The sequence below is a fragment of the Platalea leucorodia genome (genome assembly GCF_965183815.1).
Source record: "Platalea leucorodia genome assembly, chromosome: 3".
NCBI classification, from domain to species: domain Eukaryota; kingdom Metazoa; phylum Chordata; class Aves; order Pelecaniformes; family Threskiornithidae; genus Platalea; species Platalea leucorodia.
The window spans coordinates 21,960,718-22,249,075 of record NC_138825.1 but is presented as its reverse complement, the minus strand read 5'-3'; the positions used below and the strand labels follow the sequence as shown (position 1 = coordinate 22,249,075).

The 288,358-nt window shown below is 41.6% G+C and overlaps 6 protein-coding genes and 1 long non-coding RNA gene across 20 annotated transcripts; 4 read left to right on the top strand and 3 right to left on the bottom strand.

Moving 5' to 3' along the window:
• Positions 1 to 39,813: 39,813 nt before the first annotated feature.
• Positions 39,814 to 60,966, bottom strand: HHIPL2 (HHIP like 2; the record flags this gene model as incomplete). The annotated part of the gene is made up of 10 exons (XM_082307339.1): positions 39,814 to 40,187; positions 40,980 to 41,062; positions 45,096 to 45,177; positions 46,728 to 46,873; positions 47,241 to 47,367; positions 48,861 to 49,192; positions 49,547 to 49,690; positions 50,635 to 51,287; positions 57,504 to 57,880; positions 60,912 to 60,966. The coding sequence occupies 10 exons, from the start codon at positions 60,964 to 60,966 to the stop codon at positions 39,814 to 39,816; spliced, it is 2,373 nt and encodes a 790-aa protein (XP_082163465.1).
• Positions 51,190 to 75,072, bottom strand: TAF1A (TATA-box binding protein associated factor, RNA polymerase I subunit A). Of its 6 annotated transcripts, XR_014227643.1 has the most exons (16): positions 74,795 to 75,072; positions 72,653 to 72,822; positions 71,312 to 71,425; positions 69,895 to 70,093; positions 69,021 to 69,151; positions 68,002 to 68,160; positions 66,787 to 66,853; positions 65,425 to 65,545; positions 63,885 to 64,045; positions 62,545 to 62,705; positions 60,640 to 60,749; positions 60,342 to 60,549; positions 59,512 to 59,621; positions 55,609 to 55,698; positions 54,729 to 54,969; positions 51,233 to 51,287 (listed from the first exon to the last, which is right to left on the bottom strand). XR_014227643.1 is itself a non-coding variant. In XM_082306658.1 (10 exons), exons 1-10 carry the CDS (start codon positions 74,901 to 74,903, stop codon positions 62,563 to 62,565), a joined length of 1,374 nt encoding a protein of 457 aa, XP_082162784.1. In that variant the 5' UTR covers positions 74,904 to 75,072; the 3' UTR covers positions 62,436 to 62,562. The 6 variants fall into 6 exon arrangements, 1 of the variants encoding a protein (XP_082162784.1); XR_014227644.1 differs by lacking the exon at positions 59,512 to 59,621; XR_014227645.1 differs by lacking the exons at positions 55,609 to 55,698; positions 59,512 to 59,621.
• Positions 75,073 to 79,980: 4,908 nt separating this feature from the next.
• MIA3 (MIA SH3 domain ER export factor 3) lies at positions 79,981 to 109,114 on the top strand. 3 transcript variants are annotated; one of them, XM_082306795.1, is made up of 29 exons: positions 79,981 to 80,174; positions 80,956 to 81,089; positions 86,429 to 86,515; positions 87,536 to 90,488; positions 91,887 to 92,177; positions 93,803 to 93,912; positions 95,154 to 95,285; positions 96,522 to 96,543; positions 98,711 to 98,799; positions 98,954 to 99,031; positions 99,125 to 99,235; positions 100,111 to 100,182; positions 100,396 to 100,500; positions 101,299 to 101,421; positions 101,535 to 101,658; positions 102,511 to 102,566; positions 102,648 to 102,738; positions 102,866 to 103,004; positions 104,724 to 104,825; positions 104,925 to 104,985; positions 105,078 to 105,113; positions 105,205 to 105,272; positions 105,566 to 105,663; positions 105,779 to 105,910; positions 106,110 to 106,178; positions 106,307 to 106,383; positions 106,526 to 106,597; positions 107,275 to 107,431; positions 107,814 to 109,114. In XM_082306795.1, the coding sequence occupies exons 1-29, from the start codon at positions 80,018 to 80,020 to the stop codon at positions 108,143 to 108,145; spliced, it is 6,078 nt and encodes a 2,025-aa protein (XP_082162921.1). In that variant the 5' UTR covers positions 79,981 to 80,017; the 3' UTR covers positions 108,146 to 109,114. The 3 variants fall into 3 exon arrangements, with proteins under 3 accessions (XP_082162921.1, XP_082162923.1, XP_082162922.1); XM_082306797.1 differs by lacking the exon at positions 86,429 to 86,515; XM_082306796.1 differs by lacking the exon at positions 106,526 to 106,597.
• A 1,931-nt stretch (positions 109,115 to 111,045) lies between these two features.
• AIDA (axin interactor, dorsalization associated) lies at positions 111,046 to 140,696 on the bottom strand. 3 transcript variants are annotated; one of them, XM_082306964.1, is made up of 11 exons: positions 140,507 to 140,696; positions 136,740 to 136,809; positions 129,865 to 129,918; positions 127,790 to 127,844; positions 122,367 to 122,430; positions 121,818 to 121,924; positions 119,663 to 119,674; positions 116,754 to 116,876; positions 113,872 to 113,994; positions 113,266 to 113,383; positions 111,046 to 112,286 (listed from the first exon to the last, which is right to left on the bottom strand). In XM_082306964.1, exons 1-11 carry the CDS (start codon positions 140,614 to 140,616, stop codon positions 112,190 to 112,192), a joined length of 933 nt encoding a protein of 310 aa, XP_082163090.1. In that variant the 5' UTR covers positions 140,617 to 140,696; the 3' UTR covers positions 111,046 to 112,189. The 3 variants fall into 3 exon arrangements, with proteins under 3 accessions (XP_082163090.1, XP_082163091.1, XP_082163092.1); XM_082306965.1 differs by lacking the exon at positions 119,663 to 119,674; XM_082306966.1 differs by lacking the exons at positions 116,754 to 116,876; positions 119,663 to 119,674.
• Positions 140,697 to 140,944: 248 nt separating this feature from the next.
• BROX (BRO1 domain and CAAX motif containing) lies at positions 140,945 to 158,489 on the top strand. Of its 3 annotated transcripts, none has more exons than XM_082307111.1 (13): positions 140,945 to 141,012; positions 142,792 to 142,922; positions 143,703 to 143,809; positions 145,356 to 145,452; positions 146,779 to 146,874; positions 147,544 to 147,616; positions 147,987 to 148,092; positions 148,638 to 148,727; positions 149,537 to 149,622; positions 150,971 to 151,052; positions 151,872 to 152,022; positions 153,468 to 153,627; positions 154,110 to 158,489. In XM_082307111.1, the coding sequence occupies exons 2-13, from the start codon at positions 142,822 to 142,824 to the stop codon at positions 154,194 to 154,196; spliced, it is 1,236 nt and encodes a 411-aa protein (XP_082163237.1). In that variant the 5' UTR covers positions 140,945 to 141,012; positions 142,792 to 142,821; the 3' UTR covers positions 154,197 to 158,489. The 3 variants fall into 3 exon arrangements, 2 of the variants coding, with proteins under 2 accessions (XP_082163237.1, XP_082163236.1); XR_014227691.1 differs by lacking the exons at positions 140,945 to 141,012; positions 154,110 to 158,489 and adding exons at positions 141,486 to 141,758; positions 152,879 to 152,967 and having other exon boundaries at positions 153,468 to 153,581; XM_082307110.1 differs by lacking the exon at positions 140,945 to 141,012 and adding an exon at positions 141,489 to 141,758.
• A 7,199-nt stretch (positions 158,490 to 165,688) lies between these two features.
• On the top strand, positions 165,689 to 169,701 carry LOC309588171. The gene is made up of 4 exons (XR_014227692.1): positions 165,689 to 166,149; positions 167,569 to 167,665; positions 168,454 to 168,590; positions 169,591 to 169,701. It is a non-coding gene; the product is annotated as an uncharacterized lncRNA (long non-coding RNA).
• Positions 169,702 to 175,864: 6,163 nt separating this feature from the next.
• Positions 175,865 to 269,253, top strand: DISP1 (dispatched RND transporter family member 1; the record flags this gene model as incomplete). 3 transcript variants are annotated; one of them, XM_082306577.1, is made up of 9 exons in its annotated part: positions 181,865 to 181,979; positions 182,258 to 182,300; positions 234,078 to 234,614; positions 252,441 to 252,470; positions 256,333 to 256,456; positions 257,694 to 257,821; positions 258,258 to 258,355; positions 260,451 to 260,548; positions 265,609 to 269,253. In XM_082306577.1, the coding sequence occupies exons 2-9, from the start codon at positions 182,263 to 182,265 to the stop codon at positions 269,251 to 269,253; spliced, it is 4,698 nt and encodes a 1,565-aa protein (XP_082162703.1). In that variant the 5' UTR covers positions 181,865 to 181,979; positions 182,258 to 182,262. The 3 variants fall into 3 exon arrangements, with proteins under 3 accessions (XP_082162702.1, XP_082162704.1, XP_082162703.1); XM_082306576.1 differs by lacking the exons at positions 181,865 to 181,979; positions 182,258 to 182,300 and adding an exon at positions 175,865 to 176,046; XM_082306578.1 differs by lacking the exons at positions 181,865 to 181,979; positions 182,258 to 182,300 and adding an exon at positions 175,889 to 175,993.
• Positions 269,254 to 288,358: the final 19,105 nt, after the last annotated feature.

Sequence of the window (288,358 nt, the reverse complement as noted above, 5' to 3'; positions counted from 1 at the left end):
CACTTGCTGATGAAGAAAAACAGAAATGGAAGTAAGCACACATGCCTTTTTCCTTGTTTACTTTTAGCATGCTACAGAATTTATCTTCAGCTCTGACTGGACGGATCTGAACACTGGAAGGATACAGACAAGCTTTGGGGTTCTTGCTGTAACCAAACAAGCATTTATGTTGCGTGTAGAGATGCTGGAAGAATGAAGTCATATTAACTGTCAAAACTCAACGTCCCCAGAGTTCTACAGTTTTTGAAGTATCATAGCTAATTATATCTGAGTCCCAGACTTTCACTAGACAAACATAAAAATGTACAAAGGATGTCACAATTTAACTATATTTGTTCTTAAAGTTTCATTCACTTTCAACTTCATGGGTTCAAACCATAAGCGAGGATTCCCCACCAACAAGAAACTACCTGCTGTTCATTAGGAGTCTGCAGGGTGGAGAGCACCTCCGCAAACTTCAATCATCTGTGAACAGTCAGTAAAAGAGATGCTGAACACAACTTGCAAGACTGGGCCCTGAGAATGGTAGCACAATGTGGAGTGCGAGACAGATCATCCAAGACACGAAGTCTCTTCCTATAGAGACAGTAAATAGGCTTCAGATCAGATCCAGGGGCCAAGGAGCGTGGAAACCCCTTCCCTCAAAATCTGTACTTGCCATCCAACATTGTCCCTATCAAGCAAAAAGTCACATGGCCTTAAAGGCATTTGTGAGTCACTTAAGCTAAAGACTCCATGTAGTCCATTTGCTTGGAGGACAAACATTTGCTCTTGTTGGTGAAAAAAGAAGGAAAGGACAGGATGGGAAAGTGGGAAGAAACCCACTTTCCTGTGGGACAATCACTCTGGATTAGTGACGGGAGTAAAAGAGAAAACTGCATTACTCGTCATCCTCTCGGGGAGGGGAGGGGAATCTATATTCTCATCTTGCATATGCAAATGAAGAGCCTGGCAGTGACTTTTTGGATTAGCAAATTGTAGCATCACTATACCCACTTATCAATTAGCCTCCAAATGATTTCCCAGGTCCCAAGGAACCAGAGCACAGAGTTATCATCAGTGCCCAGCACTAATACAGCATTTCAGCACGCTGAATATCTAACAGCAGAAATTACATAAATCATTATAATAAGAACTCTATAGATTCTTAGCCTTGCTAAAATAAACAGTATTATATGCTATCCTATTATAATACAAAAACTTTGAATTTCGTATTTTATTCTGGTGCCATTTTCCCTCCTTCTGAACAATCATGAGGTCAGGTTGGAAGGAAGGAAAAGAATCTTGTAAGATGCTAAATCTACAGGAGCTGCGGGTGCTTAGCACTCCACAGAGTGCAGACAAATGACAATAATGCAAATAGACTCAAGGAAGAAATTTAAGTTGTTATTCAAGTCCTCACCCAGACAGTCTTACTGGTATCTACTGGATTTTCACCACAGAAAGGCTCAGCAAAGGCATAAATGGATTTGCTCCCGAGAAGTCACAGAATTTGCAGTGTAACAACCAGAACTATTCTCTAACACTGCTGCTACCACCGTGCCTCTGAACCTCAGTCACAGACCAACCCCACTGTGCTAAGCCATATACAAGTAGAGAAGAAATAGTTCCTGTCTCAAAGAAGAATTAAACTGGACGCACCAAATGAATATGAACTAAAGAGAGGAAAGAAAGGAGACAATACTGTCTATATTGGCAGGCTGTCACAAGACACCAGTGACCTGACTTGACCACTGTAGACATCAATGAACAAAGAAAGCTTTAAGGAAGATTACGAAGGGAGGTAACATGTTTACAGAATGCTCCTCCCAAACATTAGAGTTAGCATGAGTCCAAACACCAAGATGGGCATGGGGAGCTAAGTCCAGCCTAAGTAGATGGCAATCCTGACATCTCAATAACGAATGAGAGAAGGAAGATGAGAGGTAGTAGGCTAGGATGGGCCTTCAAAGTTAAGGTGAGCAATTTAATGTTTAACCAAATGAACAGCGCAGGGAGAAACACAAAGAGAGAAGTGGCATAGCCAAAGGGACAGAATAGGAAAGTTTGCTTGACAGCAAAACTTAAATGGAAAAAAACAGGGGGGAAAAAAGGGCCAAAGAATGTTGGTAACCAAGAAATAAGGGGCTGTGTGGTTGGTAGGACTGTGCTGGAAATTGTATAGAGACAGAACCAAGGCTTAGACACAGACCTGTCTTGTTTGGTCACACCCAGACTGAGCAGAAGTCATTCTGCTTACAAATTTAGCTGACAGATAGAAGGGCAGCGCCCTGCACAGGGATCAAATCCAAAGCAGGACACAGGCTGAAGAGCTTGCAGGGGAAGATGAAAATCTCCACCAAAAAAAAAAAAAAAAAAGGTTCAGCTTTAGCTAGTGATGACTTGTATTCCTGACAGGGTGACCAAAACTGCAGTTTATATAGAAGATGAGTGCAGAGGTAGGTCTGTGAAAGCAGAAAACTCACTGTTTATGGAATATACTACTTCTTGGGCACATACAAAAATAAAAGAGAAAGAAGGAGAGAGAACAGACAACTATGGGACTTCCCCAGAAATGCAGAGCATGTCACAGAAGAATAATCCATTTACACTGTCCTCTAACTAAAGAACAACCGAGATCTTCAGTGAAGATGGAGATGTGTCCAAGAAACAGCAGTTCTGCAGAACCAAAAAGCACTAACCCAGAAGCAAACAGGGTTTGAAACGTTTTTGTTTCCTCTATGATTCACCAGTGCACTCCAGACGGTGTACTGACATGATGTGTAACAGTCTGAAGATTACTCTTAAAACTTACCAGCTTTGACCACAGCATCATTCCCGAGAAAAAAGATCACTAGATTAAGAACCTGAACCTAGCCACCCTTTCCCTGGCTATGTTCCCAGCCAGCAGCAGAGAGAAGATGGTCACACAGACGCTATCGCAAAAGCTCTGTGCCATTCGCTGCAGAAGGCAATTCTCCGTAGCAGGAAATCCCCGCAGCGGTAGGGTGCTTTGTCTCCTGTGCGTCACCAGCATCCTGAGAGTCCGGACTAACCTTTGCACAGCAGTCTCATTCTGAACACCTCCAAAGCCCCAGGGCATCCAAACCCAGACGCGAGCACATCAGTAGCGAAAGTGAAAAGCACTAAATGAAACGAAGAAATGAAAAATGAAGTTTGAATCGCTCCTATAACTGATATGAATGCTATTACAGGGAGTTATGGGTTGGTCTTTGGTATTTATGTGGACTGTTCTATTTGATCATTGTTTTATAAATGGTTTCTATCAGTATGTATGACTCACTGATTACAGGGTATGCTGTTTCACTCTATCAGGCTATTCCCTATAACACATACAACTATAAATTGATTTCTTGTTAGATTTATGAGTTTTTCCCCATTCCCCTTGTTTTACAAAAAAGAAGTTTTAAAGTGTATCATCAACTTGTGACACTCCTAAAGATACACCTACAAAGATATTCTTAAGCTAACTAACAGTTAAAAAAAATAAAAATTAGACAGTTATGAGAAGAGCAGCGTTTGCAGTTATCCAAAAGGGCATATGCTAATCACCAGCTGGAATGACCAAAAAGCTTTGCCACACACATATTTTCAACACATTGCAACACCAAGTACCTAGAAAGCCATTCCTCCAAGGCTGTATGATTCCTCAGCTTCCAGTGGAGTAAGTGATAGCTATAACCTTTCACTCAGACATGGTCCTTAGCCAGATATGCTCATAATATTTTAATAATCAAGTGTAATTAAATATTTTCATGATTTCAAATGCAGTAAGAATTAATTACTTACTCAGTTTTTTACTCAGTACTTCTGAATTTGGAATTTCTTACTGAGTTTGGAATCCTGAATCAGCAACTGTTCACCGAATGCACCGAATTTCAAAGAATAAACATTTAAGATCTTCTTCCACATATATATATATATAACAGATTATAAAACATACCAAAACCAACCTTGTGCTCAGCAGAAAAGAACTGCTTGTCCAACAATGCCAAGGAAAAAAACCTACACTGCCCAGCCAAACTGCATATGAAAATAAATTTATTCTAAATGGGTAGATTGACTGCTCTCAGGGTTATACACAAGACCTAGCTCAAAGTGGACAAACAGTATGTTACTCAGAATAATTTTCTCAGCTAACTCTACTCACAACTCAAGCAGTGAATAGTAGGTTTTCTATAGATCTGTCTTTATCTTCTTATCTAATATCCTGCAGGGGAAATGAGCTTTTTCTTTTCTTCAATGTATGGCCATAGTGAAGAGATTTCAAGATACATCTCATGAAAGCATCTTATGGAGGCATGAGAGCCTTGAAGTTATCCACATTTATGCATCAACATTTTATTTCAGTAAATATCAAGACTTTTTTTCTCCACGGCAGATGGGCCCAAAACACCTGAATGCAGGTTCACTGGATTCACTGCTTGAATTTAGTCTTCTTATTTAGTTTCTTTTACTGTTCCAAAGAATTAGCTATTCCGGAAGGATGATGTCTTGACTATTTTTGGTGATAACAGTATGCAATTCTGTCATTTTGGGGTTCTTATACTGTACTCACACATCTAATGTCCAAGTACCATAGAGTAGTGCACCGAGTGCTCACACAATGGTTATCATCACGTGCTGTTTCTTCCCTCCTTCACTTCCTAGGGGAAAGGACCATGCAGAGTAGAGTGCAACGCTCGGGAAAGCAGGCTTCAAAGTGGAGGAGGGAGGCGGTGTTGTTTGCAAATCAGCTGATGCAGGCTAATGTGCATTTATTTTACAGCAGGTTCCTACACTAGTAACAGTATCACAAAAAAATGCAGCTGGGAACAACCTCAGGAGATCATATAATCCACATTCTGCCCCAAGGAAGAATCAGCTGCACCTTTGTCCTTTCTCACAAATGTCTGTCTAATAAGTCTTTATTGTCTTCCAATGGCCCCCACTGCCTCTTCATGCAATATCTCTATTTGCTCCATTTTGTTGGTTATCTAGTACCTGTCCTAAATCTTTCTTATTGCAGAATAAGTCCACTGATTTAGAGAAGAGATTATTCCCTTCTTTTAAGAGTGTCATTATTTCCTCATTACATGGATGGCTCATACTCTCCCCTTTGATCCCTTTCTCAACAGATGTCTGAATAGCTCCAGTTCCCTCAAATTCCCTTACCACCAGCCCTGTGCTTCAGAGAATTCTCCTCGTTGTTCAAAAAACCCCACAAATCTTCATCTATGTGATCTTCCTGGTGTGGTAAACTGCAGTAGGTCCTCATCACTAAGCTGTCCATGTTCTTCCCTCTTTCCATACCCATGAGTATAACTCCTTTCATATTTTGGATTTCAAAGCAAGTATACATACTGTGTGGGCAAAACCCACACCTCACTTCTCTGAGCAAGTGACTATAGAATCATAGAATGCTTTGGGAGGGAAGGGACCTTTAAAGGTCACCTAGTCCAACCCCCCTGCAATAAGCAGGGACACCTACAACTTGATCAGGTTGCTCAGAGCCCCGTCCAACCTGGCCTGGAATGTTTCCAGGGACGGGGCACCTACCACCTCTCTGGGCAACTTGTTCCAGTGTTTCACCACCCTCATCATAAAAAACTTCTTCCTTATATCTAGTCTGAATCTACCCTCTCTTAATTTAAAACCATCACCCCTTGTCCTATCACAAGAGGCCCTACTAAAAAGTCTGTTCCCACCTTTCTTAGAAGCCCCCTTTAAGTACCGAAAGGCCGCAATAAGGTCTCCCCAGAGCCTTCTCTTCTCCAGGCTGAACAACCCCAGCTCTTTCAGCCTTTCCTCATAGCAGAGGTGTTCCATTCCTCTGATCATTTTTGTGGCCCTGATGTTCCCTTTTATCCCAATTCACATAGAGTTCTCCCAAGAGGTCTCAGATAGGTAGGTAAGTCATACTGTTTATGACATATCAAAGCTTCCAATTCCTTTTATTTATTCTCTCACTTCAGTATAGTCTTCATCTAAGACCCCATTTGTTCTAGGCATTATTCCTAGCATGTGTCATAGAGACAGAAATTTTCCCTTGGGATCTTCAAAATTCCATCTTTTAAAGGGCTTTAATTTTATGTGACTGGGGTCAGAGAAAGACAAAGGTTTAAAAGTTCTGCTTTGGTAAAACACGCTCACCTCCAGTCCATACTACATAAGCAATAAGTTATAAAAAAGTCTAATTTACACACAGTACTTTTGTCTGCCTGTTCAATGTCATTATAATGTTAACACTGCTGTTGAAAAGCGGGTGTTGCCAGCAATGGGCTAAGTGGAAACATTAATGTGACAGTTGATTAATCAATTTCATCTCACAAACCCTAATGTAACAAAAAGGCATAAATAAATGTCTGATCTGTTAAAGTTATATATGGCCTTCACATTGAGACATAGGCCTACTTTAAATTTCTTGGCAGTTTTAGTTTAGGCTGCTAACACTTTGTTGGATAATATACTAGCTAAATGCATTAATGGTTTAAGTTTGGTTTGTGTTTGCATTTAATTCTCAGTGAAGTTCAGCACTGTTGAAAGGTGCTGGATCAATAGTGCTGGTTTTGAGCATATTTATCTTAAACTTTCCCCCGTGGTCTTATCGGCTCTCAGATGTGAAACAGAATTCAGCTTACCTGGAACTTAGTTAGCACTTGCTGGTTTCTCAACTTCTTCCTAATTAAAAAATAACCTGGAAGATACTAGGCATGAGATAGGCGCCTTCCAGAGAAGAATTCAACTAGCCGAAATCTGCTCACTTGCTCCCTGTTAACTATAGAGAAAGCTCAAAAGTCATCTTTGAGCTTTTAGCTGGCAATATTTACAGCTCTGTGCCCCCTTGCCCCAGCTACCCATCCTCACTCCCGTGCTGCCCCTTCCCTTGTGCTGACAGAAGAGGCTGTGCCTGCACGTGGGGAACCAGAGGGGAGAACTGGGTTAAAACAAACCTGTTTATCACACTTGCACTGCCACAAGAAAGGGGGCTGTATGGGAAGGAATGACAGGGAGGGGTCCAGCTGTTTCTTTCAGTAGCTGGGCTGGCTTCCTCCCTGGTTAAAGCACTCATGAAACCCTAATGTCCATTTACTGCCTAAAATCCAACAAGATGAATCCATATCTCCATCATTTTTCCCTCTCTTGTACATACACAGACTGAAAAGGAACCATACTGTTCAGCTTGGACAACATTTTCGCACGGAGTGAAAGAGAACTGAGAGAGATAAAGCCTGTCACATTCCTTGTCATAATCATGCACAGATGTTCCATATTAAAAACTAATATTTACTGAAATACTTTCAAAGCTGCATCAGAGCTCCTCAGAGTGTGTTAAAAATAAGCACATGCAAAATATTACATTTAGCTGGGAGCCAGATTGCTTCACCAAAACTACAAACAACTATACAACTGTTTCTCTGCTAGTATGATGAGCGAAATCAATCCCCTTCATCTGAACACCTCTGAACTCTGGGACTGGTTTTATCTGAAACTATATTTGGCCAAATGATTGTTACCCTCCAGTGAGTACATGACCACATACAAAAAGTTCACTGCATGATCAGTTTATTACACAAAGAGGTGTAATAAACTGTGATTTAAATTTAATGGCCTCAGACAAATTTGCCTGTTTGTTCAATGGAGTGAAGTCTCAACCTCCACTCATTTACAGAGGTCCAAGATTCCTCTACTACACACAGCAATCCAAATTGCCTCAGCAATTTGTTAAGAAATATTTGTTTCCCCTAATAATGATAAGTAACAATAATAATAATAATAATACAACAGCACATGTGGTTCTGATAAGAATGAGCTAAATAGGATGGACTCAAATTCCTATCTGATTAAGAGACCATCATATGACAAATACAGCAGAATCAAGTATCTGCCTGAAAACCAGGGAAAGTGCTTGATTTACAGCACTAAGTGGATGCCTGCCATGATTTTCACACACTTTGCTATCTTGGCTGACCTCTCCCAGACTTATTTTCTGCACACCAAAAGATTTCACATGTTTTTAAATATGGTGACAACCGGGAATTCATAAATAATATATCTCCACTGAAATATAACTGCCATGTCTGAGCAGTTCCAGCTCCAGGCCTGATCTGCAGCAAAAACCAGACAGCTTAAGTTGCTAGCAGCTCTCCCCATTCTGCAGCTACACTATTAAAATGACTCCACTTGTACTCAGCTGCCCAGACATAGCCGGCTCAAGCCAATGGTACCTAAATACAACGAAAAAATATTGCCTCTCGTCAGGAAAAGTTACAGTCATGCATGACAAATTTAGGCAGGTAAAACTGCAGAAAAAAGTGCATCAGACAAAGTGTGTACACGAACACCTTGTTCCAAAAAACAAATATGAACTTGTCCAATTTGTGTTTGTTTTTCAATAGACGTCTTCAGAGTCATTCATGCCCATCACATAGGAATGTCAGACAGCATTCATGGACTGGAATATCACTTCACTCCTGCAACCCAGGTCGTGTCTCCTGCACCCCTTACACAGTGCTTTAGGGAAAGAAAAGCAGAGAGCAATCACTTTCAAAGGGACTACTAATTTTCTGTTTGGGTGCTAAATAGAAGTCTGGCTTGCTGGCAATCTCTCTGTTCTCTCTTGCCTCTCAAATTGTCTGAACTGCTATCCTGGATCCGAAATTCTAGGAAAAACAGGATTCACTCTAGATCCCAAATTTGCAATTGTAGCCTTCAGTATGAAAAAGGAGAAGTAAGAAATAACGAACATAGAGAGGAATTTTCAGCAGCAAGTACACATTAAGAGATATTTTGGTCTTCTCTCCATCTCCCTTAATCTATTTTCATTTTTCTTCTAAAGTTTTTTTTTTCTGTGTTTCCTGAGCCTCCACACTAAAGACACTGTATGCTCCTTAGGACACCTCAAAAGGTCTATCCTGATCTGAAATCACCATTTGACTGACACTAAAAACCTCCTCCTCTGCACACCCCTCCCGCCCCAAAAATAATCAGAAGCCACCATGTTCTGCCTGATTACAACCATAAGGCACCATTTGAGACAGTAACTGAGACCAGACCCCCTTGTCACTCATCCCAGATTCAACAGATCTGCAAATATAAAGAAGTTCCATCTCTCTCCCCTGTAAAACACACGACACAGCTCACGCAAGGAAAGCTGCTCAAAATGCTAAATCACCCCCCTTCGAACAGCCACATGAGGTATGCATGAAAATCTTATCTTTAGTATCTCAGGTGCTCAGAGCAACTTTTAAACTTACTTTAAATATTCCATGTAGTCACCCACACACAAGTGATTTATAACTGCCCTAAAGTTTTTAAAATACTTCGAAAAAAGTTAAAAGCAGCCACCAAGGTACCTTCACACACAAGTGCCTGGTATTCTGTGGGTGTGAGAACCACAGAAGACAGCCAAGACCTTTTGGCACAACAAAAGGGACTCCTGTTACTCTCTTCACTCAAACATACAGTCCTTGAAATGAGAGATGGGGAAGTCCAAGTCCATCTCCCAGTCTAACAAGAAGGATCATTCCCCTGGGCTTATCCACCCATCAGTTTCCAATTACTCAAGCGATGGATTCTTCTACCTCATGTCCTGGGAAAGTATCTGTTGCTGTAATGAATCTCTCAGCTACACAAGTTTCCCACTCGCTCAGCTGAAGTTTTCTTTTCCTTTGTCTCATTCCATTACTTCTAAACACCACTCTCAAAATGTCTCCTCCTTCTAAGAGTTGTTGTTGACTCCCCTTCTATGTCTTCTAAACATTACATTTGCATTTCTAATTAATCACATGGTTCTTTTCTACTGTTAACGTTGGACTTTGGCCATTTTAATCTTTCACTGCTATTACCAATAATGTGATCTCCAAATCCAGCTAGGGTGGAACTAGGGTGGAGAAAACTTCACAAGAAAAAGTACAAAGATACTCCTCAGGTTGCAGGTCCCCAGACAGTGTGAATTATTCTGCTTTCTAAGAACTCTGTAATGAAAGGAGAGTAGTCTTCTAAGCCCCAGAAGAAAACGCTAGATACCAGACACTGAGGGACACAATCAGTGACCACCTCACAAATGCCTCCCCTCAAGGGTCTCCCCTCCCACCTGCTCCATGCTCATGCTCTAAATAAAGAAAAAGCTGCTCTCAGCACCAGCTCTCAGCCTCTTGAGTCTTTCCTAAAGCACCAATGGACTCGCCTAAGATTTCCTGAGAAGACTGTACCTAAGCAATTCAAGATATCTTTTCCACAGGTTCACTAAGAAATTTGGTCTACAGCAATCTTCACGTGCTGGCTGCACAACAGCCTTTACACTGGCTTAACTACACCAGCATGGTCCATGGTAGAATTTGGGTACAGAAGGACAAGGGCACAGAAGCGCTACTGTCATCGCTGTAGCATCTAAGCCCTTTTTCTCACAAGTGACAACAACTCCCTCCTGTGGTTTGTCCTTCCATCCTCTTCCAGAAAGAACCACAATATAGGAGGCAGCTTTGTTCTGGTAGAGCTAATAGTCTTGTTTCTTTTAATGTGTCACTTGCCATGCATGTGTATTAGTCAAGGGAAGGCATGTTGGAGTAGGGAGCAAGCTGGTTTGTAAGAGTTATGCAGAAGATCAGGGACATCATCAGATGGACAGTTAGGGTAGACCTGTGAAATCCAGGGCATGGCCAGACAAAGGGAACGAGTTACAAAACATGCGCTCTTCTACACTCACAGGCTAGCAGAGTTCACTCTGAGTATTGTCTTTCCTGTGGAGAACTGGGACAACTCATGATGATATATGAATGCCCAAACACCAGTGCAGACACATCCACCTAACTCCACTGAGCTAAGGACAACTCAGATGCTGCAGCCATGTGACTGGCTGAGTGCACTTAAGTGCTTGCTAATACCCTATGCATGCCCTGGGAACTGTAATGGCTCTTTCTGAGACATTTTCCAGATACTGCCTGACTCTTCCACAGAGCAGGCAGTTCTTAACAACATTTTAATAAATTGGGTCAATAATTGCAGCAAAAGCCCCAATGCTCTGATATAGTGCTAAGCTGAAAAAGGACAGGGAACAGCACTTGTCTGCAGCACATCCCAGTGTTACGCAGGGACACCTCTGCACGCAGCTGAGTGAGTACTTGTAAATCTGGTCAAACTCAGTCTGCAGGTCATACTCATCCTCTTGAGAAATCCCATGACAGTGGGAGCTGCAGTTCCTTGGGGACAGGCATGTTGCATGGTTTGATCCTAGCAAATAGTCAGTGACTGAACTGCTCTAGAAAAAGGCCTGCAGTCGGGCAAGGGCAGGCAGAAGCCCTGGAAGCCCAGCAGGCACGTACACCCCATCAGCATGGCAACACAACAGGCAGCCCTCAAGAAGGTCCAATAAGCGAACATGCAGGTAGGCACAAGGGTCTACAAGGGCAAGGTCATGCTCTTGTCTGATCCATGGCATGCCTTGTTCCTTGCCCGTGACGGGGCCCCAGTCAGAAAGACAGATCCTAAACCCCACCGTTCCTGCAATATGTGTTCCTCCCTACTGGGGAAAACGCTAGGACCATCTTTTGGATTTAACCCATTTTCAACCCAGAGCCTGTATCCCAGCCTCATCAAGCAGGCACACACCTTAGGATACCTAGTACTTTCCTTGACATGGCAACAACACAGTACAGAACATGCAAGCTACCTGCTGCTGAACAGTAACCTTTATGTTACTCGAGGTAATTTAATATGATAAACTATATCTTTCCAACATTGTAAACCCTTTCTTCTGTAGGAGGTAGACGAAGCATACATTTTGAAACAAAGAAGTTCTTGCTGCTCTTTGAAATCAAAACTTTCCTCCTCCTTTACACAGCATCTTTCAGAAGAGTCCGAGTGCAGGTGGAAAGGCCAGGTACTTCTACAATACAAATAATAGTATCAAAATCGGCTGTGAAGCTGCTGGTAACTATTTGCCCTACGCTACGCTTCTTCCAGCAGCTGTATTTTCCCTTGTTGGCCTGGTAAATTACCATGTACAGTCTCCTCTCTATTCCTGTGTGGCTTCTTCCCTTAACTGCTGCTGAAAAGGGACCCTGAGGAATGGAGAAGCTTTGAATGTCCAGCCCGTATGAATGATTGTCTGTACTAGCTAACACCTCTTCAACAGAGACACTCTTCTTTGCTTGAGGGGATAACAGAAATATGTGCAATCAAATCTGATGTCATTATGACTAGCTAATTGAGGAAATTATAGAAGCTTTTATACACTACTGCATTCAACAGAATATTCCAAGAACATTTTTCTTCTTTTTTAATATAGGTAGGCATTTAAACTGTTTTTTTAATCTATTCTTCATATGCAAATCTCTGTCACTAGCTTGTTTCTTCTGTTTTCACTCGTTTTCAGGTTTAAATCATTCTGTAAGGAAAATAACTATTGGTGGTGGGTTTTTTTACGATAGAGTAGTCCAATTTTATGGGAGGCTATTCTAGAAGTGTACAAAGGAGGACCTGACCACTTAAAGGTGTTAAAAGCTGAGATTGAGACTTGTACCTTCAGCCCCCCCGTCAAACTACAAAACAATTTATCCTATTGCTCAGACCATCAAACATCTCCTCTCCGAATAGTTCAGGTTACAGAAGTGGTCAGAGTCAGCCTCTGCTGTAAATTTGCAAGATTTCCATTGCTATCTTGCTGTAAATGGGAGCAGAGTTCAAACTCTTTGAAGCAACAACTAAAAAACCTCACAAAGAACATTCCTCCAACCAAAAATGTCGCTTTTTTTCTAAGTGTATGTAGTGAAAAATAATTCAGAAAGAGTAGCAGTAAATGTGACCTCTAATAAGGAAACTCCTCCTGTTAGGTAAACAGTTTAAAAAAAAAAAAAAAAAAAAAAACAAACAAAAAAACATGCTGTTCAACACGTTGAGTATCTTCCTTACAAGAGGAAAATTTCTCTGCTTTAAAGCATCTGATGATACCTGGTGTCCTTTCCTTGTCTGACACCTGCTCTGATATTCCAGTACTTTACACTTTATAACTGTGTGACAAACTTAGCTTTGACAAAAGCAAAGGCATCCTTTAAAAAATTCACTTCTTCCACCAGGAATAAAATCTAGCATCCACAGGTGTGTCTATAGTGGATTTTCACCATCACAGACTAAGAAAAGTCCCTTAAATGGAATTCTGACTTGGAGGTTTGACAAGCAGGCTTGTTTCTTTGCAACAAAAAATTGACATCCACAAATACATGCAATTTACAGAATCAACGTACAACAATGCTTGTTGCATTTTACTTCCACACAAGCTACTTACTGTGCTAGTACAAAAGGGGAACATAAGTTGAAGGCCCCTGAAAACATCAACGACAAAGATAAATAACAGGTCAGCTGATGGTGACGAAAAGGTCATACAAAAAATCAGAACAAAATAAACCAAATGTTTTCAGTGGAGATATGTCGTCATTTTCTTTTTTTTTTTTTTTTTGACAGCTTACCAGAAATGGGTCCAAATAGCAATTCAAAGTATGCTTTTATTTGACCCCTTTTTAATGATAAGGAGCAACTAAAACAAAGTAATATAAAGGATCATCATATTCATTCATGTTGGGTCACAGCCAAACTCAGCCCCAGATTTGGACTCCAAGCATACCAAAGTTTAGACACAGTCAGTGTTGTTTTTTCTATTCATTCCAATTTTAATAAAATTATTTCTAATTTCTATTCTACTTCTGGCTTCTGCTGGGAACTGGAAGAAGAAATCCCCAAATAGACATATGTTGTACCATCCATTTATACACTTAAACAGGAAGGGAAAATACTAAACCCTGCAATGTGCAACAGGACTGTGAGTCAGAACTGGAACCTGAATTTTGCACTTCCGGACCTTTAGCTATTTTAAACATGTAGTCTTAATGCTGAGTTGGCATGAGATTTTCCATTTCTAATATAAAACAAGTACTCGGTACTCAAATACAACTCTATTTTCAGGAGCTGTGTAAGGAAGCAAAAGCTTTCCTGTAGCCTTGCTACTACTACCTGCCCATATTTGTTTTGTGGGCAGCTAAGTAAGAGATGTCTGACCACGGGAGTATCCATGCATTGCAAAATGGAGAAAAGAGGTGAGAGGGTAAGGAAATTAGGCCTCGGGCTTTTCTTCTAATTTAATAAATACTTCCATGAAAGTCTGTCTCTCCTTTCCTTTTCCTGTCCCCCCCACCTTTTCTTTGCTTTTGGACAGAGAACCAAAAGGCCCTCTTTTCCCCGGCAGCTCTGAATTAGCCTCGTCATGAAGTAAAAACCATCTTTCGCATAGGAGCCCCTTTTAAGCTGGGGCTTTCGCCCTGCCAGAGCTACGCTGCAGCAGCATCACAGTGCCCATGCCTGGCCACGCACCCCACTGATCTGGACCCCGACACTGCCCTGCAGACTTGATTTCCCAGGTTGACCTTGGACGTGCCTTGCCACTATAGACTTGCCTGGTGATCACTGCGCTGTGTCTGACTTCAGTTGCTCTCCTGACCTGATCCTGGCCCTGCCTCACTGGATGACGACTCAGCTTGAGCCGCAGACCTGCCTCATCACTGTACTCATCCACTGGACTGGGCTCTTGCCTGACCTTGGCTGCTGCTGCTGGGCCTCTCAGCTTGCATCACCCCGGTGTTGCAGGGCTGCACCCTTGCCGGTAAGGATCTTTGCGTCTACCAGCCTTGTCACCGTGCCTCCCCTGCCTCTGCTGCTCCCTGGCACAGCTCGTGGGCTTGCGCAACAGCCCCACAGCTTTCCACCAGAGCTCTGACCCCCGCTAATCCCATACAACATGCAAGGTCTAACACGATCTCAGCATAACAGCAGTGTGGCTCAGGAGTCATCTTTTTATCCATTACTATTTTCCAAGAGATTCACTCTCTCTATATATAATGAGAAAGGAGGAAGACTGCAGCCGTTGCAAACAAGGCTGTCAGATCCTGTATTCACCTAAATTACCACTGCACTGAGATCTAGAGCTGAAAATCTCTCCATTGCTGCCTCTTTTCTTCTGCTATAGCTTAGTAGGTTCCCTTAATGAGCAAGTACCTCAGAGGGCAAACTAACTATAAGCATGGATGATAAAAACACGTTCAGCAAGAACATCTCATACCACTTCCCTCTCCCTGTTGGGATTAAGACAACAGTATGCTCTGTGCTTTAAGGAACACAAAAAAAACCCCAACCAAACACTGAAGCACGTTATTTTCACATCTCATTTGCATAACAGATGAATAGTTTTTAAACAAGATCACATCAATAGCCCATTACCATCCATTTTAAGACATTGGGAGGATACACTCTACAAAACAAGAGAGGAAAAACTCTTGCTTTTCAAAGATATGTCTCTCTCATTAGACCCCTACCTACACTAGACTAGGATAAAAGAGGCATGAACAAAAATTCAGGATGCCAAAGCAAGCAAGTATCTCATGACATGCAGCAGCAGACACTCATCTCTGTTCGCTGAGATCCTTTACGTCCACCGGAATGGTGTCTAGCTGACAAGGACTGGCAAGAGGCAAGAATGATCTGACAACTAGGATTGGTGCAGAACACAAGACTTTATATCTAGGACCTGCCTTCTGAGATATCTGTTGGCATACGGAAACACAGTTTATTTGTAAGGAGTTGGCAGTGTTCACAGTGCTACACAAGCTGTAGGAAAATACAAACTGATACAAGTCAGCATAAAAACTCTGCTAACTCATACTGGCTGAAAATTGGCCCCAAAGGTTTTGTTACCTAGATGACCAGAAGGAAGCTCATTCTTCTGGTACCACAGGAATTGCCAAGATTGAGCTGTTTTCAAAGTCTATTCTTGATCAACATTTTCAATTTTGGTTTATAAATTATTTGGGCCCCTCCATAATGAGCTGAATTATATCTGCCTTAACCCTTATTTCTGAGAAATTCTCCAGGCTTGCTAAGCAAAATAAGACATTTGGTGCTCTAAGCAGGTACAAACAACCCCATGGCTAAAGCGCTAGCAGCACTGGTCTGTATCAGACTTCTTAGTATTTTTTCAGACGGACATGGCTGACAAGATGCCTGTTGAAACCCAGTTTGGAGTTGGAACATGTAGAGACATGGCCCTAGAGCTCTGAAGTGCTCTGGCAGCACGGTGACGACCCAGGCTGCCCCTGGGACAGAGGTTTCTGCTCATTTGTTGTGCTGCAATGGAGAAAGAGAGAGCTGTTTTACTCTAGCTGGCTATATTTACAGCTATCGATACCAATACTGCTCTTCAAGTACATCTCAGGGATGCCTACCCCACAGAATATGCTGTCAGGACTAAAAGATGTGTCTGCAGCTATTCTTTCTGCCTTCTCTAGCACTTACCAATATAGGAATTGATTCTGAGCATACAACAGCACTCCAATTCAGCCAGGGAAACAGCATACTCCTCAACATCTGCATTGCATGAGAGAGGAGCAAAAGGCAGAGGGAGACAGGACAGGCCAAACCTTGGCTTTAAAAAATATACATGGGATTCTTAAAGTTCATAGCACACCTCGTCTTGAAAGACTCACCACTCATTCTTCCACAAAGCAAATCGTGTGATTGACTTTCAGGGAGTTATGCTTCAGAAACTAGAATGGCCTTCCCTGAACTTCCACGACTTCACAGAAAACACACATCTGCAGACAGCAATAGAAAAGACTGGGCTGGTTCATCCCAAATCATTATCTGGCCTAAATGCGTGCCTTTGTAAGGCACTGCCATCAGCTTCAGCAGGACTTGAACAGAACAGCAAAAAAATCCAGCAACGGGTCCAAAACTCACATCATCCGTAGGATGAGCACAGGCCAGCTGAGAGTCCCGTGGAATCTGCATGGGAGTTTTGGAAGGAAATTCCCCATTTTGGCTAGAAGGGACATACTCCCACTATCCTGGACAAAGAATGGGGAAAAAATATTTCTAAATGAGTCCCTTCTCAGTCCCTTACATGCTCATTTTGGTGGGAGAAAGCAATTAGACCCTTGATACTTAGGTCAGCAAGCCACTTCCTCCCTCTTTCACTTGAGACAATGCGTTATAAGTATTACAGCAATCTCCTCATGAGGTTAAGGAAAAAACCTACAAAAATCAGTAATGAGAAAAAAATATAGGAAAAGACTAGAATTAAAATTGTTTGTGGGTATAAGCAGAAAATGAGAAGTTTTTATCCTTCCAGTCCAGCAATATATCTATCTGCTTATTGTATTTATTCAAACAAAATTATAAAAAGAAAATAGGCTGTCGGAGTAGCACAGTAGCTGCTGGAAAACTGTTTCAAGCTGCGCATAACCTTTCCTATAGTGCTTACACCACAGAAAAGCAGCTTTGCTGTGGAGAAGGGCATGAACAATATGCTTGCGGGCCACAGGAGAGACCTCAGTCCTTAGCCTGAAGGGGAAAGTCTGTGCTAATCATGTGGGGCAAAGGGAAGCACAGCTATCCTAATCTTTATTGGGAAGGGGAAATCACTGTTTGGGTATGGCCAATACATGCCTCACTGAAGCAACGAGTCTATTAAAACAAAAAGTTGTCTGGAGCATCAGCTCATCTTGCAGGCTGCTCTTGTAATCCACCTGGAAACCTAGAGCGACCTTGAGGTGCCTTTACATGATATCCCTCAGCTGTGGGATTGCAACAGATTAGTTTTCACTCCCTTATGCCTGTGATGCACAGCAGACAACTAGACCTATATAATGAGAGGGGTTCAATGTACCGCTTCACCAGGTTAGTGCTGATACTTCATGTTCAGACAGGATGTTTACTCAGAGACCCACACCCCACTGCATGAATATTACGTGCAAAACCCTGTTACATGCCTCTGTAATGGAAAATTCCTTTTATTGCACAAAACTATATGGGCTTGAGTGAAGGAAAGCCCAGTTATAAGTAATTCACCCAAATGCTTCATGTGCAGTTCTTTCATGAAAAATGGCCTCTCTTGTCTTTTCTTTGCAACTCAGATTTTTTTACTTTTAAAAGCAATGCCATATTTTCTGTCAAAATGCCCCCAGAAAATTATTGACAGCCGGGTTCTTTTCTTAACCAACCAAAATGCTAGATTTTTTTGAAGGAAACAGCCCACATAAACACAACCTTTAGCTGACTTTCCTGAAAACCTTTGAAGAATCTGTATGCTCTCCAGCTCATCCACTTGAGGAATGGGTGGGCAGCTCAGCAATGTATCCATTGCTTCCTCTCTCCAGCTTCCCACCAGTGGTATTGTTGCACTGGCACAAATAGGAAGGCCTTAGTTATATGCTGAACCAGACAAACACAGGAAATTTAAGTGTAGCTGGAATGCCTCCACCCTGCTTTTTGCCACCACCAGACAGCAAAACTTGCCCCCCATATATTAAAAGTTGAGTTCCGTAACACCAAAGTTCATAGACTCCAACCCTTGCAAAACCCCAATGAAATAAGATAAGCATTTTACAGAACTGAGACCCTTTTCAGCCTTCACACACTGCTCCGGTGTGTAGCAGCAGCTACAGAGCAGCACAGGGCCTGCATAAGTTTGTACAGTGCCACCATCTCTGCCCTTGGCACAGGGGCAATGTCAGGGATGGGGGTGTGAGTGAGGCATTCTGTGCTCCAGAAACAGAAGCAGCTGGGTAAAGCGTCTGCAAGAGCACCCACGGGGGCTGCTCTAATTTAAACTGGCCCCTGAGCAGCTGAGAAGCTGAGGAATAGAAGCAGAGACGGCCTCAAGCCACTGTTGTACTCTCTTCCTGAAACTGCACCTTCTGAAGCACAGCAGAAAATAACAGCAGATTGTACCTGGACAGAACAAACAAAGTCGCTTCACTCAACAAGGTCTTCTTTTACCCAGACACCAAAACCACCCCAAAATTGCAGCCCTGCTGCAAGCTAGGATTGCTTGCTGCGTCACTTCAATAAGGACGAGGAAAAGGGAAATGGCTCACGTTCTGATCATGTTTGTCCCAGCTCTAGTACTGAATAGAATCATAGAATAGTTTGGGTTGGAAGGGACCTTTAAAGGTCACCTAGTCCAACCCCCCTGCAATAAGCAGGGACATCTACAACTTGATCAGGTTGCTCAGAGCCCCATCCAGCCTGGCCTGGAATGTTTCCAGGGACGGGGCACCTACCACCTCTCTGGGCAACTTGTTCCAGTGTTTCACCACCCTCATCGTAAAAAACTTCTTCCTTATATCTAGTCTGAATCTACCCTCTCTTAATTTAAAACCATCACCCCTTATCCTATCACAAGAGGCCCTACTAAAAAGTCTGTCCTTGTCTTTCTTAGAAGCCGCCTTTAAGTATTGAAAGGCTGCAATAAGGTCTCCCCAGAGCCTTCTCTTCTCCAGACTGAACAACCCCAACTCTCTCAGCCTTTCCTCATAGGAGAGGGGTTCCAGCCCTCTGATCACTTTTGTGGCCCAACTCTGGACCCACTCCAACAGGTCCATGTCTTTCTTGTACTGAGAATAACATCCTTTCACTTCCACAGCATTACTTTTGCATTACCCCTAGGAAACCAGGAGCGGTCAGCCCCTCTTAGCATACAGAACTGATCAAAATTTGAGCTTTGATCTTGGGATCATCCCAGACAGTCAGAGCAGTCACTTTGGGACTTCTCCTAATCAGAGGAAGAGGGTTAAAGGGGTAACAAGCAAAGAACTCCACTGTGTCTTACAATTAATGAATCTTACTCAAGCACAGTGCACTGATAGGAGGACTGCCCATGTGTGATAGATCAGATCGGTTGCATAAATGAAACTGCTTTTCCCTATTAATATATGCCCTCAATGGGAAGAATTGGGAAAGGGGTAAGAGAGGGAGAGGGAAGGGAGCAAAGGGGAAGACAAAAAGCAATTTGACATTTGTCCCACGACACTGTGAACATACAGAAGCTGAAGCAGGAAGCTGGGAAGTCTCCCATGTCCCACACAAGCTGTAAGACAGTCTCCTGGATGCTCAGCCCTGCTGTTGAAAGATTTTGGCAAACTTGGAGGCGAGAAAAGCATTTCCTTCTGCCCCTGCTGACTGCTGTACATCTGACAGTGGAGCACAAGTTATAGCTAGCAGAGTTCATTTCTCATTTGGACTCACTTACTTCGTATCTTAGAATTAGGAGGAATGGAGTGGCCTCCAGATACATCTCCAGCTACAATTCAGGTTTGAGGACATGGAGAGTTCAGGATTTTATTTCAAACCAAATAAAAATTAGGCTTCTCTGGTAAATTTAAAAGTGATTCTCTGGAGACTCAGGCCTGTAGAGCCTTTTGTGATCCATGGCATTTCTGGGATATTCTTGGACCTAATTACTGACAGATTCGAGCACACAAATAGATCTCTAGTCTCCAAATAATTTTAAATAGAAATGCTTGGTTTATTGGCCAAAATCATCTTGAAAATTGAGTCTGCAGTGGCTGCAGTATGCAATTGAAAGCGTTTCTCTAACTGCCTCTCATCCCTTTCTGTATCGGTCACCCTGCCTCCCCTTGCCAGCACTGAATACAGATCATTACAAAAGAGAATGAAAACCCAGTGCTGAGCTTTCTTATACAGAAAGAGAGCACCCTCAGACCCTCTGGGCCGGCCAGCACAGGGCACACTGACCACATGATGAGAGGGCATCAATAAGCTTCCCATTGAAAGAGGAGCTTTCCTGAGCCCACCACATACCATGTGTGCAACACTTGGCCTGGGAACAAGAGGGGCCTCGTGGCACCCGATCACCCCTGGGGAATCTCTCAGCAAGTTATTTACAGAGTTTCTCTGCCTCGGGGAAACAGAGTGAGCACACAGAAAACAGCAGGCATGAAACCAGCACTAAAGTGGCTTTCATGCAGCTAATGTAGTCCTTAGTGAAGTCGCCTTCTCCTAAAGGACCTTATTTCTCTGTACATCCTCCCATTCCTGCTCTGAGCGTAACTGTGTTCCCTACCTCACAGGGTGTTGCAAAAGGAAGCGCATCAAAGCTTCTAAGTGCTGTGGTAATCAAGTAAACAAGTCTTAACTACCTAAAAGACAGCAAGAATTTTTTTTGCAAGTGGAGTGGGCTTTGTACAAAGCCCAAACAAATACAAAGCAACTAAAATAACAATGCCAATTTTTATGGTTTGGACTTGGAGGGGGCAACTAGTCTTTTTGCAAAGACAAGAAAGACAAGAAAGCTGTATTTTTAGTCTGATTAATCAAAACTAATGAGCCCCTAAAACCTTATGTTTCTCTCAATCAGCATACTATCATCAGTGACACTACACTAGCCTTTCTCCATCAAAGAGCAGCCCAGGGGCCATCTAATGACACTCCAGTGTGAGTGACTCAGAGTTTCTCCGTAAAGTAAGGCTTGCCTAAATTTCCAGACCAGATGGTTGAACTGTGAGACAATCCGTCAGATGGCTCTGAAGTGTTTAATACAATTAAGGATATGCAATCTGGAAATGCCCTGGGCTCAGACAATTTGTCCACAGATTTCTGTAAAGCTTTCAGAAACAAAGCTTCGCAGTCCCCTTCTGAACAAGCTTGATGATTTCTTAGCCAACAGCAATGGAATCAGCCATGACGGGAAGCAAACAGAACTCCTTGCTAATGCCTTCTCGCCCCTGTAACAGGCAAGATAGCAAAGCAACAGAACATCAGCTGTCGACAAACATGATGAAACAAGATCAGTTTCTCAATAGCAAATGCTTTGTGTGCATAGTGCAATTGAAACATTCATTCTCTCTACAGTCCTCAAAGACTTGCGGTTATACCTACTGTGCAGACAGGAAAGCTGAGGAACATTGCTACACAGCTTGTCTTCATTCAGGAGATGGTAGGAGAACCGGGCCTGCCTGCCTTTTCCTCATTACTCACCCTCTTCTCCCTTTCTTTGCTTTCTACCTGCACCACCGTCAGCCTAAGTGAGCAGCTCCCAAGCCCCTAATGATTTCCCAAGCTCAGGAAGAGAGCTTGCCTTTGACACCAGGAGAGACAGAAGACTCCCACTGGAGGGGACAAGCTCATGCTTCTCACTCCAAAAGAGCAGAGCCGAGTGGAGAGTGTGAACAGAACCACACCAATACATGGTCCTAACTACCCTTTGTCAACCATCACACCAACAAGATTATCTCGGTACCAGGAACAGGAGTACATGGTAGCAACCATCCCAACATGTGACACCTCTCACATACCTATTTTGTCTACTGTGGAGTGAAGGGAGAGACTTACTGGCCAAAACATACGCCCACAGAGACAAGAGGAGGAAAGGAACTGGATGGAGGAGACCCAAACTGAGAGACTGAGCTGCTGTGGCACAAAGCTAAAAACTAGTACTCATGGGTGAGTTCAAGATCTCTTGCTTCCAGGTGTTCTTTGTGATCTGTTAAAGGGCAGCAGGGAGATGACCACAACACCATAGTGAGGTAAATCAAATCCACTCCAGGCAGGGATTCATCCTCTTTGATCCCCAAATAGAAATATGTGAAGAGCTTGAGTGTGCTTACCAATAACTTGAGGTACACTGTACATAAAGTATATTACATATGTTTCCAAAAAAAAGCAGTGAAAATCCAGGATATTCAATTTAAAGAAATCTAACTGTTAGATCTGGAAAAAACAGATAACAACTGCATGGCTACAATTAAAACCTGTGAGTGCCTAGTCATGAGCTGTGGTTCCATGACTACTTTAAGCCAACAAAAACACCAGCTGCTACCAAAAAACAAATTTCCCACTTCCCACTGCTATCACTCCTTCCCATTCCCACCAGCAACTGGGAGCTGCCTTGAGCTGTATTGGTTTATGAATGCTTGTGCCAGCACTGGTAGCAGGATGAGAGAAGCAGAGGTGGGAATGAAAGGCTGGATGTGATTGTGGCATTGTCATGCCAAATTAAATTAATCTGCTTTTAAAAGATACATGAGACTTCTCTTCCTACCGCTCACACTGACCTTGTGGCCCACAGGTCTGACTTTTCCTGCCAAAATGGTACATGCCACACTTCTACCGAGCCCCGTGGCCCCCTCTCTAGGCTGAGCTTCACATCACATAACATTTCCTTTTGACCCTGCAAGCTCATGAAAGAGGCTGTTGTGCAGCCACACAAGTACCATACTTACACTGCTTAACAACCAGAGGGGAAAACACAATGTGACTGCGCAGTTGAGAACGATATTGAGAACTGTATTTGTTGCACATGCTCAGATGGACAAATGAAGGCCTTAAGAGATCAGCTTCAGCTCCTGTACCACTAAACTCCTGGGTGTTTGTTTTCATACATTTCATTTCTGCTTCAGGTTTTCCTTTGTGATATAACTATGCATACACAGAATATCTTCTTCCATTGTGCAAGATTTCTAATGGAGCTATTCCTGCTTAAATCGCTGTGCACTACACTACCCAGTATATCTAAAAGCAAGTGAAAACCTCCTACTATGTATTTTATTATGTATAATAAATGGAAGTTGTGCCTGTAAGAATAGAGGGGGGAATCTGATGTTGCAGTACAATCAAAGAACAAACAGGCTGTAGAGGGTATTTCAGGGTGAAAGACCCATCTACCTAATGTCCCAGAAGGTCAGAAATCCGTTCAGTAAGTATATCTTTAACAAAATAGGATCGCCAAGCCTGAAAATGCTAGTCAAGGATATCTTACAGCCTTTAAAACTGGGGTTTGTGGCAGATCAAAACTAAAAAGATCACATGCATTACTGCCTTAAATATCATGTTTTATATCTCTCTCAGCATGCTGGGAGGATACGACACAACTTTTAGTGTTTGGGGTGTTAGGCATGCTGCTGAATGCAAGACAAGCACTCAGGGATGTAACAGGAGCACTTACGGGGACACTGCATGCTTCCTTCCTTGCATTACACTGCACATGAGCCCACATGAATTGGTCACTAGTTGGAAACCTCACCCACTCAAAACAAGTTACCAGCTGTCTCATTCAAAGACTGGGTATAGTATGAGCTCCCTTCCAGTTCCTACATCACAAATTCACCGTCACACTTTGCTCAAGCTGGCAGATGCAGCAACAGACACAAGAACCGCAGGAGCCATACTGATCAAAGTGTCAACAGTTCCCACCAGAAGACGTTCCCATGCTTCTCCTCGAATCATTGTTGTACCAGGCTGGCAGGTTTAAGGGGGTAAGAAGTGACCTGGTACGACCTTATATGTGAGCAAGTGACTCCATTCTTTAGAGCTGTCAAGCAGTGTTAAATTTATAGAGTTTTCATGCAGATTATTTGCAAATGAGTTCAATAGATCCTGGAACTTACTTCAGTATTACGTAGGCAGCTGCACAAAGCTTGGCAGAGCTTGAGATAAATTCTCCAATTTCTCTAATACATACTTGTAATCTTCTCACACGACCCGTCTCACACATTGCCCACAAGCTCCCTGTGCTCCACATTCTCACCTCCCAAGATCTCATCCTGCATGTAACGTCTGCCAAAAAAACCTACGCACAGCTCCAGGTCCACTCTCAACCCAATACTCTCCCTCTCTCCCCAAGGTCATGAAAAACACCTTCCCTAGGCAGCTGCTTCAAAGAAATTCTTGTCTACAGATGCTTTGATAAACAGCCTGCATTACCAGAAGGATGTATCTATTAGGTAGCAAAACTGGTAATTCTGAGATAGGGCCCCTTGGTACACTTCCATAATGTTTTCTTACTGCTATTATTCAGCAGAACTACTGATGAAAGTCAGTGGGATGATGAAGATAAATAGTAAAAGGCAAATAAAGTCTTCATGCATTGTGCCATGGTCTTTCTTTCAAAGACAGATAGCAACCTGCAAAATGCTGAGCTTCATACTGTATGTGACCTAGCGGATTAGCGACCCCATACATTATCAGCTGCCTAGGCTGAGGGCTGGAGGGTCAGAGAAAGGCAGGTGGGATTATACAGGGAAAAGACTTATTTGGCCCCTGTGAGTAGTATGGAGGTTGGCAAATCACTTAATCCTGCTCTAAATCTGCAAGGTATGACATTTTGGCTGACAAAGACATCTCCCTTACTTTCTTTTTGATAGCAACTTTGGACAAATGATCGTATGTGCAGTTTTATATATTCCAACTCTGACAGTTTCAGATGATGTCCTTTCCTGCACAACAAGGACATTTTCAACCTCAGTGTGTAATTCAAATCTCATAATTTCATTGGACAATTGCAGATTAGAGCTCTGAAAAGGTCTCACTTTCTTCCCCCTGCTTCTGAGGCGAAAATGAAAACCAGAGGGGAGCACTTGATGAAGATTTTGCTGATGTGATCACCTACAGTTTCCTCTAATGGTACGGATCACAGCTTATAAATTCAGACATAAAGAATTATTTTTATTAAATAGCATCCCACAAGCCAAATGATTTTTCCACCCGGGAGCAGCTATGAGAGACAGAGAGGATGTTAAACATAAGCAGTCTAGTTTGAAATGCAAGCACCTCAAAAGAATGTCCAGATCCTGAATTATGTGGCTCAAATTGTCATTTAAAATCATAGGCTTAGATTGTCATAGGCTCAGATTGCCATCTAGCATAGATTAGAACAGCATAGTATAAGGCAGGATCTGGGCTTCACAGCGTAAACACGGTATACGACTTGTTATGATTCGCTCCTAGAAGAAATTCTGTATGTCCTTCACATCTTTTCTGACCTCCTATGCAGCTTCTGTAAATGGCTCATCCTCCACAAAGCACATCAACTGTGTACTAGATGTACCATAGCTCTGTCTCTAATACAGGGACTAGCTGAACTCATGATCAGCCGAAGAGCTTTGAGAAGCTCAACCTGCCATATTAATTAAGAGATTCCACATTTACCATGTAGCATCATTCATGCTGCTAAAAGTACAAAGTGCCTTCACCTCTGCCAGTCATAGAAGGACCCAGAATCTAGGGTACACCCACAGGGACCTGCAAGGCAGCCACTGTCAGATAAGGTGATTATCTAAAGTCTGACAGCTAAGCAAGACGCGTAAGGAGCACTTAAGGAAGAAGCTTCCTCGAGGACAAAGTGTTGTGGCCTTCCACTGGTGAGCACTGATACCACAAATGTGGGACTCCTTGCACCAGGCAGTGCCCACCAGCAGAAGTAAAACTGATGGTACAGCGTCCAAACAGATGAGATGACAAACACTCTTGCAAACACTGTTCCAGCCTCTGAGGCTATATTTGGGTACTATGTACCAGAACAACATCTACACATCAATGCAGCCTGGACCACAACACACTGATGCACAGAAAGAATATCAGTCTCATTGATGCTCATTTTCCAAGCAACGCTTAAAAAGAACATGAGCTTCAAGCTTCCTTCTATTGCACCACAAGAGAGATGCTAAAATGGGAACTGGGAGAATGAGCCTGGAGAAGGCATTTAAGGGAATAACCCTAGGTCAGAGGGATGAGATAAAGGTTTTCAGGCTTTGCCAATTCATCTAAACAACACTGTGGTCAGGGCCCAAGGGCTTTGGGATTTTCATCTACATAATCTTCAAATTTATTAGACTGGCAAGTTTTCAGTTTTTTTTTTCTCTTGGCAAAGGTGTACTTGTAAAAGGAGGAGTATTCCAACTGAGATGGAAAAAGCAGTCCCTCCCTGCTTCCCCCAAACGCGTGCGGAGGGCACTCAATGCACACTGCAGCAGCCAATAGCTGGTGTTACCGGTATTTTCTAACCTGCCCCCCAGCAGGTTAGGTGGAAAGGGTCACTCTGGGGTTTCTTAAGCTAAAGTTTGATTGATCACCTCTTGCTGAACCAAATTGTTTCTGCAAGTGCTTCTGTAAATAAACAAATTAACAAACCCCTACTAGACTGTGTTTAGTTTACGCATTTAGCAGTGGCATCTGCACTAGCAAAATCAGACTGGAGCAAGCACACCTATCTCTGACACAGTGTTTAGTGAAGAAAGCATATTAGACTTTTTTGTTCACAGTTTTTTCTCCTTTCCCTCAAACCTGGTGACCCTCTGTGACAAAGATTTATAGAAGTAGCAGTCTAAAGGGGGTCACTGCAGAGCAAGCAGGCCTAAAATGAAAATGGAAGAGATAACTGGAGATTAGCTTAAACCCAGATTCATGTCGTACAATTATCACTGTAAATTCAGGAGTTCAGAGGAGACAGCAATGTGCTATTACTTCTCACTAAGCACATCGGAGTGATTTAGAGCAAGTGACCATCAGTTCAGCTAGAAACAACAACTTAGTCTTGAAATTACCTTGACTTCCTACTTGCTGCTTTAAACATGAGCTGCGACAGTCCACCTTCTGGTCTGCAATTCTGAATTCTCACGAGGAAAGACAGCAGATCTGAGATTTTCAGCAAGACAGTTGTAAAAACATCCCTTTGCTGGGGCTGCTGAGGAACATTCACTGGGGAAAGAAAAAGGAGAAATCAACACCAAAGAACAGAAAGTCTCTTTGGATTGATTTATTCTCCAGTTCACATTCTTAGGCATTGAATTATCCATCTTCCATAAAAAATGATGTATTTATTACTATCTATTTTCCAGACATCCCACAATATATACCAAGAATTCTGCTTATAGAGAACTCTCAGCCCAAGGACATGTCTAAAGGGATAGGTACAAGCAAACGCACTCTTCTTTCTTTGCCTTTCTTTCTCAGTGCACTAAGAACAATGTGGGTGTCTCTACTCTTGCTACACAGACGTGTTCAAGGACTCCAAATGTTAAACATGTACATGCAGCATAAAGAATGGTTTAGGACTGATCATGTGCACGCCACACTAATGCAAAAGTGTCTGGTGGACTGGAGATTAAACTAGTGCTTCTGCATTACTGCTGCTTCTTTTTCTACTCTCCAGAGGACTTTAAAAGTGTGTAAATTTATTCTGGGAAGAACCTAAACAAGTTTCATTCACTTGTCCTATAAAACCACAATAGCTGAGTCACTCTTTAAAAGCATTTCTCTCTTTAGTGTTGTTTCCTTCATATAGTACTTATTTATTTACCATAAATAGGAATGGATCGGTTTTTATTTACTTGAAGATGTGACCATTTTTTTTTCCTGAACTATTGGAAAGAGAAATTTCCCAATCATAATCTCTTGTACCATATTAATGGGCACTAGTGCCTTCAACCTTGAAGCAATTCTGCTTCAACTGTAGAACTAAATGAAAAGTTAATTAATACTTTTTACAGGAAAACAACAATCCACCACTGGCCAGATTTATACCACTGTCAGAATTGCTTCCACCAGAAGAACAGCCAATTAAGCAAAAGGTAAGTGTAATTTTCAGTAAGTTTTTGCCTAGGGTTGCACTGATGGAAAGGTCACCAGAGCTGGGTCCTCTGTAGGTAAGACACATCTCATCCTTTCTTTTGTGAGATTTTTCTGGAACACTGGTACAGAACTTTTCCGCCATGCAGAGGAAATGCTAGCAGGAAAACAAGAATGCCTCAAACACACCCACAACACAATCCCACAATCCAGTAATGTCTTAACTGGAAGGCTAAGAACATTTCATAGATAAGCTGCTAAACTATTCTCTACTTTGTAAGGTAAGATGTGTTTGATAGCCCAGAAAGGGTAAAGCCACTGTAAGACCTAACAAATACCACGCAAAAGGTATTCCATGTAATCTGTATTTGAATTGCCCCGCTGATAAGGAACGTGGTCTTAACGCACTGGGTTTCATGCTCTGGGTCACAGCAGATGACCCGACTCTGTTTCACAGCTTGCATTTTAGTGAATGGAGTGACTCCCCATTCCTCTCCTCATTCTCAGTGGGAATGACTGTGGAGATTAAAAAGAGAAAAACAACCAGTACAACAACAAACAAGACTTCCTGAAGAGCAGCAAGACATTACACCTCCCAAATGAGGACATACTAGAAGGCACAGAAAAGGACTATGGACTTGGTACAAGCCAGACATTTCAGCACACTTCTGAATACCATTGAAAGTGACATCACTTAAATATTTTGCTGAGCTGAGATCTACACGGGCTCAGATTCATATATACAAACTCTTCATCACTTCCTTTCAATTCCACTGGACATGTAAGTGCTGTATTTACCAATGTAACTTGTAGACTGATTTGATTATCATTTATTTGGCAGAAGTGCCTCTGCATCCTGACCCTGATCACTTCCTACCTCTGACTACACAGAAATGTTGACCCAGTCTTTCCACAGGGGTTGGATCAGTTCCACTCTACATTGCAGAAGTCGTGGACTTGATAAATCCATTGCCCTTCAACCAGTTCTGGCTGGAGGTTACAAATGAGTCACTTCTAAATTTACTCACATAATAGCAAAGTAAATTGGGACGAGCATTTCCCAACACACTAAAAGCATTAATACATCAGTTCCCTAAGTGAATTAAGATGCTTAAGATATCTTCTCTACCCTATGGCAGGTTGAGGCATCCTTCAAATAAGTTTTGGTCGGGAGAGGAATTAATAGGCATGTATAAGCTTTGAAAGAGATCTGTCATGTATGAAGAGCAACTGCTGCTATTTATGCCCCACAGAGAGGCTGACTTGGAGTTTGATTACAATAGTCTAATGTTCTGATTTGCGAATTACACTCAAGAACAATTTATCCCCTCATGCACATGCGATCTAACCTCATCAGTCCCGTTTGACATTCTCAGTGGTGCTTTTAAAGCTTTTGGGCACATTTGATCATGGAGTCAGCTTGACAATTCTGCTTGAGGGGATTTGTCAAAGCCATTAGAGTGCAGATGGGATGCCAGTGTCTGAAGGATGTAGTATCACCTGCGTTAGCCTTCATTAGCTAGCCGGGACCTCAGTGGTAGATATATCTGCCCTATTATATAGTAAGCTAATTTAAAAGAGACAAGCCTCAAACCAAAAGCTTCACACAAAGCTTAATCCAAGTCCTCAAGATTCAAAACATTTTCATTCATTCTGTTCCCATTCATTTTCAGCTCTGCATGATGCGTTACGTTTGGGAAAGCCAAAGAAAACAGACAGTACCCCAAGGAAGGCTGTACTCTCAGTACTTCCAACCCAATCGAAAGCAGGAAAAATGGCAAAGGAGAGACAAACCCAATCACAAAGCTGAACTGTGGGTCCAAGCTTACTCCAAAGAAGGGAGGGTCTGCAGATAGTTTGGTCCTTCAGAATCAAAGGAGGGACTTGGAAACAGCCAATTACTCACCGCTTTGAAAACCTGACGATACTTTGTCAGCAAAAGCATACTCTGAAACAGTAGCACCTGCCTAAAAGCTGAAGGAGGGGAGATTTTCCATGCTCAGTGGGCAGGCTTGTGGAAACTGTGTCGGAAGAGGAGCTGACACTCAAAAGCTGGCCTTCAAACCTTTCCAAAAGGTGGTTCGGGAAAGCTTCACAGCAGCAACTTTGGGAGGAGGGGCTTCTACCAATTACTAGCATAAGGCTGGAGGCAGAATTGCAGCTTCCCGGCATTCAAGACCAGTCACTTCTCAGATTCTTTTCTAACAGAAACCAGATCTGAGGAAAGGATACTCGGCTGGTTTACTATCCTAAAACAAAGCCGTTGCTAGATTTTACACAGTGGGGCTGCAGCATACCTATGTACTAGTTGCTTTTTTTGTTCACCTCAAAAAACTCTAGCTGTTCATAACTTCGTCAGAGTGTATATAGGACCCTCAGCAGTTTGGCAGCTGAAGACAACAAAACCAGAGTACACAGAACTGCAACTGCCTGCACAATCCATATTTCAAAATCTCGACCAGCAACGGGAACCAAGGGACCGGACTGCAGAGAAGGGCTTCAATATGACACTAAAATTCACAAGTGGGAAAGTATACAGAAACCTTCCATCCAACATTTTTTCATTTCAGATTGTTCTGTGGCATATGTTGGTCCAGTCCCATAACTGGGAAGATGAATGTATTCTCCTGGGAGAGAAGAGCAGAGCTGCTGAGCAACACATTCCATGCACAGAACTGATAGGCCTGTATGTAGACAGGACCATGCAAGTCCATCCAGCTTAACCCTAAAAACAGAGAAGGGAATCTCTAAATTCCCATTCTCATTTGGTGTCCAGGGACCACCAACCCTACCTGGGGGCTGAAACACCTGGTCCCAGTCACTCCTCCAGACCGTGTTTCTGTTTCAGCAGAAGTGTCCTGAGCTGCCCATCCCAGGGTGGTGAGGACAGGCCTCCGAAAGGCTGGAGCTCAGAGCACAGCTCTCCCCAGGCACACGAGGAAATGGGGGCAGGATATTCTGAACTAACTGCACAGAAGAATAACACGCAACCACTTTTGTGACTCTAACCCACAAACTGTTGTCTCTAGCAGCAAACATATAGCAAAATCAGAAATAGAGTTGGGAACAAAACCATATTTTCAGTTCATTTACTTTTCCCAGGAGGAAAAAATACAAATCACCTAGCTCCAGTTATCAAGTCCAGCGCTTAAGCAACAGTTGGCTTTTCACAGTTGATGTATTATTTATTAGACATGCACCTTTCCTCCATCAACCTTAAGAGAGCTCCAGAACAAAGAACAATTTATTCCTCGATTAGCATAGGGACTGTCAGTTTTTGGGACTCAGATGTGTTTCACAGGAAAGGGAATGTGAACACTTGAGGAAGGTGCCCGATAGCTGTGACAGGTCTTTTATTTTGCCTTTCCTAGTAATTGAAACCCAGACCAGACCCACACATTTGTGTCTTGCTTGGGTAGCTGCATCCTCAGTTGAGCCAAATATTCGAACCCTTGGAAACAGGCCATGGCTTGAGACAAGAGCCTCCCATCTACAGCAGTGCTGGCCACACTGGGACACATTCCCATTTCCCTACCTCCGTCTGAGCTTCAAAAGGAATTTAGTACCTATAGCTTTACCGCTCCTTGGAAGAAACCATCACAAAAAGTTTATTTAAAACAAGGATTCTGAATCTTAAGAAGCTTTTTTTCCCTGTGTCTAAAAACAGCAACAGAAAAATGAACCTGTTCATTTTTTTTTTTTCCAGAGGCAGGGAGTTTTGGGCCATCCTGTTGCCACGTTTTTATCCCATTACAGCCCACTTGAAATCTTCTGAGTCTATTTTTGTGCTGATAATAATAAGATTTTGCATTTATAGAGCATACTACAAACAAACGTATCCGCCATCCCTTTGGGAGGCTGGGAGGGAAGTGCTGGACAGCTATGGAAACAGGGCACAGGGTTAAGTAGCAGAGTCCATATCAGAGTAAGGATGAGGACTCAGTCTCCTGGTTCCTCTGCCTTACACTCATTCCTGAATTGTCTGTTTTCCGAAGAATTTTAAAAGCTTGCTTGGAAAATGTGATCAGTACATTTTTAGCTTGGTTTTCCTTGGAAAAGTGTTCATGTAACCTCACTGGTTGGCAACCCCACTCCCAAGTAACTTTCAAATCTGCTAACTGGTTTCAGGCAAATTTGAGGATTAAAGGCCTTAACGATAGTCCTACATTCCTGCACTTTTTGAAAACCAACAACTGAGCAAGGCCTTCAGGTTAGTGTCTCCAGAGATGGAGAACACAGCTGCTCTACGCTCTGCTTGGCAGCACAAGCATGCATATACGTGTATATACATACGTAGACATAAGCATACATATTCAGTGACAGACCGATGAGCACACGCACAGCTATGGGGCAGCTATTTCCTGCTTTGTGGACTCGTACAGGGGACACGCGAGGACAAGAAGCCGGGTGATGGCAGCATGCAGCTTTCAACGTGCCGTCTCTTTTGGGTAGCTGACATAGCTGACACGGGGACCAGGGCTGAGGGGCACTGTGCAGCCATGCTTCATCTGCAGGGAGCTCTGGGTAGGTTCAACACGGTTCAGGGGGTGAAAAGCACATCCAGCCAGAGGACAGCGCATGCAGCTTCACTGGTCAGAGCACAGGGAGACCTGTTACAGGACTTTCTTCACCTACCTGCCAGAAGATGCTAATCCCTCCGGTGGCTCCAGGAAGGGAAGCCCTCATGCTTTCCCAGGGGGATGAAGTGCTGGGTGATCTCTCTCTGTCCCTTCCCTGTCCCACTCCAGGAGTGTCTCTGTCTTCAAGGCAAAGGCCAGGCATGGTCAAGTCCTTTTCTGCACTTTGAAGAACACTATGTCCTTCGGCTAAGACGCAGGCCTCGTAAATGTTTTTGACAAGAAGATCTTTTTGATAGCAACATAAATAGACACAACTTCTTTTTAATCCAGGGCAGGAATAAAAGAAATATTCTAGCTCTTTCTCAAACTATGTAACTGTCATGAAAACATCTTTCACTTGCAGCCAGCTTAGCTTGGAGCAGGTAACATCTTGATTTTTTAAAGATGCTAAGGATCACCAGCTACCTTATTATCACAATCAGAAACACTTTATTATAACAAATAGCTTCAAATCTGATCTGGGTCAGAGAAATAACTCTGAAGCAAACAAAATTAGAATTAGATTACTCCTTTCTTGTTTCAGGAAGAAAATCACAAAGCATTTGAAGACAACACCTCTTCTGCTTGGATCCCCCAGATTAAGAAAAGTGCATAAGATGCACGTTAGCTTCAAGAAAAAAGGAAAGTAACTGTATCGTGTTCCACAACAGGAGAGCACAGTGAGGCAGAGACAGAACCGTTACTCTGGAGTATGACTTGAGAACAGTGATGGCTTCTCCACGGGAAAAGTACTGCTCAGATATGAGCACCACAACACCCATTACATGAGGCGGCCTATAAGCAAACAGAGATACATGGAATATGATTGTCTTTACAATTCACTTGTGTGCTATGCCACCTTTCTGAAGAAAAAAAGAGAGAACTGAGTTTTCGTAGACATATCAGTTCCTAACTCCTCTTCAAAGCTGCACAAAATGCTGTTAAAAAGGCAAGAATTTTTTTTTTTTGCATATGATAATGAATGTTTGCCCAAAATAAGAGCATTGAGACTACCAAAGTAATTTTGAAAGGTCACCCTATCTGTTGCATGTTTGAACTTTTTTCCTATGAAAAGCAGAGTATCAGAGGAGGAGAAGGGTGCACACCAGTATCTCATGCTAGGATGGAGTAGGGATGCAAGCAGTGCACAGCTCAAACAGCCTGCACAGCACCTTATCCAGCCTCTGTTACACAAGGTAATTGTTAGTGGAAAAATCATAGGAGGTTAATTTTGCTGATTTTTATCTAGTTCTAGCTTGTGCTTTGTATCCAATGTTTCAAGGACAGGTGGATCATTCCTGTGTAAGTTGGAGAACAGTGTTTTTAGAAGGATTGATTGGGTCAAAACTGCGGAACAACAGGACATTTCCTCAGGCATATCTCAAGCAAACAAGACTTAAAGCTTCACATGCAGAAGAGAAGGCAAGCCTCAATCACATGTTGAGATCCTTCGATGCCTGAAATACCCCAAGGACCAGCTCCAAAAGCCACCCAAACTCAGCAGCAAGTGTTCCTCTGATTTTAATAACATTTTACTCAAAAAAACCTTTGCATTTGTACAAGACAAAGTAATCCATCAGCACTTGCCAATTAAAATAAAAACCTTAAACTCAGAGACCTTTAGGTTAGTACAGAGTTTCTTTAAAAAACAAAACCAACAGTACTGAACCTGTTGAACAATTAAAACCCCCAGAACATCCCGTTTCATAAAAAGACTGGAACTCTGCTCCAAATCCTTTCTCACAGAGGTTGACAAGGAAAGGCAAGCATGCCAGTTTTGCTGATCTGTACTTCTGCTGAGATAGTCGCAGGTGCACTAGGCTGCCCCTGGGATGCAGAAAATCAGATGTAAAGAGGAGAAAGGTAGGCAGGCCACAACAACCTGTTAGGAGACACCACAACTGCAGAGAAAACTGTCACTGCTATATTTATTTCATACCGCTGCAGTCCAAATCTGGTAGCTGGTTTGTGCAACAAAGAACCGAATCCTGCAAAACACCAGTAAAACTGAATTCAACAGGGAACTGGATGGCAAGCCAGGCAAAAGAGTTTAGAAGAAGAAAATACTACAGTATAAGAGAATTTCTAGGGATAATTCATGAACCAGCTGTCTGAAGAGTCATTCCTTTGGTTCACTTCTCCTGTTAGCATTTGAATGCAAGATATGGCAATAAGATCATATAGAATATGCATGAGATTAGCTCACTGCGCTTAACAAGACGGATGTAAATTCACAGCCACACAGTTGACATCTGCGGACTGACACCAGCTTTACACACAGTTAAACACATATTTGTTCAGTGGGGCTCTTCAGGGAGCTAATCAGGAACAACTAAGTCATTCTTTAGTAACAGCCTTGGTCCAGACTGAGGGCAAAGCGACATCTATTCTTACATTAGCCACTCTATTTTCTAGCTTAATGCCTGTCCTTGGTGTAGAGGTGGTCTAGGATATATCTTTCAAATCCTGCTCCGTCTTAACAGGTTTCCTCAGGAAGGGGAAACTTTTCTGCATGCAGCTCCCAATAATCTTCGGCATTCCTCCCTACGTTGGGAGTGTCTCTCTTACAAAACTCTTCCATATGAAAGAAAAAGCCAAATGTGTTACACCAGGAAGGCAGTTTGCAAAGGGCCTGCCTGCTTGCTTTCACAGGGCCTTTACTAAACAGCTGCTATTAGCCCTCCACTTTTATCAGCATTAATTCACTGAACCAGATGAAAAGAATGCTTGGGAAAGCCCTGATTTAGCAAGGGGGACACACAATACAAGTTTACTCTTACTGCAAAGCAGAAATTTTACAGAGCATATATAAACGTGGATCTTTACGTGTTTGGCACATCTTTAATGGTAAATTGTCCTACAGATCTTTTTAAAAACCTGTGTGGTAAAAATTCACTCTTTTTGGCATTTGAGGTCTGTTAAAGCAGTTTCCTCCTCCTTTCACACAGTACTTAGGTTCCACCTAGTGGCTTTCAACAGCAATAAACAGAAGACTAGACAGGCATTTTATTGCCTAAATGCTTAATTTTCAAAATCTCTGTGTCTGGTTACAGAATATTCATAGACTCTTCTTTAGAGATATAATTTATCTTGTCATCTCCCTAAAAATTCTCTTGGTCCTCTGATGGGAATTTTCCACCTACAGTTATTCTAGTTTAAACATCTAAAGCAAAAAGGTATTAAATTAAACTAAAGCTTATTCCCGTGCAAATGAGACTGAGAGGATGGGCTGGCTAAGTGCATTAGCAGCTTGCAACAGGAGCTATGCAGTGCTGCTGCGCCTGTTAAATAAAGCAGCTGCTGTGTCCCTCCCCAGCCAGGTCTCAGCAGGGTATCTGCTCCCTAGCAGAACTTAGTTGGCACAAACCTGTCACGCCCAGTGAGATGTGTCTCACTTAACTGGTGACATTTTCAGCATCGACTCCCTTCACAGTCACCTGAGAAACAAGCACTTCTAGACCATGATTCAGATGACTTGTTTTAGAGGTTTACCTTCAGGTGAGATGAATTGCATCCTAGATGTGTCTCATTTCCTCACTTCCATTACAAAGAGAAGCTAGAGGGCGCACTGATAGCATGGTACCTCCATCACACATCTTAAATCCCACCCAGGGTGCCTGCCTAAGACTCTGTCTGCTACGCGCAGCATTTGAAGTGCAGCCCACCTTGGAGTGAGCTCTAAGCAGACAGCAAAAGGAATCTGGAAGCAGGGCAACCACGGCAGTTACAGACTTTGCACCTAAGTTAAAAAACAATAGTGACAGGTAGCCATGCCATCACAGAAAACTTGATTTCAACACTGTTCTGTTCTCAGAATATGTCTCACCCTGCTGCTCAGCTCTGTCAGAATGATGAGGGTAGGTTTGTCTTAGAGCAGGAAAAGTGTAAGAAAGACAGTTCTGCTCCTACCCCCTTTAACGTTATAAAACAAGCTATGGTTGTATTTGAGTTCCCTGAGGCATTAGCAGAACACAACCGTCTTAGCCCTGTTTGGAAGAGCTTTACCAACTCTAAAGAGTCACTGTCTTCAAAGGGAAGGGGGGGAAAAAAAAAAGCAACCATCAAAGAAATGTGAAACTTCGCGAATTTATCAGCTGCCACGTTAGAGGTCAAAAGCAGATATTTTAAAGTCATTTTAGTGTCTTACATAAACAACAAGACAGAGTTCACCAGAACTGGTCTAGCTTGTCCACAGAGATCATATCCATTTAAAGAGAAAGTGAAATAAAAAAAAAAAAAAAAGGAAGTTGACCTAGTTCATGATTTGTGGAGTGTGGGATGGATGAAAGGTCTTTAACTCCTTAATGAAGCTTTTTCTGTCTATACTCATTTCAAGGAGCTTTACTGTTGGTCACACACAGTTTGAGGCTTGCACCCAGCAAATCATGTCTGCTTTTCTCGAATGTGACTCCAGCATGCAGCAGAACTGCTCAGATTTATTACTCCATAGCAGTGTCTCCCAATTTCCTCTCCACAGCTTACCTTTTCACCTTCACCTAAATTTTCATGGAGGAGGGCTGCATGTGACAGACTGGCTCTTTTATGCAAAGAAAAGGAGAAAATCTTCAATGGTTTCAAATTTTCTTGGTCTGTAAAAGTGAAAAGAGAAACTAAGGCTACACAATGCTTATCTTGCCGTTGGGTTCATGTCCTAGTCAACCTAGACTTGTGGTTTATTTGCAAGATAATTAAACCAGTTTTTCTGTAACAGTTATTTCACAAAACCTAATAAGATTTACAACACCAAGTTAACTATAACCTCTCCATTTAAACTGACTTTTTTTTTTTTCTTTTCACTTCGCACAAAACTGTAGGTTGTACAGCGTTACCTCCCAAAATCTTCAATCAGCCCCCATCACGGCAAGCAACTGCTCCCTCCTTCACAGCATAGAGGTATTTAAAAGACATGTAGATCTGCCACTTAGGGACACGGTTCAGTGGTGGACATGGCAGTGCTAAGGTAATGGTTGGACTTGATGATCTTAAAAGTCTTCTCTAACCTAAAAAATTGTATGATTCTGTGAGGGACACCGCTAGGCAGCCCTGGGGCCAGGAACCACTGTACCGATCCTTGAAGCAATCCTCTTGCTAGCCTCAATTTGCCACTGAAATAGTTCTCGCTGCAATAGCAGCTTTATTCTAAATCTGCAGCAGGTGCACTCACCCTTTGATAAAGAGGAGAAGGCCCCTTGGTTACCCTTGGCCCATGGCAGGTGGGCTGGGATTTGGATTCACACACAGCTGCGCCACGGGTAGCCTTTTCCATGAAGGAAATGGGTGTGGGGGAAATTTCAGAGGCCTGGCTCTGAAATTCACCACAGGCGAACGGCCCCCAGACAGACCGGAGGGGCTGGAGGCCCGGTGGGGCCTGCCACCCCGGGCTGCCGCTGCACGGTGGTGAGGGAACCCGGGCGCGGGGGAAATTTCAGGGGCCTGGCTCCGAGCCGGGGGTGTCGCAGGCAGGTCGCCCCCAGACACACCAGAGGGGCTGGAGGCCAGCACCGGGCCTCCACCTCCTCCACCCCGGGCCTCCACGGCCCTCCGCTGCACGGTGGTGAGGGAACCGGGGTGCGGCTTCCACAGCCTCACCTTGGCTTGCGCTGCCGGGCGGAGGGAGAGGGGAGGCCGGGGCGAGGCGGGCGCCGCGCAGGGAGGCGGCCCGGGGAGTGCGACAGGAGCCGTCGGCAGGGGTGGAACTGATAGGTGGCTCCATAGCTCAGTGGTTAGAGCACTGGTCTTGTAAACCAGGGGTCGCGAGTTCGATCCTCGCTGGGGCCTCCCGAGGTTTTTCCCTTTTCCATGCCCTGCCCACGCCGGGGTTTCGCTCCGCAGCCGCGGAGCCGCCTCCGCGGGGGCGGAGGGGAGGGCGGGCAGCCGCGCGGGGTGGGTCGCTCCCCGCCGGCTGAAAGCCAGAGCTGCAGCAGCAGCGTGCTGCTTTTTGCATCCCGAAACGCTGCGTCCGGAGGGTGGCGGTAGGAGACAAACGTAAGGTGGAAACTGCGAAGTGACGTCATTTGCTTTGGCTCCCTCTTAGGCCAAGTCTAAGCCAGGCCGTGCGCCACGCAACTAGATACACTTCTGTGGAAAAGAGCATCTGAGGGTTGTTACTGCCCCGCTTCCACCGTGGATAACGCAACCCCATGGTCCTCGCCCTCGCACTTCTCCTTGCAGCACCCCACCCCATTGCAAATTAATGTCACTGTACGGGGAGCGCGCTAAGGAGCACGGCTACTGCCAGGCTGGCGGGGTACCTGCACCCCTCCCGCTCAAGCTCTAAACCCACGCTGCTCCCAGGGAAGAGGAAAGGCTCAGCCCAGGAGAGCTGCAGCCCGTAAGCCTGCACCCAGCCCTTACCTGCTAGCCAAGGCACTCTCCAGGCGGACAGAATCCAACCTATGCTCCGTTAGAAGCCAGGTGATGGTTCCATCCAATTGCTCAGCTGTAACTAGGATTTTTGAGGGTTGCTTGGTTTCTGTTGCTTTGATTTTGTTTGTTTAAGCTTTACTGAATATTTCCAGCCCTTAGTGAATCCTTTGGAACCTGTAAGGTGATCCATACCTTGAAAAAATATCGCTTAAAAAAAAAAAATCTGATTTCATTGTCTGAAAGACAACTACTCTTAAAATACACTTTTCACTGTATTTCAGTTAAAGGACAAAAAAAAAAAAGGTGAGGTCATTGACATGTCTATTTCATACTCTTAGATAAAAGATGCAAGTCCTGAAAGTTGGAGGCACTTGGATTTATTAGACAGTCATACACAGCCAAGTCTTACCATCCATCAGAGACTGCGTATGACTGCTTATGTCAGAAAAGGACATCACAGCAGGAATTGCAAAGGAAGTTAATATTAGGAGGCTGGTGCTGTTAAGGTTTAATAGAACATATATAGAGACTGCTAACACTGACATTAATGGAGGCGCACCTGGGAGCACTGGCATAACAAGTCAGCTGGTTCTCTTATTTTATCAAAACATTGTTTCACCATCTTGTATGTGACTTGCTTTTTCTGGGACATCACTGAGCTTCAAAAGCTGCTGCTTGATCTACTCGCCTTCCTCCTCTTCTCCAGTTTTTCCTTACCTACTGCTGCTTTCTTTGGAAGAAGCTTCTTGGTTCTGGTTGGGTGGGAGCTCTTTTTTGGCAAAGGTGGTGCCGGTGTAGTTCTGGAAATGTGCGCAAGCTCCTCTTCCTGCTTTGGCTTGTGCGGTTTAGCCTCAGCTTTGATTTTCTGTCTCTTTTTACCAGATGGAGCTGGTTTCACTGTTGATGCTTTTATTTTGGTGGATGGGGTCTTTTTGGCTTTCTTAGAAGAAACTGTTGGGATGGCTGCAGTGGGGGTAGGAGATTTTTTCGGAGGCTTGGTTGTTGAAGGTTCATTAAGCAGCTCAAGGACAGTCTCTGAGGAAAGTAATTAACATGGTTCAGCATCCCTGCTTTAAGGCAAAAGGTTAATTCAGAGATATGACCGATATAAACCCTTATTAGAGCTACAGTTAAGAAAAATAGCTGGCATTCTGAAAGAAGAAATATACACTATATAAACCTCTTTTCTTCCATCAAAAGAGCCTTGGGTTTCTTGGAAATAAAATTTGTTTAATTTTATAAATGATGAATGTATATTTAAGGAAAATATGTCCAGACAGAATATGATGAAAACTTGCACACTTCTTTGGCAGACTTAATGAGTTTTCCATGTTACACTAATATCTGGAAATCCCAGACAAGATAACCTCAACTTGCTAAACACTGTTTCTACTCAATAATAAGATGTAACCCTGCCCTAGTTGCATGGGACATAGGACAGAAAAAGGCCAGGAGAAAGGAAGATTGACCCTCCTAGATTTACAGAGATGGGATTATTGGATTCAAGGAGCTTGTAACAGAGCCAGGGATGAGTGCTCACAACTTCCCAGACCAAATCCAATGCCTGAATCAAAGCCATCAGTTCCCTTGTGACACCCATTTACACTATTACTTGGCAACAATTAGAAAAAAAAATAATCAGAGACTGGCATTAAGAAAAGGCATGGCGTCTAGCAGACGACAGAAGCACACATTAAACGTGATAATCTAACTTCCAGATTGCTCCTGTTCAGTGCTTTAGTTTAAGACTGCTAAAGATTTCAATCGCATGCCTGTAAGATGGTTATATGTTTTGCTTCTCCGTAAAATTAAAGCCTAAAAACTTACTTGCACGTGGAACAAATGGTATCTGTTTACTCTTTGTTTTCACTGGAACGGGCTTGTATTTACACTTCCCTGGTGGAGCTCTCCTTGAAAAACAGAAAGCCATATGCAGATATCCAAGAGATTGTTAAGGAAGTTTATTTATTCCAGAGGCACACATCAATCCCCCATTGTCATTTGCCTCTGCTGGAAGAGGCCTGAAAGCACTTTAGGCACCTGGAGTGGAACGTAAGTGGAATTTAAAATCCTAACTCAGGGCTGCAAGCCATAAAATCCTTGTCTGAATAGCAATAGCAGCTGGAAGGCTGCAGCTTCTCTTCTACAACCCTTCTGGTCGACTTTCTGCCATCAGGCAGTCTGGACTGTCTTTATCCAACATGAATAGCTGGTTGGTTTGTGTGGGGGATGCCGACCTGCCTGCATGAACTTGTAGCCCACCACTGAATTCCAGGGTGCTGATTAGGTGTGTTCAGTTACGTGTCCTGCTGCTGGAGCCACAGCACAATGCTGTTTCTAGAAGCCCGGTGGATGCATAGAATCACAGAATCATTTAGGTTGACAAAGACCTTTAAGATCATCGAGTCCAACTGTTAACCTAGCACTGTCAAGTCCACCACTAAACCATGTCCCTAAGCACCACATCTACGCATCTTTTAAATACTTCCAGGGATGGAGACTCAACCACTTCCCTGGGCAGCCTGTTCCAATGCCTGACAACCCCTCCAATGAAGACATTTTTCCTAATATCCAATCTAAACCTCTCCTGGCGCAACTTGAGGCCATTTCCTCTTGTCCTATCACTTGTTACTTGGGAGAAGAGACCGACCCCCACCTCGCTACAGCCTCCTTTCAGGTAGTTGTGGAGAGCAATAAGGTCTCCCCTCAGCCTCCTCTTCTCCAGGCTAAACAACCCCAGCTCCCTCAGCCGCTCCTCCTAAGACTTGTGCTCCAGACCCTTCACCAACTTCGTTGCCCTTCTGTGGACACGCTCCAGCACCTCCATGTCCTTCTTGTAGTGAGGGGCCCAAAACTGAACACAGTACTTGAGGTACAGCCTCACCAGTGCTGAGTACAGGGGGATGATCACTTCCCTAGTCCTGCTGGCCACAGGATTCCTGATATTCCTATTCCTGGTACAAGCCAGGATGCTGTTGGCCTTCTTGGCCACCTGGGCACACTACCAGCTCAAATTCAGTCAGCTGTTGACTAGCAGCCCCAGGTCCTTTTCCACTGGGCAGCTCTCCAGCCACTCTTCCCCAAGCCTGTAGCGTTGTGTGGGGTTGTTGTGACTCAAGTGCAGGACCTGGCCCTTGGCCTTGTTGAACCTCATGCAGTTGGCCTCGGCCCATCAGTCCAGCCTGTCCACATCCCTCTGTAGAGCCTTCCTACCCTCCAACCGATCAAGGCTCCCACCTAACTTGGTGTCATCTGCAAACTTACTGAGGGTGCATTGGTTGAACTTCAGACTATCAGTCACTTTGGGTTGTTCTTACCAATACTGGCTCATGCATCCCACCCTGAAGTGGAACAGTCTTATTCATGCGCATAAGGCTTGTCAGTGACAGTGGTTTCCATTTGCTCGTGGTGCGGTGTAAGGATCTCTGTACATGCAGCAGAATATTCCCACACAGCCCCACAAAAGTTAGTGTGACCTTCAAAGTGTGCTGCGTCGGACACAACATAGTGCTGCAGCAAGAGGGGTGAGAAAGGAAAGGAACAGGCCAGGAGGGATGAAGCAACAACAACTGCAAAGAAAACATGTTAGCGTTCCTCTCCTGCTGTTCCCTGACAACTTCCCACAGTACAAAAAGCACCCCAAAAAAACCCCACATTTTCCCTGAGGTAAAGCTGTCACATGTTAAATGACAGGAAAGGGGGTACAAAGAAGAGCAACAGACCTGTGTTTTCTGTTACGTACCAAGGAACTGCTATAGGACAAATAAGAACAGGCTCTTCCAGTTTCCATGCTTGACAGCACAGAGCAAAGCAAAGCATGACCTAAGGCATCACATTTTCTTGTGATTAGCATTCTCCTTCAGACAGGGGCAACAGCCAAGTGTTTCCTCCATACCATTTCAATTAAAAAAAAAAAAGGTTACTAAAGCAGGGTCATTGGTATTGCTTGTGGGTTTTTTTCAGGAGGTTGGTGTGGGCTTTTTCCCCCCCTTTCTCCTCTCTAACTTTTAAAGCGCTTTCTAACAACTCTTCCCTCTGCTCCCGACTGAAGGGATCTGGTGCCAATCCAGGCAGAAGCACGCCAGCCATTCTGCTGTCTGAGAGCGCTGCTGGAGAGGCAAGCTGAAGTGGGAACATGGGGCACTCGCTGCCATCAGTTTTCCTGGGAGGTTCCTAGGGAAGTTTGAGTTGCTGTTAGGTAGATGGCAGTGGCCCTGCCAACCTTTTGAAGCAGGCATTTGTGTGGCTTGCTGCTCTTGCCAGCGTGCTTGCTGAAGTGTGGGCAAGAAGCAGGAAGTGTCTGGGCTGGACAAACTGGGACTGCACCCATCAGAGGCGTCAGAGGAGCCAGTTATCCCAGCCACAGTGAGATGGAAATAGGAAAAACCCTATAAACAGCATTAAAATGCAAAGGAGAAGGGAAGAATCTCCGCTTGTGATACAATCAGGAGGAGGCTAGAGTACAACCCAGGATCTGGAGGTGTTACGACTTTCTGCTCCAGGGCCAAGCAAGCTCAGCCTCCAGAGGAGCAGTCAGTGCTTTGCACACCCTGGACAAGCTTGCAAAGTGCTGAAGCAAACAGACAAGGGCAAAGCTCAGCAGAGCAGCATCCGGGCTAAGGTAAACAAGGGGAACCAGAAAACACAAGAATAAATTCAAACGAGCCAAGGGAATAAGTGCGTGGCCCTGCTGTAGAAGTGATAGATAGGAAGCTCCAAAAGCACAGGGAAGAGCTAGCTTCTTTCCAGAAAGCCCTTCTGAGCAGCGAAACCATCGCACTCCTGGCTTGCTGCCCCCCATATTCTCATCATAACATTACTGGTACATTACTGCGCACCAGTCCTCAGGCAGGCAGCCTCCTGGAAAGGCTCCCGCAGGCTGCTTGTGAAACAGAAGGCTGCATTTCTCCCTTTACAGTGGGAAAGAGGAGAGGATTTGGATCATCCTGACAGACTTCATGGCGCATTAAAGGGTGGCATAGGGACTGCAGGGCTTTTTTTTGTGAAATAGAGCATGCTCGAGCTCTCGATGTTTATGCGAGATCACAAATTTTTTTTTTAGTTGAAAATGTTACATTTTGGTCAGCTGCAGTTAATGCGGTTCAAAAGCTTCCTGGCAGACAATAAGCTGTTAAAGGCAGGAGTCTCCTCAAGTAGTTATAGCAAGTAAAAGACTCAAGTTCCTATTCCTATCACCTTGGTACAGAGCTTGAGTTAACTATCTAGCTTTGGATTTAACTTCCCAAGAAAATGTAACTTGTTTTCTTCATTTTGTTAGTGTCTGAAATCTCGGCAACAGCACAGGCACATTAGTACTGTATCTATGTCACAGGGTGATTTGAAACTCATTTAATGCTTTTTAGCAAGATCCAAAAGCTTGGGACAGGAAAAAATTACATAAGCATACTTTTTATTGTAAAAACAGACTTTAGCAGGGATAACTGCTTAATGGGGAAAAAACATTTTGCTTGGAAAACCTCAGGTTCAGGCGCCAATTGTTATTCGAACACCGCATGAATTGCCAGGTTTCACTCTTTTTTGTGAAGAAAACTAAGCTGTGTGCTGCAATTTATTTATATGAAAGTGCATCACAGATATTTGACATCATAACCCTGAAGGATATGAACTGTCATTTTTAACACACCTCTGTGCTATACTTCAGATATGCAACCAAAGAGACCTTACTTTGACCCTTACTGTCCCAGACTTTTAAGGTATCTGAACTCTGTCTATTTCTGGGTGCACAGATATGATGAGTGAGGAAGAAATTCACTAAAACTGATTACATTTGCACCAGATGTACAGTGGGTGAACAAAACCCAAGGACTGGATGCGGAGGTCAGCAAAGTCAGTAGTACTTAGCATTCTTTCTACTGTGACAGCTGGAAAATGTATGGTGATAATAGAAGAATTTGGCATGGAAAAACATCTTTAACTACTAACCTTGCAGGATCAATAAACTTGTAGAGCGATCCATGTGGTGCGTAGGCACTGGGATAAGAAGTAGACATAAAATACAGCTCACCTAAATGGAAGTGAAGAAAGAAAACCAGTCTCAGATTCAAGTGCCCAGGCTGAATCCCAGCTCTCCATTTCCATCTCTTTCCTGGCTCTTCACTATTTCACATGGTCAGAAAGGAAAATCCCTTCAGTCACTCCCTCAGTCATGTCTTACTTCCAGGTGGGCTTTGGTCTCACCCTGGCCTGTGCAGATGGACTCCCAGGGACACCAAATGATCTCTTGGTTGCAGCAGGGTTCCGCACAGAACCAGCACCTCTCGATCAAGCACAGTGCCTGAGCAGGACCTTCGCTACCTCATGTCAGTGGTCCTCCAAAAGGTCACTTTCCTCTGTATAAATATGTTGTTTTCTTTTTAAACTTATTTGTACCAAAGAAGCAGCCAGAAGCTACAAATAAAGGGGAAGACCACACAACAAATATTTAGCCATCTCCTAGTCATACCAAAAAAAAAAAAAAAATCCAACAAGAGCTAAATTGGCTAATGCATGGAAGACAGAAGCTTTTATTCCTGTATGGTTGCTGAGGAGAGCAACTACTCCTCATGCCTTCCCTTCAGCTCCTGCTAGAACAATATCCAGGCAAATTATGGTAGCTTGCAAAAGAGGCAAAACTTATCTTTCAAGTGACATGAAGACACCACATTGGTTTCTAAAAGAACAACCAGTAGAAGAGATGTTTAATATCCACTCACTCCACGTGTTGTTAGAACAGTTAAAAATTGTACATATTTCACAACAAAGGCTGCAACTCCCTGCATCTTTGACAGAATATGCTAGCCAGACGGTCTAGGATCTTTTCATTACAAGCAAATCTCTTTTCTGCTGAATCACGAAGCAATAGAGCTCGCTAAAGCACGTTATGTTCTCAAAAAACATGCAGCCACTTTTTGTATTACACAGCTCTCTTTCAGGAGACTGTACAGAAGTGAATGAAGTATGCATCAGTACTTTCACCTTGGCGAGAGATCTGGTCATTGTGACCAGAGCAATAACCCTATGCACAGAGACATTTCCACTAAATTTTAAAATGAGTGGTTTTCCTCATCCCCAAGTAAAGCCTTAGTCTATAATGCAGTGGGAAGTGCTGTTGTTGTGAATAAGATGGAGGAATTTACACTAATGAAGTGAGGGAAATTCAGATAAGCTCTAAGCACTCAAGTGAGGATGAGCTGTTACAATGAAAGAACAAATGGCATTGATACCGTCTTTTCATTAATGAAACAGCATAAACAAACAACAACAAAAGGACAGGGAAAGGCTGAAAGAAACGGGAATTCAAACTCCTTAGAGAACCTGGAGCATTCAGACTGCAAAGTTCACATAAGGATCTTTCTCCTGAGCTCTCCATCAAGCTGAGCTGCAATAGTCTCACAGGGCAGGAGACCTCTCTGAACCCCATACCAACTCTACTTGCCATGCTGAGATAGCCACAAATGTGTTTTGCAGTGCCTGCTTTCTAGTAACGTGAGGAGCAACACAATTTTACACATTTGCCCTTCAAAACAGAACCGATAGTACAGTTTCCAATAAAGGTACAGCTAGCACAATACCTACCTGCTTCATCCTCAGCAAATGAGATGATGAATTTGCTGTAAGAACTGATCATTCCAGGGAAAGCACAAGCTCCTGGGCTGCCAATGCAGATATCTTGCTTCTTCCACTTATTTGTCATCTCATCTTCCTGTAAAGCCATAAGTCGACTAGATAAAAAAAATAAAACCTTGTGTTTTATGTTTCCATTATCAATATCGGTTCCTGTCAAAATCATGCATTACTGACAAAAAAAAAGTCACTGAGGACCCTGACTGTTGACCAGCTTTAAAGGCTGTCTTTTGGAAAAATAGACCTGAACAAAAGCAAACCTATCCTAAGGACTCTAAATTGGAGGAAGTTTAGATTCCAACCAAAATGTTGTTATAATAGTCAAACAGAGCCTAATACACAGGCATGCGAGATTCTCATTTACTCCAGCTCAAAAGGTTTCAGGATGCTCTGATATGCTTATTTACCCAGATAAGGCAAATGTGGGTACAGAATGGGAGCTGCAGAGAAAACAATTAGTCTCACCCATTCATGAAATCACCAAAAATATAAAGGCCGTTCAAGTTGGGCGATTCACATCCTCTGTATACATAACCTCCAGTGACTGACTTCCCCACATTGCGACCATATGCAAATATTGGAAGAATGTCGTCTGTTAAACACAGAAGAATAAAAAGTGAGAAAATTTACATCCAGAGAGCATTAAAAAGAAATTGCTCAATGACACCGACAGGCACAAAAATGACTAGAAGGACCAGTACATTTGAACAAACAGCATAGTTAAATTTCAGTGGGAATTCAGTAATTTACTCCAGGACAGAACAGACCCAAGGTCTTTAAGGAGCTCTCTGTGTAGTTGCTTATCAAGGCTTAGTCATGATGAGCTTCCATAACACATGGGACCAAGATTCTCTGCATCAAGTGAGCAATGCAGAAAGGTATCAGCCTGCAGGAAGTATTATCTTACAGGTTTGTGATTGCACCAATCATTTTAGCAAGGATTGTTTTTACAAATTTCAGTATTTTTAGAGAAGGGAATAAGATCAAACAATTGCAAGTTAACATCTTCATAGGTTTGCTGACAGTCTCAGCACAGAACATGCATAAGTGTGCTACCTCCATTTTATGTCATGAGACTTATAAAATAAAGGCTTTGCCTCAGACAATGGTGAAATTGATTTCAGCCCTTTCTCAGGTTGAATATCAGATCCCACAAAATTTTAGTCTTGTCCTCACTTTTTTCCCCTGGATCAAGTAGCTTGTCTTTAATCTTTAATGACGAGGATAAAGATCACAAATGCAATTAATTAAAAACTATAGATTAACTGCAAAATCTAATTCAGTTTTGTTGTCAATTGAAGATTGGGCCATTAAAAAAAACAACTAAACAACAACAAAAAAACTTGAAAGCCATATGGGTACCAGCATAGCAGAGGAGGAGTGTTGATAACACATACTCTACAGTTACCTGCTCATACAAATGTTTCAGAAACATCTACATGAGCTTGAGACAGGGTGTTTTCTTCCAACAGCTTAAGGAACATTATAATACCACCCAGTTCTTCTGCCATGCTTTCCAAAGAGCTTTACGAAGACCACCAATATCTACTCTTTTTTAAAGGCAGAAAGTGAGTTTGTCCATCACACCCACAGTCAGACCCAGAGCATAGCTTTTGGGTGTTCTGCTGCAGCACCCTGCTTGCTAGGACACACTGCCTCTTCCACAGGATTTGTTTCAGGGTCTCAGCATCAGCCTGGTCCACTCTCCTTAGCCATAGCCATGCCTCAGAGCATCTGAAGAAAACGCAATATTGCTTTTCTACTTAAACTTAATCCATTGCCTTCCTAACTTCACTGGGAAAATTCTGTCTGTCTGCAAAAGGCACAGGCTTTGACCCACAACACCTTGTGCAGTGCAGTGTATGGCAAGGAATTTCCTGAATAAGCAGGGCATCATTTCGTACCAACACTGCAGGGCTGTGGAGAAGGAATATTCTGCTCTTAAGAGGTAAACAATCTCCATTTACCACACAACACTGGATTATTTAGCTTCACTGGAAAAATGGAGCTATAAAGAAAAACGGAGCTATCCAGTACACACACACGTATAATAAAGTAATTTTCTGTAAGAAACTTCTGCCTTACCCAAAGAGGAATTGTGGCAAAGCTTTGTGTCGTAGCATTCAAATCCCTCCTTCGCTCTCCAGCCATAGTTCCCTCCTTTAACAACGATGTCGATTTCTTCAAACCTGTTCTGCCCAACATCCCCACAGAATATCCTCCCTCTTCCCTTTTTCGTGACAGGGTCCCCTCTGTCAACCGCACAGCGCCACATATTCCTGACCCCATAAGCATAAACCTCAGGGCGGGCCTTGGGATCAGACACAAATGGGTTATCAGGAGGGATGCGATAAGGCTTTCCATCAGGGCTTTCTCCATCCACATCAATCCTCAAGACTTTCCCCAACAAAGCACTCCTAAAGAAAACGACAGAAAAAGACAAATCCCAGCATGAGAGACAAATGAAAGCGAATAATTCTCTGCCTCTTCACCCTTTCCAAAGGAAAAGTTATCTGTCCAAAAGAGATAAACCAACAGCTGGTATGTCTTGCAATCTGTTTAAGTTACAGAAGACTTTTCCCCCTCTCAACAAATTGGGTTCCCTCAGCTTTCAAAATGTAAAATTTAAATTTTTGAAATACTGCATTGGACAGAGTTGCAGATTGACAAGCACTTTTGGGAAGCACTCTTACTTTATTATTCCACAGTTCATTTCCAAACCCTGTGTCTTGGTGGACAAGCTCAAGGCTTTCAACTGCCCTCCTACTTACTTGTTCTGAGCATTCCCAAATTTTCCAAAAGGGTCTCCAGCTTTCCCTCCATCCCCTGTGAATAGATACATATAGCCATCCACACCAAAGAGCAGCTGCCCACCATTATGATTTGCAGCTGGTTCTTCAAGCTCCAAAAGATTCCTAAAAAAAGAGAAATGACTCCAGATGTAGCTACTGGAAAGGACTGAGCATTCAGGTAGGCTGCAGAAATATTGCATCACTTCTTCTACAGAAGCAAGCAAGATTTCCCAGCTGTACAGACCTGTCAGCTTTGTCAAATATGGTGCTGAGTTGCATGCTGTTTCCTGTGAACCTGCCTCCTTTCAAGTACGGCGTCCCTCGAGGAAACGTGTTTCCCATGAGCCATGCAGCGCTGTGGCTGCCCCGTGCACTACAGCTTTGGTCTGCACTGCATTAATACCTCTTATGCTACAGAGCTCACCCACCACCATGAGCACAGGAGTATCACAGCTCATCTGAAAACACGACTACAAATACATAATGTGTTCATCTGCAGGGAATGCTTGTTGCCCTTTAAACTTTGATTGCAGCAGGTGGGTTCTGCTTTCTTATATAAGAAGCAGTTGGTGAATTTGAGGGCTTCAGAAGCATCTTATGGTGATTGTGAAACTCTAGAGAAAATAAGACCATTATTAACAAATTCTTCTCCATAACTGAGAATTAGCTTTTTTCTGAGCAGGGGACAGGGCAGGGGCACACATGTCAGATCGAATGAATGGATAGTACTATAGTGAAACATCCCTGTTCTCCTACAGTGCAAAACACTTAGGACAGATGTTAATTCCACCATAGGCTTAAGGCTATTAGTGCTCTTTAGAAGACAAGAGTACAAGATGGAGAGAGATGACGACCTGGAAGCCTAGATCCTGGGTCCTCTTTACAGTTTCGTTTCTAGTTTACTGTGTGACCTTGAGCCAACCTGTCTCTGGGAGCTTCATAGCAGGCCAGTCACATGCCTGAACCAGGGTGACTGGGAACGTGCAGGTTCTGCAAAAGGGAAAGACAGGAACAACGAAAAATCATTTCTCATCGCGGCATACAGTAGCATTCAACATGAACTTTACCTTTCTGAGTGTGGATCAGCTTTGTTGGCATCAGATGCCAAAACCTTCAATTCACTGATCCTGATCTTTTCCACTCGGTTCTTATCCATGTATGAGTAATAGATATAAAACTTCCCATTGTCCTTGTACTTGGGGTGGAAAGCCATCCCCAGAAAGCCTCTCTCATCCCCTAGCCACGGTGTAGCCAGCACTATACTTTTAATATCCAGAAAGGGCTCCTCCAGCCGGCTGCCATCAGGTAGGTAGACCCAGATCACGCCCACCTGCTCAGCTACGAACAAGCGGTGGGTATGGTCATTCGCATGCACCATGAGCACCGGGTTCCTCAGGCCGTTGGCAACCTCGGTCAGACAGAGCTGGAGGCAGCCTTTGCGGTCCTCCGCCACCGAGCCCAGGTTGCGGTTGAGGGCTGTATTCTTCAGCACGTTGGGGAAGCAGTAGTCCTCATCGTGTAGGTGAAGGAGGCTGCAAAAGCGCGTCTTGTTTGTCTCGCAGCATTCTTGGATGTGCTTATCGCTCGTCAGCAGGCTGATGGCAGAGTGGCACTTGAAGTGAAACTCAGAGCAGTAATCAAAACAAAGTCCTGGGAGGTTTCTTAGAGGTGTCCGAGGGTTTTCTGCGTCATAGAGATGCGCAGCGTATGGAGAACATTCCTAGAAAGTAAAAGAAACTAAATATGTGGCTGTGTACACACATCCAGGAGAAGCCAAGACACCTTCATGGAAGCAAACCACTTAATAAAATGAAAAATTGATAAGGCAGAGAACATAACGAGTCATCTTTGAAATGGAGTAGTAGAAAGTCAGTCAGAATATTGCTGAATGGGATTTAGAGGTCAGTAGTTGTTTCCGTTACCAAAGCAATCAGCTGGACCTAAATTATTCCCAATGGAAATATGTCTATGGAGGCTGCGGATTCTCCATTACTAGAGGTTTTTAAGGAAGTGACAGGAATTCCTTTTTGCAATCTCTTCTTACTTTCTCTTTTAGAAATCCCGCTTAGCTTCCCCCACTAGATTTTGAACTAGGTACTTTGTGACCTGTTCTTAACAGACTGAGAGAAGAATTTGTCAATTCCCTCAGTGCAGCAACCCTTTGCGCTGTGGAGAACATTAGCCTTCATACTTCTCCAGACCAGCAGTCCCAAATCTGGACACATCTTTCACATCAGCCAGCATTACTGCCTTTTCCAGATATATTTAAGGTTTTACTTTGTTAAGCCACTTAAGCCCATACCTAGGTCTAATCAAGTGTTAGGAAAGAAAGAAAGAAAACAAACCAGGTACAGGTTCACCCGCACCTTCAACACTCTGCACAGCTCTGGTCCCCCTTCCGAAAAACAACATAGGGGAACAAATCCACAAGGACAGTCAAAGGTACAGAACAGTTAATTAAGATGGGACTGAGCAGTTTTGCAGAGAGGTGATCAGAGTAGGGTAAAACAGCCTGACAAGGGGCTGTAAATATCACAAGTGACATTGAGAAGATGCATGGGGAATCACTTATTCACCCTTTCCCCCCAGAAGAAAAATGAGGGAGCATTAGATAAAGCTAGCAGGAACCAGCTTAAAAAAGGAGGTGGAAGTCTGCCAGAAGAAACCGTAGGTGCTAAAGATGTACACTGGTTAAATGTACAGGCTAACTTAATCTTTGGTCTGCTACTGTATAACTTTGATCATGTTCTTGCATGCCTGGTATCACTGAAGCAGACTGTAGTTAAGATTTAAAACTGTTTCAAATAAGTAGATATCATCTTATACAATTCATGTAGCTACCATTGACTCTATATGTGATCTTCAGAAAAAAAATACTGCAGACAACATTTTCAGGTGTTGTGTCTGAAATTAGGTCCCTTCAAATATCATTAAGTTTTTATCTGTGCAAAATATAGGTTAAATACTGAAAATCGGGCATTGTGTTTGAATTTGTACCTAAATTTAAACTCCTCAGCTTGCAAAAATTCTGGGCCAGAACTTCTATAAAATATTTCCATTAAAATCCCACCTCTATTTTAATCAGCACAAAATTGCAGAAGTTAAAACAGAAGGAGCTAAATTCTGCAGAAAGATTATTTTACTGGTTTTCATGCCAGCAGCCTGAAACAGTCTATCCACAGTTTTTATTGGGCACATATGTAGGAAGGTAAGTACATAGACAGTCGAAGAATGAAGAACTACTACATTAGTATTTTTTCTGCCTCATTACACAAGTTTGCTTGACACTGACTATTTTTTGGTGCAAGTAGCAGCCTTTCCAGGATATTTAATGTGAAGGCTACAGACCTCATTCCAAACTTAGCACAGCAGGCCGTTTCCTTCGCTCACAGAAGAACCCAAGGGCTTTTGACCATACTAAGAACAGATATGACTTGTAAGTAGTAAAGCCCTTTCAACTCTTGGGTGGTGTAGTAAGTTTCTCACTTTTCATTGCTGCCATCTTGTTATCAAGCTGCACAGAATGAGCTGGGTTCTGTTGCTTCTGCATCGCACCTGTAAGGGACCTCTCCTCTCCTAATTAGAAGTCCCCAGCCTGCAAAGGGGAGCCAAGTCCCCCAGGTCTGTCCTTGCAGCCTGACCCCAGCCCTAGATAGCAGAACCACATCAATTTTCCCACATTTAAGGCCTTCCCAGAATGAGTAAGGGCACCATTAGGCCCTGAGTGCCATTCCCAAAAGCCAAAGCTTCAGATAAGTGTCTTTGTTTTCACCTTCTTGAAGGAAAGCAGCTTTGGTGCAGGCATTCAACACCACTTGGCTGGCATGTTCCTCCCCTGATGCTTACTGAGTCCATTAACCATTGCCCACCCTCTCCACTTTCACCAGTATACACTCGCATATCTCTGAATATGTTGAGTTTCTAGTTATATCATAGCTTTCACAAAGTATAGTGCTGCTCTCAAGTGACTAGGAGACAAGGAGAGGTGACAGCTTGATAAGGTGTCACCAAGGAAAGGTGGGGGAGAGCAGACAGAGCCTAACCTGTGCTGCATTTTGAGTCCTGGGAAGCTCCCTCATTCTCACTAACATGTGGCTGCAGCGGGCTCACCGCTCCATTGTGCACCAGTCACTTGCAGTCTAAAGCTCCTCTCGATTCTGTTCTGAAGTGATTACTTTATTAACACCTTTGAAAACATTTTTAATTTCTCTCAATAAGTGGGAAGAGTCCAGCTCCCAAACCAGCACTCTGAGAAGAGAAAGAAGAAAAAAAACAGCTTCCTCTGAAACAATGCATATTCTCACTGCCTCCGAGTTCCATCAACTCTGTTCTGCCAACCGTCTGCCACAGAAGGGTCCCCTACAGTTCATCCTCCTAAATAAATGCAGCCCCTGAGCAGCTGCCATGCTTTTCCAGCATTTGGGCTTCCCACACACTGTTTGCCTGGTAAACAAGGCCTGCAGCACACAGGCCCAGCAGGACGGATGGAGGACGTTCCTCAGGATCTACAAAAACTCCCAGATTAGGTGGCCTTGCAGTCACTGTTGGTTGTCTGCTTTCACTTCACTCAAGCGTGCATGAAAATACAATTAATCCCACTATTTTATAGAGTGGAAGAAACAGAAGCTGCTAAGATCAAGTTGATGCTTCTTTGCTGTTTTGTAATAGTTTCTCTGCAAAAAGAGAGTGCATTCAGCAATCAAGTCAGGCCTCAGATTAAAATTGGCTTAAAAAGTATGTTGCTTTCCCTGCACTAGCTCCTGTCTCACGCTAGTATCACGGCTTTCAATTAGCTTGAACAAGGTTTAACTGGCCTTTTTGGTTTTCTACGCCACTCCTGTAGCAGCTTTCTGAAGAGAGAAACATCCTCTCAGCCAGCAGCCAAACAGCTGTTCTAGCATGTGTGACAAGGTTTGCATCCAGGGAATTTGTATAGCCATGCAACTCGCACAACACCTCCTTAAGAACATTACAGGCAGTTTTCAGAGTTTCCTATTCAGTTTTTAAGCTAAATCCTAGAAGAACTCAGCTGAGTGTCAGACTCTCAACCTACAAATGCTTAGAACAAGTGTAGCTAGCAAAAATAGACCCAGATCTTGCCAGATGCAAACTGAAGCAGGTCTACCAGCAGAGCCAGATTGCTTTAGGTGCCTCTTCTAACCTGTTAGTTTTCAAGAGAAACACATCTGGCTTAGAGTGACAGCAGGAAATCCATGATCCAGAACACAACCCCTTCTCATCATCTTCTATCTGTTAAGAAACACACGGTTCCACTGCCAAGGTAAGGTGCACTCCGTGGCATCCTTCTTCGGCTCTGCAGGACCAGCGAGACTGCTGCAGTCACCAAAACCAGCTTCTTCTGTGTAACGCTCAGCACACCACTCATTACCACACCAGGAAGGCTAGGGGAAAAAAAAAGTTGTCTGTTTTTTACTGTCTGCTGGTTTGGGCACTGAAGGAACACCTGATGAACGAGCTGCTTTGTTACAACACATCACTACTGCGCTGATCTCCCCCAAAGATGTAAAATAATACTGGTTTTGCTAAATTAGAGCAGCTACTAATAATTCAGGTTTAGCAATAAGCACCTACACTTCTTTCTTGAAATTTGTTTTGTTCAAGAGACAAAAGCTAACAATATTATTTTGTCTACCATTGCTTCTGAGTCTAATCTTTGTGTCCCCAGTTCCATACAAATATCAATAAAAGCACTTGTTACTGGCAACAGTTTATCTTAAGTCCTGCTGTACACAGCAGAAATAAGCACTTGGCACAATTACATCCTGACCACATATAGGCATCTGTCTTTTTGTATTTGAAGTGGCACTAAGCACATCAGCATTTCATGGGTAGTGACTACAAATTATCAGGATACTGTGGAGGTGGTAGAATGGAGATGTCATCATTTTTCATCCCTTCCACATGATATCATCAGTAAGAATTTGATCCAGCAAAGCGACATCGCTAAAGCAAAACCATTTGGTAGATCTTTGCTCCTCCACTAATTCAACAGCCAAATAATATTTGCCAGAGAATCCAACCTTATTTCCATGGTTATCACCAGCTTGAACAGGACGAGCAACACAACACAATCACAAGCTCCTCCCCAAAGATTTAGCAGCCCTCTTACTCTAGAAAGACATGAAAACAGTAATAGCTTATTACTTTGAAAATCTGTAACAAAATATATAGGGTGGTTTTGTTGTCCGAAAAGCAGATCCATTATGTATGCAATAAGCCAATTGTCACACACTCAGGAGAGACGTTGCTTATTTATTTCAGGTTTGTGCAATCCTGGGTGCTCGGTGGCTTCCCACAAATCAAGCACACCGTCTTGATCGCATACAGTTCTTTTATACTATACAAAGGCAGCATCATTTTTATTACGCATGCTCAAAGGGTGACGGTCTTCTCATTCAGGCTAGGGTCTCACAGCAGTGCGTGTGATTTTTAGTATTATCATGAGGGTAGTTCACAGTTATCTGCCTTTTCTACTGACTATTCAAAGCTAAATGTAAACACATTAATGAAGTACACATACGTTACATATCTCCAGGACGCTCAGGATCAGTCCCTGATTAGAAGTTCCTCAACTAATCATTCTTGATCGCTGCAAGAATGGTACACAAAATAGGGACCTTGAGTCTTCTTTTGCAAAGCTGGCAATGCACGTGAAACCTCCTCAAAACATCTTGATTAACTGTCTCTTAAAGGCCTAAGTGTTTAGCTTGTTGCCTACAAGGTACATCTTACACAAAATAATCAGACTACTCTAAATTTCAAAGTTAATCTTCAACAGTTTGGTTTTTTTGCTACAATACACACTTACAACAAATGGAAAATTAAATTATGCTCCACAGAATGAGCAAAGAGGCAATAGACATTTTTATAGTGTTTTTTCTACCTGCAACATGTAGAAAATCTTCATAACACCAACATTGGTGGTTCTGCTAGGACCTGTAACACATCTTTTTCTGGTTTAACAACTGTAAAATGACAAACAACACTGATGCTACTTTTTTCAGCCCTAGTGCTGAAAGGGTGTTCCCCCCAATGCCAAGCAGATGCCAGAATCCTGCCAGCATCCAAAACGAATGGAAACATTTTTGTACACAGATAACATTTTAGGGCTAAGGAAATGTTAACCAGAAGCATTTTATACGTTCTTAGCAAGACTGTGTCTTTTGGCTGCTTTGTGTTTTGGCATGCAGCAAGTCCAACTCTGCATGACTAATGGTTGTTGAAAAGGGAGGTCAGTTCTGCCCTTTAATTACAGGGAGGCAGGGGAGCTCAGAAGAACAGTGCCTTTGGTTTTTCTCACTGCACAATGCCTATTTCTGTGAGCCAGGTGGACAGTGGGGAGGCAGCACTGATGAAAATGCAGTGACTGAAGCCTCAGGACCTTGCAGCAGCTGTGTGAAACCACTACCTATTAAATTTGTTCTGCTTTAACAACCACACCATTTGGAGCATCCTCAGCAGGAACAGGATCAAAACATCCTTCATGGGGTCCGGGAACCCAAACACTTTGCCTGATAATTCCCATATCATTTGATCCTGTGGAATTTGTAATCCAGCACCTAGTAGCTGCAAGCAGAAAATAAGTATTGATCTGTAACTCTCCCCTTTGTTATAAAAAAATAAGCAGCGCAGCAGGATTCCCAGCATAATCCGAGTTGGGCAATGCTTCCATAAATCATTATTGCTAGCAAATGTCATTATATATTGCCAGATACCACAAAGTGATGCACCTTACACAAAGCACTTTGCAAAACGCATGCTGAGGATTAGGTATCGTTACTCCTTCAGCCCACTTTTCCCCTGCTCCCACACTTCTTTTCACAGCAACACAGCTAGCTATAAGAGGCTATCAGAACCACAACTGACCCCCAAGTCATCCCGAAGCATAGGATACAGATACTATGTTCTGCCCTACCTGACATAGGATGTCTTTGATATACGTTCCACACAGCTTACGCCCCTGGGGATCAATATAATCCATGATGTCCCAGTATTTTGCTGCAATGCTGTTGTCTCTCTCCTGGTCACAGCAGCCAAAAGTTTCATAGGCAGAGCAGAACTCCAAATGAAAAGGGGGCTGGAAAGGTGGCCCGTAGTCCAGACACTGAGGATGCCCCAGCAGACTGCCCAGCAGGCACAACAGGGAGAGGCAACGAAAGACATGTGGGCAAGAAAAAGAAACTCCAGAGCTGCTGCTGCTCCTTCCAGTGCCTGGCCAAACGTTCACTTCCTTCAGTGTAGGTTTCTTGAGGTCAAATGTATAGACATCCTGGTATGGTTCATTCATCCTCTCTGTTTCGTGAATCGCCAGCCCCAGAGCTCAGCATTCACTCAAGTTTGCTTACATTCTCTCTCCCTTTTTCTCTCTGAAGTTTACTACTTGGCAGGAGAGAAACCCTCTGGGCTGCCTCTTTGGTATTTCACACGTCACATAGCTGAACCCTCCCCTCTGGACATTTCTCATGCCCCTAGAAGCACTCACAAATCTAATCCCTACATCTTAGTTTAAATTGGCTGAGAAATCCTTCACCAAGAAATATGACTAACAAAAATATGAAATACGATACCTATATACAGAACCTGATAATCTCTCCTCATTTACAAAACATAAGTGAATAATTTTCAATTGCTAACTGCCATTTTACTCAGCTTTTAAAATGCACCCAACTTAGGTCTGGTTTCATAAAGACTGAACAGGGGTCATAAAATACAACCCAATGAAGGCAGCAGTTAACCATAGGTACAAGTAATTTCAGGACAAAGTTTTACAGATATATTGCTGTTACCCACAAATCCTGGTATACATTCAGGGTTAAAATGAGAAGAAATTCAGAAAGAGTGAAGGAGAAAACACACATTTCAGGCACCAGCACAACCTGAAGTCAACTGTGATATTCTGTGGTAACCCTGTACTTCAGCTATTTGATTTTTAGTGGGTTTGATCCTACCTGACATTAAACTGATTTAAAGACGCATGAAATTTTTGCCTACTTTCCCCCCTGGTGAAGAATGTGTGAGCACTCCCTCCAGTTAGCGAAATACAGCCTCAGCTGTGTGTGCAGGTGTATTGTGTTTGTACACATTGTACTCAGCCTGCATTTCTGAGAATGACACTTCCCTAACTCCGCAGGAAGTTATAAGCAGAGTTAACATAAGACGACCAAGAATGCCTTGATCACAGCCAAGCTCCTTTATCACTTCACCAAAAGAAACATTTTCCTTTCACGTACACATTGCTACTCATAAAAAGGCAACAAATCTACTCAGAGCACGCATCACCCCTGTGCTGTATGCATCACAAGTTCAAGATCAGCAGCACACCAAGAGCCTAAGTGATCCAACAAAGAAGAATAAGTCATGCTTCACCTTGCAGCTGCAGGAGTGATCAGCCAGTCTGATGCTGTTAGGAAGAGGCTTTAGCATGCACCCACTCACTAGATATTTCCATACAGGAAAGCTTACTAGAGAACAAGGCTTTGTGATCTGTTTTATTGCTTCTGAAACATCAGTGAGGAACCAATCAATTAAGAAAAGCAATTAGATATCTCTCCTCCCCACAAATCCTAGGAGAAATTATTACAGGCAATGCACAGGTATCCTTTGTGCTATTTCTAGCAGCTTCTTACTTACTGCTTTACCGCCATAGGACACAGGCAGAGAGTGGGGAAAAGGAAGCTGCAGGGAGAATCTCATGTATAGGGACACCTCTACTCATCCAAAACCCTTTCACCTCTCCCCACATCACCATTTACTCCCAGGATCTATCTGTATATGGCTCAGGGGGAAAACAAAGTTCCCAGTCCTAGCTTCTCAGTACAACCAGTGTAATGTGACAGCTGAGAATGCTCTGTGATTATGGATCTCCTCAGAATCTTTATTGGGAAACAGTTGTTTTAAAGAACCTCTGGGTTTTTAAACTTCACCTGTTTTGCTGTGGCTCTAACTTGTCACACCTTGACTGTCCAGCAGCCTGCCAATGATCCCATCTGCTTAGACTTCAGTGAACTGGAAACACGCCAATCAAGAATCAGCCCTGTCATGAGATAAAGCCTTCCAAATCCAAGTATGTAAATCTGCGGAAGTATCAGTTTATCTCAGTTATTGCTCTCATACATTGCAGACAATCACTGAAATTAAGGCATTACTTTGGTGTCCCCTGGCAATTGTCTTATTTTGAAACCATAACAAACAGCAAGGATAAGTGACAATATTTGCATACCCTTCATTTGTAACTACAGCCTACAAGTTCCAAATGCTTTTAATTCCTTTAGCATTACTGAGCTCTTTGGGGTAACTAACATTATCCACCATTAAGAGAACTTATGTGCCTCTCTCCCTTTCCTAAAGGCATGCCACTTGCAGAGAAAAACTCAGAATATTTACCCGTATGTGGAACTGCACTTCCTAGTTATTGGATACTTCAGACCAGGAGGCAAGACCACTCCTTGCTGCTCCCTGATGAGGGCAGAAAAGCTAGAATAGCTTTACTCATGTTTGGACAAGGACAGAACGTATCACCTCCCACCAAGCCTACTGCTCCCATTACCCAAGGACTCCTTGCAGTGGGCAGCCTTTTTTTTTTTTTTTTGGCCTCACCAAAGTTTTGCACACAGGATGAAGATGTCAGGTCATAAGAAAACCAAACCTAGACCACAGAATTTAGAGCCAAAGCAGAATATTCGTCCACTAGGAGTTACCATATTCAAAGTACAACACACGAGCTTGAAAACACAGTATGCACTCGATAACTTACACAGGAAATTCCACTCAGAACTTGCGATCTGCGGGTTTGCCTCAGGTGTAAGTACTATGGCATCAGGAAATCGCAAGTTTCTTGCGGGACATGAAAGAGCAATGCTTGAGATAGTTCTGTGAAAGCTGGGACTGTGCTGCTCTTCTGCTGGCTGACTGCTGCATGGTAGTCCTAGCACCAGGAGAGAACATGATCCCCGGCAGCAATCCTGCTTCCAGAGGTCATAGGAGAAAGCTGTGAGCACAACAGATTTTTCTCAAAGACATCAAGCTCCTCTTTGTCCTCTCATTCTCCTTACCGCATTCTTCTTGCCTCCACCCCAATCTCTGCTGCTTGGTTTCAAATTTCTTCCTCAATAAAGAGATGGTTTCTCAGCTGCTGCAAGGCATACACATCTCCCACAGGCAGCTAAGGGGAGAGAAGGAAAATTATATGGGAGCTCTCCACAAGCAGCAGGGGCTCTAGCATTCAATTTTTATATGATTTTGTGTTAGGTTATATGATAAAAGTTCCTCTGCACACCCACAAAGGAACACATAGAGACAACGGAAGGGGAAGCCCAAATAATACCCTGCTGGGATGCTCCCAGGCCCATCACAGGAGAGTCACCAGCCCAAAGACCCATCTTGGCAAGTCCAGAGAAGCAGAGGGGCACAGTGAAGCGAAATTAAGGACTCCAGGGAAGGGACACCCTGCCTGGTTGCCCCTCAGGGCTGTCCCAGAACAGCTTTAGCCCCATTGTCCAGGCATGAAATCCATCAAGATGAGTCATTGGGAGCAACAATTTGGATCACCTTTCGGACTAAGGCAGGTTGCTTCCCAGGGGTGTGGGACACATTACAGGAGGGATGCAGGGGAAGACTGTTTTGAAACTTCACAATCTAAAATTCAAACAGTCAAAACTCAGTTGAAGACCTCCAACAAAAAAATATAGACTATTACAGAATGAGGCAGCAGCATTCTTAGGGAATTAGAACTAAACTAGCACACGGGTCTGGAATGACAGATAATTGCTTCTTTTTTTGATAGAACATACAGTTATGGCAAGTAAGACAATGTGTCTTAAATATTGAGTTAAGACACATATCACAAGACCCATATTAACCCAGACCAAAATCCCAGATAAACACTCAGCTTTTGAAAGCACAGCTGTACTTATCCATATAGTACTATGCTATTACAGATATCTTTATTTCATTCCCAGAGTTAGTTTAAGCAGTTCATCCACCAGAGTTCTACAGACCTGTCATTAAAACAGAAGTAGTATTTGGAAACCATTTTGTTGTCGTTTTCAAGCAAACCGGAATGCTAGTTTGTGACAGCACATTAACATTTGCTTTGCAAACACAGCAACAGTGCTTATTTCAACTCACAGGCAAGACTGCAAAAAGATTCTAGAAAGTCTCTTCCACCAGGCAGAGAAGTTTTCAGTAGTTCTGTGCCTTGGCTCTTTCAAAGCACTGCAACACTAGCTTTCCTCTGTAGCCACGCAGCTACAGCAACCTTTCCCTCTCTCCTAGCAATGATGTGAAAACAGTCCCTGAACTGGACACACAACCCCCAAGTATGACACGTGGGAAAACTGCTTTTGGATATGTCGAGGTGCATCACCTATTTGAACGAGCTGCAGTAGATCTTCACAACCTATAATTCTTCTCAATACACAATGCAAGAAGTGACAAACGCCTCTCCATTTTCCATATATTTCAGGAAATGATCAGTTATAAGCAGCAAGCTATGTAACCTTTACAGGTTGAAAACGCATTTTCACACTACATCATGTACTGTTCCTAGGTTAAGACACTACACCTATTATGAATGCCACTGCTAGTCCTGAATGGATTTTGAACTACATTCCAGCAGTCATTTAAATCACCATCTATGCACCTAAACGTAAGGAGGAGCAACTCTACAACACTACTGATACAGAAATTCCACACCAGAATACTAAATAGTTTTCAAGATGTATTTGAAATCAATGCTGTTTGCATTTCACACAGAAATATGGGACTAATATTAAAGAAATTCCTCAACCTTATCAGTTGATTTATATTCATTTTATTATAAAATAAATACAAACCAAAGCATTTTTACAGAAATATATAAAGAATCTAGTACTGAGTCAACAGGGTCTGCCTAGATGTTTTAGAATAGCACCAATACAGAAGTCAGTTTCACAGAGAGGAAAAAATCCAGCAAGAACCTTAAGGGTGCCTTCTAATCAAGGTTGTACGGAGGAATCTGAAAGACCAGATATTCTCAGGTAGACAGGATTGTGCTTATTCACAAATTTCTTCAGTATCCGAAACCTTTTCACCTGAGCTTTGCAGCCTTGGTGTGATACATATTTAAAGTACTTGCAATCTAAGCAAAAAAAAAGAAAAAGCATTTTAAGTTATACCATGACATAAACAAATACAAAATGCTTTCACTGTTTAAATGACATGCAAACATCTAAGAAAGTTTTCAGTAATGAAAGGTAATAATCCAAGGCATGCACATTAGAGAAAACTGCAGTGTTAAATAATCTATCATCATTTCACCCATAAAACATGCTACATGTATCTAACTGCATGCTGTGCCTTGCAAAATATTTTTTTCTCTTGTTTTTAATTTTCAGATAGATTAGAAAGTAAAATTTCAAGAGTCTAAACAAGCATTGATTTCATACATTAACTTATTGTGTTGGATAAGGAAAACAGAGGTTCATACTGACACCAATAAGCACAGAAACTTCATTAAAGAAAATCAGAGCTGGAACAATTTTATTAGCCATCTGGAAATAAAAGCTGGGAGACATTTGATAACATATTACTGAAAGCAAAAAAAAGACATTCAATATGAGAAATTGTTTTATGAAGTCCAGAAGATAAAGGTATATAAAAGCTGACAGTGAACAAGTTGCCTATCAATCAAAAGCCCAAACCAGTATAGGAGCCACCGTCTCCATGCCATATTCTCATTCTCAATTTAGCAGCTGCTTCTTGGCCTGATACTCTACTTGGTTTTGGCAGCACTTCAAAGAACACTACTAAAGAGGTCATGATCTTCACCTTCTTATCAAACTGCTGATGGTTTGTACTCAAGACCCACCTTTCCTCCTCTTTCCTGCATTACAACACCCCTGTAGTCCTTAAGGACCAGCTGATATCCCCTATTTGCTGAGACACTGCCTGGACTGGCATCCAGCAAACAAACTCTCTGCAGTCCTCACAACATTCACTCAGAAGCATGTTGTGCATTTTTGAAACTGTGGTTTGAAGATTAAACAAGACAAACAGTATTTTGACTGCTCAACAAGGCCAGATAAAACAGAACTCTAAACCAGGATAAGAGAAGTTATGCAAAATATGCCTCACTGTCAAATATCAAACCAATTTAAACTTTTTTTTTATATTCAGCTTCAAAGACAACAATCTTAACTAGCAGAAAGAAACCGCATTTCTTCCAGCGAGTAGATCAGCTGCATCCCATCTCATCAGGGCTAGAACTAGACATTATTTCTGTTCTATGTAGTGAAAAGGAAAGAACATTTAGTATTACCCTTTCCCAGTAAGATTCCAGCCACCAGAGCTTTTTCATATGAAAGGCTTTCATTTTCCTGCCAATTCCTTTTTGCCAAGTAACGGCTAAAATGGAAGGCTGGCCACCAGTCCTTTCTGGAGTTCCACTCTTGCTTGATCCAGTCAAGATGCTTCTCAGAGCTGGAAAAAGGTAAAACAAGTTACAGAAAAGCTTAAACTGGGATGAAAAGATGATTAGGAGGCAGTGAATTTTATAATCAGCTTGCTACAAGTCTCATAAATCACTAGACACACTGACCTTACACCAGATTGAAACACTAATCTAAACAGAAATAACCTTTTTTTAAATCCCTGGCAACACTAGTGAGGCAGGAGGTGAACTCTAGCAGTCTTATTTAGACTTGGCAATAACACAGATTGTGGTGCGAAATGAAGCAAGCCTTTGACTTGTGAGCCAGTTTGTCAATAGTAATAAGAAAGTTTCTTCAAGTTTGTCAACAAATTAGTAGTATGAAGGGGTTTGTTTTTAGAAAAGGTTTGTGTTAGTCTACATACACTCATCCCAGTAACTGTTATGCAATAAAAACCTTAAACCAAGCATTTCAGAAATAGAAACTACCTACAACAGGGAAGTGATATTCCCATAAAACAACCAAGATGCCCAGTATATTTCAAGATACTCTGAAGTTGTGTCTTCAAATACAAAAATGCAGGCAAAGTTAGAATATCATACCATTTTTACTAACTCTATGCAACAACACTCCTAGCTTTCATCCACTAGCTTCTGGACCTTAACAGCAGATGCTCTGTAGGTGGAGGTGGGAATGAAACAGCAAAATGGGTCAAATTAAGTACTGAATTAATTTACTGTAAATACGTAGGGCTTAAGAAACACAACACCCTGTTTGTTGGGTAAAATAAAGTCTAGACATTAGAGACCTTCTGGACACAGATTGCCTGAGATGGCTCCTTCTGAAATCAGAGGCCATATCTGTCAGTGTTGGCGAGGACACATCAATCCCCAGGCACGTTGGCTCAGCTTTTAAGAACACACTGGCTGCGTTCTGTAACAGCTACAGCCGTCACACAACACACCAGTCTGTACATTACCAGTCATGCCCCTATTGCAGCCCAGCAATTCTCAAGCCAGCTTCAAATAATGCACACACAGTAACAGAGCAGAAGACTCAACAACTTGGTTTTTCCCGCCCCCCCCCCCCCCCCCAAAAAAAGGGAGATTAGTGATGGGCAGCAAATGCCACCCAAACATCTGAATAACTCTTTCTGCATAAGCACATAACCTGGTAAAAAAGAAAAAAAAAACCACACTTTTTTCAGGTGATGATAATACTGGGAATTTCAAATTCCCTTCAGTAACAATTTCTTCTTTCCTCCCAATGAAAGCACACTGCAGCCAAGCACTGCCACAGAACTCAGGGTAGGCCAGACAATTCCGTTCACCAGCACAGAAGACAAAGGCTACACAGTGCCACTTTGTCAATTGCCCAAAGGTGGAGACTTGACACATTTGGTTTTAGCACATTGTATGAGATACTTACATTACAATTTGTTTCACCTGTCTTGCCAAACAGCTCCATGCTTTTACATTTTCCTTCCAGCCAGCATAATCCAAGACTGCAAAAATAACTTCTAGCCCCAGTCGACGTCTTTTTCTTTTCTCTGGAAAAAGATTAGGCTGATTAATGAATTACTTAGATCAGGCTGAACTCATTAGTAACAAATGAAATACAGTTCTCCATCCTGCCTCCCCAAACACCACTACTTTCTCTATTACTGAGGGTTCCCCCCATTGCCTTCTGCCTCTTCCAAGAGATAAAAAGTTAAGGAATACTTCCTGGCTCTAGAGCAGAACTCATGCCTGTCCCTACTCCCATCCTGCTCACAAACTGCTGACTCAAGAGGCACACATAAGACTGCTCACTTATCCCACAGTGCCTTGCTTACAATACTTGCTGTTTCCAAAGCTCACTAATCTGTGCTTCCAATGGGCATCGCTGTTCAACGTGTTCTTCCCACGGGAAGGGAACACAGTGGCTCTGAATACTTCAAATCCTGAGATGCCACCAAAAAAAAAACCAAAGCCTGACAAATAAACCAGACATTTCACATCAGCAGTTCTGTAGCAGCAGAGTTCTTAAAACAACACTTATCACAGCAGATAAACGCAAGAAAAACTATGTTTATCAGTATAAATTTCTTAAAAAATCAGTTTGTCCTTAATAGTTACAAAGTTATCAAATGTGTCATACATGAACAGAAAAGGCAAGGTTTCAGCCAGGAGGTTTTTTCCCCCCTTGCAAAGAGGGAAAGCAGCAGCAGAGAGAACAAGCTTGATTCAAGGACATTTCACCACTCTGCTGACTTGCTGGAACATACCAGGTCGCAAGAAGACACACAACTTGGAATACAATTGATGGGCATGGAAAAACAGTCTCCAGATTAGAAGACTTTTCTACCAGCTTGAAGATAAAACTCCCCTGAAGAAGAGGAAGATTTTGTTCTTTGATCAATAACAATGAACTAAGGCATAGATCTATCTCAATTCCTCCAGAAGAAAAAAAAAAAGCAAGCAGAAACCCCAAAAAGGGAATAGAGACCTTTGCATTCAGAGTAGGGTATCTCAAAAAACAATTTTAAGAGTTACTTTCGAGATCCTTGCTGTGCCTTACAACAGTTTGCTTTCATCAGCCTTTAAAATGAGAAAGGCATTTGTTTACAGAAGTTTGTAAATGCCTGCTCACACATCCAACTTAAAGGTTCCTTCCTGTGATCAGAAAGTTGGGTTTGCGCTTTTTTTTTCCCTTAACATAACTACTTTGAAAAGCAGAAAGAAAGCTGCAGAATAATTTCAGAATATTATTCTAGATTAACATAAAGAGCAAAGATACTTAAAGACTTACTTGATTTTTGAAGCATTGTGTTAAAATCTATCATTAGTTCATGAGAAGGAACAATATCATGCAAGATCTGGAGGGAAAAAAAACAAAACCCAGATACATTATTGTAATGTGAAAACTTTTGAAGACTTCTACCTGATCAAGAGAAGCACAGACTTCAGAGTTTTGCAGGTTTTAGTTAGAAAAATTAAGTAATTTGGTACCTTGCAGCCATGATATAAAGAATGAACATCTAGGTCCATTTTGCACATCTGTGACACTACTCTGTGACACAATGGATTAAATACCTTGATGGCTGCTGAAAAACACTGCATGTGACAAATACAATATTCTCAAGGAGCAGCCCAAATCCATACCCAGTGTCTCTTTTTAGAAGGCAACATCGTTTCCTTCCTAGGCCAGTTCTAGCTCCCCTGTCTACTGCTCTGTGCATTGGACCATGGTTTCTGGACCTATCAGACAAGTTCTTTGATTTGTCACTATTTTGTAAGAGACTAGTGTATAGAGCCACTGCTAAAAAGCACTGAGAAGATAGAATTTTATACGTATATGCTGCAGTTTAAAAGTCTAAACTTTATGAAGCTGCTGTTTTAAAGCATCTGCCCTAACAAAAGCACGTTAGTGCCATCAAGTGGCAAAAAAGACTGCAAAACATTGTTTGCAAGAAGTTACCAAGATCAATGAGCAAGGGCAAGCAAAGCAGGAATTTAAAAGCAACTATACAAAAGCTTAATACAGCAAGGCCTTGTCTGCCAACAGCCAGCAGAAATTAACTTCTATTTTAGCTTAAATGCACAGCTCATTGAAAACAAGCTGAGAAACTAATTGCTAGACAGGATCAATATGTGAAAGAGCAAGCATCTAAAATTCCTTCAATATTGTAAAGATCAAACTGTAACAGAAATCAATGCACATTATGTACAAGACTGCTGATACAGACTCCTGGAACCATGTAAACATGTTTCCTGAGCTTGCTTACTGACTTAAAGAAGTTATACAGCATGTCAGTTAAAGGCAAAACAAAGGCTTGAATTCAAAGACAGTAAAGGATACTGTTCACTCCACCCACTAGCATCACTCCCACTAACCTTCCTCTAACCCTCTCCTTTCCACAAATACAACAGGGTAAATAATGTAACAGGAGTTCAACTGAACCAAATTGTCAGACCAACATTCAACATGAATGACAACAGGCTGTACCTACTATATAATATATACCTTCAGTGCAGATATGAGTGATTTCTTTGATTCACCATGTCTCTTCAGGAACTGATAGAGGTAAACATGAGCATTGGGATTAGCAGGAAACTTTGAGTTGTAGGCATATTCAGTTAATACTTGGCGGGCTTCATTATGGTCTCCATAGAACTCCAACAACTAAGAGAAGTTAAGTCTGTCATTAGTTTGCCACACATCAAAGATCAAACTCTTACTACTAATTTTGGGCTGTCACAGAACTATCCAATAGCATAGTCTGTATCTAAGAGTGCAGCATATTAAATAAGACTAACACTAGTGTATTTTCATTTTACTGGCTACTCTTATCACAGATAGACAAAAATTCACACATAGAAGCCAGTACAGGAGAAAACTCCTTTAACACTTATTTAATTGTCAAAGAATTACCAGCACTTGCTCACTGGCAAGAGACATTGAAGCAGCCTGCCATGTACTTAAAGAGAGAACTCTGAGAACGTGGCAGCTGTCAGCAGCAAGCAAAATTCCGTAAGATCTGCTTAGAGAAGTCAGAGCTTATCAGCATTTACAAGTAGTAAATAATTTCAAAAGAGATTTTAAGATTAACTTGATTTCTTAGTTACAAACTCTAAGCAGATACTTAAAAAACCAAAACCAAACACAGAGGGACTGCATGTTTGGTGTCTTTAACATTTAGTGCATCCAGAAAAACACTGCTCAGCCAAAAAGAGAACTTGCTTTCAGGAATTTAAAGACAGCTGTGCTCCAATTTCTGTACTAGTGCCATGAAAACAAAATATGCAAGCTGTTTGTCTATTTCTTTTTCTTGGCAATGCACAGGTAAAGTCCTTTTTGTACCCTGTGCAGGCTCTGAAGTTCTACCAGCAGTAAATTGTGCTCTAAATCAATGCCAGCAAGATACATGTACAGATGTATTGCTTTTAAAATACTTTGTCACCACACACACATAAAAAGCTGCAGACAGACAAAAATTAGACAGGGAAACACAAAAGGAAGGTATCTGTAAAACATGCCCTTACATCCACGTAGCATTTCACAAAGAGATCCCAGACTCCAGGTATTTTAATAATCTCCTTCAAGTTCACTGCTGCCTTCCGAAAGCAACTGTGCATTTCCTGTTCAACAGACAAGTCTTCAAATCCATCCTGATCTAGCAAAACATGAAAGAATGCCACAAAGTTCAATACTTGGTTTTCACAGAAGCAAGTAGAGATCCAAGGTAACTGATAACACACAGCCAGCAGGTACACGCAGAATTAGACACCACACACAAGTACCAACTTACATGTCTTTAAAGAAACTGAAACTGCAACACAAGTTTAGGGGGCTTTTGCTAGCACTCAAAATTCCAGCAGCCATCAAGCGCTTATGCACCTATTAAGTCACTGCTATAAGTGAATACATTCCTTTAATCATTATTTTAGGTGATGCTGGCTGGATATAAGAAACATGATTTGAGGGGTAAGTTTCAGAATAGCATTTCAGGACTCTTCAGAAAAATGCAGGTCAGTGTGCCATTTCAGCTCCACCATTATTGGAACAGCCTGCCCAGGGAAGCGGTGCGATCACAGTCCCTGGAAGTATTCAAAAAACACATGGATGTGGTGCTTAGGGACATGGTTTAGAGGTGGACCTGGCAGTTAGGTTAATGGTTGGACTCGATCTCAGAGGTCCTTTCCAACCTTAATGATTCTGTGATTGCTGATATAGAATTATGTACTATCCATACCACCAAATTTTGAAGTCTAATATTTCCCTTTGGTGCCTTCACATGCAGATAAAGGCAGAAGAGCAGCCTGCATGGAAAAGCTGTCATGGCAAACCATGGTGTCTGCACGAGCAAGCAAGTTGAAGAAGTTCACAGCTCAATACAAAAACACCACTAGGACTTACCATGCTCTAACAGGATGGTCTTCTGCTTAGACCAGCTGTAGTAGTCCAACAGTCCCCTGTAAGCCTGAATCAGTTTCATTTCTTTATCCTGAATGGCTGTTTGTTCTCCAAACCTCCAGCTTTCTGCCAGGGACAGGTTTTGGTAAGCTTCATCTATTAGTCCATTACAAAGGAGATGAAAGGCATGCTCTAAACAAACCTGCAATTCAAACAGTCCATACCACAGCATTTCACATCATAAATAGAGAGAATCTCAGCAATACAGCAAAGTTCTACACAGATGTGTAGGGAAAGAAGAAAGACTCATTACTGACATGCATATAAAATATTGCAAACATAGTCAAGTATTTTAATTAGAAGAGCATTTATACATGTCATTTCATACAAACAGTATCTTTACAAGGAATTTTGAAGAAAAATGCAAGAATGGGACAATACAAGTGTCACTGAGGGGAGGGAGATGAGCCAAGAACCTAAGTAATTTTTTCTGTCTGAAGACGCTGGAGAAACATTAGTAACCAAAAGCATATCTGATACACAAAGATGTATCCCTGGGAAGGGAAAGGGCTGAAGCTCTTGAAATCTATGGGGCAGAAAGTCACCCTTCAGGTGGTAGACGCTCAGTGGTACTTATCAAGGCAGCAGGAAGCAGTTGTCTCAAAAACGTGTTGTCATTAACAAGTGCTGTACCTATTTAAGAAGGCCCAGAAGTGACCTGAGGAAATCCACTTGGGTTACATTTGGTGATTTTTGATTTGGCTACCCAACTGCAGAACACCTGCAAAAGGGATGTCCTACCACCCTATCATGCTGATTAAGACTGGATAAAAGTCTAAACCTTCAGCTAGCTCTAGTAAACTCTTGTATAGAGCTTCCGCTGAAGGCCTTGAACAAATACAACATGATGCTTCTGTCTTTCATTCTCACAAGTGAGAAACAGTCAAAGAAATGAAAACAATAGAGGTTTAATTGAGCCACCACAGGAAAAAGCCTACAGCTGGGTGACACAGGGGTCCACAGTGTAGGGCCCACTGTTTTATATGCAGATTAGCTACTTGAAAAGTGATTGGATAACAATGGCAACATTTAAGTGTAACTGTTTAGTCAGGAGCACAGTGGCCAAATTAAGGACTGGAAACAAAACTTAGCGGGTGTTAACACATAATTAGATGTTGCTGGGGCATGCATGAAAAAGAATGTAACTGTTTGAAGTTACAAAATTTAAGGATCTAGGCACTTCTAAGGACTGGCGATACACATCAGATCAAATATGTAGACGAAATGAGATACAGTTAAGTATAGAATAACCCTGAAATTATCATGCAATTGGTAACTCAGATGTACTATCTTTTCTGACACTATTGTCAGTAATACACTTCAAGAGTAAACAATCATCAAGACTGCATTAAGTACTTACCTTCAAATACCTTTTTACTCCTAAAGTTTTCATCTGTTCTATGAAAGAGTTGAACTCTTTCATGCTGCTATGGGAATGATGGCACAGAATTTCAGTTCCTATTCTCCAAATTATCTATTAATGGAGAGAAAAAGATTAAAAAATAAAACTTTAGTACAAAAAAATTGAACAGTCACCATTACATACAGTCTTACCAAACTTGTAGTTACTGTAACAGATGAACAAAACATACATTTGAATTGCAAATAGAAAGTGAATACTAAGTGTTGTCTACTGCTATAGTTACCTACATATTCATCTAGTAGGATTTTTATAATTATTCAGTGGGTGCTTCACCATTGCTCATTATAAATGCAGTACTCCAGCAAAGCTTATGAAAACTGCATTTGTCAGGTTTCACCTCCTGTTACTGAAAACAGGATGTTTCAAAGGTACTGAAAACTTACGTTTTCCTTTGATAGGTTCCCACTGAGACACAAAGTATACATAGTCTTTATTATTAAGTTCAAAGAATTATTTCCAAGTAGATGTAGCTTATCATCTACATGCACTTATTTTCAAGGTCTGCCTACACAATGTAACCAACTATTCCAGCAGGCTAGCCATATTCAAGCACTCGACTTCATTTATTTAACAACTCTAATCCCTTTCCTCCTGCTTCTATCTCAGTACCTGCAAGGAGTTTTGCAAGTACTGGAGGAGCTGGTAAAGACCTAAATAAGCTACTAACTTTCCAACAGATTCTGACTGACTGCAAGACAGTGGCAAACACATTTACTGCTTTTCCACTTTAGAAGACTTCATTAACAAAAAAAAAAAAAAAAACAAAACCCCACAAAACCAGCCTGCAAGCCCAAAGAACTTTTCAGGAGCACTGAGCACTCTGTCAGGAAAAACATCAGGTAGCACTGGAGATTCTCAGCACTCCTGAAAGTGAGATATCAGCAGAATTAAAGCTCCAGCAAGATTGGTTAAACCCACAGCAGAGGCATGCCTGTGCAGAAGCAGACTTCTGGTGAGTCAGCATGCTGCCTTGAGCACTACCTATGATGGTGTCCAGTGTACTTTCTGCAGCCTGCCATCCAAGAGTTTCTACATGAGCACCTGCGTAGTTGCTTATTTATTTTTGGAAGCTTCAATGTCTTTTTTTTAAGAAACTAGTTTAGTTTATGAAAGTTGCCTCATTTTTCAGGTCTTAACCTCTGATACTTTTTTTTAAAAATTAAAAAGAAAATCGAGCCTATGATTAGTTAAGACAAATGTTGGTCCTGAAGTATTACAGATGCTTCTTGCAAGTATTTTTCAACTGCAAAAGAACTCTGATACAGGACACTGGCTTACCTCTGATGGACCCATGTATTCTGTAGAAAAGTCTTTCTCTAGTGACTCAATATAGAAGGTCAGAAACTCTGCAGCCCTTTTCCATTGCTTCTGTAGCATGGCATCCTGAATGTAACTTAAGCATGCTTCCTTGCTCTTCTTGAAGTTTAATTTGTATTCATGGGAAGATGCTAAACAAACAAACCAAAAAAAAAATCAACCAAGCCCACAACTGTCACAGCCCTTATTCAGCTAACAACGTGCCTACCACTTCAGTATGTCTCTCACATGATCTTTCTCAGACATTATAGAAAGTGATCTTAAGCTATGTGGTTTTGAAGTTAAACACATCTACTAGTCTGCAGGGAAGCAAGACTGTGGCAAAAGATGAAATGGCATTTTCCACAAGCAGCACACAGCTGCAGCCACTTGAAACAGTGAAGAGCCAATTATTACACACTACTACCCTACCAGAATTAGAAGACCATGTTGCTTTGATACCTTCACAGTACATTTTGTTATATTTTGGGGACCACTCTCTTCCCTTACTAATCATCAGCTAAGTAGGCAAGCCCACTGTGCTGAAGATTTGCATACACACCTACAAACAGGCTATTCCAGTACCAAAGGCTAAGCAATTCCCACTAAAAACAAAGCCACACATAGGGAATTATTCTCTTTTGAGCACGAGACTGGAAAAAGGCCACTTACCCTTTTTATGAGGACAATGGTTCAATTCCTGTTATAGCCTAAAACTGAATCCTCATGTTCACACTTATTTAAAAATCGTGGCTATGTACTAGTTGCGTGCCACAGTCTAACCTGCCCCTACAACAACGCTCAAGCCCCAGGAGCCTTCTGTGAAGGCCATGCAGAGCTCACCAAACCACCTCCTACCTGGATGCTGTAGGCAATGGAGTAACTCCAACACTGGCTTGAAGCAGTTTTATTACAGTGTATTCTACAAAATTACCTCTAACCAACCTACCTATAGGTCTAGTCTCACACCTATTTCTAATCTCAAAGGTTCCGAGTACTAACAAAATAGAACCCCCAGTGAACACCACAAGATTAAATATACCAAGGACCTGGCTACTGTAAGTAAGAGCTACAATGCAAGTTAGAAGTCATCCAATATGGTGAGAGTTGATGTGAAGTGTTTCACTACAAAGCTATTTCGAAAAAACTTCTCTAGAGGTTTTGTGGTCACCTGCACCCACAATGCTTTTGTTATCAGTCACCTCATAAAACGATTCAGGTTGGGGAAAAAAAAAAAAAAAGGACCTTAAAGATCATCAGGACCAACGGTTAACCTAGCACTGCTAAGTCCACCACTAAACCATGTCCTCAAGCACCACATCTACACATCTTCCAATACCTCCAAGGATGAAGACTCAACCACTTCCCTCAGCAGCCTGTTCCAATGCTTGATAACACTTTCAGTGAAGAAATTTTTCCAAATATCCAATCTAAACCTCCCCTGGTGCAGCTTGAGGCCATTTCCTCTGGTGCTATCGCTTGTTACTTGGGAGAAGAGACCAACACCCACCTCGCTACAGCCTCCTTTCAGGTAGTTGTAGAGAGCAATAAGGTCTCCCCTCAGCCTCCTCCAGACTAAACAACCCCAGCTCCCTCAGCCGCTCCTCATAAGCCTTGTGCTCCAGACCCTTCACCAACTTCGTTGCCCTTCTCTGGCCACACTCCAGCACCTCGATGTCCTTCTTGTAGTGAGGGGCCCAAAACTGAACACAGCACTCGAGGTGCGGCCTCACCAGTGCCACGTCCCTGGCCCTGCTGGCCACACTACTGCTGACACAAGCCAGCCCTTACTGTACGAGTAGCGCACACGCCACCGTCAAGCGCCCCGCAGGCTGCCAGGCAGGCGGGCCGCCCGCACGCCCAGCCAAGCAGGACCGGGAGCGGCATTGAGGGCACGGGGAACCCCAACCGCCGCCTCGGCGAGAGAGCGACGGCGAACCGCGAAGGGAAGGAGCAGGCCGGCCTCACCGGCACCGGGCACAGCGGGGGCAGAGGGCGGCCTTCCTCCCTCAGGGCCGGACGGGGGAGAGGGGGAACGGCGAGGCGCGGGAAGCCGCGGCGGGAAGGCGGGGACGAGCGGCAGCCGTGGGGGCCGCGCCCGCCGCCGGGCTGCCCCGCCCTTACCCGGTCGGTAGAGGTCTGGCGGCAGGCAGGGCAGGTGCAGGGGCGGCAGCAGGGCGCTCCCCGCCTGCGCGGCAGGGCTCTTCACCGCCTCCTCCAGGAAGCCGTCCATGGCGCCGCGGGCAGGCCGCCACGCCCGCGCTAACGGCGCCTCCCCGCCCGGCTGCGGCGGACAGCGGCCATCTTTCAGCCCCCAGCCGCTCCAAGCCAACCCAGCCAAGCCGAGCTACAGCACCCGCAGCCCGCTTTAACACCGACCGCCCCCTCAGGCGGGCAACGGACCGGGCTCTCAGCGCGCATGCGCCCCCGGGCGGGGCCTGCATCCTGACAGACATGGCGGCGCTGCCGCCGGGGGGGAAGCGGGGGGGGGGGGGGGTCGGGTCTCTCCGGTCTTGCGCATGCGCGCCGGGGGGGTGGGGTGGGTAACGCCGTCGCCATGTTGGAAGAGGCGCTTTTTCCCGCCAGCGGCGGGCTCGGTGGCTGTGGCGGGATGGGTCAGACTAGGCTGGTCCCGTCCCATCCCGTCCCGGGGGATGAAGGGGGCCGAGTCGCCTCTTCGCGCTTGGCTTCGGCCTTAAAAAAGGTGTCGCTTGCCCTCGGTGCTCAGCACCCCTTGGCTGGGGGCTCCGGGGACGGGGTGGGGCAGAGAGTGGTGCAGGCCTCGGGGGAGCCCCTGGTGCCAGCGGGCGTGCACCCAGGCTGACTGACTGACTGACTGACTGGGTGCTGTCAGGTTAGTCTGTGAACCCAGCGGTTCCTGAACATGAGCCAGCAGTGTGCCCAGGTGGCCAAGAAGGCCAACAGCATCCTGGCTTGTATCAGGAATAGTGTGGCCAGCAGGACCAGGGAGGTGATAGCAGCCTTGTTCTCGGCACTGGTGAGGCCGTATCTCAAGTGCTGTGTTCAGTTTTGGGCCCCTCACTATAAGAAGGACATTGAGGTGCTGGAGTGTGGCCAAAGAAAGGCAACGAAGCTGGTGAAGGGTCTGGAGCACAAGTCTTATGAGGAGCGGCTGAGGGAGCTGGGGTTGTTTAGTCTGGAGAAGAGGAGGCTGAGGGGAGACCTCATTGCTCTCTACAACTACCTGAAAGGAGCTTGTAGCGAGGTGGGGGTCGGTCTCTTCTTCCAAATAACAAGCGATAGCACCAGAGGAAATGGCCTCAAGCTGCACCAGGGGAGGTTTAGATTGGATATTTGGAAAAATGTCTTCATTGGAGGGGTTGTCAGGCATTGGAACAGGCTGCCCAGGGAAGTGGTTGAGTCCCCATCCTGGAAGACATGTAGATGTGGTGCTTAGGGACATGGTTTAGTGGTGGACCTGGCAGTGCTAGGTTAACAGTTGGACTTGATGATCTTAAGGGTCTTTTCCAACCTTAACAATTGTATGATTCTACGATTCTATTCCATCTGAAATAAATCTGAAATTAATGGAGAATAGGGATCTGTCTGCAGGTATCAGCTGGAGTGGGGCTGAGGGCAGCAGGGTGTAAGGATTAAGTGAACTCTGGAGGTACAGTTGTCACAGCGGTGCCAGTGCATGGTGGGCAGGGGGTCTGGGGGGATTCTGAGCCCCTGCCAAGGAGGTGCAGCAGGCTGCCTGGGAGCTGCTGCTGTAGGCCAGGCGCCCTGCATGTGGCTTTCGTCTGCGTATGGAACTGGGGAAAGGAGAAATGCTAGCAAAGGGTGAAGCAGGAGGGATCAGGAGGAGTATGGGAGGCTAGCTGGGTGTGTTTGGTAGTGTGGCAGAGAGCCACGCACATTACTGAACCTGACTAATGCAATGGTTACTCTAAAAGTGATAGTTAACTAGATCCTGTTGTCACTTTTTCCATTAGCTGTACTGGTACTTTCGTGTTAGTTTGTAATTTAGAACATCATGTTCTATGGAAGAAAAAGATTCTGAATCAAAATCTTGTGCATTGTAGAGCAATAATATTGCCTGTGCTCCCGTAGAGTACCTGGATTCTAGAAATCTGTCTGCCTCAACCACAGAATGTGGTTTGTACAAATTTGCGCTGGAACTTGTTTAAATCACTTTTGGCAACTGACTTTGCAATGGAGTGTCTTGGTATGTGTAAACTCCAGTTTTCCAAGTAAGAATTCACAGGTTTTTTTCAGAACAGGTTTGCCGTGTGAGGGTGAGTAAATAATAAACTGGCTCAGATTAAAGGTTCATGTAGTCTGGTATCCTGGTTCAACTGTGATCAATAACGAGTGTCAAGGGAATAGTACAAGGCAGAACAGTTGTTTGTGGTGTCTAAACATTTAATCTCCGTATCATACCTTAATTTGACATTTAATTAATCTATGTGGGGATAGCAGAAGTCTTCCTTTACTTTTTTTTTTTTGATCCTGTGTTCTTCCAATATATGACCAGCATTTCAGTTCATAAGTATTCTATATTATTAATTGATAATTAACTTACTTGACTAACTTGACAATAAACTGTTACATAGCACCACTTCTTTAACAGTGTCATCTTCTTTGTCTGTCCTTTATAATTTGTACCTCGTATGAGTGCCTCATTGGTGTTCCCCAAGCGTGGTGTCACTTCCTACAACATTTCTGATCTTTTGCTATGTCAGTACCCTAATTTCACTGTCCAGCTTACCCCACTTTATTTCTTAAATTTGGCACGTTTGCGTAGAAGCACATTTACATTTGGCTTGTTATTGTTATCTTCCCACGTCGTACATGAGTGAGAGTCTTTGGTGATTCTTGTGTAAACTTAGCCAACTGATCTTGTTAGTGGGTGTTAGTTATTAATTTGGTAGATACTTTAGTGCAGCAGAGACTTTGTAACTGTAGACACATACCAAGTGTTAGATTCCTCATGTACAGCAGGAGTACTCTCATAGTTGAATACATCTGTTTCCAAGATTGAAGACTGAAAGAAATTTTATCTGAAATATCTGAACTGAACTAAGTGAAATATTTCTCTGTTATGATGTCACACGTTGGGGAAAGCTGGGTATGTTAGTAAGTGGGTACATTATTACTATGAAATACTTGAAATTGTAGGGAATGCTGGACAGTTGCAGTGGTAAACTTTTGTATCCTTATCAACTGTGAGCTACTCATTATTGCACCATAAAGGCAGTGACTTATGCAAGAAGTACATGATTCTCTTCACATCTTCCTTTCTTGCCCTTGTCTTTATGACCACAGACACTGTTACCTTTTATCTTGGTCTTTTCATAAAGATAAGCTTGATAACCTTGTACTGATGGGAAATTACCAAACAGCTCTGTCTTCACAAGCAAGTGGACCTAAAGATCAGGCTGGGAATTAAGCCACAAGAAATATTAATGTCAAGGGAAAAATGACTTGTCTTTCATTCGTACAGTCATCATAAAACGTGACTTGAATATATTTACTGCCATATTGTAAACTGTGATAAAACTCACAGTTAGGCTTTCTTAGAGCTTTTTATCAGCCATGGCAAATAGGTATCACCTCATTTTACAGGATGTGAAATATAAAAACGTCAACAGAGTTCCAGGGGGCCTGTCAGCAATGCTGTGTGCTACAGCCGCGATGCCGCACTGGGCCTGGAGAGCATGTGTGGGCACGGGGTGAATGAATCATTGCGTTCCTGTAGCGTGCGGATGTTTCCTTCATCTCGGGGTGGACCAGGCTGTAAGAAATGGCAAACTGTCTGAGGTGCGTGTGGCAAAGGCGTACCAAAGCCATTCATTGCAGCACTAAGGAAGATACCTGTTTCTGTCTTGATGCTTTTTCATAATGCGATTAAAATATTAAACTGCTCTAGATGGGCGCTGAAAATGAAATGCTTACGTATTTTTCAGAGGCTACAGAGCAGTAACTAAGCTTGGATCTCGGGCCCTGTACGATGGGGCTGTGGAAATGAGAGTACGTAGAGCAAAAATCAATAATCACGAGGATATGATAAGAACACGAGCAGGGCCTCTAATGCAATTAGCAGTGGTGATTGCTCACTCTTGTGATGGGAGCTGGCAATAAGTGGAGCAGTAGGATCAACTGCTTCTATCCTAGTTGCAGAACAAACCCCAAACAGCTGAAGTTAAGAGTGCTTGCAAATACATCATTTAAAAGGGCTCTTAAAAAAACCCCTCAGCTCTCCAGAATGTCCTTTGACATGCACAAAAAAGCAGAATCCTTCACCTTGACCATCAGTTTTGCCAAGTGCCTCTTCATTTTGGGAGCAGCTTCAGAATTTGGCCTTTGAAAAGTTAATTTTTTTTAATTTATTTTTTTTTAGCCATTTGATAAACCAGCAAGACGACTCTATTATATTACCTATCCCTTCTGGGGTACGTCTTTTATCCCCTTTGTCCAGGCCGTGCTGAACAAATCACACAGGGTCTGAAAAGAGGAGGGAGAAGAAGTTTTCTTCATTTTTCTCCTGTACGTGACCACCGTGACTTCTGCTGTTGTTCTGCCGTTTTAGATCTCTGAAGCAATATAAATGCGATGGATGCGAAGAAGAGCTAATAAAAAAGCGCAGGCGCAGGTGGAAGTAGCCCATCTTTTTGGTTTGCACGCGTTGGTAGCTAAAAGCGGAGCAGCGAGGGGGAGCTGAAGCTGCGGAAGGGCGGGAAGGGCCCCGCTGGGGAGCCGGCAGCCCGCCCGGGCCTGCCCCTGCCCGGGCCTGCCCCTGCCCCTTCCCCCGGGGGACTGCCGCCTTACCGCGGGCTCTCGGAGGTCACCGGGGGCGGTGAGCCGCTTGCTGGGCGGCGATGGCTCCTCTCCAGCCGAGACGTGAACGTCTCGGCGGGGCAGGAGGGAGAGCGGCGAGGCGGGCGTTGGGGTCCGCTGCCTCCTCACCCGGCAAGGACGCCTTCCCTGCGCCGTGGGCAGACCGCTGGGCCGTCCTTGTTACTTCAGCGGGCCTCTGCTGGAGAAAACCGCCATTAATGAGCAGAAATCAGGGGCAGGACCTTCCCTCTTCCCCCTCCAGGGCGGGGAGAGCCCCTCTGCTGGGAGGGAGCCCGAAAAAGCGCCGGGGTCTTGCCCGGCGCAGGCGGCCGGGGGGTCCCGTCCCCGCGGGGTCGGGGTGCGGGCAGGAGGCCGGGAGGGAGGGTCCGGGCGCTGCCCTCCTCCTCCTCCTCCTCCTCCTCCTTCTCCTCCTCCTCCTCCTCCCGCCGCGGCGGCGGGGCCGTGCCGGTCCCTCCCCCGCCACATCGCCCTCCCGCCGCCGCTGCTGACGTGTCTGCTCCCTCCCCGCCGCCGGCGCCCGCCAACATGGCCGCAGCCCCGCCGCCGGACCCCCGGCCGCTCCTCGCCCTGCTGCTGCTCCTGACCCCGCCGCCCTCCCTCCTCTGCGCCGCCGCCACCGCCGGGCCCGACCTGGGCCGCCGCTTCGCCGAGCGCAAGCGCTGCGCCGACCCCGAGTGCAGCAGTGAGTGGGGGCGGCGGGGACGCGCCGCGACCCGGGGAGGGGGCCGGGGGCGGTGGGGGACCCCGGCCCGGCGAGGGCGGGGGGGAGGCGGACGGGGAGCGGCCCGGCCCGGTGCCCCGGCGCGGCCCGGGGGCCGCCCCCCGCCCGCGGGAAGTTGTTGGGGGAGAAGGCGCAAACGCCGGCCGCCGGCCGGGGGCAGCTCCCGCAGCCCCCCCGGCTCGGGCGCCGAAACCGGGGAGCATCGGCAACGTGGAGACGCGGCGCCCACCCGCGGCGGTCCTCGCCCTTTGGCCAAGTTTTCGGATCCCCACGGCGCCTTCTGGTTTTTGGGGTCTTTTTGGTTGGGTTTTTTTTTTTTTGCTCCCTCCCCCCCCCCGCAAAACCCTCTTGTAATAAACGCGCTCTCTGGGTGTTCTTCACGCGTTGAATAATTTCGGGGCTGATTCACCAGGACACAGACGACATCTTTCAGCCCGTCTAATTTAATATTAATAATTAGCTCCGTAATGCACTTCTGAAATGTAATTCTCAAGTGCTTTGTCAAACGCTTGTCTTCATCAGTGAGCTTCCTTTTTTTTTTTTTTTTTTTTTTTTTTAAATAATCTCCTCTTTTGGTTATACTTTCAGTTAAGTTCTTATCTCGACCCAATCTGGAAAATGGGAAACCGGTGGGTGCGGGGGGGATTTTGTTTTCTGCTAGTTAGCAAAGACCTCTTTCGTGAAACTGTTTTATTATTATTATTTTTAAAGTAATACTTTGCTTTTTGTTTTCTTTGGACAGTGTTAATGTGCCGAGGGAAGGCAATGCAGGATTTTAAAGGTCCAGATTGTCGTTTCGTAAATTTTAAGAAGGGGGAAGCGGTGTACGTATATTACAAACTAATAGGAAAATCAACCGAGCTCTGGGCTGGAAGTGTAAGTACTGTAAAGCATTTCTTCTGTTTGCTCTTCTTGGCGCTTTCTGTTGGAATCCTTTTTCCTTCCTTTTGCCCCATAGAAGAACACTTAGGGTTTTGAACGTAGCTAAATAACATAATGAATGCCATTTTGTCTTGAGACCAGTGTGAAAGGGGATGCGGTTTGATCAAACCTAAGGCATTAAGTGCTGTGAAAAATGGGCAACACTAATGTGTGCTAAAAACTGTTAGAAAACTGCCTTTCTGTTGAAACCTCCCATCGCAGCACCGTAAGTGGTGGCCCACGAGCCTGCCGGGAAGCTGAGCCTCCCTTCCCATCTGAGGAGGCTTAAGCCTGCGTTTGTGTTTACCCTGACTGTGGTCTCATACCGCGCTCTGTGTAATCCTGCTAAAAATCATTCCATGCATGTGTTTTAATCACGTCTCTCTTCCTAATATTCAGCTGCTGTCTCCCCCATTTTATCTAAGCTGCACGCAGAATCGGAGGGGAAAAAAGTAGTAAAACTAAAAAGAATTAAGGTAAATACGACTTTTAAAAGGTCTGTCTCTCTTTCAGCTTTAGTAACACATTGTAGCGGCTTGCAGAGTAGTGGCCTTGTCTGAGTTGTTGTCATCTTTGGACAATCAAGAGAGGGTTACTGGGAAAGGAGGGTCCCCGTACTTGCAGTTATTTCATAGAAAACTCCTCTCGGCTTTCATGATAAACACCTTAGTTCCCTGACAGAAGCAGAACTAAGATACCCTGGCAGAAGAGCAATTTTTGTGGACTTCCCTTGAAAATGCTGGCAGTCTGGTGGTTGCTTAGCCCTCGTCCCTGTTGCCCCCTCCCCATGCTTCCCCTACGTACCTTTTTGTGCCCGAATCACTCACTTCAACCTCCTTTCTCACTCTGGTCTTCTACAAGGGACAGACAATTGCCTGCGGCAGTGGTCTGGGCTGCTCGAAGCCGCGCCTGGGTGTTGACTGTGGGACTAGTGGTTTAGTGAAAAGCAGGATGTATCACTTTCTCTAACCTGTTCAGGCTGGGTGTGGGCAGCCGAGCTCTCAGCAGGAGCTGAATCCAATTAGAACGATAGAGAAGAGAGCAGAAAACTGCAGCGCGTGGTTAAAGAAGAGTTTATAATTGTATCATGCTGGTAATTCCCTTCTGACATGTACTGTACCATAAATAATCTGATTAATTAGCCGGTACAGGTTTCCAGGGCTGCCAGTTCTTGAGACGCGGAGTAGCAACGTGGGGCCAGTTTTGCATCTTCTAACAAGGTGTAATGCAGGCTGCAAGATCAGACAGCAGGTTTAAGGTAATTGCTGAGTTAATATTCAGTTTAACTGTTCACTGATAGGAAGCTCATGCAACAGTTAGGTGTGTCTCCAAGTTAAAAGGATGTTTGCTTTAACACGTAAAAGCTGAAGTTGGCAGATTTAAAAGAATTGCAAAGCTCCATTTTATTTGTTGTCATGTTTTACTCGTGTCACACTATTTTCTGTGTTCCTTTTAGGGCAGTGATGACAGACTAATTCCTTTCAGTTGGTGGCTATAATCCTTATTTCTTTTTTTTGCCTGGTTTATTTGACAGCTTCTGCATGAATCGTAGTACTGCAGCAACCGGTTTGCAAACGCTGCAGCAGGGTCAGAGGTGCCTACCCTTGCACATCGAGTAGAGCACTGGTATAGTCTGGCCCTGTCCCCGACTTGCAGGTAGCGCTGGGGTCTCTCTCGTGCAGCGTGACTTCCCATGCCAGATTCGGCTGGGCAACTTGATTTATGCAGCCCAGCCGTGCCTGCTGTGTGCAGTCTTGGAGCTAGGGGGAGGCTGTTGCTTGCTAATTAAAACCAGGCTACCTAGCGAGGTCCGCGTTCAAACATTCTAGTGGAAGGCACGTTACCTTCTGCCACGGCCCTTTTGGGATCTCAACGCATGACTTTATGCGTGCTCGTGTGTGTTACTTGATCTCGTGCATCTACCCTACTGCCTTTTTCCATTCCCCAAAGTTTTGGGGGAAAGTATTTGTTAGGGCATAATGGCAACTAAGAAATCAAGTGATAATTGGCATTCTGATCTTTAGATGGGGACAGAGGTTAGGGGAATGTGTGTATGAGATGCTTCAACTACTGCATCCTGGGGCTTATTTCAAACAAGTTGTAAATACAGGCTCTAATCCTGCAATCGATTTTGAGGACCCATGAGAAATACAATGGTATTTTGACCTGAAGGGAGATGATCTGATAAGAATGGAGACTTTCACCAGGGCTGAAAAATCTATAGCAGTTGGGTCTGGGCTTTATTTGCCTTTGCTTTTCTAAATTTACTCTGCCCTTTTCAAGCCATTGTTGATTTTTTTTTTTCCCCCCTGTGCCAGCAAACATGCTGTATTTTAACAAAATAGATCCTTTATTTTATGATCCCAGTCTTGTATACTTTATTGTTTGCAGAACTCCCATTGAGCTCAGTGAGTATTTTGCACGTGAAAAAATTCTGAACCCAGCTATAATATATATTCCATACATTATATAGCATGCAGTTTTAAGCAGAGCTGTCTAAATCTCATTAATAAAGCAAAGCCAAATGCTTGGCAATATTCTAAGACCATTATTTAATAGTGATTTTATGGTATGAATTTCACGAATATTTCAGTTCCAGGAAAATACTTGTTTTTTTTTTTCTCAAAGCTGAAAAGGGGAGCACGTCTGGTACTCTCATTGTCCAGTGCACCCTGTCCTGCTTTGGAACTGGTCTCTTCTTCAGCATCCACCTCGCATCATTTACACCGTCAAGTTGTGTTATGTAGACTTTTCTCCTGTGCATTTCTCCTGCACTCTGTCCTCATCTTTAGCAGGGTCCAGAACTCCAGAACTACTTCAGATAATTCAAGTAAAAGCTGCTGCTTTTTAACAAAACATTTCAGCAAAGACACTGTAAATTCTTGCTGCAGAAGATTGTTATTTTATCTTGCAGCAAAGGGCTGAACTTTATTCCTTTGATTCAAGGTTGAGAAAACTATTTCTGACCTCATATTACAAGAAATGGACTTGACTGCAGATCATGGTTTTTTGGTGTGGTTGGTTACTTTTTGGTTTGTTTTCAAATCTTACATACAGGGTAGTAAAAAGGGAGACAGAGTGGGGTAAATTTAAGGTAGGACAGAGTATGTCTGGAGGACCCAGAGGATCAGGGAATTTGTTCCTATTGTTTCTGTGTTTTCTTAACGATGCCAGCGTTCAGAAAGGGCTGACCAAACCAGTTCCCTCCTTGGACTGATGTTCTGCGGTTATAGGTACCGGTGATGCCCGTGCTTTAGGGATGTGGGCTTTCAGATTAAAAACATTTGAACGCCTTGTTTCCCAGCTGTCTGTTTTCTGTCACTGACGTAGGAGTTGTGAGAAGCTGGTTTCTTTGTCGGTGGTGGTCAGTGAACCTGCTGCAGCTGGCTGCCACACGTGGGGAGAGATGCTACGTGTTTTGTCCACCCACGGCATTTTAGCTGGGGAGGGAATGGAACTGAAGGATGTGCTTTTTTCTCCCAGATTTACTTGGCATTCATAATGCCTTTCCTCTGTCGTGTCTGTAGAGAATGAAGAATGTTTCCTTTATTTGCACAATGGGGCTTTTTTTCCCTTACAAGAGAGGACTTGTAGGGAGAGGAGCAGATGAAATTTTGGGCACGCAGATCCCATATGGCTTGTAAACCACATAAGTAGCAAACTGGGTCACTGCGGAGGACTTGTATGGTCAGCAGCTTGGATTACACTAAATGAGTTTCAAATTGTGATGCCTAATTATAATGGTAGTCACACAGATTAGTCTGTAAGGAGGCTACTTTGAAGCTTTGGCTTTTGTTTTCAGAAAGATCATTTAAAACTGGCATAGAAGTTTGTAGAGAGAAACAGGCCAATTTAGAATAAAACTGTAGTATACCGCACAAGCTTTTGATTTTACTTGTCTAGTTTAATTTCCCATGCCAAATAATTCCCAAGAATCAACCTGCATACATAATATCTTTTCCATATGAGAGTATCTCTATGTGTATACAAAAGGTGGGGAGGTAATAGATTTATTTTTTTACATTTGTGTAACTAACTTCAGAGATCTCAACTATGGAAGGTAAGATCTGAAGGAATGAGAAATAGTTAAAAAAGGAAGCCCCAAATGTATTGATGCTTACTTTGCTTGCATAACAAAGAAAAAAAGGTATTAGTACGTATTATTTGCTGGATACAATTTTCCTTTTTTTTATGCCATTGTAAATCCAGAAAACTTCAGATTAGGTGAGCCTATTTCAGTGATATCAGTGTAACCATACATATACCTATATATCCCTAATTATTTTGACCCATAACTGGCTTCCTTTTTAATCTGATCTTTAACTGAGTGCTCTTCCCAAATAAACTTTTCGAGAAAATTGGCAATTGTCGTCTTCCTCCTGTAACAAAACATTGAGGAACTGACCAACACTTTTTTTTCCCCCGGATATTTTCGTTGTCTAGGAACTCTGTACCTTTCTAGGTGTGTCCATCAGGCTCTAATTGCCTGGATTATCTAATCTGCGCAGTGATAGCATGCTATTAATATTGGCTTCTTGACAGCAGTTGTCAGAACTCTCAAGTGAGAGCATTACTGTGTAGATCTTATCTGGTGAGTGATAAGAGAGATTCTTGTCTTCCACTGTTTGCCTTGGCTTAGCATGTTGACTTGCCTGAAGATAGCCATCTGCAACTGATTTTTGCTTGTATTAGTCACTGAAGAGCAACAATGCATGTGCAGAGGGGGTATGTTTTCCATACAGGTTTTAAAATAGATTATTACCTCAGATACAATTTTGCATTTTCCTAAAATCTGCTTTAAGAAATACTTTTTTTTTTTTTTTCCTTAAGCTACGAAGTGAGCGTATTTCAGGCTGTAATATTGTGCATGGATGTAAATCTTATTAGTCAAAGATCCTCTTCTGCTTACGACTTGAGAAAATACTTGAGGCATATGCAGTGCCCGTGAGAGCGCACAATAGCAGTTAAAGCACGTGAGCCAGAATGCTTGGGCTTCACTCCCAGCTCTCCTAATAATTTGTTGTAAGTCAGGCTTTAAAACACGAACAGTAAAATTTAGCAACTTCACAAAGGTGTTGTGAAAAGTAAGTATAAAACCTCAGTGAAAACTCTTGCATAAACAAGGCATTGCTAATATTTTTCTTTTATTCACTGTGTTATACTTCATCTAGAAATACTTGAGAGTGAGTTTGACGTGTTTGTTACTAGTGTCTGTAATTAGGATTTGAGCATAGTCACATGATTTCAAAAGCTTGTTTACTGCTTTTTGTTTGCTTGTGTTTGTTTTCTGGCAGGTTGGAAGTGATTTTGGATATTTTCCAAAGGATTTACTTGAAATAAATCATAATTATTCCAATGAGGAGCTAGAGTTACCAACAGATGTAAGTCTTATTTGTTATTTTTTTAATTGGGCCGCTTACTGTTTCTTACTTCGGCATTCAATAAAATCCCTGAGGGAATGGGAATATCAGTGATCCTTAGATACCTTTTATTAGTAAGCAGCTACATATGTGCGGAGATGCATATGTCTGTTGGGGAGTGGAATGTTTGTGCAGATAGGTATGTGGATGGGTGTGTAAGCATCAGCCCAAAATGTGGGCATTGATCTTCCTTTTCTTGAATATTCTGGTTTTCTTCTGACAAGATCTGTTTGGATTGAGCTCTAGAAATGCTGCTAGCTGGTTCGTAAGTAGGCTGTTTGGTATGTATTCAGAATTATTTCTTTTCCCAAACTTTAGAAGTTTAAAGTGTTATCAGAAACAAAGAAAACCTGATACGCTGTTAGCCCTTTGATTCTAGAATTGGTCCTTCCACCCTTACACACATAAATGGCTTTCATGCACTAACAGCTGGTAACTCCAGAGTTGGGTGAGTAAGGCCTGTTTGTGGATGCAGCTTCAGACCCTTATGAAATCGTATTCAGTGGCTTGCACTGCTATTTAATTTATTTTTCAGAAATTGTGTGACAAGCAGCTCCTGCTTGGAGGACTTGGTCATTTGAGGAGAGACCAGCTAAAAGAGATTGGGACAAACAAGCTTAGTGACGCTTGTTTCCTTCTCCTCACTGGCATTCAGCAATAGACTTGTTCTTAATTCGGGATGTATGTGATGAGTATGTTATAATACCGTCAACTGCATTGCTGACCTCCAGTTTGTTCCTCACTAGGAGGTCTTTGACGAGGCTAACACATGAGCTTTTTATTTAGGTTTTTAAGAGACCTTGGGCAAAACTTCCACTGATTTCAAAGAGAGTTCTGGTTAAAGACGAAAGGAGTTAATTCTGGACGATTGATATAATTTACTTTGCTGCTGCATCTCTCTCTAACCAACCAAATGGGTTTGGTCTCATCACTGTAATAATGAAAATAATATTTGTTGCTACTTATTCTTTTTCATTTCAGGAAACAGACTTCGTTTGCTTTGATGGCGGAAGGGATGATTTTGATAACTATAATGTGGATGAGCTTTTGAAGCCATTGCGAGAGACAATAGCAAATGAAGGGGAAACTGAATCAAGTGATCCAGGGACAAAACCAGCTGAAGGAATTGAAAGGGATGAGGAGACTGAACAGGTCGATACAGTAAAGTCCCTTGGTGCTTTGGAGACAGACAATCTTGAGCTAAGCACAGAAGACGACGACAAGGAAGCCCTCGCCATGACAGAGGAAGAAGACAGTTCTCTTACAGAAGAAACTGAAAATACTGGGGGAGACTCCAGTGTCAATAGTCACGAAGAAAACTCTCAGGGAGATCAAATTGCACATGAGCACTTGAAAGGAATGCTACATGGGAAACTAAAAGGGCTAGAAAGTGAAAATACCAAAAACACTAGTATTCCTCAGGGTGAAACCAGTCAACTTGACAAAGAGGGTGAAGAAGTCAATGCCTATACACTTTTAAACAGAGAACTCTCTGTGAACTTGAAAACAAAATTTGGCTCAACTGCTGATGCTGTTGTATCAGATGATGAGGTGACTGGCCTTGTTACATCGCTGGAAGATGATTTTAATGAAGATTTGAGCATTAATACTCATGATGCAGAGGAGGAGCCAGACTTTGCAGATCAGTCTGAAGAAATCCCTTTGCTGTCTTTTACGGCAGAGGAAGAAACTACATCCCCAGTGGATTTAGATGATGATGAAAATGGTGACATTGAGTCACAAAATCATGAACTTGATGAAGATGCAAAGGGTGCTACAGAGCTAAATAACCAAAGAGACAATGAGGAAGAACACGATTCAGATGCATCAGTTCTTAAGGATGCCTTCAGTAGGAGCAAGAAGTCGGGTGACAGTATAAGTGTGGACAGGTTTGAATCTCAACAAACAAAAGAGAAACAGGATGAGGTGATGCGAGTTAGTAAAAGAGAAGCACCAGCAACAACTCAACCTGAGGATCTCTCCAAAGAACTCCTTAGAGAGGAACCTGTAGGTGGAGGTGATCTGGATTCAAAAGAAAAAACAAACAAAAACGAACAGTTTGAAGAGCAGCTTACAGTTGATGGAACTGAGTCACTTACTGAAGAGCTGAAGAGTACAGCTGTGCCTGATCCTCATGTTTTGCCTAGTCCAGGAGATGCTCTGGAGTCCAAATCATTGCTTAAAAGCAAGCAAGATGCTTTAAAACCACCTGTTGGTGATATCAACAGAAGTCCAGAAAGAGTGCTGCTTGCTCAAATAGAGAAAGATGAGGAAAAGTTTGAGGATGACACCTTGGAAGACGTCTTGGAAAGTGATTTAAAGCACAAAAAGTTATGGGAGAAAACAAAGGAGAAAGGAAGAGCTGAGGACAAGCCTTCTATTGATGTTCCAGCCAAACCAGTGGAAGAGGTAAAAAATGCATCTCAACGTGACTTAAGAGATACTGACCTCTTAAAAGAGAAACCGGAACATGGAATGCCCGCTTTGGAGAAAGAGCTTCTAAGAGATGAAGAAGAGTTGAAACAAACAGAGGAGACTGATCATGAAAATCAAAAAACCACCTCTCTTAACAAAGAACCTGAACTAAAAAGGGGAAACACGAAAGAAACCCCTGCAGAGGAGGGAGACACAAGCCATAGAGGAGCTGTCAAGCAACCTAGGCCATGGGAAAATGAGACTGAGTATTCAGAAGCAGATGTGAAAGAAGAACTTTCAAGAAATCTTGGCAAGATGACAGCATTTGAAGAAAGCGTTGAGAAAAGTTCCCCTGAAGAAAAATCAAAAAGCACTACACAGAATACTAATACAGAGAATCTTACTCAGCAAGGAACTGCTCGTACTGAGGATGCAGATTCAGACAGAAATCTTGGCACAAATTTTTCTCAAGAAAAAAGCCTAAGACCAGAATTGCAATCTGAAGAGCCAGATGCTGAAGATGACCCTGACCTGAAACAAGTAGAAGAGCAGCTACTGGAAGATGAGAATGCTGCGAGTGCAAAGCTGTCACAAGCAAAGGCTGCAGATGTACAGGGCAATACACTAAATGTTAAAAGTGCACACCCCGAATTAGAAGGACTAAGTGAAGCTGTTTCGGGAACTGCAAATCCTACTTACGAAACAGGAGAGGAAACAAACTCATTTTCTAAGGAGGCTAAAGAAACAATCAACATGCAAGATGCAAGCGAGACTGGGAACAAAGATGTTGATGTACCAGTGAGTGAAGATGCTAAATTGGATGAGATAGAACGTGTCATGGAAGATGATGAGGAGTCTTCTGAAGCTGAGGAACCATCAGCTGTGGAAGAACATAATTTCCAATCTCCTGACACGGAAGACAACAGTGACTTTAACCAAAGGAAAGGTCGTCTCCCAGAGGGCATTTCACAGAAAGACTCCAAAGACGTGCAAAATTTAGAGCATACAAGAAATGACCACCAGCAATCTGCACATTTCCCCAGCCCTGCTGACAGCTCAGCAGCCACAAAGGACACTGTAACAGACTTCAGTGAGTCTGTGAAGCGGCTCACAATAATGAGGTATTTTCTTGATGAAAAGCGTATAATACGTCTACAAAAGTACCTTGGGCTTCAGCACATGGTTAGGATAGAAGCCATGTTTCACGACATGAAGGTAGAGATGGAGCTTGCTCAGAAGGCAAGCCAGAATAACGAAGATATAGAAAAAGCTTTGGACCAGATACTTGAGTTTTCAGAATCAAGCATTATGGATGTTGTAGGAAAAGTTCTGGATTCCAGAGTGGCAGAAAATAAAGAGGAGGTGGTGAAAGAGATGGATTTGTATGATGAGGAGAGTGCACTGATGGATGATATTCAAGAATTAATCTATTCTTTAAGGAGTAAATATTCGTCTGCTAGTGAGAGTGTCCCACTTGCATCTGTTCCAGAACAGGAAGATGATCAGCTGCACGTTCAAGGTAGGATGTTAAACCAGTTAATAAATAGATGAAATGGAAGTAAAACCCTATTCCAGACAACACTATGTAACCCAGAGAAGCTTTCGGAAGAGAGTGAGGGAGCGGAATTGAAAGAGGCCCTGTGGAATCTGCTGGGATTTTGCTTATTTTTAATGCATATTTTTGGCATTGTGATGGGTGGCCCAGGGTCAAATCCAGAGAGAAAATGTTGAGCTCAGCATGTCTGTTCTTATGGGCCAGGTTCTGTGTAAGATAAGTGGGATCTGTGCATGGATATGGCTAGGAGGAGCCATTCAGGTCATGTCTATACCTCCTTCTCTCAAGAAATAGGGATTCACGTATACTAATGTGCGGAATTTTCTGGAGGGTTTAGAGCAGTCTTTTTTTTTTTTTTCCCCTGAACTAGTTAGCACCTAATTATGAGACATCCGGTGATTAATGCCTTCGGCTGGGGCTGCACAGCTAGAAGGCGCGTCCCCTGGGTGGTGGATAGGGGATCCCTCTCTGGAGGGTGCACCGGATAAAATTGAAGAAGGTGCCGCGAACCAACGCAGCCTAAGGGAAGGCCACCCTGACAGAAAAACCACTGGCCCTCCAAGTCATGGGGGTTGGGCAGGAGGCCAACTACCTCCTCCTGGGGAAAAAAAATAAAAAGTTGCAGAAACGACGAGCATCAGAAATGGCGGGGATGGAGAAAATCGGTAACGAAGTGAGGAGGAGGAGATGGAGCTGGATCGGTCGTGTCCTGAGGGGGAAACCGACGGAAGACCGCGCTGTGGCCCTTGGCTCCAGAGCACGCAGCCGCGGACCGATCGAAGTGGAAGAACGATGTTCACGCCTTGTGTGCCTCCTGGCACTGAGAGAATTCAGATCAGATCAGTGATTAATGCAAAGTTCAGGCATTAAATCCATGCAGCTAAAATCTCAGGTGTCCCTATCATCATATTTTTGCCCACATTCATAAAAGAACGCATAAGCAGAAATACTGAACAAACAGATCTTTTGTCGGGGGAAGAACCAGCGGTAGAGTCTACTGCAAACTTGCTGTTTTTTCTAATTAATGTGCCAGGTGGTAAGATATGCTCCTAGCAAGGCTTCTTTTACAGTAGTACATGTTAAGTATGTGATTTCTGATAAAGTCGCAAGTGATGAAAATATTTCACCTTGCAATATTTCACCTTGCAACGTGAATGGTTGATACCTTGCATAAATTTGATATAAACATTTAATTAGATGTTACTGAAAGTTGATTGAGAATATATTGGAAGCAATACACAAGCTGAAGTGTTTAAAAGTGTCAGAAAAGCTTTGTCAAATGCAGTATTTCACTGGAGACAGCTGTGGGTAAGAAACACATGTTAGCTCAGTGCTTAATTCATGTCTCCCTGTCTGTCACAGATGTTGCAGAAGAGGCTGAATATGACAGAGTTTCCATCAGAAACCCAAATGCTGTTGATGAGAGCAATTGGGAATTTCAGCAGCTTAAAGATAAGAGGCCAGAACAGCCTGTTGAGGAGGAGGAGGAGGAGGAGAGGGCTGTTAATGTTCGACCTGAGCATGAAGAGGCCAACTTCTCGGATAATAGAGAAGCCGAAGAAGGGTATGATAGTGAAAGAGGATTGCTGCTGGAAGATACTTCCTTTGGGTCAATTGATTCAGGACAGAGTGCCAGGGAAGATATTGCTGCAGGTAACCTTTTGGAATTGGGTTATTTTGTTCTTTTGCTCATAGAAAGGAGTATGGTTGAATGGTCTTCAGGCAGATACCAAGGTTTTTCACTAATATTTCCATTGTATGTTGCTGTAATCCTCGTGGCTTTCACTAATCCGTGACAGTCCCTCTAGTGGCAGTATTGTATCGCTACCACTCATCTCAGCAGAGAGGTTTTCTACTACCTTTGCACTATAGAAATAAGAGAAGTTCTCCTGTAAGTGTCATAGTCAGAGCTCTGTGCTCAGGCTGGCGGATTGTGTCTCAGGATGGTAGTGGATAAAGAGCAGGAATCACTGGAAGCATACCGTCAGCCCAGGTTTCCTCCTCCTGGCAGGGGGACTGACAGTCTAACCATTAGGCTACAGAATCATGTGCTCTCTCTTCTTGCTCTTTTTAACCTGTGACTCTGGGCTATATTACCTTCCAGGAAAGATGGAGTGTAGCTTCCCTCAAGCAGTTCAGTAATTTCTGGCTAAGGTGTTTGCTGAAGTAGGAGAAGTGTTTGACTCTGTTCTGCTGAGGCCTCCTCCCTCTGGAGCAAGTGTGCTGACGTGTGCTGACTTGTCATTGTACCAAGGAGGGACCCCATTACCATCATCTTCCCCAGCTCTGTTTTGGCATAAAACTACCTTTGACTCAATTCTCAGTGCTAAGCTCATCTTTGCTGTTCTGCATTCACCTCTGATTATGTTTAATAAATCCATCTTCACTGAGCATTTAGAAAAAACCGAGGCACATCTTGCTTAGCTTTTGTACGCTACTGAGGTGCTGTACCATCCCCATAGCCAAGCACTTTTGAGCAGCTTCTAAGTTCTGAGGGAAACTCTAGGTTGAATGCAAAGATACCTAATGAATTTTAAATGGCTGGTGGATTGCTTATGTGGTTAAGCAGTCGGATGTTCAGTTGTATTTTAGACGGTCTTACGTTCCTTCCTTAATGGTGGTTAGGTGCTGTTTGGTAGGAATTCCTATGAGGACTGCTAGAAGTGCTGAGAAGAAACAGGGCAGATGTTTGTAGAACCGCTGGCCGCAGATGCTGTTCTACAATGTAACAGCAGGCTGGGCGAGTGGTTATTTGAACCTGCTAACCTGAATCCGTGGCAACAGTGGCAGTGAGAGGAGAAGGCAGGCTTCAGATCAGGGTAGGAGTAAAGATGGTTTAAAGCTTATGCTGTACTAAGTGCTGTAAACTTATTAGAAGTAGGTTTTATTAGAAGAAGTAGGTGTATTGATTAGGAATTGAACACTGTGTGCTTCTTTGTTGTTGTTGCCTTGCTGCTGAAGGCGTTGTATGTGCTCTGTCTGAGGCAGGCTCGGCAAAGCGACTTTGCGTACCCGCGTCCCTCTCTGTGGCACCTTTTCTAAAGCAGCCTGTGGAATATCACTGTCCTTTCTCGGGGCTTTTGCCTCTTTCTTCAGCGCCCTGGAGAAGCAGGGCCCATACTGTGAGATCTCGCCTAAGATGCCGCAGAAACCGCGCGCGGGCGGGGGGGCAGAAGCGGGTTCCCCGTTGCAGCCCTCCCCTGTCAGCAGGCCCCGCCAGCTGGCGGCGGCTGACGCGGCCGCTCCGTCAGGTAACACCTCTCTCCCTCTCCCTCCAGACCCCGACGAGGGCGCCGGGCGGCCCGCAGGAGGCGCGGCGGAGGCAGGAGCCGCCTCACGGGGAGCCCTGGGGGAAGCGGCCAGCGCCGCCCGGGAGCTGCTGCGGCGGGTGAGTGCCGGAGGTGGCGGCTGCGCATGCGGGCGGCGGCGGCGCGCGCCGATGACGCGCGCGGGGAGGCGGGGTGGGGGGGGTGACCCTGGGCTGACGTGTGCCTGGAAGTTGGCTCGCGCCGCCATGGACCCCGCGGGCGGCGGCGCGCGCCTCCTGGAGCCCCCGGCGCGGCGGCTGCTGCAGGTGCGCGAGGGGGGCGGGGGGGAGGGAGGCAGGAGGTTGTCGCCGGCCGTTGGGAGCCGTTAACGGCCGTTGGGCGGGCGGCCGTCACAGGCGGCGGAGGGGGCTCCGCCGGTCCAAACCGGGGGGGACTCCGCGCCCCAAGTGACATCCCCCCCCCCCGCCCCGAGGGAGACGGACCGAGGCGGGTGTTGCTCCGCGCCCCTGAGGGGGGTCACCCCGCCGTACACCTGCGCCGCTCCCTTCGTGAAGGGGCTGTTTTTCCTCGCCCCCGCCCCGCGATGTGGGGCAATCCCGCGGGAACGGAGGCGTCTGCTGGCGTCAACAGGGGCAGGGATCGCTGCCCGGCCTCTCGCCGCTCCCCGGCGCTTGGGGGTAGAGGGGGCCTGCGAAGACACCTGCTCGCCCTTAGGCTGGGCTTTGCAGGGGGAAGCGTGCACCCTCATTTTAATTCCACGCTTCTGTCGGTTGCGGCCAGGGAAAAGGCAGGGGTTTCTGTGTGGCTTGCACAGTTTATTTTCCGAGCGCCATGTCTGTATCAGCCCTGTAAACTGTACCAGGTATTCACACCTTTTTCAGGCAGTTGGTGCTCTATGGCCTTCAGAGAGATGTATGATGAGACACATGACATATGACCCTGTGACCAGGGTGACGGCGAGGAAAAGATCTGAGCTGTTTTTACTGGATTGTTACAAATGTCCAGATGTAGAGCTGTTTGGGTTTTTTTCCTATATTTTTCCATCCTTATAGCTTTATTTGGAAATGGACCAAATAACGCAAATTGTGTGTACCAGCTTATTTTGGTGTAGCTGTTCTTTGCCAGCAGATTGTTACTGTCAGGTGTCTTCCAGATACTCAGACTTTTGAGTTGAAATGCAAGCATCAAGCTGCTTTGTGGTTTTCTTGATTTTCGGTTTTCGGTTTACAGGAAAAGTGCAAGAAAGGTCTAGATGGTTCTCTGGTTTTACGAGAGGAATAAAAGCATTTGGCAGACTGCTTATTTTGCCTGACTGTTTAATAAAAACGTATTCATAGTTGTCAATGTTGTTGGTTTTCAGTTGGTTGCTACCCTACCTGAGGAAATTCGTCCTGGGCCTGATTTCCATGGACTTCCATGGGAGCCCGTTATTATCACTGCCTTAGTGGGAATTGCCACGCTTGCTATAATTTTCTGGAGAACCTGCCTTTCAGTGAGTATACTTCATGCTTGCAAGCCTGCTGATACTTCGCTTACTGAGCGGTCTTTTGTATGGTTAAACTGTTTCAGCATTACCGGGGTCAAAGCAGTATGTAGTCTTTCGCGTTTTTACTTTTCCTGTTTAGAGCATTATTGTGAACTAAATGCTGGGCTTAATAGCTGAAGTAAGTTGTAATTTTTTTCATGCTGAGAAGCGTTTCCTTTAAGCTATTAATTGAAGATTTTTTTAGTAAGGGGCAGTTTCGAAAGCAACGTAAGGGCGTATGATGTAAATCAAGAAGGCCGAGGAAAGGGTCGGCATATCTTTGAAATGAGAAGCAGCCTATGTGCTTGAGCCTGTTGCTGGCTATCTCCAAAACAAGCAGTTAATCCTTCCCCCGTCATATTGTCCAGCTGCTTGTAGGTGCCACATTTAGGACCGTAAACACCTGATCTTAATTCTCACTGGAGAGCCCCTTCCCTACTCTGCATTTGTCCTCCACTTTCCTGCATGGATAATTTTCTGTGCAAGAAAAATACCATCACCAGCTCTCGAGTATACCAGTGCATCTCCTTGAGAACCGAAAATCAAGAGACGAAAATCAAATAGGACAGTTTATTGTACAGCTGTCCAGTTCAGTGACGATATGCTCTGGAAGTTTGTGGAATACTTTATCTTTGCTTGACAAAAATACATTTAAACTAAATATTATCTGTAATAACACTGGTAGGTTTTTTTCCTTGCTTAGTTTTGATATTGAATACACTAGGTCAGTTTCAAATGCAAAATAGTGTTAATATACCAGCATAAAAAGAAACCTTCTGAAATTATTTAACCGGTGTTAGTTTCAAAATGAGCCACTGTCATGTAAACATACATTGCTTTAAATGGATCAGAACTGGGATGGAAGTGTGTTTTGTGTTTGCAAGTTCATGACTGTTGATGTAAAATGGCTTCATTTTCTTTGTGGCAAATTGGATGTGGGCAGTTACTGCTATCCTTTTAGTGACTGAGTAAACAGAGGTTCACTAAGGCTCTAGGACAGGGCATTAACCTAGAAGCTTTTATTAGAAAACAGCTTAGGCTTGTTTGTGGTGTTATTCAACACTCTTGTTGGCAGTGATAGATGTGTTTTCCATATGCTTCTTTACTCCATGTATAAGTGGTGGCTTTTTTCTATAGGAAAAATTAATAAAAATTTTTACTTATCACTTTTATGGCTAATTTTTTTTTTTTTTCCTTCTGTAGGTAAAGAGTAGAATATATCAAGGTAAGTTTCTCTGTGCTTGTCAGTGTACTCAATGCTTAGGCACGTAGAAGTTTTGAAGATTGTTTCAGAGGACGAAGTGTCAATCTTCACTCGCTTTCAAGAAGTATGCTAAGTCTGGGGTTATGGTGTAAGCTAGGCTGGTAGATGATACTTATTTGAATCAAAGGATTTCAATTTTGCTTTTGATAATGCTTTGATTAGGAGAAACAATGCAGCTCACACCTGCAAATTAAAGAAAAAGGCCAGGAAAAACTCCAACTTGTTCAATGTAAATGTGATCCGTTGGGTTATTGGTACAGTGGTAGCGGGACAGAGTTTGTTTTGGTTTTCTGACTAGCAGCGAATCTGCTTTTGCTTGTTGTTTTTCACAAAAAGCAGTAGCTAGTTCCTCTTGCCTTTTTGGATGGAGGGGAGCCTGAAGCTCCCTGCTGTGCAGTTGCAAAGGGACCTTCTAAATGTAGACCTAAATATGCAGATACTTCTGTGGCTAGCACGTCGCTTTTTACAAGGGCATTTCTCCAGCTTCAAGTATATAAAATTAAAGTGTACTGAACAGAGAGGAAATAGAATTCAAAGTAGGGCAATTGCTGAAATTCATAATTGAATACAAAACAAAAATATGAAAGAATTGTCTTCACATGAACTCTCTGCCTGTTTCCCCTTCACAAACCATGCTACTTATCTGTCGTTCTTCTCTAGTTTCATTGTAGTTATACTGCACTTTCCTTCTATATAATTAATGCAGAACTGGCGAGCTGAAAAAATCCATCCTGGAACTATAAGGAGATTTCTGTGCTGCAAAACAAATATTATTGGAGGGGGAATAACATTGGTATCGGTGTTGTAGAAATTACTTAGCAGCCCGCCTTAAAAGCAAAAGAAAGAGAAACATAGATCTAATCCCCTTTATGTTTTCCCCCCCCCCAAATATTATTTGGTGTAATACTGTATAGAAACTACTAAAGCTAAGAGCAAATAAGCATTCTTCAAGCATGATAAAGTTCATGTTACTATTAAAATCTTTTTCTAAAATGGAGGAATATTAGCAGTGACAAAAATGCATTAAGAAATTGATTGCATTTGGAATACCAGTGATAAAATCTATTATCCACTCTTCATCACAGTAGTAAAATTGGGAGACCAAGCTAATGCAGGGATTCCTGCCCCCCTTAAACTGCTGAGAGCTATTTTGTACATCAGCAGTCGCTTGCTGGCTCTCCTCTCCCCGGAGCAGGAAGGGCTGGGGACCCTCTGGCCCAGAAGCCCCGTGTGGGAGGGGAAGGAGGAGTAGCAGTTGCCATTGCACCCTGCAGGATGCAGTTGGAACAACCAGTGCATCCTGTTTGTGCTGCAGGATTTGCTGTGAGGCAAGTGGGGCTTGGGATGTTCAAATACGGGGGTGGTTTAGGACTTGAAAAAGAATGACAATTGGATGCTTCTTTAAATTAATTTGCAATAAAATATTTAAGTATGTTAATGGGTTTTGTTGAATTGTGAGGGTTGTTTGGCGACTTGTTTAGGTTGAGAAACAAATGCATGCCTAAAGAACTGTTGCTTGGTCACAGCCCTCTTGAGGTCTGTGAGCAGTAGTGACTGTTAGAAAGCAGTGTAGTTCCTTGGGGCTTACTGATGCTGTCTGCTAGCTGACAGTCTCTTTTCTGTTCCCAATAGGTCTTTCAGAGCTTTCATCCTTTTCTCTTTGCTGACCAAACATTCAGTTTCAATACAGCAGGAAGAGGTGTTTGTTAGGGAAGGTGTTGCATCTCCCTGAGTGTCACAGGGACTGAGACTGCTCTGGCACCCTCACTGCCAATTCTTCCCTTGAACGTACCTCATCTGTGTATAGCTAGCACCTTGCTCTGCTCTGCTGTGCGTTCTCTGACCAGCTTCTGTGAAGTGGATGCAAGAGCTATACGCTTTGTGTCAGTGTTCAATGCTTTACAGTCTTATTTTCAATCCTAACTTTAAATGAAAGCTGGAGATGCTTAGACTCCTGCAGAAAGGGCTGACTGCCAGGGAATTGACACCATCCTGATTTGTGCTTTAGTCCTTATTTGAAAATGTTCCCTAAAGTGATAGTAATGATAGCTCTGATTTTTTTTTTTTTTTTTTTTTTTTGACCCAGGATATGAAGTACAGTTACTGTAAGCTTTCTTTTTCTTCCTAGTGACTGAAAAGCAGCTTGCTGAAAAGATTAAAAACCTGCTACAAGAAAAAACAGAAATCTTGGAAAAGATGTCAGAATATGATCAAAAGGTATTGTTCTAGGTTCTCATCCATTGCTTCCTAATTTTCTGTTACTGGTTTAATGACACAGTCAATACAACAGCTAATATATTTTTATTTTCTATTCTTACTGAATATTATGTTGACATTTTCCTCAGTTCTGTTTGGTTGTTTCTGTGCTTAGATAAAGGAAGCAAAGGAATCTGTGAAAGTGGCCCAAGAACAAAAAGACATTCTCTCCGATGAAACTGCAGGGCTTAAGGTAAGAAACAGTTGACAGTTTCTGTACTGAAAGCAAAAACATCAATAAAATAACTTGCTTTAGTTGGTCTTTTACACTTTTTTTTTTTTTTAGGACACTGTCAAAGAACTAGAAGAAGCAAATCGTCAGCTAGATGACAAAGTAAAAAATCTGCACACGATGCTTGAAACAGAGAAAAAAAAGAATGAGAAGAAACAGAACAAGGCAAGAGCAATCACACTAATGTCTTATATTTTCCTTAACTTAATGTGCCCTAAAAGCTGGTCACAACCTGATGGGTGAACAGATGGAGGCAGAGCAAACAAGATGAACCATCTGAAAAAGAAAACTGAAATGTAATTTCAGGTTCATCCCAAGCTCAAGGGGGAGAATCTAGTGATTGCACTGTGGTTGGTTTTTTGGGTGGTTGGTTTTTTTTTTTTTTTTGGTAAGATCTTGATGAACTTGTGTGGTTATGTGCTTTCACACACAAACAGATGTATTCAAGTCATGGGCTGGTCTAATACTTCCTAGCCAGAGCCAGGAAGTTCCTTAACAATATGGGCTGAAGGTTTCAGGTTGGTAAGAGACCTTTTCTTGTACTTAGAGAAAGCATCTAGTTCTGTAGTAAGTGTGAAGGTCTCTCAGCTGCCTGTCATTCTTGTTGTCTAGAGGTTTGGGGCTGTTTGGGTTTTTTTTTGTGTGTGTGGTTTTTTTTTTTTTTTTAAAGCCTAATTTTCTGTGGTAATGGTAAGCTCCAACAAGTTCTTTGGTGTTTTGATCAAAGGTTGTTGCTAATGACAGCAGCACGTGGTACTTTCGTTCTAGAGCTTGCAGGTGTACAGGGAACTTTCGCAGCCACGGACAGGCAGAGTCACAGAGGGAAGTTGATTCTGATGTGCTCTGTGTTTCTCTTCCTTGCCTTACTGATAAGGCAGCGCTGTGTTGCTGCTGGTCTAATGGCTGCTCTAAATGGAAATTTGTGCGTGTTTTAACTTTCCTTTTATGCTTCCAAAATATACAGGTAAGGTAATTACACACTCGGGCTAAGGCATGTACCAGGCTAATACAAAGTCACTGCTCATCTTTTTCTTCTATAGATCTCTGAAACTCAGAAGTCCTTGGAGAAACTTCAGGAGGCTATCAGTGTGCATTCTGTAGAGCTTTCAGAGGTAAAGCATTATCTACACCCTTTTAACAGTCACAGGTACAGGTTGTTGTACCAGGAAAATTCATATCTAGGAAGTAACTGAAAATGCTGGCTTGGCAGATTCCACGTTGTTTGCACATATATACCTTTTTCTTTTCCATTACCGGGTAATACATAGCTCTTGATCCATTACAGTTTGACTTTTGTCTTTTTTTCCTTTTTGTTTCATATGTAGGTGCAGATAGCCCTTAATGAAGCTAAACTAAGTGAAGAAAAGGTGAAATCTGAGCTTCAGCATGTGCAGGAAGAGAATGCTAGGCTGAAAAAGAGCAAGGAGCAAGTAAGTTACGCCCAGGCCAGGCAACCGTGTTTCTCTTTTGAACGAAATATCGAGGCTTTATTCCTAGTTTTCTTGAGTATAACTTCAGTGTGTCTCCATTTTCTTAACATGTCAGAATTCCACGTTTCATTTTATCAAGATAAATTTTAAACCCCTTGCGCCTGCCTGCTCAGGCTTTTTGTGCAGGTGAGCCACATGTCTTCAGTATGAAGGCTTTGCCAGTTCCAGTGATTCAGTTTTTGTCAGCAACTCCACAGAAAGTCTGTGCTGATGTGGTGGTCACTGCATGGTTGGGAGATTGCTGCTTGGGTTCAGGACTGAAGGAAGCCATGGTAAAGAATTGCCAAAAAGCAGTTCTGAAGCAAAGCTAAGTGGGGAGGGCCTTTAGCCCTGAAATGTCATGGCAGTTCTTTTACAGATAATTGTAAATATCTGTCTATTTTCTTTCTCCGTATGTGAAGTAGCTGGTCTTCTAAGGAATGTGGTTTGATTACCTCAGGGCTGCAATTAATTCCTCATATTTTGAAGTGTGCGGGCAGTTTGATTCTCATGTTGGGATATTAGCTGAGAAAATGTCAAATTTGTAAAATCACCTAATAATATAAATTGCAGAAAGATTCCCAGCATCCAGTTCTACCAATGGACTAGTGATGAGTGTGATAACTGTGAAGTTTACCCTTTATCTGTGGTCTGTGGTGATCAGTTATCACCAGAGCTGGTAGTAAAATAGACTTTAATTACATGTGTCCTGTATTAAAAATAAAACAAGTAATCATCTTGCCTTGGTGCTTCATACAGCTGCTAAAAGAAGCTGAAGGTTGGAGTGAGAGGCATACTGAGCTCAGTGAGCAGATCAAACTGTATCAGAAGTCTCAGAAGGACATAGAAGAAGCACTCGCCTACAAGGAAAGTGAAATTGAAGTAGGTTCTTTATAACAAGCTTGCTTTAAATATTACACGTCATAAAATACTTTGGAATACTTTACAAAATGCGGAGCGACTCTCCTTCAGTGAACCTTTGATTTCATTACTAGGTTTTAACTAACTGCATTATGCAGCTGAAGCAGCTCGACATGGATTCAGCATCTGAGGCCAAGAAGGATGGTGAAGGGCGTGAGTGGAGCACAGGAGACGATCTGGCCAACGGAGAGCTGCCAGGTACAGTAATCCTACCTGCTGGCTGATAGGCACAGTGGCTAAAGCATCCGTGGTGGTATGTTCGTGTCACGTCATATGGGGAACAAGGGGAATTCCTGCATGTGGCTGCCTGTGGGTTAAGAGACTGCCAGCTTTAATCCTCAGACAACACAAACTATCTCCTAACTGAAGGGAGAGACCATTAAAAAGGGCTATAATTGCTTTTAGATTACTGTTTCGGTGTATCATAAGTGTAATGACACAGTTTTAAAGATTGCATATAAAGGTTAGCAATTAAAAACATTCAAAAAATGGAGAATCTCAGCTTTGTTGTTATGCTACATTTAGTTTTAATTTGAATCTTTAATGAGTATTGTGCTTACCTCTGGCTAGGTAACTAATTTACATAATCACATCATTTAAATCTGAAAGACTGGAACAGACATTTTCAAAACTCTTCGGGAAGTTTGTCATTCCTGATGTTGCACATGTATTTGCTACATCTCTGGTTTTGAAGTCTTTTTTTTAATTTTCCTTTTCCCTAACCGTACGGTATATGTGGGCTGGAAATTCCCGCTTTTTGATTTTCAGATAATATGTCCTATAACAGATACTGCATTTGTATTAATATTAGTGTGGTGGATAGAAGAAGTGACAAGAAGGAATCTTCTGAATGCCTTTTGGAATAAATCTCATAGTTCTGTTGTGTTGTCGTGGAATTGCTATTGTGTTTTGTTCCCCAGCTCCCCCCTTTTTTGACCACGTAAAAAGATCTATCCCAGATTAAAATGTAGGAAGTGTTATTTTTAACAGCTGTAGCCCAAGGAATTGGGGTTACGAAACAGGGAAAACAAACATATTTTTCTCTTCTAGATAATGAGAGTGAGAAGATGAAGACTCAGATTAAGCAGATGATGGATGTCTCCAGGGTATGCTGCACAAGGTATCTAATAAATGCAGCCACATTACTGCTATGCCTAAGATTATAAAACTTCTGCTCCTCTTTTCAGGTAAAAACTATGTTATCCATAGTTGAAGAAGACAGAAATGTTCTGCAATCCAAACTGAGTGATGAAGTAGCAGCAAGACATGAGCTGGAAGGTAGGCTTAGCAAAAGACTTGCTTAGGATGAAATGATGTTTGTGGTTTAAAAAGAAACAGAGCGTGTAAGTGGCATAATGGTTGCAACTTTCTTCAACTTCCTCACCTACCTTTGCTTCTCCAACAGAGCAAATAAAAAAATTAGAACATGACTCCTGTTCGCTCCAGTCAGCCAAAGCTCGGCTGGAAAATGAGTGCAAAACACTACAGCAGAAGGTGGAGATTCTTGGTGAACTTTACCAGCAGAAGGAGATGGCACTCCAGAAGTAAGCCTTTCATTGCTCTTCCACAGCATAGCATGTTGTGTCATATACACTATGCAAATGCTCTTTGCTCAGTGGGATCAAATAACTTCAAGTTTTATTTGGAGCGAAAGGTGATGATCACTTCAGTACAGTTGAAGCCCTTTTTCCACCATTCCAGAGATTCTAAAAAGACTGTCACTTTGCATGCACAATATTGCCTTCTACCATAAAAAAAAAAAAAACAAACCAAGAACAAAAAAACCACCACCACCTTCTGGAGAGGGGAAAAGGGTGGCTTGATCTGCAAATTCTGTGGTTGCTATGTCATATTGTTCAGAAATGTCAAGTAGAATATAGTGGCCATTAAGATTTGTTTCAGTTACTCGGTTCGATGAGTCTAATTCTCCTAATGTAGAAACTTAGTATTTTAGCCTTGTGAGCTTTTTGCATTCCCAAAGGGCCAAATTAAGGTTGAGGTCATGGTGATAGATGAGATGAATGAATGGCTAGCAGTAAAGAACTAGTTGTGTATCTGTGTTTATTCCTCATTTATTTATTCACTTACTTACTGAAGTGTCTAATAGCATCTCAATTTTGTGGGGAAAATTTGAGATAGGATTCAGGGACGTTTTTCAGCTAAACTCTTTAGGAAAGCTGGAATTGTAGTGGAGAAGCAATTGAAACTTCTAAGGTTCAAGTGTATAGGCTGGGGGAAGCACAGGGCTGGGACAAGCTAAGGAATTGAGGCTGTACAGCACCTCAGTAGTAAAACGGCCTGACCTCATAACTTTAGGATCCAGGTGTCGTAAACACTTAATGGAGAGGTGAAGGATAGCTCACCTTTCAAGGAAAACTTCATCTTGACCTCTCTGAAGGATTTCTGTTCCTTCCGAAACTTTTAGGAAGTTACACTGCCTGTTACTACTTCGTGATTCGAATGAAGGACTTTCTGCAATTTTTTTTCTGGAAAACTGTTTCCAGATGTAGCCAAGGAAATGGATTATGTTGAACTGGCTATTAGCAATAGTCAACTTACTGCTAGTTGAATGGTTCCAGTTTTGTGGGATAGCTCTTGTAAGTTAGAAACACATGGAGCTCTTTAATACTTCCAGAAAAATGTCCAAAATTAAAAAATTAGTGAACCATGAGGTTATAAAAAGACTGTGGAAATTGGTCGTGTAATAAATTGGTATGGAGAACAGTTGGAAAAAAGCTGCTTTCCTCACAGTTGATGACTATTGAATGTGTTTGTCACCTGGGCCCTAAATTCCCCTTTTTTCACTACACGTTCATTTCTTCATTTCCCTTGGTTAGATGTCAGTTCTGCATATTTCTTTGTTTGTACCTTTGTAAGTCTGGATTACCATTTGTAGAATTGATAAGTAAACTACAGGATCTGAAGAGGTGAACTGTCTGCAACTATTAGATTTTGACAAATCTTTAGATGCTGACAGAACTTTTCAGTCAACCCTGTGTCCTTAATTTTCAGGCTTTGTACACAAAGGGTTTGTCTGTTGGTTTCAAAAGACAGTATTTCTGTCTCTTTTTTTTTTTTTTTCTTAAAAAAAAAACCAAACCAACCTCTCTTTATTCTCTCTCTGTATTCTCACTCATTATTATAGATTCTGATACCGTTGCTAGCAGGGGACTACCTTGATTTTGAGTTGTAGTAGATACAGGATGGTGGAATATATGGTGCTTTTTTTTTTTTTTTTTTTTTTTTTTCCCCCCCCTATGCAGAAAACTAACCCAGGAAGAGTATGAGCGTCAGGAGAAGGAGCAGAAATTGTCGGCTGCAGATGAAAAAGCTGTGCTGGCCATCGAGGAAGTGAAAGTTTACAAGTAACTTCAGTTTCTAAAGACTGTTGTTTTCCTTTATTTCAGCTATTGAAGAAAATTCATTTAAACCTCTCTCCTTCCCCTCCTTTTCCTTTTGTACAGGCAAAGAATCCAAGATATGGAAGAAGAATTGCAAAAAACAGAGAGATCTTATAAAAACCAGGTAAATTCCCTGTTTGCTGGTTCCTGTGTCACCTTTTACTGCATGCTCCTAGTTGGACAAAAATAAGCTAAAGAGGCTTCTTTTCTTCTCAGATTGCTGCTCATGAGAAAAAGGCACATGACAATTGGGTAAGAATGTTCTTCCTTTTCTGATGCAAACAGTTTGCGTTTGACTTCAGGTTGGTGCAGTTAATGCAGTTGGCAAAATTTTCCCTCATAGCTTATTGCCCGCTCTGCGGAGAGAGCTCTAGCTGAAGAAAAGAGAGAAGCAGCCAACCTGAGACAAAAGTAAGTACAGTGCAGACCATTTTTATTGCTCTTTGAACACGTTCCGTGTTGCTTGGGAGAGGAGGAGCTCAAACAGTGCAAGGTACTCAGTTAGCCTGCTTGCTCAGAATGTGCAGTGTGTAGTTGAGTTACTAATTTTAAACTACTATTAAACTGTTTCGATGGTTAAAATAAGATTTCTTTGTGAAAGCTGCAACATTTTACAATGCAGTTTGCCTATGATACTGTTATATTATAACAAATATAACTCGCATGTATTATTTGAATAAAGAAACTTTATTTTTTAAAATTAGATTAATAGAAGTAAACCAAAAAATCGTCATGCTTCAAAGACCATTAATTGTAAAGCCAACTCCAGGCAGACCCGATCGCCAGGTCCCACCGCGACGAGGTAAATGCTGCTGTTCCTCCCAAAACTTTGGTCTTTGAGTCACTATAGCCTAAAAAAATAAGGCTACGATACATTGCAGAAAAGTAAATCAAGTGGACTTTCTTGTTTGGCGTAGGGCCCTTAAGCAGAGATGGCTCTTTTGGCCCGTCACCTGTGAGCGGAGGAAATCCATCCCCCACACAGATGATAGAAGTTCCTCCTCGGCCCCTCTCCGCTCCTCGAAGGGAAGGCTCAAGAGGTGAATTTGGTAAGCAGGGAAGCTTCCCGTCTGTGATAACTCTCTCTTATGCTACAAACCCAAGAACGCTAAGGTCTGATCTTGGTTCTAGGGATAGCGTTAAGTATTGATACCTGCTTTATTAATACACAGATGGATGATTATTTTAATGCAGAAATAGCTCAGGCACGTGTTGATTAGGATCCCTGGGGTTCTTGTTTCCCTTAAGGTGCAGTGGTAGATGGCCCCCCTGCTCCACGAAGGCCACCAGAGTTACCTGGAAGGATGTCTGTTCCTGGTAAGTTATGTGGCCTGCAACCAACTGCAACTTATTCGGTTATTCTTTCACTTCAGAAATGTAATTTGAAAAACCACGTTCCTTATCCCACAGCACGGTAAGTCATGCATTCGTGGCTCTCTCTACAGATCTCGGGCCTGCTGTAGCGTCCCTGATCAGTAGTGGGCCAAGAGCCTCCTCCCCTTCCACAGCAATGGATGGCGTGGTAAGCTGAAAAAACCCCAGCCTTCAGGAAGCTTTTCTAATACACGATTCACTGTACTTCCTGCTGCTTCTTTAACTGTATCGTGTTCTGTCTTGTCTATATCCTGTCACTATCCTTACTTGCTGTCCAAAAAAAAAAAAAGCAACCCTCTCCCCAAGAGTCTGAAGCCCCCTGTGTAACTACTGATTCACCTTCATCTCTTGAACCAGCTACAGTGAGTATTCAGAGGCTGAATATGGTGTTACTCTGCTGTGCTGGAGAGGAATAACAGGAATAATGGGCTTGGTGTTCTGAACTGCTAAATAACAAAATGCTCTGCGAAACTAACCAGGGGCTTATACCTCTGTCTCAAAAGGTTTCTCTAATGATGGAACAGTTGCTGTCTGGTTTTTCTGGAATTGAGGAAATGAGATCTATCTTGTTAAGGACTGCAGGCAGACACTTTGGAGTGACTACAACAATAATCCCAAGAAGCTGGCTTACCTGTGGTATTTAAGCACAATTCCACATGTAATTCAAGGTGCCAGGCCCTTTACCAAAGGGGTGTCCCTCGAGGACACTTCAAAAGAGATTGAACTTTTCTTTAGTACAGCTTCAGCTAAAGAAAACTTGTCATCTCGGAAGGTACCCCAAGCATTCACTCCTAGGTAGTGCAAGCAGTGTTCTGGGTGAAGGGACAATGATGGCGCAGTAACTTTCCCTATTTTCTACTTGTTTAATGTGTTTTGGGGTGTGGGTTTTTTCTTTTTTTGTTGTTTTTTTTTTTTTTTTTTTTTCCTTCTCCTCTCTTCCACCTCTCGGCCTTTGGGCGAGTGGTTGTGCTGTTCAGCAGTGTCCATACTTCTCTGATGCAGCAGATAACACACTGAAGTATAATCTCATCTTGCACAGGCTAATGCTAGTCCCAAAGGCCCACCTTCTTTCCCGGGGACACCCATCATGACCTCCCCAGTGATGGGACCTCCGCCTCCACCGCCTGTTCGCTATGGACCGCCGCCAGCTCCTCTCCGTGGGCACTTTGGGCCTCGACCTCTGCCTGTGCCCTTAGGTACAGTCGCGTTGCCGCGTGCTGAAACGTAACTTTTCCCACCGCGCTTCTCAGAAGCCTGCTACAGAACCGAGATCTGCCACCTGTTAGCAGACAGCTTCCCCGTGCTTCGTGGGGCCTAGCTGTCTTGTTCAGTAAGCTCGGATAGCTGGGTGGTTTCAAGCCGCCTTAACACCAAGGTGTTTTTCCTTGTTTAGTCTAAAATGGAAAACAGCAGCCAAAAGTCACTTGAATATAACTCGTGGTCTGTTGAAGTCTGCACGTGACAGTGACCCACCCCAGAGCTGCTCCAAAAAATGAAGAAATGAGGAAGAAGTCAGGAGCTTCACCATTTAGGTTATAGCAAGATGTCACTTAACTCTGTGTTTTCCTTCCGTTCTAGTTCGCGGTGCTCCCTTGCCACCTCCGGCTGCCAGAGATTTCTTACCTGGCCCGCCCTTAGGAATGAGAGATCTGCCTCCGGGACCACTACCGCCTCCTCCAGACCCAAGAGGCTACGGACGTGGGCACCCTCCTTTCCGACCCCTGGGTCCTCCTGGCCCAAGAGATTATCCTCCAGGCCCACGGCTACCCCCGCCTGGTTCCAGAGACTATACGCCTTCTCCTAACAGAGACTTGCCTCCGTCGGGACCCAGAGACCACCCCGCAGGCCCGCCACCGCCGCCACCGGCAGGCTCAAAGGACTACACACAGCCTCCAGCGCAGAAACCCTAACTGCAGCGTCCGGTCAGCAGCTCAACGGAATGGACTAGCGCACTTCCTGCAGTCAGGATTTTAGGAAATGGTTCTGTATTTGAAGCCATTTGTCTCATTTCAGTATATTTCAGCTTTTGCAGGATTAATTTTTATCCAATTGCTACAGACATCTTATGTGCATTTATGATCACCTTAAACTCATCCATCCTCTTGGGCTGCAAGAACCTTTTTGTGATGGACTTGAACCTACTCTAAACGTGCAATAGAAAGGAAGTACCTGTGTGGCTAGTTTTAATTAAATGTAGCCTCTGTAACCAGTTGGTGAATGAACTAATTTCGTGAAAAATGTAAATCAAATCATTTCCTGTGGAAATAATTTTTAAGTAAAATGCTATCCTACCTGCCTTCTCCATCACATCATTAAGCTGCAGTTATTGTAGGCCAGGGGTTTACATGAGGACTGTGAGGTGGTTTTTTGGTTTTGTTTTTTTTTTTGTTGTTGTTGTTTTGGTTTGGTTTTTTTTAAAGATGTCTGGTCAGAGATCAGAAGCACAAATGACACTGTATTCAAAGGAAAGTTATAATAAAAAGCAAAATTCCTTTTGCTAAACCCTGAAGGCTTTGTTGCAGTGCCATTTTTTGTTTAGAAAGGACATTGGTTCAGTAATTTAACCAGAGTGCTACAGCCATGACCAAGTTCAGGAATTGAAGCAAGGCTGAATAACTGCCGCTGCCGCAAGATTAATGACTGTGTTACCCTTGTGCTGAACCAGCCTGGCATCTTATGGACTTGCTTCACGTAACGAGGACAGAGAGGGATACAGCTGAAGGGCAGTACAGAGCTGGAAAGCTTTGTGGAGTTGTGTGGGTAGCTTGGGAATACAGGTGAACGCTCCAGGATTCTAGAAACTAAGAAACTGCATGATCGCTTTCTGCTTTCAAGACCGGCTTGCAGCATTAAGCAAGGTTTGAGAGCTGAGTTTTCGTCATACTCAGTATTTAAGACGGGTTCAGCTTCCTTGGCAGAGTAGGGCTGGATTTTTATAGCCTTTTTCACTTGTATTAAAAGGAAAAAAAAAATAGTTTTCTGTAAAGCAGTGTGGGTTTATGTAAACCATATTAACCTGCCTAGCTTTCGGTCAGTTTGCGTACGCAGACCACTGGATAGCTTTAAAAACCCACCCTACGCTTGTTAGGTGTGTTCAGAGATGGTTGCAGAAGTCCCTGTGTGTAAGTGCGAGTACAAGGACGAGTACGTAGTATTGGGCATAGCAGGCTACTTACTTACCCAGACACTAAGGTTTTCCAAAAGTGTTCTGTACAACAGAAAGCCTCAGGGAGGGGAAAAAAAGGGAAGAGAAAACAACTAGGAATAATAAAAAACCCCTACTGGAAGGCCATTACAGCTTTACTGCCAGAGTACAAGCAGCCATTAAACTTGCCATCGAGGTGTTTGTTACCTTCCTACAGTCCAAGTATTAAGCTTTAGATTTAAGATGAGAGACAAGCTAGAACATCACTAAAGCATAAAGCAATAAGGAGCTTGTGCTGTGGGGAGGAGTCGTCCTCTCCGTGAAAGACCGTTCACAGAAAAAAGACAAAGGATAGAAGCAACTTTAAAAATGGTACGTCATGCTCTACAGCCAGTAGTTCACAATTAGTTAAAGACAAAGCTCTACTTGTGTATTTAACAAAAATACTTCAAAGTTGACATTTCATATCACTGGAGTTAACACAGACATCAACACGCTGGGGAAGAGTCAGGCAGCTGAAACAACGGGTTTGTAATTCAAGCGGAAGTGCTCAGTTTCCATAGTGGCTAAGGACACACACAGCGATGAACGTTCCCGTTCCAAAGTCGCTTTCTCCAAGCTCTGGATCTCTCCTTCCCCCACACCAAGCTTTGCGATGCTTTGTGTCTCCTCCCTTGCCCACCCCCCTGAGCCGTAACAACTTAAAGCTGGGTGGGATCATCCTCGGGAGCACCAGGGAAGTCTCGGGGAGCACAGGACTGACTGACTGCGGTGCTTTCAGCAGGCGTGAGCGACACCAGCGGACACGGGAGGATGGCAGAGCTGGAGCAGAGCCGCCGAATCGGCCCTTGCCGAGGGAGAGGAGCCGTACGCGTTGCAGGGACGCTCGCTGCTGCCCGTTCCTAGAAGGTCAGAAAGAGACCTGAGCCAGCCAGGGACCAGCGGCAGGTAACACAGCCATCGACCGAGCTCAGATTTATTTGCAGCCATAGACTAATGCTTTGCTCCATCCTTTTGCAGAGTTCAAAAGATGATTTTTATTTATTTTTTAAGAATGTATATATCCTCCTTTTTGTCTGCCATCCAGAACACTGCAGTCAGAGGTATTTCCATAACTCGTCAGGATCTCTTTTTCAGGGCTTGAGATTCAACGTATCAGATGTAATACCACTGGGGTATTGTAAAGACCCATAAACAGGAAAATTCAATTGCACTTTTTTTTCCCCCTCCAACCAGCAGTGAAATTTGAGGAAGCGTTGCTGACTTTTGTCATAACACCTAAATAATTTCATCCCTAGTTATGCCAGAGCAGAGGGAAGGCAAGAAGATTAGGACACTCAGAAATAGCTTATCCTAATCAAGATGGTGAAGCCAAAAATGCTGAACACCTGGCTGTAGACAGACGGACAAATATCAGGAGGAAAAGTAACATCCCTCCCAGTGAAGCATAGTGTAACATCTTAGGGTTACATGACAGCAAAGAGGAACTGGTGATACACCTGCACCCAGATTGTTTTAAAATAAACCTAATATTGATAATATTTTGGGAGCTGGGTCTTTTTGTTAGCGTAGCAGAGTATTTAGGCACTAGTTAGATAGGCAAGAAGTATATCAAACCTTAAAGTATTGTATTAAATATCCACGCAAATATATGAAAGATTTGACTGGGTTCTACTTCTGTCCCTTTATTAGGTCAAAAGGTAAATGCAAGTGTGTCATAAAATAAGCCAATGTCCTGCAGCTTATTACACACCAAATCAAAAAATATAGAAAATAAATGATAATCCTATCTACTTACATAAAAAGGTAATTTTTAGAGTAAGTTTCCAGACTTGCACAAAATATGCAGAAAACTGCATACAATCAGTTTCCATAAGAACAGCAGTTTCATGTAAAAGGTGGGTCAACCTGCTAGCCAGATCCACTTTATCAAAAGCTCGGGAAAGATGACACCGGAACACCGAGGGGCCTGTCCTGCTGTCACTGAAACGGTGCAATACCCACCGCCTCGAGGACGAAGCCCCGGAGAAAGCCTCTCTCCGTCCCCCCACCCACCTTTGCAAATCGCTCTGTGACAAGATAGATACAGAAAAATTAGCTCTCAGGGAGTAAGGGTGATTTAAAGGATTGTAACATGTATTGTATCCAAAACTCGGTACAAGTGGATCAGGCAAGGCTGTTAAAAATCATAGTTCAGTGTTCTCATCTGCAGTTGTCCTCCTCCCGGCCCGACCAAAGCAGAACAGCCGACTGCGGAGCTCTTCTGTGGCCACCCCACTTGACCCAGCCTCCTCCTCTCTCTCTCACTTCACATCACTTGCAGTACCTCAGGCTCCTTCCCGCCCCACCTCGTCCTTCTCCCGGTCTTCTGCCACCCAGCCCGCTACAGAGGACTCCGAAATGCAGATGAGAGGAACTACAATAGCACAGCAAGTGTAAACAGGTTAGTAGGCCTGCCACATCTTTATTGCTACAGGTCTGGCAAAGGGGCAGTCTCCATCCTTGGGTGGAGTTTGAGGCAAAAGGATAATAACGGTTAAGATAAAAAGTGATGAACAGCAAAATTAGGAAAAGCAGTCAACGTATTTCAGGGCTCTCAAACAAAACCTGTATCTGGAAAGTACTGAAAAAGACTTGCAGTTGAATGGTAGGCTTGCCTCTGACCCTGAAGTAGTGCTGTGCAGTGCGTGATGGTCCCGTCTGACCTACTGGCATGAATACAGTCGTCTTCCTGCCCCTCGAAGGCTAAGGCTACTACACACAGCTACCATGACTCGTGGTTCAGTTCACAGAAGTCTCACAACTCGGGTCATTCCTTGTGCAATGTTTGATGGAGGTGAAGGTAAAGTGGTTTCTTGGTCAACAGTTGCAATTTCTTCCTTTTAAAGTCAGTGGGCTTTTTGTACCTGTAACCACAAGAAAGTAAATTAAGCCAAGTGCTAATAATGGCTGCGTAGGAAGATGAAAGCATGCTAGAAAGCTTGTCCTGTACAGCTCTTATTACCGTAATCTTTTAAATACATCTGACAAGACTTACTGGAAGCAACAATAATGAATAGATTTACAGGAAGAAACTCAAACCAGTATTTTCTCTGGATTATTATTTTAACAGAACAAAGATTTCAATTTTTAAAAAAGAATCTGAGCTTTTTGTAAGGAGAATTAGTGATATAATACTCTGGACTGTACGAAATGCAGTATCATCTCCTGCTTCAGCACTCAGTTATCTCAGTACTTCAGAAGTACTCCCGCTAGCATGGACTAAGCGCTCTTCCTAGAGATGCCCAGAATTGCAAGGTTCACCCTCTTCCTGAAAAAAACTGCTCAAAAACCTCACTCAGACCTTCAGCCGCACAGTAAGGGTAGGATGCACATCGTAACCGCTGCCGCACAACTGGCTAATTTATGTCTTTGCTTAGAGCAGGGGAAAAAAAGCAACCTTCACAACAATGCTCTGAAATGTTTGTGAAATTCCATTGGAAATCAGTATCCCAGGTCTCAAATCAGTTTTCCTTTACAGAAGTTCTGCACCAGAAGATTGTGGCACTTGAAATATTTTTAATTTTTTTTTAAATATAGCTGATCTGACACTCGAAGCTAAGGTCAAAATTAAAATCTCCCAATTTGTTAGCTTCATACAAAATTTATTTACAAACACCAGCATTTTATTTGGAGATAGCCTAGTTTTTCAGAAGAGTCTCCAGCCATTTTATTTGCCTAAAAGCATTTTGGCTTCCCTTCTTTATTAAAAACGGAATATTCCTTATGGAAGTCAATCTAATAAATGAGTGCAAGAAACCTTCCTTGATGGAACAAGCCACACATTGTAACTGAAGTCTACTTCATTTCCTCTGCCATTGGCGTCTATAATTGCAAGTCACTTACAGTTCTATAACAATTGCCCCAGGTTTAATTTCATCCATCTCCATGAAAGCAAAGCACTTGGTGCTAGTAAACCTTTTCTTAGGCTTGTAGTGTTTGAATTCAAAGAAAATAGCTGCACCTAGAGGGGAAAATGGTTTAATAGAAAAGTTAGCAATTATGGCCAACGGTTATCTGAAAACTTATCTGCCATTAAGATGCTCTACGTACATCGGACAGAATTATCTCCAGCACTTCTATTATTTACTCAAAAGCTACACTGTGTTCTTACAATGCTCACCACGCTCACAAGAGCTTGTACTCGTCGCTCAATTATTCATAGCCAGGTAACAGTTTGTCCCGTGACTAAGAAGGTCATAAAGCAGCTCAATACCTGTGTAGCAGAGCAGATTGCTGCGTTTTTATCTCTCTCCATTCCTCCCTTGTCTGCAAGTCATCGCAATGACCGATTTGAAAAAGACAGGATGCAAAGGTCTATTTTTATCCTTGTCTGGATCTTGAGCCCTGCAGCAGCAGCTCAGGCATGGCCTCTTTATTAGATCAGGAGCAGCCTGGTGTCTACACTTTCAAAGCTCCTGGGCCCCGTTTCGGGTCTCTGATACCACGTACCTTTTGTTAGTTTCTCAACATGTTTCTGAATCTCGATGTCCACATTGAAATGGACATACGTGTCCTCCTTCCTCAAAGCCACAGGAGTATCTTGCACAGGAGTCAGATCTATCCCATTCAAATCTGCAGGAAAGAAAGAGCATGGGAATGGCAGAAGCTTCTCAGACTTTAAGGTCCTGCTTTAAGAGATTTATGAATCACTCCTAATACTTCCACAAAAAGTTAATGCACACCTGGATCTTCCCCTAAACTTAAAAAAGGGCCAATCAGGCCCCTTCACAGTCAGTGAGATTTCTTTTTGATTGCCACATGAAAGCAGGTAAAGTTCTGACAAATATTCAAGATGAAAATTTGGAATTATCCCTCTTTTTATTTTGAAGAGCACTTCTCTTTCTGCTGCTGCCAAAGAATTCCACTCCCTCTGCAAGCAGGACTCCAGCAGGGCTTCAGAATTGCCAGCTGAACCGGCAGAAGGGGATACAGACCAAAGACTCCCCTCCACACAGGGTCTGCAGGGCACAGCTTACACGAGCTGTATACGCCCTGCTTTGCTGCCTGGACTCAGCCTGCGTTATTCCTCGAGGCACGGTGGGGCCGTGGGTTGGACTCCAGCTGCCAGCGCCAGCCACCGGTTGTGCTGCTGAGGCACGAGCCACCACAGACAACATCGTTTCTCACTAAGCCTCCGCTGTTTACACAGGTACATTTGTCCCCTTGCTCTTTCTCCTCTCATTAGAGATCCCCTTCCCTCAGGTGGGGCAAAGTTGCTAACGACGTGGCCGAGATGACGAGTACATAGCCCACGCATTGTGCCTGGGCTACAGGCTGAGGCTGGGGCCCTGGGGCACCACTGATGCGCTTCATCCAGGGAGCGGGCTGGGACCGCCAACGTTGCATCGGGAAGAAACCTCTCTCCAAACCTGCAGAAGAGCAGCCTAGTATAGAACCAAGGAAAACAACTACTAAGCGTCTTGAGACTCCTCATAGGGACAAAATGACTTGTCAGAGCTACTTTTCCTCACCAAAAATCTTGAGAACTAAAGTATAAAAAGTCACCATTAGCAGACTAGACGATAGCCTGACCCCACCCCCCCCTTTGATCCTATTTTCTACATCGTTACTTGGCAGCCACCATTTATAGGAGCTTGCAAATACAGCACCACATGTTAACAAAAAGACTTGTTGGGAAAGCAAGCCTGGCAACATACACTCTCCATTAGCTCCAGAAAGGAAATGAGAGCTAGGCCTGGAGGCAAGCAACAGTTTTAACAATATGTAATAAGTTAAGACAGACAAACATTTCGGTGGCAAGGAACAACGAATGTTTGCTTTGCAAGTTCTGATAAGTTCCAGGATCCAATGTTAGAACCCCATTAGGGCTGGTATTTTCCTGTTGGCCAAGAGAAACTCAGCATGAAAGAATTAAATGTGATTAAGCCCACATCCATCCAGCTAGCCCCGCCACTGAAGTCACCCATCTCTCAGCTTTCTGGCATACTAGAGGCAAAGAAAGATCCACAAGTGACTAGAGAAATGGAGCCTGAAAAATAGTTACACAATCTAAAAACAATGCTGCAAACCTAAGGCAACACCGTAAACACAGAAATACTGCACGTTTCCAAGACTGAAAACACAAAGAGGCAGTTGTATCAGCTGGGGAAGGCAAGGGTCATGCTCCAGCTTCCACCTCAACCAGGTGAACTCCCCAAAGGTCCAGAGAGAAGTGGAGGGTTTCACCGTTGAAAAATCATCACAGGAAGCGGGATTAGATAAAGCTTTCTAGCTCTCTCTTTTGGCAGGTGCCATTTGAGATGAAACTGGCATTCAAGTGACATTCAACACCGTGACCCTTACTTCTGCCAAAGAACTTGTCCGGTGGAGGAAGCGCCTGATCACGCATCTAACAAGTGTCTTATCCCTGCGGCTGGTATCCAATAGCACATCTAAAGAGGACACATACAAGGTCGCTATCACAACTGAAAATAACTGGAGGCTGTTGGCTCAGCTACAGATTTTTATATGATAAACAAAAAAAATCATACACCTCAAAAGATTGTAAAGATAAGCAGAGGTCAGGCAGGGCAGGTTAAGGGTAAGCAATTCGGACTACAGGGGCCTCCTGCTAAGAAATGTAAAATGGGGAAGAGGCAGATGCTCCCACTAGAAAGAGTCTGAACACCAAAAATCTCAGCCTCAAGCAAAAGCCATCAACCACATTGCCATCTGAAACAGTGAGAAATCCTAATGTTGCCTATCCTGGACTGACACAGAGAGAGGTTCTTTCAGATTTATGGAACCTCTCAGAGCGGCGGGGGCTGTTAGCCCAGCAGGCTTCACCTGAAATATTTCACTGCCGAGGCTAAAACATATTTTATTTCACTTGCAGGATTTGCTTCCCAGCTTCATACCCATTCCTCTAAACCTTCAGCTTTGGTACAATGATCTTTGCTCTACTAAAAAATTATTTCAATGACAGGGAAAGAATGGAGCCAGCGGGCTGTGGTTCACCACCTGCTGAAAGCCCAGAGACCAAGACGTGTTGGGGAGTACAAGCAGTCCAAACAGATCTGTACTTAAGAGTCAGCTGAAGAAGCTGGGATAGAGAAGTACAGTCTGACAAGTCACCGATACTCAGCTGCCAGCACGGGGAAGGCACCCTGGAGCACACAGATAAGCACATCTACTGCAGCAATTCACCTCCCAGTATCTCTCAAATACAGAATTTTTCCACCCTTGATTAAAGCAGAAGCCTGAAGTCCACAACAGAAAATGCAAGTATCAACACATATTTTTTCCCAGCAGGTTGAAAAAAATCAATACAGCTTTCAGAAAACGCGCTCTTCCCAAACGAGAAATGAGGAGCCAGGAATGGAAATCATTACCCTTTACACTGACTGTGATGTAAGGATCAATGCACTGCCCAGCATCTTTCAGACCAATTTTCTCTATGTTGATGGTGAGTAATGTCATCCCGGGTTCAGATGGCAATCTGGGTAATAAAGTACCTGGAAAGAGTAAAGCATATTATTAACTCTTTGTGTCATCTTACAGCAAAGGCCTTGCTTCTCCCATCATCTCTCATGGAAGATGCTGTTCTCCGTAGGGGCTTTGAAGCCCAAGGATTCATATCCCAATAGTACGCAGCACTACGGGAAAGTCTGTGTGCACAGACACACATCATTTGACAGATTTCAAAGCCCACACCAAAAAACCCCAGGACTGCCTCAAGTCAAATGAATTCACAAAAAACTCATGTCATAAGAACAGAGAGGAGCTTTGTTTAAAGTGTTCTTTCTTGCTCGCATGCAGAGTAACTCAAGCATGGAACGGAATTTACATCATTTTTAAGGATTAAATTTGGGAGGCTGGATTCAATCTGCAGTTGCAGGAAGTTCAGACGCTTAATCAGGAGTCCCACCCCGTTGAATGTGACTTGGCTTCATGTTGAACACTTAGGCTGGGAAAATAAGGAGGAAAATGGCATTGTTGCAAATCCCACTGGGCGTAAGGGAACCAGAAGACAGATTCTTAATTATCTAAGTTCTACTGGCCTCTACTTAAAGGAAGGAGATTACAAAAAAGAAAAAAAAAAAAAGGCAAAAAAGCGTTTGCATCCCCCAAGTTCCGTTCTGCCTTAAGGAAGGAGTTCCCAACTCTGCATCAAGAACATTTAGCATCAAAACTTTGTGTTCAGTGTAGGTGAATCCTCACAGTGCTGAGGAAGACAGTGCAGCTGGCAAGAAATCCAAACTGTTCAAACTCCCTAAAAGCCACGAGATTCTGTCATCAACAATGGCGTAGGTTTCTTCATGCTGATTTTAGCAAAAACTGGCAGGCTTCAAGCCTCTCTCCAGTATTAGATGAATAAGCACCAAGACAGAAAATGCTTACACTTGTGAGCAAGTTTGATTCAAAGTTATGATTTTCTAATTTAAAAAAAAAATGTTATCCCAAGGCTTGAGATCTAAACAAAGTAATCGTTTCCTTTGGCAAGTCCAATATGGGTTTTCCTTGATACTTTTTTTTCCTCTTGATCTGCTTGAGGAGCTGGAGAACTAAGGAGTTTTTGTCCTATTAGAGAGACTGGCTTTGCAAGAGGGGATCATGTATTCTGCTCTTGGAACCAGAGAGCCACAGCTTCAGTGAGATATCATGAGCACTCACACACCCAGTCCCTCTTTCGGGACCGTCAGCAAGACTTGACTTCACATCTATGACACAGTACGTTTCTGTATTTCAGGTCTTGGCTGCTAGCAGACTGATGACCTCCAAGGTACCGCATCTACAGGCACTTCACAACATATCACGGCAGAATTGGACCCACCGTTCTGAAGTAATGGGACAGCTTTCTGACCACAGTCTGAGAAATGCTAAAAAGCAAACTTATTAGAGAGCATCCATTTCTGCAAAGCAGCATACATGCTCTAGTTAATCTTGCTGTCTCTCTTGAACAGATGCTCAAAGACGGAGTTCTTATTTCAATCTAAATAAAGGTAGAAGCAAGCCCATCTTCTCTTTGGCACAAAACTTTGCTCTGCCATCCTTTAGTTGTCTCCTAAAAGCAGCATGCCCCCCAAGAGCCAAGAACAACTGTAACTTTCAGTTTTCCTATTCATCACTCAAAGGGACTAAGTGATGGGATACTTGACAGAAGAATCACCTGAAAGATGCATCAGACTGTCATTTACTATAAAAATAGTGGCTTAAGAAAAATGATTCTGTTCTTGAACAATGCTTTCCAGAATGTGTGAAATTGTGGAGTTGCAATGAACAGAAAAGTCAAGCTCACTTCCAGCAGGTAAGAGAACAGTAGGACCGATGGTCTCCAAGGAACACGGTTTCCTTTCTGCCTCAGCAGGAGGAACAGCCAGGCCAGAGACAGACTGAAGCAGCTGACTGTAACCTGTCTCATGCGAGCCGCAACCACCCAAGCAGGTCTTTTGCTGAAGCCTCTGGAGTCATTTCGCATAGGAGCCATCAGCCGACAGCAACCTCCCTGTGGTATAACTTTACTGGGGCTGGGCACCGCACTGCCAGTCTGCCGCCATGGCTTGGGCCCGTTAGCCTTCAGCAGGCTCACACTGAGGCTTTTCATGAGAAAACTGCCAGCCATTTCAGACACAACCACAGGGCAACGTTGCCAGAGGGGGAAGGGAACATCTACAAATGAAATAAGTGTCCTCCTACAAGTGCGTTTCAGATATACAAAGGTGAGCCAACCCAACAGCTCACTGCCACCAAGACCCAGGCGTTCAGTCTCTCCGTTTCCAAACCTCGATTCAGAGAAAGGGGAAAAAGTGACAAGTCTCCTGCTGGGTTCACAAATGGAAATGGTTCACAGAAGAATCCATTGCCAGCACAGCACTGGAATAAAGAAGTACATAACCAGGAGAAAGGCAGGAAGCCTTTGCTGTTAGAGGCAGCAAGCCATTGGTCAGTTCAGCTCCATACAGCACAGAAGTCTAACTACCTAAGTCCTGTTTGTGTAAGATTTCCCATCAAATGCGTATTCCACTACAGAAAATCTGGCTACCTTTGGCTACACTGCAAGTCAGAGTGTCTGTATTAGCCCAGTAGGACTTCTAGAGAGCTATGTAAGGTGCGTCACCAAACGAGACCTTGCCTTTTTCTGGTACTGAAGGCAAATGAAGATCGATACGTAGATGCCTAGTACTATGATTGTTACTAAGGATTGTATTTTGAGGGTTGAAACTAAGAGCTGAATGAAGAACATCACAGCTACATGAACGTGATCAAAGAAATAACCATATATACTAAAAGGTTATCATACCTTCGTTGGCTCCTGGGTTAGATGAATGGTGCAATGTGATAACGATGAAGCCATGCATGTAGAAGACAAGACCATGGTCAGTCAGACAATACAGTTATGCACTATGGATTAAAGGCATATAGAAGCAAAGAGTGCAACACAGTTCTGTCAATTCAATACGGAAAGTCCACTTTACTTCAGAAGGCTGCAAACTGCTTTTGTTTAAGCTTCATCACCCAGAGAAAGAGCAACAGACCAACCTCCAATCAGGTAAGAAGCACCACGCTAATTTACATTCAATGGGGAAACAAGATCTGTGTTCAAGTAGTACAAAACCACCTTAGGGGTTTAGATTATTGTAGCTATGGGCAAGTTTACCTGAATGCAAAAAAATTCAGAAAAGTCAGCTATGCGGTTTATTAAGTAGACGACAATGTAAAATATCAGTAAGTTCAGGAGTTGCTCTCACCTCCTCTTAAAAGCATGGGTTTACTGAGGAATAATTCTGTAAGAAAGTATATGCCCCAAACCTGTCCTCTTTCCAATTTGGCTACCCTACTTCTTTGAAAGCAATTTAACTGTAAACTCAATCTATCATCAACTTAAGATTCTTTCTTAAGCGCATACGCAGCTTTTAGGTCCACTATACGTGTACCGCTCTAACTGTTGGCACTAGGGTAACGGTCACAGCCTTATTGATTCGCCACCAGATCTCTCTGCTGTACTTTGGACAAACAGAATACATCTTCCTAAATGGATTTATCATGGTAAATAACAAGGATCACGATAGTAAATGTCAGCAATAAAATATCACAATATATTGTAGCCTATTTGTGAGCCTAGCATAAACAAATGTAGACTGTGCATACCTACGTCAGTATAGCCTGCAGGGATCGTATTCAGTAGCATGCTCAAATCTAAGGACAGACACATGTTTTCTCCAGGCATAAGTAATGCAATACCCCAGCTCTTCTGACCATAATTCCAGTACTAGTTTCATAGAATCATAAAATCGTTAAGGTTGGAAAAGACCCTTAAGATCATCGAGTCCAACCGTTAACCTGTCACTGCCAAGTCCACCACTAAACCATGTCCTCGAGCACCATGTCTACCCGTCTTTTAAATACCTCCAGGGATGGGGACTCAACCACTGCCCTGGGCAGCCTGTTCCAATGCTTGACCACCCTTTCGGTGAAGAAGTTTTTCCTAATATCCAACCTAAACCTCCCCTGGCGCAGCTTGAGGCCATTTCCTCTCATCCTATCGCTTGTTCCTTGGGAGAAGAGACCGACCCCCACCTCGCTACAGCCTCCTTTCAGGCAGTTGTAGAGAGCAATAAGGTCTCCCCTCAGCCTCCTCTTCTCCAGGCTAAACAACCCCAGCTCCCTCAGCCGCTCCTCATAAGACTTGTTATCCTTGTTATCTCCTTCTATCTTACTTGTTTCCTTACTTGTTATTTCCTTCCTTAAACACAGTTTGCCAGCCTGCTCTGAAACGAGAAACTTGTTTCTTCTGCAAAGAAACTACACCAGGAACCAAAAGAACCTCTGTTGGAACATCCTACTCCTTTACCTGGTAAATTGTCAAAAGCTGAAGTTACAGGAAGGCCTTCTCTAGAATCTGTGGGTATATCCAGTTCCACAAGTGCTTTCACATGGACAAGGACTTAAGCTATCAAAACCAAAGCTACCCCCTCTTTATCCTCTCAGAGCTTGGGTTTAGTCTAAGCCACTGTCTCACCAGATGATGCAACACAAAAATAACCAGCAACAACTTACCACATCTCTAGCAGGATGTAATGCTCCTTGCAGGAGAAACATTGCCACAATTTACATTTGAATGCGTTTGAAACACTTCACAGGCTACACTTCAGAAAGTGCATGGAATGAAACTACTGAGTTTGAACAAGGAATAAAGGCTAATTATTTGAGGTAGATGGTACCACCCTCACAGGTTATCCATACAACTGTTTTGCTATAAGATATTGTTTGCTGAGACAAAAAAAAAAAAAAAAATCCAGTGGCCACCTCTGTGGTTCTCCAATACAGCATTAGAGTTTACATTAGCCTGTTGCTCCTCACCCAAAGTTTTCAAATCACAGGTGGAGAAAGGGACTTCTCAGAGACAGAACTTACACATGCGACATAGGCTGGCATGGCAAGGCTAGTGCCCCTACCTGGAACTCTAGCAGGAAAAGAGTCTGGAGACCCTGCTCCAGCTCCTCCTTCCTCATCATCCTCCTCAAACTCCAAGTGCTCCTCTTCTCCAGGTGCTAAAATCTTCCTGTAAAATATGAAAAAGAAGAATGAGACCAAAGATCATTCATCATCTGGCTTTCAACTCAAGTCAGCATCTGAGTATAGAGCAGAGGCAACATGCTTTAATGTCATTTCATGCTTCTAATTAGCTACTAACTGTATCTACAGGCCATGACAGAGGTTGCAGGAGCTCAGCCCACATAGAAAGCACAGCGTCTAAAAGCAAGCGACAATACAGAGAGATGAAGGGGCCTACCAACTACTGATTTTACCAAAAGCATGGACGTGATTTTTAGTGGTACCTAGAAAATCAGAATTCAAAAGGGTTTTTTTTAACCAGTTTACCCCAAGCAATGCAGCGAGTAGGTAGCTCTAGAAATTCTAGTGTCTCAGCTGTACACCAGGTCCCAGGCTATGCTCACTTTCGGATACATATCTGTACACGAAGTGACCCAGTTCTCTCTTACCTGAGTGGGACAGGCTGAACATCAAAAGGAAACTCCTTATTGTAAGTGAGGATATTCTTTAAGACTGCAGACAGGAAGGAAAGAAAAAAAAATCCATATCCATAAACAAGCATTAATTCCACTACTTTGCACAGCTATGTCCATTCTCACAACATCTTCACACGCACAAATAATAATAAAAAAAAAAAAATCAGATCATGGCAAAAAAAAATTTCTGTCATATTTTAAACACCAATACAGTCCTGATCACAGCTACATCAGTATAGCATTCAGGTTAACTGCAATTTCAGTACATAATCACCACCACATTTACACAGGCAGGGAAGGTAAACATGGCAATAACCAAAAGCATCATGAGAAACAGCTACAGACCCCCAGGGTAATGGTAGCAATCTTTGGTGGTTATTGAAAGGAGGGTGGTGCTGGTACTGGCAACAGCTCCAGACAGACTGAAGTCTCCAGAACTGACACACTTAAGCACACGTGTAGGCTGCACATTCAGACAGCCACCATGGGAGTCCAAGCATGCTGGCAACGCATAGCTTAGTTGATATTTCCTACTTCTTCATGCATGTGTTTTGTTTTGGTTTTTGTGGTGGTGGGGGGGTTTTTTGTTTGGTTTTTTTTTTCTTTTTTCCTGCCCTCAGATGTCTGGGCAGATTGGCAAAATTCAAAAGAGCTACAGTGCAACATCTGAGCATCAAGCCCCAGAGACACCGACTAACCTCTCCAGCATTCGGTGGAGAATGGCTTTGCCATTTGTATTGGAAACTTACTCAAGTTTTAGTAATTACAACTTCAGCTGTTATTTCCAAAAGCGTTTACGAGTAAAAGCAAAATTTCCAAAGCACGTGAAAGAAATAAGCATTTCATGATGGCTAAAGGGCCTAAAAATTTACATGAGAACGCCTGGAGGGAGAGGCTCTCTCCCACCAGACAATGAGTATCCCAGACTGGGCAGGGGGAAAGGAGGTAGAAAAACTGAGTCGTCTCACTGAGTCTCACTTCGCAATAAGCCCTCTCAGAGCACGTTTTAGAAATCTCCCCTTAGGACTACTGAATGAGAACAAAACTGTTTTAAAACAGTGTTAAGATTACACAAATACCCAGAGGTACTTAAATACCAGTTATGTTTAAGGAACCACTGCCAGGCCCCTCGGCCTCTGCACACTGCAACTCAGCCCGTGTCGGAGAGCTTTCCTGTCTGTCTTCATATTCACATCACTCGGCGTGGGCTCCATCATTAACTTACCAGACACCATCCGGATGCTGCAATGAATAAAGAATCCCACAGGGAAACTATGAAGAACCCAAAGTCTTTTCAGTCTTTGCTCATTCTGATTTTTTTTTTCTAATTTCTGTACCACCACCTGAGAGGTTAGGTACTACCTGATTCCAGCTGGACACAATACATAATACACAGAAAGCTTTAAGTTGCCTTCAGTCAGAGACGTGACAGACAAAAATGATGCCGAGTCTCTCTCTCTCTCTCCCCAAAGACTTCTGCCCCGAGGGAGAAGGAACGCGGATCTCAACATGGTGGCAAAGAATCACAGCCACTTCCTGACAGAAAAGCAGCTGGTTAATAGCAGACAGTCAGCTTCCAGCGCAGCTGAGGTTCAGGAAAAGAAGGGGATTTTTATCCCGCTCAGAATTCCCCAGCTCTTGGAGAGCCACATCGTACCCGAGACAGAAAGTGAAACCGTCCCGGGCAGAAGAATCTCGGTGAAGCGAGATCTCTTACAGACCACAGGCACGTTATGCAGAAGCGAGAGAAGTTACAGTAGTTCTCCTCCCACCTTCCAAAGGTTGGGAAGCACTAGATTCCTCCCTCTCCCCGCTAACCAGTTTCTCTCGCTACGTGAATGAACACCCCCTGGAAAAAAAAAAAAAAAACCACCTTCTGGTAATTCATCTCGGCCATCACTAGAGGGCACGAAATCCTCCACCGACAGGCGCAGAGGGAAAAGGCGAGGCGCTGCGCAGCGCCTGACCTCCCGCCGCTGCCGGGGGCAGCGCGGAGCAGGGGCCGGGCGCGGCGGGGGCCGAGCCGCCGGCGGGAGGAGGCGGCTGCTCCCCGGCGCCGCCGGCCGCCCAGCGCAGAAACCCTGCTGGGAACACCGTCCCCAGTCCCTGGCCTGTTGCCACAGAAAGCTGCGGGTCAGGTTGGTTTTTTTTGTTTTTTGTTTTTTTTTTTTTTTAAAGGCCTTTAACTCTGCCTCATCGCCGACAGCAAATAATTTTGCGAAGTTGTAATACGGCGATTTACTAACGCGCTCCTTTAAACACCGTCGGGGTGAGAAGTGGATCGACAGCACTGAGCCTGGTGAAATACTTACTCGAAGTTACTGAGGAAAAGCAAACCAATAAAGCAGCAATGCAACAACCATCCTTTGAGGAAAAGGAAAATCCTCTCACACCTATCACAACCGCGAGTTTCAGTCGATTTAAATAAAAATAACCAGATCACAGAAAAAAAAAATCAATCGGCTACAACGAACAAGTATCTCCCTTGCAATACTGCAGAAGACACCCAAGCTTTAAGAGGCTGGTTTGCGCTTTTTTGGTTTTTGTTCTGTTTTTAAAAACACACATCACCTCTGGGAGAAAGAGCCCTTCCCCTCTGTAACGCTGCTGCTGAGAACATGATTCACAGAAAGTTCTCCATGTGTGTAACTAACGGGCAGATCCCAGCATCGTGTTGTTGCTGCATTTATGTTGCTTTTCCAACAGAAATATTTTTAAAATACTGTTCTGCAGGCTCTTGTGCAGAAGCTGCCCTTTTCTTTTGTGACATTGGACAAAAATCACGTTGATTTGATCAGCAGTTGGCTCTCTCTTGAAAGATTTCAAAAGAAATTATCAACGTGAGCCATAAGACCAGTACGCGGTACGCACTAACTTGGTAAAGACCACCGTCCATTTGGATTTTTAGTGATAGCCTATGATACCTATACTGATATTTTTTTTTTTTTTTAAATAGACAACACAAAATAATTCAGATATCAGGCTCCTCGGGACGACCCAGTATCTACTTCTCTTATAAAACGTATATACTGAGTTTGAAACTAGTCGCTTAGTGGCTAGAATTATCACACATGAACACAGGCGCACGGGATGACCCAGCCTATCCGTTTGTAACCTGTATTATAACACTGGTAGAAGCCTTCACAAGAAAAAGATTTGTGAGATCCAGTGTGTTAGCAATGATTTCACACAGCGCAGTCTCAAAAGAACTATTTGTATGTATGGACCCTCCTGTAGCATTAGTCTAGCACAAAAGATTCAGTGACAAATCCTATAAACACACAAAACCAGCCAACTGCTGCACTTTCCAAGCAGCGTGAAATGCAAGCTTAAGTAGGAAAAGTTAGAACTTGACAACACCAGGGGGAAAAAAAAACAACCCAAAAAGGTTAAATCTAAGGGCCTTGGTTGTTATAACAACACCTAAACCAAATGTCTCAGCCATTTTGACAGCTTCAGCCACAAAAGTAATTAAAACAAGCCAAATTGTGTGAATAGCTGTTTTCATTCCTAACAGAATGGCTTGACCTAACAAAGGAATTGCTTATTTGCATTGCCAGCCCAGATTTTTTAGCTTTTTCTGGTGGACCGCAAGAGAAAATTGACAACACACAAATTAAAACACTTCACGGTGTATTTTACGAAAAGGCCGGTGTTGGCCTGAATAAGATTTACTCTGTTCAAGATATACTTAAAAACCACAAAACAAAGGCACAATTCGGAGAGAAAGAGGCCAGAACAATCCAAGTCAGACAGCAGCATTAAGAACATCACTGTTCAATTGTTGTCATAGAAGCACCCGTTCTCTGCCAAGGAAAATAACTCAGTGTCTTTGAGAACTGATGGCCACACACTCTTCCTCCGTTTTAATATAGTTGCTTGTTGTATGAAGCGTGGGCTGAATGCGCTTCACACTGTTGAACACTTTTTTGACAGCTCAAAATCAGTTCTCTGAGGGAGGGCAAGATAAGCAACAGGACTGTTGTACAGTAACTGAAATTTTGGCTTTTTAGAAAAGGAGGCATTTCAAGGGAAGCTTTACATCTGTCGTCAGAATGTAAATTCTGACTAAACCCTTCAATAGTCGCTTCCTTTGATTTGTAGACCAGTTCGATCAATTAAAACATGATTCCTCTCCCTCTTCCATCATTCAGTCATTTACAGGGCATCTGCACAATGGAGTCCGAAATCCACAGTCATTAAATGATTACAACGTTTTAAATACTTTGTAAACAGAGAGCAGGAGTCTCTATACAAAATAATCCCAAATCAGAGAATGCAGAGGCCAGACATGCAATAAGCTGATTGAGAAAGACATAATACTTCCAACACATGGTTAGACCCTTTCCTGAGTTATGGTCTTCACAGACCTAAGTCTTGTAACGTACCTTCACTTTCCATTTTCAGGGAACAGTTTAAAAGCATTCGGACTCTATGTTTTGGTAGAGACACTAGGAACCACAATTCAATGCCCTGCTTCTTGACAAGCTTCCCTGTAGGATCCTGTGCCAGTTACTCAGAGAATGTGAGTGCAGAGAAGCTCAGCTTATTCGTGAAGTGGAAACACCTGCCCTCCCATTGTGTTTATCCCCAACATCCCCCTTAATGATACAACTGTGACAGCAGCAAAATAAAACCAGCTTTTGCCAGCATGAAAGACGCTCTTCCACATCTCCTGTTCCCCAGGAACAGCAGAAACATTAGCATTCAGGATAATATTGCTTAGATGTGGAAGCTCTGATCTTAACGGTGCTTTGAGAATAAAGCAGCCAGTGTTACGGGAAGGAAAATGTAGCAGATAAATAGACACTTCCTACATGAAAAAGTTATTTCTGGATTGACATACCCAGGATCAGTTGGGAAAAAACAACATCGCTCAAAACCCTTCAAAGACTGACTCACATCCTCACTTTGACTCTTGACTTTGTTACCCTGGTAGCATTATGGTGGTAGGTGACAGGTGATTGGCTACCATGAGCACAAGTTAAATATTTTTGGAAGAAAAAATAAATTTCATGCTGCAAGGAGGAAGACCACGAAGTGTTGAAATTCAGTTCAAATAAGAAATGCGCAGGTAAATTTTCCAGCTGATTATATACTGTTAGCTTAAATTACTATTTTGTGCAAAAATTAGCAGCACCCGAAGAGTTACTTATTTGAGAATAAAGATGAATACATTATCTGAAACATTAGGACTACTATACTTTGAAGTTACCCACATTATGTTCCTTAATACACGTCAGGTTTTGTCTACATGGTCACAGATATTTGGAAGAACCACCTAAAACCAGCATTACTGTCAAATCACATCGTGGTCAGTCAGTATTCATGCTGCTGTCATATTTTCCACTGTAATGACACACGTCACTCACTTAAAATACAAAGATACTACTTACTTGGTTCCAACTTCTTCAGATCCTCAAGCTTAAATTCATCCTGTGATTGGGTGGACTAGAACATTACAAAGAAAGAGTGAGAACTTAGTATGCACCTTTCCCTCAGACATCCTAAATAAAAAACAAACAAACAAACAAAATCTCCCCAACAGAGGCTAGGTTCACAGGTGAGGTGGAAAGTACATTACTTCTCATTTATTGAGAACAAACTTATCCCATGTTCCAAGCTCTAATGCAAGATAAATATTTTTAAAGCAACTAGTTGGTCTTTCATACTTATTACACACAGGAACATTAAGGCAGAGGGACTTGTTGTAATTCTTCCCCGATCAAGTTATTCTGAAGCAAGATCAGCTGTAAGACTGCACTGCAAAGTGATGCTCCAACAGGAGCATTCACAGTTCAAGACACACATCTAACATTGTAACGCTGGCAGAAATTACAGTATACAGGATGAGCTTGGCAACACACCCAGCTAAGAGCTCGCTGCAAATGGAAGAGGGATTCCCATCTCTCCTTTCTCCAACTCTGATGATGCAGTTTCCTCATCTGGCTGCAGCACTGCTTCTCAGTAAGCCTATTTGACTTACTAACTCAACAGAAAAGTTTTTAATTTTTTATTCTAGGGTAGTTCCCTGACAGTTTGGCAAGCTGAACTAGCCCATTCTGAGATGACAAGCGGCAGAGCTGGCATAAGAAAAGTGGTGCAAATAAGAGGATTGACACTGGACATCCCTTTTTAGGCAGAGGATCAGGTCTTACCTATTATGTCATTGCACCCTTGGCATCTCTTAAGATTACCTATCGTTTTCAACATTTCTTTAAGGCCCGACAGTTTTTTTTTTCTTTATTTTTTTCTTGATTTTTCTTGACAGTAAAGCAGCTATCAACAAAACCGCAGCAAGTAAAACACTCCCCAAGTGAAGCGGATGAGAAGTTCTAGTACCCTCACATGAGGTTATAAAATCCTTGAGTTGCTGCTGAGGAACCAACAGCAAGGATGGCTGTTCTTGCAAGACATTGTCTCTTCAGTTTGGCCGGTTATGACATTGCTGCGTCTTCTGCTGTTGCTCTGAGAGGTGACCTGACCCACGAAGCTGTCCCACAGTGGAACACGCCTGCTCTCATCACAAAATCACAGTGACTCAGAACAAATGCCAACGCTCTTCAAATACCCCAGGTTGGATCAAAATAGAAAGACAGGTAGAGCTAACCAGCTAATTCTTCAAACGCTGCACAGCCTTGAGGCTGGTCAGCCCCCAGCTCATTAGTCCAGCTCCAGCATGCTGCCTAAACGGTCACTGTATCCCAGCCTCTCAGACAACCGAAGGCAGCACGGTGGAGCTGCTGCACCTTGTACAGCAACATGAAGTACTCAGGAGTGCTGCTGTGAGTAACTCAATGCAAAATTTGCCTGTCACCACTTTTTGTTGGTAAAGAGGTGATCCAGTAACCCAAACTTTGCTTCAGTTGATTCATCCCACCCACATTCTTTTGGAAATTTCTCTCACTTCTCTTTTGTTTTGGGGATAAGATTGTGCTGAGAGAAAATGAAATTCACTTCCATGACACCTACCTTCAATCCAGAAAAAAGCCCAAAGAGCAGCTTCTAAATCATTATTTTCACACACTTGCCTACTGCACTGCCAGTTTTCATGACTGCTACAAAGTCATTTTTATTCTACACACACATTCTTCCTCATGCTCTATTACGATTTGTGAAGCGGCTAAATTACTGCAAGGGCCACTCCAGGGATCTTTTTACTCTTGCACACAGGTTAGGAAGACAAACTAATCAGTTCTAAAGGAGGAAAATAAGGCAAAGAACCAAAGACACAAGACCTGCAGTTAAATTCCTGTACAAACCCTAATACATGCTCATATAAGCACTTAAAGGTTTTTAAGGCAGCCACCTGAGGCATCATGTTGACAGCCTGGAAAGTCCAGGTGTTCAAGGGTTTCTTAACTCTGTTTGCAGAAGTTTTGGCTACGTCTGAAGACACTAAACTAGTTTTAAAAAGCTCTACAGTTACCTATCACTAAAGTATGAAGTCACATAGGAAAAAGAGCTATACCTGTAAAGCTGCACTTCTCAGTTCCAAGCATGTTGCAATTTTAGCTATGGTTTTCTGAAAGGAAAAAAAAAAAAACACCACAAATTTAATTTAGTACTGAAACTGTATTCTTCCATATTCACATTTTTAAAAATATAGATATGAACAATTGCTTTTTCTTGCAAAGATTTCAGATCTATTATTCAGTACCAGATCATTCAGCATCAAAAGCTTTTCTATACACAAACAAGATTTTCAGAAAGCGCAATAGATGAAACAGACATCTGCCACTTAACTCCCCTCCCACAGCTCATCAACACAGATGGGGGTCATTCACTCAGCAGAAACTGTAATAATGCCTACCACATCATAAATTGTTTATAAATTCAGCTGCTCTGAAGTGATAGGGGAGAGAAAGAAAAAAAAAAAATCCAAACCAACCAGTATATTACCTTCTGAGAACCTGAGTGGTTTGTTCTAATTTGCCCTTTTAGGAGTCACGTCTACAGTTCCTCTGTCGGGCTTACAATCTCAGCGGACCAAGCCAGCCCTCCTCAGAAGTTACAGAAGCCCAGTATCTCAGCACTGAAAAAACACGGTCCGCTTTTGTGGGTTTCGGTGCGAGAGGAAGTATAAAGGCGAATTATTTTTCTAACTTTCTATTTTTGTAATTTTAAGACATTTAAACTCTGAGTGAAGCATGAAATAGATTATTTGATTCAAACTTCTCAGCCATCTAAAATATCCCTGAGCAGAACCGTGAAGTAATATCTCATTTTTATTTAAAAATGTAGAAGAGAGCGAAGAGCTTCAAGATAGCCCATTACTAGCAGTCTTATTTTGAAGACAGTACTACTTAAGCTTTTATATCTCACAAAGTAAGAAGCTCCAGCAACAGTCACATTTGTTTCTATTACTACCAGCTGCAAAAAATCAATTCAGGAATTCAGACTTCCATAACTGACATCAAGTGGACACGACTGCATGGTGTATTTTACCTTGCTTGACCATCACAAGTTTGTTCATTAACTAAAAGGTTTAAGTGAAGAAAAACTAAGTCTACCTGCAGAGGTCAGGGCCAAATATAATTCAAAATGCTCTGTGGAACATTTATAGGGCAAGAAAAATAGCAACAGTGAAGCTATAAAGAAAAGCAGGTTATTTTCAAACTAAGATTTCCCCTCAGAAGGAAGATAAAAGTTGAAATGTGCACCTGTAACTCATTCTCTCCTTTTAAAACAGGGAGTATAAAAACAGCTCCCCCCAAGCTGGATGCAAGGGGAGGAAAAGATTTCCTAGAGCACAACTCTAGCATCAAAGAGCTTCAAGAGTATGGGCACCTAGCAAGTTATGCGGTATCCATCAAAAGCCAAAACTTCCCTTTAAAGGAGGGTTACATTTTAGGGCTCCAAGAGGTTTTCTGTCGCAGCAGATAAAAACTGGCCATGCTTTCACAGCTACCTTCCCCAGTCTTGACTCTCCTGCAGTCAGAACTGCTTCGCAGTCAGCTCCTGGGCCACCACTAGTTTCAATAGGCTGGGCTAAAAGCTAAGTGTTTCCAGTTTCAGTTCACCTTATGCCACACTGAAAGTTGAAAGAGTTCAGGAGCTGAATCATAAGCAGATCAGACATCAATACCTCAAGGGCAGAGCCAACACCTGGAGTGCATAAAAGCCTCAGATACCTGATTTTCATCTGCCACCACAGGCTCATCAAAGCTTTCAAAGCCATTTCTCCCCAACTGGTATCTCCTCTCGTCTTAAATGCTCTGTTACAACATGGCATTAGCCCAGACTTTACATCCTCGTAGTTTATATTACTATCCATTCTATGGAGGTCTTATAAAAAATTCAGTTCTTTTGAGCACCTTCCAGGAAAGTAGCGAGGGATGCGTATTAGCGCAGGACACACATTGTTTTCTCTTCTGCCTAGATGCAGCACGTGCAGTAGTGTGCTGTTTGGGAATTTTAATATAGAGCAACGTGACCGTATACTTGCATACAACATGGCAGAGTAAAAATATTACAGCTCCATTTCTGTTGAGGTTCATTTTGTAGTCTAGGTTCAGTCAACAAACTTCTACCTCCCTGAAATAAATTCTGCTACATAACCGAGATCCATAGCTGGATCTCCAGCAGAGCTTGGAAAAACACAGGTTTTTGAAAAAGAGAGGAGTACGTACAGCCCCGGATTCATTTTGACACTTTCAGACCCACACTCCACCCATGGGTGTTGTGGATTTACATGTACCTTCAGGCTGGAGGGGAGGACACCAGGTAGTACTACAGAGGCAGATTCTCAGTCCCTAGGGTGAGAATGGATTACATCCATCTAATCAGCTGCAGCGTAACAAAAGGAATTCCTTTCTATATTTGAGAACATGTGGAAAGATACATTTGCAAAGGTAGACTCTTAAAGAGGAAGGTGTGAAGTAATGGGTAAAAGAAAGGAATCCAGAGGTTCCCTAGGGAAGGGAGGGGAAATCTCTGAGGTTTGACTACAGCTCTAACATTTGCAAAAACCCAGCTGTTGTGATGGTGTGGGTGTTGACTGCTGAGCAAAGAGCATGCCCGTTCCATGTCAGATCAAAACCCCTCCAACTGCACCACAGAAAGAGGGCTACGAGTTCGCAGGGTGCCAGCACGCAGTATCTGTGCCTCACCACGGAATCAGAACGTGTCAACAGATTTTCACACGGCTCTTCCCCGCCCTGCCTCACATGCAGAGCATTAAGCCCACGCCGTAAATGAGGTCTCAAGAAGCACAGCTCAACCCCTGTCTCTTTTGTCAATTCACTGATAAGCTCATCAACACCCCTGTTCCCAATCCTGCAGATTTGTAACTGTGTATTCTTAGAACTGCCTGAACTAGGTACCTCCTAACAGGACAAACAGCCATACAAAATGTGCGTCCTCTGGCTCCTGGGGGCTGAAGGGCAATAATGGCTCTAGAAACAGATTAACTGAAGAGAGTTTGGGAGTCTTAAAATAGTAAAGAATAGGTTTTATATGGAATCTATTGAAATATGGCAAGCTCCCAGCAGGCATTATTCATAACTATTTTTTTAAGGGACCACACCCAAACCAAAAGTTAAAAATGCAGCTAAACACTGCTATCATTTTCAGCTGCAACTATCCCATGCAAAGGCTCGTTTCTGCAGCAGGGAAAACATTCTGCATCTCATTAGAATGACTGAAGCCATAATTAACTTTGCTAGTTTAAAATAGTTAAGATTCAGTTTTATGTAAACTCGTGATTAGAAAGGGAAAAAGTCAGTTGATCTCGTAGTCAAGGTTTCTTCAGCGCAGTTGTGTGAGTAATGACTGTGCTAACTGTAATGCAGTCAAAGATGTTTGCATAAATACGGAGCCAGAGCAGCGTTTGGCTTTAAAGAGAGGTCTAGGCTGTTAGGAGACCAGTAGTTTAATGAATCACGCTAAGACTGTTCAACAGTGCTCTTATTTCAGCAAGTTACCATTGCATAAAAAAACCCATGATTTTCTAGTACTGCTGAAAACTCAGCCTAGCACAAAAACAGTTACATGAGAAGCAACAACTGTGGTGAGAAGAGGCCTTTAAAGGTCAAATTTATTGCAGAGAGAACTGGGTGAGAGTAACTATAGCTGGAGGCAAGCTGACAACCATGGCCAAACCTAACTGGAACAACTCCTGTAGCAAAACACAGTGGTTGATCATGAATGAAGATGGGCTTTCTAGAGAATGAAGGTAAAATAAAGAACAGCAGGATGCAGATGTTAAGAGTGAGGTAAATCCAGCAGTAACCGTATCTGTTAATATTCCATACACACAGCTTCTAGGTGATGAAATTGTTGCACAGCCTCCTGAAAGCTGTTGCAGGGTGACTAGATTTAAACACAATGATTTGTTGTTTACAGTATTTATCTGCAGAGAAATTCTTCAATAAAATTCACAATCATTAATGAAGATTCCAGCACTGTCAATTATCCAAGTCAAGACAGAGCCTTCCCTAAGGACTAAAACTCCAGAATTATGTCCAGCAGTGGATATAAGATGACAACCCCCCCAGAAGCTGAAAATCCAGGAATGAATGGCAAATTCTGGAGTCTAGTCTGCTCTATCAAGGGAAGTAGCATACAGTGATTCAAAACAGACTCTTCAGATCAATAGCAAAAAGGCAAGATATGAATATTTAAAAGCCTGAATTCTTACCATAAACAACACATTTATTATAAGATAAATGATATCTGGATCACAGTATGCCTAGGAAAGAAATTGGTAGTATCTGTCAAGTGCTGTTAGATTAATAGACTGCATGATTACATTAGCAAGTAACACACCATCAATTGTGGTGTGGCCATATCTGCACTGTTAACACCTCCTGTAATGCATGAAATAAACCCAAACATGGTAAAAGTTCATACAGACAGATGGGGCTGAGGATTTTAACCTAGCCTTGTCCTTTCCCTGTAGCTGTAAAGCTAGTAGTTTTCCCTGGGTACAGAGGAATCGCTGCTGAAATCCATCTTCCCCACAGAGCGTGTCAAGTAAGAAACAATGACAGCCTCAAAGTAATTCTCAGCAGTATGTGTGATCCTTTGGAAAACAGCTAACTGTAAACCTACACAAAAACTGGAATGAGGGTAGATCAAGCAACTGGAAATCATAATTAGCTTCACAGCCTTGCCTTCTCCAATCTATGAAATTCGGTGCACGGCCTTGGCCAGTAATATCAGATAAGCAAACCCTGAAGTTTACACACTGTTCTACGTTCAGAAAAATAAACAGGTGGCTCTTATATGGCACACAGAACCACAGAAAGACAAGATATTAGGGAAGGAAACTTCCCAGAACCAAGAGGAAACAGCATGCTGGTGGATGCGTTGGCAGGAACTTTGTTGAGCATAAGTAGGTGTTTTGGTATGTAGATTTTTTGAAGGGTGGCAAGTGAGAAGATACACTTCTATTTAACCAAACTGCTTCAAAACCCAGAAGCGTGCTAAACTCTACTCCTGAACGCCACGTGAATGATACTAGTGATGACAGTAATTGGTCACGATCACTAGCTTATGCTGGCCGAGCTCCTGCAGAAATAGGGAAGGCCAGAAGAGCGAGGAGCTTCACATCAGACTAAAAGATTTTGCTGTACAGTTTTAAGTGCTTCTTGCAAAGCAATAGCAAGACTATTTTTGTCATGGATAGCATTCCTTATGGTAGAGGAAGGACAGAGAATGCTCTCTCAACAAAATGTTGGGGAATTTGGCTGTGTATGTGGCTAATGAAATAGGCACCACCATCTGATAACCAGGCTGAAAGTTTCAGTGCATCAGTCCCTTACTGATCTGCAAAAAAAAGTGATGTAAATGTCAACCTCTTGTGTAAGTTATATCAGCTTTAGAAACAGGTATCACTCTGCAAGGATTCAAAACAGCCACTCCTTATTTTTTCTTTTCAGAAGACTGTCACCTTAAGACATGATTGCAGTTACGCATCTAACATCTGAGGTCAGTTATCTCTGCTTCCTGAGCCCCCCAGGCCTTCCCTCATGGCTGACCTCACTCACTTCCACAATCTGGTCCAAGGTCCTTTCCACAAGATTCAGGGAACATCTGGAAGCAAAGCCCTCTGTGGTTCTGGTTCCCATACTCACAGGAGATGATGCCTCCAGAAGTGAGATTAACAGCTTCGCCTTCATGAAGTAACCATATTTTCAAAAGTATCCACAGAGGGGAAACACGCAGTAAAGATGACTATAGCTGAGAATGATGGGGAAAGCTACCAGCAAGGGATAGAGAGCAGAAGCGATCAAAGAGTAAACAGCTGTCCAACATTAAGAAGGCTCTGAAGCCTTCAGGTTAGGAAAAGTGGACCCAGTCCTTCTCCAAGATTATGACTCAGTTTAAGATGATCAGGAGCCTTATCATCTTCTTTGCAGAAGGTAAACAGAACATGAAAGACCGTCTCTTTGCTTTTCTTATTGGTACATGTCAAGGAAACAGTTACAAACCACTGTCAGGCTCTGTGTAAAGGTGTGTTTGTAATGAGTTTCTTTAAACACATCAAGGTCATTTCCAATTCCTGTAGTCAGGATCCGTTTTCAGGACCAACATTTCCAAACACAGATCCCATTACTCTAGCACCCTGTTACCATAGGTGGGATTCTGGGCTAGCAAACGTCGATCTTCAGGCAACGCCATTGCTCAGACGTAAGTGATCTTACGACTTGGAAATACAGAGGTTCTCTAATTTAGTATTCCTAAGAAATACATGCCTTTAAACAAGACATGAAAATTCAGCAAGGTCTCATATCTCAAAAGATTTTATTTGGCTGAAAATGCTTGAGTGTATGAGACCTCAGCTAGCATTTTCCTCTTAAATCCTGTCACAGAATTGCATTAATATGATGCTGAGACAAGAAACAGCCTTTTCAACGGAGGGGAGGGAGGAAGGAGTAAAGTAATTTCAATATTTTGAAAGAGTATAAACAAATAACATTCTAAGAGACTAGTAGGGAGTATTCTGCCAGGACCCTTCCCAGTCAGGTGTTACATGTTAAGCTAACATCCTCCTCACACACCCTCAATGTCTGCAGTTCAAGATGTTTTGTATTCAGGCTTCACAACATAAATTGTGCTAAAGTCATATAAGCAACTTATCAAAAGGTCACCCGAAAAAAGAAACATGTGGGTTATGAAGGACTCTGGCCAGCATGCGTGACATTCAATATTACACAGCAGAGCATCTGTCACATCGGATGACAGCAACTGTTTTAGCCATGCTGGGCTCTGTTTCTTTTTGTGTATATCGAGGGAGGAAAAAAGGTCTCATAAGGCTCTGGTCTGCGAGATACAAAGAACCGTAGTACACATCAACATCTACGAGTCAAGCTCCTTGACTGAGCAAACAGCAATACTCACCTTTTGATCTTCTGTGAATTCCGAGTTGTTGTGCTGAGACTGCGCCTCTTTTTGTAGATGCCTTGCTAATCTGGATGGGGGGGGAAAGAAAATTGTAGAGTGGGAACACAACACAGAAACACACATGCCCCCCAGTCAGTCTCCAGAAAACAGCCAAAAGGTCCACAGACTGCTGCTCCAAATAGTTTTTTGGGGGGTTTGGGGTTTTTTTTAAACATAGATTTCTATAACCATGGCAGGCCATACTTAAAAAAAAAAAACAGAAGATGGACAAAGTATGCAACTACCTTAGGCACAGGAATACGTATATAACGTATCATGAAGGGAGAACAGGTAAGAAAGTCCTTCTAGCCAGCAGCCCCTTTTACAAGCACTGACCTTTTTCCTCTCCCCATCCCCTTATTTTATAACATCAAACTATAGCCCCTGTGAAGACCCACGGTGGTACAAGCCCACGCGCATGTCACGGGGAGAGTTTGAGGCAAGTTGGACTGCCAGGGCACCCCGGGCGACGGCCGCAGGCTCTCCCAGCGCGGGAAGCCAGGCACAGGGCGGCTTGGCCCAGGCTGCCGGGGTGCATCGGGGTGCATCGGCTCACGTTCACGCCTGTCGGCATCACAGCGGAGCAGAGACCCCCACCCCTTGTCAGCATGGAGACTGGAGTGCCAGGGGGTTCGGAAAGGAGCAGCAAGCAAACAGCTGGAGAAAGCGAAAGGAAGCTGGAGAGGGAAGCTACGGGAAGAGTTACAGTTTCCGTCCGGGGAGGAAGGAGAACATTAAACAAGCAAAACCTCTGGGCAATTGTTGCCATTCCCTGTAAATAATTTTTTTTTTAAAAAAGAAGAGGGGGAGGGAGGGCAGGGGGCTGATGTGAAACCCAGGGACAGCAGCAGTACTGTGGGCATCGCAACACACTTCAGTCTGGAACCTCACAAGTTTGCAGTGTTAAAGGGAGTCAGCCTGTTTTTGGGGGGGGGGGGGGAGGAGTTAAAATACAAACACCAAGGTGCGTACACGAAAACAGATTAACGTCAAAGCCTGCGTCAGCAACAAAAGATCAGAACTCAATTATTTCTTTGCTTTTCCTAAAAATAAGCTCTGTTAAAAAGACACAAGGATTGAGGCCGCTGTAGTTTTTAACTAGCACCAGTGAAAACACAACCACACAGGACAAAGCAACTGCACAACTCAGTGGCGTTGTCCCCCTTCATGAAGGGGGGAAGATGGTGGCTGAGAAAAGACAAAAAGCACAAATATGCTTAAACCCAAATATGTACTTTTTCCCTACCGCTCAGCTGATATGACACAAGGGACATATAGAAAGGGCATTTAAAAGTAACGATTTAAGAAAACATATCACCATAGCAGCAATATGCCACCCACAACAGGCAGCATCACAGTATTAACATTTCTGCAAGCAAATGCAACCCTCTTTCCATTTGTCACTAATACAAGAAAAACCACCCTAATCCAAATAAACGCATCTGGCATCTCGCTTGAAGCTTGTTCAAAGTTGGATCAGACCAAGTTCCACAGATGGGGACATTCAACAGGGAAGGCGGTGGCGACAGCTTGGAGGGCTCTTGCGCCAGTAAGCACCTGAATGAACAAGGGCCAATCTTTGCACCAAGCTTCCTGCACTTCCAGGAGTAACATAAAGACCTGAGCAGATGTGGGTCCCTTGGGCACAGGAGGTGAATAATTGGGTTGTACGTCAGTAGCCGTTAAATCTATGGAATGAACTAGCTTAGATTCGGGAAGATCTTTGTCGGTGTCAGCAAGCTGACCATAACCAGCTTCTCCCCGGCCTCCCTGCGTTGATCAGGACAGACCTTGCCAACATTAGCAGCACCTGGCCAGCTGCAGCAACACACTTGTTCATCTCACCGCAGGTTGCCATTTGAGAAGGCGACAGCATAAAGCCATGCTGTTATCTCTCCCCAGAGCTACAGGTAGGTACCTTGCCTTGTGCTTCTTACTTGCAGCTTCTACCCTATAGATTGAAATCGTTATTAATTTACCTGCTGTATCTACAAGAAGCAGATACACACACTGACAAGGTTCTGCTCCTCCCTAGGAAACATCTCCCGGTAATCCTTTGATCTTCTCTCCCCTTTCTTCTCCCTCCTGGAACCACAGAGTTCATCTGCTGATGACAGTTCAGTAGGAACTCACTGATAAGGCTTGCAAGAGCAGCTTACAATACCACTACCCAAGAGGAGCTTTCTTACGCAGATATCACACTGCTCCAAAGTCAGAATAAAGCAAGGGTGCAGAGATCACCTCGGCTCTCATCAGACACAAGTGATGCTGGGAGGAAGGGAACAAAAGTTATACTTCGACTATCAAACTGGACTGTCTGTGAACATTTAGTGGTCTTACTTCTCAATGAAGCAAGCTCAAAACGAGAAGCCTGAAAACTTTTCATTCTGAAGAAGCATCATTAAATGAAACTGACTGCTGAGGCTGCCAAGATGGTTTCACACATTAGGATCCTACTGGACTCCTCACAGATGTCCACATAAGGGCAGTTATTAAAAATTTCTTCTTTTACTTTCGGATGATTGGTTTTTTTTTTTCTTCTGAGATATAGATCTAGAAGAGAACTTCTTTCCATCCCTGTGCCAAGGTTTGTAGTAACAGCTTGCCCCACTCTAAAGACCATCAGCAAACTGCAAATAACTGAACTTGCATCATCCTGTCTGGTGAGTGAATGAAATGATGAGTTTACAGCATCTCATGACTATGCTGTACCCGGCCAGCAGTCTAGTTGCTCTGAATGGCAACTGAACTGGTAGCCAGTATGGTTATAGCCCATAACTTGAACAGACCTGAATAGCGCTAGAAGATCTCTCAGAAAGCATCTCTTCAGCTGACTTTCTCTTGGGGAGCAAGTGCAAACCCTCTGGACTTCTTCCAGAAAATTCACCACAAGAAACTTAGCCTGCAATACTCGGATCACAAGGAAATAGCTTTCCCCTTCATGGTGAATAGAGAACTAGAGGAGGGCATCTGACTAAAGCGACCAGGTACGTTTATAAGGATACCACCAGCAGTGCCCTACGGTGCCAGCACTTGTCTGACGCCAAGGGACGGCGTGGTCCCACCCAGTGCAACCCCATCTAACCCGGGTTGCACCAGTCCCTGCCCTCCCACCATCGTGTTCCCGCTCTCCCACCCCGGTTTCATCAGTGGTGAAACACGCAAGCGTGCGATGGACCACTTCTCACCCTGATGGGTTTTGGGGTTTTTTGGGGGGGGTAAGGCTGATGCTTCAGCAGCCCATTTGCCTCAGCCGGGTGCCCCTGCCGCACAAGCAGGGTGCCCCGGGGGACAGGGCGATGGGATGCGCTTACCCCGGCCCACCGCTGCCCATGGCCGTGGGGCTCCGCCGCCCCACGCCTGGGGGGGGGCCCGCAGCTCCACGCCAGCCGCCCGCCACCCCTCGCAAAAGGACGGGCCGGCTCCCGCCTCGCCGAGCACCCGCCACCGACCGGCGGTCCCGGCGGGGCGGCTCCCGGCGGCCTCGGGCGACCCCTCCCGCCTCGCCTCAGGGGACGCCCCGGCCCACGGCCCCGCCGGCGGGGCCTGAGGGGTGAGGGGGGCCGCGGCCTAGGCCCGGCGGGGGCCCCCCCTGCCCTGCCCCGCCCCGCCCGGGGGCGGCTGCCCCCCCCCCCCCCGCCCCGGGCCCCTCACACGGGGCTCCGGGGCCGTGCCGGGGACCGGCGGGGCAGCGGCGGGAGCCACCCGCCCCCGCACTCACTCACATCTGGTACTCGTCGATCGCCTCCACCAGCTGCCCCCAGGAGTCGAAGTCGGTGCCTTTCCTGAAGCTGGCGCCCCAGCGCTGCAGGAGGCTCCGGGCCGCCTCCGACATAGCCCCAGCACTAGGGCACCATGCTCACCCCGGGCCGGGGCACCGCGCCGGGCAGCCGCTCCCGCCAGCCCCGCGCCCGCCGCCGGCCCAGCCCAGCCCGGCCCAGCCCGGCCGCCGCGACAACCAAACACGGCGAGCGCCTCCCGCCAGCGCCGCCCAGCGAGGTAGGCTGCGCCGGCCGCGCCCGCCCCCGCCATCGCTACCGAGGCGGCGGCGCCCGCCCGCGGCCGGGGAAGGAACACCCACTTCCGCCTCGGTGTGTGTCATGGCGGCGGTCACGTGGCTCCCGAGGGAGCCCGCCCTCCCAGCTGGGTCTCGGCGGCAGCGCCCGGGCGGGGACCGCGCCGCGCCGCTCCTCCGCTCCCGGCCGCGCCGCCGCGGGAGGCCCCCCCCCAGGTAAGCACCGGCGCCCCTGCGCAGCGCCGCGGGCGGGTCACCCGTCCGGGAGGGACGGTGCCGCCGCTGGGCCGCGGGCCGCCGTCCCCTCCCGCTCCCGCCCCTGTTTGTGGCGTTGAGGGGTCCCTACCGGGGGAGGGCTGCGGGGCCTGGCCGTGCCTCCGCCGGCCGTCCCAGGGGGAGACCCCAGCGGCGGGGCTGGCGCCGGTGGCCTGGGGGCACCCGGCGAGGGGGGGATAACCGGCGGGATCGATGCTGTCGGCCCGCCGTACCGCGCGGGACGATGACATCGGCTCTCGGCGGGCGCTGCCTGCGGCGGTGGCGGCGGCGTGACGCACCGCCGGGAGCCGGGCAGGGCCGGGCGGAGGCGGCGGCGGCGGCGGGCCCGGAGCGGCGGGGCCCCGGCGCCTGCGGGGGCCGCCCGCGCCCGACGCGCCGGTGGCGGCGGGGCTGGGGGAGCCGGGCGGCACCGCGGCTGCTGCTGCGAACGGGGCCGCACGCCGCGGCGGCCGTCGGTCGGTGTGTGCCGCTGGCGGCGAGGCGGCGGCCGCGGGCCTGAGGCGGGCGGCAGCGGGCAGCCTCCCGCCGAGCAGCCTCCCGCCGAGCAGCCCGGCCTGTGCTCCGCCGGGCGCGGGGGTGAGGGCGGTCGGGGCGCGGAAGAGCTCTTGTTAAGCGCCTGGCAAACCGCCCCCGGCCTTGGGTGCGACCGGGCGCCTCTGCGCTGAGCGGGGCGCGCTGCTGCGCAGGTGGGTGAAGATGTCGCGATAGGTGCCGACACGGTAGACAAGCGACGACCTGCTCGGTCGGGAAGACCTGGGTGGTGGCAGGGGGTCGCTGCTTGGCAGATCTTTTTTTCAGCAAAGCCGCGAAGCCTTTTGTAACGATGAACTGGAGAGGTTCCGAGAGGGTGACGAGGGGACGGAGGTCTCCGGTCCCGCGTCCTGCCCGGGGCAGGGCCAGCCCTGCGGGCAGCCCGGCGGCCTCGGGGCTTTATCCCGTGGCGTCGGGAAAGCCTTTGAGTAGGGGGACCCCGCAGGCTCTCTGGGCAACTCCTTCCTCGGTTTGGCTCTCCTCGCGCTGAAGAGGTTTCTCCTTTTACTCCTCGTTTCAACTTGTGCCCGTTATGTTTCATCCTCCCACCGTGCACCGCTGTTGAAAGCTTGTAAACACGTCTCCTTGGAATGCTTATGCTATATACGTTCTCCGAAATTGAGGTAGAAGAAAAAAGATGGTCTGTTTTAGCTGTGCTCTACCAGTGTCCAGGTCTCTTGCATGTGTGTAAATATATCCATGTTTTCAGCAAGGGTTACTGTGTAATTGCAGTTTCATCTATATCAGTGGTGCCGCAATAAAAGCTACTAATAGATCGACCTGATAACGACCTCAGTGAATTAAGATATACCTGTAAATGACATGGGAAATACTCAGCCTTATGCAGGAGGTAACAACTGTGTTTTTTCGAATAAGAAAGTATACAGTAATGTAGAACAAAGACGGTTATAGCTTTTTGCCCAACTTAAAATAGTTGCCTCAGAAAACATGTATTTCAACAGAGTGAAATTCTCAAACTAAGCACGTGGATGATGAAGCCAAGGGCTATGAAAACTTAGTGTTTCAAATGGGAAAAAAATAATTTCTTCTCTGTAATTATGTATACAACTTTGCAAATGAATTTCTTTCCTAATCGTTTACATTTGGAATATATTTCTGTAAGCATGGCATACATAGTACCTCAGCTGTACCTGTTCCTACAGCTATTGATTTCTTTCCACACCTTAGAATTGGCATAAACAACAGTACAGAACGAAAATGACCCACTGGTTTCATCGCAACCCTCTGAAGGCTACGGCTCCTGTTTCATTCAATTTTTATGGGGTAGCTACCACTCCAGCTGCAACAAAGGTTTGCAAGTAAGTGCACTTGTGATTAAATTCAGTCTGCCTCTCACAGTTTAAGGGCATCCTTAAAAGTAATGGTTACTCTTCAGTTTTTGTTCTGAAGATGACTAGAAACGTGTAGGCTGGGAGACAAGAAGACGCTAATAACACTGAACGTTTAGTTACAAAGAATGAATTATCCAGTTTTCAAGTCTCTGAGTGTATAGCAAGGCCTATTATAATAATGCAGAGGCAAAAGACTAAACATTTCATTGTCTTTCTGATGACTGTGCATTCTTCTGCAAAGGATTACTTAAAGTAATTTCCATAAGTGAATAAGGCATGAATGTTCTATTGTAGATAGGAATACAGTGAAAAGAGATCTCGGCCTGTTTTGCAGATCTATTCTTATCTCTTCATATGCTCATCCTGTTCTAATGTTGAAGAATGTTCCTGCTTGTTACTTCTCTTCCCTCCCCCTCTTGGTGGATAAAGGCATAGTTGCTTTAGTTTGTCTTAGAACAATAGATTGATAATGAGTACTGATTATGCATTGCTGTCTGTCCAAAATGGATTGTACTTTAAAGAGTCAATTGTATGTATCCAGAGGAGAAAGGAAGATTTTTCTGTATTTATTGGCATCTTCCCCATAAAGTACCTTTCCTTGCCTTCAGATAGCTAAATCGAATGCTTAGCTTTGCTTTCTTAGCCAAAAGGGTGGTGGTATACATGTACTTTCTTACTACTACATTTTTGGGTAGAATTTCTTAAGTTTATTTTTTCTTTTTTTTTTTTTTTTCTCCCTTCATACAGTGATTTGAGGTTATCTCGAGCACGACTGTTGGAGCTGTTTACGGACTCGAGTTGTAATCCAGAAATGATGAAGAATGCAACTGACTTGTACTTCTCACTCTTGCAAGGTAGGAGTATTTACTAGCAATACTGCTAATACATCAAGAGGTATATAATTTGAGTTTTAATGACGCTTCTCAGGACGTGTATTTTGCTAATCTTCTGTAAAGAAGCTTTGCGCTTCCCAGGAACGAGAGTATCTTTACGGATTCTGTGCTCGATACCAGTCATGGGTACTCACCAGGCCCTTTCTACAAGTTTCAGTGTCCTTTGTGACCCTGCCAGTACTAAGTGTTGGCAGTCCTGTCCTCTTGCTTTTAACCTTATTCTGCTTCCTGCTGGAAGAGAAAACGTTTCTTTGTCTCTTCGATTGTGGTGAATTGCTCCTTAAGTATAAATTGACTCTATTAATTAGTTGATAGGAGGTGCTCTTTAGTGTAAACTTCTGGTTTGTCTAATGCTAGATAATAGACTTGTTGCAAGTTTACACTTCTGCTGCTCCTTGTCTTATAGGTGCTTATAGTTTACACTTCTGTATAGGTGCTCATTAGCATACCATCTACAGTTTCAGTAGGTGGTCACCTATGATGATGCGTTCCCTTGAAACCTTCCTCCTGCCAATATTTTGATAACTTTCTCTTAGCTGTCAGGTGCTCAGGCAAGTTTGTTAGGACTGAGTTTTCAGGCATCAGCCGATTCATGGAAACTGTGATCTTTCAGTCTGTGGGAAGTGAAGCAGCTCAAGTTGGTGTAGTTCCCTCAGTCTCTGGGAGGGTGTAAGCTAATGCAACGTTCTAGATAAAGGTAAGGTAACAGTCCATGTTGCTGCAGACAAGATTTGGAGAGTTTCTTCAGGAAAGCATCACGCTTGGTCGCTAAAATCTTCTGCATGTGAAAGGAATGAGTATTTTGTGTCTTTCAAAACATGTGACAGCACTGAGAGCTATATCCCCAATAGCGGCTGTTGCAAGTCTTGAGTTCTCGAAGTTTGTAAGACCTGATCAGGCCAAGGCCCATCTTACTCCCCCCTAAAAAATTCCTTGGGCCTGCACATGCTAGCGTTTGAACATCCCATAGCATGAGCTTCATCCCACTGACTGCTGCTTTCTGGGCTGCTGGACATAAAGAAGCAATTTCCTGTAGCCCTGGAGACAAAAGAGGTGATGACTAGGTGAGTCCATGCTTACAAGCCCTTTTCCCTCTCCCTGTTGACCAGGCAGCTTTTCCTGGAATTTCCCGGTTGCCACTATGGTGGAAGGGAGAGTCACTCGCTCACCTCAGGCAGCCCCAGCTGTCCCATACCTGGGTCAGTCCAAGTCCCAACTAGTCACCATACGGGACATGCAGACATCTGCAAGGTTTTCCTTGAGCAATCAAGACTCACAAGGTTGAACTGGTAACCTGCCGGGCAAGGAGTTTCTTGTAGTAGTCAGTTTGTTTTTTATCTCATCTTGTTCTCAAGATATTGAGGAATAAAAGCCTCAGGAAGTAACACGGGTGTTTGAGTGGTACAGCAAGAGACATTCTTTTATCTATTTTCATATTCTTATTATCTCCATTACTTGCTTCTGTTTCTTACTTTGAGATTGCCTGGTACCTTTTTTTATTCTATAGGTTTTATCCTTTCACTGGATGACTCTTCCCAAGAATGCAAGTTGAGATATATTCAGAATTTCAAGTGGACAGACACATTACAAGGACAAGTTCCAAAGTATGTATGCTTTTATGATTACAGGGTATGCAGCTGTTTTCTTCTGGTCTGTTATGTATATGCACATGTGCCAGCACAGGTGTGAAGGAAAACTTAAAAGCGTAGCAAAACGCTGAACACAAAGTAGTTTCCAAAAACTTGTTGCTTTGCGTTTTTGATAATTGCTGTACTGTATTAGGTGTTCTGAAGCATGTGTGGCCTTTATGTAAGGGCGTGATAACGCATGAGAACGGTAGAAGCATCCATTGTGTCTTAGTTGATCTACAAACTATATCTACAGTTCGCTAGAGCAGTACAAAGGAGAATCTTGACAGTATTGGTGAATTGAATATAACATAGATTACTACAGTTCAAAAGTTTTTCATTTAGCATTATTGGCTGACCAGTATCTTCTGACTTTTTTTAAGCACAAATGTTGCTGAAGATCTGATCTTCTTGTCCTCTGAAGCTACTATTACATGTACTCCTGGTACAAACAAACAAAGCTGCTGTTCTAAGTAGGAATATAGATCTGTAACCTTCTGGATTATTCAGTCATCTCTTGCTATTGTAGGTAATTGTGTTGTAGAACCACGTTTACAAATTTGTCAAGCTTTATCTAGAAGAAGCGCTTGACTTCAGCAAAGGTTTTATTCCTGTTGGAAGACAATCTGTTGATTAGGACTCTCTTCTGGTTTTCTCATGGTCATACACACTTGTTCTTGTGCCAACATTATTCTTCCCACTCCCACACCTTTCTTTTTAAAGATTACTACTTCCTAAGCTATACTGAGCTTGTGATTGCAAGTTCACTCTTTTCAGGGACCATGTTTTTAGCTTCCGAAATATCCTGCTATTTGCACATGCCGTTTGACTGAAGTTACATAAATACTTGCAATACATTCACTTGAGGGAGATGTAATAGACTCTTACTTATTAATTTAGCAGCTACAACTTTAAAGTAGACATTCCAGAGCAAGGCTTTCCACAAAATGTGCAATTTAAAAAGAAAAAAAAAAAGATGGAAAAATGTCAGCCACACCCAAAGCTAAACAAATCTCAAGTTACTGTTTTAAAATAAAAGTTCCCAAATGGGAAGGGTAGGCATCTGAATGTGGGAAGTTATAATTATGAGCTCTTAAAGGGAGTAAGTAAAAACTGAAGTCTCTTTTAGGTATTTCAGCAAGTAGGAGGTTCTGAATTGGAAATTGTTGACTTCTTAAATGAAAAATATTTTGTGGAGTGAAATGTCGACTTATGCTATGTGAACTATCATCAGAGGGAGCTTGTCAGAACAAAGTGGAAAGCATTAAATTGTTTGGGGGGGTTTTGTCTGTCTGTCTTTAGTGCCCAGCAGGATGCAGTGTTTGAACTGATTTCCATGGGATTTAATGTAGCTCTGTGGTACACAAAATATGCATCAAGACTCGCTGGAAAAGAAGAGTAAGTGTTTTTCTTTTCTTAGTAATTCCGTTGCAGCAATATTCCACCAAAGAATTTAGCAGGTTCTGAGTTTTGACTGCTGTAGTGCATGTCCAGCTGAGACAGCAGGAGTTCAAGGAGGCAGTTGGCCTTCATTCAGGTGCTGTAATGTCCAAGTGCACTTCAGTCCCTTCTTGCATCTGTGAACAAAGTGTACTAGTACCATGTGACTGTGGTTTGGAGAAAGTGTCAGTTGTGAATAAAGCCTTCGTCAGTCCTGCTCTAAATGTCCAGGTACAAAATTGAGATTCTCAAAATCACAGCTCTGCTGACTTCTAGCCCTACAGATTTCTAAAGCTTTGGCTTTTGACACTGAGGTTACCTTTTATTTGAAAGTCATTACAAGGTCTTGCATTTCTTTTTTCAAGTGAGTTCTGTGTGATTATTTAATGATTGGGCGCTGTAAGAAACTTTTTTACCATGAGGGTAGCACAGCGGTGGGACAAGTCACTTAAGAGTGTTAGTGCACTCTCCATTCTTCCTTGAAAGATTCAAGGTTCACCTAGACAAAGCCGTAACTGACCTGATCTACTGTTGTCAATAGTCCTGCTCCAAAGCAGGAGGTGGGACTAAATGACACCTAGAGGTCCCTCCTAACTCAAATTTCATTGATTCGTTCTATATTCTTAGTATAACAGAAGATGAAGCAAAAGACGTTCACCGAAGCCTGAAGATAGCAGCTGGGATTTTTAAACACTTGAAGGTAGAGAAACTGTCTTTGCTGTCCGTTCTTTAAGTTGTCTCTAAGTACTTGACTTCTTGTCTTAGAAAAGCCTTTGCTTTTCCGATGAGGGTACAGAATAAACAAATACGTCAGATTATCTGAATGATACAGGAAAAGGAAGGGTATTGATATGTTGTGCTACCACTCAATCCCTGCTACTCTTTCCCAATGGCAGTGGAAGAGGTACGAGTCTGTCTGCCCAGTAGCACGCGCAGCAGTGCGGCTAACCATCGTGGGACCTTCACGCAGTGTCCTATCCGTTTAGGAATAAGGGACTTGCTTTGCACTGGCTGCATTGGCAGCAGTGGTATTAAACCTAAACTAACTTTGAGACTTGCTTTGTACTTAGGAAAGTCATATTCCAAAACTGATTACACCTGTAGAAAAGGGAAGAGATTTAGAAGCTCGACTTATGGACTCTTACATCATACAGTGCCAAGCTGAAGCTCAAGAAGGTATCTTTAAATATACATTTGTTGGGGATGGGAGATGGCAGTCTTTGTGGGTTTTTTCGATGTCTCATGAAGTCTGCTTGGCAGCAATACTAGTTTTTTCTTCTGAAGTACTGTGGCTTAGTGGGGCGGGTTGCTTTTAAAGAAACTTAAGTTACAATTATAGGAGGAAAATGCCAAAAATCAATCTGATATTACAAATCTAACCCCTTTGGAGGAACTTGTGTGTGACATTCCTCCCCTCTTCTTTTTTTCCTTTCATGCAGTCTCTTCACCACCATGCTTGCCTAACATAAATTCCCAGTTCCTTTAAAATATTTGCAGCTTCCGTTTACTAGCTAGTCTTCAGACTAAGCTTCCTTCAGCTTTTCTACTAATTTGGAATCATTCTATCCAAGAAACAATCTGTCTTTATTCTGCAGTTTGCTTGACTGCACAATACTTGTTTTCTGCTCATGCAGGGGTTTTAAAATGCTAAATGCCTCCGCTGATTTGATGCGACGTTTTCAATTAAACTTTAATACTGTGGTGTGGAATTTTTTTTTCAGTGACAATTGCTCGGGCTATTGAGCTGAAACACAATCCAGGACTAATAGCTGCTCTTGCTTACGAAACAGCTAACTTCTACCAAAAAGCTGGTAAGTGTCTTGTTTTGTATCCTTAGTGACCTGGTTTATGCGTTCTTGCCAGCAGACATACTTCACCCGCCCGTCAGTTGCGATATTAACACTGTTTCTCAGGCATGCTTTGTATATTTAGCTTCTATTTAGTGCATTTAAGGCTTCAGTTATCACTGTAACAGATATATTTTGATAAGGCCTTTTGGTTTTGTGGGAGTCTTTTTCAATAGCTAATGGTAGGAAATGTTAGTGAGGGGAGGCAGAAGACAGAGTAATGTGTTGAGAATACATAACAGCAGCAAACAAATGGCTTGATGTAAATGCAGTGTGCTTCAGCTGCCTTTGGGCAGCAGGTTATGATGCAGGCTGTAAAGTGTGTAGCAGGTTAATTATGTACATCCTTCCAGATGAATAAGCTGATCTGTGGGCTTGCTGAGGCAAGAGGGAAAAGTGCAAAAATACGGCAGTCAATGTAAGATATGGAATATTGTAACATACGTAGGCTTTTATAGGTAGCTACTTGAAATTAAACTAGGAACAAGCTTTGAAATGCTGCCTAAAAATACTTAGGAAAATGAGCCTTCCAAACTTAGTGGACAGCAGTTTCAGGGATTCTAGGGACAACTACGTGATAGCTCAACAAACTGCATATTTTTCTTTTTTCTCATAGTTTCTTTGTGCCTTTGCAGGAGTAATTTATGTCACTTGTTTCTGGCTACTTTATAGTTAAGATCTGTTGCCTAGTTTAAGAATTCTGTCTTTGAGTATGTGTGGAATTTTTCTTTTTGGAAATGTCTTAAAGAATAACTTTACATATGTGTTCACAGATCAAACGTTATCCAGTTTGGATCCAACCTATGCAGGTAAATGGAGGAAGTACTTAAACTTGAAGAACTGTTTCTATATGGCCTATGTAAGTATTTTGGCTGACATCTGTCACAGTTTTTAATGTTGTCTAAGGGCCGGATAGGGAATGGGGGCTAAGTATTGCCTTGACTTTCTTTCCATGCTGGGAAGAGAGACTGTGCAGTGTCAGTGGCATTTGAAGTGGTTTTGTTGAGCCAAGTGAAATTACTGCAGCATGGAATTTATGGTGATCACGTATCATTAGGTGAAGCAATTCAGGTTGAGCCTAATACTTGTCTTCCATTATCTGCATCACAATCTCATTCTAGGCATAATTCAGAGGTGATCATCTTTTTGAAGGCCGTGAATGAAACTGCATCAAGTACTGTTAGGTACCATTCCAAGTGCTGTCCCTTTTTGCGTGACTGATCTCTTGGCAAGTGCAGTGGCACTCTTGGGATCATCAGCTGCTCAATTTGCTGTTTATTTCTTGTAGCCTGCCGCAGCCTCTGTAATCTGGCTCTTTCATACTGTAAAAAAGGCCCAAACTAAGCAGCTAACATCATTGTTGTTTTCTTAACATTAAACCTGTAGCTAAAAGCTGCTTGCCTTATTAGCAAGTTCGAGAGGTGAGGGAGGGTCAGAGCTGTGGTACTTTTTCTTTAATTTGTGTAATAAGGACAGTGGTAGATTCAGGTAGCACTTGCTGTACTGTGAGAACAGACGTTAAAGGAGGGTATGCAAGGTAGGCGTTCGTTCATGGGGTTGTTCCTTTACCTATGGTATTTAGTATTTAAACTTAGCAACTCCTGATAATAGAAAAGAAGTCACTCAGTTCTCACTGGACTACAGTACTGTCTTCAAACCTAAGTGTGAAGGAATGGGACTTTTTGGGGTTGAAAAGTTATTTGGACTATGGCAAAATATCTCAAGTGGCCAAACGCCTCATCTCTTCTGGGTTCAGTGATGTTTGTTGCATATTCAGTTTTTGAGTGTTCAGGTAGTTTGAGTTTTTAGAGTCTTTGCTTTGTAAACTTGACTGGGGTTCATCCTCATTCTGTGAATGGGGCTTAATGCTGCACATTGATACAGTGAGAGAGAGAGGTTTGAACTAGACTGTGTACTAGTGCTTTTGGTAAAACGGCCACTAGACTGTGTACTAGTGCTTTTGGTAAAACAGCTCAAAGTTACGCTTGGCTAGACTTGAGACAGCTGGCTGCATACCTGCCTCACTGTGTTTGCGTTGAACTGCATTGTTCAGTGAACGCTGCTTTGACTGGAGTTCCCCAATTGTCAGCTGTCTGCAGAGAGCGGCAGCTTCAAAGAGGTGCAACTCCGATGTGAGGAAGAGCAGAGGTGAATTGGTGCGGGAAGTGCCCAGTGATGTTGGTAACGGTTTTGTCCTCTCCCATTAGGCATACTGTTACCACGGTCAAACTTTACTGGCGAGTGATAAATGCGGGGAAGCAATCAGATCTCTGCAGGAGTCGGAAAAATGTAAGTGTGATTGAGACTGGATGACAGGGTCAGATGATGGCGTGCCAGTTTTATTTTGCTGTATCGTGTTTATTGCGTCTCCCATAAGCTTCATCTGTCACCTGATGAAAATCCAGCACACTTTTGAATGGAGACAGTATATTCTTCTTTTGTCTTACCAAAGACTGTCTTTCCTAGCAGTGCTGCAGAAAATTTCATCTTCACAGCCTGTTAAAGACTGGCTTTGAATGCCTGCAATACTGTGTAAAAATCAATTGTCTGGTCACCACGTTTTCTGGTCTGGATGTTAAGTTACTGCAGCCTTTTCTGCTTTTGAGGTTGCTCTGTCTTACATTAAATAGTGAATCTAGACTATGTTTGTTTGTTTGTTTTTAAACAGGTTTCAGTAACTTATTTCTGTTTATTTGAAAGGTAGATTAAGGGAAGTTTGCAGTAGTTCAGGGTCTTCCTGCCCATCCTTCTCTCTTCAAAGCTATTGCTACCCCAGTGGCCTGCACTGCATAACTTTACCACAATGTATAAAAAAAAATGCTCAAATCATCAAATTGGAAACTTCTAATATTAATTTTAGAAAGAAATAAAAAGAATTAATTAAGAACAAACTAAGTTGGATTACTTGCAGTAAAACAAATACTGTGTTTTTAGTGTGCCTGCTGTTGAGAGAAGAGTGCTTCTTTTCCCACTCCATATCCAGTGTTGTTTAAGAAGCAAGAAGCCTGAATAGATTCTGGTATCTACTAAAACTGAAGCACTGTAGATCAGAACCATGATTTAATAGATTCATATAAATGATTTTTATTACATTTCTTTCTCGCAAAGTTTTTGCCAAGGCTGAAGCATTGTGCAAAGAATATGGAGAAACCAAAGGGCCCGGGACTACTGCCAAACCTTCTGGACATCTCTTCTTTAGGAAATTAGGAAGTTTGATTAAGAACACACTAGAAAAATGCCAGAGAGAGAATGGATTCATGTAAGTAATTCGTGGTTGGTACAGTACTTCATATGAACTGTTAATACCTCATTTGCTTTTATTTCCAGACGGGATGGTAAATCTTACTCTCCAGTTCTTATATTCCTTTTGGCTATGGCATGTAACTTACAGAATTGCAAATTTCTCTTTAATTTTCTCATAGTGGATTTGCTATGGGTCTGTGCTATCACCCTCTCTGTTTTCTATGCCAGTTCGGCAGGGTAGGTTGGACTGACATGCTGGAGAGGTGAAGCAGTTTTCTTCCTTCATTCCTCGGCCACTTTGTTCCTTTTCCTTCTGCATGAGAGAAAGTCCTGCAGAGGTTGCTGTGTTGCTCTAATGCCCTCTTCCCAGCTGCTGGGATCTAGTAAGCAAAAGAGGACAGAGGGGGAAATGGAGAAGACTGGTAGCTGATTCTGCTTTGCTAGCAGGGAAGTCAAAACACAGTCATGCCTTCAGTGAAGAATATGCTTAGGGTGCTAGGAGCTTTACCACTCTAAGTATAATCAATATTGTGAATAGGGCTTTCTGTTAGTTAATGCCCCTTCCAAAAAGCGTTTGGAAGCAGTTTAAAATAGCAAGATTAGTTTGGCTTTAGAATTCTTTTGCTCATTTCTTTCTCCCCTCCCTTCCTCTTATGATTTAGTATTCCATAATAGGCTTGTTATTTCCCTTTTTATGATATTTAAAGACCTGCATAATACGGGAATTGACTAAACAAAAAGGGTTGTCAAGTACATCAAGCTGAACTGCAAATAGGAAAAGAAATTCTCTACTCTGCTTTGGTTGCAATAACCGTTGTTGTAGCTTACAACAGCAGCATACAGGAGATTTCAACAAATCCATGTCCCTCTAGAAACAAACTTTGAAAGAGAAACCAAATAACCAGTGACTGTTTTGGGAGATGTGCCTGCCACAGAGCTCTGCTGCAGCGCAGGAAGTAAGGTAGCGTGTGTCAGTATGTGTCAGTTTTCAGCTCTTGTTGGTTTGCCGAGGGTAGATTCATACCCTCGTTCAGGCTTTGTGTTGTGGCGAGCCTTTGTGGGTGTTGCAGTGTTGTTGCTGTTACGCACTGTGGCACATTAAGACTGATTTAGGAAAAGAAGTGTCCTCTTCATCTTTCTGGGAAGTATTTTAAATCCTCGTTGGGATTTTGGAGGTCTTTTTTGGACAAAAGGTGCTCTTCTCATTGAAGCGCTGGGAATAATGGTCATGAAGTAGGAAAGAAACCCACCTAGCTATTAGGGGATGAATACTGAGAAGGAATTGCGCTTGTTGTTGTGAACCTTGCTGACAGAATGCATGTTGGACAGTGCCTTAACGAATGGAAGAGAGCAGCGATGATTGCCACTGTAAAAACCCAGATTGTTTCTCTTTAGAATTGCAAACGAGACTTGCAGAGATAGTGCATTGTGTTTTAAATATATTGCTGTATTCTATTACAGCTATTTTCAGAAGGTGCCAGCAGAGGCTCCCCAGCTGGAACTGAAAGCAAACTATGGCTTAGTAGAGCCTGTTCCTTTTGAATTTCCTGCCTTGAACGCACACTGGACTCCTGAAACACTTGCAGCGTTTGATCTCACCAAGAGGCCAAAGGATGACACTGTAAGATAATCTTATGTACTGTTCTTTCCTGGTAGCTTCATTGTGTGTATAATACAGAAATGCTGTTTTGCTCTTCTGTAATGCTCCCCAGCTCAGTGCAGGACGTAGACACAAGGCTACCACCTGAGCTCACATTTCCGCTGTGCAAGGAGGCAAGTCAGTTAACCTCTCTGCCACGCTGTCAGCGTCTGGAAATTAGGAGTAATTTTTTTTCTAAGTCCTGAATAGGAGGAAATTCTTTAATGTGTATAAGATGCTGAAATGCTATAGGAAGATTCTTTTTTAGAAAAGGATTCATTTAAGGATGCTGAAATAGAGAATCTTTGGCTTCCCCCCTTGCTTGAGGCTCACTCAAAGCCTTCAACCTTGAAAAGAGAAGGCACTGTTAGATTAGAATGTGTAAAGTTAGCCGTGCATAAATACCGTGCAGACACAGTGGTTTGTACTTGTGGTATTTAATTTTTTTTCTTTCTTGTTCGCAGGCTAAACCAAAACCAGATGAAGAAGTAAAACCTCTGAAGGAACCAGATATAAAGCCTCAAAAAGACAGTGGATGCCAGATTTCTTAAGTGCCACAAGTGCTTTGAATTCACTTTAAAACTGTATTAATTGGACTCTGGGGCTTTAGTTCTGATCTCCTTTTTTCTGATTCTTCTTTTTTAATTTAGAAGACTAATTTAATTTACTTTTGTTAATATGCATCTATCTTGCTTGAGAATGTGGTGGATTTCTCGGAGTTTATTTATATCTGACTTATTTTTGGGTTTAGTGGGATATCATAGAATGAGCGGGCTTAAATGTTCTTATTGTGCCTCTAGAGAGTTTCTTTTTGTGGGTTTAGTTTCTACCCACAAATAGCAAAGGAAGTATCATGATTGTAACACTTGAGGATTTTTCCATTAAATTATATGCTGTATAATGTCAAATTCTGCAAACAAAAGTTTGCATGAATGGTTATGTTTATTCAGGTTTTGTCATTCAGGCTTAATGCCCTGTTGTGTTCCGATTCACTGAATTGTAGTGAGCGCAGAAAATCTGGGTTTGGTTTGTAACACCCCTATGGTGTTTCACAGGACTTTCACAGAACTTGGAAAACCTTAAGTTCTGTGTAACTGGAGCACAATTTATATTCTTCTGAAATGATTAGCCTCTGTTCTTTCCTCTATAGATTAGGGTTCTTGTATGGGAATTTGTAGTAAGGTACTTTAGCTTGTCTGTCCTTAAATTAAAATCCTTTAATATCAAAGTGTATGTTGAAGTGACGCAGCAAGTAATACGAAAGTGCTTAGAAGTAATGCATCACTGTGTCATTCATTCAAAGGTTTTGAATCTTGAAAGATTTGGTAAGTTTGAAAGCTGCAGACAGTTAAAATCTCCTGGCACTAGAAAAGCTCCATTTGAATTTGTGAAGTTGTCATGCATAAGGTAATGGAATTGTAACCGAGATGCTGTGTTTCCATCTGGGTAGTGTCTATAAGAAGCTGTCAGGAGAACAGGGAGGAGAGATGAGCTGGAGAGCTGATGGCACAACTGGGAAACCAAGCTCTAGATTTCCTTTATGCCATATGTACACAGTGCTGTTTCTCAGCTTTTGCAGTATTGCACTGAAATTAGCTCTTAATGAAGAGAACTTGCCAAAAGCCAAGCCCCCAGTCAAGGCTGAGAAAGAAAGTATTTTGTAGAACTTCCTTCTTCCATTTCTGCCTACTGTGGAAAATGTGATAACATTCTTTAGTGCTGAGCACTCCAAAACACCCGTGTCGACAAAAACATAGCTTTCTGATTTGCTGCAAATGCAAAAGAACATGATGCATGCGTTGAAGCAAGGGCCTTGCCATCTCTGGCTACCAGTTGCTGCATTTCCCTTTACCTGAGAAAGAAACTGAACAGCCTGAAAATATTCCCATTTCAACAAAACACGATGGCATATGCACTTATCGTGATGTATACTATAAACACATTCCTCACTTTATACTGTTTTGATCGGTTCATCTTCCACTGTGGTGTAATTTAGCACTTATGTTTGAAATCTTTCATGGGACTTAGAGTAACTTAGCTTAGAGGGCAGGTGTGTAGCTCCTTGAAGACCCGTGGAACAAAAGCTGTTGAGGAGGTTAATGGGAGACTCGAGACTCTTCCTGAGATACTGGACCAAACTACAGAATTCATTGCTGCAAAAGGCAAAGAGGATCTTAATATTGGCTGTCGTGGGTGAATCAAATGCAGAACTCATTGCTTCCAGTGATGGATTTTTCTTTCAGCCAGTTCTGCACACAGAAATAAGTGTAAAATCAGCTGAATTGCTTTGGAAGAAGTTTCTGTTCTGCAAGGGCTTAGGTGGGTAGAGGATAATAAGTATCAAGAAGAATTTATATCTAAAAATGGTCCATTTCTTCTGATACCGCACAGGGGCCTGGGGTGTGTTTTACAAAGAGTTACTCAGATCTGTTCATAACTTGATCAGCTGACCTTTTAGACTTCTTGCATTATTAAAAGACCGGCTTAGGTTTTGCCAGAATGGAGCGTGGAGCTACTTTGCCTATGCAGATTTTAATTCTCCTGAAAACTTACTACAGCTGTAGCCATCTACGTTTGCTTAGCCTGCCCCCTTTAAGGATCAAGATGCAGTTAACTCGGTTTCATAATCATGATTTTTTTAGTTACTCATTGTTTTTCAGGTGTCTCCATGTGTTAATAGGTACACCTCTCAACCTAATTAATTTTCTTTCTATGCAGACTAGATTCCATTTTCCCTTCCATGTGCTACACACTGTGGCACAGACTTACCCTTGTTTGCTAATGCATGTGTAGGTGCTGAGACTCATTTCCAGTGAGGCTTTTGCCCATGGGTGTATTTCAGTATATGAATAGCTTAAAATAAAATGAACAGATCATGACTAAATCATTCCCAAACAACTTGTTAGGAAAGATTATTTTATGGACTTGCAATTCGTAATCCTTTGGACGCTTTCTCAAACCAAGTGGTTTGTTTGAATCAAGTTCACTGTAAATAGTTTGGGGCCTAACCAAGTGGATTGTGTCAGATTATGGCATTACTTAAGCCTAGCTGTGTAACCTCTTACGCCATAGCTGTTTCAGTAAATATGATGTAGTAGTTTAAAAATAGACTAATGGAACAAACCTAACTCCCTTAACGTGTTGCTTTTCAAGACAAACTTTGTTTACTTGTAGTTAAAATTCCATGGCAAACATTGGATAGTTTTGCCTAAAAATAAGAAACTGGAGACTGTTTAGTGTGCAAGGTATAGAGAGCTGTGAGTCAACGAGCAGTTTTCTCTTTGGTTTTGTTGGGTAGAAGCAAGAATTATGTAAATAATATGTAGATTAACTGTCCAATATGCTTAAGAATATGGGTGAATTGACTGGGACTTTCAGTTAATCTGGAAACCTAGCAGCCATGTTCCTTCTATTATGTTTTCCTTTAGTAATTTTTAAGAATGAGGTATTTTGAATGGTGACTTTTTAATACTCTAATGCTGCAAGAGCCTGTTTTTGTGGCCTCTCTCTGGTTTTAGAGGCTCTCATGGCTAAACCTGCAAATCTTGTTGGTGTAAATAGTCTTTAAAAATTTGTGCCCAGTCTGAACTAGGACAAAACTGCAGCTAAATAAAATATGGAGTGCTGGGCCCTCTATTTTGTGCTTTTAAAAATGCAATGATTGTCTTTAATCTACTATAAAACAAACCATTAAGCTCTTTGTAAGATTTCCATTTAAATACCTTCCTCCATGTATTTAAATACACTTCCTCCATGTTTCGTGTCCCTGGGTTTACAGTAGTTACTCTCCATCCAGCACATGACACTCCTAGAACGGAGGGACTAGATTTGGCCCTCGGATGCCGATGTCTGCCTCCCACTGGATTTGGTAGAGGAGTTTTGCCTGTCAGCCTAAGGATGACGTTTGGTCACTTAAATGTTCAGCATGAATATGTGGTGCATCTGTAATGATGGTATTGGTTCATAGCATAAGGAAGAAAACAGATCCCTGTATCTGTGTAGAATATAGCCAACTTTGCACTTTAGAAATTTCCGATCTTGCCGTTTCGGTACAATACAATATGGTTGTAAATACTCCTTCCTAACCTTTTAATTTTGTTGCGCTGATTTCACTACTGTGCTATTGGTAAGATTTTTATGGGAAACATTGCTAAAATGTATTTTTAATGGTCCGTGTGTAAAATAAACTCACAAAGCATATCTCTACCTTTAGTATTGGGGGAACATGAGAGGAGGCAGTAATTCATCTGCTTTCCATGTCAATTCAGAGAAATGAAAAGTTTCTGTCCCTTGGCTGTGGGATGATATGTTTCATCCCATCCCTGCACCTAGTATCTAAACTGAAGTTTCAGCATTAACATAAATCCTGGGGGTTTTGTTTGTTTTCTTTTTTTTTTTCCCCTAAGTGGCCCAGTTGAGTGAGGCATAAAGCACAGCGGGTATGACTGGCATGGAAAATCCCCTGTGGTGGGTACCTGTCTCCAGATGTTGAGTGCAGCATAATGACGTTTCCGCAACAGCCATTGGATTCGCTCAGATCTTTCCCCGCTGGTGATGCCCTCAAATTCAACAAATGTCACGTGGTAACTGAGGGGGCCCTTGGTCAGCTTTTTATGTAGGAAGGCCTGCTTCCTTTGGTGTTGGTGCCTTCGTGGATTACAACCTTCTTGAAGCCATCCTGTACTCTGAATAATCAAACTTCAGTGGAATCAGCTCTGATGAGACTGACCGAGCAGCCTTATTTTGTGAAGACAGTCACCATGCGATCTTAAGCTTCATAGTTTGAAAATTTGTATGTAACCACAAGTTTCAGAACACCATTTAAAATAAACAATCTTAATGTATCAGGTTTTGCTTTGTCATTTAAAATTTTAAGTATAGCAGCAAGAAAGAGTCTATCTTGAATGTTACTTTCTCCAATTTAAAACCAATATAATAGAGAATACTTTAGCCTTGCTGTATGGCCAAGGGAGGACTTAAATGAGCAAGATAGTTACGTGAATTGGGTGCATATGGAAGTAGTAGCTACAATGAAGCACTTCAAGTCATGGGGCAGGAGGAGAGGAGGTGGAATTTCCAACCTTATGTTAAAAAAAAAAAAGTTATTAGGTATGATTTCATATGCCTATACAAAATCCTAGTGCTTTTCTATCTACTACATGAAGGGGTTATTCGGGCAGTGCAGATTGCTGGCCATTTCTCTACATTGCCAGCAGGTGGCAAGTAGATTTGTAGGAAACACCGTTTTTCATTTTCAGAGGCATGGTTGGCTCTTTCAATTTTTAATGTAAATACACACTAATGCCTTTTGGCCTTTCAGGCTTTAGCACAGTTTCTAGAAGAAAAAAAAAAAGAGTCTCTGTTGGACTCTGATGTCTATCTTCTGAAATAAATCTTCTTCCCTCAACAAGGTACTTTGAAAAAACCTACAGAAAAGGTGTTTTCATTCACGCATGTTGTGACTTCAGTAAAAGTATCGATAACTGATTCTATAATATTTTTCCTCCTTCCTAGTGATTTAAAGGATTTCAATTTCTATGTAGTCCTTAGACAATAAGAATTGTTTGGCTGTCTAAAACTATCTTCTACTTAATTTCGGTAATATCAAATAATGTTATAGGGATGCAATGACTGGGCTGTTTTGAGCATAGCACTGGGAATTTGCCAATGTCCTGGATATCAACTTTAAGACAAACTTTCCTCCCCAATTTAGAAACTAAAATTTTTCTACTTTACTGTTTGGGTTGTTTTTTTTTTTTTTGTCTGACATCAGATTCCTCCGTTCAACCAGGGAGCCAACCAAACAGGTCATTATATTTTGAGAGTGTTCATAATTTTAGCATGTAGCTGCTGGACTGGATTTTTGTTTTCCTTTCCTCCGTAAAGAAAGTAATCTTTTCAGCAGCAGTCTCTGCTGAAACGGATTAACTCTGAAACGGATTGCCAAGTCACAGAAAGTTGCTGGTTTGTGTTGGGAACTCCTGAAGACCCACAATTTCCCTCGTGCTGGTCTGAAAACGGCTGATGAGTTACTTGGAACACTTCAGACTTCAGAAAGCTGAGCAGCTCCTTGCGTGTGAAAGACCTGTCTTACTGTGTGCTTTTCCTAGTGCCTTGCAGGCTGCTTTTCACGCCTGCTTCTAAGTGACAGCGAAAAAACCCTGGATTTCTATGCTTTATTGCTTTCCTTAGTTTCTTGCACACTTCAGTAAGAAGTGGAATAACCACCAACGATGCTTATAGCTAACATCATTGGGATAAAGTGGATAAGCAGACGGTTCAAACCATAAAACTGCCTTTTCAGATTATATCTAGGTGTCTACACATTGGTTGTTTCGGTTTATATTTGGAAAGTTTCTGTTGAAGCCATAACAAATAGAGACTTGGCTTTATGAAAATGAAAATCGAGATTCTGCTGGGCATCTGAGCGGCAAGTCCTACACTCATTTGTTTTCCGTACCTTTGGAAAATGTAAGGCTGAATGTTGCTACCCTGGGCTGGATGTTGGGGGAAAAGTCCGCAGGTTTTTTCGCTAAACTGTGTCTTCAGATCAGATCAAAGCTGATGGGAAGCCTAAATAAATCGTTCATCTCATGCTTTTGTGACTAGCGAATTCATGTCACCTAGGCTGATGATTTGGGTCAGATTTCTAACTCGACCATAAACCTTACACCACACAGTACTTTTTCCTGAGGTTGATGCAAGTTGTCATTCTTGCCTTTTTTGTTGTGTGCGTGGTGTGGGAAATCCTCTGACAGCACAGACTTTCTTAAATTATTTGCCTTTTTAAAACAGCAAGTCTTGCAGTTTTCCATTAGTTCTCACGGGCAGCTGGTGTATAATTTTAAAGCAAAAAAAGAGATTCTTTCTTGCGCACCTCCACTTTCCACTACGTCAGACATGCCTAGTAGTTAGCATTTTAGTAAAGTCAGATTAAGCATGGTTTATAGAGGTTGCTGTTTTCTGTCAGTGAAGAAACAGCTTGAAGAAGCACAAAGATATCAAATGTGGTCTCCTGTTGGTTGCTTAATAAGCAGGCAATGTAGAGGCCCAGCTGTGAAGCACACAGTGGCTCTGAGGTTCAGATGAAGACAAGTGGTGGGATGGCTTTTCATTGCTGCTGCAACACGCAGGATCTTAAGGCAATTGAATTCCAGTTAGGGCAGCGCTACTGGTGTACTGGCAGAGGCCAAAGCAATTCAGTGGGATTGACTGGCAGAGATCCACTGCTGCTGGGGTGACCTGAGGAGTGTCGGGAGCTTACGCGATGTGGCTGTGCTGTTGAGAGCTACGGAAGCGGTGTCCTTGTAGCGCAGTCAGCCTTGGAAGGGTCGGCTCTGCTTGTCTTCTGCGGTTGGGAACATCTGTTTACTGTCAGTTGGCTCATATCGAGAGCATGAACCATTTGGGTAAGAAGCTATCATTCTGGTCTGTGTTTCTGTAGCATTTATCATGATCTGGCTGCGGTACGGTCTGTCTGGGAGATCTCATCCAGAGAAGCTCTTGCATAGAAGTTCATTTTGGGTAGGTAGCGAGTTACTCATCATACCTTTTTGGTGTCGATATGTAAGTGGGCGCAGGACACCAGTTCCCAGAATAGTTGTTGCCGACTCCTGTTTTCCTGGAAGGTTGGTTCATGATCGCAGTTTCTTTGTCCTGCACCCATCAGGGTTTCTTCTGTCTGGCCAGCTACTCCCCATCACAGAGGTGTCCGCTGAGCTTATCAGGGAAGCCTCGGACTCCAGCTAGGGCGGTATCCTTCTTTCTCAGTATGTTTACCCGGACACCTTTGTGGTGGCTCCTGTCAGTCTTTAAGTTCCTGTCATAAAATAGGGTTTCAATTCCCCTGATCACCCTGAGTCCTTATTTGCACATTCAAATTCCTGTTTCCTGATCCTTGAAAGCCAGACTTGGGTTTAATGTTCTAGATGAAGCCTCACTAGCACAGCTTGTTAAGTCTTCCCTATCTGAACCAGACATGCATCTCCTGGTGTCTCCGAGAATCACATCTGTCTGTCAGAACCACATGGTGGTCTCTAATCATTTGGCTTCATGCCTCCAATCTCTCTGTCTTCCCCAAAGAATGACTCACCTTCAGTTTACAGCGTCCATTTTGACAGCCCCTAGATGCAAGATTGCATTTGCTCTGTTGAATTGCTGTAAAATCTTAAGGTCGGGTACTTTCTCCTCTGTGAAACCCGGATCCTCTTCTCTGCTGACAGTAATTCCCCAATTTTTACCCTCAGCAAGTTAGTCACTGCCTTCCCCCCCAAAAAAATAAAACAGAGTGCATAACAGCACCAGAACAAGAGCACTCCTGAATTTATAAAAAAATTCCCATAGTACTGTCATGGAGTTATGGCCACTAAGGGTCAGTAGAGCTTATATTTTCCTGCAGTTTTGTGTCTTCTGGTCAACAGCATGAAGTTGGTACAGGCAGCAGGCCCTCTAGATGGCTGCAGAACACAAATGGTGTGCACCCAGGAGCAGTATTGCAGCTTTAAAATGGGAAGAGGTGTAACAAGCTATATCTTTTACATCAGGTTACACTGAAAAGGACATCTTTGTAATTACTTATGTATGTGGTGGTGTCCAGGAGCCCACGCATGCTCTGTGACCGGGTGAGCAGCTACCCTTCCATAAAGGTCACTGCCAAGGCCATGGAGCAGGAGCACTGACGAGCTCTGACAATCTCTTGCCCTGCGTCCCAGCAGCTGCCCCGTCCCAGGGCTTGGCAGCCTCTTCAAGGCATCTGCCCTTTGGGAAGAAAGTGGTGTGATGCTGTGTATGCCCACGTAGGGTTTCTCTGAGCTCATGTACTGGGTTTACGTGGCAAGGATTTGGTAGCGGGGAGACCGCAGGGCTGGCTTCTGTGAGAAGACACCAGAAGACCCATGTTGGGCAGAGCCCATTCCAGCCGGCCTCCAGACGGACCCACCGCTGGCCAAAGCCGAGCCCATTCCAGCTGGCCTCCTCCTGGCCACAGGGAAGGGGCAGGGTGGCGGAGTAAAAGGCCGTGAGGTGGGCCGTCAGGCATTCTGCGGCTGGAAAAGTAAACCAAGGGCTTTTCTGCTCCTCAGGCTGCCCCGCCCGCGAGCAGGCTGGGGGTGCACAAGACGCTGGGAGGGGACACGGCGGGGACAGCTGACCCCAAGTGACCAAAGGGATAGCTGCTCAGCAACAAAACTGGGGAGGAGGGAGGCTGGCGGGGCTGCCCTCGCTCAGGGGCTGGCTGGGCATCGCTCAGTTGGTGGTGAGCAACTGGGGTTTTTTGCATCACTTGTTTTTGTTGGTTTTGTTGTTTTTTTCTTCTTCGTTGTTTTCTTTTTCTCCTTTTTTTTAATTAAACTGTCTTTATCTCAATCCACAAGTTTTTACACTTTTACCCTTCCAATTCTCTCCCTCATCCCACAGGGTTGGAGAGTGAGCAAGCGGTTGCGTGGTGCTTAGCTGCCAACCGGAGTTAAACCACAACAGTCCTCTGTAAATCATAACAGTAACGCCCCATGCACGCAACGCCTGAACGATGGGACGCAATCAGTATCCGCCGAGCGTCTGCAGATTAGGAATGCAGCAGCATACAGGAGGATTAGCCATGGATGCTTAGGAGAAATCACAAGTATGACAAGAAATCTCCACACAGCAAAATATCAGTATTAAAAACAGAGAAAGTCAGAAATATAAAAGGTGTGGTATTTACAAAAACAGCCAAGTGAGTCTTCCAATAGCCATGTTAAATAGGATATAACTAACTGAGGTTACTGTGAACCCTCCATCCGGAGACCTTAGGCATGGAGTTATAAATTCTCAGAAAACATGCAAGTTTGCCCTTTTTGTCTTGTTTGGTTTGACAAACTGGCCAACGGTATACAGGTGATGTATCTCCAAGACTTGTATCTTTCCAAATTCAGATCCCTGTACAGCTGTTGCATACACTAACTATCCTAGCAAAACCTGCTGGTCATGGTGGGATTATTTAAAGTAAATAATACATTAGCTGAATCTGGCCAGTGTGAAGAGATCGATTAAAACAGGCTACAGACTTTCTTCTTTGCAAACTGGCAGATCACTTCATATTGCAAGCTGAATGGTACAGGACTGCGTTCAGTGCAACTTCATGGATAAGCTCGTCTTTATGTTCAAAATTAAAGCTCTCTTCTCGTTTCTGCTCTGTAGTCCACACCCTCCTTGGGGGCTGTATCTCCAGTTTTGTGCAGTCTGAATTACAACCACTTAATTTCTTAGTAAGTTAAGGTTTCTTCTTTTTTTATATGATTGATTAGCTTACTTTAAGGATGGATTAACTGGAATGCAATCACTAGTCAAGCAACAAAGCTGGTACTTTGCTATTTTTTTCCTTCTTTTAATACTTACTGGCATTGTCTCAAGGGATTATCACCAGGATTTAAAACACCTGATGATTTTTAAAATTAGGTATTTTCTTTTGGTCAAATGATAAAAGCGCTAATTCAGACTACACTGCTTGGTATCAGCCTATCAGTCTTTTCCAAAGGATGAATTTTATAATACCCAGAAAGGAGCTCTCTTTGGTTTTGGATACCTAGAGGCAGCCTGAGTGCGAGCAAAAGAGCAATTTGAAAACAGTAGAAAAATCTGATTATCACGCAGGTAGGTAACAACCAGGGTGCAGTATCTTAGGTATGTTATGAACTTTGTGCAACCTTCACGGTTAGGCCAGCATGGCAGAAAGCACTTGCAGAAGAATCAGAACAGGATGATTCTAATTGAGGATGGACCATTTTGTCTGGCTTCTCACCCCAAGAGAGACTGAGTAATCCTTGACAGGCTTGTCAGATTTATTCTTAAATACTTCTAGTAATGTTTACTGCGTCAGCTCGCCAGGTAATCAGTTGTAGTGGTTTTGAGTCCTTTCACTAATAGAGTTTTCGTTATTTCATGTAGATCATGCTGTCCGCATTTCAAGTTCCTCTCTTGTCCTATCGACAAACTATCCTGTTGTCTTTCATGATCTTTTCCTGCATTTGACTGTTACCGTGCCTCCCCTTAGCTTTTCCATCTGTGGATTAAACACCACCATCCCTTTGCATCTTTCTGCCTTAGTCTTAGTTCCCAAGATATTTACTCATTCTTGTTGCTGTCCTCTGGACTTTATCTAATTTGTCCACACGCTTTTCAAATGTTGTCATGTCCAAAACAGAACAGAAGCCTCCAGCTGGGGCTCACCAAGACAGAGTAGTGCATATCTGCTACCTAAGCAGCTGTTTCCCATCTTGTCTAAGTGCAGAACCCTGAAATTATGTCCTTACATCCTGGGTTTTTTTCAGAATATTTCTTTTATAGAGATTCTTTTGAATGGCATTCCTATTTTCCATGTTACTCTCAGTTGTTTGCAAAAATATATTTATAGATATATCTATTGCATCAACCCATTCACTAATGAAAATACTAAGTATAAATGGCCAAGGCAGAGCCCTGCTCTGTATATCCCTCTGTGCTGACAGTGAAATATTGGTAACTTTTCTAAGAAAAATCAGACCCATGGCTGACCTTTTTTTATTTGAAGCAACATGAAGCTACTTGCTGCCGTTCCATCCTCTCATGTTAAACGTGCTTTTTGCTGCCAGTGATTTTTTAAATAAACATCACATCTCTGTATATAGCATTAAGGGAGACGCTTAGATTAATTTTTGTTCACTACCATGTGATATATTAATTATGAATAAAAATTATTACATTGCAGTTAAACATCAAAAAGCAACTTAAGATGGCAAAATTAGTTAAGCAAAGAAGTATGAATAGCTATACGAAATCTCAGTTTGGTCCTCTGTCTTTATGCAGTGTGATAGGCTTCAATTACAGGGTCAGGCACCACTTTTTACAGAGGACTTTATGCGTGGAATAGTTACTCATTCAAGAGAGCATGGTCTATTTTCACTGTATTTTATATCTCCGTGCAGTGTGTCCTCTTTTATTTGCTGTGTAACATCAAAATGTAGTACAGAACGGGGACTTGTTCATCTCCTCCTGGGTTCTTGAGCAGTGGTGTCAGATAAGTATCTGAATGCTCTGCAAATATAATTTTTTGGTACAAAGTCAAGATGGTCAGCAGCCAGCTAACCTAGAGTATCTAAATAGAAATGTCACGGGATATTTAGCCTTTTACACTGTGGATAGTGTTCCTATTGTGTGCATCTGTAGTGACTATGAATGGTCAACACTCCTGCCAAAGGATGGCAAGAGTTTCGAACCGGAGGCCAGCAAGCACACACCATGCAGCTATGAGCTGCTAAAATTCACACTGGGATCGTATGGAAGCTGTAGGGCAGAGGCTGCCACAGTGTTTAGCTCTCTGTTTCACCTTCTGGCTGCCTTTGTTATAAAACCATCTTTTCTTCCTTCTCACTCCTCAGTCTTCTGTTTCATTCACATCTTCCAGGCTCTCCACGGCTGAGGGTGGGGTCCTATAGACCACAGCTTTCCTCACCCTGCAATCCTGACCGGCTCCAAAGGCAGTGCTCCAAGGTAGGGACCTCTCCAACTGATAAGGAGGCATGAGTCATAGGGGGAAAATGATATATGATCACACTGTATACCATCCCTTTGACATTATTAAAGATAAGTAAGGGATTTAATGAAGAAATGTAATGAGAAAACCTGCAAAGCATGTGTCCTAACTTTGAACTACTGGCTCTGCCACTCAGTTTTCTTTTAACTAAGTTCACTTTAAAGTAGTCTTTTCAAAAAGTCTAAGCATGCTGAGGGGAAAAAAAAAAAAAAAAGTAACTCTGTGGCTTGCCCTGTGTCCCTTCCACACATGAATCCTCTCTCCAGCTTGTATATTTGGATCCTGGGCAAATGTTCAGAGGGATAGCAACAGCTGAACCAGTGACCGTCTCTGTCAAATCTCGAGACTCTGAAAGGCTCTAGTTCCTCGGTGATTTACAGCAGTGAAGCAAACAAAGAATTGTCTTAACACGGGCTAGAGAAAAAACCATTATCTTACTCCTATCCATGTTTTCAAACATTTGGAAGTCCTTTTCTTCCCCACACGGGACAAAATACTTCAGCGCTAACAACAGATTATCAGCAACTGAAAATAAAGTTTCTGATAAGTGTCAGCGGCCTTTATTACTGTATTGAAATCAGTGTGACCTACAATACAGTATATTAATTAGTAGGCAGCAAGTAAGTTGGTTTTGAGCTAAATCTGTCGCAGTTTTATGAAAAGCAGTTGAGCATCTGAGATTGGACTGGCATAACTAAAGGGAGATCATGGTGCAAATGTAGAGAGGGTGTAAGGACCGGTGAAGCAGGAGAACCTGGCCCAGTGGCAGGAACCAAAGCCATAAAGAAAAAGAAAAAGGGTCCTAGCAATAACTGCTGCCAAGAACATCGTCTCAGAAAGCTGACAGTAGGATTGCGTTGGCCGAGGTTTACTCCAGGCAATGTCTGTCAGTTTGCCGTAGGCAGGGCAGTGAAAGGTGGGGCCTGAAAGTAGTTGCAATGAATTCATTTTCTTCAGAAACTGCCTAAAATATAAAAGGTGTCAGTTCCATTTCTTATCCCCTGCACAGAGCAAGGCAGACATATGTAAGGAGGTAGAAGCAGTAATTGTTCTGAGGTAGTAATGAGGCCATGTAATGAATTAAGCCAAAGTGAATTTGTTTAATTGAAACATTCCATTTTTTCGACCAGAAATGCTGGCCAGACCTTTGGAAAAAGTTTTAAAGGCTGGATTATGAAGGCAGTTTCTCAAGCAAGGAGAAGATTTTCACTAAGTAAATGAATTGTGCCCTGTATCATCTCATCTGCTGATCCTTTATGTTCATATGTATAATCGCTCCATATAATTTTCTGCCACCATGTAAAATGCCTATCACAAAATGCCCTTTAGTAGAAGGAGGATGTTCCAGTTATTATTTGTCTTTTGTGTATCTTCAGCTTGTGAATCCCTTGAAGGAGCCTTGCCACGCTGTTTGGACTCAATGAACCCAGATACAAATACGCAGTAGAGGAATACTACAGGATACAGAAGCAGGTAAATAAGATCTGTATCTTGCTTAGGAGAATGGAGACGATAGCTTCATTAGGCTTTATTTAACTCTGCTGTTATGCTTTGTGCTACAAAAGCTGTTAAAAGCTGATTTCAGCCCTGAACAATCTACCGTTGGACAAAATTTGGCTCTGTAACACTTTTTTCACTGTTTTACTTAAAGCTATCTGAAAGCTCTAGTAGAGCTTTGCGTGTGATTGATAGTTTGTGTCCTATGCCCCAGTCCTCCTGTACTGTACGTTCTGAAGTTACTACATTTACGCTGGGTTTTGATTCTAAATGATATTTGAAAGTGAACAAACAAGAAGTCAAGACAACATTAGAAGTTTTATCCCCCAAACCGATGAGGCGGAGCTGCATGGCAAAGGTGATGTAGATGCACGGCCAGGCTGTTCACTTCAGTATCACTTCTGGCAGCAGAATCAGAAAACAATGTTGGTCTAGGCTTTGGGGACAAATATTGGCCCCAGTTTTGGGGCTAAAGTCAGGGTATTGTGTCAGCAGTACCTCCTCAGGAAAAATCTCAAGAAATAGAGGAACACCTTAGAAAACTTTGTCTAACCACAAAGGACTCTTGGGGATGTGGGTGATGATACAAAACCCTTCCCAAAAACCGCATTCTAAAATGTTTTTCTGTCACCAGCTCACTGAAAGTCTCTAGAAGTGCGTAGCTCTGTTGCAACATCCCTGTTTTTATTAGTGTTGTTGGCTGTTGGGTAATCCAGCTGAATGACGTAACGCAGCTCCAATTATCCTTCACTAATTCCTGCCAGGAAGAAAATAACCTGCCCTGCTTTGTTACGCTGAGAGACTGGTTATTGACGGCTGCGACGATGGTTCTTGTACTGGACATTTCGCTGATCAAAGACACGTCCCCGTGTTTCTTGAGGAAACTGCAGAGATCAGCCAGGTGAAATTTTGTAACTGAGGATGAATGAAAATTGTTGTGAAGTCGAGCTTTTCTAGCAATAAAATTTTACAGAAAAGACAGGATTTTTTTAAACATGGCGCAATAGAAGCTTATGAACTTTGTCATTTTAAGCTCACTTTGCACTGCTAAGGACTGCCTATAAATGAAGGGGCCCCAAAAGTTGTTGAAACTGCCTGAGTCTGTATTTCAAGCTCCAGTTTAATGGTTTTACACAGAATTTTAATTTTAGAGATGAATCAGGCATGAGCTCTTCCGATTTAGGTGTGACACAACTTCCCCGAAGGCCTGAAGTGCCAGCTTGTGCCAGTTTGTCCTTTGAAGTGAATGTCTACTTTGAAAAAGGGGATCTGTAAAAGTGGTAGTGTGGGTTTTCAAGTTTTTAGGAGTGTTATAACTGAATTTTCAAAGGGGACGTCAACCCTGGTAGCATATTCTGAGATCTTCCACTGGAGTGTGATTTTCATGCATTAAATGTTATTCTTACTTCTGTGAAACTGTCTTAAATTTGAACCCTTGATACACAAACTTATTTAATTGCATTTTATCAGGCTTGAGTAGGGGAGGAAGTAATTTGAGAGTAAAAGGGTAGCAGAGGAGGCTTTGCAGTTGGGACCCTGCTTGAAACACTGGAGGCAAATGCAGCTCACCCATCCTGCTCTAACACTGACTTCTTGCAGCTTTTTGCTGCTAAAGCAAAACGGGTCCGTTTCTAAAACACAACAGCAGATTTGTGGCTGATGTTTCCACATTGTTGCTTTTCAAGGTTTATTTTAAATATGTTTCGTGGCTTCTTGTATTGCAAATGTCTTGTTATTACTTCACCACATAAGCTACAGCCATAAATCAGCTGTATGTGATGGAGCCTCTATGCTCAAGGTAACGAAGCACTGGCACAACTATCGTTTTTAAGTGCTTCTAATAGAAGATACCAGAATTAGTTACCTTCTATCTCATGCATGTTTTACTGTTTTGTCTTCAGAAACATGGAGATGGTGGAGAGAGCTCTGAGAGAAGTGACAGGGACTCTCTGAGTGAAAAAAGCCACCTTGGGGTACAGGGTGTTGAAGATGGATCAGTTAAGGATACGGTGGGTTTCTCCCAAAGTGCTTTTGCAAATATTAACGAAGTTTCAGAACGTGACCCAAAAAGTGTCTCAACTACTACATACTGAATGTTGCCATTCCAATATATCTCTGATTAAAGTAGTTTATAGGCTATGAATGAATCATTAGCAGGCCACGGCATTAAACATCTCTTCCCTTTGTCCAGCGCAGCACGATTTTAATGTTCAATAGAGAAAAAAAGCAACACAATCATTGAAGAGAAAAAGGAGTTTTCTGAGGGAGAACACAGCCTCTGTGGCATCTACTACTTTATTTAAGCTAAGGAGATATTTGGAGTTTCGGTCATCTGGTTCCCATTTAACTGAACTCTTATTTTCTGATGCATGGATCTCGGATCTGTTGTTAGCCGATCACTTCTGAATATGGAAAGCTTACTGCTTGGGGCAGTACAGTGCAATTCAATATCTTGATATGCCTAATCACCCCTGAATCAGATTTTTTTTCTCATTCATCTGAGTAGCAGAATGAAAAAAAAATAACAACTTTAGCTGACTGAAAACATGTAAAACTTACTTACCTTTTAAAATATTCAGCAAAGCAACTGGCTGAACACTAATAATCATGATTTTATTAATTCTTGCTCTCCAGTCTCCCTTTTTTTTTGCAAACTAAAATATCAGTCAGTATTCATAAGAAGGTGAATTGGCTTTATAGATCAACCAAGCTAATAAAAGAAGAATATACTTATCCTAGTTGATGTGCTGCTTCAGTAATCTCCTTATGAGATACTGAATATTGTCCTAAGCTACTCTTCGTCACACTTTTTCAATTACTTACATGCATGAAGAAAGTGAGAAGAACATCTGGAAGACTGTATTATGGAAAGTACTACGCAAGATGAGTTTTCTGGACAATGCTTTTGAAGAGATGTCTAAATTATGCTTTTCCCTGACAGTTTCATGGTAGTTGAGAAAAAGCATGTCCAAAATTTGGTTTTGCATGGGCCTGTGTGGTTTCTGGCTGGCTAAACGGAATAAACAAAATTCTCCAGTCGCTGGGTTGTCAGTTGAAAATGCGAATCAGTGCTGCTCTGTTGCGTGTGCTAACATTTTTTCCTTTAAAAAAAAAAAAAAAGGTTAGACTGATTGCAATGCTTTAGAGTATAAGGATTTTTTACAAGAGTAATATTCCCCCCAGAAAGCTGTTTTCTTTCTGAACTAGTGAAAACCAAGTTTCAGAAATACAGTCACTGAAAGCAGATGTTTCATCCATCTACATGCAAATCACCACTATAAACCATGCTTGAGTCTCACAGGGAAGATTGGAAATGACACAACCTCCAAGCGAAACTGGGAGCTCAGCCTATTTCTGCATAACAAGTGCTGTAAGTGATTGAAAGCCATGAATTTTCCATCACTTTCTCACAGGCTGTCGAGTGTCTTGTTTCCTTGGCATTTCTGTTTCTTCCTAATTTCAGAATTGGAGAGTTGAATTCTTCATCTTTCAACTCCTGCTGTATAAACCAGTGGTCAGCATCAATAAATGTTCCAGCTAAGACAGCACACTCCACAGGCCTGTCTGCACTGCTGGATGAAATACTGAAACTTAAATTATTTCCATTACACAGAACTGATGTCTTATGATAATTCTGCTCCATAGTAAGTCCCGGGATTTGATAATGTAATGCTGTGGTCAAAGCAGTGGAATTTATTCCCGTTAGTCATTCTCGCATCTGTTTTCTTTGTTTGTTTGTTTGTTTGTTTTTTAAATTTGACTTCTCTTCAGAATCATATGCCCCCTGGAGAGACTACTTATAACTATGCTGTTCCTTGTTCACATTCTGAATTACGTCTTTAAGTGAGGGGTCTGATTTTTTTCTTTCAGCTAGTGCCAATGCCAATAACGCTGCTGAGGGGAGACTACTGTTCTGCGTGTAGCGTGATAAACCTTTGGGAAGGAACAATGATTTCCATCATCAGTTTTGATGTTTCACCGCAAGGCAGAAAATGCCCACGCCATCCCTTTGCTTGCAGAGCTGCTCTTACTGGCTTTGTCCTGACTTCGTAAGTAAAAGAGAAGCACAACAGAGGAGGCCTGTGATCAGCCATTTCTGCCCGGTAATAAATACAGGAGGCTCCATTTCCACCCTACTCAGGTTTTGGCAGGTTGCCTCTCTTCGCTGCTTCTAGTTTGTCCCTGACGACATCTATGCGGGCAAGTTGGGGGTAAAGGTGAGACCTAGAGGGAATCCTTTGGTGAAGGGCACCCGCTGTGAACCTGCTCCATCAGCTCAGTTGGGTTCCACTTGTTGAAAAATGAAATGGAGTTGTTTGCTTTACCTCTTTTTGGAAAGGAACTGAAAGGAGCTTTTTCTCTTTCTGTGGCATAATTTTCTCATACTTTGTCATCCAAGAGCAATCATGACTACATGCAAACTACTACAGATAATTGAAAAATGAGCCCGTGAGGCCCCAGCCTAACTGCTTCTCTCTGTCACCCCGGGGCTTGAGGTGGCAGTATAGGCAGCAGATTCCTGTTGCCGACATCTCTGGTGTCTGGTCTGATGTGGCGGCAGTTCTATATGCGCCTCCAAAAGAGGCAGCTGAGCTACGATCCGTCCACCTGATTCCTGTGCTCCAGCAGCTCTAATAGGGGATCAAGTCCTGTTTTGCCAGGTGCTGCCCAAATATGAAATAAAACATGGCCTTTACCAGTAAGAACCTACTTTTAGTTCACAAGAGATGATAGCAGGTTATGTGCTGTGAGTGAAAGGGCAGCGCTCACACCTCCATGTGAGCTGGCAAGGACAAAGCAGCTGTGAAACAGAGAGCTGAGTCTTTAGTACAGCACGGCCTCCCCAAACCCCAAAGTTCAAACCCCTCATGACATAATGCTTTGGACTCGGGCAGTCTTCTGCAGCGTAAGGGATGACAGGTCATTTCTGGCACTTTCCCCCCCCGCTGAAAGACAGATATTTTCTAGTTGCTGACAAAAAAGAAAGAAAAAGTAATTCTGGATCCCAGTCTGTCCTTGTTAATCGTTTAAAATATCTCTTCTGGAGAACAGCTAGCTGGCCTTTCATCAAACCTGCAAAGAGGAGTTCTACCGTGGCATTATAAGAAGTCTGTGCTAAATGCTTTGACAAAAATCATGCACGCTCCAAAATGAAATCTTATTTACTGTGGTGTTATTAACGTGCTAAATAAACAGACAAACTCAGAAGGGCTGTTAGGATGTGGGCAGGTGAATAAATGAGCTTTGATGCTAATGTCAGTCAATGCTAATTCCTGTCCTTTGAAGAAAGTGTGATAAACACAGCTGCCAGAAGTGTGACCTGAAATTGCTCTAATTAAATTAAATTTTCACTGAATGAAAGCTGCTGAGTGTCTTGCTTTGTTTCCTTTTCAGCTGGTCTAATTCAGAGAATAATGACTTTCCAGTTCTTTCACGTCTGTGCAGGTAGGGAGGGTAAGGTTTGTTAAACATATAGAAGGATCTGAGTATGCACAAAACTATTGTATGAAATTCTGTATTCATGTTCCTTTTATTGTATTTGCTACTCAGGATTTATATCTTAATTTAGATTCTGAGATCTTCAACGGGGAATTATCTGTACTGGCCACTGAACACCTTCTTCATAGAAATATGGGGAGATTTTATAAGTCTGTCATATTTGTCTCTTAACTAAGTTTATGTGTTAATAGTAAAAGACAGACAAGGGTGTTTCAATGGCTATGAACTATTTCACTGCTGATCATGGGATGAGAATAAGCAGTCACTGTAAAGAAAGACATCAAGGGAGAAAAGAAGCTGAAGACAGATGATCTCTGGATACTCCCTCATTTTTTGTCTCCTCGTTTCAAAAACCACCGCGCTCCTTTTTGTTGATGGATTGAAAGATCTGTCACTCCAAGCTTTGCAATTTTCCTTTGCAAGTAAAATTTTGATTGGGCTCTGATCTGGATGGCTACTCCTTTTCGGGAGAGCTGAAAATGAAGCAAGGTAATAGATTATTTCAGTACTTTTTTTTTTTTCTGTGTCCACTATTTTCTAAAGCAATCTAATTAGTTACAGAGAACAGCGTAGCCAGAAGTAAGTAACTGAGATACATATAATCCGTTTGATTTGTGAGTGCTATTGATTTTAAATAACGTAAGAGAGATTTGTGTCAGAATTTAGTGCCATAAAATAAAACTATGAATATATATCTAGATTTTATATATAGAAATATTTTACTAATTTACAAAAATACCTTCCATCAGTGCCATCTATCAGTCTGCAAAATGTGTTAATTACGGCAAATCGATCTGATGAGAAATTCCATTAGTTACAGCATTTCTTCCACGCGTGAACACTAGATGGCACTGAAAGACAGGAGCTGTGGCGTGGAAAAACGGGTATTTAAATTTCTCGAGGTTAGTATACTTCAGTGAAGGATCACTGAAGCACAAATGATATCCTGGAGGTCTATTTTATGAAAAAAGAGAAGGTGTCACAGGAATCACAGAAACTATATTACATGACTCAGTGGTCGCTTGAGCTGACAGAAGAAATCAGCACAATTAGGGATTAAGTGGCAGAACATGATATTAAGTGCCCAGGCCTGGCAGCATAGTCCCTCTGCAGCCAGAGGGGCTGGAGTTTTTCCTCTTCCACTTGCTCATGCTGCTTCGCAGAAAAGAAATCTCCTCTAAAAGTCATATGCTCTCTCCCATTCACAGTTGCGCTCCTTGAGCGCAGCTCCAGTGCCAGGCTTGACAGAGGTAAAAACATCAACTTCCCCAGCATTTCATGCTCTGATTCTACCCCTGTCTGACCAAACACAAACTCTTGGGCTGGTACAGGAGACACCCCTCTGGCGTTTAGGATGAGGTCTGAGTCAGAACTCAGGATTATAACGAGCCTTTAATAAAACTCATGTCGAGTGAACTCCAGAGGAAGAATGAAGAGAGAGGGAGGGAGTCGGCATCTCTGACTCAGGCTGCAAACTGACTCTCAAACCATTGACTGCCTGACCCGCGGTGTTTCACATGCTTCAGAGCGACTTTTAGAGAACCAATTACCCTCACGATGGGATGAGAGTTTAACAGCCTGTCATGTGCAAGGGATCATTGCGGATTATCCGATGTTTTATTCTGGTCTTAAAAATTACGAAGACGTACTTTTATTCCAACTGCAAAAGCAAGCACTCAAAGGGTAGGAAACTCCGCGTCTCTGAGCAACAACGCAACCGTATTTCAGCGCATTCTGTGCGCTAAATGAGGCAGAGGTCCTTTGGGACAAAATGGTACGCAATCATGTAATTAAAAACTAAAGCATATGCACAAGATGGCACAATTATGGTTGTAGCAAGCTTTTCCTAGCATTTCAGCACTGGATTTACCCATCTAGATTAAATTCTTTTCTAGATGTAATTTTATATCTAATATTAATATTTTTTTAAACGGTCAAGGGTGGTCCATTGCGTGCATGGGGATGCTGTGGGCCCTGCTGCAGGGGCCAGAGAAGGGACCTGTGTTACAGTCTGGGACGAAACGGTCCTGGGGCCGCTCGGCCCACGCCGTGCCCCGGGTGGGCCTGGCTGCTGGCGCCGCGGGCGAGGCGAGGAGCCAGCCTGCGCCCCTCACGACGCTCGCTCCTCTCCTCCCTGCGGCTCCTGGCCTTTCCGCCATGTTCCCTGTCTCGCCGCGGTGCCAGAGACCCTCTGCGACCACCTCAGGTTACAGGGTGGCTGCTGAGACGGCCAGGTTTAGTTTCTTCACATAATCCTCCAGAAAAAATAAAAAAAAGAAAAAAAAAAGATTTTCTGCTGGTAGCATTATGATCGCTTTCTTTTCCCTACTGTAATTTTCTTACGCTGAAGAGAATTGTTTCAACCCTAGATAGGACTTTCCCTCTGCTTATCTCTTTTTAAAACTGTGTGTATTAGGCTGTCGTTGTTTGGAGGTTTTTAGAGAATCTGCATTCGTAGCACCTCCCCGACGTAGCCAGGGACCCACCCCGGGGGGAGGACAGGGACGGGGACTGGGACAGGCCCTCGGGCGAGCTCTTCGCCCGCACCGCCCTGCGGCCGCGCCACGCTCAAGATGGCGGAAGGCAGGCGGCGGGCCGGGCGCCGCGCTCAAGATGGCGCCTCCTCCCGCCCCCCCTTCCCCGCCCTCCCGGCGGTGACTTCCGGAGGGAGAGGGCGTCCGTCCCATGGTAACTGCGCCACGGTGGAGACGCCGCCGCCGCGGGGGCTGCTCGCTTCCTGCCGCCACCCGGGCCGCAACAACGGGCAGCCGCCTCTGGGCTCCCCCCGCCGCCGGCAGCCGTCAGGTACGCGCCGCCGGGCGGGCCAGCGGCTTTCCCCGCCCGCCCCCGGTCGTGAGGTGAGAGGAGCCCGCCGGGGCGGGCGGGGCGGTCTCTCCGCGCCGCCGCCGCTGCTGAGGTGTGCGGCCCCCGCGGCGGGAGGGCGGTACTGGCCGCGTCAGCCGCAGCCGGCTCCGGCGGGCACCCGGCAGCCCGGCGCGGGTGGCGGCGGGGCCCCTCAGCGCGGCACGGGGCGGCAGGCAGCCCTCCCGCCGCTCCTCCGCCGGGACGGCTCCCCCCGCCTCCAGCCCCTCAGGGCTGGCGGGCGCGCCCCGGGCCCCCCGCCCCGTCTCCGTGCGGGAGGCGGCTCCCCCGGCCTGCCCTTTCCAGTAGGTCGGGGAGGCGGCTCGGGGGAGGCGGCGGTGGCCCCGCGCTCCGCCGGCGGCTGTAGCGGGGAGAGGGACCGCCTCGCCCGGGGGTAGCGCTCCCCAGGGCGGGCCCGCCGCCCCGTCCCCGCGGGATGCCGGCGTCTCCTCGGTGGAGGCGGGAGAGCTCTGGTTGTGCAGGCGGTCACGGTTGCCCTCTCAGCCGCTGGGCAGCCAGCGGTGCCTTTGTGTCTTCTGAGCCTTATTTTAAAACATTATGTAAAAACGAATTATTTTTTTTGTGTTCACTTCTGAATTTTTGTGTTTATTTTAGTGCGAGCTGGGGCTTTTTTTTTTTTTTTAAAGGTGCTCAGGCACCTAACTTTTTCTTTCATGATGGACTGAAATATGATCAGCCTTTCGTGTGCCTATAGTCTTTGTGCGGACATACCCTGCTTGTAGCTGCCTGGTTTATTTGTTAGGAGCAAAGGCTGTGAGGGCATAAGGTCTACAGGCAGTGGTTTCTAAAGGGTATTCATATGGCGCCCTTTGTCTTGGGAAATTAAGATATGGTAACTCATGACTTCTCTCTGCGCAACCAAGCTGCTTAAGCATTGCTTCCAGTGGTGGTGGTGGCAAATGCTGGAGATATACTGGAGAGACCATAAGACTGTCCAGGGATATGTATGTTATGAGTAGTGTACAAGCCTCTTTAGTTTCTGGATCCAGTGCAAGTAACCAGTTATCGTGTTGTCAGCGATGACATCTGCAACCGTTGCAGCTAGTTATCACTGTATTCCACTTACAGAATGGGCTAGCTCCCATGTGAAGGACAGCTCACCTGGTGGTTTCTTCCCACCTTTCTCCTAGTAGAGGAGGAGAGGATATTGTAAGTTTAATTGAAAACACTTCTGTGAGGAAGGCAATAGGACCCTCCGTCTGTTTTCTCAGCCTCTGGATGAGATTGAAAAATATGGTGGTGTAGAATAGTTGATAGTTCACGTTGTCCGTCAGCAAATGAGAGCCAGCTCTTTTCAGGAGAGTGATGAGGAACTGTAGTTACTCAAAGTGTATCTGTAGTGTGTCTGTATTTTATATGAGCAAAAACTGTCTGATCAGAATTGCAAGTGGCTTGTTATAGAATGTCTGGCTTAGACAAGCCTGTAAAATAGTAACAAACACTTAGGATAAGCTATCCAAATTGTCAATGGGCTTATAAATGTGCTCAGCTTTAAAAGTGTTGACTGGTGGAACTGCAGGGGAATAAAGGTGCAAGAAAGCACTTGGGACGGCCAGGGACTGGGAGGAAGATGGGATTTCCTAACTGGGCAAAGGGATAAGAGCCTGAAGCAAACAGCCTACAGTGATGGAGGTGGACGAGATCTAGTGTGAAACAGCCAAGGGGGGGGCTACCAGTCTTTGGAGTGGGGAAATGTGTATTAGGAAAACATAAATACTTAAAGCATCAGCATTTATAGACTCTTGTGGCAAATACTTAAGTTTGTAACCAGTAAGTTGTTGACTCTAACAAATAATAATGCTTATAAACATTATGACATACTGTGAATGTTTATAACATTCATAAGTTGTATTTATTTTACATATATTTACATTCTACTCTGAATGTAAAATAAATGACTTGTGCTGTTTTAGTTTTTCAGTAGCTCCCAGAAACTGCAACTAGTATTGGGATGCTGCTGTGCTGATTGCTGAATGTACAAGTGAGCGGAGGTACAAATTAAAGAGGCAAACAAACATCCAGGGGCTTTTTTTGCTTAAGTAATTATCTTTAAATGCTAAGCTTAAAGTAACAAAACACAACATCCTTTGACACTGGTATTCTATTTAGGAATGGAATAGTTGAACTGCACCATGATTGTATAAAATATTTTGAAAGGCATTAAATAGAAAGGAAAATCAATTTCTGCAGAAAGATTTATTTCCTCCTTTACAGCAAAGTGAGTAATATCCTGTAGTAATATAATAGCCTAGTTTGAGGACACAGTTATTTTGAGATTAGAAGCTTAAATGTGTACGTCAGTTAAAAACAGATGGATGTTGAAATTGGGACCTGATACTATAGTGGTGCAAAATATGGAAGACTGCATTAGGATTTGAGACTTTGTAGCATTACTCAGGAGGGTGTCATTCGTGTTGTCCATCTGTCGTTCCCCCCCCCCCCCCCCTTTGGGGATGTAGGGAATAAAATGCAAGGATTGGGGTTTGCGTTTTTTTTAACCTGCTTTTGAACTCATTGTAGCAGAGTTAAGGTTGTTTGTGGGTTGTATAATGCGATAAATAAGACCGCAGTGGTGACTGGTTGCCTTCATGGAACTTGGGAGAGAGGTGTCGGTGGCTGGGCTGTCTTGTGTATAGAGCAGTAAGTACCTTTGCTTCAATTTGATTGCCTTCTCTTGCTCAGTAATGCCTGAGAGGCATGATTTCAGGATGAAGCTTGTTCTCTATTTTTTAGCAGACAGGCTTACAACATTGCTGAGAAAGTAGGGTTTTTTCCTTCAAATGATGATTTTTTTCCCCTCACTCCTCCTTTCCAAATCCGCTACCATTGCAGATTCCCAACTCTGTTGAAGAATGCCACGTGAAGCTGTTTTTGACTGATCAGGGAATTACTGTAGCAGGAACAAAAGACATTGATGGGGGAGAGTGGTCCCAAGGGGCCTTGAGAAGAAAGAGATGGAATTCAGATTAGTAGCCTCCAAAAAAAAATCTTGCCGTAGAAGAGGTGAAAAATAAGACTATAAAAGAACAAAGGTAAAAAGAACATGTGAAAACACTTAGTTCTCATAATGTTACCCTTTCCCATGAGGAGGTTTTTTGAATGGCTTTCATAGTAATGCTTCTCATATGTTGGCCATAGATTTGAGCAGTAAGCTTTACTTTCCCTCTAAGCCTTTAACAGAGATGATTGATTTATTAGCTTTGATAGAAGTATAGAATTACTTTCAAACTTTGAAATACATAATAATCACCTCAGATAATTAGGAAGCTTACAACTATCTCTCTTTAAAGTGATCAATGGCATGAATTTGGTTTGGTAACCATGGCTATTTTCTTGTTCGGTGACCATATGGTATTTCTGAGTTTAGTGTGACTTCCTGTGAGCAGTTTTTACAGAGTCAGCTGGGTTTTGGTGTGAAGTGCAGCAAAAATTAAACACTATGGGAAGGTGTGAAAATGTTCTTATATTAAAAAAAAAAAAAAAGAAAAAAAAGCAGGCTGCCTTCACTTTGGTGTAAGAGTAGATGGTAGACTCTGAATCATATATTCAGTGAGACTGTAATGCTAGAATAGTCAAAACTTTTAACTACTGCTTGTTTGACACTGAAGATTTTAATACAAATAACTATTAACAGATGAATGTTTTCTTGTAAACAAAATACTTCTAGCTTTACTGTGAAAATGAGACCCCTGTTACAGTAACTTACCCTTTTAAGGGGATGTCTTCTTGAGGTGTGATACGCTAGTGCTGTTGTTGTGTGTGTCTTGACGTTAATAGAACAGCCACATGAAATTTCCATCTGAATTCTGATTTTTGAGGCTTGCGGTAGTCCAAGTATGAATTTTATCTGTCACATAATTTTTGGAACACCAAATCCAAAAAGTCAAGAGCTTTCGAGAAATGTTCTGGACATCAAGGAGCACAGTCCAGCTGAGTTGGTGAAAGCTAGAATAACAGAGAGGATTCCTTGGTCAAGAAGCCCTGAGCTGTGTGAAGCAATTTTATAAAGCTGAAAGATGTTTGTTTGTTTGTTTTAAGCTGACCTTTACTCTCTGCTTATTAATAGCAGTTTAAATTGCTCTGTGGAAGATTCTCCAGCATACAATATTAACAGAAATAAATCTGGCTGGGAGAGTTGTGGGGAAGGAGAACCAGTGTCAGATGGTGGACTGGGAAGGAAAAGATCTATAATTGGAAGCATCAGGCCAGGTGAGTGGGGCAAAGAAAAGCAAGGAAAGAAGTGTTGGGAAATGGAGTGGGACGAAGCCAGGGTCACGGGAGACTAAAGATTGCTAGTGGTGATGTAGGGTAGCATAGACCTTGCAAGAATAAAGTTTTCTGGGGAGGGAAGGTGGCATTGAGGAGAGACAGAGGGAGGAACTGGTTGTTATATAGACAGGGAAGTGCCACTTGAAATTAAGTAGAAATACATCTGAAAGGAGTGACAGGCACCAGAAGAACAGCCAGTGACTGTAAGGTGCATGGTCTCAGAGTGTGTGATGGGAGATGAGAAAAGGGGCATGCGGAGCCCATCCCTGCAAGGGGAGACCTGAGTGCTGAGGTGGGGAACTGAGGGATTTGTGGTATGGAGACAGCTTAAGGCATACAGCCCAAAATGAGAGGAGCTGTACAGGTACCCTCAAGAGGGTGGGGTGCCATGCTGGGTGTCCTCAGTGGTGCAGAGCCCAGAGTGGTGGTCACAGTGTGCTCAGCTTACAGGAGCTGTGAATGAAACACTTTTTCTCCCCTCCCTGTTTTTATTCCTCCCCCCATCTTTATCCTCTATGGTAGAGATGAAAAACTTGCTTTCTGGTGCATTGGTATAATCAACCTATGACTGGAAATAATGTTAGCCTTCTGCATTCAAGTCTCTGAAGAAAGGTCTTGCTGTGTATCTTAATCTATAGCATTGTTGTTTTTGTAGAAACAGACAAACGCAGCATGATAAAACCATTCTTGTGCTGTCTGTAGTACAACATAACTCTTGTGCTATGTAGCACAAATTAATAAAAATGAGTAAATTAAGCCATAACCATTAGCAGATGGATACTGTGTTTTAGTCTTGTATAGTTTCTCCTTGTTAATGAACTTGACATGCAGCTAAAATGGGAAGGAGATAGCTCGGGCTTTAATAGGACAAAATGTTTCCCTTGTCATCTGAAAACATTTGCGTTCCCGGGTGAAGTGTGCATGCTCAGCAATAGTGCTTTTTTTGTGCAGAACTATAGCATTTAGAAATTAAACTATTGCTATTCCTGGATTGTTAAGAATCTCAGCCTCCCCCCCGGAGCTTTAGTTCTTTATCTTCTGTCTTTATGTAACCAAGGTTGGTCAAGGGCTGTAAACAGCCTTGTTTTAGACTCCCTGGTATTTCTCTATGCCATTGCCATCCTTGCATGTGTTAAGACGTGCCTGTTGGAGCTGTACCAACGAGTAAATCTCGAAGGCAGTAAGTTTCATTGCCACAGCTAGTACTGTGCTTGTGGCTTGCTTCTCAGAAGTATCACATTTGCTGTTTTGCTGAGTGTTTGAAGAGGGTATTGACGAGTGTTGTTTCAGGTTTTAATGTTTAAGTACAGCGGCATCATCTTCCTGTGACTTGTACCTGTCTGATCAATGAGTATGCTTTAAAAATATTTTAGACATAATGACTAACTTAAGAAATTGGTTTTTTCAATGCGCATCTCTTTAAGGCTTCTTTGTCAATGTAATGTTTAATTGTATATATATATAACAAGAATTTTTCTATGTTTTAGCTTAGGGGAGATGCATTTACCACTGATACGTGTTCAAGCTGCCTTTCATGAAGTGCTTGTCTGTGATTAAATATTTATACACAGGATGGAGCATCAGTCATGAGATTTGAGAAGGCACATTTTGTAAACACAAAATCCGTTCTACCTGGAATGTGAGTGGAATGATACAGCTCAGATTACACTTGTGCTTTGGGGTAGTGCTGGAATTAAAGCTGGGGTTTTCAAGGTTTGTTTTTGTGGTGTGGTGTTTTTTTTTTTTTTTTTTGCAAGGCTTAGTCTGTGGTTTTCTCAGTTTTGCACTTTCCTATTAATTGTAAGACATGGTGGGTGCTTGATACCTATAGACTTGGACTGAAGATGCTTCTAGACTTGATGTGAACTTAAAAGACTGACTTATGATTTTTCTCCCTTTTTTGTTCACTGAAAATAGTTGCTATGCTCAGCAATACAGCTGATAGGATCCATTTCCAAAGGTAAAAATATTTAATATTGAAACACCCTTGTTGGGCAGCAGTTCTTAAAGTTGCATAAAAACTGGGTGGTGTGGAGATATCTTTGGGTGGGAAGAAGGAAGAGGGGGATTTTGAGAACCAAGTAATTAATTAAAGATTGCTGCAGTTAATGATGTTTTGGGCTTGGAAAATTACAGAGTACTATGCTACATAGTTTGAATATGTAAGTAAGGTAAAATATTTTCTTTAATACATATGCTGTTCAAAATAATTATATAAAGCTGAAGGGAATTTTTGCCTCTTGAAATAAACTTTGCCCTAGTCTTAAACATATGTTCTCACTTATTGTTGATAGCTTCTTTAATACCATGAAAAACTACAGCAGGTATTACAAGAATTCAGTAACTTAATCTTAACCCTTTGAAGTTAAATCATGTGAAATGTATGGCATGCTGATACCTTTATAAAAACATAATCAAATTAAAACCAAAATCATTATTAAAACTAAAAATCAGATCATTAATATAGTTTAGAACTCCCTTCTGTGACAGTAAAGTCTAAGATCCTCAATAGTCCTAGAAATTTTGTGGGCCTGAATTAGTCATCATGTGTTTTCTTTGATGGTGAAACTTCACAAAATGAAAAAGCAAGATTTGTATCAAGGTTTTTTTAGAGTATAGTATTTGTCAATGTATCATTGTGTAATAATATTTATACATTAAGACAGCTGAAGAAAGTAGTTATGGTTGACTGTGAACTGTAACTGGCTTTTTTAATGTGTAACTGCTTAACTGTTGTATCGGTGAACTGTTTTTCTCTCCTTAATCTGCTGTCAAGCAAAGCCAGTTTAAGATCAGTTGCAAACTCAGTACTTTGGCAACTTGTTCTCTGTTAAAAATTGTAGAGATGGCATTAGTGGGAAGACAATTACTTGCTTTGTAAGTAGTGCTGCTGAGTTATGACTAAGTATATTGATTTGCCTGGCCAACACGAACTCCAGATGTATTTTTTTAATGGCCTTTCCATGAGAGGGTCACATGGCTGTTTGTTATTACCTTGGACATGGTTGAGTCCTACAAACCAAACTGCTTTCTGGGGAAACTGAGAGGTCTTTAAATGATTTTTTTCAAATAGTTTTTGATCACTGATGTGTGATGGTGGATGGATTGGGGAGGGCTTGTCCCTCTCTTCTTAGCTTTTCAAAATCTGTTACTTTGCAAAGCTCTTTAACTTCTCTTTGTCACAGCTTTACCAATAACATGTCCAATAAAGGGGTTATTTGCTTTCAGAAATATATGAATTTCTAATCTTTTTTTTTACTATCTAGGCAGGACAAGCTAGCATCTGCTTGCTTGTGCCAAACGTGTTTTTGTTTTTTCTTAAATTGGCATCGTTTCCTCTAACCCCCAAAGGCGATTTGAATATACTGTTCAGAGTTCCTTGCTGCATTTAGAACTTAGGCTGCTAAATCTGTAAAACCCACAAACTGAAGCTGTAATAATGGGATTATGAGACACTAAGGCTTCTTCCTACTTTTGAGGTCCACAAGTAATTAAAAGAGCTCCCTCTTGCCTACCCTACCTTTCAATATTGCCCTCTCTGTTCCAGGGAAGGGTCTGGTGGTTGCTGCCTTAGTGTCAAAAGTTCCAAGTTAAAACACAGTAAACTGGTAACAGTGGGTCTGAATGATATCCCAGAATGATTATACTGCTTTACTCTTCAAGGCTTAATGCCAGCTCTTTTGTCAACCCTGTTAAGAGGATGTTCTGTGGTATCTTGTTTGCCTTTCCTGGAAACTTGTATTCATATTTTTGTTACAAATTTACTCCATTGTATTACAGCGCTATGCAGAATGACTGGGGCAAAGTAGATAACAGAAATATAGTTAAGTGAAAAGATTGAATGAAGTAAATATTTTGGTAGTTCTTAATAAGATGTAGTTATGTTATGTGTGAGCTGCTTCTGAGTAGTCTTCCATGATTTACTATTTAGTGTAATAAAACGTGGGCAAAAACAAGCACTTGTGGTTATTACACGGAGAAGGGCAGGTGGGAGTCGTAGGAACTGATGCAGCAGTTTTGCTCCACTGCTTAAATTTTTCTTTCTCACAGTTACCTTCTTTCAGTGAATTCAGACTTGTATAGACTAGCTTCCCGAGAGTCTGTCTATAACTAACAATATCAAGTAGTTTTAGTTATAGATGTGGCTGCCACGTGCAGCAGCTGTGCTCTTACTGTGGGTAATGTTCTAGGTTGGGATGACAGCACTTGTTGGGAAATATGAATCAGAACTTCCTACTACAGCATGCAAGCCCAGTAACATGGTCTTGCTTTCTCCTTACGTGCTCATGGCATAAGGCTATACAATTTGCTAAGCCAGCAGAAAACTACTGGCTTAGGTTAGCTTTCTAGTTAGCAAGTTGAATGAGTTCAGGACATGGTCAGATGTACAGCAGCATGATTGGTAAAGATCAACCAGACCAAGAGGCAAGAGACCTCATTTAGCACTAATGAGGTATTTGATGATCAGTTAGATGGTTTCCACCTGTAACACAAGACTGTTTTCCCAGTTTACTGAACTGCACTATTGATAACTTGAATGTGAGATGCTGCTGGGTGTTTACTAAGTTAGGCTGTGGACAACTAATAAAAGAGCTGAGAGGTGAAAATATTCGAAGAAATCAGTGGGTTGCAACCTTTTTGGAAAATATTTGGATGAACCTTTTTTCAGAAAAATATATAAAATTTCTGGTTTCATGCTTTCATTAAAGTATGCATTTCTTTCTATAAATTTGGTTAAGAGCACATACTGGCTGAGAGTGTTAACACTGAGACAAAGTTATGTTAAACAATTTAAGAATAAAGATTAAAAGGTAAATATGGTTAAATAATAGAAATGCATGATACAAGGACATTATACTGTACAACGTGTATAAGTAAGCTGTTTACATTAGTGTGTTCCTGTCTCTAGAGAGGTTTTTCTACAGGGCCAGCTCTTCCTCTGTATCTGTTCAGGCATGTTTGATACTAAGGGCATCCTCTTATGCTTACTGCAATTAAGATAGTGTACTTCTAGAATAGTTTATATGGTGTTAAGAAGAGTAAGGGGTTGGCCTGTTACTGAGTAAAGAAATGTAACATGATGCTGAGAAAACTGTATGTTTAGTGCACTTGTTGCTTCAGATTTATCTTTATTGCAGGATAAGCTGCTATTATACCTGACCCTAGAAACATCAGTGTAGGAACTTTCCTTAGATAACAAAAATAATGAGGAACACTTATAAAAGTGCTAATTTGAAAAGCAGGTGAAATTCAAAAAAGGTTACTTTGCTTCACCTGATTCCTGGTCTCAGAACCATTATCAGTTTCTATGTTGACAGATAAAGTTCTTTAAGGAGCAGGAGAAGCCAAGCCAGTACCGGTATCTAAGAGGAGCAGGTGGAAAAGAACCACTAGAGAACTGGAGACCACTGGCAAAAACATTGCAACACGTGTGAACTATTTGGTAAGCTCTTCAAGGAAAAAGTATAAAGGTGTTAAATAAACATAAATGTGGATTTTCTCAGAAGAAAATTCACAAGCAGTCAAATCTCCTTTCCTGACATGATAGCCAGTCTTGTTTGGGAGAAACAAATATGTTCTTAGTTTAATGAGCTATTCTAATGATTTTGTCCATATGAAAAGGAAGGAAATGTTTCTCTAAATACTGTAAAGTTGGTGAAAAGCCTTAAATAGTTTTGTGGATCACTGTCAGACCAGAGGATGTCTAGACTGAATGGTCTCTGCAGGGTTCTGTCACTAATTTCAACTTAAGTGAAACATTAAGGCTATGCAATATTAGCAGCAGATGGTACCAAGCTAGGAATTGCTGCAAGTGCGTTGGAAAACATGGTTAGGGTTCAGAATGATTTCAAGAAAGTGGAGAAGCAGTCTGGGGAAGAATATGCCTTTTGGATAAGGACAAGACTCAAGATCCTCCATTTATTGATCTCTGTAGAAGTAGACAGTGGGGGGAGTAGAATGAGTTTTGTGCAAAGGATCTGGTGATGTTGCAGTTAACAAACTGGATGCGATTCTGTTAACACAGATGTTGCAAACAAGTCAGATGTACTGTGATATGTAAGCAGGATAACTTTCGATAAATCATGTGACAGTCCTTCATTCTAGGCTTAGGCATTTCACCTCAGAAAAGCTAGAGTGCTTTGAGAGAGTATAGAGGAAAGTAAAGAGAACAAAGTCTTGAAAGTGTAATTTTTTTATTCACAGAAGGGTTTAGAACTGGTTCCATTAAAGAACAGAAGACTACAGGGAGAAGGAAGAGTTGTTTTCAGGTGGGATATAAACAACAAGAGAGGAGAGCATTTTTCACTCTAGCCACTCCACCAGTGGTTCTGTCATCAATGTGCTTAAACTGTAACAAAGATGGTGTAAATGGACACTAGAAAAAAAATGTGAATGACTGGAACAGATTGCTTGGAAGACTGTGGTATTTCCATTTTTAGAGTGCCTTGTAAGGCACAGATTAACTATGTCTAGACCGTGCTTTCCTCCTCCAGTCCTGAGAGGGTGTATTAGCTGATTTATTGAGCTCCTTTCCAACCATTATTTTATAGTATTAGAAAATCCTAGAAGGGTTTCTAGAAAGCAGGGGCATACAAATTAAAAAGGTATCAAAGTGGTTAATAGTATCGGGCCCATGTTAATCACTTTCTCATTTTGTGCTAATGGGTCTTGTAATGAAAATCACACATCTATATTCCCTCATTTCCACTCCCTGCTCTTCAAAGAAAAGTAATATTGCATTGGGGGAGAGGGGGGAAATACTTTTTTATAAATCTTCTGGCTCACTTCCATTTCATGACTGTAAATATCTTCCAGTTGATACACTAAGTGTATACTGGTGGCTACGAACTTCTAAAATTGTCTTTCTTCCCAGTTTCGTACAAAATCGCTTTGGGGGCAAGGGATAAATTAGACTCTTCAACCCCTATGGTAAGTTTGCTATCAGATTCTGAGATTTCAGGCTGCTTTGCTCATTACTCTGAGTTAGAGTTAAGATATAAAATAAAACATTCCCTCATTAGCAGATACCAGCCTTTATCTTGCATGCCCTTTTTTCCTAAAACTAGCAATTAAGATGCATGAGTAAGAGGCAGTGTAGTCTGGTAGCAGGAACTTGGGCCTGGGAGACAGAACTGTCAGCATCATAATCTTAGATATGATGTTGAATTATGATTTGCTGAAGGGCATGTTTAATTCCTGGCCTTGTTTTCTACACACAGAATGTAATGCTGTAAGGATTAATTTTTGTCTGTAGCTACAGAGATGAAAACTCAGACGTGTATCTCTTTCTGCATTAAATGTTAGTATGTAAGACCAAGGTTTTCATTCATGGATTCTTAGGTTATTTGACGAATTCTGCTACAGTATCTTCAGGTTAAAGAAGAACCATTTAAAATTTTGGTAGGTTAAAAATACCTATCACAGTAGAACTTACTGTCGTATTTTCCCTAGTCGTTTTATATGGAAAACGCAGCCTCTTGTTTTTTCCTTTGCTTTTTTTTTTCCTCACTACTGTTTCAGGTAGCTCCTTTCTCAAAGACTTGAGAGGTATGGTATAGTTGTTTGGCTTCATTCATGATTTATAAGGGTACAGAAAGCTTGCAGAATTTAAATTTTATTGGAATCCCAGTTCTGTTTACTGCCGAACTTTTCTAAGTGAGGAGGCTGCATCAGTATAAACTGATTTGACTTCTAGTATTGTTATAGCAATACAACTATCCTATGGATTTCTTCTTTAGTTTCAGTTCCCTAAGAGGCTGGGGGCCATGCTAGTATGACTTCATTCTGGTTCGACAAACCAGCAGTGTTGAAGAGTGAGAGGGCGTGTGGGGTCTTTAGGGTAATGAAATACCTTTTTTTTTTTTTTTTTTTTTTTTTTTTTTTAAAAACTGGTAGCATCAGACTGAAATCCCTGCAGGCTTCTTTCTGCAGGTGTGGGTTTTAAGCTAGGCCTCCACTGACGTTCACATTTAAATTTATTATTACAGTGTCACCCTGCAGGGTTTATAGTTCCTTCAGTGAATTCTTTGTGAAAGAACTGGCATAATTTTTTAAAAGGTTATGTTGAATTCTGGTTTCCACAGCACAAGTTGCCATGGATATGTCAGGTTCGTAATGTTTGTTTACAGAGGAATGAGGTAGAGAAGGTTCATACTAGCTATTTTCAAATGAATGTTCTGCATCCAAATGATGCTGTTCTCATTGGGAGTTAACTGGCCAGTGAACATAAATTCTACTGTCTGCTTTGAAAATGGATTAAGTTCACTTTGGAATGAGTTAATGCAGAGATGTTCACGTGTATATCTTTACTTTGCACCAGCTTGTCAGTTGTTCAGGTTGCTTTTTTTCCCCTCTGCAGTAAAATAAGCCTGCTGATTTTGTGTGCCCTGCAGTACCTTGGAGTCCTGTCAATTGACATTTAAATAGGTAGACAATGTATATGCATTACTGCAGTGCCCAGGAACTGAGGAATGCAGTATTGCCACTGCAAAACTTGCTGTATTTCGTACATCTTCATGAAGCAAGGAAAGGTCCTAGACTTCCTGTGATCTGGGAAAAGGGGATGGTGAATGTTGTCTGGTGAAGAGCTGGCATAACAAGGACATTAAACCATAAAACTCCTGCATGCATAGGTCAAATGTCCAGGAGAGACTAGTTACGTAATACAACACTTGAAGTATGTTTCTGGTCAGCTCTCTCCCTTCTAAACCATTTGCTTTGCTCCTTCCTAACTACTCGTTTACTTTTCTCCTCTTCAAAAAATAAGGATCACAAAGATGAATGTGTTTATGTAACCCCTCAAATCTCGATTCAGAAATACGGACTGCTGACTTTTTAAGCCCATGCAAACTATCTGCACAGCACACCAGACTCTGCTGTTAACTAACCACTAGAAAAAAAATACAATTAAAACAGAAGTCAAACATTAACTTGCTGCTTTCTCAGGTCATACCGGAAGACGCATGGGCAGGCATGTTTGAAAGCTGAAGAAAATGAACCCTATCTTTGTTATAGTGAAGATACAAGTAGACTAAATACTGCTTATGTCTCGTTCTAAGCCCTGCAGTCCTTAAGGACAAGGCTAACAACTGCCGCAGGACACGTGATTAGTTTTTTGGTCAAATAAGCCAAAAGTCAAGAGGCAACATAGTGGAAAAGAGTGAAAAGGTGAACGTCCTCATGTGGAAAGTGAAAGATGAGTAAGGAAGAAAAACACCTATTAAAGAAGCAGCTCTGTAAAAGATAGATGACCATTTTTGAAGGGTCAAAAGAAACACTTAGCAGCAGTTTCCTTGGTAAAATGGAGCCCTGTGTATGTGATGAGATAAACTTAATTCTGGAACTCCACAGCCACAATGCCTCTGTCCCCTTCTACTTCATAATCAAAGGCATGTTTCTTGAGCAGGGGAGAAGCCTGGGCATGATCTTTTATCTGAAGATCTTCTATCTGTGTAGCACGGTGCTGTGTACCAATCACTTTCCATACTAGCTCTACTGTCAACCTTGTTTTAAAGTTCTCTCACATGTAAAGCTTATTAAAGGTATTTTGACAGAAGTGTGATAGTCTTACACCTTGTGTGTTCCACAAACCTGAAACGTCTCTACAAAGGAGTGTCTTGTCTATTTTAAAATGTGTAGATAAAATACCCTCAGTGTGCTAATTTTAGTGCAGTACATCTGAGCTGAGTTTCCAAACGGAGGTAACAAGATGTTCTATGGGTTTGGTATCCATAGCAATAGCGAGAGAGGTGTCTTTTTGAAGTGGTAGGTACAGAGATAGATGTGTTATAAACTAAGTCTGTTAATAGAAGAATTTTCATTGCTTTTGTAGATATAGTGCAAAATATCTCAAATGATTCATGCAAGACAAATACCACTTAGTAGCCACCACCATTAAATATATTCATTTTCCATTCAGAATGTGAAACACACATTCTGTACTTTCTGCCCCTGTTTGGGACATACAGTTTAGTTGAGTCCTTCCTCATAGCCAAACATCCAGTCGTGAGTGCGTGTCAGGGAGGGAACTTTTATTTTGCAGAACAGTGAGGCAAGCTGTAGTCTAGTTTTCTTCAACAGAAGTTCAACTTCTTGGGAATAAAGTGGGCATGGATTTGAAGAGGGTACTGTCACGTGTCTAGGATTAAAGGAAGTTGTGAAAATAGTCACTGGAATTGCTGAGAAACAGATTTCTAGCTTTGGGTTTTGAGGCCTGATATGGTATGGCTCGCCTTGCTGGCTGTATTATAGGCCATATACCACAAATGTGCAAATTCGGCAGGATGTTATATAATGACAGTGCTTGGGGATGAATGCCTTTTGAAGTCTATGCTTATTTCATTATATTAGGTGTTGTCTTAACAATATCAAACTGTCTCTCTGCTGGTAATCACCAGTGACCAAACGCTCCTGGGTTAGTCCGCTGTTATGTCAGTTCAAGCCTACTTTCCAAGTACATTTCCAGGTAAAAGCCACCTTGTATTTTTTCTAATTATACCATATGTCTATTTTCCATACTTGGAAATTGTGCTGTAGACAGAAAAGCCACTTGGGCTAGTGACAGAGGAAGAAAACCCGAAGTGCTATATACATCTGCTGGATTACCTCATTTTCCATCAATCCTCTTGGCCTGACCCAAGAGCTAGCTTCCAAAGCTGATGCTACCAGCCATCAAGATCCTAAATATTCATGGAGCAATCTCTATGAAATGTTTTCCGATTAACCCTTAATGCACAGTAAGAAAACACTTCAGATGCAGAGTGTCAGGGGGAAAAAAGAGATACTAACTCAGAACATGGCTCGCTCAGGGGTGACTGCTTCTGTGAGTGTGTCGATACGAAAGAAGCTGAGCAGCCACCTTGTTCTTAGGCTATACTTGCCTCCATGTTACTGTTCTGGAACAGCTCATGTGATATGGGGTATGTTTTGAACTAAACAACCAAGTACATGAGGCATTAAAGTAGAATGCTCAATCTATGGAAAGTGTTAGGTTCTGCTTCACTGGGGAAGACTTAATATTTATCTTTTTTTTTCCTCACAGTGCATTCACGTAAAAGATTCCCAATTTCATGCGAGAAATTGAAGCTTGTTCGATGAGCCATAAAAATCAGTCTTAATATTCGGAATTTGAGACTTAATTCTTCCGTATTGTTGTTTCTCCATAATCTGCTTTTGATGTGATTATTTTCCTATGAGAGAGGAATGAATGTCTGTTACTGCTTAGTAGATTCACTTTTGAGAAATTTGTTCCAAACCATAGGTTAGGTTTAAAACTTAAAGTTCCCCTTGTGTGCAGATGGGATGTGGGAGTCTCCTGAGAGCTCATGATTTGCACTTCTGTGCTGCTTTGTGCAAACAGTACTTGATAGTGGGAACTTCTTTCCAACTGTGTTCTTGCAGAGATTTGTTACTCTTGATCTCTGGGGGTATCGTGTGTTTGATCCACATGCTCTGAATTAATCTTCTGTGCCGAATGCCTGAGAGAAACTGAGCATACCTACCTATCTTAATTTATTAAATGAAGGTGTTCTTTTATCTGTTTGAAATGTCAAAAGAGGACCTCTTTGCTGGCTAGAGCTATGTATGTGACTGTTCTGTAAGGCTGCCAGCTTTTGAGAAAATTCATACTGAGAAATGGTATTTTTATAGTTAGTTTCTTGAAGGGTGTGGTCGAATTCATACTGTTCGGTCTTTTCTCTCTTACATAGTTATTTCGCTTATGTGGATAAATGTTATATCTTGATTCTCTCTTAAAGTGGTGAAGAGCAGGTGTGTAGATTTACAAAAGAAAGAGGAATAAGAAATTATTCTTAACATACTTTTTCATTCGCATTTGAATAGCTGAACTATTTAATTATGTTCGCTGTTGCTTTTAGAGGTAGTGTAGCTGAAACTTTGAGAAAGAATTCATTGCTTCTGGTGCTCTTGATGTGATGTTCATCATCTAGACACCTCAAAGTCGTGATGAAGGCAGAGACCTAAGGCCTTGAATGCTTTTTTATGTTATTTTTTTTTTTGTGAAACGTAAGTGTAGTAGTCTAAAGTATCCCTTTTGTCCTGTATTAGTCCTTTCTCTTCCTTTTGGGATTAACAGAAAAACATTTATCAGCTATTTAGTACTAGAGTTCTATCATCTAATTTCTGTAAAAGGAACCTCTTAAATACGTGAAATAAATTGAATTATTGTAAGCATGTGATGTTTTTGTGAAACTCTGAAATAAGCCTATAAAAAGTTACTCTTTTCAATGTCTTGACGTGCTAGAAAGAAGGATGTCTACACAGGGAGAGTTCTACATACTTTTGAAAGAATGGCAAGAATGTTGGTGTTCATAAGTAAACTACACTTTCAAATAAAGTGGCAATGTGTTTAGAATTGGTGTTGTAAAGCCTATTTCCTGGGTGATCAATGATCTATAACCTTTAATTTCTTGCTATGTATCAGTTTTTACATATTTTAGGGAATAAACAAGTGATTTTTAAATGACTGAATCTCAACTTTTCTTTTTAAGTTGGTATTTATGCACTTGGTATCACCTCTTGAGCAGGCTATTTGCTCTGGTTTATATGTTCCTGGCTAAATAGCATGGATGTACATGTTAGGGATGAGTACTAGAAAGTCTCTGGTAGGGATTTCTTAAATATGTATGACTCTGGAAGTGCACAGACGGCTTGTTTGCTGTCCTGTCCTAGGATCAGTTGTTACACACAGACTGGCATTCTTGCAGGCAACAAAACTGTTAACTTTTGAGTTATTATGGTCTTGAAGAGAATGCTGTGAAATGCAAATGTACGTTACTAGAGCATTGTATGTATTATAATGACTCATACTTAGCAAAAGACTCTGGCTTGCCTCAATCCTACATAGCTGCTGTTAAACTTTTATTTCTTTTCCCTGATACTTTAGACTTTTTAGCAGCTGTCATTAATTGTGTGGTTGAACAGTTTGAATGCTAGTTGGAAACAGGTGGTGCATGCTCTAAATATCTTGAGATACAGATGATGGTCAACAATGTTGTCACTGAAAATGCAGATATTTGTGTCAACCTATGTTGATTTTGTTTTAGCAGAACTTGGATATTCTTTGTTATGGGGAAGTACAAAGCGGTCTAAAATGAATTTAGAGGTAAATGGTCATTATAGATTGCTAAGCCTGTACAAAACCAGCATCGAATTTGCTGGCTTAATTGTAGAGGGTATGGATTAAACCAGCAGCAGAATGTCATGACTCCTAGCTGAAAGACAGCTTTGTATGAAGCATTTCAGTTAGTACTCTAGGATTCCCACCCAGAATATTCCTATATTTGCTGAATGCAACATGTGTGTTAACTTAAAGATACCCTTGCATAACACAGTGAAATCTTTTACAAGCAGACACTTTGGGAAGGCTTAAACTTCAGGCAGTTTTTTGCGTACCTTATTTGGATAGTAAAAACATCCAGTTTGCAATAGCGTATCCTGTAGTGTAGCATTAGTTTTGGGTCTTAAATCTGTTTGCAAATTGAACCTTGTAAATGTGCAGCTAAAAGTGCATAGTTTCAGGTGCCCTGTAATTGAAGACTTTAGAGAAGAAGAATCAAATTGACGCAATTAATTGGGCCTCCTTAATTAAATCTGTGGCTGAAACACTCTTTTATAATTAAATCTTTTTAAAGTATTATCCATATCTCTCTACAATGTTGTACTGACTAATCTATTCAGTTGGGTAAATGAGGGTTGATTCAGACCTTTCTCTTGAGCAAAGTCCCTAGGCCATTAAGCTAGCTAAAATAAATTTAGACATTTGGTTTTCATTAGTGTTGTAACTGAAACAAAAACATTTTAATGACTGATCCCAGAGTATTTTGAAGTTTGTGCAACTTTGCTGGGAAGGTATTTAAGCTGGAGTATCAGTTGCAAGTTGGCCATATGCCAGTTTTTCGAACCTGTTTAAAAGCAAGATGTTGGGTTTCCAGAGTGTTACGAAACAGAAAAACTTTGAGAGGGGAGAAGCAGTGGAAGGTAGTTATGGTAAAATTTGCACTGCTGAAATGAAATTATCTGCTGAAAGGAGACAGTGACATATTAATGCTGTACTACAGTTTGCTGCTTTGTTACAGAGCTGTTTTGGGTATTTGAGAAGAGATACAATTTTGAGCTTTAATACTTCCATTAATAAGGAATCAACTACCCAAGGAATCAGTGTGCTTTTTAGATGGGTTTTTAGTATCTTGAACTTGCACTAAATGGGAATCTGCTTCTAAGGGAAATAGCTTATATGTTGCTTACAAGATCTAATTTTAAAAATACTTTTGGGGAAAAATATTTGAGTTGGTCTTGGGAGAGGCTGGCAATAAAATCTGATAAAAATTAGCATGTGGACTTTGACAAATAAAATATTAATCCATAGCTTCACACTCATGGGAGAAGCTGGAGACTGTTAAAGTGCTGTAAGATGAAGATTGCTTATTCTGTATCATGCTGTAGTCACAATAATGTCCCATTGAAAACCTGCTGAAGTTGTTGAAATGTTCTGGGTGATCAGGAGGAAGGGGGGATCCAGGGACTGGGTATCCAGGGCTTCACCGTGTCCAAACTGGTTTCTTGTGCTTGCTGCTTGGCCTGGGTACACAGAGTGCCAGTAGTGGTGTTCGCCAGAGTAGTCTGTCTTGTTGGTGATTTGGGGTTAAGTGGCAATGAGAAAAAGACCAGATTACTTCATTTAGGCTATTAGAAATTGGTAGTGATTTGAGCTAGGGCAAACTAGCACTTCTAGCAAAAAAATACTGCTCAGATGGAATTACTGAATTGTCTGTCTGAACAGGTGTGGAATTTGATGGGTTCATCTGCACAGTGTAACCTTAGTTACACAGTGATTTAGCTGTAATTGACTGATGATAATAAAGTGTTCCTACAGAAACCCACCTGTCATAAGCAAGAAGCAGTGATCTGAGAGTGGCTGAAAGTCTGAGTAGCTTCTGAGAGTTTCATCCTGATTTTGCAATTGAAATGTTTGTGCTTGATTTTTTTTATGTTGACCTTTTGGGAATAATGTTCTTATGTAGAATGTGCACAGCGAAGCTGAACTTAAGTAAATTACGATTGTATCTTTTGCAACTATTATGTTTTCATGTCTGTTCTATTATTTCAATTTACAGTATCTCATGTACAATATATACTTTTTTCACTGGCTTTCTAAGGATTCTGTAACTTCCATTAGTAAGTTTTGAACAGAAATGTAGCATTTTATAGCATAAATTTTACCCAAAGCAGTAAAGTCATCCTCTGTCTTAGGAGACTGTTCTGTGCATGTCATGGAAGTTTTATTTGAATGCCTGAATTAAAGGGTTTTACAAATGTGAAATAACGCAAAGTTGCTGCTCTTCTGGAAAGTCTGAAAGGCAATATGCCTTTACTTTTCTCCCGTATTCTGTCTCTGGGATATATCTTTTGTGGTTTCACTGTTGGCATGTTCTAGCTGAATTGTCCTGTCTAATAAAACTTACAGGGAATGGCTGCAATTCTGAGACTGAATTAAAGGAACGGCCCATTTCTCACGTGTGCAGTGCTGAAAACATTGTATACTGACACCTTCTTGTTCTGCGAATGGAAATACCGGAACAGATGCAAATGCATGTTTACTTCGTACCTTTAGCTACAGGTTAGAAATCCAATACCATATTCACATTTATCTAAGTTCTTTTTGTTAGGCCATGTAATAGTTATCTGACCACAAGATCATAATATAGTTAAAGATTTTTACTATCTCCTGTGGTTAAACTGAAGATACCTTGCCTGAGCTGAAGATATTTGGTAATACTGGTTGTGTGTTAACACATGAGAAGAATTTGAATACTGAAGGACTGCATAGTTTGTCATAATTCAGTGTGAGGAAGATAACTTCATTTTGTGATCAAGAAATGTTAGAAACTCATATAATAACTGATACTGTGCTTTGAAACTGCTTCATCCAGATGTCATTTATTTTTGTATCTTCCCCATGCTAATAGTCATTAGAGGTTTTTAAAAAAATTACTAGTTTTAAAAGATTAATTTTGGAACTTAATTTCTTGAGAATATTTAGTTGAGACGTATTACTATTTGGTAGCACCATAATCTTGATACTGACAGTAGATATTAACTTGGTGCTGATACTAACATGAAAAGAAACATCAGATCTACCCTAGGGCATGAAAAGGCTTATTAATAAGGGGAGAGCTGTCCAGTACCCCTTTGCTATACCAATTTAGTCACTACTTTGTTTTAATATTTTGGTAGCTTGAGTAGAGTTGAGAAAGAGATGGCAGAGGAGTGAGTATTAATAGTAGTGAGCAGGCTGAAAAGTTAAGTCCTGATTTGAACAAGGCCTCTCAGAATGCAAGGTATGTATAGGAGGAACAATGCTCTTGCAAGCATAGAGGAACAGAATAAGCAGGAAGAAAGAGAGTGCACCATTAAAAAACTGGAGAAAAAGCAAGTTTAGGAAGAATGACAAAGTATATGGGACGTCTGAGAAGTAGCAACAGAAAATAAGGTCTGTCCTCAACAGAGAGAGGTATTTAAAGAATATAGAAATGGCTGTGTTGAATTTGACTTGTAATCTGGCGGCTTACTGTGTCATCTCTGGTGTTGGCTACTGCCAGAACTTCAGGGTCTGCAGAAAGTACTGCAGTAAGTAGTTGGGAGAATCTGTTTGCTGGGGCAGCCTTGGCTTAATAGTTTAGGAGAGAGCTCATCATACATAAGTTTAGCTGTTTAACTGGTTAAGGACTTAGTCAGTGCTAGTCATCCAGGCTCCCTTTAGAATAAATAGACACTTGCACTTTTAAAACGTCATTTTCAAAGACAGCATTAAGACAAATGCTTCAGCAAGCAGTTAAACGCTTCCTGTTCTCGGGGTGAAGCTGCACGCTGCAGCTAAGCCCGGGTGATAGCCTTGTCTCTGCACTGGCTCTGGCATGTGTCAGGTCCGCCTTTGAGCCAGCTCGGCTTGCCAACCAGGGAGAAATATAACCTAGTATTAGGGGGGCTCTGGGGGAGAATGGCTTTCTGTGATCTTTGCCAATAGAAGCAACTCAGTTCAGGGGCTGGAGGGGCAGGGATGGGGCTGGAATCTTACCGTAAGGAATCTTATCACCTTAGAGGGCGAAGTTATTTGTTATGGTTTGAGCCAGGCACATGAAAAGCTTAACATTTTAAACATCAGATTTTTATCTCTTTTCCAATAGTCTTTCTGGTGGCATTAATAGTATGAGCAGCTAAATGTTCTTGTCAACCATAAAAATTTGCAGTGCACTAAATCTTGCTGTATTCCATGTTTAGCATCATGTGGCATTGAATTCTAAAGGCTGATTTCAAAGATATCAAAGTGCCAAATTTAAATTTTTATTGAATGTTCTCTTGTCGTGAGCAGACAACTTGTTTTACTTCTGTTGTATCTCTCTCCACTGTTAGGCTGCAACTGGGAACAATATTCTTTCTAATAAGACTCCTGAGCGTGGAGCTCCAGTAAGAGCAACAACATCTGGCTGCAATAAGGCTTTCCTCTCTTTCTCCTGCTCTGTGATTTCCACATGCCAGTTGCTTGGTGGCTTCATCCAGCTGCATCTTTCTCATAGAACATGAGGTGTGAGGAAGAAAATGAAGGTGCTGTATGCAAACGCATGAGATACAGGCAGCTGAGGGGGAAACAATGTAAGGTGGGAATATAAAATGCAAGTCTCATGAATGTGTGAGACTACTTAACTTTTTGAGACAGTGAGGATAGAAAGACCCAATTCTGGTTAACTTCTCTGTGCAGTTATTCTCCATATAGTTTTTAGCATGGTGCGCTCCTTTTCTTTGCAAGGTAAATAATTTCTGTAACTTTGGTGTCTTTTGATATGGATGGTTTTTTTCCCCTTCGCCTTCTGGGAAAGTATTATAGTCAGAATGGCAAGAGGGTTGTTTTACTCGGGAGAGTTAGGATGGAGGTTAGATGGAAATTCTGTGATTGGGAATCAGTTCCTTGATGGTAGCAGAGAAGAATAAAAGCAGGGGCTTAGAGAAAGATGCTGCAACACTGACAAAACTTTGCTTAGAGAGGAGGACCTGAGGAATCAGTCGAGAACAATGAAGAGGTCTCAGGTGGCACTTGCATTAAATATGCATTTTGCCAGTACAGTAATTGACTCTCTAAATAAAAGCTGATCAAATGAGCCATTAGTATCCCTAAAGAATTGGAAGCAGAAAAGTTGAATGACTTAGATTTAAAAGGCAATTAAGTAAACGAGGGTTCTTTTTACTGAATCTTTTCATTATTTCCATTATTTTTCTTTTAATGATTGTCATATCTGATCAGGTAATGACTCTGTTACAAAACAAGTAGAACAATTAAACGAGTTAAAACATAGTGCAAACATGAATGCATCCTACTGCAGAGGTGAAAACTTAATGTCCTTGTACCTTGGTGGGTGGGATGGAAGTTGGGTAGAAGCTGTGGAGGATGAGGTCCTGCAGTGGAGGAGAGTGTGCCTTTAAGATTGTATCAATGCCTAACTTAAACATTGATCATGTCCTTGGAAGCAAAATAATTTCCATGTGATTCATGGATTTGTTGAGTTCAGGGTTTTTTCCTTCTTCTGTTTGCTTCGTTGCTTGGATAAGTGATGGAGTGAAGTCTGGAAGTGACTGTAGGAACATTTACTTGAAATTTAGAATTAAACCTTTCTTCATTTAATGAAAGGAAAAATACAGCTGTCTGGGTGAAGATACTGGCACGGTTTCTCTACAGAAATGGAAAACGTATGGGTGTTTTAGGTGACAGATCATGGAGTAAAACTTGCAAAGAAAACTTGCATGTATGTGCTTTCCTGCTTCCCGTGTTCACATTACTGAGTTAATATCTTTAAAGGGACAGCGACTGAATAGCAGGCTAGAAATATTTACCTTCTGCATTTCCAAGCAAAACAATACAATAGTACCTGCAGATTAGAAATCTTTTCTCTTGCTGGTCTGACAGCCTTTTGTGCTTGACAGCTCTTTTTGAGTAGCAGTTTTCATTTGTGGCTCTCTTGCCATTTGCATCCCAGTTCAGCGAAAGGACAAGAGGCAATGGGCACCAATTAAAATACAAGAAACTCCATTTAAACATAAGAAAAAACCCTTCTTTTACTGTGAGGATGATCAAATGCTGCAACAGGTTGCCCAGAGAGCCTGACTGTCTGCACCCATCTGTGTTGATATACTGTGTCGTCTTTGTGTAAGCCATGGCAGTTTTAATCATTTAATTGCAAAGCAGTACTGTGATAGGGCAAACAGTGTCCAACACTAACCACTTCTACAGATTTACTCTCTTTTTAGTAATGCAAAAATTGCAGTTCTTGGAAGTATGATGTGGATTATAAGAGGCATAATTCGTTTGGAAATCAGAAAATTTGGCTATATGTTTGCAGAATTAATGTTGTAGAAATGGGGCCTCTGCCATATCTGAAACTTATCCTAAGAATATATCACAGACTCCAAATGTGAAACTTTACTCAGAGTAGGAAAACTTTCATAGTTATGAACTTACAGCTCAAATAATTTCTAGGGAAAACGTTCCCCATAGTGTTGTCCATCTTGGGGCAGTCATATACTTTTCTCTGAAGAACCAGATATTTTTTTGGTTTTGGGGATTGAGAAATCCATTATCTTGTGGATTGATTCAGCGCAATCATTCCTATATTTCAATCACAGAAATGTAGATACCTACAGTTGCGTAGACAGCAGTGTATAATATTGTAGCTAGTTTCTACAAGAGAAATGACTTAATGAGCTACAGAAGGCGGTCATGCCCTTTCTAATCTATAAATAAGTATGTATCAGTACCATTGCTAATGGTTTCTCATAACTTGATAAATGTTGGAGAGAAGTCTGTAATTTCTGTACTAGTTTGCATGTAATTTCTCTTACTATAGGTGTACACCTGTCTAAAAACATGCAAACCAAACTAACCTGTCTTCAAAATCCTCAAGAAAAAGGACTTCTGGCTCAGCTTTTGCAGCAAGGGGACTCTTAGTTTTCTTTTTCTTAATGAACATTCACTTTCAATGGTCCACTACTGGCCATTGATGACATTAAGGATTCCACAAACAAAATTTTAGTGTCATTAACCTGGGATGTTAATCGGAGATTAAGTTAAAATGTCTTAAGCATTCTTGGTTCATGGAAAGTAGAGCAAATCAGCAGACTGTGAAATAGCAATCAGTCTGCCTCGAAGTTTTAAGCTAGGAGTGGGAGTGCGGGAATGCCAGATTTCTGCCTCCACCCTGACTTTTCTGTTACTTTGAGACTTTGTACTGCACTTTTTCAAAGAAAGGTCATGAGTAGGAACATAGTCCTCTGCTGTTCCTGAGTGCTCAAAGTCCTCTACAAGGGGAGAGTGAGTGGAGTGATAAACTGCTTTCCCTCTTTCCATTACCTCATCCTTTCACCTCCTTGTTTTTTCAGTATAAGCCAGTGTTGCAGACACTACTATTTTTTTTGCCTACTCTTGTAGTGACCTGATGAGCAAATTGCATGTTTTGATGGTTTAGTGCAAGAAGCCTAGTTTTTGCTGTAAAATGAAAGTGTGCACATACAGTGTTGCTGCTTAGCTTAACAATTACAGGAGAAAGTGATATTTTTATTAGTCTTTTAATCTCTCAAAGCTGTATGAGTATCTTTCCATAGTTTGTTACAGGGCAGGGGGAATGACAAACCACCTCACTACTTGCATTTACTTGCTACCCCATCCAGCTTTGCTGCAGTCCGTAAGACCACGTCCTGCCTGGGGAAGGGAGCAGAGTTTCTTAAATGCATTTCAGCTCTGTGAGATATTTAGTGGCAACAGCTGCTACCATCTGTGTACATGTGCAGGAAGAGATGTTCAGCTGAACAGGCGGCATTCTCTTTTTATTGTGGTATGCATAATGCTAGCATATGTTCTCAGTTTGCAAATCTGCAGAATATGGCATAGTTTTTCTGAAGCTCATTGAACAAAATATGACTGAAAAAGAGGTATATGTTTGTATTTTAAAAACAAACAAAGCTGAAAAACCACGCTGAATCTCATTGCAGTAATTTGAAGATATGGCCTATTTGTTCATCTATCAAAATTACGTTCTGTTGTAAAAGACAGGTATATTTTTCCTTTCTGTGTATTCCATCCTACAAGTGAAATATTGCCTTCTGTCTAGGTCTCCAGAGAAGGAGCCAGGGCTTTTGGCTTGTATTCCCAGTTCTGACAGTGCACCTAGAATCTATTTGCAACTGGCTGATGTCATCTCTGGCAAATTTTCAGTTCCCTGAGCCCATGCACCTCAGTCCACAAAATGTATTTTCAATGCAAATCTATCTGTTTGGGCACTGGGATATAGTTGTCATAAATTCTGAATTGCAGATTTGTTTATTAAAAAAAAACCAAACAAACAAAAACAAACAAAAGTAAGAGTTCTGTTTTAGGATAAAGACAAGTGAATTTCCCCCTTTCCTTCTAAAAAATCTGGTCAGTTGCCTTGATGTTGCAAAACGGTAGCTGACTTGAAGCCCAGCAGCCAATTCTTTTCTCTTGATACTGTGATTTAAGCACTTGTTTCACTTGTGCTTGCAGACTGAAGGGAAGGAATGGTATAAGTCCCACTTCTGCACCAGACAAACTGGATAAAGTTAATATATTGACAGGTTAGCTGTTGTGGGGAGGAGTTTTGACTTGGAAATTTTTTGAGGGAGTCAGTGAGCATGAAGGAAGAGTTTATTAGGAATGATCAATGTTCAGGGCAATCCAGGCAATATAATATACGTATGGCACGCAGCAGTATTTTCTCTTGATTGTCTGCAAAAGCTTGGAGTTTGAAAGTAGAAACTTAGCAGACAGAAGAAAGAAGCTGAGATGGTGGCACACATGATATATCAACAAAAGTAGTATCATGTATGATGGGAGCTGGTGGAGAGACATTAGACATACACTTCTGAATTCGGCCAGGACTAGTTCAGCTGCAGTATGACCTAAGGTCAGCTATAGAGAAGACAAACTGGATTTGCAGTACCCTGCAGTCTGCACAGAAAGATTAGGAACCATGGCATAACTAATGTTTAAAACCATTCTAATTATGTTAAGGTATTTGGAGCCAACAGCTAAGTTCTGCTGCTTGTAAAGAAATATTCGTATATGGGCATAAATAATCCTAACTGGAAAAAATGAAAAGCAGACCTGCTCAAGTACTCTGGCAGTCTGTTATGTTTCTTGTAGAGTACAGATTTAAAAAAAAAAAAAATCCATATTTTAATCAAATGATGTTTGAAGTACTGACTTCTCCCTTCTGCAATACTGTATGTTCCAGTGATCAGTATAGACATGTCCCACTTTGAAGTGGTCTATGCTTAATTACCTTGTTGAAATTCCAAGCAGAGCTCCACTTAGAAATTTAGAGATTCCTTCCTGCCCTTGTGAGGCTAATCTGTTCAGACACTGTTTATTTTCAATCCTGCTTTTTAACTCTCTTCCAAACTTTAAGAAAAATTTGATTTCATAGAAATAAAAATTTAGAAAGTGTTAAGTGGCATGATATTCTGATACTGATAATGAGAAAGTTTGCTCTGATCTCTCTAAGTATCCTTTGCAGAGATGTGATTGTGGCAAATGAGCACAAATAGTTTGTACTAGTTCATTTTCCACCTCAAGTAAAGAACATAAACATGAGATCATGTTCCTGACATAAGTCAGGATTTAAGAGTATTAGAAATCTGCCATCAGCTTGCACGCAAATATTTACCTTTTGGTTATTTAAATTATACAGATTTGATTACATTTTGGGTACTGAGTGAGGTACTTTATATTCATGTAGTAGGCAAGATCAGCATGATGCTTACAGTTCCTCGGACTGCTAATTCATGTAGCTTTCTGCACCCTGTGCAAAATGCGTAGTAGAGGCCTTGGTTGGAGTATGCTTGGGAGTCTTCTGAGCCGGTGGTAATCTTCAGGGTATGCTGAAATAACTTCAGGGCATTCCTGAAAGCAAGTCTGCTCCCTTCCCGTTGCTCCTGAGGCTTCTACTGAGTAAAAGCTTTTTACTGCGGAGAAATGAGATTTCTATTTAAAAACAAACAAAAAAAACCCCTTGATGGTTAACTGCAATGGAAACAGGCTCCTGTGTGCCTAGAAATTCTTGACTCTTTGAGACCGTCAGTTCTGAAATTAAGCCATCAATTCAATTTACGTGAGCAGTGAAGAAGTTGTCTAACATTTTTTTTAGTGGATACTGCCTGAAGCTGGCTATTGACTAGCATATTGGAGAACTTCATTTCTCACTCCTAATCGCTAGCTAGATCGTTATTTTCTGAACCATTCTGCATGCAGTATACATCGTGTTTGGTATTTCATAATTTCTCAATCCTTGCTTTCACATTAAAAAGCCGTTAAAGAAGTTCCTTATTTTTAATACTCAATTATAAATATTTAAATAGCTACTTGTTGATAAGAGCTCTGTTTTGTTGGTAATGTCTAAAGTTAACTTTCACTTTGTTTTTTATATAAGAGACTTGAAAATTTTTGCTTGAAGATACTGTAGATCAGATAATAAATCCATAGCAGTTACCTTTCAGGGAGAAGGGGGATATGATGATATGCCTACTAATTTTGTTACGTAAAAATTGCATTTTGGTCTAAAAGTCCCAAGTTAAATGTAGTTCTGACAAGAAGTCATCATCCAGGAAAAGTAGAAGTGAGGTTTTTAATTGTATTAGACAAACTAAAATAGAGGGTTACTGGTGAAGCAGCACAAAAGGAAAAAATCAGTGTTACCTGTTTGATAGAGGGGTTTGCAGGAAAATTTTAAGAACTCATGAAGATGTTGGGCTGGTAGTAGCTGGACTCCCTGGGTAACAGTAGAGTGAAGTTACTTGTAGTTTTATGGTTGGCTCAAAAATTGCAAAAGAATATGGGGCTTCTCTGTTGAAACACTATCAATATGACAGGTTCAGGTGAATGGTCAACGAAGTATGTGAAGAGAATGACTACAAGCCTAAACTCTCCTCTGTTCAGAGAAAAGCTATGCTATTTCTAGGGCCCCAGTTAGTCACTGCTCAAAAACAATTCAAGTCTACAAAAACTCTGCCAGAAAGCTAATGGATACCTCCAGATGCTACCAGCCACAAGGCTTTCAGGAAAGGGAAAATGTCCATTTCTACCTTACATTTCTCTGATGCCGGTCCCCATAGCTCCAGGACAGACATCTGCTTTTCATAGTCAAAGAACTTTTTCTCTGCTTGTCAAGATTGACAGATGAGGAAACTGATGTGACTGTCACTTCCAGGTAATTGAGTTTATCCTCGCATCTTATCTCTTTAGGTGACTTCTCAAAGACAGTGGTTTTCTTTCATAACCTACACGACATAACCAACTGCTGTGGCCGTAGGGATATATGCTTCATCTCTACTGCAATCGATATCACCAGCCAGTGTACATCTGTCCCATTAGTTAGGTGATCCAGCTGACGCTTTGATGCTCAAACTCATAAAGCAATATCCAGATATAAGAACGTCCCTACTGAACAGTTGTCAAAAGTTGAAGGTAGCTGAAGGCAGCAGTGTTCTGCAGGCAGGCAAACTGCTGTTGCCAGCCTGTTCAGATGGCAAATTTGGTTCATGTTACTGATGATAGAGAGAACGTTTTACAAATAGAAGGACGGAGCCAAGAGCTGCTGTTAGGAGTGGACTGAAATCAAGGAGTCTGTTCCAAGCCAGGATGTGCAGCTCTCCTAGCCTGGTGGTGTAGCAATACAGGGGAGGCAACAGATACCCTTTGTTCTTAGATTTTTTTGTGACAAAATGTGTAAGATAGGTGGTAATTTGACATAATCAAAATTATATGCCCCCATGTTTCTCTGTTCTGAGAGTTTATGAAAAGCTTTTTTTCTCTTGTCTTTTCCCCCATCAAGTACAATGGATTGTATGAGGGGAAGGAGAGGGATAATCTGCCCCGACAAAAGGAATTTCTAAAACTCATCTTAAGCTTTTCCTGTGCAAAAAGCATAATCAGTCAAGAGTGGGCAAAAGTTCATGCTAACACAAACAAGATGCTGAACTTGGATGCAGGATGTTGGATGTGACAGCAGTCTTTTCAACACATGCACGCACACAGTGAACAGCAGTGCCTAGATAGCAGACAACAGCGGTGTCGTGGGATTTCTTAAAACGGCATGTCATATGATGGATTTATGACTTAGAATGTCTCAGTGCTTTAAGGCTATTTGTAACGTGCAAAAACCATGCACAGGTTTGCATGTTGAAGTGGTCAGTATGTTTGCCATGTTAACCCTTCTCAGGACAGTGAACTTCCACGTACAGCAGTTGAGACACACAACCTCGCTCCATGTTCAGACTTAACTCTCCATTTCGGAAGCTATGTGTATGTGTATTAGCATGTATCTCTGTGCTACCTCTGTCACTTGATGTGCTGGATTTGTTCTGCTTATAACTTTTCAAGTAAATCGGGCATAACTGGCTAAAGACCCTTAATTTTTCTGCTTGGAATCCATTTTGGATTGCCTGGGGTGTAGGAAGGGAAGTCAAATATTGCAAAACATTCTTCCAAGCTGTGAGAATGAATGCCTGATAATCTTAAGTCTCCAAAGATTGTACTGATTGAACCAGCAAAATCCTTCCACAAATACTGTGTTTTCTCTCAAATTGATAAGTGTTAAGTCATCTGCTTACTTGTGATAGGCTGCTTTGGGGATTTTTGCCTCTATTTGGCTTTTCCTTTTAAGGTGGGAAGTAAGTTTTGGGTTTTTTCATTGTTATTCCTGGCCCGTATCTTGGACAGATCCTTGGGTTCCAACCTGATGATGATGTTCAGTCTCTCTGCTCTCCTGTAATGTTGCTCTGGTTCCTAGGCCGATTCATCCTCTTCAAGTCCTTTCATTTTCTTCTCAGAACATTTGTCCGAAAGGCCAAAAGAAAGGATTTACTTTCAAATGCACAACACTTCCAGCAATGCTGGGTGTTTGAGCCCTTCATGTGAAGGGCAAGTTGAGGTCCTGCTTTGTCATGTGTATTTTCGTTTTTATTTGTCTGATCTTTACCTGGTTCTGACTTATTCTTGTAGCCTTATTGAGAGGCTATCCTGTAGCTGGCATACCGGTTCTGGTTTGTCTCCTGCTGACCTCTCATCACAAATTCACAGAGGATGTCTGAGTTTCTGGCTGGCAAGCCACATTTTGGATGCTGAAAGGTGATATCCGACTTGGTGTCTGTTTTGTTCTGCTTAGGTAGTAATGTGGGGAACTTCATCGATCCAGGTGCTCAGAATATGAGATACTTGTGCACAAATAGTGGCAGGGGTTGGGCTAAAACCCTCTAAGTGCCTAAACTTAGTGTAGTGAAGACATGCCTGTAGCTAAAACCCTATGATTCCTTCCTTGACAATAATCGGTTTACAGCATAGCCTCCATTAAGTTCCATTGATATTTAGGAATTTTTTGTCCGTCAAAATAGCAGTGCTCAATTCAACTATGGAACTCTCAATTGTTTGGATTATTTCTACCTGCCTGAAACTATTGCTTTAAAAAATGTTTTAAAAAGGGACACTTTCTATGGCACTGTAAGGCAATGTTCTGCTTGATTATATAATGAATAATTAATATAATTTGCTTATATTATCAGTAATAATATTGGTATATTAATTTTGATATTTATTTCTTCAATGGTGAATACACTTTTATGAAGATATTTTAGAACCCTGTACTGAAAAACCGCTAAAGACTTATCTGCTTCATTTTTTCCTAACTTTGCTATTGGAAATGCAAAATATGTAGATACCCAAATTGCATTCCAGCACAATCTACTAGCAGGCAAGAGGATTTCAGCTTCAGTGCTGCAGTTCATTAAACAGTTGTAAACAGAAATGCTGCAAAAGTGTACTGTGGGCATGTGACGAGATTTCTGATAACCTCAAGGCTGACTCCCAAATGATCTTATTAATTTTGTGAGTAATCCGGGGAAAATCAGTAGGGTTTCTTTGACTTTTGCCCTCTGAGGTTGCAGTTTTTACAGCTTGGAGCAGCTATTAGTAACAATAGCTCTTGAAGTGTAATTTAAAAAACCCCAGGAAATGTGTTCCTGTTTTTCTTTCTGATGCAGTTACAACTGACAACTCCTCTTCCTTTAGCCCCTAATTCACTGTGCTGCTGTTTGTTTGGAATGTTATAATGAAGTTTTTCACTTGCCTGAAGTACATCAAATGTAACACATGAGCCTGGTTTCCAGTGGAGACTTCATTCTGTGTGCGGTCAGCTGTTCCTTGTGAGTCCCGCTGTTGACTGGGTAAGGAAGGAAAGGGTTGCTTTGTGCAGGCTCTGTGAACTTCATGACTTTAATTCTTCTGTATTGGGAAGGCTTCTGTTACAGTTGTCAGCTCATTTATGTTCAAGGTAACTAATCCAGGACCAGAAAGGGACATCTCTTCTAGCTGTTAGTGACAAAGCATTGATTAAAATTTAGACTGATGGAAATCTGGACATGAAGTGTCATGTTTTGTGGTGACGGATGGAAGAAAAGTGCAAGAAGTATTTGCATTTTTTCTTGTGAACATGTTCTCTTTTTTTATCTAGCTTGAAGTTTATTTTTTCTTCAGTTTCCCATTGAGAATTATTTTCAGTATCATTAAAATCTTATCTTAAAGAGTAACACAAAGAGCTATTTCAAATTGCTTTTCTCCTTATGCAGCGCCTTTGAGTGGCATCATCCTGCCTAGATCTGGGCTGCCTCTTTCCAGGTGCCTTTTCTCCTCCTGTTCCATTTTGCCTCCTCTCTCCAGGGTTGACATCATGCAGTCTGTGGTGGAGAGGGCAAGATTCCTGAGAATATCAGACATTAAGTGTTTTGAAAGGCTTGTATCTGTGGCCTGGTGTCTGGATGTTACTTACAATATATACAGAATTGTTAACTAAATATATATAAACATTTCCTATTTTAAGACTGTTCCTTACTATGCAAATTAACCTTGGCTGTTCTTTAAAACTGCTGCTCTTTAAAACTGGTTTTCAGCTTAAGGTAGGTATGCTTACCTTGCTATTCAGTGTTAGTAATGTATTTCTTTGACACATATCCACATAACTTTGACACTATTATAGTTTTCCAGTTTAGCTAGCTGCTGTATCTTTCTGCTTTTAAGTCAGATTTGGTTAAAGTATACACTTTTAAACCAGATAAATGGGAAAGCACAGAATTCGATACAACAAAGTTTTAAAAACTCTTCAGTAGTATTTAACCTTTTGTTACCACAGTTGAGAGATTATGAAAGGTTCAGATGTTTTTCAGCTCTTTAAAATTTTCTGATAATTACTAGTTCTGAAGCCAGCAGCTGTGTTACTTGAGGCATCAAATAAGTAGATGATAATATTGTGATTAAACTTACCTTTGGTAATATTTTCCATTATTCTGTATCTGTTAAACCTAATAATACCAAAGTCACATTATAACCCTGAAATGTCATAATATTCATTATAGCTGGATAGTATTATTTTTATTGGCTTAGAAAAATCACAAAATCCAGTAATGCTATTAGGAAGCATGTTTCTTTTCTCCCAATAATTTTGATATGAAAAGGTACCTTCTATAGCTTGCTCATGAACTAGATAAATTGAGTTCATGTTTGATTTTTTTTTTTCCTACTAGTTTTCTTTCACTTATCTGTCATTGTTTTTCAGAGACTGAAAGATAACAATGTCTTCACTTCTGATTTCAGGCAAAGGCAAATACAAGTTAACCAATGTGTTGTATTTGCATCCCAGGACCAGGCTATAGGAAACAAATCACTTGCTCTGTTATATGTAGTGTATATATAGTAAGGCTGTTGACAGTGTTTAGGATTGTTCTCATTTCTACTTCTCACTTTTTCTAGTTAAGACTATAAGGTCAATCTTATAAAATGGTTTCTTAAATACTGTTAGAAACACCTTAAAGTATGGGAGAAGTATTTCCAATTTATAGTTAGGGACATAAAATGCACCTTTGCTTACCTGCTTTGTAAACTAGACTCATGATACTTGCAGGGTTTAGATAATCAGAAGAGATGCAGCATTTGAAGTGTTTCACGATTATCAGTTGTTTTGAATTCTGGTGCTCTTGACTGATCACAGATGTCATTGTAGATGGGGTTGGGTAATGTACCTTTATCCTTTCAGTAAGCTTATAAGGCAGGCTTTTAACTGTTCAGCTATGTGTTTTAAATGGTAAAGAATTGTTCTTCTTCTCATGACTTCTAAAGCAGCTTTTATAAGTATAAAAAAAAAAAACTTTAAGAAAAGTACCTACAATTTGTCAGTATCCACTGTTATTTTTAAAGTTCTGTTTTCAAGGGTTTAGAGTTCTAGCACTGGTGTTCAGTATTTTCTTTTAGAAAGATAGGGGCTTTGACGATAAACAGCTAGTGTTTTTTCTGTGATCTTTTGACAGTTTAAAGTAGTTGCCTGGCTTGATCTGGAATTGGTGAAATGTAACTGTATTGTAACTTACCAGTTGAGTAAGAATAATTTAGAAAGGGTTTTCTGAAATATTCTCTTGGCAAAGTCATTCTGTAAAAACAAAATAATTTTAATGATGACTTTGAATATTACAGTTTCTCACTGATCTCATGAACAAAATTTCTGATTTTGTCTTCCAGCTGTTTCCCTTAGGAGGATAAATAGCTTTGAAATAATCTTTAGCCTAACTCGAGGCATGCCTTATCAATGAGGCTTATGATGCCTGACACTTCGGTGTTGTGGAAGGTGCAAATGCAGTGCAGGTCAGTGCAATGATTACCAGGTGAAACTGGTTAATGGAGCCTGTAGAACCTGTGTGCCCACAGAAACTTCTTGGTTATATGTTAAAACTGTCCTGCACATCTAAACTTCTTGCAATGATAAATAGTGTTTATGCAGATAGGTATTCTACACAGTAAGATTGCCTACAGGACAGATGCAGGGATTTCTCCTTTCTTATCTAGACTGCTCCTTCTAGAAATTAATCTTCCCATTTTCTGGTTCTTCTCATTCAGAAGATTTTGTAATTAGGAAAATTCAGGAACAGAGGACATAAATATAAAAATATAAGCAGGAGATGAGAAAGAAGTAAAGGTCTGTATAAAAGAAAGAGAAAGGTGCCGTACCTGGAGCATAAGGAGGGATGGTTATTGATAGACTGGCAGAGCTGTGCGAAATGGGTTCAGCAGTAACAACCATACCTTTGAAGGTTTTTTTTCTGGTTTTACAGAAATTATGACTTTTTCATAATGCTTTTGCTGCTTTAGACTGAAAAGCAGATTTTGGCAGCCTCTGCTTTCTTTCCTCTTTCCTAATTTGCCCATGTGGTGTTCTGAGTTGGATACTGAGGAACTGTAGGCCCCCACTGTGCAGGAAACTGTTTTTATTTGAAGTTTCATTATATTCCTCTGTCAATTACTACATATGCTTGTACAGATTCTTAAGGAATTCTGGAATATAAGAGGACGATGATCTCATTTAGATTCTTATCCCCCAAGTTTTCAGCTGTCATAAGGGGGGGAGATCCAATTTTATGAGATGGAATATACACACAAAGAAATGTTTGCTTTGATAACAAAAGAGGCTCAGTGCTCAAAAAGATTTTCTGGAAGGATTTCCTTCTAGTTAGAGTGCATAATTTGAAACTTTAAAATAAAGAATACTATAATATATCGATAATTTTATTCACAGCTTCAGCTAAGATGGCATGATCAATGGCTTTAGCAGGTTTTAATTAGCCTTCTGTCTGTTCTGTTGCAAGAGGAGGAATAAATGCCTTGGCAACAGATTTCTGTTAAGTAGGAGAATTTAACTCAGTGTGTGCTTACAAAAAAGAAGAAAAGGAAAACTGCTTTTGTCTCAGATTACTCCATAGTATCTTCTATGTTTACATCTCCTTTAGATTTACTATAGCTTAACTTGTTAGACTATGGGTTTGATTTAATAAATAGATAGGATATGGAGTATTTCTCTTGTAGATCACTGCTGAATCCGTGTGATGCCAGCAAAGACCAAGCTGGCTTCCTCCTTTGGTACTAGTGGCTAAGCTGTCCTTGCCGAGGCTCTAAAACTTTCACTAGCCATAAAACTGGCACTTGTTTTCCTTTTTCTTGTTGTTTAATGCTTGCATTTTGTTTGTCTTTCCTTAGGTTTTTTGATTAAGCTTTTACTTTTACTGAATCCTTATCTATAATGACAGTTTAATTTTTTGGGAGATAAATTGAAGTGGAGTATACAGTAAAATAACTTTTCAACAGCTTAGTGCTAAATGTTTCCAGATATAGGTGCAATTTAATCATATCTACACTTTATGAAAATTGTAAATCTGCAGTTCTCTAAGGAATGTTTATTAATACCTTTAATGTTTATCATTGTACATGAGGAAAGTATACATAATCCCTCTGTGTTAGAAAGACCCTTCAATTTAAATTTATTAAAGATTACTTTACCCTGTCATGAACAAAGTGTCCCCTAAATCCAGTTCCCTCCCATGAAAGCGTGAGAATTTCTCCACTACTTGGGGTCTGTGCAAATCATCTGCACTACAAAAGAACCCTGGCTCCTTCCATTTTAGGAATCTGGGAAGGGTAAATATTTAGAAGTGCTGGCATAACAATAGCAGAAGTAGAAGGAAATTAAAGTTTGGGATCCAGTGCTGAGACACATTTGGCTTAAACCGTGGATGGAAAAAAGAAAAGCTTTATAGTAAATTGGTGAAAGGTTATGATTTTCATTTTTGGAATGAGGAATAAGCAGAACTCTTCTATGTAGAAGAAACTACCCAGTTTCACAGACAAGAAGTCTCAGTTTTCAAAAGGTAGCCTTTTTAGTTCTTGTTTAGGTTTTTTGCTTTTTCTGTCAGACCAGACTATGTTGTTGTTCAGTTACTTTCTGACAGGTTGCAGGAACTAATATTTCACTGAGCAAAGGCCAGCACTGTTAAGCGAACAAGTCTTTTTATGGAAGACTGCTGCTGGTATGAGAACTTCTTGAATGTAAAGCTTAGGCTGTAGGTTGAATGAATATATGAAGTAGAGTGAAATTAAGACCATGGCATAGAAGTTTGATTTCATTATAGAAAACCTGGTGTTTAGGTTGCAAAGTATTTTGCTCTATAAAAGATTTTCTGTAGAATCTCTTAGAGAATTTCCAGCATCTGTTGTTTGCAACAGCTGTTAGATATTGAGCAGAAAGATTCATCTGTCCTCATAATAGCAAAAAAAAAAGTATTCTTTATCTTGATAAATTCAGTTCAGGTTGAGTAACTCTTCAGATATTAAAACCAGTTTTCCTTTGACTTATCTTCGGGAGATTTTTGGCACTGTGTTCAAATACCTAAACGTGTATATTCTAAAGACTGAAGTCTTTCTGCCAAGATTTGCTGTGTGACTTATGAGCCTATATAAAGACCGTTATAGTAACTTAAGCTGATATTTGGCTTGTGTTTATGCAAGACAACTCCAAATAATCCTTTAACTTAATTTTGAACAGTGCTATGTTTTTCAGAAAGAGACCATATAGAGTTGGCTAGAGAAAGGGAACTGTACTTTTGCAAAGAATTTCAGTATTTTGAAAAATTTTTTTGAGCCAATTTAAAAGTTAAAACAAAAAATTCTGGATTTCTTTGTAGAAGGAAATAGAGTTTATCTCCAGGGTGTTTACATCCACAGGTAGGAGACCATGCTAGGTAGCCTTATCCGATGCCTCAGGGCTCTTAGTTCTCACTCAGCTTGCTCTAAGTTGTATGGGTCATCAGAAAAGGCAGGTTTCCAGTTAGTTCTGTTGGAGGGTTGTCAGACTTTACCATCACCATCATGTTTTTATAGTATTTTTTCGTTACCCTTCATATAATTTTTATTTTTACGGTTTCCAGATGGTAGATAATTCAGTGCAGCCCCTGGCAGAGTTTATTGAATTTCAGATCTCCTAGTGTCTTGAGGGCTAGCAGAAGCTGCTCTGCAGATTTAGGTGCCGGTTGCTGCAAGGGGGGAGCTAGGCCAACAGAACTTTGGAACTATAGTGAAATATATTAGTATTAGTGAAATATAGTGTAATAGTATTTGGAGACAGAGAAATTTAGACCACTCCAGGACTTCAATGCCTGAGTTTTCTCACAAATTTCTCAGGTTTTGTGGTTATCTACTTATATGGTATTTATTATCTTTAAGCTTCATTTGCGGGATGACAAAATACTTCAGTATTTAGGTGCCTGCCCCCTCTTGGCTGAATCTTACTGAAGGTACTCTGCAAATTCTGCAAAGTGGAAGAATTCAAAGAAATTCTTGTTTCAGTAAGGTCATTGTTCAACCTAGATGTCTGAAGAGCTAAACCCAGTGCCCAGGAGGTAATTGAACCATGGGATCTTCCTCTGTACCACAATCGTAAAGAAAGTGGCACAGCAGAGAGGTTGTTTGCCTGCTTTGTTCAGAAGCAGACGTGCCCTGCACAAAAGGTGATATTGAATCTCGCAGTTGATTAATCAAGTACTTTTCCAGCCTTTTGCATCATTGTCTGTTACTGGGTATCTCTAGTTGTTGCATGAGTTGTTTTAGTTGTTAAAACAAAACCCTTTAAAATACTAAGCAGAAAAAAGAAATTACAAAAGGAAATGTATTTATAGTAAACTGAATTTAGACCACGGAATCTGCAGTCTATGTAGTTTAGGCTCTTAATGGCAAGTTAATATCAGTCTACTTCAGATTCAGAGTCTGTATGACAACTGTTGAATTTTGGTCACAGTTCCACGGAACTCGTGACAAGGGTCAGTGGGATTCAAGTGTCTTTGCATAATAGCTTTCTACTGGTAAAATAAATCATAGCCGAGTATGTTTTTAATCTATTTAAGGCTTGTGGAACTATGAAAACTTTTAAGTTCCTGTTCAATATTAATGAATGTGTCTTAGTTGTGACAGTGAGGTGACAGTGTGAGATTTACCGTGACCATTTTGTAGGGTGTTACATTTCCTCCCCAGTAATTCAGCTATAGCACTATTTTACCCGTCAGTTCCTTATGAACCAGCAGAATTAAAGATGTCTATTTTACCCTGTTTAAAAAACGGGGATTCCAAAATGCTTTTAGCTAGGATAGTGTCATTACTTCTAGAAGTCCTTCTGACAAAGTATATCAGAACTTAGGAAGGACAACAGGGATGAAGGCCCTCATGGCATGGAGGAGGAGTGGAGAGCTTGGTATTAAGGAATGCAACACTCCAGACCCCTTGTAGTCCAAGCATCAAGGTATACTGATGTGTTGTAGAGCAGAGGCTGTGCCCGGTGCTCTTTCTGCTGATGCTCCAGTTCCGCTGCGACAGCAATGAAGAAGTGTCTCTGCCTTGCAATGCTTTGATGTAATTTCTGGGCAACTGTGTGACAACTCCAAGAAAAAGGTGTGGATTTTATGCCAAACTCCATCTGAAGGATTTCAAGCTCAGGTTTGTCACCAAGTAGCAGAGACTTAACTACTCAGCTGTTTACTAGATTGGGATCAAGGGTGTCCTTTGTACAATTAGGAACACAAAATTTACAGGACCAGAGTGAGGGAGAGCACAAAGCAAAAGAAATAGGATTTTGTAATCCAATGATGAGGTCACTTACCTAGGAGGGGGGAAACAGGCTGTATTTTGAGGGTTGTATACATATTTTACATGAAACAGTACACAGTTTATTAGCAGTCTTGGAAGCTTAAACAGAACTAAGCATAGCCTATAAAGTGGTGGATTGAACAATTTCTGTCTAAGGTCCTTTGTAAATAATCAAGCAAAGCTTTAAAATGACAGTGATAAACACAGAATGAAAGTAATATTTTTTGTACATGTGGTTTCTTCTTTTTTTCCCCGATTCTTGATATTTGCAAAATTGATCCATTTCGTAAGAGAATTTTTGCATGGTGGAAGCTTCTGTTTAATCCTGTTTTAAGCCTCTGTTTAATCTTATTTTAAATGTGCTGATCAAGCTACGGTTTGTGTACTTGCCAGAGAAATTATTCTTGATTCGTGTTATAGTTTTAAGAGAAATGAGCATATTGAAAATCAATAGAAATTCTACATCCACATCTGTGGATATAAAATGTTGATGTAATAGTGGCTCATGCCAGCACTTGTGTATTTCTTAGTTTATAACTTCAAAGTGAAGAAAATGCAAATGTATTGTACTTCAGTGCATGACTAAATTAGGGTATTAAAACAGGTTCTTTATTATGTTTACCTCTAATTTTGATGTTTTAAAAACCTCACTTGTTATTAGCTAAATTTACAGTGGCAGTTTTAGGTTTCTAGGAAGCTCTAGTGACCTCTGTAAAGAGGTAATTCAGTGAACCTGTCACTAATAATTTCATTCTGCAGCTAATAGTAATGGGTTTAATCCAGAAATTATGAGCTGGGCCCCCCTTCCCTGAGGGAAGTATTTCTTTCCATCTTTAAATGTAAGGAGGGTGAGTGTAGTAAATTTAACAGGACCTGGCTGCTCTTTTATTTTTGAAGTCTGTGAGGCTTTTGCTAAATACTATACAGAATTCAGTACCATGCAGCACAGTTTTTCTTTAATCACCTCCATCTGAGGGCAGACCCATGTGTTTCACCCATGCCATTTTAATGGAATACAGCTTTGTTTGCTGTCACTCACGTGTTTACCTGTGGCCTTGCAAACTAGCTCATGATGGCTGGTATCTTTTAGATGTGCTCTGTGCACCAGAAGCCTGACCATTTCAGTCACGCTCTGATAATCTGAAGAGTATCGATGCTCCTGCTTCGTGTTTACAGTAGCCATGCAAGTAGATTAGTAATGCAGCACTTGTGAAGAAAGTCATAGAAGATAATGATGTTGTTGAACTGTTGACTTGTTCAGCTCTGAAAGAGAAAGTGCAGTCATTCAACAAGAAAGCAAGAAACCTGGGAAAATGCCTTCAATGGCTTTACCAATTGTACCCAATTATGTTTTAGTATTGAATTAGAATGCTAATCACTGAGTTCTTCTCCATCTTGTCCTAATGAAAGAAATTCCTGTATGTAGGGGGCTGGAATTTCAGTTTGTAAGTGTTTCAAACACAGCCCTTTGTTTCTGCTTTGTTGTTTTGTGAGAATTCGAAACTAGTTCAGCAATAACTTGCTTTATAGAAAACTTGCAACCAGAAATTACGCATCATGCTTATCCCTTCAATTTGCAGTTCTACTTTTTAGTTATAGTCTGTGTACTATGTGCTGCTGCTTAAGCAAAACTTTTTTTAAAAGTTTCTATTTAGTGCTAAGTATCAACTCTAAAGCCTGTTGCTTTTACAGTATGTACTATAATATACACATTATATGCATACGTTTTCCCAAGTGGGCCTAAATCATCAGTGCCACTGAAAGAAGCGCATCTCCCCACTCCTGCTGGTTATTCTTGCCTGTTACGGTTGCCATCCTTAGGCCAGCAAACAAACTTGTGCAGGTATGTGGTGAGTTGAATTTAGAAAATTTATTGGGATTAAAACTAATGTATGAGGTGGAAGCGTGTGGGTGAGCATCTTGGCACATGTTTGTGTGATAGGCACTTACCTCTTAAAATTATCACCTAGCTTTGAAATTCCTTGTCCTCTGACCTCGGGCCGAGCAGTCCAGGTTCTTTTTTCTCCCTTCTTCCCTGCCCCCTTCCCTGTTAAAAGCACAGCTTGCTCTCACCCTGACTTATAATATGCCAGTAACCAAGGAGCTCAAGGTCACCTGTTTCCACTCGCCATGCACAAATGCTGCTGGGTCCTGCCTGACATCTTGCACTCAGTTGTACTGGAAAGGTGGGAGGAATGCTGGAGGATATTACAGTCTTTTCTAATACCTAGCAATAACTTTGTATGCATTTGGCTTTGAGTACTATGACCAGATCCATGTGATACCTTTTTGTTCACTGTGAGGAAAAGAATGTAGTGGATATGTCATGCAAGCATGAAGAACAAGTCATCCAAAATTGACTGGGATGTCTTCCTCAAGGTTAGATGATTTTTTTTTTTCCTCCTTATCTTTGTCTCTAAAGCAAACTCTTTGGGAAAGATTTTTTTGCTGGTAGATTTATACATACGTTGTTTTGGAAAGGGTATACGCAAAGATTAATATCTTCTGACAAAGGGAGCGATCTTCTTGCGGCTGCTCTTTTGCTTTCAATAGCTGATTGGGCTTGGAGTTCTTGCTGGGAAGGTCAGTATCGTATGCATGCATTGCTCATATTGAAATAGTATCTGGCTGGTGACTGTTAAATAGTGTACACTTAACAAGGCTGTTCTGTTAAATAAGTTTGAAAATTGTAAAAAGAATATTCAGGTTTTAATATCTGAACACTGCTATAAAGGTTCAATGGCTTGGTAGTAAACAGATTTCTTAGCTTTATTAAAATTAACAGTGCCTGTGCCCTGGAACAGGTACACGGCCCAATTAAGTGAGCTGAAGGGGAGGAAGGTGCAGAGGGACCAAACTTTTCTCCTAGCCATGGAACGGCTGCGGAGCTGCTGCCGCCACAGGGCAGCTGCTGTACGCCTGTCTCCGTGTCTGTTTGGGAGGTGGTTTACCGGTGCTGACTTTCTACAGCTGTGGTACTGCTGGCATACACCCAGTTGCTCTTCTTTGCCAGAATATAAAAAAGTCTCTCCACAGTTGTACTCTGTAATGACCAAAAGTGGCTAGTGTTCTCTCAATTCCCATACCCTGGTTTCCTGTGCAGAAGACTGGTATCAGGGTCCTGGAGTGCTTCATGATCCTCAATTCCTGGGTACGGAAAGAAACTGTACTCCTAAATACATTTCAGCACCTGATCCTCTTCAGATTCCTTAATTCTTACACAAAGAGGGTTAATCTGATAATATGATTCATGTAAGCAGTAGAGAACCAAATCCTATTCCAATGAATCTCCTAGAAACATGTATAGTGCATATAAAATGGGTAGCCTGTAGTAACTGGAAAAAGCAATATTGTCTAACTGAATTGGCTGCATACATCACAGACTGTAGCAGAAGTAATCTAATTGAAGTCTGATCTTGAATTTGATCTTTAAATAGCTATCCAACTGTACTTATTGAATGTAAATCTCAAGAGGTACCTTTAGGTTTGAAAAGCCTTCAACTACATCATCTTAGACATGTGGTCAATACTGGACATATTGAATATGAAAATTTGGTTTGTTAAATGGACCTCATGCAGAGAAATAATATATCTGGGTTTGTAATACAACTGTAATGCAATTTCTATATACCCTGTGCTTTTTTAAAAGGATTTTTTGATTTGAGAATTGATCAGGAAGGTATACAGTTGCAGTTCTGTACTGACAAGAATACAGCTCAGAACCATGTGGCTCCAGGGAACCTGTGTGCACTGCAAAAAATGCCAGATCAGGTTTTTGAGAAGATACACCTCAGTATCCCTAGGCATATTATAAAAGGAAGAGACATAGCATTTAAAAAAAAAAATGTAGGGGAATGTTACATAGAAGTTTCATAGTTTAGACTTGTCTCAAGGTTTTTGACTTAGAGTAGCAGGTAAAACGGACACGTATCAAACTAACTTCAGTGAACAGCTTTGGAAGGTATGTGACTTGCGTATGATAGGTGGTAACTGTAGTTTAGTCTAAACAGTGTGAAATCAAAAGGTCCCAGAGAAATCTGACATCTCCGTCTAAAGCTGTGGAGGCTGGTGCCCTGAAAGGTCTGGTTCTTGATTTATCTGAACATATGAGAAATTCCCAGGCTCACATCTGTTTGCTAAGAGACAGCTAGAAAAGATTGACTTCCCATTGCAGGAGCTGTGTTTGGGTAACCCTCTGGCAGGCAAGCAGTCTAGTGAGCAAACACTGAGTTTCTGCTCAAATAGCATTTTCTCTTGCCTTGTCTGTCAGCCCTTCGTTAGTGTGTCAGTAAAGCTCACATCAAATAAAAGCTACTCCATGGGCTCTAGCAGTGGTTGCTTACTCCAAACACTTAGATCTTTTTTTTTTTTTCTGAAGAAAAGAGGATCAACTTTGGTGCTTATTTCACTTTCCTAATGAGGAAAGGTGAAGGTGTGATGTGGATTGTGCACAAAAGAGGGGGAGCCCTTTCATGCATTATTTGAAGGTTTTAGGCAGTTAATTTTAAAAATCCTTTAGGAAAAAATGATTAATTAAGAAGCTGGTAGGCGTTTTCTCTCCTGTTACTTTTACTAAACTGAGGGAACAGCATGCTAGGTTGAAGGCTGACCTTGCAATAGGTAGAAGAAATGTTTCAGAACTACAGTCATCACGTAATTTGCTCTTAAATAAATAGCGAGAACCTTCTACTTTCTTTAGCTGTGGAAGTGAATGAAATGGACAACAAAATGAATAATTTTCTGATATCTGCAACAAATGTTTATTTTGCACCTAAGTGTTTATATTGCACATGTTATATGGCAATACTTAGGCAGATGCAATAAATATTGATGTTACATTTTAGTTTCCCTGAAATTAAGTGCAAAACAATGGTTCCTATCTTAAAAGTAATTGACACTTTAATGTTTTAAAAGGATCCCTTACATTTCAAGACTTCGCCATTTCTGGAACTAAGAATACAAATCTGGAAAAGAGACTTTTCCTTTGCTTCTCTAACTGAAATAGAAATAGTGGTAGTTGTGTTTTCTGAACTATTGCTGTATGAATGCCTCCAAATGATGGAAGAAATGCAGTTCTTTGTTATTTCTCTGATTATAGACAAGTTAATCTTAATATGGTACTTACTGTACCAATATTGGTAAAGTGCATTTCTCCTGTCACTTGGAAAAAATCATACTGCAGTAGTCGCTTTCACTGTAACATCAGGATAGTGGTTGTAATTTAAATACTGTTGTCATACAAGTGATAGAATTACTGCTTTTTATGTCACTTGTTTATTTTACATTCAGATAAAGCACTCTGTTAGTTTTTCCCTCTGGTCAGTCTGGACTATTTTACAAGTGACATTATACATGTGTGCACTTCCATAAGATACACTTAAGTGTAGTTAGTTCATAGTGGAAAAGGTACACCTGTGAGAAAGGAATGCGAATGAGAAAATGTAACTGTGTGCAAACATGTTTATGCAGCTGCATTTTAATGTAACTTGTTAATGGAGCACTCTGTTTAGAGAATAAAACTGTTACAACTGAAGACAAGTTATTAAAATCTCCTTCAGAACATTGTGAGCTGTAGATAAATCAAAAATATAGATCTTCAATTCTACTTCCAGATTTATTTGTACTGCTAACAAGTTTTCTTCATACTAGTATCTGAAAACTATTTGAGATGCTAATAAAACTGTCTTATAAACTTTCCATATTAAAGCACTTTTGTGGAGTATTGAATCTGATCTTTTTTTTGTTTTTCATTATTAATACACAACTCTGTTATTTTAGTAGTGTTAATAATTGCTTCCAATGTGGGGAATTTTTTTTAAACTTAATAGCTTTTCAAGACGTGTGATGTGGGACTTGAGTTACTGTGGAGCCTCAGATATGCATTTCGATTCAGACTACCTGTGATTTGGAAGCATGCAAAATAAGTTTTATCTCTATTAGATCTTCACCGAAAAATCATTAAATTTCTGTTGTTCTGTAAGTAGATGAAACAAGACAGCCTTATATTTCATGAAACTCAACCTTCACATGACCTGGTTTAAAACCCCAGGATCTCAATGAAAAAAGTTACAGAAATACTGCTAGAGTGTCCTGTTTCAGTTGGGGGGGTGGGGGGAGACTGGAGAATGTCACTATCATGCTTTGAGAGCTTTTTAAAAAAATCAATAAAGGAAATAGTTTGGAATCCTGCTGTATTTGTTTGCAATATCATACTGAACTGACTCATTAATTACACTAGGGACTGAGAGCACATTGTTCTAGGCACTTAATAGACAATGAAGGACCCTCTTTGCCCCCAGAAACTTATTTCTGTGCTTTAACTTTCAGTGTTATTTAAGATATGACCTTAAATGTCCAGTTTCCAGAATATTAAAAGAATGTGGTCATATCTGTCTTATTGAATGTAGGGTGTAGAGTTTAAATTTCCCAATTACAAGCCAGAAGTCCTTTGTTTATCTAAAAAAACCAAATAGAACACAATCAGCAATCATGCCTAACATTTCCCTTGTCACTAGTGCTGGAGAAGACTGCTTTGCAAGGCTTAAAGATTTTTCAGCCTCTATACTCAATTCTCAGCCTTTCTTGAGGATATCAGTTATGAAAGATTTTGTGATGAAGTCTGGATGAGTGGAAACTGGAGAAGGGCAGCCAATTTACTTCACGACATCTATTGATCAGACAATGTTTCATCCTCGTGGAGCTACCAGTCTGAAAGTGGAAGGCTCAGTACTTAAAGCTTCAGCCATATGTATGTGATGATAGGGAATCAGTTTTGCTTCTATTACAACCTATATGAAGGTTTGTCTCCTCCACACCCTGGGGGGGGGAGGAAGTGTATATAAGAATGTCAGTGTAAGAGGATGTGAGTTTTTGTTTAATACCTCATATTGCATTGAATTCCTCTCCTTCACCCTGTTTCTCAAAGAAATAAACCCACAGGTCTAAATACAGGTTTTTTTGTTGCTGGGTGCTTTTGTTTTCATGTCTTACAATATTCTCTTTCATCTCTGGAAGGGTAACACAGGTTGTAAATGAAGTCCACTCTGTTCAGAGGCTCTAGAATGCCAATACTGAGAGTTTCCATCTCAGGGGTGATGGCCAACGAACACAGCTGTTCTGTTTTCAGGCTCAGTTTAGGTCTAGGAGCAGATGACTCACATTTGTGTGGCTGCAATCTCAGATAAGTCAGTTTGTTGTCACCTTGTATTTCTGAACCCAAGAGCACTTGGGAGCACCATGCAGGCACTCGGATATCTTTGCAAAATTGGCAGGTGCGGCACAGTCAGCAGCAGTCTAGATCTAGTGATTTCCGATGGATCAAGCTGACTCAGTCTGACTAACTTGCTCAATACTGTGCTCCTGGCATGTCCCATGTACTGCTATAATCTGGAAGATCCCAATACGTGCCCTGTGTGCCTCTGCATAATTAAAGTAGCTGCTGCTATCACAGTATTACCTCGTGTTGCATGAAAATATACTTTAGTATGAAAGGTAGTAAATAAAGGGTTGGTTCCCTACCATGTTTCTCCCACTGTGGTGTTTGTTTTAAATGGCATTTGGTAAACTGCCTAATGCAAGTACTGTGCTGTAGCATCTAACATGCAATAGAGAATATTGTGTCCAAGAAAAAAAAACAGCAGTCAGGAAATTCTGTAGATGGATAGGAATTGTAATAAAAATTCAATGTAGCTATAATAAAATACTTGCAGAGTACATGTGCCACATACAGAACTCATTCTGTCATTTTAACCTTTAATTAGCTCTTTAAGTTCTATTCCATATTCCCTTATTCTCCCCAGTTCATTAGCAATTCAGCAGAATTTCTGTAGCACCTCTGGTGCCCTCTGTCTGGCCTTCAAGGACTTCAAAAGCCTCTGCGCTTTTTCCCTGAGCTCTTGCGTAGTCCTTCAGCATCAGTTTGTCACCAGAGCACCCAAAAAGGCCACCAGCTCTCCTGTTAAAGTCCAATGTTGTTGAAGTCCTTCAGCTGCTTCTGGATCTCTCTCCCGTTAAAAAGATATGACAAGAGGAATCTGTGATTAATGTCATATTAAGCTCAGAGCGGCACGTGAGGGCATCCAGCCAAGAAAAGGTACAGTGAATAGCTGCAGCTACAGTGTTGGAAGGGTGGTAGCTCGGTAGCAGCCCTTGATCATGGTCAGCCAAAGCTAGCAGAAGTAGCCGGTGCTTGGTGGCGTTGCCTGGTGTCTTCAGTTTAGCCTCAGGAGAGGCTATGAAATATCATGGCCAACTCCTTATATCTTGTTTGAATAGAGAGAATGGTCAAACTTCATACGTTACAACACAGCATGTCAGCTGTACTTTGTAAATCCAAATATAAGCCTCAGTTTTTTTAGGCTTATCTTCTTATATATTATACAAACTATAACTCATTTGAATCTCTAATATGATTATTGTCATAACAGTATTTATTTTTTTTCCTAAGGATTGTATATAGAGTTCTGGGAACTGTAGTAGTATTTTTACTACTGCTTGATTTTATTAGTCAAGCATACTATGAAAAATATTATTTTAAAATATCAGTAAAAAAAGCCGCTTATCATAATAAGTTATGGTTTGCCTGTTTTTCTAAGTTTAAAGGCTTTTTCTTTGATCAGAATATGCAGAGTACTTTTGTTTGCCCAGAGCAGTGTGTCTGTCTTCAAGGGCTTGAAGTTCAAATCGCCAATTTTTAAGTAATTCATGAAATCTAAAAGTAATAATTAATCTTCAAAATGGTATAATAGTCAAATTTTATTCTGCTCATTTTCTGTTTAACACATCGTGAAGCTTTGAGAGTTCATTTTATTTATGGTAGAAATTCTGTCGCTTGTAAAAACGTATTGATAGATCCATAGGTAGATGGAACTTCCTGGTGGATCGAGGATCGTATAAACCAAGGCTGAATTAGTAGCGCAGATGTCCTGCAGATTTGCTGCATATATGCATTGCCAGGTGGTGGGTAGAGCAGTGTGTTACTCATTTATCTTCTTGAGGCCTCCACAGACCAAATTTGACACCCCTGATCTGCCTTGAATTGGTCTAAATTCTTCCATCCTGTTCCATCTTCCCCCAGTTTTGCTGTACCTGTACTCCATATGCTGCAGAGCTCCGTTGTCTTTCCTAATCACTTACAAATGAAGAAGTCAGCATTTGTCTGATACCGCTGGAGATGAACAGCGGGATAAGTAGCAACATTAGAAGTTGACTGTAGTGCAGAAGGGGATGTTAAAGGGTGTATGACGGAGATGTCAAAACGAGGAGCGTGCCAGGGGGACAACTAAGGCTCTGTGGGGATAGAGCCTAGCGTGGGGGAAAGGTTTCTCGGCACTCGCGGTGCTGAGTTTGCTGCTCAGATACTGTAAAGGCAATAATTGACTACCGGTCTGTAATTCAAATATATGATACAGTATTTAAATCCAATTTGCACAGGAATCATTTTATTAAGTATTACCTATGAACATAGATTATACATTCATTTTACTACCATCCTTGGGAACAAAGTAGCCGCAGTAAGTTGATGTGCTAAGATATAGTAACACTATTTTGTGCAGTACATATAATCTAAGATCTGTAATAGATTGTAATCCTTCAGATTTTTATAGTACTTTTCCTCCAAAAGCAGTGAGAAAATAATATGTGCCTTTTGTCACTTCTTTGAGGTGGTTAGCAAATACAAGTGGTACAATATCTGCAGTGAACTGATATACAGTAATATTTACATATTTAAGAAATACTTTTATTAGTAGGTTTTTGAAAAATACCTAAGAGTTTTGTGACTTTGGAAAAGTAGCTTTGAGATTATTCTTGTGATGCTTCTGGGCATGTATTATGCATTTCAGATATTCAGAAAGTGAATACCGCATTGTAGTCCTACTTCCATGTTGAATTATGGTTTAAAGTTACCTGCTTTGTAGTATTGCTGTTTTGCTCAATAAATATTTCTGAGTTTCTAGTACAAGAGCTGTCCTGGACCATTAGCACTGAATGGAAAGCGAGTTGTCTGTGAGAGAATCCATTAATGTCAGAAAAATGATGTTCTAGGTAGGATGCGGATGGTGTGTGGGAGGTGGAGACAGTGCAGCTGATGCCAGTGAAATTTTCCAGTTGAAGCTAAGTGAGAAAGGCAAGGAACACTGTTTGTTTTTTTGTTTTTTTTTTTTGTTTTTTTTTTTTTAAAAAAAAAGGTTTCCCCTTAAAAGTGGGGAAGCAGTACAGTGTCTCACCACCTGTTAAAGACCAGATCCAATGAGCAGGAAGAGCTGCCTTGCGTAAAACCTTGGACCAGATTTAGGATGCATAATTCTAAGGTCACACTGAGGGAAACTGAGCCCCAGTGTTGCCTTTGGTAAGATTTTTTGCTTTACGAAGAATAAAGATGCTTGTGGATGAGAAATTCCTTTTGCTACAACCAGCTCAACTTGACCTTGAAATCAGAGCTCCTGTATTTCAGTGGAGGGGAAAGAGAGCTCCTCTAAAAAGCCAGTCCCCGGTGGATTCTGACCTGCTTTGGAGTGGCAGGGGACTGGTTTAGATGTGTGCCAGGAGGATGCCAGTTCTGCGGTTTGCGTCTGAGATGCCCAGAGCTGAGGAGAAACCAGGAGTCGCCTCCCAAAACACGAGGCTTGTGAGCATGTGAGGTTCAGTAGTTGTGTGAGCATACCCTGGTAGAGCAGGCTGAGACCAGCTTGTGGCGCTTCCCAGAGCGGTATTTTTAAGTGTCTCTCGTACTACGGCTCTGCAAATTGAGTACAGTGTTCCCCACCTTAATACTGAGCTCTTTCTAAACACGACCTGCTGCTTTATTCTTGACGCCCTAGAATTAAGGGTTTAAATATCCCCAGAATTTGGCCATCTCTGTGTCTTCATTTTGACTTGTGACCAGGCTGTCTTCTCTGCTCAGGGAGTTTTCACCTTTTTTGCATTAATAGCCTGTAATAATTCAGTTTGCATTTATAAAGTCTTTTAAACAAATGTACCTGAGGAGTATGTGGAGATGTTCACTTTTGGACTACCAGGTCCTCAAGTGCTCAGGTGTGAAGGAAGCTCAAGAAAAGGCATTTTAGGTACAAGTATCTTAAAATCTGTTGGGGGAAAAGCCCTGTTTTTCCAAGTCTGTGTTTTTTGTTGTTGAAATGTCAGCGATTTGTAGCCACAGAGAGAGATTTTTGTAAGAAATGCCTGACAACCAAACGATGAAGTCAAGAGCTTGGGGCTGGGGGACAAGACGCGTTTGCCAGGAACGAATGGGGCCTGAAGTGAGTTGGAAAAACACTCCAAATGACACTCGGTGCTATTTTCGGTGTCCCGCCTTCCTCGGCTCTTTCCATGTCAAAAATGCTGGTGGCCAGGGGATGCCCCTTGGACTTTGCACGGAAGCAAAGCTGGCACACGAGCGAGGCGCCCCGCGGCTGCAGGTCCCGCTGCGGATGAAGCTGCGGAGCGCGGCTCCCGCTCAGCCTTCACCGAACCGGATCAAAGGGGGCTGGAACCGAGGGCGGGGAGCGGCCGCGGGGCTCCCGCAGCGGCAGGGAGGAGCCGGCGGATCGCTGCCAGCTCCCTGACCTGCCGCGGGGAGGGGCAGCCCCGGCTGGGCTGGGCTCGGCTCGGCTGGGCTGGGCTCGGCTGGGCTCGGCTCGGCGCTCCCCGCTCGGGGCCGTCGTTGGGGCGACAGGCGAAGCGGGCCCGGCTGCGGGGAGAGGGGAGCGCAGGCGGGGGATACCTGGATCAAGAGGGGGGGAGGCTGCTTTCTCCTTGCTGCTCATCTTCTCCGGCTCGGGTCTGGTGAGTGTTACAAAGTGCGTTAGGTTGAATCGCTTCACATCTGGCCGTGCGTCCCCGTAGCGTATCTTGGGTTACAGCTGAAACAACTCGGGCTTCCAGAAAGCGTTTAGGATATAGGTTTAGCTAAGACTATTGTGTACCTTCAGCTTATTTACACTAAAATGCTACTTTGTAATGCAAGCAGACGCCTGGGCTTGTAAAAGACTACAGCTGGGTAGAAATGCCGGAGAGCTTAGAACAGGACCCCGCTAGTGCCGAAGAGCTGGTGAGAAAGAAAAACACCCCCCCGACTCGAGGTCCGGCTATTTCAACAGATGCACTGTTACAGAAGCGGTATATGGGATTTATCACTTGGCTTTCAGAGCGCGGCTCAGCAAACGGGAGACTTAAAACCAACATAGACTTGGGAAATGAAGTGTGTGTGTGGGGGCGAGTCAGTTCTTGCACGTTTAGCTTTCGAAGAAAACGATTGTTGGACTGCTAGCGTAAAACTGTTTTGCTGTATTTTCTGTACCTAATGCAAAGAATGCTCTGTGTTTATCAAATAGGTGTGCCTGCTGGTGTATACCAGCTTGATGTGCCCTGGCATTCTCACCAAATGTTTTGCTTGTTTAATATACAGTAGCTGTAAAATTATGTTAGTGCCTCTATTAAAATACGAAGAAAAAATGCTATTATTAGTGACAGAGTCTTTAAAGATGTTCAAACATAGCTTTTAAATTTGGACAGAAATCAAAAAATCTGCTTCTAAAGAGATGGCCAAGAGGTTTCTTAACCTCTCACGTAACACTAATATGGTCAGGATGATGGTAGGCGTAGCTGGAGCTGTATCCTAAAGAGTGTTGCTTTTGTGTCTCTTTACAGCTGTAATAATTTAAATGTTAATCCCACAGCATGATGAAGTAAAAGCCTGTGGAACTTCAAGGCGAGTAACTCCTTTTACATCCAGAAAGAGACACGTTTTGTTTTTCCCCCCTCTGTGTAAGCAGGATTAGAGCTATTTTGGATCAGAATATTTGCAGTTACAAAAACTTAAATGTCTTTCATATGGTAATGGAAAGTCAGTAAGTTGTGTAAATAAGATTTAGTGTGATGACAGTGTCGCAGTTGTCAGCAATGTTTGGGGTTTTTTTTAACAGCTTTCCATACTCTTAAACTGTGCTGAGGTTTACCTGCTTTCCAGAACTATGAACTTTTTTTTTTCCTGAAGTAGTATGTTTTGTTCCAGCCGTTTCTGCTTGTAGCTGTCTCTCTTTCCAAAACTCTAGAGGTTTTGAAGCTTTTTTGGATTTTCTTAATACATCTTTTTCCTATTTCCCTTATGTATATGCTCAAGTTATTTTTAAATAAAATTTTAGGATTGTACGAAACTTCTGGAAGAGAATTTTCAGGGCTTCTTGTTGTTGTTTCTATCTATAGTTTAGTTATATTTATTATGAATTCTGACTTTGAAAAAGACTTTGTAGTTACAAGACTGCAATTGATTTCTTTAGTCGAAGCCCTGCAAACGATCTCTGTAAATGGTTTGCTGTTGTTTCACTGTTTGTGCCAGGAGAAGTAACTTCAGCTTGAAAGCAAGGCAAAATCTATTTCTGAGGTTCCGGAGAATACTCTCTCTCTTTCGCACCCTTTGCAGTCTGTCCCAGCGCCCTCACCCCACCGCTGTTGCTGGCGGGTCAGTTCGCGTGCCGGCTTGGCAGCCCTGGCTGGCTAGTGCCCGTCTGCAGCATGAGCTGTGGTCCTGGCACGGTGACATCTGGAAACTCGCCGTCACAGGAATTGCAATTCCCCAGGCAGCCTGCGACGCAGGAAATGATGTCATGGCGCCTCAGGTTGAGGACGGGACAGCTTCCCAACCTCGCAGGCTGCTGAGAGGGATGGAAGGGCTCGGGGGCTTTAGGCACACTTGCTACAAAATGGCGGAGGGGAAATTTCCCTTCCAAAAATCTCTTCTGCTTCATAATTGTCTTCTAACTACTACTGCATGGTAAAAGTACTTAGATTGCCGAAAATCCGCTCGTTAACAGGAAGATATTAGTTGAGAAAACGGGTGTTTATAGACTGTGCGGAAAATAAACTGACCGTAATGCCCTTTCTCAAAAGTAGGAGCTACATTGTATTGATCCTCAAAGTGAAGCAGTTGCATTAATAAGTATATCGCCCAAACTGGTGTGCTGATAAAATAAGAATTGGAGAATCTTCTTGAGGATGAAATATATGCTTTTAAAATACACTTTAAATACTTGAAAAAGAAGCAGAAAGGACAGGGAAGGCTTGTTCTAGTAGGGATCTATATTTTGTATAGTGAAAGCTTTTCAGGGAAGACCTGGTGATTAACAGCTGAAATGGAAAAGCAAGAATCAGGGTATTGAGAGAAACCAAGCACCACATATGAACGCATAGGAGTAAGAGCTAGAGAATTTGAAAAATGTCTAGCTGAGAGCCAAAATGGAGATCAACAACCATAAAACATAAAAAAGCTGCTTGACTTGCTAAAGACCATTGCAATGATAGATAACTAGACGTCTCCCATAAAACCCAGTATCAGACACCAGGCACCACCTGTTACTCCTGCGAGCACTGAGAAAAAGCAAAGATGCAAAGAATTTTGGTGGTGTGAAGGAGAAAACCCTCCTTAAGAGTGGCTGTGCACTGGCTGGCACAGCAAACAAAGTCTGGAGAGGATTTAACTGAGTTACAGATTGAGACCATGTAACCCATTTGCCACATTAAAAAACTTTAGGGTCTTAAGGGACTATAAGTCCATTATAATATTTCATCTGGAAGGAGACTTAATAGGTAGTACTAGGATTGTTAAATGTTGCTTGTTTCAAGAATGCACTACTTTTAGAATCCAACTGTTTTAGGTGAACTTTCGACATGAAAAGACATTTTTGTTACTTCAGACATGATGTTCATCTCAGAACCATGATGCTTTGTAGCTGACAGGTCTCCAAGGTTCAGCTGGCTGAGTGGCGCGATGTGGACTACAGCTGAAAGGCTTGAGATAACTTTTAAATGAAATTTGAGTTTTGTCCTACCTTAAATGACAAATGTGAAGCCTTATAACCAGCTTATTTTAGTGCAAGGTACAGATTTTGGGGATTTTTTTCTTTCTGACATGGTTAAAACAACCCTCAACATTTAGCTGTTTTCTGTCGTCTTCTAAAGATCTATAAATTATCTATACTAATATACTAGGTTATACTAAATTTCCACTACATCATTCCCTCTTGAATTTGCACTTCTGTCATTCTCAATTGCAGGCATTATGAGTCCAGATGGGATTTGTTGAACCAATGTTTTTTTAAGTCTGTTTTTTTTTAAAAAAAGAAACTTTAAAGCAAAGAAATTCTTTCAGTTGCAGCCAAAGGAACAGGTGAACTTAATCCAAGTCTAAAAAGAACATGCTAGTTAGGGAACACCAAATCCTACATAGTTTCAGTGTGGTACAGCATTACTTTATTTCCTGAAGGGCTTGCAATGCAGATGGCAGATGTCTGCTGGCTAAGCTGTGTTCATTGTTAGCTGCACAAATAATAGAGGGATTACTCCATAAAACTGTCCTAAGTAACAGTGCCTCTACAGACCGTGGTACTTTCCAGATACGATATTCTTCCAAGCTGTTGTTTTGAACTGCATGGCTAAAGTGCTTTCTTAGCAGTTACTGTTATCAAGCGTGCAGTAATTAAAGATAATTCTAGTTCTCTTTCCTTAGCAGTCCAGCTGGCGTAATTTCTAAATAGATGTTAATGTTTAAAATACTCTGTGTACAGCTAGAGAAGTGGATACCTACGTGTGATGTATTAAACATGTAGGTTAACACTTTTTCTAATTGTATTTAATCTTCTGTTAAGTAGTGCTGTTTATATTAAAACCTGTATTATTTACAACCTCATTATTCAGAATACCTGTCCATTGCTGCAGAACCTCCAGATATAAATTAGAATAAGTCTAAAAAAACCCACTCGGGTGAATACTAAATCTGAAAGTGTTCTGAGGAATGCAGCAAAAATAAACGTTCAGCACTGAAAGAATTCAGAAATCTCAAAGACTGCATTTTGAAAAAATCTTGGGTTTAGATTTTTTTTAATGATGAACAGGTTCTTTGTTTTCCCAGGTCCATATGTTATTAAAATCTTACTGTGCTTTTACTTGTTGCATTTAACTTGCCTGTTTGTGCATCCTCTAAAGGAGAGATTGTCAGTTAACCGTTTCTTTGGGCCATTACATCTCACAGTAAGTTCCCAGTCAGTTCAGTTTTGGTAGAGGAGACAAAATACAGAGAGAGAAGAACATATTCTAAGAATATATTTTGGTGCAATAGCTGCAGGTAAAGTTTTGCTGTCAGTGGAGTTGCAGCCACTTGTATAGAATGTGACACAAATGAAGTACCGTAGCACATAATTTTTCATACCCTCAAACATGAGTGAAACAAAACTTGCATAACATTAGACTTGTCAAGTGACGTCAATCATCTTACATTTGTTTAAAAAAAGAAAAACTACCAAACCAAATGAAAAAAATACGGCCCAACTTATATTCTAGAGAATTGGCTTTGAGTCTCAGTTCTTCTTAACTGTGATCGAATAAAATATTAATCAGATGGCTACCTTAAGCATGCAAAGTAGTCTTGCTTACTTTAATATGGCATTGAAAGAGCTCCAAGGTAAGCAGGTGCTTCCGTTGCCTTGCTCAAAGACCCCGTGAAGATGGACAGAGCTCAATAGTTTCTCAAGGCTTAGGAAGAAAGAAAGAATCAGCTTGATAAAATTTTTATAGCTTGAGATAGTTCATGAATAGCCTGTTCAAAAAGAGAACAAAGGCAGAATTATATGTTGTGGTACTGATGATGATGATCTCTGGTTTTTCTTTCAATTTACTAGTTTCTAAAGAGTCTTTCTGAAGATTGTGTTTAAACTGAAAGGCATGCAGGTAAATATTACATCTGTTGAAAATAAAGCATGTTATCTTTGATCATATTAAATGGAGGCTGCTGGGCTGCCTGGAACAAAAGTTGTAATTCCTGCATTGGTGTTCACGAGGGACACAGACACACTGAAGGTCCCAGCCTGTGTGTCTGTGCTGGGATTGCCCCGCTTCCACGGCTGCGAGTTAGCTTGCATCTCTGTCTGGCACGTGTGTGCCTTGCGCGTAAATGCGTGGTTTCCTTTATAAAGTGATTTGAAACAGCTACTAAAAATTATGTTGTGTTATCTCAGTTGCTGCACGCTGCAGATGTCCTGGGTTTAAAGCAAAAAGGATGGTGCATCTGTCGTCTTGAAGGGCTAGATATTTGCAGTATCTCCATACTTTATTTTCAGATATAATAGTGGCCTGCGGAACAGTAACTTTGATCAATGTACAGCAGTTTCAAGCGATGATATGGATGTGTCTAACTTAGAAACAGAAATGTAACAACATCGCCATGCGGCCTGTCTCTTATATGAGTGAATGTGAAAATAAGCAGCCAGAAATTCCTAAAATGCTGCCAGACGACTTGAGAAGAGCTTTCTCTGCCGTGATGCCCAGCGCTCGCTCTGTCCACTTCAGCAGGCTTTGAAGCTGCCCACAGCACGAGAGAAAACCAGACTGTTCAAACACAGCAGTATTTCACGTAACTAATATGTCTCTTCAGACTGAAACGAAGTTTAGCCAGCCACTTGAATTTCCTCTCTGTGCTCAGGGAAAAGTCCTCCATGGGCTTGACTTGCCTGGGCCGGGGGAGGGGGTGCCTGGCAGGAATGTGTGGAATTGGAGGCTGGAAAAAAATACGCTCATCAAGCAGCATATTCTCCTGTTCTGAGTAGTTATCTAAATGAAAGTGATTTCCCAGGGCATCTGGCTCTGCACATGATCTAGAACAAATAACAGAGGATTAATTTTCGTTTCAGAAGTGAAGGATTTAGCTATGTCTAGGGGAGATGCTGCGTGGGGGGGCTGCCGGGGGTAGCATTCCACTCTGCAAAGCACTTTCTGCTCAGAATTAGCATTCAGGCAATTAAATAGCTCAGCTGGCTGGGCAGGCTTAGCTCTCCAAGCACTCAGCGAAGGTATTGGGGAAGAAAATGAGTTAGAGACTTCCTTGCTTATCTGTCTTAATCTGTATGTTGTGTCTTTCTGCAAAGTTCCATGTCTGTAATGCAAGCCTTGCAATTTGGACCTGGAGTGTTGTTGATTAAATCCAGTATTAAAAAGGTAACATTAAGTTAGCCAAAGCAGTTGTAATTAACTGATTCTGGTTTTTAAGCAAGTGTTGAGTTTCTGAATAGTGCATAATTAGTGTTCTTTCTTCCTTCTTCTCTCTTCTCCTCCCTCCCTTCTCCATGTAACTTGGGTAACAAATTCTTATCTAAGTGTGATGTTTGACCTTTCATGTTATTTATCAAAATAATAATCTCCAACTTCTTTTCAAATCTTATTAAAACACGATTATAGTTAACACTGGGGGAAATTAGCTGCTGTGAGCACCTCAGACAAGTTTTGATTTTGAGCCAAGCTCCTCAGTCACCTTACCAGCATTAATAGTTTTTACTTACTTATATTTTACTTGAAAAAGACAAGACTCTCAAAGAAAATCTTTAATATCCTTTATTTACAGCACAGTGCATTTCTTAATGGCATTTCGCTTGGGAGGATGATCTTCTCAATCAGCATTGATTGAATCCTGGGATTTTTTTTTTTAAGCTTGGGAAAAACGTGGTTATAGCATATCTTTTTAGTATTCATAACAGTTCATTTTGAGCTTCTGCTAAAGACCTAGTCTACCACCCAGAAATTTTGACAGACGTCTGCTGAAGTGGCTTGATTTATTTAAATAAGGCATTTTAAAAAGATTTTCTTCAAAAATACAAATACGCCTGGTTTTCAGTAGAAATCGGAGATGGGAAAGGAGGTTACTGAAACCAACACATTAATGATTATTAAACAATCTCTACTGTGCGCTCCTGTCTCCTGCTGGCTTTCAAAGCGCACAGGCAAATTGCAGTGCAAGGTGTGGATGGTTACACAGTTTATACTGAAATCTGTTTTCATAAGTAGTGGTTATTACTTAGTCTTGTGCCAAATGAGCTTGTTCCCCTGCGTCTCAACCGTTGCTTGATGGCTGTGACCAACAGTCTGACAAATATCCATTCATTTGACTTGTATTTTGGTTTAATTGCTTAGCATTTATGTAACTTCACTTTAACTTTTTGTTGAACACGTGAAAGTCCTTCAAAACATTCCTGACAGTGTGTGTGACTCCTTTCCATTTTCCTGTGTTGTGAAAGATGAAGATGAGAGAGGAGCTTTACTCGTTTTAATCTAAAGATATTTCTGAGCATCTGAAAACACTGCAGCTCTGTAAACTTTGCTTTATTTATGTTTCTTCAGGAACATCGCGTATCCATCAAGAACTTGGAGCATGGCTATGAGCAACATCAGCGACTCTGTGGTTCTAAGCAACGGCAGCATCTTGTCAAATGCTACTGGCCCAGGTATCGTGGCAGCTAATGACGGAGATGTCACAGTCCAACAACTCCCATCCAAGGAAACACCAAGAACAAAAGCGAGTCCAAATGGCTGCCTGCAACTTAATGGTACAATCAAACCGTCCTTTCTGCCTTTAGACAACCAAAGAACTCAGCAGATGTTGTCGCAGTGCTGCCACCCTTGTCCATACCATCATTCTTTAAGTAGCCATAATAGCAAGCAAGAATGTCATTCAGTGGTTGGCAGCTCAGCACCACCTCCTATGACTTCGTGCTGCATGCAGCCACATACTGAATATTCAGCATCTATTTGCCAAAAACATACCCCCATATATCAGCCTGCCTGCTGTCTTCAGCCCTCCCCATCCTTCTGCCTTCACCATCAGTGGCCTGACCATTTTCAGCATCAGCCTGTGCAGCAACACATAGCCAGGATAAGGTAAGCAGATTGCATTGTTAGGTCTCAGTATGGGTAACCTTTTCCATAACTGTTTCATTTTCTTACAAAAGCAGATCAAAAAGGAAGATGAACCAAATTTCTTCCCTAGTATTTTTACAAGTTAATCTTTGATGCATTACCAACTTCCCCCCTCCCTCCCCCCCAGAAGAAACCAAGTCAGGATATTAGTTTTGCTGTTCTGCCTGAATGTTCCTGAAGTGAATTAGTTCTTTCTGGGGAAAAAAAAGGCTGGTTTTCTTCTCCTTGGGGATTGTTTGGAAGCTCATTAACTCTTTTACAAGACACGGTGTAAACCTATAGTGTGTGAAACAAACCAATACAGAGATAGCTAAGGAAACACTGAAAGACCTGCTATGTCTACGTAGTCTAATCAAAACCCATATTTTCTCAAAAAGATGCATTGAAAAATTCTTTCAACAGTTCTATTTGTACGTGTACCAGGTGTTTTTTCTTTGTCAGGTCAGCTGGTTCAGTGAGTTGCCCCCATGTCTTTCAGTGTATGTATCTGCTAAATTTCACAGTTGTGCTCAGATTGAGAAATTTTGGATTGTTCTAGGTTGTAATCTTTTCTATCCTCCACTTCATACGAACTCGCCTCGTTATATCTGTTAGCTTTGGAGTTCCAGTGACAGTAGTCCCAGCTACAAGGAGCAACAATCACAAGGAAAATCTTCTACAGCCTGCTGGTCTTGGGCAAAATCAGTCAGTCCAAGAGGCAGTTTCTGAAAATCAAATTCCCCGTTGCAGTAAGACGCTTCTAAGCTTTTATGCAAGGCTATTTTTTTTCTGAGTTGCAGTTGAGCCAAACTGGATGTATTTTCACTGGGGTAATAAAAGCTACCCTTCTTGTCATCCAACATCTGCATCCTTGCTCAAAAACTTGGAGCTACAAGTATTTCTCAGTCAGTTATAATGATTTTGTCTTGATGAAATGTATGAACTAATTTTAAATTTCTGACTATCAGACTGGGACAAATATGTAATGTGGAAAAAGTCAAAGTGAATAAAGCTTTATTCATTAAGGTGAAAGCAGATGAAAATAAGGATAATAATACAAAGTGCAAATCAGTTTTTTCCCTGCCAGTTATTCCTCTTAAAATGGAAAAAAATCTTATTTGTTGGAAATGCTTACAATCAGACATGTTTTTTCCACCCCATACTTGTTTAAATGTTAAGTAAATATGAAAACTTCTATGTAGTTTTGTATGCAAAGGTATGCAGCAGGTTGAGCCATAACAGAATCAGTCAGTCATACTTTTCAAACTGTCAAAATGGGTGCAGTAATTTTACTGTTTTTCTCCCTGTGCAGCAGGACTGTTAAACTTCATCTGTATTCCATAGCCTTGAGGAAGGGAACAAACATGATCCATAATCTGTGTTTCTGTTCTTAGTCTAGAAAAAAGAACAGTGAAAAGTTCTTCCAGATATGGTAAAACAATGTTTTCCATAGCACTTCACAAATACGAAGACTTTGTTTGAACTGCTCTGATTGGGATCTTGAACCAAGATGCTTTTTTTCATCTTGCACTTCCTCACCACTGTTTTGTACATAAATATATGTAAATTATAAATGATGATTTATGGTAAATGTTCGTCTTACTGTTAGCAGTTAAAATAAGGGTACAATCTGACCTTTAAAGCACCTGAACTTATTAATTCAAGTATATGTGTTAGCATACTGTACATATCCCTATCGAGTGGTTACTGTTTCATTTCTGGACTTCCTTTCTAGCTAAGGCAACTGAATTTTCTCAGCGAGAAGGTACTCGCGATGCGCCTCATAGGCCGGCAAATCAAATGAGTCCATCTTCTAAAAGCCACCCAGCTTCTCATTGCTGTTACCTGTTCTTTTAGCTCTAAACATGTGGTAAATAGGACTCAGGTCCCATGCCATGTTGGGGAAGCTGGACTTCTTGTATGCATTTTAACTGCTTAAACTGGCCGTGGCTGTATTAATGGACAGTGCATATGTCTGACTGTATCACTTGTGTTATTAGCATGGAACCAAAGACTTCTATTCTCTCTGAATAGTCTACAAGATGTATCTAAATGTTATAGTCTCCCATTGCATTGGAAATCTAGTTTATCATACTGAGAGGCCATTGTCAATGAAAACATGTTGGGAGACGGTAAAAACAGGGAGCAACTGGATGCAATCTTGCAGCTGGATGGATACATGCTCAGGAAGAAGCAAACTGTTTCATTGGTAGTTACTTTGCAGTGCTAAAGAGAAAATTGATAAATGTGTATTTATTTTTTACATGCTCAGATAACTTTCTGTACACAGAAGAGTGACACTCAGGTGTGTGATATTTTTACGTGATCTCTGTTCCACACTAATTTTATTGTATTTTGAGCCTATAATCTGCACAACAGCTTCTTCTCTAGATATTTTTCTTAGAAGGCTAATTGAAAATCATCCAGCTTTATAACATGTGCATGTTTTAACAGGGTTATTTAAAATGCAAGTTCTCATACCACACATTAAATTCAGTGTGTAGTCAAACTAGCTTCCATTTTGGTTCTTTGTGTTTTTAAAAAATGCATTCAAATATTGTTACAGTTTTAAGTTTAAGGGGGGGGGGGAAGATGTGATTAGATAGAGGGGGGCGAACACTTTTTGCAAACTGTGTCGCTAATGCTTACAGCTCTGGGCAGGTAACCAATTGTTTCAGCAGGGCAGGTTTTGTCAGGTTTTGAAGCCCAAGGCTTAACATTTGTCAGTGACCTAATATTAAAGGAATGTGGCTCTGGTATATCATTGCGGATTGAAGCGTATAAAGAAGACAGATTGAAATAATGCCACACTTGTCCTATCCTCTTAAAGCTGGCTGGATCTGGAATTTTGTAGTGTGTTCAGCTTTGAAGTTTAAACTAAATTACATGTAAATGTCATCTGTACACCATAACGTGAATATCTGAGCAATTGGTAGTTTTTTTTAGATTGGTGAAGAAGGCTTGTAGCATAGAAGAAAATATTTTTAGTGGTTGGTGGTTTACAATGTGATTGTGGCAAAAAATTCTGTTGTAAAAGTAGGTAAAATTGATCGACTGTTGGTCGTAATGATTCTGATGATTTTTTAGATATTTTTCTGAGGTTGGAAGATCTTGTGCAAAATTTTTTGTGTTATTTTGTGCCTGTATTTAAGATGTAATTCATTCAAACATGTTCATACCTCTTTTTTTTAGTGGGGATAATATCTTGACCGCACAAACACTCCCTAGGAAATTCCAGCTGTCTCTCCATATTGGAATGCAATCATCCAGGGCCTTGATTTGCTTTCTGACAAATGGTTTCTAAACTGTTTGGAGCAGGGTATTATTAGTTGTTCTTTTCAGGTACTATTGGAAGATTTTTTTTTTTTTTCCACCCTACCCCTTTGGAGGGCTCATGTTGAAGTAACTCCTTTAGACTGAATGCTTATATATCTCAAGAAACCTGTGGGGCTTAGAGCCATGGGGAAGGTGGGCAGTTATTGCCCCTCCTTTGCTACCATCTGCTTCTGTAATCATCAGCAACCTTCAGCAAGCAGACAGTAGAAATGAGGCAGAGGAACCAAGTAAAGCTGCTAATCTGAAGAAGTAGAAAAGCATGAAGACTGATGCTTGACAACTGGAAGCACTGAGTTAGGAGTCACTAGGGAAGAGTAAAACTACGCAGCCCAGCAGTATGTTTAGTGGGATGAAAGGAGGGTAAAATAAATAATGAAGGGTTGCATATTCTAGCAGAACTAAACACGGCAGTAAATAAACGTAAAACCAGAAAACTCTTAAAATCGTTCCTGGTATTTTTCAAAATCTGTTATTTATGTAGGAATGTATGCACGCAAATAGGAGCAGAAGAGGACGAACGTGCAGAGATCATTCAGTAAGTCATCGCAGGGTTGTGGAAAGCGTGGAGTAACAGTGCTGTACATGGCTATTGTCTCTGGTGCCGAACTGAATTGCTTCTCTCAGACTCACGTGTGAACTTCTTAATGGGAAAACACCAGTTGAAAGCTATCTGTATCCTTGCTGATCTTGATGCCAACTCTTTTGGAATCTCTCTTTGGTGATAACAGTTTAGAAAACTTAGGTCTGTGGACTTGGAGACAAAAGGTAGGGGAGAAGAGGTCAGGGAGCTGCGAAAGAACCAACAGTACTGCCGATAAGGAAACTGCTCCAGACTGCCAGTGTGTGTAGTGCTTGCGCTCCTGCAATATTGAACCAATAAATTCATATAAGTACTCTTTGCTCAGTGTGGACCTGCTCTATATCACCTACCGTTATTTACATTTCAAGACTATACTGTTAATGCTTTCGGCTAAAGCAGGTAAGTAAAGAGAACTGTTCTGAAAAGCCTCCGAGTTCTCTCTGGCAAAAAAGACGGGATAAAAGGGCACGTGGGATGATCTTTCTGTGATCATGCACTCATCTCAAGCTAGAACACGAAAATAAAATCAGTTTAAAGCCTCACAGAATCATTAGTTTGGCTAAGACTTAAGACTTCGGGATATATGTAAATCACTCCTCATCTCCCACCAGCCTAGTTTGGAGGTTTTAGCTCCCAAAGCTTAGTTTGTTTGAATTGCTGGATTCCAAGTTTTCACTTGCTAGACCAATTTATATTCTAAGCAAGGCAAAAACCATAGTACTCCAGAGTCAGGAAACTGGTAAAGCGTTAATATCTTCAGACTTATTGTACATCTTCCTTTCAGTTAGATTTAAGCCTTCTTTTGAACTGTTTTTGCATTGCAGATTTATGTGACGGTTCTGGGATTCTGAGCTCTGCTGTATCTCAGAGAGTTCTGTGCCACACACTGTTTAAACAGTGTTGCAGATATACTTCAATGCTTACACTTTAATTAATACTTTAAAAAGGAGATCTATAAAAGTGAAAAAGCTGTGAAGTGAGGATAGAACATTATAGCTGCCTCTTACCCATTTTATATTTTCCTTCTAGTTACTTGGCATAAAGATTAGAACCAGAAAGAAATAAAGCTCTTGTTTTTTCAAAAAGCAAGGGAATGTTTGCCAAATACCAGTCTTAATAACAAGACTTTGTTATGAAACAGCTCCTTGCTTGATTCCAGGAAAGGGATAATTGTTATCTAGTACATTCTGCATGGCTTGCAGAGCTGATTATACGTATACATGTGTATACAATATTTTCAAATATTCTCATTTCAGCAACGTTAACTGTTCACAAGAAATCCTACATGGAGTTTTTTAAACAAAGTATTTTCTACCTATCTAAATATTTTTCTGGTTTTAATATTGTTAGCTTCTGCTGTATTTGATGCATTAATAGATACTTTTGGTTTTGCTTTTTACATAAAATGTGTACTAATGTCTTACGTACAAAATGCATATGCATATACTGTGTTATAGATTAATAAAAGAGACTTATTCCCTTCCTTTAGGAAGACTGCAAATAGATATCTTTAAAAAAAATCCTTTAGGTCAGATTTTTGAAGGTTGTTTCTAAAACTTTTTATCACCCTTTAGCAACTAAAAGGCAAAAGCTGTTACCGTCATTTCATTCAGTGTTCAGGATGTTGCAAATATGTTGATTCTCGCTGTAGATCAGGAGTTCCTGCATGTTGGTAATTTATATGGAAACAATATGAATTCTGGCTTTATTCTCATTTAAGCCACTTATTCCACGCTAAAATAGGAATTCTTTATCCAGTGGTTTCCCAGAATGAAGAAGCTGGAGGCACATGGGAACCACAAACTAGATGCTCCCTTTCGTGCTGCAGCATCAACAGCCTGGTGGCATACTTGGGGATTTTGATGTAGTTGAGGAAAGGAAAGGGAATGTGTAGCAGTGTCATGCATCCTTCCGAATCCGAGGCCAAATGTGGGATTCTCTGTTGTGCACGTGTGAAGGAAGAGCTCTCCCCATGACCAAACAAATGTACTGGTTCTTTTTCTTTCTCTAAAATAATTTTTCATGGCAGTCAATAATTTGAGCTGTGCTTTCTCATTTTTACTTTTAGTCTTACGTTATCCCTGAGTGTGATACCTTAAGAGGTTTATTCTGGTTTTGTTAATTCATTTTCTCTTCCCATGATAGTTATTGTGCATTGTCAGCTATGTGAACAACATGCTGCACTTTCTGTTAGTCTTGCACAGAGCTGAAAGCAAAGGACTGGCACGCAGAGACCAGAATACAAAGGAAAAATGCCATTTATAATTCAGTGGCTGGCCAAATTAAAAATAACATGCATAGAAAAAAAAAATAAGTGCACTTAAAAAAAACCAAACCCTCATTTGTTAGGCGGTCCAAGGGCAGGCTTTTAATTGTACTAATTAAGCATTAGTATTTGTCTAGACTTCAGATCGCTTTGAAGCAAGCATTTCTGCAATAGCAAAAAAGGATTTTGAAGGTTCCTGCTCTGGTCCGAGTGCAGCTGAGTACCAGCCTGGCTGTATTTTGACCTTTAGTCTCTGCCACTTACAAACTCCAGGTTCTGTGTGTGCTCGAAGATGAATTTCCCGTGCCCTGTATCCCTCACCTTCCCTTGAACAACAGAAGAACTAGTACTCAGCTAGCAATCCGCTGGGCCTTTGAACAGCAGTCTTCAGAAGACATAAAGCTGATAATGTGAGGGAAATGGTAAAAAACACGGGTCCTTCCTCTTGTACTAAATTGTCTGGAAAACCAGCATCAGCTGTGTTCATTCTTGAAAAGGACTAATCAGTGTGGTTTTTGAGATGACTTTTAAATCTGAGCATTTATGTACACGTATTTAGAAAAAAGAAAAAACCACGTGGCAGAACAGCCAAAATGATGGCAGTTTGTTGGAATGCTTTGACCACGTATAGTTGTTCTCATGCACTTTTAATAGTAGGTTGTGATAAGGTTCAAATGTGAAACAAGACAACACTAGACAACAAAGAGCAAAAGTCTAAACTAAACATGGCCAGTGGCCTGATTTTCAGCACTCTTAAAGAGATGGGATTTGAAAGATTTGGGTATTCCTACGTCTTAAAAGTTTTTTCAGTCTTCCTTATGATGGGGGGAAAGTGCAGAATGAGGAACATCGGCTTTGGAAAGCTCCTTGTGAGTTGCCGTCTCTGTCTCTAGCTCCTTCCAAAATCATTTGTCCTTCCTGTCTGATGGTATTTCAGTGTTGTCTTCATCTCCTAGTAAGTAATAATTGATGTGCATGCTTTTAAGTAGTCAGTGGTGCTTGAACAGTAAACCAAAACAAAAAACCCAAACACAATGCAAGAAGGAAGTACGGAGGGTGCCTGAGCAATTTGGCATTAATTTTGCTACACTAAGATTGCTATGAGATTACTGCCCAGGGTATCTGCTGGATAAAGAATTCTCTTAAAGCCTTGACTGTCAATGCAAAATAGAAATGAGATGGTGCCATTAACAGATCAGTACAGGTAAGGGAAGTTACAGGTAGAAATCCTGATCGTTTTTCAGAAAGCCTGGCCCCTCTATTTGGAAACTATTTTTTTTAAATAAAATCATAAATAGATTAATGTGCCGGACTAGGAAAGCTTACATGCATCACTTCTCTCACTTTTCCAGTATTTTCTGTGATGTTAATGGGATACCTTTCCGTAAAATTCTTCCGTTACATTTCCAGTTTGTAGGATGTTTAGTTCATTCGGTCAAGTGGATGAACTTTTGCTAACTTTTTGCTGAACAGTTTTGATTATATTAAATCTGGTTTATAGTCTGTTGAATCTTGCAGTGCTTTTTTGGCGTCTTAGCTACAATACTGAAAACCTTAAAATATTCAGTAAATATTCCCTTTTTTGCTTGCTTCTTACTGAGCAAACAAAAATTTAATCTCAGGAGGTACAGAAGGTGATGTCGCATTATATATATACAGTTTTTCATCTACGTCAACATGAGCTAAAGAGCCTTCTTCGTGTAATTACTTACTAAATCCTTTTAAATCTTTTGATTGTGTTGAATGTACACTTGTTTTATATCATTTAAAAATTATGACATTCTAAGTGACTAAATCCACAGACATTGGAACAGCAGCTCAACACCGAAATGTATGATCAAAGTGAAATACTTTGCTAAATTTAGAGCAAAATTGCTTAAGTAACAGTATTTTCATTTGCTGCAAGAGATGAAATATGTAGCAAGATAAAACCTAGCATTTGTCCCCATAGTCCATCTAATATTTTTGGAGAAATTGTAAGGGATTGTAGTCTATCTTCAAAAAAGCTCTCTGGTCAGAGGAGGTTTCCTGAGAGCAAAAATGACCCCCCTGGTGACTTGCATTCACAATTTCTAACATCTGCACAGGAAGGAAGACTGAAGCATGGGCCAGTTGAAGCGTGATATATGACGGTCTGAAGTCTCCTTACTCCAGAATCAAACTTACATATGCTTAATGTCAATCATTAATGCCTATAAGAACATGGATTTCAGCCTTTGTGGGGAAATACCTCGATAAAAATAGGTGCTCTTGTACATGTCTTTCATGCTCTTTGGTATCATGGGATGGAGTTTTTCTTGTGTGTATGTTGTGATTTCTTGGGTCATGTTAATTTCCTGTCTGTCAGAGAAATACAAGATGTGACCATGACCTTGCATTGCTCCATTCAACTGGGAAGTGTAATAAAAACAGCTTTGAAATAAAATATTTCTAAGGAAGGAACTTTTTGCCAGTAAAAATCCTGAAAACTACTCTAGTCATCATTTAAATCCCAGAACATATCTATTAATTTCACTGTAATTACTGAGAAAAGAAAAAAGACTAATGGTTTTAGACTTGTGAAGGATCTTGAGATAATATTAGTCTGTTCTAAATTAGCTGTTGGCTTGTTTTCAAATAATGATTCATGGTGGTATTTTACTAAGCCTTTTTTTATTGTCTTGAATAGTTCAGAACTTTTGTTTAACTTGCCAAGCAGTACTATATGTGGTCCTGCCCTTAGTGCTTCAGAAGTTAAAGGAATATATATAGATAGATTCAATTAAACCTTTTGAAGAAGAATATACTTTAAATTATGTATAAACGTTGCCATTTAAAGCTGGGACAATGCAGTTTAAGTATGTTTGATGGCAGTTTTCTTATTGACAGTTTGAGGACTGTGTTTAAAAGTGGCTACACTCAGAGTAAAGTTTAGGGAAAGAAGAATACAAGAAAAATATTTTTAGGGTGTATACTACTTCGCTTCTTCATACACTGGCAGATTTTCCTACAGAGAAGATGATTTACTTCCTATTCAAGACAAGTGAACCAAGTAGATGCTATTAAGGAAAAGAGCCAGCTTTCCTAGCAGTTGATAATATTTAGTCAGTTGTTGGACATGAAAGAGGGAAGGCATTATAAGTCAGTATTGCAAAAATGAGTTTCTGAGGAACCTTAAACTGAAGACTTTATAAGTAAACCCTGGGCTCCTGCATGTATACCATCCATATGGAGCAGCAAGGAAAAGGAGTAGGGAAAAAAAAAACAAAAAACCCCAAACCTTGGAGACGTTTATAGGAGCATTTCAATTTCAAGTCATCTGTATGTTATAAATTTATAGAAGTTTTAATTTTAGCATATAATGAATCATACTACAATAGAATAGAATATCCTATTTCAGTTGGAAGGGACCTACAATGATCATCTAGTCCAACTGCCTGACCAATTCAGGGCTGACCAAGTTAAAGCATGTTAAGGCCATCGTCCAAATGACTCTTAAACACTGACAGGTTTGGTGCAGTGACCACCTCTCTAGAAAGCCTGTTCCAGGGTCTGACCACCCTCTCAGTAAAGAAATGTTTCCTAGCGGCCAGTCTGAACCTCCCCTGGCACAGCTTTGAGCCATTCCCATGCATCCTATCCCCGGATACCAGGGAGAAGAGCTCAGCACCTCCCTCTTGCTTTAACTTCTCAGGAAGCTGTAGAGAGCAATAAGGTTGCCCCCAGCCTCCTTTTTTCCAAACTAGATGAGCCCAAATCCTTAGCCACTCCTCATAGGATGTTCCTTCCAGCCCTGATACTAAACTTACCAAAATAACTTCCAAAACACCTTCCTTACAATTGCTTTCCTTGCCGAAAGGCAATGTTATTTGCTCATACTTGCTGTGAATGTAGAGCAGAGCCTTAGTTGGGACTGAAGAGGTAGGTAAGAATACAAGAAGAGCAGACAAGAACCTTTATAAAGCTTGGTATCTCAACTATAAAAATGTGAATTGACATCTATAATTCAGTTGCCAAATAGCATATTAATTTTTGGTCTCTCTACTATGAAGACTTTCATTTTGCTTAATTTTATGCGTAAGAATAGTCTCGGCAGAAATAATTCATAAGTATAAGGTTAAGCAAAGCTTCAACATTGAGATTTCACACTTTTTAATGGGATGAAATAGCAGTTAGTTTCAGATCATCTCACACTGATAATCTAGAGAGAAAAAAATAAAATCCTTTTGGATTGTTCCTTGGCATTTTATGTGGGAGAGAACAAGGAAATTCTTTGCGTTTTTCTTGCTTTCAATAAAACCTTAAAAAAAGCAACTTATCAAAAAACTGAAGTCTCTGTCGTCTTTACAACATCCTTCTGCTGTGGGTTGTCCTATTCTTCCTTTATAGATGTAAATAAGTAAAGATAAGTGCAGACAAATACAATAAACATCACATGTTTAAAAAACATCTAGAGAGAGTTCATGATTAGAATCAAGGAAAACTCTACACATCATAGCAAAAAATTAAATTGGGAGGCTTGTAAAAAGTTTTTTGGCAACTTAATCTGTTGGATTTGTTGTCTGCGTGATTGTTAAAATGATAAAGCATGTAGGTGTTATACCTGATATAGCAGCAAAAGCTAGCTTGATATTTAAGAGCAATTCAAATTGTTCTCATGGGTCAATGACATTCTCAAAACACAAGGATTTTCTTCCTCTGCTGGGATTTAGTTTGTATTGTATGTTCTAATGGAAGGTGTACAATATGATGCATATCTCATTCTATCCTGCAGGGATTTAGCTTATCCTTGAGTGTAATAAGGACAAAAAGCTATGTTTTATCGCTTCTTGTAACCAGATCTACCAACAAAGGGAATAGCTTCCCTCTGGCAAAGTAAAGCATTGAGGTTAAACACCTCGTAATCCTTGGACAGGGGAGTCTTTGTATTGATTTTTTGTTTTTTTTTAACTTAACATTTTTGACTCAAGTGAATCTTTAAGTGAAAAAAATCTTTGCAAGCGTGCAAAATTATTTTTTCTATTGGCTTTTTAATGATTGTTTTTTCTGGTATCACTATGTTTAGACATCTGTGGTGTAAAAGGTGCTTCAGAAAGAAGATACAGTTTGTGTCCTAAAGAGTATGCTGTACCGCAAACATGCTATGTGTTTTTATGGATGTGATGTTATTTGTATCAAGAGAAATAATATATCCCTTTTATGAATACCTGCATGACGAAAGTAGAATTAAGATTATGTGAAACAGTCAGCGTTTGTCCATACTGCCAGAAACTGAAGACATTACAGATCTACTGCAATGTCTACAATTTTCATTTATTCTGAATCCTATTCTGCTGGAGCAGTTGTCGTGATTGCTTCTGCTGCTGTGTTATCTGCAGTACTATTAGTGATGATTTACAGCCCTGTAACAGCTACTTCTATGATAAATAGCTGTAAGCTATACATTTATTTTCAAAATTTTGTGTCGCTTAGTGCTAAAATGGAGACTAGTCACCTGACCAGTTAGTTCTCTCTGAATGATTGTTTGGAAAATTGGGCTTCTCCTAATCTGTCAAGTTTCTGTTGATGACCATTTCCGTGCTACACTTGGCCTGGGTTTGAGCCCTGAAATTATGGTTGGGTGTCACTGTTCGTATTCAAACGTCACCGAGCGTGGATCTCTGCTGGATTTGCTAAAGGGATGGTGTTTATCAGCAGTCAGTGCTTTCTCATCTGAGACAAGTTCCTGCAATGAAGTAGGAAAAGTGGTGGCAAAGACTGGTGTGTATCTTTTTGAGATGCTTTTAGTCCGTTCAGCTGGGGGTTCATGATAAACTGCTCGATGGCAGGCAATGGTATGAAGAAGAGCCATGCTTCCTCAAGTAGGTTCCAGCTGGGAGCTGGTCCCTTTCAACCAGTGCTGGAAACTGGCTCAGCTGCATCAAAGCACCAGAATCAGCTGGATATTGCTGCTGGGAGCATGGCTTTCTGCTTCCCTTAGCTGCTGCCTCCCAGGAACAAAACAGGAGGAGCACCTGTACCGGCAGTTTCAGATTTATCTGTGATGCTGTTAATTGTGTCCTTGCACCTTAGAATAGGGGGCAACAATCCCAGGCAGTGCCTCTGTGCTGCCCCATGTCAGGGTGGAAGCCCCACAGGGATTAATTTTAGCTCAAAGTCTAACTGCTTTGTTGTTCCTTCAAGGAAAAAAGAGGAAAAGTCCTTCTACATCCAAGTCCAGTCTCTACATCTGCACACTGAAATAGAAATGAATTGCATCTAAGTGGAATGAAATAAATCAGAAATCAAATGTTTAGCCAGGGCAATATCCAGAATTATAATAAGAATTTAAAATGTTTTAGGAAGGTATTGTTTGGATAAGTTAGTACAAACATATGTTTTGGAATGTATTGACAATTTTTAACTGACTTTAAAAAAAAAAGTTATTATCAATGTAGGCAGGAATGTTCCTGTTCAAAATTATATTAATATCTCTTTCAACCTTTTAGGTTATTGATAGCTGCTAACACTTTTTTAAAATGTTGGTTGCTCCCCAACAGGTAGAAAACTCTCTCCAAAATATGCTTCAAAACACAGCCTGTTTTCCTAATTTTCTGTTTCATGGCTACCTTCTGCAGGGTTTCTTTCACCCACTCAGGAAGCACCTAGCATTGATCCCTTGTGGTGTGAGGCAAAGGGGGTTGCTTAAATTGATACCTTTCTCACAACTGAGGTTCGCGAAGAAAGACTGCCAAAGAATGTCTTGGAATATCTAGGTACTTTTATTGTCCTGACACATTCAGAGTATTCCCCTGAAGTACATTAGATTAATGAAACAAATACACTGCAAAAGCAGTAAACCATCCGTAATTTTATTAAGTGTTAAATTCATTAGGAACGGTCCCATGCTGAGGAACACGCTCGTGAAACATTGCTTTGTGCCGTGTAACGTCCAGGTAAAATGAAGGTTATAGAACTAGATTTAATAATATTTATCATTTCTAAAAGCTTGCTCTTCATTGTGATTCTTGAAATTAGGACCAAACTCTCCTCTCTGTTATACCTATGCCCATCTATTAACTTCAGGGAGAAAACTCATTCACTGCTATAATAGCTAGAGCACCTTTCTCAGATTGAAAAATATGTGCAACAATAGTATTTTTGATATGTGTGACTGCCCCTATTCCAGTTAGTACGTACACAAAGGCACAAATGTTTTCTATTATCCCCCGGTTCAAAATATTGGTAGAAACACTAGGGTTAAGTGCTTGTTTAGGCTGGAGAGGTGAATATTAGAGCTGTAGTAGTCTATTTGAAACTGGTGCCCTGATCCATCCTCCTGGTACTCTTGTTATTTCCTACAGTAAACTTTCAGATATTATAGCAACACTTTTTAAACACCACTCCTCCTTTTCACCATGTTGTACAGAAGGATGCTAGTCAACCAAATAAATTTCCTGTTGAGAAACGTCTGGGGTTTTTAACCAGTCTAGTTACCCTTTCTTTATGTAGTTCCTAATCGTATGATGCTCAGTCTAAACTCACCATTAAGAAAGGACAGGGTGAAGCAAAGCATCTGTTGCATAGGGGCTGAGACTTGCAGTAAATGGTGGTAGAATAGAGCCTGTCTTTTCTTCCCCCTTGGCATAGCATGTATTAGATTTTAGTCAGTGACTATAATTTATGTAATAACTTGGTTGTGCTAGTCCCGTCACAAGCAACTGTGATTGTCACTTTCTACTGTCAAACTTGTGAGAACTAAGTACAGAGGTAATTTAATACACAGATCAGGTTGGCTTTTGTCCCAGCACAATTATGGAATTCACCATTTCTTTCTCATGAAAACTGATGAGAGGGTTTTTTTTTTTTTGTCTAGACTTTTTTTTTGGAGGTTAGTGGTGTTATTTAAACTGGCTAAATGAAAGTGTAATACTTCAAAAATTAGACACAGCAGCATTAATTAAGTGGGGAAGATCTGGTTTTGCCATGCATTTCTGTATTTTAGAGCATAACTAAAGAATTTTTGGAGCGTAGTTTTCAGGGATAACTTTTGACTGATATAATAGAGTCATCACAACAGCTGCAAGGGATTGGTTACACTGCTGGAATTCACCCGGGTGTACACAGGTTTTTTTAATGCATGCTTTTCGAAACAAAACAGTTTGATAGCAGGTGTGACCTTTAACCCTCCCTAACTTTGAAGAACTTAATCATCATCATTTGTTCAGCACTGAATATATTTTGCAGGTGGAGGAAACAGAGGGAAATGTAGTTTGGTTTTGATGGGAAAGGGGGAGGATGAGGAATGGTTGTGTTGGTATTTTTACCCCTTTTGTGTAAACCAAATTAGGCAAAGTTAATTTTTGAAAGTTCTGTCTAAAACAAATTTTACGTTCTGTTGAGAAAATCTGGTTTGCCATATAATTACAAGGACATAATTGAGAGACAGAGTAAAGCTTGAAGAGAGAGATTTAAAACATGCCCACCTACTAAGATTTTGAATGCAGAAGGGGCCAGGAGAGCTGTGGAAAAAGTGAATATACAACAATATACATTGAGAAGGTGCCTGCGTCGTCCCCAGAGCATTATCAATTACACGTTGGGCCTTCCCAACAAATGTTTGTCTTGCTAGCTTTTTGAGGACCTCACATGAGGTTCTGTACCTCCCTGTCCGAGCAAACTCTTGTATTTGGGGGGAGTGCGTAGTGATGTGGACATGGCTCTCTGGATGAACCAGCTAACCCTTTATGGAGTCACGGAGGTCGCGGTAACGATAGTACAGCGTGGTGCCTGATGATGTAGATAGCAGTGCTGCAGCCCGTGCAGAGGAAAACATTGCCTCTATGGGAGTTAATCCTCAACTAAAGCACCTGATTGTTTTTTCAACCTTGTAGATTAACTTTGTTGTAAAAGTGGGTACTAAAATTGACCAAATCGGAGGATACAGAAGGCAATTTTATCTGCCAATATAAATTGGAATTGTCATATAAACCTGTACACAAGTCAGCATAATTACAAAGTTTGTACTAGTTGTTGACCTTGGATGGCTGTTGGTTGTTCCAAATAGTCGTATGGTATTGTTGCTCATGGTAGGGTCCATTATGACACAGATGAAAATGGGACTCGCTTTCACAAGTGACTGAGCATATATGGAAATTCAGATCTTTACGACTAAAAGCTAGAATTTCATGTTTGAATCACCATATTAACAGTAAACATGTCTATATCTATTTCTCTCTAATCTGTAAACCCAAGAGCGTGTGCTGCAATTACAAAAATCTGTTACCTGTCTCTGTAGCTTTGCCCCCTTTTTCACACAGGCATGGAAGCATGCATTCAGTTTGTGCTCTGTGTTGGTGCTGAAGTAGTCCGTGAAGGGGCTTGTCTGTTTAAGCGTTTCTCTTCATACAGAGTCCTGTTACTACTAACGTCACATTCAAGTTTAGTGAGTTCTGACTTCAGTACCTAGTTGCTTATCATCCAGTCTAGCCTTAGTTGAGGAAAGTTGGTTTTGTGGTTGAGGCTGTAGATAGGGTGGCGAGAAGTCCTCTGAGCCTTCCACAACTTCTTTTCAGCCTCGGGCAACTTACTGTTGCAAAATCATTTCAGAACTCAGTTTATTTGGGCTTCTGTACGTTTTGTCTGCTGCTGAGTCTGTTGTTCTTGTTGTGGTACCACAAGTTTTTGGCATTAGTTGTGAAATTGAGTATGTTCAATACTTCTGAAAGTCAGATTTGTGCGCCTTGGACTACAAACTCAAGGTCAGTGACATTTCACAAATTTAATCTTAATTTTTGTGCCTGGATTTAACAGAAAATCCTTTTCTGTACATTTCCTTAATTCTTGAGTTACTGCAACTGCAGATTGGTTATTCTGCTTTTTTCCTCCTTCTCTCCAGCTTCCTCATGGCTTCAAGGAGCAATTTTTACTACTATGTACTACCTACGGACATGTCCCAGTTAGCAGCTCTACTGCTTTGTCACGTTGGAACATTTCCAGACAGCAGTGAATTACAGCTGATAGAAATTCACTTTTATACAATTCTTATTTCTTATAACAGTTAAATTAAAATGAATTTTTATATTTCTTGAGGAAATAAATATGTTAGCTTCATATTTCTTGACGGAATGTTCCATCATAGTTATATTTATGTGCTATATTGCTTGAGACACATCATGAATGAAGATGAAGAGTAAAAGAGGGTTTAGCATCAGTGTTTACCTTTGCTAGTTTAATTTGTTCTTCCATCCTCCCTGCCGAGGAAAGGGATAATAGGAATGGTCACATTTATATTACTCTATACTGTTAATTACATTTTCATCACCCTTTTGCTATCATGTTAGTTAGCAGTGCTTTGAATACACGTCTGAAGTGGCCTGTTACTGCATTAAGAGCTGGTTTGCACTGGATTATACTTTTTGTTTGGTCTAACAGAGCGTGGTGTTTCTGAGGCTCAGTTTTATATGGATTATTTCCCCTTTACCTTCACAGTTGCTCAGAGTTAGAAATAGATACAGTCTAAGCAATACTGTCACCTACTATGGGCATGGCTCTAGCTACCTTGAGGTGATGAGGCCAGAACATTTTGGTTCCGCAGGACTGGAATTTCAACGCAGTATGTTGAATCTTATCCTTCAAAGGACAGCAAATCTCATTCTTGAGCACTGAATTAAGCTTTAAACTTTTGTGAAAATCTCTGCAGAGTCCAGAGTTGGAGCTGTTAATCCGGTGGTGTGAAAGTATGCAAATCTTTACTCTTTTGGAGACCTCAATGTAGCAATACTAAGTGATCTATTTTATGCAAGTAGCTGTTTCTTAATTAATTGGTTTTGATACCTTTTTAAAGAAACAATATTAAATATGTTCTTTGATGGTAAAACAAGTCCATAACTGAAGCCATGGTGTGGTTACATCGTTGGAGTGATTCTGTGTTACAGTCATAGACAGGAAATTCTTGAAAGGACTTACGGATTCTTCATGGGAATTTTTTTTCAGTGAAATTTATGTGAAACTGACTGATCCTATAGCTAACAAAATGAAGTGCTCCCTGAACAGCGGCAGATATGAATAATTTGCTTTTGGGTTTGCGATCTCCTCATAAAAGGAATGTTATTTGTATGAGATTTTTAAAAAAATAACAAAAACTTGCATAGAAAAGTTATTTTATGTAGGTACCTTTTGTCATTCTGTTTCCTGCATTATGACAAGACAGAATTTATGTCCAAGGTAATTTTTTGTAGTGGAATTACGAAGGACAATTAAGAAGGTTCATGAATTGCAATGTCAGAACATGGTGTTTTGGTTGTCCATTCACATCATACGCAAACTTTGTCATGGTTTTCAATAGTTCTGAATTTTTATCGTGTTAGTTTATTTGGTCTCTTGTTGAAAACTGGAAAAGCCTCTTAAATACTAATCCCAAAAATCAGCTGCATAAGATTCCACTTTTGAAAACACAGCTGTCTGTAGCTGTAATTTATTCTCTGAATTACTTGTTTGCAAAGACTCAATTGAATACGATTGTATACCTTTTAAAATAATTCACATTCTACAATATCTGATTTTTATAATTTAGCTGCTTATGCATGTATGGGAAGAATTAAACAAATTGGCGCATGCATGTATATTTCATATATTTTCAATTACTCTCTTTTTTACCTCCTTCCAGGCCAGCCAGACCATTCAAGTTACCAAAAAGGTAAGGTCTAATACTGTCACATGTGAGGTTTGCAGAATCATAAAGGCAGTAGATAAGGTGATGGCAAAACTGTTATTCCCCACACAATGCAAGAGTAAGGAATGTTCGAGGAAAATAGCAGGCAATCAAATGAAAACAGATGTAAAAAAAAAAAAAAAAATTATTTCTTCATGCAGTGGGTAGTGAATTTCAGAAACTGCCACAGGAGATTGTGGAGGCAGATAGCATCAGCAAGGTCAAACAACATTTAGAAGAACTGATCTACAACCGGTCCCTTTGTAGGACCTCCTGAAAGGAGGAGCCAGGGACAAGATTTTTAACATCCCTAATCCCACATCTGTGAACCCTGGGGGAGCAGGAAGGGGATAGACCACAGATGGTGGCCAAACTCTTGTGCTCCCCCTAAGTAGTCTTTCCATAAATATCTTCTCCTTTTGGAGAGGCTTTTGGAGACAGTATACTGGGCCAGAATTTTAAAATCTGTGCAGATTTCAGTGTTCCTTTTTGGCAAACACTTTATGGTATTTTTTACTACAGTCCAGGCCATTTTCTTTGTGTGTGTACATACACTTTCTGCACAAGCATAAAAACCCTGTGACTCAGTACCTTCTTGATTAAGGGTTATTCTGAGAAGCAGCTTGGTTGTATCATCAATAATGATAAAACAACCTGACAGAAAAGTTCAGAAATGTCATCGTAACGATTTCTTTTTCTTCCTAAAACCAGAAACCCCACGCAGTCAAGAACGCTAGGTTTGGACTGCATATGCTCTGAAGAATGGCAGGGTCAGATAAAACAGCAGAGCAACATATCTAAAACTGTTGCGATTTACCTTCAGTGAAGAACAAGCCTGTTTGTTAAATATCTGTTTTGAGTTACATAAATCTGTTTTTTAATATGAATTCAGCCACACAAATATCTATTGCTCATAGAAACCTCTTTATGATACAGAAACTATATATGGTATGTTTCTGTCTCTTTACATGAGACTGGGAAGTATGTCTGCATATAGGTGTTGCATTGAAAAGTTTAAAATTATCCATGTGTTATGCTATAGCTTAAAATGAGAAGGAAGAGTGGAGTGCTAACTTTTTTTTTTCTTTTCCTTTCTCCTTTTTAAGAAAGCATCTGAGGTCTTAGATCGCCTTGGGGCAAATTGCTTGAAACCAGTCTTTACTCATGCTAAATGTGTGAGATAACTATAGATTGAATTAATTACTGTATCTCCTAAGCATTTTTAATTATTTACACCATGAAGGGGGGGGGGGGGGGAAAAGCACCAAAACTCTCAAACCTTTCAGGTGTGTGAAAAATAGCAGAAGAAAAGAAATTAATGAAAATTATATGCACTTTCATGGTACCAGGCAGATTACAGCAGTGTCACCATTCTGACAACTAGATTGAAAGCAGGGGGTGAAATGGCATAAAAAAAGATACTTCAGTCAGTGTCATAGTTATTGAGAATGTATCATTTAGTGCTTGAATAGTTTGGAGGAAAGAAGCGACGAAGTATCTGCGTAGCCATATGCCCAGCTCATTGAACAACTGTAATTTTAATTAGGCATCAAAAAGTAGGATTTAGAAAAGTACTGGAGTGTGTGCTTAGCACTAAGGATGTGCTTTCTGAATGTGAGTGATTCCTTGGCTGAGGAATTGATTTAAGTTCTTTCCTCTTGGACTTGCACATTGTCAGGCAAGTGGTCATTTACGCAGAATCTAAGTCAGGGCAGCGGCTTACCTTTCACAGAGAAAATAACAAGTAACTGAACTCATTTTATGGCTTTTTAATGGGTGAAAAATAAAATTACTGCCATCTGTTTAGCCACTTATGGTGGGTTGGGATCTAGGCTGGCTGTAGGCAGCTTGGTTGGAGCCAGAACCCTCAGCAGCACCAAGTGATGCTCAGACAAATAAAATTAAAATACAGTGTGGTTAGTCCTTTTTGATGTGCTAGCCCAGGTCAACTTTGCTTACCTCAATTTCAGTATGTGATACAAGAAACACAGCAAATTTGCAGGTGTAAACAAACACTGTCTTCTCTATGTGGCTTATTAACATGTTAAACAGCTCACTTAGGACATAGTTTCTTTTGCAGCTAGTGACTGAAGAATTTAACAAATTAAGAGCTGCTCAGCTGAGAATGGAAGTGTAGAGACAACATGTCAAAGCGGTAAATCTGGCACTAGTGATGAATAGGAAAATAAATCTTTTGGGTATAATTTTTATGACTTCAGAGCAGATGTCTGTAATAGCTAGTCAATCTAGCACTTGGTGTTTATGAAAACATTTAGTCCTATAAATAGGAAAATTCTATTAGGTCATTTACTTCCCTTCACTTCTACTTTGTACAATCGCTCATTTGGCAAGCTGCCCCTTTGTGATTCACTTCAATAAAACCTTAGACTTCAGATTGCTTTTCAAGCTTTTGCTAATTAACCTCTTGTGTGAGAATGTAGGAATTATTCCACATTTACCTAATGGGAAATTGAGATACACCCAGTGCTTTGGATTTCCTTGCTCCCTAAAGCTGTACTGAGACCCCTAGACCATACCATTTCTACATGCTATGGAAATTCAGCAGTAAGCTCGCTCACTGCCATTTATTTTACAGTTAGAAAACTGGGAAGCTGTTGCTGGAGTGAGGAGCTGGGCGTTACCTCCCTTCTTAGCAATGGGACAGAAAATTTCTGTAGAGCTGATAATTGAACTGTGATTAGATAATGAGTTGCTCTGAAACTGAAAAAGAACCATACTCTTTTAAGACAGTAGAAATAAGTAAAGGAGCGCTCTGCTATAAACTTTCGTGTTACGTTGCATGTAAGTGGCGGAGGAAATAAGAGTACAGATCTTCTTGATCAATATTTAGTGTGTACAGAGACTATCAGTATAGAAAGATTCATAGCCTGTGATTATTTTTCTAATGCCTTTTAAACTTTGTGGGACTTTCTGTACTCTCTTTGCTCCCAAGATGAGACAATGTTGCCCTTGAAACATAAACTATGAACTCAAGTCTTTACTGTAAGAAAAATTATTAAGAAATTAAGATTTCTGGGTTTCATTTTATTTTCTGATATTTTTCTGTCAATTTCACAAAAATAAAAATATTTTATGAAAATGATGAAAATTAGATTTGCATATAAAAATTCTTGCACTCTTAAAATTTAGAATGAACTAGGAGTTAAAGTCCAAGGATAGTGTTATACTAGAAGACTAAGCAATTAATGCTAATTAGCTTATGTATCGTGTTGCAACTCCCTTGCACCTTTGAATTTGCAACAGATTTTATGGATCGTTAGTATATAGGGTTTGAGTATTTTTTTTTAATTACTTTTAAATATAGAGGAAATGTTTTCTTTTGGGTTCTGCTTTAAAATTGATTTTTCCTCTCTTTGATATTTTTCTTAAAAAAGCTTAAGCTTTTGAAGGAGAAACTGCGATGTTTTCTATCATTACATTTTTAACAAAGCATCTATTTTCTAGTCGTCCCCAACCATGGTTAATATCCATGCCAAAAGTTAAGTATAAAGCTAAGGAAAAAGTATTTATAAAAAAAAAAAGGTGAAAATAGTAGTCTGATATGAAAAGCTTTTCTATATAAGAATAGAAAGTTTCAGCAGGGGGATTTGATAGAAAGTCGGGGGGTTTGTTGCTTGTTTTCTTACTTCAAAAAAAACCCAAAAAGTGTAGAAATAAACTGTTTCCAAATGGTTTCCATCCATGGGTGATAGCTAGCTTAATTTCATGTAAGTAAAACAATGAAAAGAGGTCAGTGTTTCAACAGGGTTCTTTAGAGAAGTATGGGTTAATTTTGTATATATCTTTTATTTCTGTAACATCTTCTTCTCTGCTCCTCTCTATGTAGCTATGCTGCCCTGATAGCCGACTGGCCTGTGGTGGTCCTGGGCATGTGTACTGTGTTAATAGTGGTGTGTGCGCTGGTTGGAATATTAGTTCCAGATCTTCCAGATTTCTCTGATCCATTGCTGGTAGGTAAATATTAATCAGTTGTACTGTCAAATATGTGTTTTTGGTTTGCTGCTTTTTCAGTGATAGCAGTAAACAGCAGGTGCAAGTACAGGAATTGATATATTTCTCTTAAACTGAGATCTGCCCAGAGGAAAAAACTGACTTTTAATATGCCTGTTTTCAGACATATTCCCTGTACTACAAATCTGTTTGGGAATCACTTTCCAGAGAGAGATTCAATTGCTAGTAAGCTTGCAGAAGCAAGTTCTGTCTAATGAATCCACAAAAGAAATAAGGTGTTAAAGAGCTTTGTAATTCCTCTAATTAAAAAAAGAAAAGTATTAAATCTTGACATTGGAGCAGCTAAAGATGATACAAAGATGCAGTTGCCATCAGAGTGTTATCCACTAGTTTAAATTCCTTCTGCATTTTGCTATTGAAAGCTCATATGTCCTTCAACAGAACTGCTGTACATTGAATAATGTAAATTCATCCCAGTTTTAGATGTACAGCACAGTACAACACAAACCATACGTTCTAAATCAGCTTTCAAAGAGTGAGGGCCAGGAAAGGGAATTTTAAATGCCTTCTGGGGATGAAACGATATCCATATTGAAAGACTGAAAGTAATTTTTATCAGATTCTATTAAATACTGCACTCATTTCTTACTTTTCATCAGCTGTCTTACCCATGAGTAGCTTTCAGGACTTTTATGGAAAATATTGTATTTAATTATTATCCTCAAATAAAAATATACTGTTCCTATAAGTTATTGTTATTTATATTATAGTAGCATATATCTGTACATCTCCATACGTAATGGATATTTCTTGAAAACAGCCAATTTATTAAAATTGTTTCAAAGTCAGTTTCAAAATTATTTAAAGATTTGCCTTATTCTTGGCGAAATAGAGAAGATATACTTGAGTGGTTTTAATCAGTAAAGAATAATAATTGAGATACAGAAGAGGACTTCGTAGAATGCCCTTGCTCTGAAAACGAAGTGCTGAAATGTTTGATAGACTAAATCATCATCATCACTTCTCAGGGAGAGTAGTAGTATGTGCAAGAGTTCTTAATCCCTTGTCACTCTATACAGTTGGTCATTATTTTGTCTGACCTGTCATAAAGCATTTTACCTGGACTAACTATGCTTCATAATGAAAACTATCCATCACTTTGATCATGTTTCCACTTTCCCGTTTGAGCTAAAGAATGAAAAGTATTAATGGAATTTGGTGATGCTCTTCTCTTAGGGTTTTGAACCAAGAGGGACAGCCATAGGACAGAGATTGGTCACGTGGAACAATATGGTGAAAAACACAGGGTACAAAGCAACACTTGCAAACTATCCTTTCAAATATGCAGATGAGCAAGCTAAAAGGTAAGAATTTGTATTAAAAATGCATTTTACTTTATTGGGGTTTTTTTGTATGTACATAGCGCTTGCTCCAATACCCTCTGAAGTTAATATATAAACTACCACTGATTTCAACATATATTGAATCTGATCATCTACAATTCTCAAGGCCTTTCACATGGAACTAGATATTTCCCATAGCAAGCTCTTTTAAAAAGTGTATAATTTTAGTTTTCTCTTTGAATTATAGATACTTTCAGTACTGGGCTCAATGTCCTTTCCTTCAAAGTCTCTAATTTAAACAAAAAAATCAATGAATGTTTCAGTTTTATTATACCAAAGTCACATTGGGAAAAATATGTTTTCTCATGTGTAAGAGCTATTAAGATGTGGGACTTGTTTGGATGCTCCTTTTATTAACAGTCTCTTTGCTAAGGTAAAATTATTTATTCTGTTTTAGTCATCAAGATGACAGATGGTCAGATGATCACTACGAAAGAGAGAAGAGGCAAGCAGACTGGAACTTCCACAAGGACACCTTTTTCTGCGATATTCCAAGTAAGTGGAGAAATGATGTAAGGAAGGCTAAAAACTTCTGCCAGTTGAATGATTTCTGAGCTCTTCCGTGTATTGTATGCCTTATTAGGAAAATATTTTTTGTTTAGTATGCTTCATGATAAGCACCTTCTTTCTGTGTGCAGAAGTCTGAAGAAATTGGGCTGAAATGTTGTGTTCTATTGGTTCTTCCTAGGAAGCAACTGCATTTACTTAAAGTGCTTCCTTTAAGTGTTTCTATTTCCTGTAAAGATTTTTATTAGTTATTGGTAATGCTGATCATTGCAAAAGCAGTGTTTTGTGTGTGACTATATAGGTAGCACTTAATTCACACTAGGGAAGAAGTTGTGTTTTATCTGTGCCATTAACTTAACTCTAAAAAGCCTAAATCAAAACGCTTTTCCTGTGTATGTCCTAAAAGACATCCACAGGTCATATCTTGTACAGAATTTAGGGGTTCGTTTAGGAGAAAAAAAACCACGCACAAAAAAAACTACACACATATTAAAAAAAAAAACCAACCCAAACAAAACACTCCTCTCAAAGAAACAAACAAAAAAAACCCCACCTTAAAGTACTGAAGGCTTATGAAGCTGTCTAAGTTAAACTAGAGGACAAAAAAGACAAAGAAATCTTTATTGACTTTTTACAAGGCATACTGCAAAACTTTGATAAGTCCTGTTCTGGCAGAGAGCATGCATTAGCAGATGTAGATCTTGCCATTATTCATATAATGACCTGGGCTCTTTTGCAGCTGCTTCAATATGTGAGGACTGATAACAGAACACAAAAACGTAATTGTGAAATTATTTGTTTATATTACTTGATCTGAGAGAGCAATGGCCAGTAAAAAACGGGGTGAAAAACAGATTTATGATTTTTTTTTTCGGTTACGGTATGGTCTTACATCTAAGTGAGAGGATGTGAGCAAGGTCGTCATTTCTGCTCCTGTGAGCAGAACCAAATTAGACTGAGCAGATCTTGTGTAAGGAAGAGGAAACGTACTCGAAACTCTGCTGAGCATTAACTGCAACTTGAAGCAGAATTAACTCCTCTTATCCTGCCCGCTGTTTCTGCATAGTCTCACTTTCATTCTTTCCACTACTGTTTCTGTGTAGTCTCAGTTGTGGCAGTCATGAAGGAATTGTGCTTCTATGGGAAAGTTTGCCAGTCCATTATGTAAAGAAAAACAGTTGATTTCCTCTTGACCCATTTTTGTCATTCCTGGTATCTTTCTTTGTCTGCTCCAGGATCTGCAGATTTCAGTTTCCTTGATCCTAAAGCACGGTCAGAGATCATAAAGCACTACCCCTGAGTCTTTTCATTACAGTCTCATGAAAGGCGAAAATTCTGCACATTCACAGTAGTGGGAAAAATTCAGCCTTTTGTTTTTTGGAATATTGTAATTAATGTGGTAATGTTTCTTAACCCAAAGCACCATATTGTGTTACGCAGTACCATACATTTATGTTTGTGTATATGTTTCCCTTGTTAGCTATGCATAAAGATCTCACTGCCACTAAGTAATTATTTCCTTTCCTAAAAGCTGTCTTCTAATAAATGTGATTTAATTTGTAATTTAAGCTGTATGTGCCTAAACTGTAGAATTCTTAAAAACGGCCTCAAGGATATCACAACAATTTCCACTGCAGTTATTTGCTTCTAAAGCAAAAACATTCTTGTAGAGACAGCTTTATAATTATTATTTATATTCCCAAATGACTTACTAAATCAGCCTTTGATTACTGTTATCTGCGTACTGCATTATGCTGTGCCAACAATTTCATAGTTTGCTGATTAGATCTTTTGATTTTTGTTTGTCATATTTCAGAAGATAGTTTGCTTGAATAGAAGTCTGTAGAGCTTCTAGGTGGTATATAGTATTGAAGATGCCGTATTTACTATAAGCACTTTAAGGAAACTGACACTTTCATGTGGACTGAGTCTTACCGATAAATAGCTCATCTTGAAAAGGAGGTGGATTCCCATGACCTGACAAAGATTTCATCTGTGTCAGTTGAATGGTGGGATTTTGCCTCAGTCTTTTGATACCAGACACACCCAAACAATCTATAAAACCACCCTCCTGTAATTTCAGGTGATCGCTATTCACGAGTGGTGTTTACATCAACAGAAGGAGAAAATTTATGGAATTTGAATGCAATTAAATCAATGTGCAATGTAGATAACTTGAGGGTAAGTAAAGATGGTATTTGTTTAAATTGCAGATATGAAGCATGTATTTGAAACTTTTTGTTTTGCTGCTCGTTGCCATCCAGTAGCATATGAGAGGACTTCACGTTGTTCACATCCTTTTCGAATGGTCAGTCAGCATGCAGACAAAGTTAAAAAACAACTTTCAATTGTAACTCAGATTATATAGGGGAATTTATTTGGTTTTGCTACTAATACCATCCAGAATGGGGTGGAGGAGGGTTGCTTCAGAAGTTTCTTTGCAGAAAGGACTATCTTCACTTTTGCTGTGTGTTTCCTCTTAGAATATTATTCCACGGATTTTTGTTCTTGTTTCCCAGAAAATAATTAATTTTTCTTGCTTTTTCACCTTCAGATGAACTAGCTGCATCCTCACAGCATATGCAGGTTTCCCTGACACCCAGTGGGTCACTCAGATTTTTTTTTTTTTTTTTTTTTTTTTTGGGGGGGGTCAAAAGACAATAGGTTGGCAGATGGACATCAAAGGAACATAGATACAGTAGCTAGAAATATAGCCCAATTAATTAGATGTGGATATTGATACTTTCAGAGTAATTTTGATTTTCTCTTTAAAACTGAGAAAATGAAAGAAGATATTTTGGCCAGGTCTATCTGGCCCCGTTGTGATTTTTCTTGGCTTTCCTTGTGCTCAGTACCTTGCATAGTCAAAATAACCATTTTAATATCCAGCTTCAGAGGCTACCATAGCTTCATTTACATGTCTTAGAAGATAATTTAATGCGCTGATTGAAATCGATGTCCGGTTTCAACTGATAGAAGTTAACTGACAAAGGCTAAAATAAAATAAGCATTCAGATAGTACATTTGTAAAATATAAGCTTGTCACTTGCTGGAGTGAACTCCTTTGAACTACTGACTGAGTAACCAAAAATTTTTGTGTACTAGTGACTTTGTACAGAAATGAAGTAATATGTTTTTCTTCTATTAATAATGATCCATTTATTTCCAATTTTTTCTTCTCCAAAACAAAAATAATCATAAACAATTAACTTCATATTATACTACATTTATTTCATGAGGAGTATTTTACTTATTAGATTTGTTTATCATTGCCTTTTAGACAATTGTATTAATTTAGCAAATTCCCAGACTGTTTTCCCTAACAGCTGGCATTTGCTTGCTTAAAACGTTGAGCTGTAGTGAAACATTGTGTAATGAATCTCCCTTGGCAGTCTGCTGACAGGCATTTTGTCCTGGTTGGCCTCTGTTGGTGTAAGTGGTTTTTGTCCTCGCATGCTCATGAAATGTTCCTTATTTCCCCACCAGAGATTATTGCCCCGACAGGATGGCTCATGTGATTACCCTTTATCTCTTTCAGTCAGAATGAGCCAAGTGAGCAAAGTACAGTATTTAAACTAAACCAGTTGCTATCATATCACCAGTTCAGTCAGGAGATACAGTGGAGAATAACCTTTTACAAGGGTAAAAATTGATAGTTAGGGAGGAGATGCTAATCTGTGCATTTAACTGTAGAAGTCCAGTCACATAGACAGCTGATGCAGGTAAATCCCAGGTAGTATAGATCACTGCAAAGCAATGCAGTCTGAATTAAAAAAAAAATTATTTCTGTATAACAGAATAAAGACAGTTAATTACCTCTGAAGAATAATTTCTGTAATGGTTGCATTACTACTGAGAAATTTTTATTTTTTTTCCTCCCTATATGCACACTTTTATAATAACGTATTATTTCAAATACTGCTTTACTTTCTGAGGGAAGGATGAAACTACTTCAGAAAACAAGCAGTGCACATCTTTTATCCATAAACATAGCTCTTCCTTTGAAATAAGAACACTTCAGAAAATTAAATGTTGGCTACTTCAGCTACACCCACAGTTGTGTAGATATTTGTAGAGAATTTTGTTGCAGATAATGTTTCTGTGGATCTTTTTTGTAATTTAGGTATTTACTTAAGAATACAGTAATTGAACACTCAGGTGAGCAGAAAGTACATCATAATAGCAGCATTGATTTTTAGCTACTTAGTAGACAAAACAAATTGATATGGTTACATTTTGCAATTATTGCTGGGCTGTATGTAAATTTATAATAAAAATTAGGTACTCAGGGCTCAGAAAGAGCTGAAGCTTTTTTCATTCATTTTTTTAAAGAATGCTTGTTATTTAAAAATAACATGTTTAAACAATTTTAACACTTTCTAACAATTTCTAAGCAATTCTAACATTTTTTAGAACTCGTGCAGTGCTGTGATATGCCCCACTTCTGAATGCTAAGTTCTGCTGTAGCCAGTCCCTAGAGAGGATGCTGACTTGCACTGCAGCTATCAGAAGAAACTGGTGACTTCAGTGACCTTCTGGTCTTACAGACTCTCTTCTGGCTGTAGTGACTTTTGTTGTTGAATTCATGTTTGTTTAGGGCCACAATTCTGTTGAAATAAGTGGCAAAGCTTTCTGTATTTGAAGACAGGAAAATCAGCACTATTTTCTGAAAATGGAAACCTTAGAATTTATGTATTTTTCTCATGATAAGCAGGATTTCAGCACCAACTAGTATTTGCTTTAGTATGAACTAACAATATATCCCCTATGTGTTAATTGGATTCCCATCTGCTTGTAACTACTTTAACTATATGTTTTACTGACACTTAGGGGCTCCATCCTGCAGCTGCTCAGCATATGGTAGTCCTATAATCTTCATGGAAACTTTATATACAAAATAGCTATAGGAGGTGTTCTAATTTTTTACTACTTGGATAAGAGCAGCCCTTTTTTTCACCTGTTAATTGCAGAGTGTTTTCCCCAAAAACTGTAAACAGTTATTTTATAAACTTCAAAGACTGTAAATGATCTCCTCAGACTGCTTCCCCAAAACCGTGTATTTGTGGTTCTCTGTCACTGGGCAGATCCATTTGGGCAGATCTGCCCACAGATACAGCATGTGCGCAGGTTGCACAGCTTAGTTTCCTTGCTTGTTCCAAAATAAATGAACGTGTTGCCAGTGGCAGACCAAGTCTGGCAACAGCAAAGTGGCCTTTTCAGTTCCTTTGGATCACCAACAAAGCCCAATGCTACAATATATTAACATTTTATGTAGTATTTTAATGAGCTATCCGGAGCTAAATTTTGTATTTTAATTTCTAATTTCCAGCTGCCAGCTCATGTTACTTTATCTTTGGCAACAGTTACTTTGCCAGTGAATGTTTATGGCCTTCAGCAAGTGTTGAAGAACAGCACATAAACCTCATTGTCCCATCTTGAACTTGAATACATAGAGAAGACAATACAATCCTTTCCTCCCCATTAGCCTATTATATCCTCATAGGATTAACCTGGAGATGTGCCATGAAAAATATAGATATGCTATTCCAGTGCTTCCTTTTATTTAGTAGGTTGTTTAGTTTTTCCTGAGTTTGCATATGTGAGTGTTTTTATCTGGAAACAATCAAATGTGAATTATCCTGGTTTTTTGGAATGCCACTTTGTTATTGTTCAGAAACTGGGTGACAAAATTAAGTCCATATTAAAGCTTTTATAACTGCCATGAGAATCCCCAAGTGCAGTTTTTTTGTGTACACTATAAAGGATTGCTAATAATAAACCTGTGCAATTTTGCTAAAAAAAAAACCAAACAAAAAAACCAAACCAGCAGCAAAGTGGTGCATTTCAGATCACCTGAATTTAAATCATACATGGGTAATGGTTTCAGGGCCCAATCCTGTAAACTGTTAAGCACATGGCTTTATTAATGTGACTGTATTAATATATGTTCATTCTATGTAACTTGATTAAGACTAAAATCTTACATATATGTAACTATTTGAAGGATTAATTCTAATTTGTCACATATAATAAGCCAGCAGTTCTGGCTCTTAAGACTTATATTCCCTGTGCCCTATCAAGATTGAGTTTTCCCAACTTGATAAAATTTCCCTGATCTAACCTCGTTACTTAAGAGTTTCAGTTCTATTTTATAGATACTTTCAGTTTTGCCTAGAAGTGCCTTATGGTGGTTTAGCCAAGTCATGCTCTTACTGGTTTCAACTAAACCTGAAATATTCTTGAAGTGAAAGAACAGTATCCCCATAAGGGCTTAACACTCATTTAGCTAAGGAGAGTCCTTAACCAAAACGTTAAAATTGCTATCATTTTTGTAAAGCTCTGGTAGGAGTTCCTAGGCTTTGGGCAGTCACTCGAGCTGACAACAGCAGTCCTCCCCCATGACCCAGCTCTGTGCCCTGTCTGCACTTGCCCCCAGCGCCTGCTTGTCCCTGTGACTTCTCTGGCCTTGCTGCTGCTGCGTCTTCCTCCGCTCCGCTCCTGAGCCAACTCTTGGGACTTCGTCCCACGGTGGGTGCAGCGTTCAGAGGCACGACTGTTGTCTCTGTGTAGCAGGGCTTATTTTGCGCTGCTTCATGCCACAGTGGAGTTACCTTGTGCTTGGGCCTTGGAAATCCTGCATGACTTCGGGGGACACAGTGCCTGGGTGGCAGGCTGACCTGGTTGGGGGAAATGTCTGTCAGCTGTACAAGAGCTAAAAAAGACTCATAAAGTGAGGGTTGTAGAAGAGAGGTCAGATGATGGAAGTCATTGTAAAGCTGTCACATCCTTTCTTTCCGGATGGTAAGTCCCTGCCTCTCCTTGGAACTTCAGTATGTGATCCCAAGCAGAATGAAACTTCATTGATATATGGCTGATTTGTTTATTTTCAGGAGTATAGCATGAGATAATAGAAGAGAGTTAACAGTTCTCAGTCTGGAAAAAAAAAAAAACTCCTCAGTGCATCTTCAAAGAGTAGAATTACAATATCCTTAACATTTCTGCCAATTTTATGCTGCTGTGACAAGTCAGTATACTGAGTTACTGCTGGTTTAGTCTGCTGAGCGTAAGAGAATACTGATCAAAAACAACGTGTGTGGAAATAAGAATTTAAAACGTTAACACAAAAGGACCGTAAGCTGAATTTTCATCACTTTGGGATTTTTTTTTTTGCAGATGAATGTTTCTGGTAATTCAGCCTATTACTTTAAACTGGATTTTCTGCCCTGCCTGTCTTTATACAGATCAGATCCCATTCCCAGTTTGGCGATCTCTGCCAGAGAGCCACTGCTGCTTCGTGCTGTCCCAGCTGGACACTGGGCAACTATATTGCTATTCTAAACAACAGGTCGTCGTGTCAAAAAATTGTAGAACGGGATGTCTCTCACACCCTAAAGCTGCTTCGCACATGTGCCAAATACTACTACAACGGAACCCTGGGGCCGGACTGCTGGGATATGAATGCCAAAAGGAAAGACCAACTCAAGTGTACAAATGTGCCTCGCAAATGTACCAAGTACAACGCCGTTTACCAGATCCTGCACTATCTAGTGGACAAGGATTTTCTAAGCCCAAAGACAGCTGACTATGTCTTACCAGCTTTAAAATACAGCATGCTCTTCTCTCCGACTGAGAAAGGGGAAAGCATGATGAGTATTTACCTAGATAACTTTGAGAACTGGAACGCTTCTGATGGTGTAACAACCGTCACAGGGATTGAGTTTGGAATAAAACATAGATTGTTTCAAGATTACCTGTTGATGGATACTGTGTATCCTGCCATAGCCATTGTAATTGTTTTATTAGTTATGTGTGTATACACGAAGTCCATGTTTATCACGCTGATGACTATGTTTGCAATAATTAGTTCCTTGATTATTTCTTATTTTCTCTATCGGGTAGTATTTAATTTTGAGTTCTTTCCATTCATGAATCTCACAGCATTGATTATTCTTGTTGGGATTGGAGCAGATGATGCTTTTGTCTTATGTGATGTCTGGAACTACACAAAATTTGACAAACCTCATGCTGGAACCTCTGAGACAGTGAGCATCACGTTGCAGCACGCTGCTCTTTCCATGTTTGTCACGAGTTTTACTACCGCTGCTGCCTTCTATGCTAATTATGTCAGCAATATCACAGCAATCAGGTGTTTTGGTGTTTATGCCGGCACTGCCATTTTGGTGAATTATGTTTTGATGGTTACCTGGCTACCTGCTGTAGTTGTATTACATGAACGATATCTTCTCAATATTTTCAGTTGCTTTAAGAAACCTCAGCAGAGGGTATACAACAACAAAAACTGCTGGACAGTGTTGTGCCAAATGTTCCACAAGATTATTTTTGCAGTCTCAGAAGCATCCAGGATATTTTTTGAAAAGGTTTTGCCATGCATTGTTATCAAATTTCGATATATTTGGCTTTTCTGGTTCCTTGCCTTAACAATTGGTGGAGCATATATCGTGTGTGTAAATCCAAAGATGAAATTGCCGTCATTGGAGCTCTCTGAGTTTCAGGTATTTAGGTCTTCTCACCCATTTGAACGATATGATGCAGAATACAAAAAGCTTTTTATGTTTGAACGTGTCCACCATGGAGAAGAGCTCCACATGCCAATTACAGTAATCTGGGGTGTCACACCTGAGGATAATGGTGACCCTTTAAACCCTAAAAGTAAAGGAAAGCTGCAGCTAGATAGCAGTTTTAGTATCGCTAGCCCAGCTTCACAGGTTTGGATTTTACGTTTCTGTCAGAAGTTAAGAAATCAAACATTTTATTATCAGACTGACGAACAAGACTTCACAAGCTGCTTCATTGAAACATTTAAGCAGTGGATGGAAAATCAAGACTGCGATGAGCCATCTCTTTACCCCTGCTGCAGCCACTGGAGCTTTCCATACAAACAAGAAGTTTTTGAATTATGTATCAAGAGAGCTATAATGGAGCTAGAAAGAAGCACAGGGTACCATTTAGATAGTAAAACCCCAGGGCCTCGCTTTGACCTGAATGACACCATCAGGGCAGTGGTGTTGGAGTTCCAAAGCACCTACCTCTTCACGCTGGCTTATGAGAAAATGCATCAGTTCTACAAAGAGGTGGACTCATGGATTTCGAGTGAGCTTAGTTCTGCTCCTGAAGGTCTTAGCAATGGTTGGTTTGTGAGTAACCTTGAATTTTACGATCTTCAGGACAGTCTTTCTGATGGTACTCTGATTGCCATGGGTCTTTCAGTTGCTGTTGCATTTAGTGTAATGCTTCTTACAACTTGGAATATAATTATAAGCCTCTATGCAATAGTTTCAATAGCTGGAACTATTTTTGTCACTGTAGGTTCTCTGGTTCTTCTTGGATGGGAGCTAAATGTGTTAGAATCTGTCACTATTTCGGTGGCTGTTGGCTTATCTGTTGACTTTGCTGTTCATTATGGAGTGGCTTATCGCTTAGCCCCTGACCCTGACCGGGAGGGAAAAGTCATTTTTTCTTTAAGCCGTATGGGTTCTGCTATTGCAATGGCTGCATTGACTACATTTGTAGCTGGAGCAATGATGATGCCCTCTACAGTGTTGGCATACACACAGCTTGGCACTTTTATGATGCTTATAATGTGCATTAGTTGGGCTTTTGCAACGTTCTTCTTCCAGTGCATGTGCCGATGCCTTGGACCCCAGGGCACTTGTGGCCAGATCCCACTACCAAAAAAATTGCGGTGTAATGCCTTCTCTCAGACCTTTTCAGCAGCCCAAGGAGGCAGAGGTCAAAATAAATCACATCCTGTTAGCAAATATCAGCTGGACTCCAGAAGTCAAAAACCAGAAATGGAGCATGAGCACTATGAGCTCGAGCCTCTGGCGTCACAAACCAGTATCTGTAACCCTGCAGAGAAAGTGACTTATGAAGAAACTCATATCTGCTCAGAGCTCTTCAGCAGCAGGCCCCAAAACCCATGTATGCCTATGCATTCGGCCTATAATAGCGAAGTGAGTAGAAGCATAAAAAATGTTGCTAGTTCAGCTATGCTACAGACATCTATTGACCAACACACCATATGCCCCATTTTCTCTCAAAACAGGCAGTGTAGCTGTCCTGATGCATATAAGCAAGTGGCAGTGAAGTGGAGTCCACACTCGTGTCAACAGCTAAGTGACACCTTCTGTTACCAGTGTTCTCCTTCACCGGGAACCGTACAGATCCAAAGCTCTGTAGCTCCTGTAAATGCTTTACAGCAAGCTGCCGAAGGTTACATGCATCCAGTCCAGCATGTCCTCCACTGCAGTTGCCTTCAAGGAAGGCTCAAAAGAACGATGACGCAGAACTCGCTGCCTAAAAATTTTTTCCTCCAGTCTGTGCAACAGTTTCAGGCACATCAAAGAATAAATAGGACAGATTCACATGCTCATCAAAACCCAGAGGAAACTGTAAGAACTGTTCCGAAGGTGATGAGCTCCTCACAGTGTCTCTGCCGAAACGCAGGACCTCTAATAGTGCGTTGCTCTGAATGTGAGAACAGTGTGTCGAATAACCAAAAGGGATTCTGTCAGCAGACAGACATGTGTGATGAAAAGGGTGGTACAGAAGCGAATGGGGTTGAAAGCAAGAAAGCCTCTCTGTCAAAGCAGAAAAAGAAAGCTGAGAGCAAGATAGATCAGCATTCTTTGCAGAATGACCGGGTTTTGAAGGCTGACCAAAATGACAAAAAACATCTGCTGAATAGGTCAGCGAGAGAGGCTCGCTACGAGGGTTGCCATGAAAATTCGCGCTGTTGTAGCAAGGCTATCCCAGTGAAGTGCAATTCTGTTGACTGTCAAATGCCAAACATCGAAGCCAATGTGCCTCCTATGTTAATGCGCCCAGAACTTTCCAATGAAAGTTTGTTAATAAAAACACTATAATAAATCTTTGATTTGGCAATCCTGTGTCTTTCTTTTAAAAGTGAGTTTAAAACACTAAAAAGGAAAGTCCTGGATAAATATGAATTATAATTTGCCTTTTGGAATGAAAAATGTATTTTATAGAACAGTAACATTTATGCATTTCATAAAGCCATTACATGTAGTAAAACCTGATGTTGTCCAGAATGTTTTTTTGCTATAACTCATAAGCTGAATTATGCTTAATTTAGTTTTTGTCCCAGGGCATTAGAGTTTGAATTCTCCTTATAAACCATCTGAAGACATACATAAAGCATTACAAAGAAACTCTTCCTTTTCTGAAGCCGGGGCTTGTGAGATCGATAACGTTTGGGGCAGACTGAGTTTGCCACGTTTTCAGAGTACATCATTTATTTACCTTTGTTCTGCTGCCACCTTGGCAGGCTTGTGCGCACCTTGGAGCAGCGGCAGGACTATAGCTGCGTTCATTCAGGATTGTGTGAAAGACCAGCTCTGCAGGCTAGCCTGTTTTGGGAATATCTTTAACTATTTATCCTAACAGAACCTAAAGAAAAGCTCTTGGAGGTCAACAGCACTGGTACCGCCGTTGTTGCGTATCTGTGTATATAGCGCAGTAAAACATTTTAAAATGCCCTTTCTGGCAGTTACTGCATAGACTTTACCATTAAATACCGGAGAATACAGGTGGAAACAACAGTAAGTGAACATTATTTACTTCTCAGTGACGACAAGAAAAGCATAAATCATGTGTATGACATATGTGTGTATCTAAAATCAGGAGTTAAAAAATTGGGCATGAAGTGCCTTGCGATACTGAACTTTTTCCCACAAAGTATGGAAATTAGAAGTAAACCTACTGTGGAGAAAGGCATAGTTAATGCACATGTTCTAGACTTACTGTCAGTAGTATCAGATTGTCAATTCAAAAGGCTGAAATACATAAATTAAAATATTGTGCTCTGAGTTTTCTTACCCAGAGAAGTTCCAAGATGTAGTTACAAATACTGAGCTAAACCGTGTAACCAAGACATTGGATTTCAGACGTCGTATTTGTGTAACTACAGGGTTTAGTTAAATGACAGCTGTGGTTTGGTCATGGGAATACTTGCTGGTCTCATCATTCAGGGAGAGTGGATTTGAGAGCTGGAACTGTGTACTGTGTCATAATTGCTGTGCACCTTAATGACAAATCTCTCCTCATATAATCGTTTGGTTATGCTGATTACGTTGATTTACGATACACAGATAACAGAAGATAGATTTCATGGACCGATGTGATACCATGTACTTGGTGTGTTATGAATCACTGGAGGAAAAGCCTGGCTTTTTCTGTTCTGATATTCATGTTGAAGGGACGTAGAAAATTAGTATCGTACACCAAATGACTTTGGTTTGTCTGGGAGTAGCGATGCTACTGCTTATATATCCCAGTGGCTGGAACAGAATAAGAGGGTGAAATCCACAGAAAAAGCTAAAATAGTTTTACATGGTTTAAGAAGAGTAGCACTCTGTCTTAGATGTAAAATAAAACTCGCTTTTAGTTCTTTTAAAACTCATAACTCAGTTTACAGCCAGATTCTTTCTAAATGTTTGTAATGAGAGCAATTCAAGGATTTTCTGTGCACCATAGAGGCCATTAATTATAAAGAGCTAAGACTTGCAGTGCTAGCAATCTAAAGAAATTAAAAGGGAAAAGAAATAAGCTGGGCTGTTGCTGTTGCTATTGTCCATCTTTCTTCGTGACCACTGCACCTGCTCGAGTGCGGTTTCTGTGAGGGGTGTATGTAACGTGGTAAGCAATAAATCGTCCTGAAATAAAAACAATGTTATGATAGTTTAATTGACCTGCGGTCAGACCTTGCCAAAGCAGCATGTAATGCTTATGTAGTGCCTGTCACATCAGCTGTCATTCACAGCTGTGCCTTTGAGACATGGGCCTTAGGAGAGGTCCCCAGCTAACGCATCTACATAACATAGGACATTGTGAGCTGATGAGCTCAAAAGCGAGGTTTTTTTCTAAGCCAGTTTTCCATAACTGCATTCTGTATAAGGAAACCCCTTTTGACTGCTTATATTAATAACTGTTTTTATAATGGTGAGGTAAGCGACAGAGATTAATGTTGTATTTTCATTATGATTTATATGTTCTTAAAGGCCAGTACAGTGAAAAAAATGGGGCAGATAAGGAGTTGCGATGTAATGTACTCTTAGAAAAGATTAAAATGAGCTAATGTACTTGGCTAGCGAACAGTATCGCTGTTGTATTTGCCTTTTGTGACTTTGCCATTGCCTCCCTGCTAACTGCTTTATTCTTTCCAAATCATTTAGCTGGACAAGGAGCAATCATTGAAATAGATAAGTTTAATATTTATGTATGTAGCACTGTGTGCATGTGCCACATCTATGTCAATTCATGCATAGACTCTAAAATCCAAGCCAATACAACTCCTGGAGAGTGGAAGAGAACAGGAGCTGGTTCCAGTGACAGCTGAAGGCTGATGAGGCTATGCATTACTCTATGCCCAGAAAACTCATGAGAGAGAAAAAAAAATTAATAATAATTAAGTTTTTACAGGCTACTAGGAGCAAGCAAGGAGAGGTGGGATCCTGCTCCACTCCAGGAAATCTTAACAAGGACCATTACATCCTACTGAGACGTCTCTCTAAGACTTGCCAATGATTGCCAAGTCCCAAGGGAAGCTGGTGAGCCTAGAATACTCTCTAATTTCCATTAACTGCTTTGCTGTCACTGAGGTCCTCCCTTGCATTGGGATCTTATAGTGAATCTGGATGCGTGCACGCCACGCTGGCTAAGTGGGGTGCTTCTCTTGTAGGCTGCCCACTTGGGGTAAGGGCTCTACCACTGGCACTGGTTAGCCCTTCCTCCGAGAAGTGACAGGGTCCTGGCTTTAGAAGACATAGAGCTTTATTTCTATGGATAACCCATGCTGGAGTATTTACCAAATTGGGCAGGGTATTTGGTAATTGTTCTGGCAGTAATGACATGTAGCTTGGGACATAACAGACAACCTTTCTGCCTTTTCAAAGTCTAGGATTTACCGTAACTTGTATGTGCAGCGAGTCTTTAAGGTGACATCTCTTTGATTATCCAAGGGAGGAAAGAGAGACTTTATGTGGGAAGACAGTGATCTGTTTGTGGCTCTGAAGTTGCTAATAGGCTTTCTTCAGGAATAAAGAATACAATCCAGAATCTTCCTGGGAGTGGGACTTGCATCTGAGACCAACTCTCTCAAATTCAGCTCACCCAAGGAAAAAAAAATTATATTTAAAATATTAGATACCTTAGTTATCTGTATTGTCCTTAGGGTTGGTGTTTTTCAGATTACAATTGCATTTATAGTGTGGGTAATACAGTGATTAGTTTAACAAAAAATAATACAATAGTTTACAATAAGTCCTTTAAAATATTACACCAGGCTCAATATATAATTGCTCTGGATGCAGCTATCTTATACAAAGTATCGGTAGATGGGTGGGTAGCTGGTATAGTAACATAAAGGTCTTTTTTTAAGTTACTATTTCATTGTTTGTATTTTTTAAGAGAATTAAAATCCATCTTTTTACAATCACCTGCAGTCACTTTATTTTGATCTTTTTTAACTAACGTGGGAGAATTGCTTTGAAATGCTTTGGATTAGGAACACCTCTAATTTTGCCAGATGGAGCCCTGGCAGTCAGACCAAGAGAGCTCTAAAAATACAGGTTGACAAATGACAAAAATTTTAGCACTGTAAAAAATGTCAAACGTGATCAAAATTGAATATATTTTATTTATATAGAGAATGTTATACTACTTAATATAGGTAGCAGATGGGTGATTCAGGCCAAAATCACACTGACTTCATTGAATCCGACCTTAAATTTTTTCCACATGCTGGCAAGGTATATTAAATTTTACTTCTGCCAATAACATCTGAAGTGCCTATACATCTAGCGTTTCATTTATGATGGTGAGTTGGGACACCGTCCTACTAGGTATTGCGTATTACCACAGTGTGAAACAACACTTGCCTTTGCAAAAAAAGCTCAGTCTATATAAATAAGAGAGGCTGGAAGACAGGTAATAGCTTTTCGGAGTTCATAACAGATCTCCACAGACTCCTGAATCTGGATTCAGTGTCACCATCGCAGAACTACCCTCACTTTAATGTTATTATCCTTTTACTGTTTATTCTGTACCTAGTGTCGGTCTGGCATCAGTCATTCCACCTCTGTATATCTCACCGGTTCACTCGCTTTATCAGAATAAGGTCTCTGAGGTCTGGAGAGCCTGTAAAATAGATCATGCACAGCTTAGAGAGGCTGCAGTTTTTAGGTGTTACTGTGCTATAACTTCTGAATACTAAGTAGTCTTACACACCAAGGACTCTTGACTTTGCTGTTTCCCTTTACTTGGCAGCTTCTATTCCAAGTGTTTTTCCTAAGGTCGCCAGTTTAGAAAGTTATATAGACTCGGGTGCTTCCTGGAGACAGGTAATTTTTGGTTGATTCCTGAAATGTAGTAAAGGTAATATGTCCAACTTGGGTTTGGATTCCATTTTTTAGGTTTCGATAAATGTCACTTTACCTGCAAATAGACAGACGTATTCCAGAGGAGCAGCTGGTTGTTGCTTTTATTTAAACTCTGTTGGTTAAAAATGTATGTTGAGTCTAGTTCCCAAACTGTTAAAGTGAATGAAAACTGGTGCTGATTTGACTTCTTAAAAGCAGCAGGGATAACGCTTGCTCTCTTTCTGCAGGCTGGGCACAACGATGGTAGTCCATCAGCTTCAGTAGAAGCTGAACTCTTCCAGCAATGCGTCTTTAGAGCAGATGGATGGCTTTGCTTTGAGGCCTAAACAAATTTTCTTAAACCCTTGTAAAGCCTTAACCAAAATTGTCTGTAGATTTATCTTAGTAGCAATTCTAGCACGTTTCTCCGTGGCTTAGGAAAGGAGCAGATTATTCATAACTGACTCTTTAGTAATGCTGGCTATATCACAGTGCCCTGATCCTCGGAAGACAACATGATTAAAATATAAACTGAGTAATGTCAGACCCTTAAAAATTTGACCTAAGCCATGTCTTTTGCATACAAGAATATTTTATAAATATTATTCAATAATAGGAAATGTCATAGTTTAAATTTTAAGATGGATGATGTGCTGAGATTATTACTGAGTTTACGTGTATTTGAAGTAATTTTCAGGACAAATGAAGGACACGTGAGGACAGCTTGGCTTGGGATGACTGACGAGGTGGCACCTCTGGTTGTCTGTCCTCACCCAACCCTAGCAGCAGGTCGCCTGCAACCACCTTGCTGTAAGGGCAGCGTTCAGGAGCTGACAGGAGCAGCCAGGTGCCTGCAGCGGCGGGGGGGAGCAGAGGGGCAGTAACTGCATCAGCCGCCTCTTCTCCCCTTCCCTCACCGGTGAAATTCTTCGTTTTGTAACAAAAAAAAAAAGCCTTCTGTGTGTTGCATGCTGGGACAATAATTCAACTCTCACTTTAATGGTATAAATCAAAAGTTAATTGAAGTTACTGGAGCTGTGTTGGTATAAGGAGAGGTAGCGCAACTGGCTCATAAAAATTCCTAGTATGCTTTAGTGTTTGGCCCTAAATCCATTGTTGAAGAGGGATGTTTATGTGCAAAACCAGAACCCATGGATGTCCTTACAGTCCGGGTAAAAATGGACAGAAATAGGCATGTGAACTCAGTACTGAAAAGATTGCCAGCACAGGGAGATGAGTTTAGCAGTGCTTTGAGTGGAGAGTTCTGTTGGTGCCATCCTGCAGTAGAAGGTCAGATACTTTCCTTCACTTTTTCTTAAAAAAATAGTCTGGTTAAATATATATTTTAAAATCTGTGTTTTTAAAATTTATGTTTTAAATATCTATTTTATAATATATGATAGTATTATCCCAAATATTTTCCAAGTGATTTGATATGGCATGGCTAAACATCAAACCTTTTTCCTAATATATGCTCTTTTCAATCTGACAGAAGCTGAACTCATGGCTGTCATAGCAGCAAAGCTATCCAAGACCCTTATTCACCCTTTCTTCTATTCTGTGTTCTTAGTTAGGGTTCTGTCTCATCTGAATCTAAAATTTTGGGCTTTTCTTAGGTGCCCTAACAGCTTGATTTCTTTCCTGACATAGTACTGAAACAGCTAAGTGCCAAATGTAGCTCATTTAATATACACTAAAGGTAACCAGTTTTCCCTGTATTTCATGTATTCATAAAACTGCATGTAGCAGGCCTTCCTCTCCTTTTATGTCGATTCCCGTTTTTCATGAGTTTTTGAAATACAGCTTGTAGCATGATCTCTTTGATCCTTTCTTATTAGAGAGCTTTATTTGTATTTGGGGAGTATAATATGTCAGCTTTTTAACACTTCACAGCAGTATTACACTACTAAATAGGGCAGAAATAGTACTGTGTTACACTGACACTAGTTTGAATACTGCTAGCAGTAGGTAGGTACATGATTTGGAGGTGTTTTGTTTGGTGTAGCACTGTGAGAGTATAATCTTCACAAAGACAGGCGTTATGAACTTTGTAACATAAATGACAGATAATGACTAACTCTCATCTTCTTTTGTGTAGCGTTATCTTCACACAAAGAAACTTAAAAGAAGTAATTCAGGAAGTATTAAGCAAAACGATGTAAAATTGAAAAATGCTAGGATTACGGTGGCTTGCCAGGAGGTAATCTCTGCTACTTTCTCAATTCTATAAGGACTTTTTAAACCACCTAGCTTAACATGTCCCAGGTGAGCAACATGCTGTTGTTGAATGAGAATTCAAGAAACTGTCCTCTGATACCTCTAGACGGTATCACTTTCCAGAGAAGTTTGAATATGTGAAATAACAGCACTGGGGAATGATACCTTACCAAAATAAGGTGTTGTAATGAAGACTATCATTCAAGTGTTACTTGACCTGGCATTTTTCATCATTTGCAGCTGAGAAGCAATATGGGACTTGAACTAATATATTTTAACTGCAAGATACTCTAGCCCATACGCAAGAATTGGAGACAGCTCAGTAGGTGCGCTGGATAACTTAGATAATATAACCTTCAATTAGCCTAGTTAAGACAGAGCTGGGGAGAGAGAAAGAGGTACACCAAATCTTTATTTGCATTGAAATATTCTTGTACACAATACAGGGGGAATAAATGTCTTGAAAATGTGTGTAAACCACAGTATTTGAGACTACAATAACTTTTATGATCTCAGAGTAATAAGCATGAAATGGAGTTGCAAACAATAGCATGTAAAAGGTGACTGATGTTTAATTAGGGAATTGTAAACTTCTATGCATTGAAAATCGGTCGTATTTGATAAGGACGCATTCCATGAACCTGCAATAAATACTGATACTTGTTCAAGATGTCTAGTAACTTAGTACGTCCAAATAGTTTTCAGTGCTACAACTCTGATGTACCCCACTTGGCATCTATTATACAGGTTCACAGGTACATCAGTGCAGCGAATTTGGCTGTCGCCAGTCAGGACTTTGGGTGGAGACTGAACTGCCTCCTGTATGAGCAGCTCAAAACTGAGACCATCTTGTAAAAGCAGAATGTGAGTACGCTTGTTAGGCTTTTGCCAGATACTGGTTTGTTATGGGCAACGGAGGAGGGAGGTTGAAATCTGTACTTGTGCTTGTCCCCTGAATACAGAAGCTGATAACTTTGACCGGCATAGATGTTTCAAAATTCAAAAGGTGAATGAAGACCATGCTGCGTACATGTAGCTGAAACTGTGTGTATGTGCTTGGATTCTTTGGTGTTCCAAATACATACTTGGATTTTTGTACTAAGAAGTTACTGACACTCAAACTAATTGTTTCATTTTTCACTTTGCCCTGGTTAAGGGTAAAAAGTGGCCTGATCTGTTTCTGTTTTGGTGCTCTGAAAGAAACACTATGCTCTTATGTTTAAATTAATATTTATTTTAAATATATAAAATCTAGAATAATATGCCCCGGTCTTAAACTCCTATTATTATAAACTCATGTTTAATGTTATCATTACTTCAGTATTTTTATAAATGGTCCAGCACAGTAGGGACATATAAACTCTCTTTTCATTTACCATTTTTAGTACTTCATGATTGTATTTCATGATGCCTTTAAATTAATGAATTTGAAATGCTAGGCCTGGATGCATAGATGATTCAAAGTACCTACAGCTAGCTTTAAAACTGCTTAAAACAACTGGGGTAAAAAAAAAGGCAAAACAGTTTTCTTACAATAGTAAAACAGAAGCCCAATATACTTCATTCCTAGCGAGTCTGTATACACATGCCTCATGTCTAGCTTGCCTTTTTCCCAACCCTCCTTTCAAGACTACCTCCACCTTTCTTCTGTCAAGTTCTCCTTTCCAGCTCAGCTCTGGTTTCCTTGCAGTGTCTGAACATGTATCCTGAAGGACGAGAGCCGGTTATCATACTGCAAGGGGCCAACCAGTTCGGAGGGGCTGCAATTGTCCCATTGTGTGCCTGCTTTTTAAGCGTATGTTCCCAGACACAGAGCTTGAATAAGACCCACTATTACATCTCGCCTAGTTCTCTGACCACGAGGGAGTGATTGATCTCAAGCAGCAGAGCAGGTGTGATGGCCTATGCAGCAGGGGGGCACTGGGCCATGCAATCCCTGAGGATTAGTCTCCAGTCATAAGAACTCTCAGCAATTTATCTTTCTGATATTAGGTCTAAGTTTGCCTTTTGTCCATTGTCATTGCGCTACTCTGCAAGTTATTCCCCCTCCTTTGGGCAACTGAGAGCGGCTCCCTCCTGGTGCTTGCGTTCCTCAAATCCTTGCAGTTGCTGCTGCATGCAAAGAAGCCCTGCTGAGGAAGGAGCCCCTGCTGCTTGTGTACAACCTTGTTGGAGCCCCTTGTCAGTGAGGGAGAGCTGGCGCGATTCATTTATTTAAGTGGCCTTGCCCCAAAGATAGCTATTGTTTGTATTGTAACCTCCTCTGCCACCTGGGGACTGGGAACAGGGCAGGGGCAGTGTGAGCTTCTGAGGTGGACTGTAAATCTAAGGGCTGTGGATTTAAACCTGTTTTGTCTTCTGACTATGTAAGAGCTCAGAAATCATCCTGACATCTAACGTTTGCTGTCTCACTCCTGTTTTTTGACACACTTTAGCCTGAAAAGCCTGATTGATGTGAAACCCTGCTGGAGTCTTCAGCTTTCACGCTTGCTCTGGTTTCACATTGTTGTATTTTAAGATTAGGAGAGCAGAAATTCGTGTCAGATGTTGTCGCTGCTAGGGTCTTCCCCCTTCCCTCCACCCAAGTCTGTGCTATCTGGAAATGGGTCCACCCTTCCTTAGGAAAGCCAGACAGTGAGGAAGCCACAGCCTCTTCGTGTTTTCACATTTAGGTGTGCCTGACTGAATGTTGATTTCCTCAAAGCTGTCGCAGCTCTCAGATTGGTTTTTTTTTACTTCAGAGGATCTGAAGTCGTATCTCAGTGTATTGAACGAGATGCAACTCTTGCTTGTAACCTCTCGTACAGTGGGAGGGGAAATGGGGAAGCCAAACTGGAACCGTGTCCATTCTCAAGACTCAATCTCTTCCATCCCTTCTCTATAGGACAGTGGCTGATCTGTAATTGATGATCTGAAACTGAGAATTTGGCTCCCAGCTACCAAGTTTTGCCATATACTGAATTAATTCATTAAAGCGAGATCTGAGAGCTCCAGCCTGCCTGGGTATGGATGCAGCAGACAATAAGTATGCCAGCACCTGAAGCTGACTGCTGCCACTAAGAAAAGGCACGTGCATCCTGGGCTGTGGTGTCCAGCCTGAAATCCCTCTGTTCTCACTGGAGAAACCTCCAAATTAAATGTGGGACAGGAAGCTACTGACTGCATAATAGCAATCTGAGACGTGCTCCCACTGTCTTCTTCAGACATTCAATCCAGGTGCAACCTTCTGGAAGCACCTGTGTCTCTTCCCAGTGACTGTCCAGAGAGCCCAACATCCTAATTTAGGAGCAGTGAATTGTACCTAACTTGGAACATCACCCTCTGAAGGTTTTGAGGAGTTGCAGTGTCTTTTTGGCTAACAATGCAGTATAGTCTTTCTTTCTTTCTTTCCTGTTAACTAATGTAGAAGCGGATTGAAACCTGAAACTGGAATAACCTGCAAGAGTTGGACAAGCACAGGTACAGGTGAAATATTTCTTTCCTCTTTGAGGTAACAAGCTTGGCAAAGGGGCTACTTCGCTTCCATGAATCTTTTTATTTGACCAGACAAAGGAAAGGGTTGACAGCATTACCTGAGATACTTGCCCTGCTCCCTTTAGCCACCAAAGGAATCGAGCTGGGACAACACAAGCTCTGGCCTGGCTTATTTATCCTGCCTGCAGTACTAAAGCTACCGCCTGTATCTCTGTGCTGTTCTGTGGTCTGCAATAGGAAATTAAGCCATAAACCAATGTTGACTTCTGTTGGAAGTCATCCTATACAATAGTCTTTAGTAGTTGCCTTTTAGGGACAGAGCACCTCTTTTTCTGGGTAACTGGTTACCTATTTCATGATAGGGTAGAATCAGTGGTTACGGTAGTCCCTGGGCCTAGTGCTCTGAGCCCAGCTCTTGTCTCTTGTCTTCCCCATGCTGATGCTTTAAATCCAGTTCATATTCTTGCTAACAGTCAGCCATCAGCTGTGTGCTGGCTTGGGAAAGCTTAATTCAGTTGACTAACAATCTGTTGTTCCCACTTGTTTGTTTGTGTAGGTTTTAAAAGGAAAAGGCGTGGGTTTTAGTTTATGGCAGCAGACGGCACTCACCCAGGACACCTGGTAATACTCCTTTGTATGCATTATGCATATTAATAAAAAAAGTTATAAATCTTGTCTGCTTTTGGTAAACTAAAATACTGGATTTCCAGTTCAGAGTCTTCCAGTATGTAAATACAGAGGCTAGGAAATACAGGTGATCTACTCTTGCTCTTACATATCAGCAGTTTTCTTGCAAAACTCTGTACTTACACGTAGGAGCCATCATTTGATTTAGGTTTTGAACAAACCCTCTCTGACCCTGGAATTTACAGTCATCCTTTCTTGTAAAAAGAAATGAAGTGAGAAATTTCCAGTAGGAAACAGTTTTTCTGGTAAAGTTCTGGCATCATATACATATATGTAAGTGTGTGTATAAAAATATAAAATAAATCAGCAGGCATAAACCCAGATTTCTTTAAAGGTTAAATCTGGTCATAAAGGTTGAGGCTGTTTTAAAAAAAAAAAAAAAAACAAACTTGTTCTTACAGTGTTTGCTTACGGTGTTTAGGCCAGCTGAAGCTTTGAGACACATCAGCATACTTTACTTGAGGAAGCTCAGGTTTACATTAGTTTCTAAAAATGTAAGCTTTCACTTCCAGCTTTCTAAGAAAGTTTGGCCTTTCTTCCCTTACACAGCATCTGGCCACATTATGCCGATTCATTCATCACCTCTGGATTGTGTTACTGTGATTTGTTGTATCTAAAGCTGGGTTTGAAGATGATGCATAGATTTCAGTGGGGACAGCATGTCTTCAGGCCACAGTGGGCATCTAAAGCCTGCTCTCTGCTGTTTCCCATTTAGTTTCAATACCAATTTAAGGCACTGATCTAGTTTTCAAATCAATAAACGGATCAGCCACATTAGAAGCTGAATATTAATATGTGTATGACTGTGGCTGCTGCATTCTTGTAGGACCACTCCAGACACACAGCCTAGACATACCTGTTTTCTTGACGATTGACAAGGAAAAACCTCTCAAAAGATATTAGATGAATCTAGAATCAGAACACCTTGAGGATACATTTCAGAGCTTCCTTAGAAAGCCTTTTTATACGTGGGTACTTAAATTGCGAACTTTATTCTTGTATCTCTAAATCTTTTCCCACCTGCCCTTTCTCTACTAAAATATTTACCCCAATGAAGGTTGACCTTCAAGAGGGAAGACTGCCAGGCACTACATGGTATCTGCTTCATTTCTGCAATATTACAGATAGGGCAACAGTGAAAAGAATGACAAAATAAGGTAGGTAGTTTGGTTGTCCAGCATTTATAGTTTTGTGTTGCTTCTGCAGCCTTTTGTGGATGTTCCAGGATTTACAGATCAATAAGGTCAACTCTGGAAGGCAAGGTTATTACCAGAGAGGAATAGATACAAGAAATAAGGAGAGCCAGGTAATTAATACACATATTATCTACTCCTGATTCAGAATTTGCACAGCTCCAGGAGAAGGTACCATCTCATAAATTACATTTCCACTGTGATTGCATGATTCTTCCTATTAAAAATTATGTATGAAATAAAAAGACAAGCTTAATTCTCAGATGATGGGTTAAATCTACAGCACTGGCAGCCAGATACATCCTTCTTCTGCCTGGTAAATAAAGCAGAGACAGAACTAGCTACTCAGAGGTGTATTTACTATTGACTGAACAAGGAATAAAAGGGACATATGTAGAGACAGACTAGCTGAGTCTGAGTTGTACATGTGCCTCTCAGAGTGTGTATTACTGTCTTGTTGAGTAGTGGACTTCAGTGCATTAGAGTTGAGTTAGGAAGAACTGCCAGACTTAACAAAGGCAGTTTGACCTTGCAGGACCGGTGATTAAAACAACTGGAATTAAACAGCGTGTGCAGAACTGTAATACAGGGCCTTGGTGGGTATGCAGACAATATGCTGTGAAGTAACTGTAGTACCTTAACAGAGACTCATTAATGTGTTGGCATGAATTGCAGCAAACAGCCATATGTGGCTCATCTGCCAGCATTTCAAGAGGAAAGCCAAAATTCCTTTATTACCTTGGTCTGGATTGCTACCCTGTCTATTTTTTGTACTGCTATAGGAATTTTTGAGGCGAGCGAGTTGCCTGGTCAAGTGTTTTCTTTCCAGTGCTTCCAGTTGTGGCCATTTCAAAAAAAGGTTTAAAAGCTCATTGTCTTCCCATTGTAATTACATTGAAGCGTTGTGTGGGTGAGGGTGGGGAAGCTATTTTTTCTTGACCTCAGCTGGCGATCAGTTTATCCCCTTGAAGCATGACAGTTGATATCTTTGGACATTTTTCATTAGCTAGTGTAATATTAGATACTATTCTTATTTGTACAAATGTCTAATCCAGATTTTGTTCTGTGAGCTGGCTTTGCCAGAGGATATCCGAGCTGAAGAGAGATGAAGAACAAGGAAGACAGTGTACTGATGCGGTGTGACTGATGTTACTGGGAATGCGTAACAGTAATTGCAGGTTTTTCCTGCCCTAGTTTCCTCTTCCTCTTGGTACTGAAGTTAATGAGGATTTGAAATAATTCTTCAATATTGTGTTTGTATAATAATTATTGATATTATGAACAATGAAGGTTTTAAACATGCAACATACTGACATGCCATCAGGAAATTTTAAGTGTTGTTGCTGTGGGTGGTGGTGGGGTCACACAAAATACAGTGCAAACAATATTTGTTCAAGTGAGGCGGGAAGTCAAAACCTTCCCTGAGCCTTTATAGTTCAAGAATTTATTCTAAATTTTGCCAAGAGAGCAACTTGTCTAAGAAAGCAGTTTCTGGAGTAAATCAAAGTCCTTGTTGCCCTTCGGGCCTCACTGAGATGCTCTTCTCAGATATCAGCTGCATGAGAGATGAAAATAAGTGTGTCTTTCTGACTGATTGCTATTCTCCCTTGTCTTTCCAGCAGCCTGGAGAGAATTAACAGAATCACAGTCCTGGAATGAGCATGGAGTTGTCAGAAATCTCAACGTTTGGGAGGCCCGAGCTTTAAGGGAAAACCTCAGAACATGGCTGAACTAGAAAACTCTTAAGGAAAGCACAAATACAAGAAATTTAGCCATTTAAAGAAATAAACCCTGCTTATCAGCCCTGGAAATTACTGTCTTTAGCTGTGTCTGGCCATAGATTGGCAGTAGCAAGTGCTAGTTTTGTTCTGCTTGCCATTCAGCATAGGACACTAGGCAGGAATAAGAAACAGTGAGCCCTGTACTCCTGTAAATGTTGTCTTTAAAAAGAGAAGCTGGAGGGAGAATAAGAAATAAACAATCATGTTACGCATTTTGTTTTCAAACTGATGCTGAGTGATGCCTGAATCCAGAGACTCAAACCTCCAGGATTATTGTTAGCTTTAACTGTTATTACTAGGATTTTATTCAAGTGCAGTTTGGAAAATCTTGAAATGTCAGAAACGCTTTGTAAAACTCAGAGTGTTATTTTGGGGCTTGTGAAGTAATGATGGTAGAAAAATGATCTTTAAAAATGTTTTAATTTTGAAGGCCTTTGTATACAGCATAAACACCTAATTAATTCAAAATATTTCACCAGCATTTGTACAGAAAATGTCCAGGTTTCTTTGTGGCTGCTTTACATTTTCTCTTTTTCTTTCTTTCTCTGAATCTTTCTATTTTGCCACTGAAGAAGTTAAAGAAGAGGAAAAGTGATAAAGGAAATCGACCAAACAAAAAAGACAAGAAAACTGAAGCTTCTTTACTGCAGGGTTTCATTTTTTAGGAAGATGATTCTGACAATAAGATTTTTGCTGGAAATTAATATTTTATATGTTTCCTGAAATGGAAAAAAGCCTCAATCTGATAAGGATAGCTTGTTCTGTTTAAGAACTTTGATCTCTTTCCTGCCCCTGGCCTTTGTGCAGCTTTGTCTCCCCTTTGTATAAATCACAGGCTGGTCTTTTCACTCCAATTTGGGAAGAATGTCAGGTATGCCTGTGTCAAATTGCCCACATAACCTTCACTGCTTTAAGGCACACACTGACATTAAGTTGTCTCTGTGTAATAAAGTCCAAGGTATCTGGTTTATCTCCGTCACCTCAAGGTGAAGTCACCTTCTACACTGACTTTTTCAGGTAACTTGATTAAAAACACTATCTGCCCAGACTTCTCAGCTCTGCCGTATGTGCCTAACGGCATGGCAACACGAGTCCCCGCAAACAGAGAGCACAGATGAAATCCAGCTCCAGTGAAGTCTGAATTCCTGTTAATTTTAGCACCATTGCATTTGAAGAAGAATGCCTTTCTTTCTCCCATATTGATGAACTTTCTATGTGGAGATGCCTGGATCTCCAGAATCCTTCACCTTCTTTCCTTCTTAGGAAAAGTTACATCTTCTTGCAAGTGCTGGCATCCCCACAGCCTATCAGTGCTTAAAAATATCAGAGATCACTCTGTGGTTTCAGTGAGGTTATTTGGGCGGTTTTGATTCTCATCAAGATGTTCATACAGCGTTGTGCCAATTTCCCTTGCTGTATACCTTAATTTCTGTTTGCAATTTCCTTCTCGTCTAATCTGAAATTAGTCTATCCCAGTAATACTTAGTTCTGCTTCTTTGCTTATTTCCATGTTTCACACAAAAACTGTTTATAATATTTTGCTTAGCAAAAGTACTTGGAAAGTAGGGACATTATAAGAATAACTGTGCAATGCAATGACTTCTTTTAATCTAAACCAAACCTCCCTCCCTATGAAGCAAAAGCTTTTACAAGTTGAAAAGAGGCAAGTCATCAAGACCGCACAGTGCAAACTGCTATCACAGAAAATTGCTTGTATTCCCCACTGAGGTGTTTGGTGTGTCCACCCAGTCCTTGGGCAAAAAAACGAGTTCAGTGACTAAGTTGAGCAAAAATTAAACTATTTGATAATTCTTTCAAAAGATTTTGAACGGTCCAAGAGGTGGTTGAAGCAAGAAACAGGAGGACTGTGATTCTGGCCCAGACCCTGGCTTTTCCAATGACTTGTACTATTTAGTGTCTCTGTGCTCTCAAGTCTGAGCAGTGGGGAGGATAATGCTGATAATTCAGAGAACTGAAGAAAGTTTACAAAGTACTCTGAAACTGCAGACTGCTGTTATATAGCACGAATTATCAACAGTTCACCCAGACATTCCTAGTCTGCTCCTGAAAGGGATTACCTAGTTACTGAAGGCAGCCTGCCAAAAATCCCAAACTGAAAAATCTCACCATCCCCTAACACAGATGGGATGATTCGGCCATGAACAAATGGAGAGGAAATGTGCAGAGATGTGAGCAGAACTTCATCTTGTCGTTGCACAGTTCTGGTTTCAGAGCCAGCAGGACTGAGACTGGTCTTGACTGCGTCTTTGGATTTGTTTTCTGTTGGAGCACAGATTCAAACGCATATCATGAGTTTTGGAGTGGGTTTTTTTCCTGTATGAATTCTTTAATTATTCCCCAAAATTCTGTAGTTGATTCCATTTCACACCTTGCACCTTGCAGCTCTTCAAGATCTCTCTCCAGGATGTTGTCATACTTGGAGAAACACATTAGCTTAGATTCATCCCATATGTCAGATATTGCTTGGAAATGAGATAGAAACCACTGGGCTGGAGCGTGACTTCTTCCACACGATACTAATGCTATATAAAAAAGAAATTATAGGTGCTGAAAAGCTTCCATGACTTAACTGATCTCCCTGACACTTAACAATCCTGTGAATCTACTTTGTCCTAGGTCATTTGTATATGTGCTTAGCTTTTGGAAATAGCTTTGTATTGTAGCATGTGCAAATGTAGTGGAAGTCACAGAAGCTGCTCATGTATAATCCAAAGCTAAACATGGTACTCAAAACTCAAAGAATTTTGCCTTTAAAGTGTCCTTGATCGATTACCCAGTTCTTCCTGTTCCAATAATAGCTTCTTTGATTCTTGCTCTGAAAAATGAAATCACATTATGAAATTACATTAGTGTGCATTGAGAGAGTACCGGTTATCTGATCTGACATTTTATATATTGATTGAAATGCTGAGAGACAAAAAAGTCATATTTATATCAGTACAGTGAAAAACTGAGAAACACACGAGGTAAGGTCACACAACATGAATGGTGGATGGGAGCTGAGTGCACTCAGCTCCTGTGAAGCATGAGCCTGACAGGGCGGCTCCATGATGTTAAGGAAGGATATGAGGGGTTCTTGCTCCCCAAACCAAGTTGGGTTTGCTTAGCTGTTTTATTTTTCTATGTAGTCTTACCAACCTGTATGGAACAAAACCTACTGATAGTAAGAATATATAGTAACATCTAATCCAGAACTTCTTATTTATAGGTCTCAAGAATACTTCAGAAAGGTAAAGCAACAGAGATGTTCCAAGGTAATTACCTAGCAGGTTGGTGGGAGAGCCAGGACAGCCCCCAGCACTCATGAACCCCAGTCCAGAAGTCTGTCCTTTTGGCTGAGTAGCCTCTAATCGTGACAGCAAGGAAGGGTGATGTCAGGATTGTGTTGTCGTCCACCGTTTGAAATAGCTGGGCAAGTTACATTTAACTTGAACTGGTTTGTGTGGCACGTTTGGCTTTGTCAGCCTGCCAACCTTGGCCGCTAGGGAAGAGTACAGAGTATCTTTTAGGGGAGGGTTTTTTAAAAACAAGATTTTTGTTTTAATTGCTATTTACACGTTCCACCCTCTGCCCTTTTTCAGCTGCAGGGAGATGTTGTTCTATTTTAAAAGCTAGGGCAGGAACTTGAGGCTAGAGACTGCAGCCAAATCAAACAGGAATCTCACCAACCTAATAGAGGGTTGGCTGATAATAAAGGCTATCTTCCCAAGCCTTTAAAGCTCTCCTCTTCCAAAGACACTCCCTTATCTGAAGCCTCTGGCTTCCCATGAGAGGGTATAAACATCTCCCTATGCGGCAGGGTACCCTTTGACATTAAGAGGAAAGTACAACTCTAAGATAAGTTGAAGAGGCTTTTATGTCTAATCTCAGTAAGCATTCAGAGGCCGTGAATGTCTTTTTATCCTGAGTTGTTGGGGTTTGTTTTGTTTTTTTGGCTGGGAACACATTTTGCTTGGAGTTTTATTACATCCCTCATGGCTTTTTTTTTTTTTTTTTTTTTTTTTTTAAGCTGAGCTGTCAGTGCAGTTCTTGTTTGGTCAAGACTTGTGTGTTTACTTGGCATCTTTAGTATATAAAACTAGCGCTGTTCACATGGCTTCCATACAGCCAATTCTGCTAATATTTTAAGGCTCTGACTAATGCGGCTTGAGGGTAAATGTTTTCTGACTGTAACATTATACCTTGCTCAAAGGAACAAGTTTTGATGGCTTTTTTTCATTGGCAGAGGTTTCAATTTTGTCAATTCACTGCTATTCCTTGGAGTTTTTTTTAAAGAGGTGGCAAAGTTTTAATTCTTTTTTCATAGGTGTTGGGATCCCATCAATGCACAGCTCATAGAAAGCCCAGCTCACTTTCATACAAATGCATTAGTATATCCATGTGATTGCTGAAGGCAAGACCTCTACACTCCTGCTGTAATAATAATCTGCTCTTCCAGGAGGGCTGGGCTCTGATGCGCTCTCCGGGACCTGTTTCCTGATCCTTGTTTCGTGTCCCTTCCCAGCCCTTGCATCCCAACCGCCGGTCTCCTGGCTGATGCAGAGCACATGGGATCTCATTCAGAGCCTGGCATAAGCAGCCCTGTTGTCCTTAAGGACTGATGCTGAACGATGTGAGGTGCTTTGTGCCAGCCCAGGGCTGTACACTTTGCTTCTGCTGCACTCCAGACTGTCTGGCTGGGAAGATACTGGAATTGACCTTTCCCTCCCAGCAGCAGGGAGGGAAAGGCCAAAGGCCTCTCTCTCCTGCTCGCTGGGAGCCAATTAGAGAGAAAACAAAGACATTTCAGCAAAAGATTTACCCCTGTGTCTTAGCAGCAGTGCTGAGCATCAGTGGAGGCTTTACGCAAAGGCTGTCTTGAACCTCCTCCTTCTGTCCCATGAATGAAGACTGGGAGTCCCTCACATGTTCCCGGTAACCACCAAGGGCCCCTCCACACTGGGTGTTCCCCCATGTTCCAGCCAGCCTTCAACCACCTTCATTTCTTTCAAAAGAAAAGCGTCCCTTGAAGCTCATGATGTGAACTTGTTTTTAGATAAAGCACAGGTATTCAACTACCATAATTAACCTTCCATTTTAAAACCTCCATTTTCAGATCAGCTCCCTGCAGGCTAATTTTTCTGTTTGCAGGAATGCGTGAGTGATGCACAGATGCTCTGTCAGGATACTTTACCTATTCATTAAGTTTGATTAGATAGCATTTGCACTCTGCCATCTAAG

Coding starts and splice junctions, on each gene's coding strand:
- TAF1A (XM_082306658.1), bottom strand. CDS start 74,903: ATGGACGGCTTCCTGGAGGAGGCGGTGAAGAGCCCTGCCGCGCAGGCG. Junction 71,426..72,652: donor AATACATGGGTCCATCAGAG/GTAAGCCAGTGT, acceptor CTCCATTAATAG/ATAATTTGGAGAATAGGAAC. Junction 66,854..68,001: donor CACTCATATCTGCACTGAAG/GTATATATTATA, acceptor TTTTCCCTCCAG/ATCTTGCATGATATTGTTCC.
- MIA3 (XM_082306795.1), top strand. CDS start 80,018: ATGGCCGCAGCCCCGCCGCCGGACCCCCGGCCGCTCCTCGCCCTGCTG. Junction 101,422..101,534: donor ACAAGGAAAGTGAAATTGAA/GTAGGTTCTTTA, acceptor TTTCATTACTAG/GTTTTAACTAACTGCATTAT. Junction 104,986..105,077: donor AGAGATCTTATAAAAACCAG/GTAAATTCCCTG, acceptor TTTTCTTCTCAG/ATTGCTGCTCATGAGAAAAA.
- AIDA (XM_082306964.1), bottom strand. CDS start 140,616: ATGTCGGAGGCGGCCCGGAGCCTCCTGCAGCGCTGGGGCGCCAGCTTC. Junction 113,384..113,871: donor TGTTGAGAAACTAACAAAAG/GTACGTGGTATC, acceptor TTTCCCCTCTAG/GTGCAGCTATTTTCTTTGAA. Junction 112,287..113,265: donor GGGGCAATTGTTATAGAACT/GTAAGTGACTTG, acceptor TTGTGGTTACAG/GTACAAAAAGCCCACTGACT.
- BROX (XM_082307111.1), top strand. CDS start 142,822: ATGACCCACTGGTTTCATCGCAACCCTCTGAAGGCTACGGCTCCTGTT. Junction 142,923..143,702: donor GCTGCAACAAAGGTTTGCAA/GTAAGTGCACTT, acceptor CCCTTCATACAG/TGATTTGAGGTTATCTCGAG. Junction 148,728..149,536: donor TAACTTCTACCAAAAAGCTG/GTAAGTGTCTTG, acceptor ATGTGTTCACAG/ATCAAACGTTATCCAGTTTG.